Here is a 281,911-nt window from a genome sequence, read left to right as displayed (position 1 = left end):
TCTCTTCCCTCAGTTTACATGGGAACTTTGACATGTAATCTCTGTCCTAATAATTATATTTTGCATTCACATAATACTTTTTAGTATCAAAGTGTACCAAAAATGTACACAGAAGCTGAGAAGGGTCAGATAGGTTATGTGATTGAGCCTGTTTGATTATTATCTCAAAATCTTAAACATGTAAAAAAAATAAAAACACCTGTGAACTGCTAAAATGGAGAAATTCATTCTGGAATGAGCCATGGTCAAAGCAAAGTTTACAAAGATTATAACTCCATTTATTGCCTGAGAAAAAGCAGCTTGCAAGAAGAAAAGAGACAATTTCTCAGCTTAAAGGAAGTGGGAAAAGAGTGGGGTATTTATACGTTATTTATGACAGTGCAAGGAAGCCAGTTAAGGGAGAAACACAATAGAAGGAAATGTCCGGAAAGAGGGAGTCCAAGAAGACATCTGCAAGCACAACAAATCGGAAAGCAGGATGTTTGCTGCTCTTTAGATAATTTAGGAACCAAAATATCTGCAGGTCTCTATGACCAGGTCAAGATAGGTTTCAACAGGTGTCTCCAAGTTCAGTTAATGTTTACTCACAAGCATGCCTGGATTTCAGAAATCCTCCTGATTGGCTAGCTGTTGTGCTACTCCATAGTTTGGTTCCCTGGTGAAAACGAAAATTCTAGTATATTTAATCAACTTAATAGAGCCATTACAAAACTCAAATTCACCCTGGACAGCATACACTTTTAATATCTTGAAGCCAATCAAGTTAATGCAAAATTAGCACATTTAAAACAATGTTTCTAATCCAATAAAGATCATGTTACTTATTCTTCTAATAGAGTAATCAGTAATAATCTGTTACTGCATAATTTATTCTGAACATTTCAGGATGTTTTCCCCTCTATTTTTCATTCAATTCAAATCAATCAACACCCTTTTGCAAGGCACTCTGCTAGACTACTAGAGGATAGATTGGATAGATTCCCCCTTCCCTCTCTCTAAAAAAAAAAAAAAAAAAAAATGCAAAGGCAAACAGTCTATGCCCTCAGTTTTCATTTCATTGGTAGAACAGATGATGCAATATAAATACATGTAATGTCTATGCAAAGCTAAGCCGTTATTTTAAAAGTTAAAGAGCCCGAATATAAATTATGAAACAAAGCCATAACCAATAAAGTCTTCCCCGCGGACAATGTAGATAATCGTTACCCGGGAAACTTGCAAAATTAGAGCGTTTAATTTAAACTTATTTTTGTGACTGCATTGTTTTCTGTGAGGCGGGTTAAATGGATCAGTCACAGTTAAAAGAAAAAAAAAACATATATATAGCCAATTCCCTTTCATAAAAGAAAAATAAGTGGCCACCGGCAATCTTGTTTACTTTGGCTACAATTTTTGGAATAGAGAATACGCCTCCACTCACTTCCTCCTTAGAGTTCCCGAAAGCACCTTAGTATTTTAAGAGAAAAGATCTTGTACAGATTTACAGGGTAAGTACTACAGCTAGTAGCCTGAGGAATCGGCGTCTAGAAAGCTTAGATGAATATAGTCCCCTGAGGAAGTTTGAGCTGTTCAGCCAGGGTTTGTGTGCCTCTTTATTCAGAATTCTTGCAACACAAAACTAATTATAAATTGCGCGCTTTGTCTGAGCGGGATTTCTAGGACTAGGGTAGGGAGGAAAATCCTGGGGAACTTCCGGATAGCAGACCATGGAAATATGGGCGTTGATAAATTATATTATTTTGGACGAGTTATACAATTGTAAAGCTGAAAGCAATCTTAAAGATGTTGAAGTTAATACAATTTTAGTAATTTGATGCCAAAGGAAATGTAAATAATATTTGCATAGTAGTTTAAAGTTTGCAAAACACTTTGTTTGCATTATCTCTATTGAACTTGAATCTCAAAAAATTATATAAATAGTGTTACAGATATTGTTATCCTCATTTTATAACAGGTTGAGACGTTGTGATTTAGCCAGGTTTTAACCTATCTAGATTTTCCTGATTTCAGGCCCACCATTCTATCTTCTATGCCACATTGTCTCTCCTGTTAATAGTTGATAATATTTAGAGTCAGAATAAAGCTACCAATTAGTGATTTAATCATAGATTTAGAAATAAATGATATCTTAAAGGTTAATGAGTCTACCCTTATCATTGTAAAGAGTACCCCTTACTTAAGACAGCTTCCCCAATCAGTTAAACTAAGAAAGCCCAAGGGACCTCAAAATACCCTAGAATGGAAACTGAATCACCCACTCATAGTAAGATCCACAGAGATGTGGGTGGGTTTGGGTCGCCAGCACAGATGGGGCAAAGGGGAAGCTTCAATGGGGCTGAAACCTCCAGGTAGTTTTAAAAGTCCAGCACTTCTAGTAGTTCTAGTGGATTTGCAATCACTCTTTTTGCTGTGAGGAAGTGGCTACTCACCTGATTTTCCAATGCTACATAGCTTTGTTGCTTTTCACCATTTCCAAGGCCTCACCCATGGATGGGAGTGAGGGAACACAGTGAATTCTGACTTCTACCTCCACCTTTCCTTCCCATCCCTGCCATTAGCACAGTTTGTTGGAAGTTTCCAGTGAGTTTTTATTTTTAAAAGCATCAAAAAGAAATAGATTGGGGGGAAAGGGGAAGGGGAACATTCCATTCCAATACCTTCCCCATATATTTTCCTCTCTGCCTTCTCTTTAACCAATGGGCAATCCAGTGTAATAAATTGTCAACCAACCACAGGATATAAGTTTATGACCAGGGAACTTACCTAGATTGTTAGGGTGTCATCTAGATTTCCAATATAGAGCCACTTATGCTAATATTTACACAGTCTCTCTAATTTAGAACATGACGAATAGAAAATGTAATGGAATTTCAGGAATTCAGGAGTCCTCTCCATATCATAATGAGATATAATGGACCGGGTTTTGTGGGGGTAGTGTTTAGACTTGTGATTTAGGAGCACTGTACAGTTAACTGGCTTTACTACTATGATAAACATAGCCCAAATTTATCAGAGGCAAAACTTGAATCCAGATCCTCCTCGTTCCAGAGATTTCTCTTTGTTTTGGCACTATTTCATCATTAATTCCCTGATTATCCCACTGCCCAGACTCTTTAACCTAGCACTGAAGACCCTATATAATTCCAGCCTCATCTCTGATCACCCTGTCAAACAATGGAATAAAATACTCCTATAAATCAGTAAGCTTTTTGCTACTGTTACAAACAGAGGCTGGATAATCATTTGTGTGAGATAGGTGGAGGAGACTCTGGCACAAGGTAGACTTCAGACTAGATAAACCTCTAAAATTTTTTATAATTCTCACAAAAGGAGAGCTCAGAGAATGGTCCCTGGAAGAATTTTTTTTTTAATTTCTCAAAATAGTCGTCAGTCAAAAAACATTTATTTATTTAGTGAAATGAGGCTTTATTTTTTAAAACAATTTCCAGAAAATAATCAGACTCTAAGAATATACATCACTTATGATTAAATACACCAAAGGAAAAATATTAACAAATGTCAATTATTAGAATATTTAATCAAATGGAATACATAAAAATAAAGCCAAATAAAATAAATACAAACATCCTATTAGCCAGAATCACCAAATCTAAAATATTTCCTGTACTGCTTATTCAATAATAATTCTTAAATTTTGGCTAATCAATAAGTGTGACTAAGTATTTTGGATTAATATTTCAAGCTATCAGACATCTTTACAAGAGTCACACTCAATTTATTTTATCCCATTATAGTAATCAATAAACATTTATTAAGAGCCTCCTATGTGCCAGGCACACGTACTAAATGCTAGAGATAAGAAAAAAAGCAAAAAAAATAGTACATATCTATCAGGTACTCAAAATCTTAATAGGCAGATATGTAAAAAGGAGCTAAAAAAAGACTGGGGGAAGTGAAGTGGAGGAAGGAAAGGTAGGAAGGGCTGGAGATATGATGAAGTTCTGTAGCCAGGTGGGAAATTGTGAGATGTTTGCCTGGGTTGTTGTTGTTGAGTCATTTTTCAGTTATGTAACTCATTGTGGCCCCATTTGAAGTTTTCTTGGCAAAGTGGTTTGCTTTGCAGATAAGGAAACGGAGGCAAATAGGGTTAAGTGACTTATAGCTAGTGTCTGAGGCCAGATTGGAACTCAGAAACATGAGTCTTCATGACTCAAAGGGCATTCCAACCAATGTGCCACCTAGCTGCCCTGGGACTCTGCCTTAAATAGAAGCTCCCTGACGTCATCATCCAACCTCTCTAGGGAGAGGGAGAGGCTAGGGTGACTAGCATGTAGAATATTTATGTGAAAGTGATGTAATGTGATTTTGGGGTCCCCTGACCTTGGGACTTCTGTCCTAATGAGTCCTTGGTCTTCTGGCTTTGGAATCTGCCTCAGGAAACTGAGCACACTCAGTTTATCTGTAGGCCACTCTTAATTCATTTGGAGGTTATTTCCCAGCCTTACCCTTAGATCATAGAATTAACATATATATTATTGAAAGCTGTGTAAGTACTTCCTTGCTTTAGCCTTTTTGGATTCTCTTAGAATTCAATCCACTCAGTAATGGCGTCACATTGCTTTTAATAAACTTTGCCCCTTAACTAGGAGATGGGTTCAAGCCTTAATTCTTTAGAGACACCTCGTGACGCTGGTGTGGGACTTTTGGGGTCCCCCTTCTCAACCTCAACAAAAATATGGGTGCAGGAGTTGGGCAGGATGAGAAGGCATTGATGAGATCAAATCTGAAGTAATGCAGATAGCATTATCTTTGCTGAGCTTTGCAAAGAAAGACCTTGTTTCTCACACTATCTCCAATTTTGAGAGTATTAGAATTATATTAATCAACACATGCTTTCATTCAAAACAAAGGAGGTACTTTTATTGCCAGAAGGACTCCAGAAGAAAGCGGACAATGATCAGCCCAGGATAAGAATTGATCACCTAGTAATTACTAGAGGAACGGAAGTATAGAGTGTCATTGCTTCTCATTTCTCATGATCTTAGAGGAAAGGTAGTGTGTCTTAATGGATTGGCAGCTGGACTTGGAATCAGGAGAACTTGGGTTCTGTGTCAGACAGACAGGTGATGGGACCCTGAACAACTCCAGGCCTATAAAGTAGCAGAGGAAGTTTGATATGCAGGGTGAAAGCGAGCTTCCTCACAAGGAATTTACCTATTCTACTGAAATCATAGGTCTGTGTAAAATCAACAATAATGAAAACCACATTGGTAGAAGATATCTCTTTTCATTTCTGAATTATGAAAAACCACATGTTAATTAAAGATGAGCTTTGCACTTCATGGAAATATTGAGAAAGACTTTGTGCTTTGGAAGTAACTGGCATATAGTTTCAGCTTCTCTTTGGTTGGGTCACCAGAGCCATTTCAGTCAGAACAAACCCCCCACCCCCACATAACACAATGTCGTAGGAGAAAATTTATTCAAACTTTTAGCAAAGGAAACATCTTTTCATTTTTAAAAAATTATTCCTATAACTTCTTAAAGCAAATCTATGAGTTCCATCATCCAAAATTATAACTTTTTCCTCCAATAGATCGTAAGGTCTTTGAACACAGAAACTGTTCAAGTCTCTCTTTTAATTCTAAATAAGTACCTACTGGGTTCTAGAAACGTTCCTACCATTAAACCAACCACTTGTTCATTTTCTTTCCTTGGAAAGCCTTCTCTCCTGTCAATTAAAATTAAAATTTAAATCTTACTCACCCTTTTCCCCAAGAGCAAACCTCCTCCATTGTGCCTTCAGAGATTTACCCTAAGGAGAAGTATATGTAGATACTACTAAGCAGTTTCCCAGCCTCAGCAAATATTGTTTTCTGTAAGGCTTCTAATTTGTTAATACCTGGAGGAAAAGGTGTGTTCCCTTGGCATGTCTTTGTATTCACTACTAGCACCAAGTAGTCTCCTGAAGCTTAAAGGAATACATAAATTAATACGAAAAGACAAAAGATTAGGAAAGAAAAGCTTAGGGAGACAGAAAACTGGCCTAGGCATAAAAATGGCCCAGAGGCATCAAATATATTTTGTACGCAACTAAGATAGAACAAAATGCTCTTTTCACGACTAAAGAGGGGGGAGAGGGGGAAGGAGGCGGAGTCTGGGTTGTAATTTGCAGCACCACCCACCAGCTTTCTTGGCTTTTAAAACTGTTTCCATTCTCTGAAGATCAGTTACTTTCTTTTCATATCAAACTTTTGTAGAGACTGAAGATGAGCTGGAAGTACCCTCCAAACAGCTATTACTATGACTGTCAGAGTGGAAGCTCTGGAAGCCAGTATGGGCAACCATACCAAGGATCAGGTAGGTCCCTAAAGGAATAAAGATGGTAATAGGATGCTTAGCTGGAGACAACTGGGACGAAGTTCTCTTCTCAGAATAGAATAGGGGATAGGTTGCTGTTCAGCTTTTTTGCCTTGTTTCTTGAGACTTTTCCTTGGTTATAGAGTCAAAGATTAAAAGTAAAAACATTTTTGCAGGTTATCTAACTTCTATTTCTAATTTTAAAAATGTTATTTAAATCTGAACAAGGTTAAGTGCAACAGATGGGTTTTGAGTTCTTCTAGGTTTTCAATACTAAGCAAAAAACCTTCCCACAAAGGTTAAGGATTTTGCTGATCAAAATCATTGCCGGAGTAAGAAGCCCACTAAGAAGTGGTTAGGTCAGATGGAGACTGGTCATGGATCATTTTTGTGCATCTGTGTCATGATGTGTTTTAGATAACCTTTGGGCTTTCCTTTTGAGAGAATAGGGATCTGGATCCTAATTTTACTAGCCTGAAAATGTGTCTAAAATAGGCTTAATTTTAACGTTCAGCAGGGGTGTAATTGCAAACTGATTTTTAAGGAAGTCTAAAGAATTGAAATTGGAAATTGGAAACAAGTCTGACTTGGGTGGCAGAAAGGGTGTGGCTGTGTCTTGTTCATCAAGAACAGAACTCAAAATTAAGTTTTTAGAAGTTTACTAATTCATGGCAAAAAGTCAAATTATGTGACAACCCTTTAATCTTCCCTAGTTACACATTATCTAGGATTCGAACCAGGGAACAGGAAAATAAAACATTGGCAGGCACATAGTGAGATTCTTAATAAGGCACATAAATTGATTACAATGTTACTTACATCAATCTTTGGATTCCTTGGAAGGTTTCTGGGGTCAGCATGACCTGGGCATTCTGGGGTATGTGTATATAGTTTCATATTGTGCAAGTCTATATTGAAACAATGCAGTAGTTAATAATTTGCCCCCAAAGTCTCACTTAGGCTAATACACTGCAGAAATTTGTTTTACAGACCCTGAAACTGTGTATATAAAAGGTGCCTGCAAAAATAATGGAAGAGAAGGAGCACAAGGAGGTATTGGTACCTGCTGGGGACCAAACCATAAATTGTAAGTACATAGTCTTGCAAAAAGCTACAAATGAGAACATTTTTAAAGACTTAATTTTGGGAAAGTCATAAGGCAAGCTCCAAAATCTTCCTTTTTCAGTACATTTTACTAATAAGTGAGAAAAATTTGGAAGACCAATAGTAAAAACTTATTTTCATTTAGATTTGCAAGTCATTTACCAATTTCCTGGTAGCCTGAGAAATCATTAAAGCAATATAAAATAGGACTGCAATAATAATCTTGGACCATTATCATCCAACATTACTAGACCTCACTTATCTCCCTTTTACCAGGCCAATGAATTGCCTGCGCCTTAGCAGCCTCCGTCTTAGCAGCCTCCGGTCAATTTTGTAAATTTCCCAAATGCTACCCTCAGATCCCCAAGCTTTCTCTTGTGGACTTTTGCTTGTTATACCAAACAACTTAATTTGCAAAACTTTTAAGATGCTCCTAACTCTTTCCACATGGTGACTTGCTATTCTCTTTTTAGTATTTTATATAAACCCTATTCCCATCACCCTCCTTGGGTACCCCAGGACTTGCTGTATGGCACTATGAGCTACAGTTCACTTATTTTGACTAAAGACTAATATTTTGCTATATTGGCTATCTTCTCTTGAATTCTGGTTGACAATATCTGATTCCTGTCAGATTAATTTATGAGTTATATAAAAGTTGCTTGGAATTAGGTTTAAATTATATCTACAGAACTGTTTTTGCCTTTGTACTTCCCCTTTTCTCTTTCTTTATGTGTCAAGTCAATACATTTTAAAATTGCAAAAACAAGTTATTGTGTTTTCTTTGTCTTTTAAATAAAGTTTGATCAGAACTTTAATCATTTTAAATGGAACCACTTGAGAATTTTGGTAATTCATTTCATTTCAGTTTAAGCTTTTTTATAAATATGGGTTAAAGAGTGTAATGATTTGCAGGTTTTTAATTTGGAACTGTTGAGTAGGCAGTCAAAATCTAAAGGTTTGGGAATAATCAGAATCCTACTTTTGTGTAGGAATAGAGTCCTTTTGGGAAAATGAGGGATTTGGAGTTCTTTGTATAACGAAGGAAATCTCCTGGTTTGAAATTAACTCCTTAGCTTAAAATACGGCAGATTTACTTTTCAGTTTATTGGTGGTGGCTGTTTTTTAACTAAGTTTTAAATTAAAATACATTCTTTGTCTTATTTCTTACTTAACCTTAATCATTGTTTTGACCTTGTCTCAAACTGAGATTCTGGAAAAATTTTAGTTTAAAGGCCAAGGTTTCCCACTGCATCCAGGACTATCTACAGGTGCCCTGATTCCTCTTGTCTCTGAATCCAGATTGTTCCAGAAGAGTGAGACTGGTGACTTTGCACAAACCTTCCTCATTTAAATTCAATTCACTTCCAACTTATAGTCTTAGAAAACATAAGGTAAAATGAAATTCCCAGCAGGCTTACTTTAAGAACATGAAATCGGTTTTCCTACTATGTTAATCTTTTTAACCTTCTAAAATTCAAAATGTTATTGTCTGGTATATCTTAATGTGTTTTGTTTTGGTTTTGTACTGTGTTTTGTTATTGTAGTAACACAAGTAGTACATTTTCTGGACGACAGACAAATCAAAGTGCATCATTAGAAGTAAGTTAAAAATCTACTGGTCATCCTGCCATCTGGGGGAGGGGGGTGGAGGGTAAGAGGTGAAAAATTGAAACAAGAGGTTTGGCAATTGTTAATGCTGTAAAGTTACCCATGCATATATCCTGTAAATAAAAGGCTATTAAATTTTAAAAAAAAAGTAAGTTAAAAGTTTTGACCTTTAGGAAGAGAAAAGGGGCTTCTAGCTATGTCTAAAAGACAAACAACTGAGAACTAATACTATGTTTATAGTTAAGAAAATTCTAAAATTCTTCACAAGTTAATTGCACTCTGATCTTTAAGTCCTGGTTTATTCCATTTTAAAAAATAAACAGCTGCTGAAAAATTACTAGTTTCATTAATGTCCACAGCCAAAGAGGCAAGATCTTTTTACCTGAGAAGTTGTTTTATGGCTAGCATTTATATATATTTGCAAAAAGTGTTGTCCACTACAACTATAAGGGACTACAGGTTATCACCATTTTACAAAAATGGAAATTTAATTTAAGAAAGATTTAAGTAATAGCTTAAAATCACAGAAAACTTAAGTGTCTTAAGGCAGGATTTGAATTCTTAATATTTGTAATTTCAAGTGCCACCTATTTACTGGGCCACCATTTATTAAGTTCATTTATCCTTATTGAATTTAATCATTTTACATCTAGGTAATGGTATCAGAAAGTTAAGGGTGAAGAAACCTTCTTAATTTTAACTTGGAAACAAGCTTTAGCAAACTTGAAGCGCGCATTGACATTATACTTTTATTGGTTATCCCTGTGAAGGGAATGAGAGCTGAACAATTACCTTCTATTAATATTTTCTATGTTGGTGTTTCCTCTAGGATGTAAATTTGTGTCAAAATTATATCTTGCTATGATTCCCCTCATGACTCCATTCCTTAAGTATATAAGCAGCTAGCATAAGACTAGCATAAGATAACAATTATCAGAAATGATTGTAAAGGGAAATACAGAAGTAACTTGCAAAACTGCCTTATAAATTAGAGAAGCATAAAAGCCATTGGCACACGGCCTGGTAAATGAAGATCACATCTTGGACGCTGTTAAAATAAAAACCAGCTAGGCCCTAATGTAAGAGCTCCAAACAGCCTATCACAAGATTTATGTAAGTTTTGGTTCCCTAAAGTAATACTGATAACTTTTGAGATTATATTGAAATGTTAATAAGCTAACACTGAAGTGATTTCATTTCCAACTAGCAAAACTGTCCCCAGAACATTTTTTCACCTGCAATTTCTTTCTTTGCTTTTAAGTTGTGATGTTGAAGATGTGTTAACATTTCAGATGTGTAAATGGACTACTAAATAACCTTTTAATTTCCACCTTTGGTACTTAAATTCATAATTATATTCCCATTTCTAAAACAACATTTCACAATTACTATGGGGGTATACATTGTCCAAGTATTGTCCATATTTGACTGGGGGAGGGGCAAGGGAGGGAAACAAAACAGGAGTAAACTTAATGCTAGTTTTCACAATCAAAAGCCACAGAGCTAGAGAAGGGAATGTGCCTTGAAACTCCTACATTCAAAAATATTCATTTTTAATTCCTTTCTAATTGACTGTAGAAATGGTGAATCTCATGCCTTAATTATTTTTTCAAGGCAGCTACAAAAGGCATTGAGCAAGCAAAGGCTCAAAATAAGGACAAAATCACTGTGTGCACAGATAACCAACTTATCACTCAAGGTAAGTTGTACTACTATTGGGGATGCATGTCGCATGGGTGTCTCTGTAGTGGAGAAAACAAGTTCACTTATTTCCAGAAGCTTAGCAAAACTGGTAAATCCATCCTCAAGAGATTCTAAGTCTAAAATAACTAGGAGGATCTCTAGTCTATTTTCCTTTCCTTGGCTAATCAAAGCCTCCTGGACCTTTCTCCATTAAATATCAAAGTCACTTCATCTATTTGTATTAACCCAGGTCTTCCAAAATCATTACTCTTATTCCTGTCCCAAACTGCTGCACTGTAGTGAGAAAGGAGATTGGTGGGATTTAGATCTGTATATATTTGAGAAATTGCAGTGCCTTTTAAGATTTCCAAGCCCATGGATGGGGGGAAGGGAGGGATCATGACAGGTGGTGGATGAACACAAAAGCCTATTAACATTAGCAAAAATAAGTAAGTTCCCAGTAATGTTTATATGATAATCTTCCAAGGGTTAAAAATAAGGGAAACAATGGATATATAATATTTGGATTCTTTAAGAGTTTTTTCTCTTAAGTTGTAAAAGAGTCTTAATGGATGGAGTGTACCAATAAAGATAAAACTGCAAATACTAAAAAGTTAAATTTAAGCAGTAGAACTTTGTGTTCTAATCCTAATTGACTCCTGTAGTTATCAGCTACATGACCTGGCTGAATTCTAAACTTATATTTTACATCCTTAAAATGGAGAGAATCTCTGCCTCTTATACCACATACAATGAAAACTGAATTTGAGCTACCAGTAGTAAGTATATTTTTGTTGGTAATTTATTAAAGGCCTTGGCTTGATCTTTCCTAGGTGTAACTTTTCCAAATCTAACCTTATGATCTTGAATAATGGCCTTTGTCATTGGAAGTTGGTTTAGCTAACTTTGTATGTGTGTGGGTGCTTTATTGGGATAGAGATTATTACTGTTGTTCTACATTGAAACTTTTCTATTAGTAGTCCTATATGAAATTACATAAGGTTTTTCAAGGTAATTTGAGGAATAAGTGATTTTTTAAAAAATAAGTATTTAGACATTGGCTGGAAAAAATGAAAACATCATCTTTAATTCTAATTATATACTAATATGGACAGAATTTTCCTTAATTATGTAGTCTCTGGTGGGGGGAAATTGGTTTTTTCCCAATTTAATAATAGAAATAAGGAAAGATAACTTTATGTGCAGGTATGAACGAGTGGATTGACAAGTGGAAAGCAAATGACTGGAAAACAAGTAAAAATAAAGATGTTGTCCACAAAGAGCAATTTGCCAAATTGGATTCTATGACTAGGGACATGAATGTCGAATGGGTAAGGAATTTTAATAGGGAATTCTCTCTTAACAGCACAAGGAGGGAACATGGTTATCTAGAAATCAAAGTTCAAAGTATAATTTGGAAAATCTTCAAAATGGCTTGTATGTAAGGAGGACACTAAAAGACTTAAAATAAATTTTGGGGGGTCAGGAAATCACTGAATCCTTGTAATATAAAAATTTAGGAATATGAATAATTTAAGAATTTAATCAAGCCATTTAAAAACCCAGGCTTTAATAATTGTACTTTTTATGTGAGCAATATGATCTTATCTTTAAAAGAGACTACCCTGTACAGCCAATTTTCACTTGTTCTATTTAAATGGCATTAAGTTAGAGTGAGCTTTTTTTAAAAATGTACCAAAGAAAAGGAGAGATCTTAGATGCATGCTTTTAAAATGTTAAAATTTCATAGTTGGTAACACGAAGGAAAACTATTAGTATGAAAAGTCATTCACTCCCTTTCAGTATATTGAGATGAACTTAGATCATTTCTACAATGTTGTGAATACCAACTCTGCCTAAGTCTGGTGTTTGAGATTTTTCCTCAAAGATAAATTAAATTTCAACATATTCTTTTATTTTAATAGAAATATGTACCTGCTGGTTCAAAAGTAGAAGGCAATACTGAAGCTCGAAGACTAGCAAAAGATGCAACTAGAAGGAAGTGAGAAAACTAGATCAATACATAAGATGGTTAAAGTTTCCCTGTTTAACACTGCAATACCTTTTCTCTCCCCTATTCCCTTGTTTTGGAATTATACTTCATGGCTATCTTTGCTGTTTTTTTTTTTTTTCTCTCTGCTGTTTTAATTTTTCCTGATACAAACAAGAAAGGAATGCATACTGTAGAAATTGTTCAAGAGAAGTCTTTATTTACCCAGCAGCTACTCCCTCCTCCCCCCCCTCCCCCGCCATTCCCTCAAGTATGTACTCAACATTCCAATCATATTAGTTGGAATTTAGTAGGAATAAAAATTCAATAAAAGTCTTGTTTTCCACTAATTCATAATTTCTGGTTTATGCGCACTCTAGACTCTTTGATAAAATACCGCTTTTTCCATTTAAGAGTAATACTGTGTTGACAACAAAAGGTAAAAAAATTCAATAACAAAGGAAAAGACTCAAAACAGATACTCTGATGAATAATGTTGATTAGTTCACATCAAAATTTTTTCCTCATTCTTATTTGTGTAAAATGTGTTTTATAATTCCTGGATACTGGTTACTTATATCTTATTTCCATTAGACCTCTTTAGACTAGCCAACTCTATCGTTTTTTGTAAGACTATGAAAGTAGAATAGAAGCTGTGACTACATTCTGGGTTGTAAGGCTTACTCTGAACTATTAGGAGCTCTTAAGTGATATTAGATAATTTTTCTATGTGCTTCCTACAATTATTATACTTGATTATCAATTAGGGAATAAAGCTAGATTTTTCTTTAAATGGAGATAATTTGTAACCTATCAAGTCTTGATATAGCATAAGCACTAAACTTCCCAATTTAAAAGTGGGTTCCTGGAGAGGATACTTTAGGCAAGTGTAATAGTTGTTGGACTTCTGTTTTTTGAAATCCTAAGATTATCTTAAAAGTTAGCATTTCTTCATAGGTTCCAAAGAACCTTGAACCTGTTATACTTGGCAGATTGTCCTTTGCTCTGATTCAGAATTGGTAATTGCTGTCAGTTCTTTTTTAGATAGTGATGAGAAGCAAAAAACCAAACAAAACTGGTTACCCAAAGTCCCTGAATTCTTTTAAGGTTAGGGGAGAACAGATTGGGCTGAAGCCCAAGCCTTCAGCAAACTGAAGCAAAATTATGCTAGTGCTAGATGATAGGATCGTATCTGGATTTGGGTCTTGTAATTCCAGAATCTTACTTTCTACTTTGCTGCAGAAATTAGATTTGGCTTCTGAGTAAGAACAGTCATATAAGTCAAAGCTTATTTTTACCAAAATGGGGCTGGCCAAATAGCATGGAAACTAATTGGCAATTAGGGCCAAGGACAGCCACAACAGCTTTTATAATTCCTTCGGAATAGGAATATTAAGTCTGATCAAACATTTTTCTTGACAGTAGGTCACAGCATCTGTTAAAAAAAACCATCAAAATATTAACTTGGTTACCTGCGATCAAGGCAGTTTTACAGGGCAAGTGTAAACACAGCTAGTCTAATAAACATTGATGTTGGCATTTAGAAAATGTTAGCAATTTTCATAAGCTAATGTAGGGCCCAGAGTTACTGTCCAGCATGTTCTTTACACTTGATTTGCTCATTTCTCAGTCCATTCAAACTGAAGAAGCAATGATCATATCCCTTAACTTCTACCCAGTAACCTCTAAACAAAGCAAAATTTTAAGACCAACTAAAATGGCACCTTCAAGAAGCCATCTTTCATCCCCCTAGCAGGTAAAACAAAGTATTAACGTTGTACAGTATTAAGTATGCTATTCATATGATACAATTACATATTTGTATCTCACTTGGAACCGAAGGCATTGCTTCTTTTGACATACTTCCTCCCTTTTCCCCCTCTCCGCCCCAAGCTAGGAAGATCTTATTAACGCTTTTGGGCATCTCATTCTAGTCTTCAGAGGTTAGAGGTTAGGAAATTATGACTTAAAACTGAAAACTTGCTTTACTGTAACTTCCAAGGGTCTTATTTCTCCTATTGGTATAAACTCTGAATTTCCTAAAACAACCTGGTATAACCCGGTCTTGTTTATTCTTGGGCTGAAGTCCTAAAATTTATGGGAAAAAGGCAATAAAAATGCTAATGAAGAAAGACCCACAATTGGGTGGGTGCCAGCCTGTCTGGCTGTTACCCTGATATGATAATATATAGCTTCCAGGGGTAATGTTTCTTTCTCCAATGGCAGCAACCTATTATCTACTTACCCACTTACTGTTTTATGGTTCTAAATTGGAGGATGTGGTAAGTGGGGGAAGAGAATTGGAAAAAAAATGATTTCCCTTGGGGAGGTTCAAAAAGGGGGGTCGTCTAAATAAACAGTTATCAGGCATTTCTCAGTGTTTGGGCATTATGCTGAGGGATGAGTCTAATATGTAAGCAGACAATACTTAGAAAATCTATTAGAAAACAAGTGCTGGAGCTAAATCTTAAAAGTAGTATTTGAAAATGATTTCCAGACACAGAACGGAGTTGGAAGTGCTATGCATTTGAGTGTGCAAAGATAAGCTGAGGGTGTTAAAGGGAGAAATCTCCCAGTTAGTTCATGTGGTAAGCAACTGCTACTTGAATAATGTTTAAAACATAATTTCATTATACTTAAAATGCAGGTTTTGTTCAGTCTTTTCAGTCAAAATCATGATGCTATTTGGAGTCTGCATAGACAGATGCTGAAATAGTTTGCCATTTCCTTCTATAGCTCATTTTCTAGATGAGGAACTTGAGACAATCAGTTAAGTCACTTGCCCAGCTAATGTGTTTTAAGCCAAATTTGAATTCTGGTCTTTCTGACCAACTTCAACAACATTCTATCTATTGCTTCTTCTGGCTGCTGGAGCACCAATATGAGAGGCAGAAAAATCCTGAACCCTCAAGTGGAGCTGATAAAGGTAACTTAATTAGGAAAAATTGAAATAGAAGGGCAGCAGTAATTTAAAAGCTTTTTTTCTTCTTTTTTTTAATTATAGCTTTTTATTTACAAGATATGTGCATGGGTAGTTTTTTAGCATTGCCAACTGCAAAATCTTTTGTTCCAATTTTTCCCCTCCTTCCCTTCCACCCCCTCCCCCAGATGGCAGGTAGACATGTTAAAGATGTTAAAAGTATATGTTAAATACAATATATGTATACATATCCATACAATTATTTTGCTGCACAAGAAGAATCAGACTTTGAAATAATGTACAATTAACCTGTGAAGGAAATCTAAAATGCAAGCAGACAAAAACGATTGGAAATTCAATGTAGGAGTTCACACTCATTTCCCTGAGTTCTTTTGTTGGGTGTAGCTGGTTCTATTCATTATTGAACAAATGGAACTGATTTGGTTTATCTCATTGTTGAAGAGGGCCAAGTCTATCAGAATTGATCATCATATAGTATTGTTGTTGAAGTATATAATGATCTGATCCTGCTCTTTTTCACCCAGCATCAGTTCATGTAAGTCTCTCCAGGCCTTTCTGAAATCATCCTATTGGTCATTTCTTACAGAACAATAATATTCCATATTACTCATATATCACAAATTATACAGCCATTCTCCAATTGATGGGTATCCACTCAGTTTCCAGTTTCTGGCCACTACAGAGAGGGCTACCACAAACATTTTTGCACATACAGGTCTCTTTCCTTTTTTTAAGATCTCTTTGGGATATAAGCCCAGTAGTAACACTGCTGGTTCAAAGGGTATGCAAAGTTTGATACTTTTTGAGCATAGTTCCAAATTGCTCTCCAGAATGGTTGGATGTATTCACAATTCCACCAATAATGTATCAGTGTCCCAGTTTTCCCACATCCCCTTCAACATTGACCATTATTTTTTCCTGTCATATTAGCCAATCTTGAGAGATGTGTAGTGGTATCTACTACCACTTAATTTGCATTTCTCTGATTAATAATGACTTGGAACATCTTTTCATATGGCTAGAAATAGTTTCAATTTCATAATCTGAAAATTGTTCATATCCTTTAACCATTTATCAATTGGAGAATGGCTTGATTTCTTATAGAGTCAATTTTCTATATATTTTGGAAATGAGGCCTTTATCAGAACCTTTCACAGTAAAAATGTTTTCCCAGTTTATTGTTTTCCTTCTAATCTTGTCTGCATTAGTTTTGTACAAAAGCTTTTCAATTTGATATAATCAAAATTTTCTATTTTGTGATCAATAATGATCTCTAGTTGGTCCCAAATTCCTTCCTCCTCCACAGGTCTGAGAAGTAAACTATCCTATGTTCTTCTAACTTATTTATAATTTCATTCTTTATGCCTAGATCATGAACCCATTTTCACCTTAATCTTGGTGTACAATGTTAAGTGTGGGTCAATGCCTACTTTCTGCCATACTAATTTCCAATTTTCCCAGCAGTTTTTGTCAGTGAATTCTTATCCCAAAAACTGGGGTCTAGTGTCAAACACTAGATTATTAAAGTTATTGACTATTTTGTCATTTGAACCTAACCTATTCCACTGATCAATTAGTCTATTTCTTAGCCAATACCAAATGGTTTTGGTAACTGCTGCCTTATAATATAGTTTTAGATCTGGTACAGCTAGGCCTTCATTTGATTTTTTTTTTCATTAGTTCCCTCGAAAGTTTTGACCTTTTGTTCTTCTAGATGAAGGCTTTTTATTTTTCAAAATGCATGGACAATTCTTCATCATTAGCCCTTGCAAAATCTTGTGTTCCAATTCCTCCATAACCTCCCCTAGATGGCAAGTAGTGGAATATGTGTTAAATGTAGTAGAAATATGTTAAATCCAGTATATGCACACGTACTTATACAATTATAATGCTGCACAAGACAAATCAAATCAAACCAGTAAAAAAAGCAAAATAAAATGCAAACAAAAACTAAAAACGCTATGTTGTGAACCACATTCAGTTTCCACAGTCTTCTCTGGGAGTAGATGGCTCAAAGTCTTCATCACTGAACAATTGGAACTGGTTTGAATCATCTCATGTTGAAGAGAGTCATGTGCATCAGAATTGATCATCAGATAATCTTGTTACAGGGTATGATCTGGTTCCACTCATTTCACTGAGCATCAGTTCATATAAGTCTCTCCAGGCCTTTCTGACATCATCCTGTTGGTGGTTTCTTAAAGAACAATAATATTCCATAACTTTCATATACCATAACTTATCCAGCCATTCTCCAATTGATGGGTACCCACCCAGTTTCCAGTTTCTGTTCACTACAAAAAGAACTGCCACTGTCACAAACATTTTTGCCCATGTGGGTCCCTTTCCCTCCTTTAAGATCTCTTTGGTATAGAAGCCCAGTAGAAACACAGCAGTAATATTTTTAACATGTAGCAATCATTATGGCCTCTCAAAGGTGATCAAATCCATTTTCTTCTACCCAACATATAAATCCTATTTACAACCTCGACACTTTTCTATTTGGAAATTGTAGAACACATTGAACTCAAAAATCTTTGGCTCTAAATAGAATTCCATTGGTGCTCTGTTAAGAGATTGTGTAAATGGCGGAAAGCATTTAAAAAGGTGACCAGCAAGTGGCAGAGTTGGACAATAAGCAAGAATCCATCCAGGTGTCCCCAGAGGCCATACTTCAAGAATAAGGCAAAAATGTTGGTTGGCACTCAGTTGAAAATGTTCTCCTTGCAGGTAATGAATAAGATTCCCACTACTTTGGAACTATAATTTCAACAAGAAAGTTAAAAGAAAAGTGGACTAGACTTCTTCGAAGGGGAGAACAATTCAGATTTCACATTGTTTATTTGCAAAAAAACCTGGTTGAATGTGGTGAAGAATCAATATAGGCATACTAAACTATGAAGAAGTCAATACATTTAGAAAATTGTTTTCTGGCTTTTTTTCTTCACTCTGAAATTTTAGCATGATTAGATTTCCAAGTGCTTTTTAGGATATTAGAATTCTTAGGGACTTTATAAACCCCAGTTGCTGATGTGGAGCAGAGAGATGGAAGTTTCTTTTTCTGGCCATCAAACTGCTGTTAGAATCCTTTCTTGTAATATATCCTTTTTTCCATGTGATCTGTCACCATTGTGCCTCATGTCTTGGGTATCTACATCATCTGGAATCAGCAAGGGTCAGCAGGCAGAAGGAAAAAACAGTGAAGAAAAGCCATCCTGTGTATTTTGCCCAGCTCCCTCTCCACATAGAGCTCACAACACAGCAAGATAAGTATTAGTTTTCTCCAATCTCTATTCCCTTTTGCCTTCCCTGTCTACTGAACTCTCTGCAACTCTCTTCTATTACTAACAATATTATCTCTAGCCTTCTAATATTCTTTCCATCTTCTGGTGTTCTCTGAATCCTAACTTCCTCATTATGATACCACTCCTCTTGGTTTCCTCTCCAAGGATTATCATTCCTTCTCTCAAAATCCAAACAGAGGTAGAAGGAGTTGGTACATTCATTGCCAGTTTCATAGTCTTTTTCTAACATCATCCTTCAGCATCCCTCCTTTACAGTTAATCCCATCCTGTTTAGAGCTTTGTTGATGACATTAAAAACATTCAGGTCACTCTCTTACCCCAGTAAATCCAGTACTTGGATTACAGTCACTTACCCTAACACTTTATATCTGACTTCTCTGTTTCTCATCCTCCCCAACTTCCATGATCTTTGTCCCCAATGTATCTTAAAGGTTGTTCCCCCAGCACCTGCAGTTATTGTAATCATCCTGACTATTGCCACAGGAATTTGATGAGTTTTGCACAGCTCTACCTATGCAATTCACTTCATTTACAAGTCAAGACATCACCTTCCTGATGTCACTGTTTCTCTTCAAGAATGAAGGACCACATATTATTATTCGGTAAGAAATGACCAGCAGGATGATTTCAGAAAGGCCTGGAGAGACTCACATGAACTGATGCTGAGTGAAACGAGCAGGGCCAGAAGATCATTATATACTTCAATAACAATACTGTATGATGATCAAGTCTGATGGACGTGGCCCTCTTCGACAATGAGATGAACCAAATCAGTTCCAATAGAGCAGTCATGAACTGAACCAGCTACACCCAGCGAAAGAACTCTGGGAGATGACTATGAACCACTACATAGAATTCCCAATCCCTCTATTTTTGTCCGCCTGCATTTTTTATTTCTTTCACAGGCTAATAGTACACTATTTCAAAGTCCGATTCTTTTTGTACAGCAAAATAACTGTTTGGACATGTATACTTACATTGTATTTAATTTATACTTTAACATATATAACATGTATTGGTCAACCTGCCATGTGAGGGAAGGGATGGGGGGAAGGAGGGGAAAAATTGGAACAAAAGGTCTGGCAATTATCAATGCTGTAAAATTACTCATGCATATAACTTGTAAATAAAAAGCTATTAAAAAAAAAAGAATGAAGGACTACTACCATCATCATCACCACCACCACCACTACCAACAACAACCTTAACTACCTGCAGGGGTGAATATTTCTACTACCACACATTATCCAGATAAACTGAATTTGCTCCAGGTTCTGGGATTCCTAGTTATGGCTTTGGGGTTTTCACATCCGAAGAAAATGATCTAGCAATTTTTTTGATAGTAGGTTTTACTGGTTATTTTTTATTATAGTAATTTTTAGATATTCCCCTTCTGCTATTCCTAATGGACCCATGCTTATAATCATATTTTATTTTTCCAAATACATGCAAAAATAGTTTTCAACATTTACCTTTGCAAAATCAAAAATTTCCCCCCTTCTTTCCCCTCCCCTTTCCCCAAGACAGCAAACAATCTGATATAGGTGAAACATGTCCAATTCTTCTGAAGATATTTCCATATTTGTTATACCGCACAAGAAAATTCAGATCAAAAGGAGAGAAAAACAAACAAGAACAAAAAAGTGAAAATACTATACTTTGATCCACATTCAGTCTCCACAATTCTCTCTCTGAATGCTGATGACACATTCCATCACAAGTCTATTGGAATTGTCTTAAATTACCTAATTGTTGAAAGGAGCCAAGACCATCACAGTTGATCATCATTTAATTTTTTTGTTATTGTGTGCAATGTTCTCTTGGTTCTGCTCACTTCACTTAGCATTAATTCATGTAAGTCTTGCCAGGCTTTTCTGAAATCAGCCTGCTCATAATTATATATAACATATATAATATATATATATATATATTATATATGTTATATATAATTATTATATATATAATTATATATATATATAATATATATAACATAACATATTCAACCATTCCCAAACTGATGGGTATCCACTTAATTTCCAGTTCCTTTGGGCCCATGCTTATTATAAAGAAAATCAGTTAATCAAAACCAATCCAAAAGAATGACAGCTTCTATCATTGTATACAATATTCTAAACATGTAGTCCCTTCCCTCAATCTACTGAAAGGAGACATATGACTCCTCATCTTTTTTTCAAGGACAATTACCATGAGAAATAAACTAGTTCAAGAAGAAAATCAAACCATTATCACTTTTTTCAATATTAAAAGTTTATTATTATTATTATTATAGCTTTTTTATTTACAAGTTATATGCATGGGTGATTTTACAGCATTGACAATTGCCAAACCTTTTGTTCCAATTTTTCCCTTCCTTCCCCCTACTCCCTCCCCCAGATGGCAGGTTGACCAATACATGTTAAACATGTTAAAATGTAAGTTAAATACAATATAAGTATACATGTCCATACAGTTATTTTGCTGAAAGAAAAAAAAAGAATTGGATTTTGAAGTAGTGTACAATTAACCTGTGAAGGAAATCAAAAAGGCAGGTGGACAAAAATAGAGGGATGGGGAATTCTATGTAGTGGTTCATACTCATTTCCCAGAGTTCTTTCCCTGGGTGTAGCTGGTTCAGTTCATTACTGCTCTATTGGAACTGATTTGGTTCATCTCATTGCTGGAGAGGGCCACGCCCATCAGAATTGATCATCATATGGTATTGTTGTTGAAGCATATAATGATCTTCTGGTCCTGCTCATTTCACTCAGCATCAGTTCATATAAGTTTCTCCAGGCCTTTCTGAAATCATCCTGCTGGTCATTTCTTACAGAACAGTAATATTCCATAATATTCATATACCACAATTTATTCAGCCATTCTCCAATTGATGGGCATCCACTCAGTTTCCAGTTTCTGGCCACTACAAAGAGGGCTGCCACAAACATTCTTGCACATACATGTCCCTTTCCTTAAGAAAATCAAACCATTATTACTTTAAAAAATTTCTGAGACATAGAAAAATTATTTAGATATAAAATTGTTTTAATATTTCAATTTTTATTATTTTAGCAATAAAACAGGAACAAAGGACTAAATAAAACAACAATAAAACAACATTCACAGAAATTTCCAAAGGTTTACTAAACAGCACTACATGCTAAGACTTTTTTTTCCCCCTCAGGCAATTGGGGTTAAGTTACTTGCCCAGACCACACAGCTAAGAAGTGTTAGGTGTCTGAACTCAGGTCCTCCTGACTTCAGGATTGGTGCTCTATCCACTATGCCACCTAGCTGCCCTCCCTACACTGTAAGACTTTTGAAAGAGTTATTAAAATAAATTCTCTCTGCCTAAATATTTACTATTCCATCCTTTTTTCAGTTTCCTTTAAACAGCCTAAAAACTTGCCATTAAAAAATTAACTTGGACAGTAATTCTAGATAATATTTTTCTTTCCAAAAAGATTTTGATAAGATTATATTAATTTTTTAAAATAGGTTTTTATTTACAAGTTATATGCATGGGTAATTTTACAGCATTGACAATTGCCAAACCTTTTGTTTCAATTTTTCCCCTCCTTCCCCCCACCCCCTCCCCTAGATGGCAGGATGACCAGTAGATGTTAAATATATTAAAGTATAAGTTAAATACAAAATACGTTATATTACATTTCAAAAAATAATTATCCCAATGGAACAAACTGAACTGTGTAACCTGTAATTGTGTTTCAGATTTTTAACAGGAAATGTCCTGAGAAATTGAAAAGGTGAGGGAACATTACCTATAGACTCACCTTCTTATCTCTCCAAATGTAATTTAGCTAAAAGTTTTCTTTATTTCTTCAAGATAATAGATTCAATCAAAGAAAATGACTGTAATGACATTAGCAATTATTCTGTGGGTAAACAATCCACAAACTGCTTTCTTTGAAGGTGTGTGAATCCACTAACCCAGAGAAAAACAGAGGATTCTGCAAAGTTTTTTTTTGTTTTTGTTTTTTTTTAAGTTAAGTAGTAAGGTTCAGACTCTGTATAGTAGGAGATTGTTGTGGACTGGAGGGATCTGAGTAAAACTTTTTGGAGAGATTCTTGCTCTGGGCCTTGAAGTATGCAAAGTATATGGAGAAATATAAAGAAATGGAGAGGGCATTTCAGGCCAGGGAAACCATGGTATGTTTCAAGGAATCTGAGGATGTAGACTAGGGAATTCTCTGCTTCTTGATTTAGGAAATGGGATTGGATAAGTAGGTTTGTTATTATTCAGTTATATTCAAATTACCCTCATCATTTGGGGTTTTCTTGACAAAGATATTGAGGTGGTATGTCATTTCCTTCTTCAGTTCATTTTACAGATGAAAAACAGACAAAGCTGAGTGACTTGCCCAGAGTTGCAAAGCTAGCAAATGTTTTAGGGCCATATTTGAACTCAGGAAGATAAATCTTTCTGACCCTAGCCTCAGTACTCTACATACTGTGCTACCTAGCTGCCCCAAAATATGGTGTGTGACAAGATTGTGACAAACTTTGAAAGTAAGGCAGAGTAATATAGAATTTAAAGAGGATAGAAAGGGAAAAGAATTACCTTAAAAACAATTTCTGAATATAATGTAGAATATACATTTTTCATGAACAATATCTTTAGTCTTAGGGTCTAGCTGAGGGGATATATAGAAAATTGCAATCCTGCTCCCCCTCCCTAATTAGAGATTGCTCTAATTTCATAATTAAAGATACAATTCTTTGGATTAAGCATAGTACTTTTCCCTCTGCTTTCTCTTTTTAAATTATAGCTTTTTATTTTTCAAAATACATGCATAGAGGGGCAGCTGGGCGGTGCAATGAGTAGAGAACCAGCCCTGAAGTCAGGAGAACCTGAGTTCAAATTTTGTCTCAGACACTTAACACTTTCTAGCTGTGTGACCCTGGACAAGTCACGTAACCTCAATTACCTCAGGGGGAAAAAATACATGCAAAAATAGTTTTCAACATCCACCCTTGCAAAACCTTATGTTCCAAATTTTCTCCCTCCCTCCCCTTCTTCCCTAGACAGCAAGTATAATCCAATATAGGTTAAATATGTGCAATTCTTCTAAACACATTTCCACATTTATCATGCTGCACAAGAAAAATCAGATCAAAAAAAAGATTAAAAAATAATTTGCTTTTAAAAGCAGAATGATATAGTAAGTAAAGCATTCAATTCAATTCAGCATGTATTTATGAATTACCTATTATGTGCTAGGCACTAGGGAAAGTCCTGTGAATACCTTTCCAATATTATTTCCTTATTTGTATTCATGTTTTCTATGGTTCAGACAGAATGACTTTTCTTGCTCTTCCTCACACCTAATGCTTCTGTCTTCATACCATTGTACAGCTGAACCATGCTCAGAATGATCTCCTTGCTCTCAGTCACCTCTCAAAATCTCTGGTTTTCTTAGAGACTTATTTTAACACACACACCCCCGCCGCCCCCTTTTTTTTAGGAGGGCTTTCCTTGTTTCTTCAATGTCAGTGTCTTTTTTCCCCAACATATCATTGTAACTGCTGTGTGTGTGTGTGTGTTTTAATAAAAACCTTCATACAATATGAGAATGCAATTTTCCCCCAGTACAATGTAAACTTCCTGAGGGAAAGAGTTGTTTTGCATTTGTCTTTGTATACTAAGTATACTTTGTATACTAAATACTAAGCATTTAGTAAATATTTATTGACTGTTCAATTAACTATGATGTTCCTGATTCATGACTAAACAGAAGTATTGATGGTGATTAACACCAATGTCTCCAAAGGGGAAGTTATTCTCTGCCTCTTTAATGTGTTCTACTGCACATATATTTCTCTGTGTTCACTTGTGGGTGATGAAATCAAAACAAAATGCCTAACTTCAAGTATCAAAGTTCAGAGGCCATCTGATAGATATAGGAATCCTCCTCTGTCTCAGAGACTCAGGGAATGCTGAACTGATTTACATTATACTGTAAGAGGAGAATTATGCTGCATCTAGTTCTAATTGTAGTTCCTTCACATCTGGCAAGCATAAAAGCTCAGAGAGAGCCACCTGAATAAGAATCATGGGAAATTTAACATTGCATTCCTGGGGAAATTGGAAGTTAACTGGATAAAAAGTAAACTGTGAAATTATTCTGCCAAATATGTGATGTAGTTGTCTAAATGAACCAAATGTAATTTCCAGAATTGAAATTTGATTCTTTTTTCAGCTCTTGGTACTCTTGGAGATTTAGTATGAGAAGAAGCCACTTTTAAAGAAAGTACATTTCATTTTCCAACTAAAAACATATTTATAAAGGAGAACAATAATATTGTCAGATGTATATAGCATTTTACTATTTGCAAAGACTTTCTTCATAGCAATCCCAAGAAGTAGATAGTGAAAGTATTAGGATTAAAGACTGAATCTATGATTTCATTGATATAGGGTACAGGAGCCCCATTAGCACCTTCTGTGCAGTTTATAAGGTACAGGTAGACTGTGGATAGAGTTCTGGGCCTGAAATCAGGTAAGACCTGAGTTCAAATATCATGAAGAGTAAAAAAATAATCATCTTTTAGCCACATACATAGCAACAACAACATACAGTTCATACACAGTATTAGAAAAGTGGCTAGAACACTAAGAGGTTAAGTGACTTGCAAGAGTCACAAGGTATGTAAGATTTGAACCCAGGGCTTCTTGGCTTTAAGGTTATCTCGATAGTTTTTCTAGCAAGTATTAGACCCACTTTACTGAGAATGCTGAGTGCCAGATTAGGAAAAGGGATTGCCACATTTACTTTAGTTATTAAATGTAGGCCTCTTAGGGTCTCTGATTCAAATTCCACTGTTTTTCTACAGAAGAGGATTCTGGGAATAAATTTTTTAAAATCCTACTAATCCCTTTCCCTTGGAATAAAGATCAGGGTTGCTGTCCTCTGTCCTACATTACCCACCATCCTCAGTTTCATTCCATTCAATAAAATCTATTGAATGAGTTCATACTCCATTCCAGGATATAGAACCTTGCCTAATAAAATGCTCTAAATATGAACTTCTATATTTTCAGGAACAACCGCTTTTATTTGTTTATCCTAGTTTTAGTTTAGCTACAAACACATTTATGAATTTTAGCAGCATATATAAAATTGAAAAACTCTTCATTTTAGAGAATTTTTTTATAGAGGAGAAACATATGATCTAGAGGGTAGAACTGACTTTCCCAAAGGCAAATAGCTAGTTATCTGAGGGACACTAAGTAAAAAGGAAATGAGATTGGACAATCCTATGCTTCGCTAATTACAAAGTCTGAGTTTCAGACATTTGTTTAGTAGAATATTATATTTGTTGCTTTCCAACCATCTATCTAATTGAGAAAAAAAATATTTAGCAGGGCCCTACTATGTGGCTATATCCTTAAGTTCTTTAATGTTTGGAGCAAAAATGAGGTAATGAGGAATGCTCTGGATTTGGGTTCTAGTCTTTGCTATGCCAACTTCTCTGTGTGTCCTTGGACAAAAAAAACTCAAAATTTCAGTCCTTACTTTCCTTCTCTATAAAATAGAGGAGTAAAGTAGAAAAGAATAATAACAGAGATACGAGAGAGAGAGAGAGAGAGAGAGAGAGAGAGAGAAAGAGAGAGAGAGAAAGAAAGAAAAGGAAAATGTCATTAATGAAACATTAACAAATAAATAAATAAATCAGAAAGAAATTCAGGAAACAAAGATAACTAGTGTTGTGCTTGAATTAAAAGGTTAAATTTAACACAACAAAGCTATATGCAATAGATAGTCATAATGTCCTATATAAACATCTTTTTCTATTTTTTGAATAAAAAAAATTATCATGTTTCCTAAGTTCAAATTAATAAAAAAGAAATTTTTATTTTTTACACTAGCTAGTTTGTTGACCATAGAAGAACAGTATAAATCATAACAGTTATAAATATTTTGGTTTTCCTTGACTTTTGAGAATTCTAATCAATCCTGAAAACTTAAAGATCCATTTAAAGGTTCTCTCCCTTTATACAGAGAGAATCAATCAGTCTAAAAGTCTATATATTAAGCTATACCTATTTATACTGGCTAATTGTCTCACACCCCCACCCTCACCCCACCAGGGTAGCTACTACTTCTCCATAGTTGTAAATTTAACCCTTAGGGTTTGGGATGATTTATTTATTTGTCTATTTATATATAGTTTTTAATATTACTTTTAACCTTTTAAATTTATTATTTATTTTTAACATTCTTTTCTTTTAATTTTTGAGTTCCAAATTATCTCCCTTTTCCTCCTACCCTTTCTTTTACCCCCTAAGAAGGCTAAGAATAAGAAAGTGAGAAAATTATACATCAATTTATACTCAAAGATCATTAGTTCTCTCTGTGGAGGTGCATAGCATTTTTTCATCATGAGTTCTTTAGAATTAACTTGGATTATTGTGTTAGTCAGAGTAGCCAAAGTAGTATTTCACAATTGATCATCATTACAATATTGTTGTTACTGTGTGCAATGATCTCCTGGTTTTTCTTACTTCACTTTGCATCTTTTTATTTAAGTTTTACTGTGTTTTTTCATACCCTCTTGTCATGTCCCACAGTACACTAGTATTACAATGCAGTCATATGCCACATTTTTCATTCATTTCCCCAAATGATGAGCATTCCCTTAATTTCTAATTCTTTGCCACAACAAAAAAGTTGCTATGAATATGTTTTACATATATAGGTCATTTTCTTTTTCTTTGAACTCTTTGGGACACAGAACTAGTAGTAGTATTGTTAGATCAATGGGTATGCATAATTCTATAGATTTTTGGGCATAGGTCCAAATTATTCTCAAGAATGATTGGCCCAATTTACTACTCTACCAGTAGCTCATTAGAGTAAGTCTTTCTAATTTATTTCAGGGAAATGTTTCTAATGTTCTAACTAGAGGCCTCACAGTATGATTAACCATCTAAACTTAGGTATTTAGAAATGAGTATATACTAAGCTAGCATAGTAAAAAATAGTTTGTAAAAACTAAAACACACATTCATGCATGTACACACAGACAAATCCCTACCAGGGTCATTTTTTTCCCGCAAGTAAATATAGGATACAGGAGAAAATGGGCTCAAATTTAGAACACATGATTTTTTTAGGAGGTAACACATTTTCTGGAATCTTTTTGTTAGAAGTCCTCTTCCTTTCCCCCAATGGTATTTAATTTTTCCAAATATATATAAAGATAGTTTTCAATGTTCATTTTTGTAAGATTTTATGTTCTGAATTTTTTCTCCCTTTTTTCCTCTCCCCAAGATCCCCCAAGATCCCCAAAATAAGGATTTTTCCTCTCCCCAAGACAGAAAACAATCTGATACAGGTTATACATGTACAGTATTTTTAAACATATTTCCATATTTGTTGTATTATGCAAAAAAATCAAATAAAAAAACTAGGAAAAAAGTAAATAAAAAATATGAGAATACCATGTTTCCATCTACATTCAGTCTACATAGTTCTCTTTCTGAATGCTAATCACATTTTCTATCCCAAGTCTATTGGAATTGTGTTGGATTACCTCACTGCTGAGAAGAGCTAAATCTATGATAGGTGATTATCACATCATTATGCTATTTCTGTAAACAATGTTCTCCTGATTCTGCTCACTTCACTCAGCACCAATTCATGTAAGTTTTTCTAGGTTTTTCTGAAACCAGCCTGCTCATCATTTCTTGTAGAACAATAGTTTTCTATTACATTCATATACCATAACTTATTCAGACATTTCCCCAATTGATGGACATTCACTCAATTTCCAATTCCTTGCCTCTTCAAAAAGAATTGCTACAAGTGTTTTGGATCCTTTTCCCTCTTATGATCTCTTTGGATTATAGACCCAGTTCCAGATTGTTCTCCACAATGGCTGGATCATTTCACAACTCCATCAACAATGCATTAGTGTCCCAGTTTTCCCACATCCTCTTCAACATCTATTATTATATTTTCCTGTCATCTTAGCCAGTCTGTGAGGTGTGAGAAGAAGTAGTTTTAATTTGCATTTCTCTAATCAATAGTGATTTAGAGCATTTTTTCATATAATTATAGATGGCTTTAATTTCTTCATCTGTAAATTGTCTGTTCATATCCTACTATTTATCAACTTGGGAATGACTTGATTAGAAATCCTTTTCTATTGTTATATTTCCCTTAACCTTGATAAGAGTTGTCTGCTAGAGTCTTTCTAAAAGTTCTAAGGCTACTTATTTTGCCACTAGTTTGCCATGAATCATGTGTTCCTGGGACACTTCTAGGATGTCAATGAAAAATATCTAAACTTCACAACGTTGTCTTCCAGATAAAATTGGGAGAGTTTCTTTTTCCTTACTTGGATCTAACTAGTTCTAATTTTTTAGAGCTCCACAAAACAGAAATATTTGAGATGACCCTAGAATCTGGCCTCTGGTGATACTGGGGATACTGCTGTAACCTGAGACAAAGGTTTAGTTGATAGCACCACTGAACTACCTGCAAGGCTTTAAGCCACAATGAAAAGATTAGGTAGAAGAATATAGTTGTGACACCTCTGTCCTGTTGACTTGTGAGATCACAGTGTTGTTCCACCAGGAAGTCCCAGTATGCAGCTCACTAGTATCTTTATCCCCCTTTGCTACTAGAAATTCTTCTTAATCTCTCTTTACTCTCTAGATCTGGGTTCTCTGACATCTGGATTAGCCTGTGGGAAGAATAGGTTGAAAGTAAAGCTCTATCTTATCACATTTTTTTCCCTGAAAATAATACCCAAACCTTATATTAAATTTTTTAATGAATTTTATTGCTCAATTGGGACAAATAAGTGGCACAAGGGCTTGGAGTCAGGGTTCAAAACTGACCTCAGACACTTACTAGTTGTGTGACCCCAGACGATTCACTTAACCCTGCTTGTCTCAGTTTCTCTATCTGTAAAATGAACTGGGGGAGGGAATGACAAATGCAAACCTCTCCAGTATCTTTGCCTAGAAAATCCCATATGGGTCATGAAGAGTCAAACACAGCAGAAAAAACAATATTTGACAAATGACAATTCTGTGGTTAAGGAAGTCTATTAGCATTCAAAGAATTTCTGAGAGTGGGGGCAACCAGATGTCTCAGTGGATAGAGCACCTAGACTTGGAACAACCTGAGTTGAAATCTGGCCTCAGACACTTAAAACTTATTAGCTGTGTAACCCTGCACAAGTCATTTAACCACAATTGCCTTACCAAAAAAAGTATCTCTGAATGGTAAGGGACTTCAGAGCAGCATCTGATCCAACCCATAACTAAATAAATATCCTCTCTTCAATATCCTAGACAAGTACTTATTTAGCCCCTGAAAGAAGAATTGTAATAAGCAGAACAGACACTAACATTCCACTTTCCTTTTAGCTCTAATTGTTGGGAAGTTCTTGACTAGCTTAAATCTACTCTGCAGCTTCTATCCATTGTATCCTGATCCTATAAGCATTCTCATAGGGAATTAGGGCTTGCTCATTCTTAATTCATCTTCTTTTGCCTGCCTTATCCTCTTTCTGTCTTCTGGAACTATGGGGGAATATAAATTTAGTTCTGGCTTTCTAGTTAATGTCTGTTTGGTTTGAAAAATCATTAATGAGGTTCACTCCTTCCAGAATCTGCTAATCCAAACCATAATTCTGTTGATGGGAACCTCAAGCCAGTGGCAGGTACTTCTATTTTGGGTCAAAAACATATTTTTATGCAGAAAATTTCATATCAGTAAAAGTAGCAGTTGTTCAATCATTTCAGTTGTGTCCATCTCTTTGTGACTACAACTGCAGTTTTCTTGGCAAAGATACTCAAGTGGCTTCCCATTACCTTCGTCCAGCTCATTTTCTATATAAGGAAACTGAGGAAAACAGGATTAAGTGACTTGACAGCTAGTAAGTGAGGCCAGATTTGAACTCAAAGATGAGTCTAAAGTTTCCATCCTTGGAAGCTTTTTCTCACTGTTAACCTATCAACATTGTTCTGGGTTTGATAGATACATATACATTCTTTAGTCCTTATTCGTTAATTTGTGTGTGTGTGTGTGTGTGTGTGTGTGTGTGTGTGTTATCCTAAACTAGTATGTAATTCTCCTCTACTAAAAGGCCAGTGGCTTCAACACTACATATTCTAAGTCACCTTGATCCCCTTCCCTAATCTTCTTCACAGTGTCCTGACTTCAGTTCAGATTTCCTTTAAGACTTAGTTTTTCTTTCTCAATTATACCCATGCTTTAGTTTCTGAGACTCTAGCTCCTAACTTGGTAGAACTAAAATAACAGACATAAACTAGAACCAATAAACAACTATTCCTTGTATTTTTTTTTCTTTTCTTGCTCTCAAATTCCTGATTCAGGATCCATCCTCTTCTCAAAAACTGATTTACTAGAGTCCAGGTTTCAAAACACCACCACACACACATACATACACACACACACACACACACACACTCACACGCACACGCACACACATACAGAGTCCTTAACTAAACAGTAAGTAATAATGAACAATTCTCTCCAACAAGGTTATGTTACCACAATAGTATTTACCTTTCTGCTTCAGTGGAGTAGAGCAAAACCTTCTTGGTTTGAAACCAAACATAATTTCTACACATAAAATCTTAATGAGGTCATTTGTGGGTGCTAGTTACTTGATATCTTCACTGAGTAACTGAGATAATTTCCATAACAATTGAGAACAATTTGACATTGAAAAAAAAGTATCTTTATAGTCTAAATGGAGCTGGATAAAGTCCCTTTTCCACACATACAATGGTCTGACATTCCAAAGATGCTTCTCTTCTTCCCCTTTTCATTTCCATTCAACTCAATCAACAAGTGTCTATCCATCCATCTATGTATGTATGTATCTATCTGTCTATCTATGACTATCTTCCCATCTTAACCCAACTAAAAATATTTTGGTCAATTTTAGGTCAATCTTAATGCTGCTCTGACTTTAAAGTTTCTGTTCTGTTTAATCTCTGTTCCCAGCATGGAGAGTAAGGAATAAAGAGTGGGGAAGGACATTGTCCCAAGCTTCAAACTTTTTCAAACTAATGTTTTCAAAGCTAGTTCTGAGTATTTGGCAGTTTTCTATGCTTCTGAGGAGGTATGATCTAGGGAGGGGTGAAGTCAGTGTTTTTCTGGTCTGTATTTTGGTCCCCACTAATCCCTTAGGATTTCAACCAATACTGCTCCTTTATTCCAGAAATAATACTGTTCCTAAGGTCCCTGATCCCTAAGTTTTGTAACTTTTCTCTGCCCTTGAACTGTGACACAGATAACTCTTTGAGGCCATCAAATATAGCCAAAGAAGGTACCTAGTCCTGTGTCTAGTAGTAGCATAGGGCGATTTTGTAATCTCTTTATGTCTAGTTGGCAGGTCTTCCTTTAGAACCCCACAAACTGCTACTGCTTCTGTCTGCACCATCAAGTCTTACCATTGGTGGTGCATCCACATGAACTAACCTCTTCTGCTTCCCCAGTCACCATGTCACAGATACCCCCTTCCAACTTCTTAAGTTGTTTTAGGCTCAAAGAATGTCTCACCATGACTTTTTGTTGACTTTGTGACTCTAGATTTTGATTTGAGTTGTTGTTTTAAAGTTATTTGGAGGGGAATATTGGAAGAGTATGGCTGGAGGTTTTAGTACAGAAGCTTCAATTTGCTCTATTGTCCAATCTGAGTCAGTTTGAATTTCCTTAATAAATGTTGACTCTCCTTTCTCAGGGTCTCATAATATTGTTGCTAGTCTTAGTTCAGACATCAGAATGACTTTAGTCTTACTGCAATTTAATACTCAAAGTAGGCATCAGTTTCAGGCTTTCCCAGGATTAGGAACTACAGGCTTCATCACCACTTTCTGTCCTCAATTAGCCTTTATTAGGTAATTTGATCTAGATAGCATAGAAGTAATGGATAGAGCACCAGCCTTGGAATTGAGAAGACTTTCTACCTGGTCTCTGATACATACTACTAGTATGACATGGACAAGTCACTTCCTCTGCCAGTGCCCCATAATAACCTTTTAATAATTATAAATTGCAGTCAGTAATGATTAGTAGTGGTAGGTGTTTTCCTCACTAGGAATTCCTTATATCACTAGTGTCAAATTTAAATAGAAATGAGGGCCACTAATTTGTATATAAATATCCTTGGGACTGCCTGTTTTAGGCAATAGCTAAGTCTTCAGCTTACAAAGACAAAAATGAAAATGATGTCTATCTTCATGATGTTTATTTTCCAATACTTGCAAGGAGGGAAGATTTAACTGTCTATAAAGATATATATTGTTGGGGTAGCAGCAGCCCCAACATAAATAAGGAGCGCAACTTAATTTTATGAGATTAAGTAGAATTATTATGCAAAACTCTACATTCAGATCTTAGTCTTCTTTGATACTTCCTGGATCTAATACTAGACAGTGACCTTAGGTACAGGTATGGATGGGTAGTAGTTGTACACAAAGTGAGAATCTTCTCTGTAAGCCATCAAATCAAATAGAATGCTTTAATTATAAATCTATTTATAGTAACCTTCTCTAGGACCTTATTGCTACTTGAAAATCATACTCTGTTTACTGACTCCATTTCAATCATTACAGAAAGCTTTTCAAATCTTTTCCTTCCTCCTTAAGTCCCCCAATGATACCTCTACAATTCACATTTACACTAGATGAGATAATTCTTTGAGACCATCAGATGTAAACTCTTTTAACTAGCTTCTACCATTCAAAACTTTTCAGTATCTAGTTTTCAATATAGGCATATTCTTGTCTCAAAGGAACAAATGTCTTCATTACACAATAAGGACTACCTATGTTCTTGATTTCAATCCCTTTTTTTTTTCTTCCTCTAGTTCCTTGCTTGTATCATTTTCCCTCTATTACAGTCATTTCCCCCTGTCTTTCACATTTCAGTCTCTACTATCAGGATATGAGGAGATGCTGCTTTCTAGAAATGAGCTTCAGCAAAGTAGACTGTACCCTAAACTTGGTATAATAATAATCCTTTGTACATGTCCTCTGGATGATCTTAGTCACAAAATCCCAGCAATGTTTCCCATGAACATCAGGTGGTCTCTGAGCTTGGATAAGCACTTGAAGTATCTTGTTCCAGTCATTAAGCTCTGGTATAAATCAAACTTGTTCCATTGTTGCTGTTATCCCTCACTGTCAGAACCATAGCTCACTGAATCACCATAGGTGTAACTATTGAGATCTTCTGCACTCCCTTGGGTCCTTTCCATTAGGGCCAGGATTTCAGAATCTTTGCTTACAAGTTGGTTTTCTCACTTTGAAATTAGACTTCTGCTTGTATCTTGACTTACCTGTTTTTAGGCTGCTTTGTTTGGCTCCAGTTACCTACAGGTTAAATGCTGGTTCTGGTCCGATTGACATTAATTGGTGTCAGACATGGAACCAGGTTATTGGACTCTTCAGTGCCAGTGGAAGTGGACTGGGTGCCAACAAAGATTTATTTCTCCAGAGTCTGACATTCTCCACCCCCAAATCTGGTCAGTGTTCTGCCTTTGTTTCTGCTCCAATTTTATGAACTTTTACTTTGATTGAGCTCAACATTCTTTGTGAGAAAAACTCTAAGACTTCTTCCATGACTCAGTTCATCCCAGCTCTTCTGGCAAGGCTATCCTTTAACTGCACACTTCTGTTAATTGGCTTCTCTGCAAGCCTCTGTTAATTGAGGCTTCTCTAAGAACTTCTGTAAAACTACAACTGTATGTCTAACCACACACATCAGTAATCTGTGCCAGTTCTGTTTGAATGTGTCTTGTCATTTTGTCTGTGTCTGTCTTTGTGAAATATAAAAATGTCTGTGTCATGTTTATGTTGTGAGCTAGATTCTGTTGCCCTGAAAGATTTAAAATTCAGCCAGCCAGAAAAACTTCTATGTTGTAGTCAGGAAGTTTAGAACCCAGAAAGATTAATGAATTTTCATACATGAAGTGATTGTCCCAATAAGGAGAACTAACCCCCACTTTAGGGTTTCCATAGGAGATTAAGTTAGAAGAAAAGAGACAAAATTTGTAAGATACTTTACTTCCTTTTCCCACCTCCATCATTTCATCTTTGGCTATGTTGGAATTATTGAAATAAATTTTGTAGAACCCCTAGAAATATTTTTGCAGTTTCTGGAAGTTTGAAAATTAATCATTTTAAGAGTGCAGGATAAAACTCCTTAGACTTTGGGGTACTTCCAGGAACTCACTCCTTTCTGAAACATCTTAACAAGTTTTGGGATACCACTCTGCAGAATTTATTTTAAGGGCAAATAAAGATTAAATTTTATATAAGTTTTTAAAAGTAATTGGAAAAATAAATAGTTTCATTGTTCTAGGCAATGAAGGAAAGCAACTAATTTGGAGTTAATTTCAGAGTGAATAAAGACAAAAAAAATAGATAAATGGTCTGTACCTTATAACAATCTCTTGTCAACCTTTCCTTGACTTTTTAGTTTTTATCCTGTTTTATTAATAAACTTCATCTTCTTTTCTCTGAGGTGGCTATTTCTGATTGGCAACATTCTGACATTGGGTTCATCCTCAATACCACAGCACTAATGCCAGTCACTCTAATGGAGGTAGATGGAATTAGTAATAAAACTTGGAGTTGCTAAAAAGAGATTCTTCCTTGCAGTGATCCATCTTTCTCTGAATTTCTTTTGCACCATTGGGACTGGAAAGTGTGTTCCCTTTAATCAACCAGAGACACAAATTGGGAATTTTTTTAAACTGTTGAATGAAGGCTAGTGTGGATGCTAAAAAAGATAAAGTATTCCAGAAAGCATTAAGGCACCCTCCTCATAACCCTAATCACTTAACATGATGTATTTCCAGGAGAGTTGACAGAAGAAAGGGTATAGAGTGGTCCATTAAGGCCATGCCATCATTTCCATGTTTCATGTTGAAGATGTTTTACTCATTTAGACAAGATATATCTGCCTTTGTTGACACTGGTGCCATACTTTTGGTTTTAAATCCTTCTGCTTTTCCTACTCCCTTTCCCTGGAATCATAAGTATGTTACAGTTGTGGGGATTTCAAGACCATTTTTTCCCTCCTTTTATTGGAGGAATTAATGCCTTTCACCCCTTTGTACTGTCTGTGAAGTCTCTAGTCATTTACTAGAGTGTGATCTGCTCTACAAATTACAGGTCACTATTTCATTTAACCTAAAGGAGATCTTTTCCTTATGCCTTTTGTCCCTGACACTCTGCACTTCTATAAGTGTTTCTGGTAATTCACCATGTCAGAGACTCTTCCCCTCTCTCTGTTAGCTGAGTTGCCTTGCATCTCAGATCAGATTCTCAAATACAGGTATTAGAAAAAAAATGCTGGGAAACTCACCTCACCTGATGGAGGGAGGTCAGCAACTGCAGTGGAGCTACCCACTGTCCTCAACAACCCTACAACCCTGAACATTCTGTAATCTTCCCTTCTAAAATGGAGGAACATCACCCAGGTGCAGTACATTCTGCCCACCCTTTCCCAGCACCAGCAAGTAGCTCCAGCCCCAGTAGTACCTGATCCCAAAGCTCAGGATATAAACTGTATATAAACTCAAATTCTCTGAAGTTTCAAAATTGGACAATCAAATTTAAGTGATTATACCAAACTGTACTGTCAATTATTTAGGAACCTCTAAATTTGGAATTAGCGAAGCAGAACCCTTTTTAGAGCTATCTTGAGCATAAGCATGCTGTCCAAGAAAAGATATCTTACAGATCTGATAACTACATGAGACATCTGGGATTCAAAATACTCTGACTAAATGGATATTGGGAATGGGTTACTAAGATACAAAGAAACTTGGTGTTAATTAATATTGGTGACCGTTATTGTATATAAACTCAAATTCTCTGAAGTTTCAAAATTGGACAATCAAATTTAAGTGATTATACCAAACTGTACTGTCAATTATTTAGGAACCTCTAAATTTGGAATTAGCGAAGCAGAACCCTTTTTAGAGCTATCTTGAGCATAAGCATGCTGTCCAAGAAAAGATATCTTACAGATCTGATAACTACATGAGACATCTGGGATTCAAAATACTCTGACTAAATGGATATTGGGAATGGGTTACTAAGATACAAAGAAACTTGGTGTTAATTAATATTGGTGACCGTTATTTTGGTCTTTTGTTTCAAGATATTTAAGTTTTTTTGGTTACTTTGGTCATATGTAAATCTTATTAGAACTAGTCCATTGTGAGTCTTCTAAGTAATTTGATCTGTATTTAATGTAATTATGCAATTATGAGAATTGCAAGAAAAATTTTATTGCATTTTTTAAACCTAGACCTGTGTGGCTGCATCATCTCTTTGAATTGTTCAGAGACTCTAAACTAAGGCCCTGTATTATACTGACCAGAAACAGCAGATTCAAAGATTGATACAAGCAATTTCTCTGAGACTTCCTACCACATCCTTCTGAGTACCACCATCGTTGCTCTTACCTCATCTGAAGAAAGCCCCAGCTCCTGAGTGGATGGCAAAACCTTCCAGAAACCTCAATGTTTGAAACTAACCCAAAAGTAGCCAACACCCAGATGAAATGGCTATCACAGGAATCCAGAGAAGGGCTGAGTATACTGTCCTAGTATTTTTTTTCCTTCTTCCCCTTTGTTATATGCCCAACCACCAAGGCTCTGATTCAAGTTGGTACTAGCATTTTCTCCCTCTACATTTTGGACCCTTCCTCCCATTTTCTGCTTGAAAGCAAATAATGGCTAGCAATACCTGGGACATACTTCCCCATAGGTCCCCTAAAGCAATTAACCCCAGGGGTACTATCTTTTAGCATGCTGGTTTATACTCTTTTATTGGCCATAATGCAGGGGTTTTTTCAGATCTCCTCTCTTTAATCAAAAGGAGGGAATATCAAAATGTTGGGAGACACTCTGTCTTCTAGAGGTAAGGCCCAGCAAGCAGGCTCTGCCCTGAGTTTGGTATAACAACAATCTTTTGTGTTCATCCTCTGGAAAAATCACATAATTATTGTGTTGCTTTGACCAGAGAGTAGAGTCAAGAGAATGAGAGGAAAGGTAACAGAGTCACCTATTATACAAGATCTTTTTTTTTTAAATAGCCTTTTATTTACAGGTTATATGCATGGGTAACTTTACAGCGTTAACAATTGCCAAACCTCTTTATACAAGATCTTTTCAAGGAATTTAGCCAAAAAAGCCGGACAGGTTTGCTATGATAGCTAGTGAGGATTGGATGGATTTTGTGAGTGTTTTTTGAGAATGGGGAGACATGGGAATGTTGATAGGGAGTGGGAAAGCATTTGGTAGGGAGAGATTGAAAATAAATTAGAGAATAAAGATGATAGGACAATCTGTGGAAGAAGACAGAATGTAGTGGATCTAGACAGCAAGGTTTCATGATTTTTCTCCTTCAGCAGCATCTGTGTAGGAGCAAGGGTGGTAAAGGACTCGATTTAAGGTTGAAGCTTGATAGAGTAAGATTGGCAATACTATGGAGGGGGGCAAAGGACTCAAGAGAAGAGAAAGTGGAGAATTGAAATTGCATCAATGGATCAAGATGGGGAAGGAAAAAGAGTTCAGCTAGTGCAAGGGCACTTTCTGGGAAAGACTTGAGGGGTCATGGGATTGAAGATCATGGAGTGGAGTAAGACCAGATATCAGTTATCAGAATTTTGATTGAATAGTAAATCTTATTTGAGTAAATACCAAAAAAAGAGAGGTTACTGAGTTTTAATGATAAGAGAACCTGGAAACAGCAATAAGGGCCAAGTCCTCTACCTCTATCCCTGGAAATAAAGGGAAATGGGCAGTGATAATTTGAAAAATATTTAATCAATGGGTCTCTGAATAAAAGCATATTCACAACAGACTTTAAATTTACTTTGTCATATTTACATTTTCTTTATTTTTTCCTTAAATCTAGACAAGCAACAACCCAAGATCTTAAATTTTGGTCTGTAGCATTTGATGATTTAGGAGGTTTAAATGCTCACACTGAAAATTTAACAATTGGTCCAGCTAATACAAACTGACATCAGCACATCATTGAAGCCAAGTTTCAGTTTTTAGCCAAGATGGAAGGAATAGGAAAAAAATCAAGATTTGAGATGTAATGATCTTAGAGATAAGATGTCACACCTTCCCACCTCCCAGAGAACTTTATATGTAGTCTCTAATTTATTTGTCATATTGTGGGAAGACCTGGAGAAAAGTTGAAGGGGGGAGGGTGGAGCTGGAATGGATGGTTTGTGATTTCTGTCATTGGAGAGAACATCACAACAATGAGAACACAAATCCATTTAGTATTTAATGACAACAATTTATATGTAATTTGCTTTTTTAAAACTATATCTCTCTACCAGACTATATATTTGTTTCATGAGGATTTCTCTCCTAACAATTATTGCTTTATTAGCTCCATTGTTGAACTTTTTTGATACTGGGGATCATGCAGAAATACAATGCAGCAAACAAGGAGACTTCAGTGCTCATAGACTCGTGACCTTTCTAAAGTATATTTGCCATGAGGGAGAAAGTTTATACTCGTGTGTATAATCCCTTATAATCCCTCACATTGAAATTATTTTCTCCCTGCTCTTTCTTGCTTGATACTACCCACAAGGAAGCCACATCCACACTTTAAAGAGGAAGACAGATTGAAGCTTGTCCAGAAGAGGGCAAGCCAGGATTAATAAGAGGGTTGGATATCATGCTTACAGGAACGGACTAAAAAAACTGAGGATGTTTAGTTAGAAGAGAAAAGGGGGAAGGGATGATACAGGTCTTCAACTAGTTGAAGGATAATAGGATGGACGGCTGCTTGGCTCCAGAGGGAAAAACCAGGACCAAATAAGTGAATGTGGCAAAGAGGCAGATTTGAGCTCCTTGTAAGAAAGAATATCCCAACAATTAGAACTATATAGAGTGGAAATTGATGCTCCTAGGAGCAGTTCTGCCTCAACTAGACATTTTTAAATTGAGACTGGATGACAACTCTGCCAGAATAGAGAGGAATCCTGATGGGATATGGGACTTAATTTAGAAATTTTAAATCTCTTCCCAAAACAGATACTGCCATTCAGGGAAGCCATGAGAGTTCTGTAGCTTCCCCTTCTCTGAAGCTTATATTGTAATAATTATCAATTTATTGAGCTACAGCACGTGTTCAATATTTGCCCATTGAGACAAGCGAGAAAGTTAGGTTCTGTGCATACAAATTTCAGACAGACTCTCAGATTAGTCTCTTTCACTCCCTCGCTCCGCCCCTCCTCCCCCACCCCTCCCTCTCCTCATACCCCCCTGCCCTCTCGCTCTAAGTGTCCTGCTTCGGTGGGTAAAGGGTGGGGAGAGAACCTACAGCGCATGTGCACAGCTGGCCGGACCCCCCCCCCCTCCACCTTCCACCTCTCTGCTCCCCCTTCCCCCTCCCCTCTAGGCAGCTGGGGAAATCCGCTCAGCTGCTGCCTCTGCTGCGGCTGCGGCTGTGTAGCCAGGGTCTGGCTTTGTACAGGCAGCCGAGCCGGGTGGAGCAGGGCCGGGACCAACTTGGGTGTTACTCATCGTCGCCGGCTCTCGCACCCCCTTTCCCCCCTTCCCGCCCCCTCTCGGCAGACTCCCCTCGATCCTTCACAGACTACTCCTCCCGGGGTTGCAATGGCCCGCTCTAGAGCGGGTCCCCCGCGTTGGCTCCTGCTCCTACTCTTCTGGAGCGCGGGTGTCTTTGTAGGGGTCTCCCCTCAGCTGAGCAACAGCGGTGGGGGCAGCAGCAACGGAGGGTGTCCCAGCCGCTGCCTCTGCTTTCGCACGACGGTACGATGCATGCATCTGATGCTGGAGAGTGTCCCTGCTGTCTCCCCCCAGACTTCCATCCTGTAAGTGGCTTGCCGAGGGGCTGAGGGGTGGATAATGAGCTTCTTCAGGCTTCTCTGGGGAGAAGTAGGTTGCGATTAAATGAGTTGTGGAAAATTTCTGGGGTGGGGGGAAGCGAGGAAATCAATGAATGAGTAGCTCGTTAGGGTTTGGGAGGTGAGGTTTGCCTTAGAGTTTGTTGTGGAGTGAAGTGGGTGGGGATTGAGGCATCTGGCCCCGTAGCTCTTTGTCTTCTTTGGCCCCATACTTGGTAAGACTTCTAGTAGCCGGATCTGAGTCTACAACGATTCTTCCTGGGCTCCTGTTTTATGGAGAGGGAGTCTCCTTTGTTAGCATCTGGAGATTCCACCATTGAATTTGGAAGCTGCGGGAAGCAACAAGAGAAATCCTCACTTTGCCTTTCCAGTTCTTTTTCTTTTTCTACATCTCATCGCTCCCTACCAATCATTCTTCCTCCCACCCCCATTTCCAACCCGCATTCTTTCCCTCATTTTCTTATGCTTCAGCTCTCCCCTCTCCTTCCCTAATATCTCTCTTCTTCTCCACTTTTCTTCTCCTCTCCCACTTTTTTTCTTTCCTACTCCTTGTCTCCTCCTCACTCTATCTGCTACCCCGTCACTCATTCTCCTCCCTTCTCCTGTTCCCTCCCTATATCCAAGCCCTCCTACATCTCCTTCCACTACTTCCTTCTATTCCATCCTTTCACCCTTCTCTCCTCTTTTCTTTAATTTAACGCAGATAATTTTCCAGCTCCGGAAAAAATGTGGTTTCCTCCTCTCTCTGTGATTGCTAAATCTCTTATTAACCTCTTTACCTGGGTCTAGCCGGTTTCCACAAATTAGATGCTGCTGCTCCTTTTGGGTTTTCTCCTGAACTCTTAGCTTGCCAAGTTTTCCAGTAATTTTACCACCTAGGGCATACAGAGCTTTTCAGAATTTGCAGAACAAGTTCCTGTGGAGAAAGGCATCAGAAGATATTGAGAGTAACTTTTCAGAGTCTTCGACACACCTACTGCATCTATCTGGAAGTGGTTTGTTGCTTGCAAACCCTTTGATTCATTTAAATGCTTTGATTTACTTTCCACATGAAGCAGGCTACTATATGTGTGTGTGTGTGTGTGTGTGTATGCATATATATTTATATATAATATTTTCTTCTTCACATTCACGTTAAGAAAAGTATAGCTCACAAAAGATTCTCTCCAAACATAAATGCAAATCCAGTGTAAAAAGTACCTGCTGTCTTGGGGCTTCCCCAAGGAAAGTGTTTCCCATTTTTTCGAATTTGTGTGTTTTCACTGGATACAAAAATGCCACCAGAGTTCGCTACAGGATTTAATGTATTCACAGGATTTGTGATTAAACTTTGATGAGACATTTTCAGAATCCATAAAAGCAGCCATTCATTTTTGATATTGAATATAATTCAGTGACCTATAGCTACATTTTGGACTGCCAAAAATAGTTTTCACTTTTCTTGGCTAAGTGAAAGAAGTTTTGGCAGATGGAATGGGGTCCTGCAGAAGTTGTAAAAGTTTTAGTGAACTATTCAGGAAGTGGGTGGTTAGTGTTTCTTACATTTAAAATAAAGTACATTTACAGAACACCTTTCATACTGATCATTGATTTTTTTTTTGTAAGCTTCCTGTAGTTTTCCTTTGGGGGGGGGGGCCTGGGAGAGGGTGGTAAGGGGAAGTGGGGTCAATTATTGTCTTTAAAAGTTGTTCTCCTTAATGATTCGTTTTTCCAGCCTGAATTGGTGGTGCTCCTTGTAAATTCAGTGGAGCAGCTACAGTATTTTTTTTTTTTTAAGGGCAGGGCAAGGTTTCTTTGGTTGTGGGTATTTTTAATTCTTCTGTGAGTCAGTGGAAAAAACTGGGACAATGCAAGTATTATACTCATCTGGCCAGACTTTAATATTTCTAATATAAGCTTGTCTTCCAAACCTTATTTGCTACTTGAAAGAAACTTTAAAGTGTTAAGTATCACTTTAAAGGGGATAAAGGGGTATGCTATATGCCCTGCTTTACAGAGTATTAATGTTAAGTAAATATTAAATAACTTTGCATTTCTAAAAATAGTATAAGGCATGAGGTCAGGGGTACAGTATGGTAAAGAGCTATGATATATCTTTGCTTTCACAATTTACCACTTTCCATGGAGTGAGGGAGAGGAAGCAGTCACTGCTGTGGAAGGGGCACTGAGAGGTTATGAATGAGGATGTTCAATGCCCTGACTTTTTCATTTATTTATGATATAGATAACACTTTATCTATATTACATATATTATAAAATATGAATAGGAGTAAGATGAAAACATATTTCTTAATTCAGTTAGGTAAACTAATAGGGCAATAAATAAACATTATTAAATGGATACTAAATTCTAGGGATACAGAAAGACAAAAGACAGTCCCTGTCCTCAAGGAGTTCATAATCTAATTGGGAGAAAACAAATATGTACAAACAAACTATATACAAGATAAACAGAGGGGAGGCTACTAGAATAGAAAATTGGTTCCTCAATGAATGGGGGAAGCCAAAAAAGAATGAATTAGTGTTAGAAAAAAATATGAATTTTTTTCTTCAACAATATTTTTCAGAAGTACCTTCTCTGGCTCCTAGACCCTGTTTTCCTTAAGCGGTTTGGGAAACATGAAGTCTTTTCTGACCCCTCCAACCTCTAATGACCTCCCTCCCAAATTACCTTATATTTTATCACTTTGTATTTATAGTACATATGTATATACATACATGTGTAATATTAATCTTCTATTTGTATCGTATATATTTTATATTCTGTTATCTTCCTCATTAAAATGTAAGCTCAGTTTTTGAGTAGGATTGATTTCATTCTTTTTAATTTTATCTACTAGCACAGTATTTAGACATACTTAATAGATACTTATAAATACTTGTTGATTGATCGTAAAGTTCTTCTCCAATACCATTCAGCATGAGAGTAGCCCAGGGTTCTCAAGGTAAATCCTTGAAAGGTCTGGCAACTCTTAGCAAGGTGGAAAGAAAATTTGAGATTATGGACATGGTTCATGCAGAGTGATTCATTCTTTTGGCCACTACAACCTCTGAAGACAACTTATTTGAAATATTGAAGTATCTTTCAAACATATGCTCAGAAAAAAGGGATTTTTTTATGATTTGAGTAATGGTTTGAATCAACTTGTCATTCAATCTCTATTTGACATTCAAATATAACTGGAAGAGACATGAAATACTAAAGTATAAACATGTAGGAAACTTGTAAAATGACACTTATTAACTCTTATATTTGGTTTTGATATCTGCAAACTTGTAACTGTTTTAGGGAACACCGTAACATTCTACTATATATTTTCAAAGATTCTCAGTGATGTAATTGGAAATAATTTGTTGGCTTAAAAAACACCCAATTCATTATTACAAGGTAATGGTTATGATAGTAATTCTCTGGAAGCAAGTACTAAAATTAAAGTATAACACAAAAACAAATTCCTCTAATTAATCTTTTAATGCACTTATTTCCTACTATGGTTAGTTTCCTTCAACATACCTTGTTTTCCTTTCCTTCCTTCCTTCTTTCCTCAGCTTTTGAGATAATAGGAATCTAGCCTTGAAAAAAACCTTTATTGAAATCATTTTCTTCAAGATTCAGTTCAGGTGCTACTTCTTCCTTGAAACCTTTCTTGATTCTTCTTTCTCTAGCTACCTTATTTGAAAGTTATCTCTTGATTCAGGCCAGTTACAATGGTCTTGTGATGAAGAGAGCCATTTGCACCCAGAGAAAATTGTGAGAATTGAATGTAGATCGCAACATAGTATTTTCACTCTTTTTGTTGTTTGCTTGCATTTTGTTTTCTTTCTCTTTTTTTTTCCTTTTTCCGTTTTTCCTTTGATTTTTCTTGTGCAGTATGACAATTGTGGAAATATATACAGAAAAATTGTACATGTTTGACTTATATTGTATTACCATCCCAAAGGAGGTCATGGAGGGGGAGAGAAAAAATTTGGAATACAAGATTTTGCAAAGGTGAATGTTGAAAATTATCTATGTATATGTTTTGAAAATAAAAAAGCTTTAATAACAAAAAAGTTATCTCTTCCTTCTCAAATTTTTCTTAAACTCTTTGGCTCTTTCTATCATTGCAATCTGCTTTGGATCATATTACTTGTTCAATGTCATCTTGAATCTATACATGCTCTGTTGGACTATAAACTTCTTGGAGGTCACATTATTGCTTTAATTATATTTGTGTTCTTTGAACAAGTGTTTTCAGAGGGGACACTTAATTATCTTGCTAACTACAAATTGCAAATTTTATGTTTCATAATCTCAACTGGCCTTTATTATTAGCAAGGTAGTCCTTATATACCTTTTCCTAATTCATTATTCTGCTCACTGTAGTGGCTATCACAGAATTTAAAAATCTATTCTCCAACCTCACATGGCATCTCTTTATCTCACCATCTTGGTTGAAGGTTCTGGCTTAATACTTCACTGGAGAAAGAGAGAGAGAGAGACATAGAGAAAGACAGAGGGAAAGAGTCAAAGAGAGAGAGAGAGAGAGATACCTGGAGCTCCCCCTTCTCCCTTTCTCTTTATCTTAGGTCTGTAAAATATATTTGCTTATTTTCTTCTTTATCCCTGTTTCATAAGAAGAGGTCAATTTTCTTCTTGCAAAGGCTAGCCCTTCTCCCTCCCCCATTCCATCCTTTCATGTAGATTGTTCCCTCTATCAACCCTAGTCTCTAATCTTCAAACTTTCTCTGTTGACTTTTTAGCAGTTGTTTTACAAACAAAACCACATTTCAGTCATTCTTAAAACACACACACACACACACACACACACACACACACACACACACACTCACACACCCTATGCGGGCATATAAATACCCTCACTTCATCTTAGTTATTCCATAGCTTTCCTCCCTATTATGGCGTAGGTGAAGGAAAAGAGTTAAAAGGAAAGGAAATCCTTAAGAGGTATAGAAAATACCTCTTGGAAGGTTTCATATCTGACAGCAATGGAAGAGTGACCTTTGTGGACACATTACCTTTATTGGCATACGCGAATGCTCAGAAGTCACCTAGCAACTTGTTGCCTTCTTTTAGGTAGTCTGTGGCAAAATGTCTAACCACCTCTCAGGTTAGCACTGAAATTGGCTGTTACATTTTATTCCAGTCATCCATTCAATCTCTAGAGCCTTAAATCAACCTGAGTTTCCCTGAGATCTTCCTTGGAGATCATGTCACAGTCTAAGAAATGAACTTTTAATCCCTTTAGTTATTTCTATGGCTCTCGTTAAGACTTGCCCACAAAATTACAGGTATCCTCTTCACTTTACAAAATGTATTCCAGAAAAACTGAGTGAAGATAATATGATTTTCTCACTGATTGCTATTCTAAAACAATCCTACTCTGCTTTGCCCTATTCTATCCTGCTCTGCTGTGTCCTTGTGAATATGCCATTTTTTGGCAGATGCATGAAACAGGTATAGCAGACTGGTATGCCAGACAGAGCAAAGTAGCTGCCTTAAAAGGTGATTTTAAAGCACTTGCTAGATTCCTACAACTTTAGAGGTTGAAAGATCTTTTAACATCTGACTTAAACAAGATCATATTAAGTATTTTGTGGCATGGTCAAGTTTAGAAAGAGGTCTCAATTTCTAGTCCAATGCTTTTTCTCATATAGAGCATTTTTGGAGGCCAGGGAAATACTTTTTGCATTTCCCTCCACTGTTTTCTGCTTAGTTTAGAAGAATTCTTGTTCCTTTTTTGAACACTCAAGATTTTCTTTCCCCCTCTTCTTTTAAAATGGATATTTATAATTTCTGTGGAGTTTGTCTGAAGTATTATTCCTCACCATTATTGAACTATCTTAAAAACAGTATGAAATTAAGCTATGTATAACAAATTCCCATACTTTATCAATACAAGTTTCTGTGTTTTAGAGTTTACTTAAATGAAGAATCTTTCTACTGTTTGACAAATAGGGAAGTGAAAGATCTCTCTAAATTTTATCAATGATTTTCTAAGTGATTTGAAAAATACTAATATCATCCTGGGAAAATTTTGTGCACCCAAATTTTCCCAATCTCACAGTGTATTTCTCTTGCTGTCACTCATTTGAGGAATGCCATCAGACTTCCTAGAATGGGATTGTTTTTTCAGTTTTACTAACTTCTCATAATGTGATTTATCCAGAGCAGAAGAAAATTGTGAGCTTTTCCTTAAGTGAATGCTCAATGTTATGGGTCATTTTGAGTGACCAGATTGCTATGTAGTGTGAAAATGATTAGTCACATTGGGATCCATAATAGATGTTTCAGGCCAGCTGTCTCAAACTATAGAAAAATATGCAATTGTAGAACTTGTATATTGAAAGTATTCTCTTTGTTAGAGCTTTGGCAGGCTAATCTATAATGTAGTAGAACTACATTTCTGAAGAATTTATTTCCCTTAAAAAAAAGAAGCCTTCCAAACCCTTCAATCAAAACCCTTTATTGAATGGCCTGGAGGCCTTTTTCTGATCCCTCCATGAAGCTTTTCTCCTTTCCCCTTCTTATAACCTTAATAATAATAAAGCTTTGCATTATAGTAATTTAAGATTCACAAAGTATACTACAAAAATTGTTTCATTTGTTTCTTACAAAACCCTTGTGAGATTGGTGCTTTGATTCCTATTTTATAGATGAGGAAATGAGTCAGAGATTAAGTGATTTACACAGCATTTTACAGCTTGTGTCTGAATTTATTAGTAATTTAAATTCAGGTCTTCCTTATTCCATATTACTATCTCCCTATTTAATTTGTACATATTATTTATTTAAATGAATATATGCTGTTTTCCTTGACACAAGGAAAGCTTCCTAAGGAGAGGGATTTTCATTTTTTTCCCTTGTATCTCCAGTTCATGGTCTTTGGAACATAGTAAGTGTTTATTTGTTCAATTCCAAATACTGAATAGTCTTTGAGGACAAGCAGAATGTATCAAATTCATCTTCTGCATGGTAGTCTTTCAAGATGTTGAGGACAGCTATCATGTACAATAGTCCTAAGCCTTCTCTTCTTCATATTAAGCATCTACAATTTCATTTTGTGTTACTGCAATCTCCAATACTCTCACTTTACTGATTACCTTTTTTCCTTTGTAAATCAGATTCATACCAGGAGAAGAAATCGATCAAAATGAAATAGAAAAATTATGGTTAATGTTGAAATATTTTTGGATTCTGGAATTGATCGTTTTCTTAGCTGATTATTAGAAAAGTAAGTAGAAGGGAAGCCAACATGGAGTAGTGTAAACAGTGCTGTATTTTCTGTCAGTAGAACTCTCCTTCTTTCAACTTATGTGATCATGAATAAATCACACTGCTTCTCAAATTCTCATTTCCCACATGTTTAAAATTCTGTTATTGGCCTAAATTATTTTATCTCTACTCCTTTGTTGTTAATTCACAGAACTAGAATATCCAGAGAATCCAAAATTCCGTCAAGATCTTCATTTAGAATTTCTCTCTAGGTTCTTTTCATGCAAATGAAATACAAGGATGTATATTATTTATATAACTTGCATATAACTTTTCTAAATTGGCATATATTTTTCTCCAGCTGCTTAAATGTTAATCACTTAATTGATTTCCTTGGATTATTTTTTTGATGGTGCAATGTGAGAAGTTTGGGAGTCAGGGGACCTAATTTCCTCTCCCAGTTATGTCAGTAGCCAGTTATGTGACTTTGGTAAAGTCATTTGACTTTCTTGAGTTTCAGTTTGCTCATATGTAAACTGAGAGAGCTGGGAGAGATAATATCTAATACTCTTTCTACTCCTACCCCCCCATATTCTATGATTAATTGTTTAAATGATGATATCCCCCATATTCTATGATTAATTGTTTAAATTATGATATTTTTTGCTTTTTAAAGGAATATAGAAGGATTGTTAAGAATAGTTGATCTTCACTCTCATATAAGAATAATCTAACTGTAAGCCAGGTTTTTCTGATGGTTTAGTAGTTTTCTTAAACCTTTGTGCTGTTGAATAATTTTGGAATCATTCATGGGAGCTAATGAGATAATGGTTGTGATCAACAGTGTCAAAGGTTCCAGAGAGGTCAAGTAGGGTGAGGATTGAGAAAAGGCCATTAGATTTGCTAATTAAGAGATAATTGTTAAATTTGAATCCAGTAGTTAAATTATGAAGTCTGCTGCTAAACTCCAGAGAATTGAGAATGAAAGGAAAGGATAATGAAGCTACCTATTGTAGATGTTCTCTTCCAACATTCATCATTCTTTTTTTCCTGCCATTTTAGCCAATCTGAGAAATTGCATTGATACTTTAGAGTTGTTTTAATTTGCATTTCTCTAATCCATAGTAATTTAGAGCATTTTTTTTCTGTTCCTAGAAATGGCTTTAATTTCTTTGTCGGAAAATTAACTTTTATATTCTTTGACCATTAATCACTTAGGGAATGGCATGTATTCATATAAATTTGAATCAGTTCTCAATTTTACATATTTTATTTATTTATTTAGATATTTTAGAAATGAGGCCTCTATCAGAAGCACTGGCTGTAAAAATTTTTTCCTAGCTTTCTACTCACCTCCAATTTTGGTTACATTGGTTTTATTTGTACAAAATCCTTTTATTTTAATGTAATGAAAATTATCCATTTTGTGGATACATTATTTGATCATAAGAATGATATCATAAATAAATTAGGAAAATAAAACATAATTTACCTATTAGATCTTTGGAGAAGGGAGGAATTTATGACCAAAGAAGAACTAGAGAATATTAAGAAAAGTTAAATGGACAATTTTGCACAAACAAAACCAACAGAAACAAGAATAAAAGGGAAGTACAAAGCTGAGAAAAAAAATCTTTACAGCTAGTATTTCCAATAAATGTCTAAATTTCTAAAATGTATAAAGAACTATGTCAAATTTATAAGAATATGAGTCATTCCCCAATTGATAAGTGGTCAAAGAATATGAACAGATACTTTTCAGATGATGAAATTAAAGCCATCTATAGTTATATGAAAAAATGTTCTAAATCACTATTGATTAGAGAAATGCAAATTAAAACAACTCTGAGATACTACTTAACACCCCTCAGATTGGCCAAGATGACAGGAAAAGATAAATGATAAATGTTGGAGGGGATATGGGAAAACTGGGATACTAATGCATTGTTGGTGGAGTTGAGAAATGATTCAATCATTCTGGAGAACAATCTAGAACTATGCCCAAAGGGCTATCAAACTGTGAATACCCTTTGACCCAATAGTGCCATTACTGGATCTATATCCCAAGGAAATCATAAAGGAAGGAAAAGGACCCACATGTGCAAAAATAATTGTAGTAGCTTTTTTTTTATGGTAGTAAAGAATTGGAAAATAAATGGATGCCCATCAATTGGGGAATGGTTGAACAAGTTGTACTATATGAAGATAATGGAATATTATTGTTCCATAAAAAAATGATGAACAAGCTGATTTTAGAAAGGTCTGGAATGATTTACATGAATTGATGCTGAGCGAAACAAGTAGAACCAGGAATACATTGCACACAATAACAAGAATGTGCAATGATCAAGTATGAAAGACTTGGTTCTTCTCAGTGGTTCTGTAATTCAAAGCAATCTCTATAGTCTTTGGACAGAAAATCCCATCTGTATCCAGCAGAAGAACTAAGGAGACTAAATGTAAATCAACACATGCTATGTTCACTTCTTTTTTTAAAATCTTTCCCATGGTTTTTTCCTTTTGCTTTGATTTTTCTCTCCTAACATAATTCATAAAGCAATGTGTGTTCAAACTAAATTTAAAAAGTTGTCCATTTTGCATTTCATAACGTTCTCTAGTTCTTCTTTGACCATAAATTCCTCCCTTCTTTATAGATCTGAAATTACCTCTTCCATTTGGTTTATAGAATCACCCTTTATGTCTAAAGCATGGATCCATTTTGACCTTAATCTTGGTATAGAGTTTTAGAGGTTGGTCAATGCCTACTGTTTCCAGTTTTCTCAGCAATTTTTTCAAATAATGAGTTCTTATTTCAGAAATTGGAGTTTGTGTTTTATCAAACACTGGATTACTATAGTCATCGATTATGTTCACAGTATCATAATCATTGATTAAATTCACAAGACACATTGTGAACTGAACCTATTCCACTGATCCATTACTTTGTTTCTTAGCCAGTACCAACTGGTTTTGATGATCACTGCTTTATAATACAGTTTTAGTTCTGGTATAGTTGGGCCATCTTCCTTTGCATGTTTTTTTTTTCTTTAATTCACTTGAAATTCTTGACTTTTTGTTCTTCAGATGAATTTTATTATGACTTTTTCTAGCTTTATAATGTAATTTCTTGGTAGTTTGATTGGCATAGCACTGAATGAGTAGATTAATTTAGGTAGAATTGTCATTTTAATTTTTATTATATTAGCTTGGCCTATCCATGAGCACTTGATATTCTTCCAGTTGTTTAGATCTGACTCTATTTGTGTGAAAAGTGTTTTGTAATTATGTTCATATAGTTTCTTGCTTTGTCTTGGCATGTAGAATGGCAAATATTTTATATTTTCTACAATTATTTTAAATTGTATATCTCTTGATGCATTGTTGGTAACAGAGAAATGCAGAAAATTTATATGGGTTTATTTTATATTCTGCCACTTTGCTAAAGTTGTTAATTGTTTCTTACAGTTTTTTAGTTGATTCTTTAGGATTCTCTAAATATACCATTATGTCATCTGCAAAGAGGGACAGTTTTTTTTGGTTGTGGAAGAGCAGGGCTTGGCATGTGATTTCATTAATGTGAGTGAAAGTTTTACTGAAACATTTGCCTTTACTAAGGCAAATCTACCATTAGATTCTAAAGTTGCAATTTATTATCTTATAAAATTTCACAGGAATGCTAAGAAGTTAAGGCTCTAAGATTCTTTATGATCACAGAGTTAGTCAGAGGCTTAAAAACCTGATTCCCAAGCCTTCCCTTTATCTTCTACAGACTACCTTGAATATTGAATCTCATAGATCCCAATTTGTGAATTGTTGATTTTGATTGTTGTATGTATTCAGTGAGTGCTGTATTCAGTGAGTAGCTTCCCCTTTTCTAGTTTTTATAATTTTTACTAAATAATTACTTTAAGATTTATCTGAAAACGGATTAGAAAGAATAATATTAGATTGCCAGGTAGTCTTATTTAACTTTTAAACAATGGGAACTATACTGTGCTTTAGTTAGTCACTTGTAACTATCTCCAGATGACCAAAGTTTTTGATTAGTCATTCTCAGTCCTTGTTTGTCTTTTTATGACTCCATTTAGGATTTTTGTGTCAATAGTATTAGAGTGCTTTGTTATTTTCTTTACCAGCTTATTTTACAGATAAGGAAAGTGAGGCAGGCCAGAGTTAAATGACTTGCCCACAGTAACAGAGGTAGTAAGTATTTGAGGCCAGATTTGACTTTAAATTTTAAATTTTTATTTATTCAAAAATTTTGCCCAGTTATATTCAAAACAATTTTTTACATTTGTTTTTAAGATATTTGAGGTCTAGATTCTCTCCCTTATTCCCACCCACAATTAAGAAACCACATGTGAAGTTATGCAAAACATTTCCATAAAAGTCAAGTTGTGAAAGAAAACAGATCTCCCACCCTAATGAAAATAAAAGCCCTCAAGAAAAGTTAGGTTAAAAAGAGAGAAATAGAGAATGCTCGAATCTGTATTCAGATCAAATCAGTTCCTTCTCTGAATATTTTTCATCATAAGTCCTTCAGAGCAGTTGTGGATGATTGTACTACTGAGAATAGCAAAGCCATCTACAGCTGGTCATCCCAGAATATTGTTATTACTTTGTAAATTTCACTATATTCATGGAAGACTTTCCAAGTATTTTGTTTTTTGTTTTTTCCTGAGAGCATCCTGCTCATCAGTTCACAGAGAACTATAATATTCTACCACAAACACATACCACAATTTATTAAGCCATTTCCCAATTGATGAACATCCCTTGAATTTCCAGTTTTGTTTTTGTTTTTGTTTTTTGGCCCTGAAAAGAGAATTGCTATGAATATTTTTGTATATATACACATTGTTTTCCTTTTTTTCCCCCCTGGTTTTTCTGTATCTCCATTCATATTCATGCTTAGTTGTTATGTTGTAAGATCAAAAGATATGCATGAATTTCTAGCTCTTTGGGCACAGATCATATCTTTTGATAATTTATCATTTGGGGCAAGGCTCTTTTTTTATTATAACTTTATTGACAGAACATATGCATGGGTAATTTTTTACATCATTATCCCTTGCACTCATTTCTGTTCCTATTTTTCCTTTCCCTCCCTCCACCCCCTCCTCTAGATGGCAGGCAGTCTTATACATGTTAAATATGTTATAGTATATTCTAGGTACAATATATGTGTGCAGAACTAAACAGTTCTCTTGTTGCCCAAGAAGAATTGGATTCAGAAGGTAAAAATAACCTGAGAAGAAAAACAAAAATGCAAGTAGTCCACATTCATTTCCCAGTGTTCTTTCTCTGGATGTAGCTGATTCTGCCCATCATTGATCAATTGGAACTGAATTAGATCTTCTCTTTGTCAAAGAAATCCACTTCCATCAGAATACATCCTCATACAGTATTGTTGTTGAAGTGTATAATGATCTCCTGGTTCTGCTCATTTCACTCAGCATCAGTTCATGTAAGTCTCTCCAAACCTCTCTGTATTCATCCTGCTGATCATTTCTTACAGAACAATAATGTTCCATAACATTCATATACTACAATTTACCCAATCATTCTCTAATTGATGGGCATCCATTCATTTTCCAGCTTCTAGCCACTACAAACAGGGCTGCCACAAACATTTTGGCACACACAGGTCCCTTTTCCTTCTTTAGTATCTCTTTGGGATATAAGCCCAGTAGTAACACTGCTGGATCAAAGGGTATGCACAGTTTAATATCTTTTTGGGCATAATTCCAGATTGCTCTCCACTGTGGTTGGATTCATTCACAATTCCACCAACAATAAGGTTCTTATTTTTTATAAATTTGATTCAGTTTCCTTTATGTTTGAGAAATGAGGCCTTATTAGAGAAACTTACTTTGAATCTTTTTTTTTGCAATTATTATTGCTAACTGTATTTCCCCCCATTTATTCTCTCTCTCCTTTTACCCTGTCTCTCCTCAAAAGTGTTTTGCTACTGAACACTACCTCCCCCAATATGATCTTCTCTTTTATCACCCTCCTCTTCTTCCCATATTCCATTCCCCTCCTATTTTCCTGCAGGGTAAGATAGATTTCTATACTCCTATTGAGTATGTATGTTTTTTCTTGAGCTAATTCTGATAAGAATAAGGTTCACTCACTCCTCCTTTACTCCCCCTCTTCCATTCCACTGTAAAAGCTTTTTCTTGCCTCTTTTTTAATGGCAGATAATTTGCACCATTCCACTTATCTTTTTCCCTTTCTCCCAGTACATTTCTCTCTCACCCCTCAATTTCATCATGTATTAAAAAAGATAATATCCCTTCACATTCAACTCATATTCGTGCCCTTTGTCCATATACACTCCTTTTAAAAAATAAATTAAAGCCTTTTATTTACAAAACATATGCATGAGTAATTTTTCAACATTGACCCTTGCAAAACTTTCTGTTTCAAATTTTTCCCTCCTTCCCTTTACTCCCTCCCCTAGATGGTTGGTAGTCCAATACATGTTAAATGTTAAAATATATGTTAAATTCAATATATATCAAATACACTTCTTCTAACGGCCATAATAATGAGAGCATTCTAATGAGTTATAAATCCCATCCTCCTACGTAGGAATGTAAGGAGGTAAACCTTATTAAATAACTTCCTTATGATATCACTTTCCTGCTTACTTCCTTATCCTTTTCTAGAGTCCTGTATTTGAAAAATCAAATTTTCCATTCAGCTGTTTTTTCATCAGACGCACAAAAATTTATTTACTTGAAAACACCTTTATTTCATTGAATGACTACCTTTTCCTCTGAAGAATTATACTCAGTTTTGTTGGGTAGGTGATTGTTGCATTGCTTTCCAAAATATCATATTCCAAGCCCTCTGGTCCTTCAATGTAGAAGATGCTTAATCTTGTGTTATTTTGACTGTGGCTCTACTATGCTTGAATTGTTTCTTTCTGGATGCTTGCAATATTTTCTCCTTGACCTGGAAGTTCCAGAATTTGGCTGTAATATTCTTGGAAGTTTTCATTTTGGAATTTCTTTCAGGAGGTGATCAAGGGATTCTTCAATTTCTATTTTACCCTCTGGTTCTAAAATATCTGGACAGTTTTCCTTAATAATTTCTTGAAAGATGATGTCTAGGCTTTTTTTTTTTTTTTTTTTTTTTGATCATGATTTTCAGGTAGACCAGTGATTTTTAAGTTATCTCTCCTGGATTTATTTTCCAGGTTAGTTGTTTATCAAGAAGCTATTCTACATTTTTTTCCTATTTTAAATTTTTTTATGGCTTTGCTTTATTGTATCTTAATTTCTCATGACTCATTAGCTTTAATTTGCTCAATTCTATTTTTTAAGAAATTATTTTCCTCAGTGAACTTTTGTACCTTCTTTCATAATTGACCAATTTTTCTTTTTTTAAGATATTCTCATTTGCTTTTTGTATTTCCTTTTGCTTGTGGCCAGATTTGAACTCTGTCTACTCTACCACCAAGCTGCCCAATAAAATCAATAATTCCTATGAAACATTGTCTATAATTTACTGAAATCTTTTTTTAGGATGAAACTGACATTCCAAATAAGTAGCAGCTTTCTAGTTTGACTGATTGTTGCTAGTGTATACTATTCTTACAATTGCCATATGTAATTTTCATATCTTCATTTTGAAAATGGTTGTTTGCTTCATTTAATCATTCATTCTTTAAAAAAGTATTTGAGTACTGATCATAGATACTTAGGTACACAGAGAATAACACATAGAAGCATAAACCCCTGTCCTAACATACTGATCATGCTCAGTTCTTGAATGATTTCATATTTGAATAAGAGGAAGCAGCTGACCAGTGGTGGTGGTGTTTATGTTGGTATATTTTGGAATAGGAGCACGGAATGTTCACAGTTACAACTTCCAACTTGTCTAGTTAGTTAATTATTTTCTAAGTAGTCACTGTGTATGGCATGCCTGCCTTAATATGGAGTATTGAGGAACCCTAAAGACTTGTTTCTGATTGCATTTAGTTAAAGATTCTGTTTGGCTTTTTATTCCTACTTATTTTTTTTTTTAATTTAGGAGCATCTGAATTAATGACTGAGCCCATCTTAAATCCATTTTTCTCTTCCTTACATTCTGTTGTTTTTCTTTGGATCTAGACTCTTATGCTGTCTCACCCTACCTTCTAGGATCACATTTGTGTCTAGTAGGTATATAGCGTGAGTATGCATTGGAAGTTTATGCATTAACTATCACTTTGACATGTGTCCTAAAAATTAGCCTTCTGTCATTGACATGTAGGGCAATTTACTGGAAAGTTGGTAATTTTGTTTTATCATCTGGGTAACTTGAAATTGTTACTAAGTCCTGCCACTTAAAGGAGCATAAATTATGCCTAACCTCACTTCTTTTTTCTGAATTCATGCAGTACATGTAGCACAGGGTCCAGAATCAGAGGACTATGTTAAAATCATATAAGTTCTTGAGTTTAGAGATTATTTCATTAGAGATCATTTCATTATTTATATTTGTATTCTCAGTGCCTAGCTCAGAATTTGGCAAATAATAGCTGCTTGATAAGTGCTGGGTGATAAGGTCATATTCATTGTCTTTATATGTTTGCATATATGTTTAAAGAGAGTTGCAAAAATTATTAAATCTAATTATATTTTAAGTTATTAAAGCTTAAAACTGCTAGGGCTTTTAAGTTTGGGATAATCTTTTTATGCGTTTGTATATAAAAAATTATTATAATGTAGTACTATGCGTTTCATTTGATCTATAAAATCTTAAAAGAATTTGAGAAGGCTCTTTAGTAGAGTTGGATAATGCCTCCATGAGAAATCTGTCAAAGCACATGGACAAGAATTAAACAAGAAGAGAGAACATGAGTAAACTATTATTATACTACAATATTATTGGATGGATTCTATGTTGATGAAATTTTTGATTTCTTGAATAATATAATAACATATAATAATATTGGAGGTCAACAGTAGAAACCTGTCAGATGTTTGTGATTACCTGGTATTGTTTAATCAAAAAATTTTGATGGATATATCATTTTGAACTTGTAGGCAAATTTGTTAATGACTGATGAACAGTTCTATTCTTGACTTCTGGCACACATCTACATTTTAATTGTCTGTGTTAAGGTGAAATAGGTTGGATAATTGAAGTGCATAGAAAAGAGCCAAGCCTTATTTTAGCCAAATTGGCTAGATGATTGTTTTTCCCCACTGAAACCTTTATTTGATTTGTTCCTAAATGGCCAAACTAGCTGACTCAACAGATGTCACTCAGCATTTATTATGTGTAAGACATTATATTTTATAAATAAGTAGTGAGATAGTAAAAGGATGGCAGTGGGAAGAAGATATTCCAGTTGGATAGTCAGCTCTTGGAAATCAAGAATTGGTAATGTTTTGGTAACATTTTGTACCTAGTGTTCTAGTCGTAAGTCATCTAGCACTTTTAATAACAATGAAATCCAAAGTTTGTGTCTATGCATATCCACTCTTGGGAATATTTTTAGTTCTTCCCATTTACTTTTCTTAATTCTTACATTGTTGTACGAATACATTAAATTCTTGGAAACTTGCCCCATCTAGATTTTCTCTTAATTCCCCATAGATATTAATGGTCATTGTGTCCTGTGAGGGTAAAAAGTTTAAAAGCATCAAGTTTGGTTTTATGTGTATAGATAGACATGCTACATTAACAATTTCTTTTGGAGATAATTTCTGATAACTTTTTTTTTTAACAAGAGATACAATAATACTGAAGTAGATTATGAAACTTAAAACTTTTGCCATTTAATTGTAAAATCTTGCCTATTTTCCTTTCATGAAATCTCAAACTTCGCCAAGAATATCTTTTCATCACCTTCTAACATTTTCTCAGCCTAACATATCCTAAAGAGCATGGCCAGATTCTTTTCCTTGAAGAACTATTCAAGGAATACTTCCTACTTCCTCACATTTCTCCAGATGTTTTAGTTATACTTCAAAACCAGCTTGGCTCTATCCAACTTATAGAACTCAATGTTCCTTTTCTGTTCTCTTCCTTTCCATCTTATTCCCCCACCCTCTCCATCCTTTTCCTTTTCCGTTTTCATGTATGCAAAATGGCACATTATCCATAATACATCCCTCACAGGGATGATAAAGTAGATAATGTAGATTGTGTTTTGAGAATTTTAAAGTATTATATGAAAGTGAGATTTTTTTTAACTTCTTGAGATAAATACCTGTCTGTTTGCTTTCTAATTCCTTAGTGCCTGACTGCTTTTTACCTTCAGAGAATCTGTGATCTTATCCATGTAAGAATTCCACTTGCCAGTCAGTGTATGATTCTTGGAACAAATTCATACATAAAATATCTATACAACAAACTGATGTTTTTTTCCTCTGGATCTTCTAGTAGTTCTTTAGCTGACTATTTACCTTTCATTCTTTATAGTCAATCTTCCCTAGTAATACATTAAAGTCATCATTGAGAATATGTGTAAAAGATTACTTAACTCTAGTATGTCTCTTTTACTGTCTTCTGAAACTGACTATTTTGAAGTCATGGGGTTCCATAATTTGGAGTCATATAATGCTATTGGGAGACTATTAGTATTAAAATGATTTTTTCCCCTCAGGGACCAGTTTGGGATCATGGATAAGGCAATGCATTTTCCCTCATGATCCAATCTGAACTCTTCCCCTTTTTTAGTTCTAATTCAATGCATTTTCTGTCCAAAATAGATGTACTCTTGTTAAAAAAAAAAGCTATCAGAAATTATCTTCAAAAGAAATTGTTAATGCACGTACAATGAGATAAACTCATTGACCTGCTTATGCAACTTTGTGTCATAATCAGGGCAATATCCGTTCTTTTTTTTTTAATGGGAATATATTAATTTTTGACACGGTTATTTCTTAGCAGATAACTATTTCTTTGATATAAAATATACTCCTAGAATATACTGAATTTGTTGAAAACTGAAAGACTATATTTGATAGCCTTTAACTTTGATAGTGTGGTGCTAATATTGACTCATTTTTGAAGTTTTGTTGTTTGCCAATAGTTTGAAGCAGTCATTTCATTTGTATGGGAAACTCCCAATATGGAAAAATCCTTCACTAATAAACATCAGCAATTCTTCCTATATCTTATAATCTTATAATATATAATAAGAACTGCTTAGAGTACTCAATTAAAAAAAAACTATTATGTATCAAAGGCTGAACTTGAACACAGGTCTTCCTTTTTCTAATATTAGGTCTGTCTGTTTTATGCCATAGTACTTTTATGCCTAGTAATTTTGAGATTCTTTACTTTTTTGAAGATAGTGTATACTTTTCTTTTGGCTTTACTTTCTTCACTTTGCATCTCTTCATAAAAAGTCTTTTCATGTTTCTCTAAGTTATTTTCATTCATCATTCCTTATACCCTAGTAATATTCCATTACATTTGCATATTATATTTTGTTTAACAATTTTTTAGGCTCATGTTACTTTTTTACCTTTTTGTTTCACAAATTATTTATTTGTATATATGTATTTATGCATATATACATACACAGACATATATAAATAGTTTTATACATGTGGGTCTTTCTTTTTGGTTGAAAACCTTCCTAGAAAATAGTGCCAGTAGTAGAATTTTGGAGTGAATGAATATAACCATTTTGGTAGCTTTTCTTGAATAATTTTACATTGTTTTCTAGGTTGATCAAATTTTTTTCCCTCATCCACTTAATTTTTTCTTTGTGTGTTGGTAGTTGAATCTCTTTTAACTTATTTTAGAAATTTATTGAGAAGATTGTGTTCTGGGAGTGAATGAATTTGATATAATTCACATATGTCTTTGTTTAATCAGTTCTTTTTGATGACTATAGTGTGTTTTCTTTATAAATATTTGAAATTTTCAGCTATCTACTTACAGATCTAAAAACTAACCAAATAGTCCATGTCTATCACTAACATAACAATGACAACCTTAATTTCAGTCTTGGGCTCCTGAAAATGCTGATTTTCTTATAAACACATTTAGTATTTGATCACTGCCTAAGCATTGATTCTTTTGACCTGAAAAGATATAGAAGTACATATTCTAGGGTTGGAAAAGTCCCTAAGAGATTGGTCATCTAGTCAACTCTCTGCCTTTATATAAATAAGTTAATATCCCCACTTTAAGAATGGGTCATCTCGGGGTCCAATGAAATTAAATAATTTGACTATGATAACCTAATGATTTACCTTAGTGTTTCCCTAGAAGTAGGATCTCATTTTCCTTTCCACAACTTATCTTCTTGTATAATTTTTGTTCATATTTTCTCATAAATCCTCCTCAGAAGCTCTATCTCAAGAGATGAAATCCTTCCTCTAGACATATGATATTTTATGGATAACATTGCAGTACATAGAGTTGCCTATCTTTTATCCTTCTCACTATATGATTGATTCAACTTCTTTTCTGGTCTTACATTATCTTTGGTGATAAGTACATTTTATACTACTTTTAATGTGTTAGTTTTATTTATAAATATGCATCAATACATTTATGCTATTCTCTCTCTCTCTCTCTCTCTCTCTCTCTCTCTCTCTCCCTCTCTCCCTTCCCCCTACTCCGCATTTTCTTCCTCTTCTTTTTCCATCTCTCCCTCCTTTCTCTTAAGATGCTTCTACCCACAAAACTCCCTTCCATTGCCCTATGGGTTACTTGAAAATCATTAAATACAGCTGTTAATAGAACAAAATTAATTTATTTTATAACATTTATATCTTATAATGTCAAAATATTTTTGGAGTTCAATGTGTTGCAGCTTATTTTCAGTAATAAGGTCAAGGATGAAGACTGTTCCTTGCAATGATTAGAATATTTAGCATTCTTTATAATATTGGAACTGGTCCAGTTAGTGACTAATTTATTTCTTCTCAGAGGAAACTTTATTTCTTTGCTTTGATGGAACTCCAGTGACCTGGAAGTTAATGTACCATTTTGTTCACAGGAGCAGAAATTCTTAAATAATTCTCTAAATGCCCAAGGAATACTTTACCCAAACAATTCCCTTCACAGTAGTTTTAATTTAAACAATTGTTCCATATATTATATAAGACAAGAAAGTTTGACTTAGTTTTTTCCACAAAGTATTTCTTGTTTTTAGTAATTTTTCATATAAAATCTAAAAAAAAACCCCAAAACTGATATGTAGATTTATGGTTTTTTGTTTATTTTTTAACTTTCCTCCCCAGATTATAAAGGAATTAATTTTTTAACAATAGCTTTTTATTTTCAAAATATGTGCAAAAATGGTTTTTGACATTAACTTTTACAAAACTTTGTGTCCCAAAATTTTCTTCCTACTTTTCTCCCATCCCTCCCCTGGATAGCAAATAATCTACTATATGTTAAACATGTGTATTTCTTCTGTATATTCCACATTTATCATGCTGCACAAGAAAAATCAGATCAAAAAGGAAAAAAATATATTAAAAAGCAAGCAAACAGCAAAAAAAGGTGAAAATATTATGCTTTGATCCACATTCAGTCCCCATAGTCCTTTTGTGCTTGCAGATGACTCTCTCCATTACAGATCTATTGGAATGGGCATGAATCACCTCACTGTTGAAAAGAGTCTTATCTGTCAGAGTTGATTGTTATATAATCTTGTTTGTTACTGTGTACAGTTTTCTCCTGGGTCTGCTCACTTTACTTAGTATCAGTTTATGTAAGTCTCTCCAGGCCTTTCTGAAATTATCCTGCTGATCATTTCTTGTAGAATAATAATATTCTGTCACACACCCCCACCCCCACCCCCACCCCCAACCCCCACCCCCACCCCCACACCATAATTTATTCAACCATTCCCCAATTGATGTCAACCACTCAGTTTCCAGTTTCTTGCTCACACAGAAAAGACTGCTACAAACATTTTTGCCCACATAAGTCCTTTTTTGTGGTCTATTTGGGATACAGGCCCAGTAAAGACACTGCTGGATCAAAAGATATGCACAGTTTGATAGCCCTTTGGGCATAGTTCCAAATTGCTCTCCAGAATGATTCAGAATGGTTCACAACTCTATCACTAAGGTATTATTATCCCAGTTTTCCCACATCCCCTCAAACATTTATCATTATCTTTTCCTGTCATCTTAGCCAACATGAGGTTTATATAGTGGTACCTCAGAGTTGTTTTAATTTGCATTTCTCTAATCAATAGTGATTTAGAGCATTTTTTCATATAACTAGAAATAGCTTTAATTTTTTCATCTGAAAATTATCTGTTTATATCCTTTGACAATTTTTCACTTGGGGAATGGCTTATATTCTTTTTTTAATTTTATTTAATAGCCTTTTATTTACAGGTTATATAGATGGGTAACTTTACAGCATTAACAATTGGAATGGTTTATATTCTTATACATTTGAGGGAATTCTCTATATATTTTAGAAATGAGGCCTTATCAGAACTCTTGGATATAAATTTTTTTCCCAAGTTTTTTGCTTCCCTTTTAATCTTGGCTGCATTGGTTTTGTTTATATACTTATTTTTAAATATCAAATTTGTTTCTGGATATTCTTTTCTTTTCTTTCACACTCAATGATTAGCCATTACATTTACTGTGTAGTAGCATAGAAGTTCTATTAAAACTTTAGTTGGACAGCCTTCACAGGTGCTTAAAAATAAACTTTACATTTTCTTTTTTTAAAAATTTTTAATAGCTTTTTATTTACAAGTTATATATGCATGGGTAATTTTATAGCATTGACAATCACCAACCTTTTTTTAAAATTTTTCCCCTCCTTTCCCCCACCCCTCACCTAGATGGCAGGATGACCAATACATGTTAACTATATTAAAGTATAAATTAAATGCAAAATAAGTATACATGTCCAAACAGTTATTTTGCTGTACAAAAAGAATCGGACTCTGAAATATTGTACAATTAGCCTGTGAAGGAAATCAAAAATGCAGGCGGACAAAAATATAGGAATTGGGAATTCAATGTAATGGTTCTTAGTCATCTCCCAGAGTTCTTTGGCTGGGTGTATCTGGTTCAGTTCATTACTGCTCCATTAGAATTGATTTGGTTCATCTCATTGCTGAGGATGGCCAGTTCCATCAGAATTGATCATCATATGGTATTGTTGTTGAAGTATATAATGATCTCCTGGCCCTGCTCGTTTCACTCAGCATCAGTTCGTGTAAGTCTCTCCAGGCCTTTCTGAAATCATCCTTTTGGTCATTTCTTACCGAACAATAATATTCCATAATATTTATATACCACAATTTATTCAGCCATTCTCCAACTGATGGGCATCTACTCAGTTTCCACTTTCTGGCCACTACAAAGAGACCTGCCACAAACATTCATGCACATACAGGTCACTTTCCCTTCTTTATGATCTCTTTGGGATATAAGTCCAGTAGTAACACTGCTGGATCAAAGGGTATGCACAGTTTGATAACTTTTTGAGGATAGTTCCAAATTGCTCTCTAGAATGGCTGGATGTATTCACAATTTCACCAATGTATTAGTGTCCCCGTTTTCCTGCATCCCCTCCAGCATTCCGCATTATCTTTCCCTGTCATTCTAGCCAGTCTGACAGGTATGTAGTGGTATCTCAGAGTTGTCTTAATTTGCATTTCTCTGATTAATAATGACTTGGAGCATCTTTTCATATGGCTAGAAATAGTTTCAATTTTTTCATTGGAGAATTGTCTGTTCATATCCTTTGACCATTTATCAATTGGAGAATGGCTTGATTTCTTATAAATTAAAGTCAATTCTCTATATATTTTGGAAATGAGGCCTTTATCAGAACCTTTGACTGTAAAAATGTTTTCCCAGCTTATTGCTTCCTTTTTAATCTTGTCTGCATTGGTTTTGTTTGTACAAAAACTTTTCAATTTTGATATAAACAAAATTTTCTATTTTGTGATCAGTAAGGATCTCTAGTTCTTCTTTGGTCATAAATTCCTTCCTCTTCCACAGGTCTGAGAGGTAAACTATCCTGTGTTCCTCTAATTTATTTATAATCTCATTCTTTATGCCTACATCATGAACCCATTTTGACCTTATCTTGATGTACGGTGTTAAGTGTGGGTCAATGCCTAGTTTCTGCCATACTAGTTTCCAATTTTCCCAGCAATTTTTGTCAAACAGTGAATTCTTATCTCAAAAGCTGGGATCCTTGGGTTTGTCAAACACTAGAGTATTAAAGTTATTGACTGTTTTGTCCTTTGAACCTAACCTATTCCACTGATCAACTAATCTATTTCTTATCCAATACCAAATGGTTTTGGTAACTGCTGCTTTATAATATAATTTTAGATCTGGTATAGCTAGGCTACCTTCATTTGATTTTTTTTCATTAATTCCCTTGAATTCTTTTTTTTTTAATTTAATAGCCTTTTATTTACAGGATATATGCATGGGTAACTTTACATCATTAACAATTGCCAAACCTCTTGTTCCAATTTTTCACCTCTTACTCCCCACCCCCTCCCCCAGATGGCAGGATGACCAGTAGATGTTAAGTACATTAAAATATAAATTAGATACACAATAAGTATACATGACCAAAACATTATTTTGCTGTACAAAAAGAATCAGACTCTGAAATATTGTACAATTAGCTTGTGAAGGAAATCAAAAATTCAGGTGGGCATAAATATAGGGATTGAATTCCCTTGAAATTCTTGACCTTTTGCTTTTCCATATGAACTTTGTTGTTATTTTTTCTAGGTTAAAATAGTTTTTTGGGGGGAGTCTGATTGGTATAGTGCTAAACAAATAGATTAGTTTAGGTAGTATTGTCATCTTTATTATATTTGCTTGCCCTGTCCAAGAGCATTTAATATTTTTCCAATTGTAAACCTTACATTTTCAAAGGTATTTCAAAGATTGTTTTCTAACACTTCTCTTGAGCTTATGCAGAGAACTCACAGGTTATATTCACAGCCTCAGTATATCCCCTAAGCTTCACTCCCTCATCCCTAGTTGCCTATTGGACATTTCAAGCTGGATGTCTTAAAGGCATCCAAAATAAAGCTTAATTATTTTTCTCCCCACATGCACCTTTATTCAAAAATTTCCTTTTTCTTTCAAAAGCATCATCATTCTTTCTGTATCTCAGGTTCATAACCTTTAAGTTATTTTCTACCTCTTAGTTTCTCTCACTGCACATCTCATCAGTTGACAAATATGATTTCTCTTTCTATCTCTACTGTGTCACATCTGCTCCCTTTTCTCTATTCACATAGCTACCACCTTAGTTCAGCTTCCAAATTACTTTTGAAATATGCAACAACCTTCTGATTGGCCCCTGTGCCTCAAATCGCTCAACTCTTCAACAATAATACTCACTGTTGCCAAAGTCATCTTCCTTAATCACAGATCTGACCATTTTACTCTTGAATTCATTTAAGTCTCATAGCTTCCTATTGCCTGTAGGACAGACTGTTAACTTCTTATTTGTTGAAGACCTTCACAAACTTGTCCCAACCTATTTTTCTAATCTCATTATTTCTCTTCCTCTACTCTGGGACCTATTCAAATTGCCCTTTACTCTGCTTCTCACATAATCCTTCATTTCCAGTCTCCATGCCTTTATATTGATTTATATTGGAGATTATCTGCTTATGCCAATGCAATCTACTAAACTTCTCACAAAATCTTTTTCTTCCTTCAATCCAAAGCACAAGGGCAACTTTTTACAAGAAGCTCTTCCTCATCTTCTCCAAGGGCTTTAGTCCTTCTTGTTAATCCACTTTCTGCTTATTCTTTCATTTTTAAAATTATTTTTGTTATTTGTTTTTTGGCTTTTCTTGTTTGTTATTTTTGTTATTTGTTATTTTTATATTTATCCTGTTTATGCTTTATATGTACTTGTTTGCTCCATTTGAATATGTGATTCTTGCAAATAGGAGCCTATTTTTTTTTTGTTTTTGTATTTATAATACTTAGCACAGTGTTTGGTATATAGTAGCTCCTTAATTTCTAGTGTGCAAATAGTCATTGTTCTGTAGTCTACTTATACCTGTCATGCATGTATAAAACAGTATTATAGTGGAAAAAGGATATTTACTATTCACTACCCTTGTAACCTCAATTATATGTATATCACTGAGTGACAGCCTCTCTGGGACTCAGTTTGCTCATTTCTAAAATTAAGGGGTCAAATGATAACTTTTAAGGTTTCTTCCAAGGTGTGAAGTCTATAAACCCATTTTATAGCCCCTTCTCCCCTCCTTTATTAGCAGAGACTGTACTAATTTGCTTTGTCAGAAAAAGGATGACAGTATCTCCATTAAAGATCTACTTTGATGCCTCCTCAGAGTAGGGGGTGGTCCTGGATTCTTCATATCAACACAGACTCTGGTCCTAAACTAGAGAGATTTCTGGAAGCAGAATTAGTTATATGAAAAGCTAAGTACAGCTGTTTGGTAATGATAATGATGATAATGAATTTTTTTTGGCCACAACAACTTATGAAAAAGCTACAAAAATTGTTAAAAGGCTAGGATTTCTTTTAGTGAAAAGAGTACCTACTCTAAAACAAAATTTTCTGAGGTTTTGAAGCACAGAGTGATTCTATGTGTAGTGAAGTTGAACAGAGGTGGAATATCACCTTTATTTCTTTCATTGTCAGGAAATAGGGATACTGTTACTTTAGAAATAATTTATGGAATGTTAGAGCTAAAAGGGATCTTGGAGAACTTAATCTTTCAAACCTAGTATCTATAGACTACCCCTAGGAAGGGGTTCGTGGATAGATTAGAAGGAATCTATGAACTTGGATGAAAAAAAAATCTTTATTTAACTGACCTCTAACTTAAATTTAGCATTTCCTTAAATTACAAATTTAAAAATAGTCTTAGAATTGCTGTGTAATATTCCAGTTTACCCTAGGGATCCATGCCATAAAATGTTAAGAACCTCTGATGTAGACCATTCTTCATATTTTTAGAGATAGACAACTAATCCCAAGAGAGGGGAAATAACATGCCCAGGGGAGGGACAGACTCTAAACTCAAACCTGGGTCAACTGACTCTAGGCCCAGTGCTTTTCTTATTACGCTGCACATTTCTATTTATATTCTTATGAAATACTCAGCATTTTAACCCATATTTTATATTATTTCCCCTCACATACTTTCTGTTCTGGGCAACTGGCCTTTTAGCTGTTAATACTATTCAATATTCTCTCTTCATTGTTCATATCTTTGTAGGGGCAATCTCCTTTTTTGTCTTCAATTATAGGCTCACATACTTCATTAAAAGCACAGTTGAAGAACAGACACATGGAGAAATTCCATTTAAAAAAAACTACAGATAATAGGAAATACTTGGGTGTTTGTCTACCAAGATATGGTCCCAAGAACCATATAAATATAATTATAAAACACTTTTCACATAAAGTCTCATCTGAACAATTGGAGAAATGTTAGTTGCTTATTGATAGGTCAAAGAATATAATAAAAATGATAATTCTGCCTATATTAATGTTTGTGAAATTTCATATCAATATAATTAACAAACAGTATTTTATAGAGCTAGAAAAAATAACAAAATTCATCTTGAAGAAAAAAATCAAGAATATCAAAGGAATCCTATAATCTAGCAGTGTCACTGCTAGATCTGTATCCAAAAAGAGATAAAATGCAAAAAAGGGGAAAGGGCCTCTGTTTATAGAAATAATTTTTTAGCAGCACTTTTCTGTTAGAAAGTAGATGGAAATTGGAAGGATGCCCATCAATTGGGGAATGGCTAAACAACTTGTGCTATGTGATTGTGATGGAATATTATACTATAAAAAATGATGGGCAGGATGCTCTTAGAAAAACCTGGACTTCCATGAGTTGATGCAAAGTCTGATACAAAATCAAATGTACTATTTATAAAATAACAACAATGTTGTAAGATCATTAGCTGTAAATGCATTAGCTTTTTTCAGCAATACACAGTGATCCTAGACAACTCTGAAGGACTTGTGATTAAAAAATGCCATCCATCCCTGTTAGAGGCCACTCTCAATGGTAGCTGGGATCTAATTCTGACCAGCAGAATAGATTGTGTCATGTGAGAAGACGTGAACGATACAAGGAGGCGAGAGGTATGTCAGTGAAAACTTCCTATTTCTTCCATCCCCTATACAGAATATAAATGTTTTCTAAGCACAGCAAGGTTATTATTAATTAAAGAAAAGCATACATTCCTTTGCAAGCAACAGCTACTTCTGTAACTATGTTTTATGACCTCCAGATATTTATATATGATTGTCAAGGTCATATTGGTTCCTAGGAGTCTACTAGCTCAATTAAAAGTAAGATAACTGTAGAGACTGATCTAGAACTTCTTAACTCTGTAACACACAGCTGTAGAAGCTGTGAGAACTAATCACTCCCTTAACTTCTCAAAGTGTGCTGTGACACACAGGTGCAGGGGCTTATGAGAACCAATCTGCTTCCCTATATAATTCCCTATTAACTCTTTACAGGCTTTCTGGGTTTCACACTGTGTGGTCCTCAACACATCCCCATACAAAGAACTGATGGTCTGAATACAGATTGAAGCATACTTTAAAAAAAACCAAAAAATGTTTTTTCATTTTTCTTGAGGGTTTTTGTCTGTGTTTTCTTTTACAGCTATATGGAAATAAGTTTTTTATGACTATACATGTATACCCTATCAGATTGCTTGCCTTCTAAATGCAGTGGGGAGGCAGCTAGGTGATGCAGTGGATAGAGCACCATTCCTGAAGTCAGGAGAACCTGAGTTCAAATCTGGCCCCAGACAATTAACACTTCCTAGCTGTGGGACCCTGGGCAAGAAACTTAACCACAATTGCTTCAACAAAAATAAATAAATAAATATTGAAAAACTATAGAGTGGGGAGAGAATTGACAACTCAAAATTTTAAAAACATGTTAAAAAAATTTTACATGTAATTGGGGGAAATAAAATAATAAAACTCAAAAACTCAAAAAATATATAGAATATCAAGGGAATCAATGAAAAAATGCAAAGAAAGTCACTTTTTAGTACCAGAATTGAAACTATAGTACAAAGCATTTATAATCCAAACAGTAGTTAGGCCTGGGGAATTGGGAAATGCAATAGAGTTCCAAGCCTGAAGTTAGGAAGATTTACCTTTTTTTTTTTTGGCTGAGGCTATTGGGGTTAAGTGATTTGCCCATGGTCACACAACCAGGAAGTGTTAAGTGTCTGAGGTCACATTTGAACTCAGATCCTCCTGACTTCAGGGCTGGTGCTCTATGCTTACTAGCTATGTTCCCTTGATCAGGTCACTTAATCCTGCTTGCTTCAGTTCTTCATCTGTAAAAATGAGTTGTGGAAGGAAATGGCAAAATATTTTAGTATTTTTTCCAATAAATGTTGGAAGTGGTAGTTGAGCTGTGCTTCCCCCCCTCCCCCCAATGTTCACTATATTAAATTTGGCCCAATAATCTAGCCCTTAGAAATATTTTTTTCTGAGTCGCTTATTTCTCATCTCCTTGAAAATGCCTTATATTTGTTTCCTTGTACATCCTATAAAATGTTCTTGAGTATAGGTTTGGGGGTGTTCTTTTGTATTACCAGTGCCTGTCACATAATCAATACATAATAAATATTTGAACTACTGAACATAATAAATATTGAATTATTGCATGTTGAAAACTGCCATTTGTTGACAAAATTTAATTGACTTTTTTTTCCACAGGAAAAAAGTTTTCAGTTTTTCTGATTCTTTTAGCTCAAGAGTTTATTAATGTTGATATGTGGATATCCTTTTGTTTCCACTAGGGAATGACTTTGACTTTCTTTATAGTTAGGGAATTTAACCGTCTTAGGAATCAGATTTGGCTTTCTGCTTATTGGCTGACATTTAGTATTTCTAAATAAATAAACATATATCTTCATAAAAGTAAGCTTTTAAAATTTTTAAAGTTGCATTTATAGTGCCTGCAGTTATTCCAAATGCATCATTGTAAGCAATGTTTTTTATTGGCATGGCAATCCATGATTCATTTTCTAGTCTGAAGTTTTGTTATTATTTGTGTTGTTTTACTTGTGTTATTATGCCACAGTCTCTTTGAATTGTTCTACCTTGGTTTACTTGAATTATAATATCTTTTTTCCCCTGTTCATTAGGGCTGTATAGATCTAATCATTCTGAAATTCCAAAAGATAAGACTCCAGATGTCTTATCTCAGATACCTAATTGACATAGTCTATCTCTATTCCTCTAGACTTCCTGTCTCTAGTTGGATACCTCCTTAATTCCCAATTAGTAAAAATTTATAGTTTTCACCCCCATTCTGACAGATTGGGGTGACGAATTTGTGGACCTTCCCTGAAAATTCCTGCTTTTTGTCTTTTGCCTTTGTTTCTCTTTTCACTGAAGTCCTATTAAAAACCTTGGAGTCTCACATTCAATACTAGATACTTTGAGATGAGAGTCCAATCCAGTCAATCAATTAAGCTCTCGAGTAAATAAAATATTAAAAACTCTCTACTCTCTATGTTGCCTCAGTTTCTTTGGCATTACAGTGTGTATGTTTGTGCCCCTTTGTTAGTGTTTTTGTTCTTTAAAATAAAGAGTTCTCTCTGAGAGAAAGCAGGTTTCCTGGGGAGGTTTTCTGGAGGCGGCCTTAGTTTCAGTTGAAAGTATTAATCACTCCAAAAATGCAGCCAGCTGGTAAAAATGCAAACGTTTATTTTCTCCTTCCAAAATAGCCCGGTTAGTTGAGAGGCCTATATCTCTGCTTGGTTCCAAGAGCTCCCTCCGAATGTCTCCAAATCCAAAGGTTTGTCCTTCTGCCTCCAGCCAGCACCAAGATGGAAGATGCAATGAATCTCTCTTGCCTTCGAGAGAGGACTTGCAGGCTTCCCCCCAGAGTGCTCCTCTCCAACCCCTGGGAATGTTCCCAAGTAACAACTCTCGAGTGGCTCACTGGAGCTGTATTTATGCTGCTTTTCCGAGAGTGGGATTGTGGGATATCTCCCAGTGTGCCCTCTGGCCCTAAGAGCTTCAAGGGAGGTGTGAATTCAGATATCTTTTTCTAAACCCTGAAATCTCTCAAACATGAGAACTCCAATGAGTACTTAATTTCTTGCTTATAAGAGCTCTCTAAAGGTGTGAACACAAGCATCGTTTCTATCAGTTGTACTTAGTACCTTGTTGCAAGTTCTGGCCCAAAATATCTCCTTCTAAGATCAAATCAATCATATTGAACCATGCTAAATTAGATAATGATTGTCTCTATCAACTCTAATGACTTAACAGTTTATAAAGATTCCAACACCTCTTCACAACTTTTCCTCTTTTTGTTTGTTTTGTTTTGTTTCTTTTAGACAAAAACTGCCCAACTCTTGTATAAAGGGAAACTTTTTTTTGCTACCTGTATGTTAACAAGCATTTGTTAAGTACATACTTTGTGTCTGGTACTAAGTGCTAAGAATACAAATTCTAACAGAAAGATAGTTCCTGTAGTCAAAGACCTTATATTCTAACAGGGAAAGACTATACATAAAAAGAACCTGAAAATGGATGAAAGGGAAATGAAGGCATTCCTTAGGAGTTAGGGGAGAGGAGGACATGGTAGAAAGAGTTTAGAGTACAGGCTGGCAAACAAAGAGACATGGCTGGCCTGACCAATCTTCAGATAGAGATTCTAAGAAGAGTAATATAAACAGAGTGGTCCAAATACAAGGAGAAGCCTCTGGGGTGGAAGGTACTTTCAACATGTAAATTTAAGATCCCAAAGTAAGTTTCAAGGATGGAAAGAGTCTGGTGGACATTCTTCACATTGGAGGGAATCTGGAGGAATAGGATCCATGCTCCAGGGTTCTAACTCCCTAAGTTTTTAAGCCATTTCCTTCAACAAAGTCATATATAAATAAGAGAGTTGAATTATAGAGGACCCAAAGGCCATTCTAGTTCCCAGTTAGTGGTCCTGGGAGATGTAGGATTCTCCTATTCAATTTAACATTGATTTATAAAATGCCTATTGTATGCAAAGCACTGTTGTGGGTTGTGAGGAAAACTAAAAACCACAGTTATCCTTTTTTTCAAACTTTGGTTCAAAGAAGAAAAATCAATTAGAAATATTGATGATGAAAGCGAGATTGACAAAGGTGAGATCCCAGCAAAAAATGATAAGAAATTAGAGAAGGATCCACTTAGTGGATCACTGACAACTAGGAATGAGGTAAAGTTTCTTAAAAGAAGAGTCATTAAAGGGCTTAAAGGAAGGAAAGGTCTTCTACTTAGGAGGATGAAATGAGTCTTCTATATATGGGGTTCCTTTGAGCCAAGAAGCTGAAATCGGGGAGAGCAGATGAGAAATGGTTAGAGTGAAGCCAGGATGCAAGGGAAGGTAGAGCAGCAGGTCAGTTTAGTTAGAATAAAGAATAAGAGGCAAGAATTTTTTCAATGAGATTAAAAATGCTATTGAGATTCTTGAATTAAAGAGTCAGAAGTTCATGCTTCACTTGGCAGGCATTAGTCATAGATCTTCATTCCAAATCTAGACTTCTTCAAGTTCAGATCTCTCACTTTATAGAACTCTCCCTAATTGACCCCAATTCATAAGACCTCTTCCTGAGAGCAAAGAACTGAATTATTTAGAAGCTTTAACCACAGTGAGGTGCTTTCCTTTATAAAGGAGTGCCGATAATTGCATTATCCTGTTGTAAGAGATAAGGGCCTTACCAAGAACTCCCCTGACTTGCTGATGAATGCAGGAAAGATTTTACTTTACAGTCTTGCAAGAGAATGTGTCTAAGCTAGTAGGCTTGCCCTTAAAGATTAAAAGCACAGTCTTATTTTCTGCCCCAGAAGACAAGTCCTCTCTTATTTCTCCCATTGGCTGAGCACTACAAAGGTTACAGCCTATATGAAGTGCCTAATTCCCCTATGTGAGCAAGTCCTTATCATTAATTACATCTCCCATTAGTATTTAGTTTCACATCCATTGTTCCACTTCAGCTTCACTCCTAGGTTTTAATTTTTTAGGTTTCAGTTTCCTTTCTGTTCTTTTTAAAGTAACTATGGAAACTAAAATCACATCTAATTCTCAATCTGCTTTATAGGGTGGCCGTGAGGAAAATGCTCTGAAAATGTAAATGTGAGTTTTCTTTTTGAATTTTTTTAACTGAATTTGTGATTTCTTTGGAGTAGAATAGAGGTGTTAAAAATTCTGCCCCCAGTTGCTAATAGAAACAAATTAATAGGCAATTAGGAAATATTAAACAAAAGCAATAAAAATACAATGTAACATAGGTAGTGTTAATTAGTAGTTTCCTAAGACTCTAGGCAAGTTGGGTTTCCATTTGAGTTTGACTCTATTAGTGTAGAAATCTTCTCCAGGCAAAAATGCTAGGAATACCCAAAGGTAAAATAAACTGACAGTGTTGTACAACCTGACCTTGTTGGTGATATAGGAAAGAACAGGCTTTTAAAGTCTCAAAGATCTGGGTAAGCCATATTGGCACAGTAACTCTTAAGCAAATCATTTATGACTGAAAAAATCCCTTTGCTTCGGAAGCCAGTGAGTAGACTTTTGGGTAAGACAGAAGGTCAAAGAACTTAAAGCTGAAAGACTTATGTTACCCAATCCAGGGGCCTTATTTACACAGAGGATCCTGTTTTTCCTGGAATCCAGGGAGCTAAAAGAAAGAGATCTTTTTGAGCTCACAAAATACTTGGTTTAAAAGTAGAAAAAATTATCAGTTCTCTAAGGGGATGGGACTAAAGAATTGCTATTGAAAGGGAGAGAATGATAGCTGGGAGAGTTTAGCAGAATCTCTAAAGTTTTAAAAATTATTTTAAACTGATTGAACAAAGTGAAAGACATTAGACAAAAGACAACATTTTTATCTGAATAGTACTGAATCTCCAAGTTCCCTTGTTGTAATATAGTTGTATTGTAAAATAGTTGTGTTGAACAGAATGTATAAATGTCAGCTCCTCACTTCAGTGAATGAAGGGTTATGTATGGTCTGTCTTTGAATTTAAGCTCTAATAGTATCTCTCAATCTCTTTTCCCCTCTCCCTGCTAACCCTCCCATGTTCTTTTTGATCACCCATTTAGTCATTTTTACTGCCTGTTCCCCATGCCTGAAATGCTCTTCCTCCTCATTTCTACTGTGTTACTGACTTGCTTTCTTTCAAGTTCTAGCTAAAATCCCATAAAAAAAAGAAATAGTATTTTATTTTTCCAAATGCAATGCAACGATAATTTTCTACATTCACCTTTGCAAAATCTTGTGTTCCAATTTTTTCTCCCTTTCTTTCCTCCTCCCCCCTCCCCTACACAGCAAGCAATATGATATAGGTTACAAATTTCTTTTTCTTAATGTGGATGGCTCTTTTCATCATAAATCTATTGGAATTACTTTGAATCACCTGATTGTCCAAGTCCATCACTATTGATTTTCACACAATCTTCTTGTTACTGTGTATAATATTTTTTTGGTTCTGTTCACTTGACTTAGTGTCAGTTCATGTAAGTCTTTCCAAGCTTTTCTAAAATCAGCCTGCTAAGCATTTCTTAATAGAATAATAATAATATTCTGTCATATTCATATACTATGACTTATTCAGCCATTCCCCAACTGATGTGTACCCACTCAATTTTTAGTTCCTGGCCACTACAAAAAGGGCTGCTACAAACATTTTTGCACATGAGGGTCCTTTCTTCTCTTTTATGATCTCTTTGTACCTACTTATATATTGTTTCCCCTGTCGGTATATAACCTCTCAATTCAGGAAGTATTTTTGTATTTTTGCCTTTCTTTGCACTTAGCACAGTTATCACACGCATTAAGTTCTTAATAAGTGTGTGTTTGTTTGTTACATATACATAAGAAATGTACAGAAGTAAATTATATAAGCATAAATGTTTTTTTTTTTTTGCTTTGTGTGTTTATTTCAGTTATAAAGTAATTTTAAAGTTTTATCTTATATATATTGGGATATCCATCCATTGTTCACAAAGTGACAAATATTTGAAAGGACTATCTACCACATGGAAGAGAGATTAGATTTGTTCCACTTGGCCCCAGGAGACAGAACTAGTAACAATGGGTGGAAATTGCAAAGGCAAATTGTAGAGGAAAATTTCCAGACAATTGGAGCTATACCAAAGTGGAGTAAGTAAATGACCATTTCCCTTTACCAGTGAATCTTATTCTAAGGTTGGATGATCCCTGTTTGCTGTCTTGTAGATAAGTTTTGTACTTAGTTATGGGTGAGATGTGCTGGTCTCTAAAATCCCTTCCAACTCTGATTTATATGATTTTGAGGTCATATAACTTTTGAGATAATTTTGGATCATTAAATTGTCTAACAGTTCAATAACAGTTTTACAACTTTAAGTGATATGATTAGGGAGGAAAAAATTGGTGGAGTCATTAAAAATCAGAAAACTCATCTCATCAAATAGTTTCAAACTATTCACATTGAGATCAATGGGACAATTTAGTGGTATTAGCATGACTAGTCTCTGTTTACTGATAATCTTTTGTGAAAAGTAGGATATGTGACTTCCTTTGTCTAAGATGTCTGAAGAGAAATTTTAGCTGAGGAGAAATCGAACAATGGTGTTTGATATTGAGACATTGCAGGGGGTTTTATATTAATAATTGTTGTGATAAAATTAATAGCACCTAGGATGGATGAAATACCTGCTAGATGGAGCGAGAAAATAGCTAAATCCACGGATGCCCCTGCGTGAGCTAGGTTGCCTGCTAAAGGTGGGTAAACTGTTCATCCAGTTTCAGCACCGGCTTCAACTGTTGAAGACGCTAGAAGAAGGAATGAAGGTGGTAGCAGTCAGAAACTCATATTGAGTGATTGAGTTTGGTGGCTTTCTGGGAGGTGAGACATTTTAAATGATTCAGCAAGTAATTACTCATTGGAAATAGGGTTATGGAAAGAAAGATATGAAATGTAGTTTGAGCTGTTAATATTCTATACAAATTAGATTTTAAAAGTACCTCTGGACATTTCTAAAATAACTTAAGTGAAATATCAACAAAATATAGCTCTTGAAGTTACTTGCTAATTCAGAAAAATATTGATCCATATATTGAAATTTAATTCTTTAAGAATTTTTTTCCTTTTTTTGGGAGGGACAATGTGGAAACACTTAGATTCTCTATTTTTATGGTGTGGCAAATTCTCTTTACCTATCGAGGTCACAATTCCCCTTAAACTTCTTTATCCTATGCTACTTTTCTCCTTGTATTTCCATAAATACCTTGAAACTTGGGAGAAATTTGTAGGCACTCCAGTGATACTGCTTTTGACCTATCATACCCTGTGTGACTCTTGTTGAAGTTCTTCAAGTTCTCCATAGAGGGATCATATAAAGCTACTTTGCTTTTTGGTAATAATCTCTTAGATAACTAGTGCTTTTATTCAATTGTTGATTTGGAATGTGTTGCAGCTTACTCATGCTCTCTATATGCTACTTCCATATGCTACCCTTTTTGGGTGACCTGAAATATTAATTTTGCTGAGATTCATATTCTATGATAACAGCCAGCTATACAGCATTACAGGAAGAATTCTGTGAAAAAGGTTTCTTCAGAAAAATGTGTAGGGTTTTTAAAGACATTATTCAATTTTCCAATAGCTATGCAATTCACTATACTCTTTCAATTCTGGTACCTGCTTATTATCCATTTGTTTATGCATTTATCCAAGGTAATCATATTGAGGGATGATTTTTCTAGATTGTCTTTCACTGTTTTATAGATGGATAGTAGCTTTTCATCTACTTGGTTTTTCTAGTCGAAATAATTAGGCTGTTCAGAATAATTATGACTGTTTCTCAGGAAGCTTTGCAGTGTTCCGGGGCTTAATACATTTAACACTATTATCTGCATAAAAGAGTAGCTGAAAGAACTTACTATTTATCCCTCTTCTGCCTGACTTAAATCCAATTCATGTACAAATCAAGACATCGCCTGTGATGTCATTGGGTTTTGGATGAACAACAATAGCAATAACAATTATTTATCCCTTTTCTGTTTAGTTTTTATACTGAATAAATCCTATTTCTAGAGTATCAGCCCTGAGTTCAAATATGGCCACTTAACACTTTCTAGTTGTGTGACCCTGGGTAAGTCACTTAACCCTAATTGCCTCAGCAAAAAAAGAAAGAAAGAAAGAATTCCTATTTGATTGTGGCAGGCACCTCTGGGGAACATATGTCTTCCTGCTTTATGCCTAGCTTGATATTAATAATCACAGGATCATTGAAGAGTTTTTTTTTTAATCTTAATGTATTTGAAGGCATTTTGAATTTTCATTTTCATTTGTGCATGAGAGATACTTTATTGGAGCAAGGCTTTTAAGGCGATGTTTTGTTGTACTGAATCAGATTTATTTTATGATCAACAAATAATAAGCACTATGGAATAATGTAATTTTTTTTACATTTTCCAGTTTATAGTATGATTGAACAAACTCGTTCTAGAAAAAGAGATGAATTATAGAATATTATTTGTAAAAAGTCTGCCTTCCTTCTCTTCTCATCACTTAACCATTTATACCCTTTGATGGATTTGAAGATTATTCTTACAGGAAAGTAAGTACATAGTTTGGTAGCTATTAATATTTTTCTATTACATTTTTGGATTACCTGAGAATCTGAGCTTTTTTTTTCTTCATTCATATATAGTTGGACTCCTCTAGGCTGGTTGTCCTCTTCTTATCTATGCTTTCAATAGTGATATTTCTACTTCTTCACACAATATGCTGGGGACCGTGATTTTAAAGATTACCTATGTTAGCTCCATTGTCTCTGATAGTGAGAAGAATTTAAAAAATATTATCAGATCCTTTTTACTTTTCAGCTGTTTCCTTCTAGTTCATCCTTAAACACTTTCAGGATTATTTTGGTTGGCCTTCATCAACAATTCAGTAAAATTATTTTCCCCTCCATAGCTTCTTGCTACATGAGATGAAAATACTCAGCATTCTACTGTTTTCCTCCTTAGTATCTTAAAAAAATTTGGTTTAGTCTATGCATACCCTTTGATCCAGCAGTGTTACTACTGGGCTTATATCTCAAAGAGATCTTAAAGAAGGGACATGGACCTGTATGTGCAAGAATGTTTGTGGCAGCCCTCTTTGTAGTGGCCAGAAACTGGAAACTGAGTGGATGCCCATCAATTGGAGAATGGCTGAATAAATTATGGTATATGAATGTTATGGAATATTATTGTTCTGTAAGAAATGACCAATAGGATGATTTCAGAAAGGCCTGGAGAGACTTACATGAACTGATGCTGAGTGAAATGAGCAGGACCAGAAGATCATTATATACTTAAACAACAATATTATATGATGATCAATTCTGATGGATTTGGCCATCCTCAGCAATGTGATGAACCAAATCAGTTCCAATAGAACAGTAATGAATTGAACCAGGTACGCCCAGCGAAAGAACTCTGGGAAATGAGTATGAGTATGAGTACATAGAATTCCCAATCCCTCTATTTTTGTCTGCCTGCATTTTTTATTTCCTTTACAAGTCAATTGTACACTATTTCAAAGACTGATTCTTTTTGTATAGCAAAATAACTGTATGGACATATATACATATATTGTATTTAACTTATACTTCAACATATTTGACATGTATTGGACTACCTGCCATTTGGGGGAGGGGTTGGGGGGAAGGAGGGGAAAAATTGGAACAAAAGGTTTTGCAATTGTCAATGCTGAAAAATTACCCATGCACATATCTTGTTAATAAAAAGCTATAATAATAATTTAAAAATTTTTTTAAAAATTAGTTTGTACTCTAAATCATTACTTTTTGGCCACCAAGTCTTTGACAAAGAGAAATGTTTGTTGGGCTAGCTCAACTTTAGACTGTTGTGTTCTCCTAACTGATTTTTAACAGCTAAATTTTCTTTGAAATTGTTAGTATTTTTTGTTGAGTTTTGATTTACTATCAATTTCTCCTTTTATTGTCATTGAGAGCTTGATGAAATTATAGTTGCCATAATTGTTTATCACTTTTTTCTTCATTTTTACTCTTTTGGTATGATTTACTTGAGTTGTGATAAGTCAGTGATATTGTACCAGTATAAACAGTACACAGACTTCTGCATCAGAAATAATTCCCAAATTGATTAGCAATCATTTTCTCTCTTTTAAAATGCAAAAATCAATTTCAGTTTTTGTTATTATTTGTTAATCATAATGTACAATGTCTTTTGACTCTCTTCATAAAGGGAAATATTCTTCATAAATAAATATATAATCCACAAGTCTTTTACCTGTCTTCTTTACCCTTGAGCCATGTTTCCAAGATATTTTCCCTTCCTTTCTCCTGTTCTCACTTTGACATTATAGTTACCCGTTATTAAAATTTGTACTAGAAGTTCTTTTCAAGTTATTCATTGATTTTCTCTGTTTCCTAGAAGGGATATTAATATAAAATAAACAATTCATTTTTATTTTGTTCTTCTTGAAAATCTTTATTATTAATACTGAAATTGTCCTTTATTGACCTTGGATGCAAGACAAAGTCTACTCCATTCTATCTTTTATTTGCTTCTCCTAGGAGAATCTGAGAGCTATCTTTCTATTTAGCTGTAACTCAATCTTGTCTCCTGATTTTATTAATGTAACAATATCATGATTGACATTTTAATTCCTATAATGTTCCATTTTGGATTACTGGACAAGGCTCTCCCATTTAAAAGTATTCAGAGTAAAATTAAGATTGTCTAAAAATTGTGTGTAGTGCTGTCCTTTTACTTTTTATGTTATTATATTCCTATTACTATAGAAATGACAAGAGGCCAGACAGGGATAGGGATTTATGTGTATGTGTATGTGTGTGTGTGTGTGTGTGTGTATTTTGTTTCATGGGTTGTCATAGTCAACAGATCTATCTATTGGTGATAAACTAATTTTATTCAGTAGTTGGGCTGGTCCTTGGAAAGCAAGCACAACCTATTTCTGGGACCAAAACTTCAAGTCTTTCCCGTATGGAATCTGCCAGAGTCTTGACTTCCTAGAATAGTCTTTGAGAACCCAAGAGAAAATCTCCATGTTATGATAAACCATAAAAGTAGCCTGTTTTCTTTTAGTATTTCATAGACCCATTGAATATTCTTTTAATTTTTTGTGCATAATAATGAAACATTTGGGTTGTTCATCTGTCATATTACTCAATACCTGATCAGCTCATCTTTTCAGTAACACATCTTTTTGATTATATCTTGCTCCTGCAAGTTATAAATAATATATTTCAGCTTACTTTCTTGTGTCTTTCTATTGTCCTTTGAGTATCTCTAATGCTGAGGTTTGTACTGTTTGGTACTCCATTCGTCACAAATTGCTTTACCAAGAAAATACTGGTGTTAAACAGTTAGGCTACTGTAACAGAGAGAAGCTTAGAAACATTGAAATTATCTGTGATAAAGCCTACTTTAAATATGATTTGGTTGTAGAAGTGTGCTAATAATATTTGGTATGAATACTGAAAATCTTTGTTTACTAACAATATTCCTGATAGTATCTGTTCCCAAAATACTATTTGGGTCCCTAGTTTTTTCTTGATGGTAGTGGTTGTTTTTTAAAGATTTATGGTATTTCAGAGCTCTGGTTGTTGTCCTTCATTCTCAAAGAGTACCAAAATGACATCATTAGGTTAGAATTGAGTTACAATGGGTCTGACTGTGGCTGAACAGATCAATATGAGCTTGGAATGCTCTGCCACAGATCAGACACAAATAGACCCTATAGATATTTGGGGTGGCTTCTCTAACATTGCCCATCTCATGTTTCATCTGAGCTAATTCAAGTCTGCTTTGCTCATAGAGAACAGCACTTTCCCTGATGAGGGCACACCATGCTAGGCAATCCTGTGCCATTGTCTCCCATGTCATAAAATCATTTAAAATTTTTTAAGAGAGACCTTTAAAGTATCCTTGATTTACTTTTTCTGACCACCTTGTGAATGTTTGCCCTGTGTCTATTCTCCATAGAATAATCTTTTTGGCAAACATACATTTGGCATTCAAACAATGTGACCATGTCAACAGAGTTGTTCTTTCAGCAGGAGTCGGAATGTTTGGCCATTTAGTTCTAGAGAGTGCGTCAGTGTCTGGTATTTTATCCTGCCACTTGAAGGAAAACTTGATGCCATCATCATTAATGCCTCTGCTGCCATCATGATGAACCCTGATGAGGTCAAAGATAATTTTTATGAGGACCTAGAGACCCTTATCATCAATGTTCCAAAAGAGAGAAGCTATAATTTTGGGTGACTCTAATGTGAGAGTAGGTTCAGACTACCAGACGGAACAGAGAGTCCTTGGGAGAAAAGGAGTTGGAGTCATTTACTGTTGAAGACATGGGCATCTCATGACTTCATCACCAACACTGTATTTCATTTCATAGACGGATCCTTGCAGCAAACATTGGCATTTAATAGAATATGTGACTATAAAGGGAAAGACACAGGATGTGAGAGTGACAAAGAAAATGTGTGGTGCAGATTATTGGACTGATGGTGGACTTATTCTTTCCAAGCTGAATATTTGCATTCTTAGAGCTCTAAGAGACCTCAAGCTACCTAGAACAATGCATACAAGAATAAGAATTCTGTGTGCAACACACTCATTGAAATGAATGAAAGGTCTTAGCAACCTAATTTCTGGGTAATTAATAGTCAATTTTATTAATTATAGTGAGCATATAATTAATGAAATGATGGTCATTTGGCTTTCTTTCATAAAACAAAGACAAGTCATGGAGGCTATTCAGTGTTTATATGCCCTTGAAAGAGTGGGTGTTCCCAAGAGGTGTAAATCAACTCTCATTAGCTAACCATTAATGAGAAAATGGCTATTATAGTGAGAGATGGGCTTCTTTTAATGAGGGATTGGGTACAGATTATGATCATACCATTTTAGAGAAAAAAATGTCTCTACACCTAGATCACACCATCTTAGGCAATCTAGATAAAGGAATCCGCCTAAGCCACTTAGTACTTTAACAAGGGGTTGTAATGTACTTAGATCAGATTACTTACTTTTACTCTTTAATCAGAACTAAGATTTCCAAGCTGGGTAGAGGTGGGGAGCAGGGGGAGGTTCTCACCCAAGATTAAGGAGAATATTAATCCAACCTCATAATCATCCCTGTCCTTCAGAAACTGATTTGCCCTAGTAGAAAATGAGAAAATAAGAAGGGAAAAAAATCATGCATTTTCCATCCTCCCAATATTAATTGGTTATTAATATAAGAGAGAAATAATCGTTTATTTTACCCCTTAGCCAACATCTAACCTTACTTGAAGATCTGTAGTGAGGACAATCTAGTACTCCCAAAGGCAAGCTATTCTATTTTTAAATAATTGTCATTTTTATGAATCTTTACTGTTTATCAAGTTTAAATTTGTCTCTTTCAAATGTTCACCATTTCTCCTAATTCTGCTTTCTAGGGTCTGAAAATAAGTAAGGTAGTGGTGGTTCAGTTGTTTTCTTTGAGGAGTCTACAAGTAAGGCGAAAGCCTGTGGACAAAGGAAATCTTTCTCCTTTTATAGAGTCTTTGTTGATTGGTGATGTGACTTCTACTGGGAAGAAGCTCCTGGAATCATTTAGATTTAATAGCCAGGGGCTGTCTTTTGAATGAATAGAGCTGTTCTTTGAAATGAAATCAACATTGCTGTGGAATTTTCACTCCCCAAACTTTCCATTTGTTTTTTTTCCTCCCAAATAATCTTAGATTATTTTTTTTTCTTTTTCTTTTTTTTTTTTTCTTTTTCTTTTTTTTTTTCTTTTTCTTTTTTTTTGTTAGAGGAGAGAGAAGTGGTTGAAGAGGAGCTATCGAAACATCCCATTATTTATTTGTTGCTGCTGCTGTTGTTTTTTCTGTTGTCCTTTGGAATGAGATAAGAGGGAGATTTCTCATAACTCCATTGCCTTAAGTTTAAATTTGAAATGAATTGTACAATTTAAAGTGAGTGTTTATATGAATATTTAATGTGAATATAAAAGTGATAGCCCTTCATTAAAAAATGACTAGCACCTTTGAATCCATCCTGAAGGAAGGAGTATTGCTCACATAGTACTTTTAAATTAACCTCAGTTGGTCCTTCCTCCCCCAAGGTCCCTGACAAATGAGAGACTGGAGGACATGGACTACATCTTCACTAATGGTAGTAATTGATACAGTTAACAGCAGTGCAGAGAGTTGTGAGAATCCCCTCTGGTCGGAGACACACAGGTCCAACGTGAAAGAAATGCAAAATATTGACCAATTTTCCACAAACCACATCTGTCACATTAATTTCTTTCCTTAAATATCCTGGTTACGATACCTTTCAGTGGAAATGTCATTTTAGTCAGTTGGTTTCTTTCCATACCAAATAATTCCCCAATGTCTTCAAGGAAACTTTTCCCCAGGGTCTTCATGGAAATGTCAAGGACTATGTCTCAATAGGACTCTGTAACCTTTATGACCAAACAGGCAAAGTTCTTTTCTTATCCTGAGGATAACTCTTAAGAAAAAAAGAATGTAAATTAGAAGACAGTCAATACTGTTAACACTTTTAAAGTTCCATGTGGAACATGGAGAAGATGCAAAGTGTTAAATGCAATCAAAGTGAGATTGGATAGAAGAGAGGATTGCTGGTCATGGTGGCAAGTATGGTACAATATAAAGACAGCTATTTTGGGCTTCTAGGCTTAGCTCTGCAACATGGGCAAATCACCTAGATTCCTTGGTACTCAGCATTCTTATCTATAAAATAAAAGTCTTGTACTTGGTCATTTCTAAGGCTTCTTCTAGTTTTAAACTTTTCTCTTGAATAAAGTACATTTACCTTTATCTTTCCTTCTTCTCAGTACTCTCTCCTGTGCTATTTTCTTAGCTATAGCAACTTCAGAGATTCTTATTAAATGCCTACTGTGTGCAGAGCAAAGTATGGTGGAGAATAAAATATAACAATTTTAGATAAAACGTTTATCTAATATAGATAAATCCTATAAGGGTTTAGATAAAACCCCTATATAGGGGTCTGGGCTAACACTCCCTAACACTGCCAACATGGAATTTCTATTATGGAAGGGGATTGATTAAATGTCCATACAGACAACAGTTTTCTATCATTCTGAAAAGCCATTATCTTTTTTCTGTTCCATGGATAAAATTGTACTTCTTAAACCCAGAGCCATATTTATCTTATCCTGGGTTCAGTATCCTTCGAACTTCCAAGGATTTAATCAGTTCCTTGAAATAAAGATAAAAGGTCTTGCATTGATGCATTGTTGGTGGAGTTTTGAATGGATCCAATCCTTATGGAGCGCAATTTGGAACTATACTAAAAAAGTTATCAAACTGTGCATACCCTTTGATCCAGCAGTGTTACTACTGGGTTTATATCCCAAAGAGATATTAAAGAAGGGAAAGGGACCCATATGTGCAAAAATGTTTGTGGCAGCCCTTTTTGTAGTGGCTAGAAACTGGAAATTGAAGGGATGTCCACCAATTGGAGAATGGCTGAATAAACTGTGGTATGTGAACGTTATGGAATATTATTGTTCTGTAAGAAATGACCATTAGGATGAATACAGACAGAGAGGCTTGGTGAGACATTCATGAACTGATGCTAAGTGAAATGTACAGAACCAGGAGATCATTATATACTTCAACAACAATATTATATGATGATCAATTCTGATGGAAGTGATTCTCTTCAACAATGAGAAGATCCAAATCAGTTCCAATTGATCTATAGTGAACAGAACAAGCTACACTGAGAGAAAGAACACTGGGAAATGAGTATGGAGAACATAACATTTCCACTCTTTTGTTAATGTTTGCTTGCATTTTTGTTTTTTTTCTTCTCAGGTTATTTTTACCTTTTTTCTAAATCCGATCTTTCCTGTGCAACAAGATAACTATATAAATATGTATACACATATTGTATTTAACATATACTTTAACATATTTTACATGTATGGGATTACCTGCCATCCAGGGAAGGGGGTAGGAGGAAGGAGGGGAAAAGTTGAAACAGAAGGTTTTGCAAGGGTCAATGTTGAAAAATTATTCATGCATATGTTTTGTATATTAAAAGCTATAAAAAAAAAGATAAAAGGCTTTGTGTGGGACAAAGATTACCAGCTCAAATAAAAAAAAAAAAAACCCTAAGATTTCTCAAGGTAAAAACAGAAAGGAATTTTATTTTGCTCTCGAGAGAAAGGGTGTCTCTTTCCCCATAAGCACTTAGGCCAGGAGAGATGAGGCCTAGTTAACAGACAAAAATTATATAGGGGTCTGGGCTAACACTCCCTGTAAGCTGAATCTTTGCCCTGATTAGCCAGGGCAAATGACCTCACATTCTAAGTCATAAATGAGGAAAAACTTTCAACCCAACCACATCTTTAGAATTATTAAATTACCTTATATGGGAGTTTCAATGCCAAGGTGACCCCAACTTAGTCTCAAAGTAAAGTTCCCACTCCTTGTAAGCCATTTGATTTCTGAGATTTGAGATTTGAGATTTCTTGATTTTAGAAAGAAATCTGGCCCTGGGGCACAACCAACCTTCACTCAGTTTTTACAACACTGTCTTCACCTTGTGAGATATCTTTCACAATTCACTTCATTCAGCCTCCTGTATTACTCTTTCAGTACTGCTTCATTTTCAGTTAGGATGGCAAAAAAATGATGAGATTTTTTTATTCCTTCAATTTCTGGTGGTGATGAGGTTAGTGGCAATAAGAGATTTGTTAAAAATCCCCTTTTAATTGGCTGCAGGCTTAAAGTGAAAGAATTCACTTAGTCCCAAATTATTAATTGCAAAGTGAAAGTTTATTGTTGGATAAAAATCACTTTGCTAAGAGACTGAGTTCTATGGTGGCAGAATTCTATTAGGGAAATGTAATTTGGCGCTGAGAATGACTTCTCAATGGGCAGAGAGTCCTAGCAGCTAAGCAAGCTACTTTAGGCCTTCTGTAAGGAGTGAATTTAAGGGAACCTGTTATGTGGATATCTTGGTAGGGGGCTGGGGCAGCCGGAGCTGCTCAGACCAGGATTTCTCAATTGAATAAGAATTTAGAATTTCAAAAAAATCAATAGGAGTTGATTTGTCCTTGAATAGTGTGGCTTCTCCCATTCTGGGAAGATGGGCCCTCTCTCTAGACTCCTTGGAGCCTAGGAGATCCTGATCTCTCAGATCAAAAAGGGGACACAATTTAATTTTAAAAGGAGCACAGTTTAGTGACAATCTTAAAGGGAACATAGCTTCAGTAAAGGGAACAGTTTCCTTCCCATTTCAAAAATGCTAGGATTTATTTGTAATTGAAAATGTTTTATTGACATCATATTCATTTTCCACTAGATTGAGTCTTTCCCTGTGACAAAGGAAAACAAGGAAATAGAACCAATAAAAAGACTTTGATGATGTGTGGTGATAATAGTAATACCATACCTCCTTTTGCCATGAGAAGGGAGTGTTTCCATATCTTTTCTGGGACTTTTAGTGGTTTTTCTAGAATTCTCTTAATGATCTTTTCATTTACATTGTTGCATAACATTGCATTGTTGCATACATTGTTGCATTGTTGTATAAATTGTTCTTTTCATTCTACCTATTTTACTAATGTTTTGAACAACTGTTTCCACATTTCTCTAAATTCTTTATATTTCTAATTTTTTTTTTTTTTTTGCTGAGGCAACTGGGGTTAAGTGACTTGCCCAGGGTCATATAGCTAGGAAGTGTTAAGTGTCTGAGATCAAATTTGAATTCAGATCTTCCTGACTTCAGAACTAGTGTTCTATCCACTGCACCATCTAGGTGCCCCTTTATTTCTAACTTTTTATAGCACAAAAATGTTTGATTCAATTCATATAGAGGTAGGGTGTGATAGTGAAAATTCAGACCACTGACTTGGAGTCAGAAAGGGGTGTTTTAAAAAGCTATTCATATACTTACTAGCTGTGTGGCCCTGGGCAAGTTATTAAATGACTGGTCTTAATTTCTCTCAGTATTCTCTTGTGTAAAATGAGAAAATAGTTAGAATTGTTGACTCTTTAAGGTACTTTTTAGTTCTAAAATTGTAGTCCTAGGGTGTACTGTAGATTTTTTTAGCCATCTTCTAGTCAAAAGACACCTACTTTTTTGTTTGTTTTTGTTTTTGTTCTTTACTGCCACAAAGGATATTACTGTGAATATTATTTCATTATTTCTTTTTTTCTTTTTTGGAGAAAGGAGTATATACATTCAGACTTTTTTGCTTAATTCCCTGTTGAAATTTCTAATGATTTGATGGGACCACTCAGCTCCATCATATTTTTTTTTGCCAATTTGCATGGTGTGAGATGAAAAAAAAGCCTCTGAATTGTTCTATTTTTCATTTCTCTTATTGCTATTCATGATTTGAAGTATGTTTTCATAGTGTTAAAAACAAAACTTAAAATTGGTGTCCTGATTTCCAAGCACAGAGTTATCCACTGTTTTAGGCTAGTCTTGCCCTTTAGTGCTCTTGCTGTTTTTCAGGCATGAATTCTACCTCCTACATTCCCTCCTGGATTGTATATACTTGTGTCTTCAATTTGCTTCATTTTCATAAGGCAGGAAATAGATGTAGCTTAACCACTGAATTGGTTAGGTCCATCAGCAAGTTGCTTTTATAAGTTTTTTTTTTTTAATATTGAAGGAAAACATTTATCTATTAAGGCTGCATGTTGTTTCAATTAGAAGGTTTATATTCTGTTGTTTGCACCTGTGTCCTGTTTTTGTAACAGGAAGAAATTCCAAGTCTTCCCAGAAAGAAATAGCTTCAATTCCCTGTTGCAAGGGATTGTGTTTCCATTTTACTGCCCAGAATTTTGTTTCCACTCATTCCTTGCTCTCCTAATTAGGAAGATCTGTAAACTTCTCCCCCATTCCTACTCTCATGCTTATTGAGAAAACTACAGATTTGATTCCAATCCTATAGTTCTTTCGGATGTATCTTCCAGTTTTTTGAGAAAATGTCTATTTTCCTTTTCTTTTCTAGAGTCATAGAGTCTGAGAGTAAGAAGGAACCTCAGAGATCATCTAGACCCATCTCTTATCTTCCTAGAATCCCCTGAAAAGTACTCATCTAGTTTTTACCTAAATACTGTAATTAATAGAAATTCATGACCTTTTTGAGGCTACCTGGAATCATTAAGAAATCTTTCTTTTTACTGAGCTGATAACTATGTATTTTGTCTTATCTATTCATTGGATACAGAAGTAGAATACAGAATCATATACTTTCAGTTACATTGAATCTTAGAAGCCATCTATTTCAACCTATAACTGAATATATAATTTTTAAAATAAAAACCCAATTTATTGCAGATTATACATGACCTCTCTCTTCCTTTTTATTATGAGACTTGTTGATATCCATTACCTTTTTCACAGATATATTTGTTGATGTTGGACAGCCTCTGGGTAGCTTCTGTCTCATCCACTGTTTCTTGTGCTATTTAGTCATAGACACACTCTTTGATAATGCTAAGTTTGTGAGGTGAGAGGGATGGCTTGGGGGATGTCATATTTCTTTTTGATGGAAATCCTGGTGACTCTGTGGTTTCTTCAGAAAGCTATCCTCCAGATCATGATGGTTGGATTCTTGATGTATTTAGAGCTCCTTGGCTGACTGGTAGTTGGTACTATCTTTTCTCATCTATACAGATCCTGCTTCTGAGGTCAAACTTAACATTTTCTAGAATATAATTGTCCATAATGGAAGTGCGAACAGGATAATAGGACAATGTATTTGACTCTTTAAAGAATGTTTTCTATAATTTTTGGTTGAATTCAAGGGCTTCCCTCTATAGAACATCCAAGAAATGGTAATGTGATCTTTATTTAAAGACTTCTGGAGACTGGGATTCAGCCATCTGCCAAGACGGTCCATTTCCATTTTTAAATAGTTCTAATTGTTGGAAAGTCCTTTTTTGTTACTTCAGACTAAATATGCTTTTTTGTAAGTTCAACACTTACTCCCAGTTTTACTCATGAGTTCCAAGCAGAACAAATCCAATCGATTTTCCATGTGACAGTTTGAAATACTCAGAACCCTTCTCATGTTTCCCTCTCTCCTATTTTCACTAATGCCTTTTCTTATGTAAATAAAACATCTCTAATTACTATTTGAGAATGATCCCAAAGTCAATAAACATTTATTAAGAACTCACTGTTGACAGGCTAAGTATTAGAGATAGAAAGGTGAAAATACTCCCTGACTTCTCATAGTCCATTAGGAGAGACAACACACAAACAATTATGTACAAACACTGTGCATATAAGATGACTTGGAGATAATCAACACAAGGAAGGCACTAACATTAAGTAGGGTGGGGTGAGAAGAAGACTGGATAAAAGTTTTTGTAGAAAGTGGGATTTTAACTGAGACTGAAAATCAGATGGCACAGAAGAGTATTCAGGAAGGAAGGGACAATAGTAATCTGGAGATGGAGCATCTGTGAGGAACAGCAAGGAGGCCAGTGTTATTTTGCTTTCAGGGTCTGCGGAAAGGACTAAGACATAAGAAGAGTGCTTATGAATGATTTTAAAGGTCAGATAAATTTTAGAGTTTGTTGAAGAGGAGGAGGAAATCACTGATGACTGATTGGAGAGTGGATTGGCTTGGAATAGACTTGAAACAGGGAGATCAAGTAGAGGCTATTATATATATATTTATATATATTAAATATAATATTATATATATTATATCTTATATTATGTATTATATATATTATATATAATATTATATGTCATATAATATGCCTGACAGTAAGTCTGGCATGAGACCTGTGCCAGGGTGATGATAGTGTTAAAGGAAAAAAGAGGGTTTATATGAGAAATGTTGTGAAGGTAGAATCGACATTGGTATTTGGTAAAAGATTATATATATGTGGGGTGGAAGGATGGTGAGAAAGAGTAGAATTGATAATGACACAGTTTATGAACTTAGATGACTAGAAGAATATTAGTATGCTCAACAGTAATAGGGAAATTAGGAAGAGGAGAGACTTTTTCGGGGAGCAATGGGAACATTAATGAATTTATGTCAGTGGAAAAGTTTTTTTTTCCACTTTTTTGGTTGAGGAAATAAGAGTTAAGTGACTTGCCCAGGGTCACACAGCTAGGAAATGTTGTGTCTAAGGCCAGATTTGAACTCAGGTCCTCTTAACTTCAGGGCTGGTATTCTATCCACTGTACCACCTAGCTGCCCTGGAAAATATAGTTTAAGAAATCATGTAAGTAATTGGAAATGTGAGTTGAGAGGTTAGGAGAGAGGCTAGGGATGGTTCAGTAGATCTGCGAATTATCAGCATAAAGAAGACAATTGACTACTAGGTAACTGATGAAATTGTTGTGCCAAAACAGATGTGATAAGATCCAATTGGAATTTGATGTAGAGATTTATTATTATTAAAATGGGGGCTACAAGGAGGAATAAGTCCCAGATCTGAGCAGGTCTTAATGAAGGGAGTGTCTAGTTTATAAGGAGCAAGAATTGCAAGGGGGAGAGTCCTTATTGTCATAAGCAATAGTTGCACAGAAGCAAAAAACCAGCTATTAGTTCCTTATCTGGGGATTACAAGGATGCCCTTAGATGTCTTGCCTAAGACAGTTCAGGGAGTTAACAAAGGAGGGGACTGATTTAAAAACAACCCTTTGATGCCTAAAAGAAGAGGGAGCTTTCTGTGATGGAGCCAACAGGTGTGCCTGCAGGGGAATTGGGTATGGGATGCTGAGTTTGTGCTTATCCATTGTGGATAAGTGATACATGGGGGAGAGAGGGAGTAGAGACCTATTGTAGGGTGTTTTTGCAAGGGCGGGGAGAAAGAGGAGGAGAGGCAAGAGAATATTTCATGTTGTCCTTAAGAACAGGTGAATTAAGTCATGCAGGGTATGGTAAAATAGTAGTTTTCCTTTTGGGCCCTAGGAGTTTCACTATACTTTTAAGTTATCTTTGCTTTCAGGATTAGACAAGGGTTAACTTAAATGTTAGGGTGGTATTTCAAAATCACGAGACAGAATAGGGGAGGGAGAAGAGAAGAACTGAATAAAATATCCCATCCTTATGATTCAAAGTTCCTCAAATCACATTAGTTTTTTAAGATGCTACATCAAATTACCAATTCATTAAGAATCTATACTGCTAAAACATTGGAATTATTTTTTTTAGATAAAAGTTTTTCCCACCTTATACTTGTAAAGTTGTTTTTTTAAATCTAAGTAGGAAACTTACATTTATTCCTTTTAAATTTCATCTCATTAGATTCTGTCCAAATTTTGATTTCTACTCTGCAATCTAATGTATTAATGATCTTTCTATCTTTGTGTATCATCTCCAGATTTGATAAGCATGCTATATCTGCATTTATCCATGTCCTTGCTAAAAATGTAAAGCACAGACTTTTGTCCCCATTTCTATGCAAAATTAATTTATCTCCTCCTTTCTGGAAACAGCTGTTGTATCCTCCATTCTCTCTTCCAGATTAAACATTTCTTGTAATGTCCTGGTTAGCTTTCTGGAGGTCTCTGGACCAGTCTTAGTCTCAGCAGAATAATAACCACTAAAATAGTCAGGAATAAAATCCAAAATCTTTATTATCTCTTTCACAGTCTTTTATTGTCTCCCCACAGTCTGTCTCCTTCATCTGGGGCTGGGCTAGCTTTCTGGATGCCCTCCGGAATGGGTCTTGATTTCATTGGAGGAATGCAGGAGGCAGGAGAGCCACCAGAGACTGGTCAAGTTTTCTCTCTCAAAATGCAGGATTCAACAGAGCCACCACGAGGCTGATCTAAGATGGAATCTCTGTCTTTTCAGAGGAGAACAGGACAGCCATCAGGAAGGTCTTTATCTTCAAGTCTGTCTCCCCTCCCAGATCTCTTAGATCTTATATATTGTATTATAAGTACATCATCATAGGTGTCAATCTTGTAGACTAGATGTCAACTTGTAGAACTATATTAAGTACTAAATACATGTAAATTAGAGAACAGTTATCTTAATTCCACTGAGTTAACAGCTTGTTATAGGATTAAATCTATCATACTGATCTAGAGAACTCACCTACTAAATTAGATAACTATTGTCTTATCAATTCCACTGAGTTAACTTCCGTGTTGTAGGATTAAATCATTCATACTGAGCCTTAAGTATATTTCTCCAGAGTTCCTGCCCTTTACAATTTCTTGTTCCCATTAATAGTTCATATATTAGAATAAGATGGGACAGTTGATTTTATCCAGAAAGTTAGTGTCATAGATATGGAAAGGCTAAACAAATTTTGGTATATGATTGTAGTATAAGAAATGATGAAATGAATAAATATATATGTATATATATAATTTTCTTTTTTATTATTAAATTAAAATGAATAAGAAAATAAGATGCATGCAAACAATAACAAAAAGAGTGAGAATGCTATATTGTGTTCCACACTCAGCTCCCACAATCTTCTCTCTGGGTATAGATGGTTCTCTTTTACAGAAGATTATTGGAACTGGAATTAATCATCTCATTGTTGAAGAGAGCCATGTCCATCAGAATTGATCATTGTATAATCTTGTTGTTGTTGCGTATAATGATAATATAATAATAAATTCATAGAAACCTGAGAAGACTTGTATAAATCAATTCAGAATGAATTGAACAGAACCAGATTAACAATACTGAGCACAGTACTGTAAAGGAACGTAACTTTGAAAAAACACTGATGAGTACAGTGACCAGCCATGATTGCAGAAAAACGATGATGAAGAAGCATATTTTTTGCTGAGGTGATGAATTATTGTTGCAGAATAAGACATGACTGAAATATGAATTTGTTTTGCTTGAATGTATTTTAAAAAAGTAGGGTTGAGCTTCTATTTTTTAAACAGTAGGAGAGAATTTTTGGAGAGTAGAGAAGAAAGTGATAATGATGCCTAAAAACAATGAAGAAAGGAAAAAAGCTTCAATGAATTATTTTTTAAAAATTCACAGAAAGGAGAAGGAAATTCAAAATGAGTCATTTATAGGCAGTATTAGTACTACTGTATTGAATTTAGTATTTTTTTAAATGCAAAAATCAACTTACAGTTTTACATAAAATCTTTCAATTTTTTATACCTGAGAATATTTATATTTGATATTTGTCAAGTTGATGGTATAATTTAAAAATTTTACAAAACTTAAAACAAAAAATGTATTTGTATATGGAAATAGTGAAATGTGAAGGCTATGCAAATATTTTTGAGTCAGATCATTAAGGATTGGGGTACCAAATTATGAATTTTTATTATCTAGTAGGCAATATCAAAGTAGTGACAGTTTTTAGATAAGGCTATCAGATAAGGTTTTTGAATTATAGAATCCTAGGAGTTGCAGACCAAAGGGACTTTAGAACCTTCATTCCAGTTGCCTCATTTTACAGAGAAGAAAATTTAGGGATTGAGAGACAATTACTTGAGTTATAGTCTTTAATTTTAACCATAATGATAACAATGCCTTAGATTTGCATGCTGTCACCTAAATTTGCTTTATTTAATGCTTACACCAGATCTGTAGTGTTTGCTGGACAAGTATTATAATCTCCTTTTACAGATGAGGAAATTGAATACCCTGAGAAGGGAAATAACTTCTTCAGGTTCTCATAGTTAATTCCTGGAAAGGATGGAGGCAGGATTCAGGCTGCCAAAATCCAAGCTTCTGACTCTTTCAATGTACCCACCATCTTTTCCACTCTGGACCAAAGTGAAACGGTTTGGGAAAAAAAAGAAAGTTTTTATAATGTATTTGGCAGAACAGAGTAATAATGGTCTATTGAAGCACTTAGATCTCCATCGGGCAAAAACCAAGAGCTTTCCAATAAACTTTGTACTATGTTGCTGATAACTTATACATAAGGAGTTTATAATATAGTTGACTCTGTGAGACCCATTAAAATACTGAAAAAATTTCCTGTTTACTTTTCAAGATTAGGTGCTAATTATAATCACTAAATTTCTCAATTATACCTGTGCAGAAGTAGAAGGGACTGCCAAAGGAAAACAGGATCATGGGATCATAGATCTAGACCTTTGTTTAGTCACAGAATCCTAAAATTTTAGAGTTAGAAGATACATTAGTGGCCATTTAGACCTATCATTGCATGAAAGGAATCTATATTGTAACAAACAAACCCTACTAGGAGTTAATTCGATTTCCATTTGAAGATCTTCAATAAGTAGGAACCGAAAACATCCCATTTTACTGGCCCAACCCATTCATTATAGAGATGAACAAATTTAGACCCAAGGAGATTCATTACCCAGCTGAAGATCGCACAGATAATAAGTGTGAGAAATGGGGTTTGAAAATTGGTCTGCTTACTTCAGTTTACTGGATGCTTCCAAGTACAGGCTGGATAACCAAGTTAAGTCACAAGCATTTATTAGTTGTTTTGATTGTTCCAGGCATTGAATGGGAGGTAAAGGAAGCAAAAAGATGGGAAGGACAGTCCTGCTCTTAAGATTACTTGTCTGGATGTTAGAGAAGGGATTCTTTATTACTTACAAGTGCAATTAGATGTCCTCTAAATTCCTTTTCCATTTAAGATTAGCGATTCATTTTGTAGAGTCTTTCTTGGTGAGAAGATTTCTTTGTAATCTAATTTACAGAATACTTAAACTATATCAAAACAAAGACACAAGGATTAATTTGAGCCTCCCAAGTAAAGTGGATCCAGTCTACCCCTGGACCCTATAAGTGGATGTTTATTAAATATGAATTGCATTAAATTCCACTTCTTTAGATAAGAATTGGAACCAAAAACAAAATTGGGGGGAAAAGCATCTGGCTATATGTTAAGTGCTGGGAATAGAGATGTAAAAGCAAGAATTATCCTTGCTTACCTGGACAAGTCACTCTCTCTGGGTTCAGCTTTCTCATATGTAAAATAAGGGGGGGGGGTCCCTTTTTAACTCTGAAAATGAGAAAGGTTCCATTTCTGCCCTAATGTATCATGATTTTGTTGTATCAGTAAGTATTAGACCAATAAATTATTGGGTACTGGAATTATGGATCATACTTTTCCTGATTCTGTTGGAGGCTTTTAATCTTTTTTTGTTTTTCCTTTTTTAGGCTTTAGGTTTAACTTTGTGCTAGGGCAGGTTTCTTCAAATGCAGAGGTCAGGCCAGATCATCAGTCATGGGACTTACCCAGATAGGCTTTAGAATGGTCTGGAGTTTGATGGAGTAGTCCTGTCTGATCTGATATTACACATCCATCTCTCTCCATACAGTGGTACTCTCTGAGGCTTATGAATTTGGACATTTTCTTGAGCCCCTTTTGAAGTTTGATCTGAAGTAAATGTAATTTGCTTGATTAACATGTCAGCATCTTTGTAGAAGAGAAGACTGAGCTCTTTCCTGCTGCTGGAGTAATTGGCTTAAGTGTATTCTATTCTTGGACTACTTCGAGGGGGACTGTAGGCCACTCTGGATGAAGGCCTGCTGTGGGGAGTTCATTAGAACCACTCCTCAGCTAATCCAGAGCAAAATCTGTCATTTGTGCTTCGGAATAATCAGAAATCAAAGGATCATAGATGAAGTCCTAGTTCTCTTATTTTACAGATGAGAAAATTGAGGCCTTGATGATGATGATAATAATCGCATTTGTAAAGGACCTCTTATGTGCCTGGTGAATATAAATAATATACTATAAATAGTATTTCACTTGCTCCTCACAACAACCCTTGGAGTTATTATTCCATTTTACAGATGAAGAAACAAATTAAGTGATTTATTCAGGTTGCATAGCTAGTAAGTGTCAAGGTCTAGATTTAAACTCAGATCTTTTTGACTCCAAACACAGTATCCTATGTACTGTGACAACTGGCTGCCTAACTCTCCACTCCTTGAGAAATTAATGACTTACCTAACATCACAAAGATAATGAGTAATATAACTGGTAGTGTGTGTGTGTGTGTGTGTGTGTGTGTGTGTGTGTGTGTGTGTGTTTAAGAGGGATCAGAAAAGGTAGGGAGAACATGGAATTTGTACTGTCATAAGATTATTGAGGTTCAAAAGGAGATCCCAAAAGGTTGGAGTTGAAAACCTGTGTCTCAAAAAAATTTGCAGGTTTGAACTCGTCTCCAAGTCAAGGGGCAAAGTTTATTGAAACTGTAACACCATATGAAGGGGGCTAAGTTCCAAAAGGATTTAGCAAAGAACCAGGAACAAGGAGACAAATTTAACACTGATAGGCTAATTTGCCTGGAGATGGAACTGAGGAGTGGTCTCTTCACTGCTGTCTCAGGAATTTGGTTATCCCTGACTAGAAGATTATCTATCAGACTGTTTGCAATGTTTGTAGGATTATCCTAAGGCCAGATGACTTTAGAATCATTGACAGACAGATTGTTAGAACAAAAACACACTAAGGTCAGGGGACCTCATCATTGCTAAGTTTCCCCTAGAAGTGTACTCCATCAAGATCATAGATTAAGAAATGGAAGAGCCCTCAGGAATCATCTTGTCTGACTCCCTCATTTTATAGATAAGAAAATTCCATGTATATGCAAAAGCAATGCCCGTAAAAAATATACAGGGACAGAATAACACATAGGAGGTAGACCAGAGTGCACATGCCTCAGGAACATGTTGAGTGCATAAAATGAGAAAATTATTGAATCAAATTTAATCAAATTCCTTTCAATGCCCATGAATACCCCTTTTGGCACATCAATGAAATGTGCTAGGGGCTAAATGAAAGGGATTGGGTGTTTTTGTTGTTGTTCCATAGTTTTTTCAGTCATGTCTGACTCTTCATTTGGGCTTTTCTTTTTCTTTTGTTTTTTTATTATAGCTTTTTATTTACAAGATATATGCATGAGTAATTTATCAGCATTGACAATTGCAAAACCTTTTGTTCTAACTTTTCCCCTCCTTCTCCCACCATTCCCCAGATGGCAGGTTGACCAATACATATTAAATATGTTGAGGTATAAGTTAAATACAATATAAGTATACATGTCCAAACAGTTATTTTGCTGTACATAAAGAATTGGACTTTGAAATAGTGTACAATTAGCCTGTGAAAGAAATAAAAAAAATGCAGGTGGACAAAAATAGAGGGATTGAGAATTCTATGTAGTGGTTCATAGTCATCTCCCAGAGTTCTTTCGCTGGGTGTAGCTGGTTCAGTTCATGACTGCTCTATTGGAACTGATTTGGTTCATCTCATTGTCAAAGAGGGCCACATCCATCAGAATTGATCATCATATAGTATTGTTGTTGAAGTATATAATGATCTCCTGATCCTGCTCATTTCACTCACTATCAGTTCATGTAAGTCTCTCCAGGCCTTCCTAAAATCATCCTGCTGGTCATTTCTTACAGAACAATAATATTCCATAACATTCATATACCACAATTTATTCATCCATTCTCCAATTGATGAGCATCCACTCAGTTTCCAGTTTCTGGCAACTACTAAGAGAACTGCATTGGGGCTTTTCTTGACAAAAATAAGGAGTGGTTTGACATTTCCTTCTACAGCTCATTTTCCAGGTGAAGAAAAGGAGGCAATCAGAGTTAAGTGATTGGTTCAGAATCAAACAGCTAGTAAGTGAACTGAACCACTAGCTGCCCTTTGTTCTAGCTTTTTCAGTCATTATCATGAAATCACCATCATCCCCAAGATACACAAATGCTTTGTGAATTTAAAGTGCTATATCAATGTCAGTTTTTATTTGGATATATGAAGATACCAACTCTGCCAACTCTTTTATTTATCTCCCTCAGGAAAACTGTGACTTGTCCTCTCCCATTTATTTAGCTTTGAGTTTTTTTAAAAGTTGTTTTGGTTTTGTTTTTTAAGAACAATTTTAGTGTAGCTACACTTTCATCCCCTTCATTGATATATCTATTAATGGTGGGTCATTGTTAATCTTGCTTATTAAGAACACCAAGAGTTGGCATGAGTGATTACAATTTTAAAATTGTGTGATTCTATTTCCTATTCCCTGACACAGACTGGTACCTTTTTAATATTTTTATGAGTTTCCTTGGTCCCTATGGCGAAGTAATACATTGCCAGGCTTCCAAACTCTCAATGTTGAGTTTCTTTTTATTTTACTAAGTCGGTCTTAAGACAGAAAATAATTTGTATTTTAAATGTCTTTGGTTGGGTAGTACCCACAACCACTTATATTCTGCTGCTAAAGTCTTAACGAATCCGGGGAATACTTTGCAATGATGAGTCATGAGAAAGTAAGACAGATGAGGAAGAGATAGAAAAATCATGAAAATGTAATGAGTTCCTTCCTTAATGAGTTATAGTTCCTTAATGAGTTATAGTTACTCCCAGCTCCATGATTTCATTTCTTTGGGAAACTATTGTTATGGAAACTCTCTCCATCTCTGCTGCAGATGAGCAGGATGGAAGCCTTTACAGACTTGTAGTTATGGGGTAGCCCTTAAAAAGTGTTGCAGTTATAGACCTTCTCTATCACTTTTAATAAAACAGTAGAGGTAAAAGGGACCAACTTGAACCAAACTTGAAATCAGAAGACTAGGCTTGCTATCCAAGTTCTATCATTTAGCAGTCCTAAGACTATGAAGAAGACCTTTTATGTCTCAGATTCAATTCTTTCTCCATAAAATATGGGATCATAATGCTTGTGGTATGGACTCTTATAAGTTGAAGAAAGTGATCTGTAAATCTTAAAGGACTCTAGAGATAGAGGTAAAAATTCAATTAATTTCAACCATAATTTCTAAAGAACCTAGTAGGTGCCAGACATTATGCTAGGTACTGGGGACACAAAAAGAGAAAGAAAATATTCCCTGCTCTCAAAGACCTAATATTCTATTGGATTTAATTATTATGTTAATTCATTTCACTTTCAAAACTTGCTTTAAAAGATTCTATCACGTCACATATCTAATATAGTTGCCAGATAAGTATTTTTCTGCATTATGAGGTCCTAAGAATTCTGCTAGACAGATTTTAAATTTGTTGTTAATTTCTACGTGCTAAAAATTATGATTTAGGGAATTCAAAATAAATTTCAGGAAGCTTGATAGCTTTTGATTTAAGAGATTTTTCCTTATACATGTGTGAAGTATTTATCAATAAAGAGGCCCTAAAATCAAGTTCAGCTTTTGGTTTCCTTTATTAGATCTATTCCAATCCTCAGTGTCTGAGAATTGTAAATGTCTCCTTGAACTCCTTGAAGGCAGATACTGCCATGTCTTCATCTTTGTATTTCTAGTATGGTCCCTAGGACATAATAGGCACTTAATAAGTTAATTTTAGAGAGTCCTGGAGAGACTTACATGAACTGATGCTAAGTGAAATGAGCAGAACCTTGACATCATTGTATATGGCAACAGCAATACTATATGATGATCAGTTCTGATGGACATGACTATTTCCAACAATGCGATGATTGAGGCTAATTCCAATGATCTTGTGATGAAGAGAGCTGGAACTGAGTGTGGATCACAACATAGCATTTTCACTCTTTTTGTTGTTGTTCATTGGCATTTTGTTTTATTTCTCATTTTTTTCTTGTTGAGTTGATTTTTCTTGTACAGCAAGATAATTGTATAAATATGTATACATATATTGAATTTAACATATGTTTTAACATGTTTAACATATATTGAATTGCCATCTGGGTGAGGGGGTGGGGAGAAGGAGGGGAAAATTCAAAACACAAAGTTTTGCAAACATCAATGTTGAAAAATTATTCATACATGTCTTTTGAAAATAAAAAGCTTTAATAAAAAATAAGTTCTTGTAAACAAGAATCAATAAACTGGCTAATTAATAGCCAGCGGAGAGACTTGAGAACATCAGAATTTAAAGAGGGTATCAGTCAACAGTATAATATGTAAAGCCAGATGATAGTATAATTTTATGAAGTTGGAACTCGTTGATTGGTTGGACTACCAAAGAATAATCATTATTTGCTCAATGTCTTCTTAGAAGAAGAGTACTGATATCATGCCCCATAGATCCCCATAGATCTGGGCATGGTCCTATATCTGGGTATAGCTCATTAAACTTACAAGTGCCATAACTGGGAAGGATAATTTAATATACTAATTGCCAGAGTCAGGATCCAAAAAGATATTGACAGATTAAAATATTGAGCTAAATCTAATAAATTGAGTGGAGGTAAATGTAAATTCTTATACTTGATTTCAAAATATCATTTTCACAAATACAAAATGGAGGAGGTAGGCTTAGTAATTTATATAGAAAAGGTGAACTGAAAGTGTATTATGTCAGTAGTATTATGTGACAATATCCCTTCTCCCCAAAAAACCTAATGAGATCTTGAATAACATTAAGAAAGATGGTTTCCAGGTGATTTCTAGAGCACACTTTCAATGTTTTGGTTAGTCCTTGGTGGTACAGTTTAGGAAGACTGTTTATGATAACATGGAGAGATTCCAGTATGGAATAGCAAAGATAGTGAAAAACTTTTAATCCATATCCTATGAAGATTGATTAAACAATCTGGGTTGCTTACCTTGCAGAATAGAATACTTGGGGGTTTATCTGAGAGCAATGTTCAAGTATTTGAAAATTTACTATATGAAAGGATTGGATTTATTTTTCTTAGCCAAAGAAGACAGAACTGCGAGCAACAGATAGAAGTAGCAAATGAGCAAATTTAGGCTTTCTAAAAATTAGAATTATCCATTAAATGCCATGTGCTCACTTAGATGGTAGAGTTTTTCTTTTTGGTATTTGAGTCAAATGATAAATAACATGTTAGGTATATTTCTTTTGGATATGGGAGGTATTAGATGCCTTCTGAGGCTCTTTCTAACCCTTGAATTCTTTGATTAAAATATGCTTTTTTTGTCAGCTAAAAGCACACCACTATGTATTAAGAAGTATTTTGTATTAACCTTCATGAAGCAAAACAATGGCAGAAACAAAAGATGGGAGATTATACCTCATCTCTAAATCTTGGCACATGTATATATACACAATGGCTCCAGGCATTTTCTAATGAAAGAACAAAGAGAGTGTCCAAAACAAACATGAGCTCCTTGATTTACTCATCTCTGAGATTCTGCAGATATTAGGAGAAAGAAACATCCATTCATTTCAGCTTTCACTGCCAAAGACTGTACATGTTCCCCCATGTTTTGTATAACAAAGCTGATTGTTCTGTTTATTACATACCTGTGTTAGGGATTACTTGAGTTCAGATTACATTCTCCAGGTTTATGATAACTGGAGAAAAATGGTCATTAAGGCTGAAAGAGGAAAGTGAATATTTTCTTTAAAATTGAGATCTTAATTATTTTAGTATTTTAATCTCAAATATTTGGTATCGTTTCATTTTTCACATTGAAAATTTTTAAAATGAAATAATGTGTAAGAGTAATGGAAACAAGAGAGCTTTTTTTTCATACGCAATTTCATTTTTGGGAGAATTCCTGGTGTGCTAATAACTCTGCTCATTCAGATAAGTAATTGCCTGTAACAGAATGAAATATTGGAGAATATGTTGGGATTAAGCTACTAATGAGTCAGCAGCAAGATTTAAGCCCACATTTTCTTATCTCTTTTTTTGTAGTAAGTTTATTTATTTTTAATACACCTTGCTTTATGAATCATATTGGGAGAGAAAAATCAGAGCAAAAGGAAAAAACCATGGGAAAGTTAAAAAAATAGAAAAAAGAAATGAACATAGCATGTGTTGATTTACATTCAGTCTCCTTAGATCTTTTTCTGAATGCAGATGGCATTTTCTGTCCAAAGTCTACTTGTGTTGCTTTGGATCACTGAACTGCTGAGAAGAACCAAGCCTTTCATAGTTGATCATCGCACATTCTCGTTGTTGTTGTGTACAATGTATTCCTGGTCCTGCTTGTTTTGCTCAGCATCAGTTCATGTAAATCTTTCCAGTTCTTTCTATAATAAGCTTGTTCATTATTTTTTTATAGAAAAATAATTGTATTCCATTATATTCAAGTACCACAGCTTGTTCAGCCATTCCCCAATTGATGGGCATCCACTCCTTTTCCAATTCTTTGCTACCACGAAAAGGACTGCTACAAACATTTTTGCACATGTGGGTCTTTTTCTCACATTTTAAAGCTAGTCCTTTAATCTATAAACTACACTTCCTCTGAGAAATATTATTATTGACAGATAATCTTCACTTATTAGAAGTGAAAGATATTTTAAACACATTATTTCTCCAGTTAACCTTAAGAAATATTCAATTTAATGTAGAAAGGGAAAAATGTTTTTGTTCATTTATTTGAAAACAAAAATAGAACTATTGTCTTATGGATTTAGGAGATCCCTGAAAAGAATAAGGTTGCCACCCATTTGTACTTATATAGTGTGGTTGACTTATCCATGTAATCTCATGCATTTTCTGTTGAAGGTCTAATCAACATGCAGGGGATCATATTTGCTTTCTCTTTATCTTGCAGGATAAGCTTACCACTTGTCATGTCTCAATCTTCCAAGTGACCAGCATGTCTTTTCTTAATATTCTTTACACACTGAAAAGAAATGCCAAACTTTTGCAATCACCACCAATCCCTGCTCTCCCTCCTCAAATGCCCTTTATACAATCCTCCATATTTCTTTTGATGGTGTTACCATCTTACTCCATCCAGACCTCAATCCTTTTTTGTTATTTTTGAGTTATTATGTTCTCCTGGAAGCCCTGCAATTCTTAAGGTGTCTCTGTGCATTGCATCTTCCCGAAAAATATATTTTATTTGTGTGATGATCATACTTTCTTTCAATGCTATTGATTTTTGTTTTTCTTCTTCAAATTGTCCTTCATTTTTTGAAATTTCCCAATCAGTTATCCTCATCTTTGTTTTTGCTTTTTTCTTTCTTGATGAAACTTGCTACTGTGAATTCAAGTTTTTCTATTTTGCCAAATATTTCTATTATGCAAACCATAAATTCTGTTTTAAAATTATTATTTATCTCTTAAACCATTTAATCACTTCTTGCTGTAATTCTGTGCTCTCTTGGGATTTCACAGAGATCCTCTGCTTCATTAGATGTTAATAAATTTTGTTTTGTAATATTGATTCAAGGATGCCTGCAATCTTTTACTTAGTCTGGAGATCATATTCCCTTCTGCCATTAACATCTTCCTTGTTAATTTATTTGTTAATGCTTAAGGTCTTTGAGTTTTTTTCCTTCCTGAGAGTTTTGGTTATTTGTCTTTCCCCTTATTATCCCCCGTTGTTCACTTTCTGATTTCCTTTCCTTTTAATGGGAGTTTCCCTGGGGCTCTGATCTCAAAGTCTCAGCTTCCTCCAACTGAACAATTCATGGTTCACCTGCTTAGGTCTCTGTTCCAAATGACTTTCTGAGGGGTGAGAAGGAAAAGGATGGAAACAGAACTGTCCCTAACTGGATGCTAGACACTCTAGCTTTAGTGGAATACCATATAGCCACATAAACACACTTGTAATGTTACTTCTGTTCCTCCATTGTTTGGTCAAGATCTGTTGTGGTATAGAGTACTGCTTCACTGCTTCTACAGCATAAGGAAATTTCTACATTTAAAACTCCATAGCATTAGGAGGAGAGGGAAATGTTTGGGGCATAAAATAATGCATCTGGTACACCTCTATTTGCCACTAGGTGTGTCCAAGTGCACATTTAACTTGTAAAATTCAAGAAAATATAATGTGATATAATATATTGCCTTTCTTCTTCTCCCCACTCCCCACCCCCCAACAAGTTTCCCTGGTCTTGAAGTGTCAATCTTCAAATGTTTTTTTTTTTTTTTCTTCTTTTGCAGACCTAGTAACACACCTCCCTGAGTCTTGAAAATTCATCCAACTAAGAGGTGAAACTCTCCCCAAACCTTTTCTGTAATTGTGAAATCATCTATCTTTCTCTCCCTCTTGTATCCCTTGCGGCAGTTAGGATCTGGTCACACTCACTTCTTCGTAATAGATACAAACTTAAATTAAACTTTGTTTTGGTACTAGTAATATTTTCAGTCAACTCCTGAGTAATATTTAGCTATAAGTAATTACAGCTCATAGTGAATTTCTCTTTAAAAAATCAGATGTCTGTCTGACTGTGTCAGACACACCATCTTAAAAAAAAAAATAACCTGTGTGTTGTGATAAGAGAAGCTTCTTTTCTTATCTAATCTGGTTGATGTATACACTATTTAACTGTTGTCTTTTCTAGTCTAGCATCTTACTAAAAACTTTCCTCTTTTCATTACTTGTCAAGGCTTGTTATCTGAATTCCACTTAAGAGATAGACTAAAAATTCCAATGTGCTTAGAGGGTTTTTTCCCAGAGTAATAGTACTCATTTTGTGACTGACTTGACATGATCTGTCTGTTCATTTTTGAAGAAAAAAGATGATTTTGTGTTACAACTGGTGAATGTAAGTCCTTGAAACTTTTTTTTATCTATTAATTCCACAAAAGATTTTACTATCAATTTTTTCTTAGTAGAAATAACTTTTAGAAAAGATCTCTTAAGAGAAGAATTTCAAGAGGTTAGACTACCATAAAGTCCCCTCAGTATCCAAGTCTATTGTGCCATGATCAAATCCCAAAATTCTTAACCTGAGATTCTTTAAAATTCTAAAACTGTAACTAGTTCCCTTTGAAATAACATGTATTTTTATTTTATACATCTTGTTATTAGGGGGTTCATAGGCTTCACTGACTGCTAACAGAGTTTATGATATTAAAAAAAAAAGATTCAGAACACCCTATCTTTTCCAGTTTGTCTGTGTAACAAATAAAAAGCATGAGGCCTAGAAAGAAGCCACTTGTGTGAGATCATAAAGACAGATTGTAGATTTAGAGCTGAAAGAGACTTTCAAAGTAAGTAGAACACATTTTATAGGATAATAAGATCATAGATCTGGAAGGAGAAAGATTTCAAAAGACATATAAATAAAATCCCTCATTTTTACACATGAGAAAACTGAGACTATTTGAGGTCATAGAGGTTGTAAGTTCTTGGGCCAAGATGTAAATCATGTTCCTTTTTAAATCTACATTATTTTCATTGTGCCATGCTGCCTCTTCAATTAATAGCAAAGTTGGGACTTAGAAACCCAGTTCTCATGACATTTGATTGATTACTAGAAATCATAAGTCATAGGCTGATAAATTTCTCATTTCTCTAATTCAAGTTTCACATAGTAGAACAAATTAATGGACTTTGATGTTATAAAACTCTTTTAAGTACTAAGGATAGTCTTTTATTTTTTTTTTATAATTGAGAATTGTGTTTTTTTTTTTTAAATTTAGTACTATTTGTTTTTCCAATTACATGTAAGGATAGTTTTCAATATTAATTTTTTGTAAGATTTTGAATTCTACTTTTTTTTCCTCTTTCCCTTTCTTTCCTCACTTTCCCCCAAATAGCAAGCAATCTGATATAGGTTATACATGTATAATCATTTTAAACATAATTCCATATTAGTCTCACCATGAAAGAAAAACATCAGAATGAAAGGGAAAAACCATGAGGGAAAAAATGGTGAAAATATGTACTTCAATCCATATTCAGTTTCCAAAGTTCTCTCTCCAGTGCATATGTCATTTTTCCATCCCAATTTAGAATTATTAGAACTATTAGAATTGTCTTGGATCACAGTATTGTTGAGAAAGGCTAAGTCTATACTAGTTTATCATCATTGGAGATTGTATTTTTAAAATTGTACTTTTAAAAAGTTAAAACAAATTTAAACAATCGATAAATGCTTTTTAAATTTGATGTTACTAATTCTATATAGTGGAAAAAAATACATTTCTTAAAGTGAACATTAAATAAGTTGTATGTTTATCAAGTATAGTATTAACTTATCAATTCATTGCCATGGATTAAAAAGGTCTCAAAGAAGAAACTGAAATTAAATTAGTGTTGTAATCAATTATATTGCTTTTCCCATGGGCTAAAAATAATAATATAATTCCTAAAAAGCAGCTTGGTAAATTATTTTGAGCATTTTTTTTTAGTTCTTAAAATACCTTCATTATAAAAGTAATAACATTATCAAATATGAATTGTTTTTAAGTCTGCCAAATATTATTGAATAATTTACAAGGATAGCTTTTTGGCTTAGAATGTTATTTTAATATTCCTTAGCAATAGTAAGACTGCTATTGTTTTTGTTTTACTGTGAATTAATAACAGAATGGTACATGGAGATGTTTGTTATATTTGTGAGCATTCGATACTTCCTATAATTATATGCAATTTCATCAGACAAATTTTTTAACCCTAAATATTTTGAAATTTTCAAGAAGTTGAGATTTCCAGAGTCAGAGAATTTTAAATCTTGAGGGGAAGTTACAGGTCCCTCTCCTTTGATACTATTCCAGAAACAATGAAGTACAGAATTTGAGTTGGCAGAAACCCCAGTGACAATATAGCCCAACCTATAACTGAAAAAGATCCTCCCCTCATGTAAAATAAGAGTCAACTAAACTTGCTTTAAATTTTGATGAGAGGAAATCCATTTCCATCCAGGGAAGCTCATTCTACTTTAGAATTGCTCTAATTTCAGAAAAAAAATTTTTTTTTTCCTTCAATCAATTCTAAACTTGTCTCTTCCACTTTCATCTATTGTGGCTCCTTGTTCTGCCTGTGGGGCTCAAACAGAATGAGTGTGATCTTTTTTCTACTTGGCATCCCCTAAAATTCAGCTATTTTGTTATACAAGTTAATAGGTTTGTATTTGGAAAGGACCTAAGGAACCCTTTCTCTATCCCACCCCCTTATTTTATAGTTGAGAAACTGTGGCTTCCAAGTCAAATGACTGGCACAAGATCACTTCTCTAGTGTGAGTGGTAGAAATGTAATTTTTCCAGGTGGTCTATTCCAAAAAAAAATCTGTTATTTTTTCCACTGTACCATGCTTTCTGTTTTCACCATGTTACCCTCTCATCTCCTCCTCCTCTCCCTCCAGGCAAATTTCTTTACTGATACTCCCTTAGAATAGTTTCTGTCTTTTAACTTCTGCTTTCCCTTGTCTGGATTTTTCCTAGTTCATTAGTAATTTTATGAGAATAGAAGCTGGATGAACTATTCCAGATATAGTCTGAAGGAGGCTGAGTAAAGTGGTATTATTATCTGTGACACTGAGACACTGATATATTGTTGGTGGAACTGTGAACGGATCCAAGCATTCTGTAGGGCAATTGGAACTATGCTCAAAAAGTTTTCAAACTGTGCATACCATTTGACCTAGCAGTGTTCCTACTGGGTTTATATCCCGAAGAGATCATAAAAACTGGAAAAGGACCCACATGTGCAAAAATGTTTGTGGCAGCCCTTTTTGTAGTGGCTGGAAACTGGAAACTGAATGAATGCCCATCAGTTGGAGAATGACTGAATAAATTATGACATATGAATGTTATGGAATATTATTGTTCTGTAAGAAATGACCAACAGAATGACTTCAGGAGAGGCCTGTAGAGACTTACATGAACCGATGCTAAGTGAAATGAGCCAGAACCAGGAGATCATCATCAACAAGCGTATACGATGATCAATTCTGATAGACTTAGCTCTCTTCAACAATGAGATGATTCAAACCAGTTCCAATTCTTCAGTGATGAAGAGAGCCACATATACCCAGAGAGAGGATTCTGGAAACTGAGTGTGGACCACAACATAGGATTTTTACTCTTTCTGTTGATGTTTGCTTGCATTCTTTTTTCTTTCTTAGTTTTTTTTCCCCCTTCTTGATCCAATTTTTCTTGTGCAGCATGATAACTGTATAAATATGTATACATATATTGGATTTAACATATTTAACATGTATTGGACTACCTGTCATCTAGGGGCAGAGGTGGGGGGAAAGAGGGAAAAATTTGGAACAGAAAGTTTTATAACGGTCAGTGTTGAAAAATTACCCATGCATATGTTTTGTAAATAAAAAGCTTTAATAAAATATAAAAAGAGCTACAGAAGAAAAAATCCAGCAATTGATTATTCATGAAGATTTCAATTTTGTTGTAATTTTTTCTCATTCAATAAAGTATCCCTTTGGTGGTTTTATCAGTGAAGCACTAAATCTACAAGTTAATTTAGGTAATATTCTCATTTTTATTATATGGGAATTGGTTCATTCAGAAGTACTGTTTATCTATTCTATTATTTCAATCTTCTTTTCTTTCTTTTTTTAAATATTCCATTAAAAATTAAACACTTTTCTGTAGTAGGATTTGTATAAATTCTGAGTGTATCCTGGTAGATTACCTCTTTTGACATTTTATACAATTTTGTATACATTTGTAGTCATTTTGAATGTAACGTTTTATTTTCCTATCATTTCCTTCTAATTTTTGTTAATACCACATAAATAAGGGCTAATTAATTTGTTGGTTGTTTTTTAATGGAATATTGATTCCATTCCCAAGTTCACTTGAGGTTTTTTTTTTTAAGACATTAATCTCTTAAATACATTGGGTTGTACCTCTGGATTTCACATTTTGTCTTAATGATTTTAGACAGTTTTAAAGGTCTGGTACAGCTGTTTGAAATTCATGTCAGGAGCTAATAATAGTAATAATGATAAAAACATATACTCTGTATGGCATCTGTTTTTCTGGCTTAATCTGTCTCGTGTTTCCAAAGGATTAAGGCTTAAATTTCTTATCAGATGATGGGATGCCTGTCTGCTTAAAGTTCAGGAATGAAAAAATATTAGAGAAATCTGAAGAGACTGTACCATTTACACAGCTGCTTTAACTGTTTTGATTGAGCTTCTTTTTCAGTATAATGTGTTACTCCTGTCTGCCTTCTCCATCAGGAAGGTGTTACCCATTCTTCAGACTTACTGGGGCATTGAGTTTTAAAGTGATTATGTTAAAAAACAAAACAAAACAAAAACAATCTACTTCAAGGATCCAAGATTTTTTTGGTATGAATATTTCTTTCTTGGATGAACATTCCAGTACTTTAGGATTTGTGAGTTGATAAGAAAGAAAAAACAACCACCTGATGGCTAGCTTTTTCTAAACTTTTAACTAGTCTGATCCTTGGATAATGAATGGGTACTTGGTCATCACAGCTATACTTGGAATCTTTTCCAGCTTGATGTTCTTGTTTTTCAAAATTGGTCAACCTGTTGGAATCAATTGGAATTTGTTGGAATTTGCTTTTTGTTGATATATTCTTTGCTCTTTCAAGATTACTTGCAAGATAGGAGGACAGATGGAATATTAGTAAAAAAAAATCTTGCATACATTTGTATGTGTCAAATCAGTAGGTGCATAATTCTTGATCTACCTTCAACTCACTGTCCCTGAATCTCCCAGCTTCCTTCCCCAATAAAAAAAATATAAATAAAATTGATGTTCTTGTTTTTCTACAGGGATTTACGATTTAATAGAATTAGAGAAATCCAGCCTGGAACATTTAAACGGCTGAAAAACTTGAATACATTGTAAGTTGAATTTTTTTGAATAATTAATGAAAATTTTGTTATTTAAAAAGATAGCTAGCTTTTTATTGTCTACAAAGCAGTGAAGTCTAGAAATCACAATATTAATAATACCTCATGTTTATATAGTGCTTTTGGGTTTATTGGTATCTATTATCTTGGGTTGAGAGTCAGAATCCTGAATTGTTAGACTCAACCTGCTATTAATATAGTTCTGGCATATCTCCTACTTAGATCTCAGTTTCTTCATCTATAAAATAAGGTTTGACCTTAGGATTCTTTCTAATTCTATAATAACAAAACTATATATATTATATTGCTTAGTGTAATGTGTCTAATGTTGATTATTTTGAAAATCAACTTGCTAATGATTTTGAATGCCTCAACTTCAATCCTTAAAAAGATCCAAGTAGATCCTTTCTACTGAAGTAGATTAAATCCCTTTAAAGATCTGAGTTCATGGATTGCTCACCCTTCCTCTCCCGCCCTCCGCCTCAATAAAGCAAAAGAAAAATTCATTAAATAATGGTCTTCATCAAGTTCTGGTGATGAAACAAGTGGGCTGATATTCAAATGAGAGATTTATAGTCTGTTTCTTGGTCAGGAATCCTAGAAACCCAAAACATTAGCTTTGAAAGGGGCCTTAGCAATCATTTATTCCAAAATACTCCCTTCTTTCAAAAGAAGAAGAAACTGAGATCCTGAGAAATGGTCATTGTACTGCCAGCACAACACCTTGAGAAAACCGAAGTTCACCTCTATTCAGTCTTTGACCATTACAGGTACGGGGCTACCTATTTAAAATTCTGTAGTTGAGCTCAAAAAGTACCACAAGTTGAAGTTTGGACATATTGGAAATAATTTAACTAGTGAAACAAAATTTGAATGTTAACAAAATCATAAAAATCTTTAAACATAATTTTTCCTAACCTATTAGGTTACTATTATCACATTTTTTAAGAATGAAGAAAACCACCTATATTTTTATTATTTTACTTTGCTACTATACTAGGAGTGTGATCCTTGGCAAGTTATTTCTCTTCTTTGGGCTTTCTTTTCTGTAAATGAAGGGGTCACATCTTTACACATCAAAAATTCTTTGATTCTATGTTAAAGTTGATAGGTTAAAAGTTTGTTTTTTTTCTTTGAACACTAATAATAAGTTTCTTTCTAAGGCTTTGATTGTTTACTTACAAATAATTATTGTGATTTCTTTTATTTTCTCTGTATAGGCTTCTTAACAACAATCAGATTAAAAGAATACCAAGTGGATCATTTGAAGATTTGGAAAATTTAAAATATCTGTAAGTTTTTTAACCATTGATTCAAGGAATTATGTGATCAAATTTTGGACTGTTTAGATAACTGCATTTTTATAATTAAATGTGATATATGGAATTCTCTTCTAATCTATCTTTAGAAGCTAGCTAAAGATTGTGTCAGAGATTATTAGGATGGACTACTACAATATACATAATATGTTTTAGTAATTTTAGTGATTTGATCAAAAGCCTTTGATAAAATTGGTTTATTAAAGATCATATAGTAATAATAATTATTAGTAGTTTCTCTGTGATATTTCCCCAGGACTGGCATTCTACATCATTTTGAATCAGAATTCTATGAAAAAATTTTCCTTTTTAAAAATGTTAAATTTAATGTGGAAATTTTGGAGATTAAAAATAAATGAGATATTTTGCTATATAATTTCTCTATCCCTCCCTCTTTATCCTGGGAATATTCCATGCTTCTATGTAATTGACCCAGTCTTCATGGGTTTTATTTTAGATTTCAGATACACACAAGTTCTGAGGATACTGTGGTCTAATGTGTCAATTTTGTTGCCTACCTCAGAGAAATAGATATTTGAAAAATAAAGTTTGATGCTTTCCCAGATTATAAGGTATTTGAGAATATTCTCATCTACTTGCTTTAAATTTATAGACAGAACAATTTAAATGGATATTCCATCAAGCATTTTATAAATCCTTGGGAATAATATTAGTTTTCTTCAATCCATATGATCCTAAATTGAGTATTTTGAAGTTCTGGGCATGAGACAGTGTTAATTTCAGGCTAGGCTGATAGCCTTTTTTTTTTTAAAGTCATAATACTCTAGTGAAACTGAACTTATTTACAGACAAATGTATGTACGTGTGTGTGTATGTATATGTATATGCCAATATATATTCATATGTGTATGTATATACACTACTACTAAATAGATTACACATATAATACATAATATAGTATTACATATATTTAAAATGAATATAGCTAATATGTAATAGAAAAATATAAATATATAAGCATATATTTGATAAATGTGTACTTACATATGCAAACAAGCACTATATACATAATGTATTTGCATGTATAAGTATACACACACATTTGTGCCTGTTTGCATAGGTTTCAAACTTTCAATTATTCCATCAATTTAAGTTGTCAACAAGCTGAAGATCTTAGATTTATAGTCATCTTAATTATTTTTACTTTTTTTTTTGTATTTCGTTTTCTGTTTTTCATTGAATATCCTTTTGCTTTTTAGAACCTCTCCATTCTTTTTCTCACCATAGGAGGAAAAAGCATTTGTGTTCCAAATTAATAGGCACTATAATTAGGGAGGATTAAGAAAAGGACAACATTCTGAAGTTCAAGTTAAGGCTCCAAAGCAGATTAGACACATGTAGCACATTTATCTGTGCTTTTTTTTTTTCTTTTCCAATTAATAGCATATGTTTTGTTTATCCTTATTTGTTTTGGTGCCAGAGTTTTGGTTTTCAGCCTATGAGGAAAAATGTAAACAATTATCAAAATGATAACTCAGGACTTTTACTTCAATTAACTGAATCCTTTTTATTCAATTTCACTTTCTCCTAAAAGCTTTGGTTCCTTTTTTCTATCTTCTTCAGCTGTTTCATTTATAGTTTTAGTTGTATTTTTTCTTATGCATGGATACTTTGCATATTACTAGGGTCACAAAATAATAGAAAGTCAGCAATAACAGTTCTGCATCAGAGTTCAATTTTTATTTGTTCATTCAAATATAACCATTTTATGCAAATATTTGAAAAAATATATATTGTATTTTTTACTAGGATACTTTATATGTTTTGCTAATTTCTAATGTTATTTAAGTTATATTAAACTATTGCTACTCAGTGTAAGCATGGCATTTTATTAATTGAGGGACCCACAGTTTTCTAGTGGAAAGGACATGTGGGTTTGAATCTCTTCTTTGCTGCTTGCTTGACCTTATAAAAATATTTTAACTTCTATGGATCTCAGTTCCTTCATTTGTAAAATAAGGAAGTGGTAATAATTGATTTCAAAGTGTCCCATTCAACTGTTGATCTGTGCCCTCCAAATTTCATTGTGGGAATGCTTCTCACAGATGCAGATTGCAGCCCTTCATATCTTACAAGATGGTTTCCACCTATTGCTATAGCTGAAAATTTGGTGACCCTGATGCCTATCTTGGAATGAGAAAACTTTGAGATTTTAATTAGATTTGTTCTCTGGTGACAGTTAACATTATCAGACATCGTCAAAAAGCAGTGAGAAAGATATAATGTATTGTCAGGCTGATGCATAAAGTGGCATTTTAACACCAAATGAGACTTGACAGTGTGTACTGTGTTGATAAACTCTGAGCCAACTTCATGCTGTGATGAGGCAGCAGGGCAGGATTTAAAGGAAGGTAACAGGAATTACATTGCTTAGGTGTAACTAAATCATCCATTTATGTTTTCATAGGCATCTGGCAAATTCAAAGCTTATTTTTGCTGCCTTATAATTCCCAGAATGAAGCTTTTATCTTTTAAAAAGCAAATCATACAACACTTGCATGGAAATTGCATCTTAGATAAAAATATTAGTTTAAATTAGTTCTCTATCTTTATCATGTTTCCCTGTACTTTATCTATTTTATTCTTTTTAGCAGTCCTGCCTTCTTTTTCTTTTGAAAAGAAGAGAAATAAGTAATATCAATGCAGTGATCTTTGATCATGGAGAACAGGCACTACTCAAGGAGAAAAGTGGAGGAAGAAGGAGCAAGCCAAAGAGGAATACAGAAAGGGATAGTAATTGTAGTTTAGATGCTTGAAAATTTTTCCAGTGAACCATGGGGACCATTCTTACCTGGGATTCCTGAAACCATAAGAAATCTCTGAAGTGATTTCAGGGAATATTTAAACTTGGATGGGAAAAATTGCATCTTTATTTTCACTAACATTTGGTTTCCTTTTATAGTCCTACATATTTTATTTAAGTGCTTAAAATATTATTCTGAGAAGGGAACTGTAGGCTTCTCCAGACTTTCAAAGTAGTTCATGTCACAATAAGATTAGAAGCCACTACACTGGATTTTGCCTATGAAATAATCATTTGAATCTCCACAGCTTCAATGTCCCCAGTCCCATGGATCTTGTTGATAGAATGTTTGAGAAACTGTGAAATAATATAATTCAAGAATTTTAGAGCCTTTTAATTTTGGACACTTTTTATACCATGTTACATGTTTAGAATAAAAGTGCATTTAGAAGATGAATCTTCATATATGTTCACTTTCATGAGGTCATTGGAAGTAGAGTTTAGCAATCGTCTATTTCAACTCCAACCTTGTATAAGAAACAGAGGCTCAAGAGAAGTTAAACAATTTGCTCAAGATCATGTTGTGATGGAACAAGAATTCAAACTTGAGTCCAATAAATTCATCACTTTTCACTGCATCACACTGCTTGTGTTAGGGACACAAATTCTCCCTTAATTCTGTGCATTCATATTGTTCAAGTTAAATACTGAAATATCATAAAATATATTATTTCATATTAAGTTTTATTAAAAATAGGAAATAAAAATGTTACCAGTGGTCCCATTAGGAAGTCTGCTTAATTCCTGCTAAGACAAGTTGTAAGTTCCTTTTGTAACCTAGAAACCAAATTGTATCCAATTATATATAGATACAGTCAGTAACTTAGCAGTTACTGTTGGCAGTAGTACTGATATTATTCCTTATGACACAACATTGAAGGCTTACAGATTACTTAGCTTATTTAGCCCATTCAGCTGGCTTTTGGAAATGCTATCAACAGTTCACAATCTCTTAACTAGGGAATTCCTTTCGGTTCAAGAATTAATAGTACTTGAGCTACTGGATTTGGAGTCCAAGGATCTGAATTCAATTCTTTTCTGATATAGGTGCAATCTTGGACAATTCATTTAAACTTTTTGGCTTTAATGTTAATAACCTTTTCATTGTAAGTCACCTTAAGTAAGATTTCTGTCCCTCATTTTCCTATTTATAATATGACTGTTTGTCCTAGACCAATGGCCTCAAATTCAAATATAAAAGAGCCACTAAACAGTACAGAAAGATTCCTGTGGACCACATGTTGATGTAAACTGCATATTGATATTAAGATCCATTAGAGAAAGAAATGGCAAACCATTCAAATATCTTTGCCAAGAAAATCCCAGATAGGGACATGAAGAATAAGAAACAACTGAAATTATTGTACAATAAAAAAATTGATAATTGATTGATGACTGTACATGTCATCACTATAAACAGTCAGACCATTAGTTGGGATTTTAATTCTATCATGACATTTCTGCAAGGTCAGATTTGACCTGAATTATTTTGACTTGTACTTGTAATTTAATTTTTGTTTTCTTTTTGAAGATCAAAACTGTACTTTTACTGGTGTGGGGAATTCCTTGTGAGGAAACTTTTATCAGTTTAGGTCACACCTATTCTGTGACTTATAGACTTACTCTGTGGGGGCAATGAAAGGTTAAATAATTTATAGATTCACTGTCAGAGGCAGCACTTGTATCCAGGTTCACAATCTATGGTGCCATGATGCCTCTTTTACTCAGCACTCATCTATTGCAATCTCAAGGATTACCTATACAATTTATGTGTCTGGGCACACTTGCAAATGTAGCTTACAAGGTTAAGATAAAAATTTCTTATGTGAGTTTGAGGATTCAGTGTGATAGTTATATTTAAGAGAAGTAATAAAGAAAAACAAAAGACATATTTGAACCTTAAATGTGACTTTAATTTTGTTCAACTAGATATTTTGTAGTTTCTAGAAGGAATTCTCTAGCCCCTTTTCTTACATGAAGTTTGACTTTTTAACATTTCAGTTATTTTTGTTTGTTCATGTAGTTTAATTTTAAGCCAAACATTTAGAAGAGGGTCACCAGGATGGTGAAGGATCTTGAGCTTATGTCATATGAAGATTGACAGAAGGAAGTAAGAAAGTTTAGCCTAGAAAGGAATAAACTTAAGAGGGGGGATATGAGAATTCTCTTCAAATATTTCAAACTCTCATGTTAAGAGCATTTACATTTGTTCTCTAATATGAGAAAGCAAATTGCTACAGGAATCAAAGTAAAAGAGGCAAATTTTGGTGTGATAGTTGGAATTTTTTTTTTAAAGCAGAATTCAAGGTCTTTGAGAGTAGAATGGTAATATACATCTCCCTTAATAGGAGTCTGTGAGTAAAGAGATGGAAGACTATTTGGACATTTTGTAGGGAGGATTCCTGTTGAATAGATTGAAAAAAATTGGTCCCTGGAATCTCTTCTAACTCTGAATTGTGTGATTTTTTTTTCTTTAATGAAAAATTAAAGAAAAGGACTGGAGGGGCATTTCAGTAACTTTAACAAATTTTCTTCAGATTGTTTTATTTGGGAAACAAGAAGAAAAGTGTTGTCCACTCAACTACCCACTTAATACACTGAAATATCCTAAATACCACAGATTAGAAACTAAAGAAGACCATGCCATGCTGTGAACAATATAAGTTAATGAAACATATAAAAATGAAAATTTGCTTGAGTAATAAATTTACTTCATACAAAGCAAAAATGGTTTTAGTTATTAAACTTGAAGTTCAGGATACAAGTATGTTTTTCCCTCTGTAGCAGTCAGCCAGATCAGTGTTAGTGGAACATTTTCTCAAGTTAAGGAAGACTTTTACTGAGGATTTTTATTTGTCTAGATTTGACTAAAAAGGCCAGAGCAGAATAATGTATCATCCTTTAATTTTTTTCTAAATAAAGCATTATATGATTATAGCATAAATATTCGTTTCTCTTTGAAATTTACAAACTCCTCTAGACTTGCCTAAAAAATAGTGCTTATATCGGAATGTTGTCCTCAGGTAAAGAGGGGAGTGCTCCTTCCTTTAGTTCTTCATAGAATGACTTTAATCCTTATAGACGAAAAAAAAATTTTTTTTGGTCAAGCATTGGATTAAATGGCTTACCCAGGGTCACATAGCTAGAAAGTGTTAAATATATAAGGCCAAATTTGAACTCAGATCCTCCCAACTCCAGGGTTTGTACTCTATCAACTTCACCATTTAGCTGCCCCTCTTAATCCTTATAGATATCATTATAGCTGTTAGCATGTTCATAGGACTACTATCATCATCATTATAGTCCAAGAGACAGAAGAACATAACCTATATAGAAAGATGGCTTTTGGGTCAGGGAGTCTAGATCAAATTTCTGTCTCTGAGACAAAATCAGATATAGTGGTTCTGTGACCCAAAGCAAGTCACCTTAATAAACCTGGAAACTCCCTAATCTATGATTAAATGAAGTAATATGTGTAAAAAGAATTTTGTGAACTGTGATTACCACTATTATTATTAATTATCATTAAATTACTATGACTTTCAGCATAGTTTCTAATGGGAACAAGTAGAAGAGGGGAGATAAAGGAAGAGAAGGAGAAAGATTTCTTATTAGTTCACTACATTAGTGAACTTCTACTTAAATAGAAATAGATCTAATTATACCTTATAGGGAAGATAGATTGGGAGAGGTGGTGGTCAGAAGCAAAATACTTTTGAAGAGGGATATGATAAAAGGAGAGAGAAGAATAATGGGAAAAAATAGAATGTGGGGAAATAATGTGAATAAGATGAACTCACCCATAAAATGGAAGAGGATAGCAGAATGGTTTACATGATATAGACATAAAGGGTGACAACATAAATCACAGGAGCATGGAATAGTTTACCTGCCAGTTCTATGGATAAGGGAAGAATTTATGACCAAAGAGATGATAGAGATTTGTTTTTGTTCAAACAAAACTAATACAGACAAGATTAGAAGGAAAGCAGACACCTGGGGAAAGGGGGGAGGGGGAAGAATTCACATTGTTTCTCTGATAAACACTTCAAATTTATAGAAAATGGAATTAAACTTGTAAGAATAAAATTCATTCCCCAATTAGTAAATGAAAAGACAGTTTTTCAGATGAAGATATAAGTTATACATAGTCATATGAAAAAATGCTCTAACTCACTATTAGAGAAATATAAATTAAAACAATTGACCATCTCACACCTATCAGATTGTTTAACAGAAAAGGAAAATGACTAGTGTTGGTGGGAATATGACAAAATTGGCACACCAATGCATTGTTGGTGGAGTTGTGAACTGATTGAGCTATTCTGGAGAGCAATTTGGAACTATGCCCAAAGGGCTAAAAACTGTGCTGATCCTCTTATCCATCAGTGCCTGCTACTAGGCCTGTATTTGAAAGAGATTTTATTTTTTAAAAAAGAAAAGGACCTATGTATACAAAGATATTTATAGCAGCTCTTTTTGTGATGGCAAAGAATTGAAAATTGAGGACCTGTCCATCAACTGGATAATGACTGAAAAAGTTGTGGCAATATATTGTAATGAAATGCTATTGCACTATAAGAAATAATGAACAGTATGTTTTCAGGAACTTGGAAAGATGTGCATGACCTAATTCATCGTGAGATGAGCAGAATTATGAGAGCATTCTATACAGTAACAGCAGTATTGAAAAATAATCAATGAAGAATTATTTAGCTAGTCTCAACAATACATTTATGTAAGATAATCTTGAAAAACTCATCATGAAAAATGCTTTCTACCTCCATCGAAAGAATGATAGAGCCTGGATGCAGATCAAAATTTACTTTTTAAAAACTTTATTTTTCTTTCTTTATTATTTTTTGTGTTTGGTCTGTGTTTTCTTCTACAACATAAATAATATGGGAATATGTTTTGCATGATTGCATGTATAAAACTTAAATCAGTTATTGCTTGCCTTATCAATGGTGGAGGAGGGGAAGGGAAGAAATGGAGGGAGGGAGAGAATTTAGAACTGAAAATTTTAAAATACAAATATAAAAAAATTTTTTTACATGTAATTGGAAAAATATTTTTGAAATGTCAGAAAAACCCCCATCTCACAAATAACTCAGAAATAAATATTATTTCTTTGCATTGTATTTTGTTTATTTCATTGAACATTTCCCAATTGTATGTTAATCTGGCTCAGTTGTTGGGATTTGGCATTTCTGCTAGCACTAATGAAATCACACAAGTGGTATTTAATTAAAAAAAAAATGAATGAAAGAAGAAATACTTTCCTCATAACAACTCTGGAACCTAGGCTAAAACAAAACAAAACAAAACAAAACCAAAAAAAAAAAAAAAAAAAAAGAAAAAGAAAAAGAAAAAAAAAATCTTAGGAAATCTTTATTCCTAAAAGAGTTTTCCAGACTAATCCCTGTATCAAGAATAGGCCCATTCAAATTTGGTAATCACTTATTCAGTGCCATTTAGTCATGTCATTTGCTTGCATCAGAACTAATAAATTTCTTGATTATTAAATATAATGAAGATATAGGTGATGTTATGAAATTTTTTGATAAAATTAAAATTTATTCACTGTGCCCAATACTCAGAAAGATATTCCTATTTGAAGACTAAGTATAGCAAAGACTGATTCTGGTAAATAAACAGATTTAGCAAGGATCCAAAGTGAAATAGCAGATAATTACTTGTTAAAAAAACCTCAGTATGAAACTCTTTATCTTTTGTTTCAAAATAAATGTGTTCATTTGTTGTTTTAATGGTACATGGGAGTTTAGTGCTTCAGGGTCTTAATTATAAATGAGACATTGAACCAGGGAGATCCTGGTATGCCAAAGGATTTTTCATTTATATCCCCTTCCCTGTCACTGTTTTAATTCTTTACACTTTTCATTCCCCCTCTATAAAGGTGTTTTAAAGAAAAAGTAAAGAAAAACAAATGTTTGGATCTTAAATGTAGGTTTGATTTTTACTTAATTAGAAATTTATAGTCCCCAATCAGAGAGTGGTTTGGTAATTGTTTTTTCCTTAGGAAGTTTAGCTTAACTTTATTTGAAGATTTATCTCTTCAAATTACAATGAATTAAAATTTATTTTATTTTGAAAAAAAATTTGTACACCATCGCTAATAATTGGAGACAGTTTATAAAACTATCGCAGATTTAGAATTAAAAGGAAAACTTAGTGGTAATTGAGTCTACTCCCCCTTTTATAATGTGAGGAATTTGAGGCCCAGATTTGTTTAGTCACAAAGTAGTGTCTAATGTAGTATTTGAATTTAGGTCTTTATGACTCTAGGTTTTTCACTCCACTCATTATACCATGCCCCCTTAAAAACCAACCAACCAACAAAATAACTTTTCTAGTATTCCTGAGAACCATTTTCATCTAAAAAAACTGGGGAAAAACACAGCAGTTAAAATGAAATAAAACAACTTGCACAATTGAAAAGAGAAAAAGAAAACTTGCTTTATCTCTAAGGGGAAACTCAAATGAGTTCCTAGGATTTGTGGAATTGTTCCAATAGAAATTAGAGACCTATAGTTGCCTAGGAGTCATTTCTGTAAGCTCAAGGTTAAAAAAAAAACAAAAAAACAAATATTCCAGATCAAAATTCCTACATGAGTAACCTGTTCATTTCCCCAGTGGGTTCTCCTATATTGAGCATGTATACACACACACACACACACACACACACACACCATACATGACTGTCTGTTCATGTGTGTATACACACATAGGTATGCATGCATGTATGTATGTATGACAGTGAAGACAAAGTAGACACAGTAGACAGAATTTCTCCAAAAGGCCTAACAGAAATTTGCAGACAATTTCTGTTGAATCATTTAGATTTTTATAATAATAGATAGGGTTAGGAATACCTTATTTTAGATATTCTTGCAAAAATAGGTCTACCTCTGAAGTTAATGTCATTTAATTAAAAATGAGCATGTAGACTTGACAATATCTAGATTTTTAAGATTTCATTAGCTCCTAGGTTAAGATAGTTTCACTAGTTGTTTGCTGTTTTTTTGTTATGCCCCTTTGATTTTGTTGGAAGTCTAGTGCTGGCATGTTTAGGCACTATTTTGAACTTTGATATAATTGATTTACCAATATATATTCCTGAATACTTACAAGCTATCAAAGTGCCAGGAATAGAACTGTATGGCATATTTGTATTTTATGGCTATTTTTGTTTGTTTTTATGTATGTTGGGAATTTTCATTGACTGTGAGCTTTAGACTCGTGTATTAAAAACAACTTGGGTGCAATAGAATTGACCATTCTAGAGCTCATGTGGTAGCCCATGGGAAATGTTTGACTTCTAGGAAGCTGTGTTTGGTTTTTTTTCCTTCCCTTTCCCTCCCCTTTGGGCATGTTTAGTCTTCATCTCATGATGTTTTTCCTTCTGGAAAGTGGGGAGGGAGTGACTGTGCAAACATCACATTTGTTTCCCTCATTCAATGGTTCATTTTAAAACTGTCTTTATGTGTCAACTTAATTCTTCTTTTTCCACCTTGTCAGGTCTTGTGTGTGTACTAATATTCCCCAATGTTTCTTGTTTCAGCTATTTATACAAGAATGAAATCCAGTCAATTGACAGGCAAGCATTTAAGGGACTTGCCTCTCTAGAGCAACTGTAAGTGCCATCCTTCTTTCCCATGCTCTACCTTTAGTCATATATTCTACTTGGTTGTTTTTCAATGGGGAAAGTGTGTGGCTTTGACTCATGCTTATTTTTTGCATGCTTACACATATATGCTCATTGGGATATGAATTAAGCAGGCTTTTAATTATAATACTTGTTTGTGAAGTAGCAAAATTTGACCAATGTCATTTGTTGCTTTTCTGTGGTGTCTACACATTTGTAATTTCCTTTTCTAATTCCTTTGTAATTTCCTGTAATTCTTGGGAATCTGGGTTGGGGTGGGGGTGTGTGAGGATAGGGTGGGGAAGGAGGAGATAAACAAATCTTATTATAGTAGTTGTATTCACATGTAATGGGGGGATAATTACAAAACTTTTCTCTGATGTGCTCTTGCTACATCAGTTCTCAGGGAGCCCATGTGAATATGAGCTAAGCTCTTTTGGCTTCTTCTACTAAGACATATGTCCTCTGGGTCAGTGGTGAAGGATATTCTCTTCACTGCTTTGGGTCAGTGAAGAAATCCCTTGGTCTCTGGGCTGATAGCTGGGACAAGGGGAATGCGTCACAAGAATATGAGTCAGAGGATAGTCGTCACTCAGTAGATTTTAAACAGAGAATCAATATTCAGTTTTGCTCTCTCCTTGCCTGCCAAGTGTGGAATTCTTTTTGCCTTTTCTTTGGATTTTCCCTCATTTGAGCCAAGTGGGTTGCTCAGTGGCTAATCCTCTTTTGATATATCTCCCTTCCTCTGCTGCTATCACAGATCCTAAGGGATCACTATATCATTCTAAAATGTTATTTGAAAATTCTAGTTCATTTAGGGTTGAATCCAAGAACACCAGGCTCATGGAAAATGGTCAAGAGAACTTAAACTCAGTTCCATACAGATTCTATGGGATACCACCTACTGAAGGAGCATAAAGAGTTGGGAGAGTGAGAGGTTTCATGTTGACTCCATTACAGACAGTATATGTACATTGAATGGGGATGAAAGACACTTTGTAATTTTAAATTTTTCATCTGAAAATGTGAGTCAATTATTATTGAATAGAGTCACCACGTGGGATTTTTTTTTTCTGAATATATTATTATAGATTGATTTCATTTTGGAAAAGTCTTGATTGAGTTTACCATTTGTTAACTGAAGTTGCTAAATTGTGACTCTCTAAAGACTCAGTTAAAAGAGACTTGGTTATATTTGAAGATTTTGTCATTGAACAAAAGGGAATTTTAATAAAACAGCTCAACATCTTTTTGTTGAAATGCATAGAAGACAATATATAAGCTTTTTGTATCAGACTTATTTGGATACAACCAACTATTTTATACATATCTAGTTTCTTATACTAAATCTTATAAACATATTTTAAACTTCTTTTTAAAATTATTGCTACTTTGTAGTGAATTTTGTCTTATAACACATAAGTATTACTAAACAAAATAAATGATCACATTGGCCATATTTAGCATAGTTTACCTTTCTGATGATGCTTCATCACCACTGCTTTTAAATCTAAAGTAGTCATTATTTTAAACAGTTTTGGAGTCTTTCTTTCTCTGTTGTTTTTCTTTATGTTATTGTTGTCATTAAGTAATTTGTTCTCATGGTCATGCATTTTCCATTTTGTAAAGATGTCTTTCCAACTTTCTCTGAATTCATTTTTAGTCTCAATAATTTATTAGTGGCTTTAAGCCATCCCCCAATTGATGGGTACTCTCTCTTCTTCTAGTTTTTTTGCTACTACAAAAAATGCTGCTATAATATTTTCCAAATATTTCAATCAGTCTTTGAAGCAGGAAACTACATTAATGAGAAACAACTGTATGTTATGATCATCTCCAATGACAAATATTTGTTTATGACTGAAACATTTTCCTGTGTCTATATTAATGAATACAAAATATTTTTCAGAAAAATTTCATGGAATAATATTCCCATTTGAAAGAATTCTGTATGTGAAGTCAATTAGAGAATTACTATCTAAGAAGTACTATGTAAGAATGTCTTTATTTTCTTCACATAGCCATTTGATCACCGATAATATGATTTGACTGAAGTTTATTGCTCGCATACTGAAGTCTGCTTAATAAGACATGGTCAGAGAGGTTTTTAATTTTGAAAGTGTAAATGAAATAGCAAAGATCAACCAATGTCATTCTTTGTCTTCAGGCATCTTTCCTTGTTTGTAATGTTCTTTCCCAAGTCACATACTGACAAGGGCAGCTAGATGGTATAATGGATAGAACATTGGTCCTGGAGTCAGGAGGATCTGAATTCAAGTTCTGCCCCAGACACTTAGTACTTTATAGCAGTGTAATCCTAGGAAAGTCACTTAACCCCAATTACCTTACAAAAATAAAACAAAGATAGGGCTTAGGACCTAGTGAAGTGTGTGTGTGTGTGTGTGTGTGTGAGAGAGAGAGAGAGAGAGAGAGAGAGAGAGAGAGAGAGAGAGAGAGAGAGAGACCATTTGAAAAATCAGGCATTTTTGATAGGCTAAAGGACAATAAAGGATATATTATGAATAGATGTATTTGAATAAAAATGGAAATAATAACAACAGTGACAACATTTATGTGAGGCACTATGTTAAGCAATTTACAAACATAATTTTATTCTCACAACAATGCTGGTGCTGTTATTATCCTCGTTTTACAGTCGAAGAAACTAAGGCAAACAGTGATTTGATCAGAATTAATAGCTGGTTAATGTTTGGGGCTTAATTTGAACTCAGATCGTTCTAATTCTAAGCCTAATGTTCTCTGTGCTACCTAATTGTCACAATTTGAAACCAACTAAAGATCCTTATTGCTGAACACTCATGACCTCAACAACACTTAAGTGCCTTCTATATTTAAGGGCATTATAAAGCATTAAGCATTAAAATAAAAAGTTTTCCTAAAACCTATTATTCTCTATCCCCTTATAGATTACAATCTAGTAAGAGGGATCAAACACAGACTGCACATATAACATACAAAAATACATATGAGGAGTGCATTAGAACATTCCATGGGTTATATGAAGCCTAAGAAGAAAGGACATTTCTGACTCTAGGGGACTCAAGACTTCTTAGAAGAGGTAGCACTTGGTTTGGGTTTTCTTAATTATAGTGTGGATAAAATTCAGGGTTAGGAACCAAGTCAAACTATCTTCCTAAGGAAACAGTATCAGATTACAAACCTAAATACAGAGGAGATTTGGAGGTAAGATTGTGAGAAGTGCCAAAGACACCTGTATTTCCTTTAAGATTGAGCTCAAGTATCATCTTCTAAATGAGCCCTGTCCTCATTTTTCCAACTGCTTTAGTGCCTTCTTTCTCTTGCTACTTTTTATCTCTTTCGTTTCTGTTTTATGTACACTTTATTTGTATATATTGTGTCTCTTGGGTAAATTGCTCCTTGAGGGCAAGAGTTATTTCATTTTATTTTTGCCTTTAAATTTTCATAGTCTAGCATAGTATCTGAAACAAAGCACTTACAAAATGCTTGTTGATTGACTACGATTTTGAAGTGGTTAAATTAAAGGACTACTAAATTGTGTTTTGAGAATTGGCTTTGTAATTCATTTTGAAGGCTGGTGAAATCATCTCTCTATTAATTATGATTAATTATTATGATAATTTATACTTTTTAATGGGCAGTTAGGTGGTACAGTAGGTAGAATGTTGGGCTTAGAGTCAGGAAGGCTTATCTTCCTATGTTCAAATCTGGCCTCAGATACTTATTAGCTATGTGATCCTAAGTACATCACTTAATCCTGTTTGCCTCAGTTTCTTCTGAGTGGGCTGGAGAAGGAAACGGCAGAACACTCCAGTATCTTTGCCAAGAAAAATCCAAATGGGGTCACAAAGAGTTAGACATAACTGAAAAGACTGAACAAAAAAAAATTTAATCCCCCTTTTCTTCAAGCTCTTATTCATTATAGGATCATACATAGATTTAGAACCAGTGACCTTAGATGTCTTATAATATAATCCCCCTTCATTTTTCAGATGAGGAACTTGAGATTTGGAGATTGTTTTTTGCCCATAGACACACAGGCAAAATGGAAAATCAAACCCAGGTTCAAGAATTCTAAGTTCTTTTCCTGTACCACTGTACTATGTGGCTTCTAGTCTCATTACAAAAATGGTAACCCTTCTTCCATCTTGGAGTAATTATCCCTGACCTATGTGGGTAGCAAATCCAATTGAATTTTTTTTTGTGTGTCCATATATGGGGAATGAATTTGGAATTCTAAGAAACAGAATCAGGTTTCAATAACAGATAATTCAGAATGTTGAAAGCTGAAAATAAACAGGTGAGGGAAGATATCCTAAGTGTACTATTATTCCTTCCACTCCAATCCAATAAATATTAAGAGCATACTGTATGTTAGGTACCATGTTAGGTGGTTAAATTTCATTTCCTACCTTTTATAAAAGGAAGACATTAGAGGAAGAATTTGGTACTAGCCAATCAGAAAGGAGAGAATGCTGAAAAAGACTTATTAGTCAAGGTCTTAATTAGCATCATGGTGATGAGATTACAGGTGATGAGCTTGATCTTGGGAAAGACAACTTATTTCTTGGAATTGAAAATAGGCCAAGCAGTAATTGCAGAATGGAATTATAATTCAGTTGTAATATTGCCACCATAAAATATGTGCATATGGTAATGAGTCCAGTTCAATCCATTGGATCTCTTACTACTAGAAACTATTTGATTCTTTATTGGGATTCTTAATTCATCCTGATGTATTGCTTTCTTAGCAAAACCAATATTAAAATGAGAAATCAATTTGTCTAAAGAAGCATTTTTTTAATGGAAGGAATCCATTATTACTACCTTTGCCAATGATATAAATCCAGTGTGGAAAAAAAAAATGATGCCTCAGGTGTTATAAAACTAGGAGAGAATTTTATGTAAATATTTCATGCTTTCTTTTTGTTTATTGAAAACTCCCTTTATTCCCTTATAGTTGATTTCTATTTCCAAGAATAAAATGAGAAAATCTTACTTTTATAGCTGAATAAACTTTTAGAAACATTGTCATTTTATTAATATATTTTGTTTTTATTTAAATTCATTTCCAAATATTTCTCTTCCCCTCTCCTATGCAACAAATCATTATTATTTTTAAAAGACTAGTTCTTCCTATCTCAACTAACCACAATTCAAACAAACAAATATTTTACGAGTACATTCAATGGGCAAGGCTCCATTTAGTATCTATGAAAATAGCACAATAAAAAATTGATTGTGGCTCAAAATATTATTTAAAAAAAGAATATAATTACTAGCTATGAACACATTTGATGATGAAATCACCAGCCTGAGGGGAAAATTGACTAGTTTTAACTAGTCAGATACTTTATTAAGATAATATTGGTTTTATGTAAATTTGATCTTATTAACTTTAAATCTATAAGTATTACTTTTCATTTTAATCTTCATATTTGAATGATCCTTTTATTTCCTATGAAAATTACAGTTAACTTATAATCTGTTTCATAATGGAAAATAATAGTTCTGAAGAAAACTGACAAAAAAGTTTTGATAATTTTTATTTTTTGCTTTTATAGATATCTGCACTTTAATCAGATTGAGACTTTGGATCCAGAATCATTCAACCATCTTCCCAAGCTTGAAAGACTGTAAGTTTTCTTTTCTTTTCTTTCCCTCCCTCCTTCCTTCCTTCCCTGCATTCAATTTCTTCTCCTCCTCCTTCTCTTCCTTTTCTTCTTCCTGCTCCTCATCCTGCTTTTCCTCTTCTTTCTCTTCCTTCTTTTCTCTATCTGTCTCTCTGTCTCTGACTCTCTGTCTTTCTGTTTTTCTCTGTGTGTCTCTCTCTCTGACTGTCTGTCTGTCTGTCTCTCATCTAATCAACGCCAGGAGATTCATTAAGTTAAGTGGGGAAAAATGTATTTTTATTTTTACTATCCTGTGATTAATTGCATTTGTAAACTTATATATTTTACTTTATTTTGTTTAAGAATATTACTCTGAAAAATCTGTTGTAGACATTACACATGAAAAATCCCCTGCCCAAGACAGTAATAATAAGTGATTACCGCCTGGGGTGATATCACTTTATTCATAAATTTTTTTTCTAGTAGGTATTAAGTTTGATCAATATCTATTTTTAGAATTTAAAATACATTTCCACATAGTAGTATAATTTAGAAAATTAACATTATTGACATTTGGTTACAAATTAATTCTGTTTACCTAGCAACTGTTAAGTTGTTTCAACAAACCAAAGGTGATTTAGAGTAATGGTAACAATGCCGCTTTTAAACAAAGCAGAAAATAATCATCTAAATCTCCTAAAAGAATTATTCATATTTAATATACATATGTTATTTCAATTCATTGTATTATTTTATTTAACAGATTTTTACATAACAATCGAATTGCTCACTTAGTTCCTGGAACATTTAGTCACTTGAATTCCATGAAGAGATTGTAAGTAAATTAATATCTTTATTTTTATATTGATTTATTTGTTTGTTTTGTTTTGTTCTGTTTTTTTTTTTTTTTTGGCCAGGATCACACAGTTAGGAAGTGTTAAATGTCTGAGAACAAATTTGAACTCAGGTCCTCCTGACTTCAGGGCTGGTGCTCTATCCCCGGTGCCACCTAGATGCTCCACATGAATACTTTTTAAAATCCAAGCTTCAGTAAAGTTCAATTATAAATTTATGATATGTCCACAACTTCTATTTCTATAATGTTATATAAGTATATAAATGTCTCTTCCTGTAACAGCTTAAAAGCATGTAAATGTTCATGATTTTTTTTTTTGCAGATGAAGAGACTAATACTCAAAAAAGTTTGAATGAACATTTAAAAACTTTCTACTTTCAAGTTAAATCCTCCATTTCCAATTTCATTTTCTTGACCATGATACCATATTAGCATATTAATATATACTTATGCAGAATAGTAATTACTTAGCCATTTTCTTTGATTGGTATCTGTAGGGGTTTATACCAATCAAAAAAATTGTTATAAAAGATACATACAGTGTAAATATTGGTTTTGTTTTGTTTTGGGTTTGTTGACTTAAAAAAATATTTGTTGCAAGTAGTTTGTAGTATATAAAATAAACAGTGAATAAATCTTGATAGATTTTGTAAAAATTAGTGGAGAATATCTTTAAGATCATATTTTAATTCTCCCAATTGTTTTTTTTAAATACATGTTGTATTAATTGCTTATATATTGTAATGTGAAGAAGAAATAATCTCTATCATGCTAATTCTAGTTTTTTGACTGGGGATGAACAGTTTAAGCTTATTTAAAGCTTAAACTTTAATACTTTTAAACTTTAAAAACTTTTAAAAAACATACCTTTTCTTCAAAGACTGCTGGAATCAGAACATTTATCCTTACAATTAGGAATTTTATCAATTAGAAATTTATTTTTCAGTTATTTTCTTTTTTTTTCAGAGGCAATTGGGGTTAAGTGACTTGCCCAGGGTCACACAAGGCACTAGGTAGTATTAAGTGTCTGAAACCAGATTTGAACTCAGGTCCTCTTGACTTCAGGGCTGGTGCTCTCTCCATTGTGCCACCTAACTGCCCCAATTTTTCAGTATTTCAAGTCTTATTTATCCTTCTTGATAGATATTAAGCACAGTGATTCCCATTTTTAATCATCATTTGATTATTCCTAAATATTGCTGTCAGTCAACAAAACATTTATTGAATGCTTACTTTATGAGTTGTGATAGGTATGGTGCAGAAGATACAAAGAAATGCAGAACAGATTTCTTGTTCTCGTGGAATTTAGTGTCTTGTTGAAAAGAAAAGACATACATCCAAGCAGAACTAAAAACTAAAAGTTTTATACAATAAGTGCCAATTAAAGAGGAGCCAGCATGGGTTCACATAAAGAAAGTTGTGTCAGGTTTACCTCATTTTCTGTTTTGACAGGATGAGTACTTTGGGGAAACCACTGCACACGTCTGTGCTTTGGTAAAGGACTTGACCAAGTCTGTCTTAATTTTTTTGTGGAGGAAAAGGGCAAGATGATATAGGTAGATTCATAAGTGGAATGATTTTACAGAAAGCAGATTGATTTATTTCAGCTTAGAAGGAAACGTTTCCTGATATTCTCCTCGTCTTTAGTCTTAATCATCTTGCCTTGTTTATTATTGTTGTCAATGTGTAAAGTGATATGGATGTGTGCTAAATTTTTCAGATTTCCTCATCTGTAAAATTAGGGACTTGAGCATTAATTGCTTCCAAGATTCCTGGATGTTTATTGCCTGGAGCATCCACTTTTAGATTTGTGATCAACCAAAAATCAATCAATATATCAATCAATCAATCAAAATATCATGAGTATTGATTCAGAATTTACCCTGACAAAAAGACAGTTGGGAGTGTAATAGCTATCTTCAGAATTTATAGGAATTTATTTGAATTAAACTTTCTCTGTTTTACCCCAGAGAGAACTTAGTAAAGTCAACGAGTATAAGTTACAGTTAAGTAGATTTCAGTTTACATAAGGGGTAATTTTCCTATAATTGGGAGCTGTCCAAAGATGTTATGAGATTCTGTTTCCTCACCTAAAGTGGGAACATAGGACAGGCATTTTTCAGGGATGATACCGAAGGGATTTGTAGTTCATTCAGTTGAGGTATTTGGGCTAGATAAATTTACAGGAATCTTCTGATTATATTATTCTTAGATTCTGTGGTTCTCTGTACCTAGTTAGATTGTAAGTCTTTTGGAGGGACCATTCTTAATGCAATATATATCATGCATGTCCATGTAGCTCAGGGCTGTGTGTACAGGACATAGTATTTTTTAATTGTATTAAATTTGTATTTTGAACTTTAACATCCTTGCCTGACAATTTTAGCCTTAATTATTTATTCCTAATTTATCTCTGGCTATTTCTTCTTTGTTCAAAGACGATTGGATTCAAATGCTCTTCATTGTGACTGTGAAATCCTGTGGTTGGCAGACCTGCTAAAGACATATGCAGAGTCTGGAAATGCTCAGGCAGCTGCCACCTGTGAATATCCCAGAAGGATCCAAGGGAGATCTGTGGCCACTATAACACCAGAAGAATTGAATTGTGGTGAGTTTTATCTTGGCACAATTTTAATTCACTTTGTCTGAAGTGCTAGCATTGAAATGAGCCCTATGGGATTCCTGGATTGGAATTCTGATTGTGTTTTGGTTTTTCCAAATATGCATGCAACACTATCAGGTCTTAAATAGGCACAGATCCCTATGCAACATCTAGTTATAACTTATCATTAAATTTTTTTAAAAAAATAAATTTCAGGGGAGGGACAGCTAGGTGGTGCAATGGATAGAACACCAGCCCTGAAGTCAGGAGGACCTGAGTTCAAATGTGACTTTAGATACTACTTCCTAGCTGTGTAACCCTGGATAAGTTATTTAACCCCGATTGCCTCAGGGAAAAAAATAATGGTAATTTTAAAAAAGTAAATAAATAAATTTCAGGGGACAGCTAATTGGTGCAGTGGATAGAGCACCAGCCCTGAAGTCAGGAAGACCTGAGTTCAAATCTAGCCTCAGACACTTAACACTTCCTAGCTTGTGACCCTGGACAAGTCACTTAACCCCAATTTCTTCAGCAAAAAATGAAAAATATATATATTTCAGAAAGCTTCTAAGGAATTTTCTATTTCTTCAGTGTCATTTTTTGATAATAAAATTGTTGGTTTTTCTTTTCTATTTCTGAAGGGTAATTGCTTTTTATTAAAAGCAGCTTCTCTTGGTATCTCACACTGTTCATCATAGAGGACATTACTATAATAATTTTCTTAGCTTATCTTATATCTTTGCTGTAGGGACCAGGATTTTAGGAGGAAAAATTAACTTTCTGGAACTCATAAAAAATAAACAATAGCAAATGCAGAAAAGATATTGATATATCTAGAGATAATGGTATAATTAAATAAGTATAAGCTGATGCATCTTAGGATCATAGGGTTTAAAGATGAAGGGAGTTTAAAGGAACATCTGTTCTCAACCTTTTATCTGATAGATTAGCTTAGAATAGGGAAAGTACTTCCCCAAGATAATATAGATATTGAATAGCATAATGGAGATTTAACTGAAGTCTTCTGAATCTATCACTAATCAGTTGTTTGTGAGTTTGGATTTTTGGAGAGAGTTTGTGCTGTCCCTCATTCCCATTTGTCAGCTACCATGACATTTTTGCATACAGATGAGGGGATGCTATCAGTCTCTAGTCTGTTTCTTTCCTTATTTCAAATGAAGTCTAATACTACAATAGTAAGTACTGTATCTATCCTTAAGTTTCATTATGTTGACCCATTATGACCACTGGAGAGAACCAGATGGAAAAGTAAAATTTGAGACTGGTAGAAAATGTTGGTTTATATTTATCACTTGTTCAGTATATTCAGAACACTATTTTGGATACTATAGAGAAAACTATAAAGAAGGGAAACTCTTAAACTGTTTTTCCTACTATCTTAACTGCTATTAAATGTGATAGAAACACATTACATTCCCTATGTATTGTTAATATGTAATATATGAGTGAGATATTACTATCTATTATACCTGGTCCTGAGGTTTTTTCTCTTACTCATCTATTTTTATTTTTTTCTTTTTATTTATTTTCTCTGGATATTCTCAAGAAGTATACTAGTAAAGCCACGTTTGAACTATGATAGAGAAAATGTAATTGTTGTATAGCCTGACAAATGCTGTAGCTAAATTATATTTGTTGTATTTCAAAAGCAGAAATAATATTGACATATTAGTTCAGTGGCTATAAGATTTAGATATCTTGGGTTAAAATTTTGGCCCTGATGATTACTAAACCATATATTCTTATTCAAGTCACTTCTCTCTGGTCCTCAGTTTCATCCCTTGTGTAATAAGGTATTTGGACAAGATCTTATTTAAGTTTCTTCCTAGCTTTAAATTTAATGATCTTATAAGATCACACTGGCAAAACCTATTAAATTTATTTTACTTCTAATGCTATGCATTTTAATATAGCTAATGCCTAATTTCTATATCATTCATTCTGATTTCCTTTATTAGGGAAATGCAGTTTCTGTCATATACATACTATATGTGTGTATGTCTATAATGCACATTCGTAGCTGTATGTGAATATATACACATATACATAATGTAATTATACATTATACACAATTAAATATGTAAATACGTTTGCATGTATATACATATCCTTAGAGATTACTCTTGGAGAAAGAACAAAAAAATAAGAGAGAAGAAAAGAGAATTTCTTGAAATAATTTCCAAGGAGGACCATGCAATCTGATTTAAAGAGGAATATGTCAAAAATAGTAAAGTAGGAACATGTGAATAGAGATTATAGCTTATGAATTGGCTAAAAATAAATCAGAAATCTGTGGTCACCAACTTGTGTTTCCATTTTTATTAATTTGTGATTTCATTAAGGTAATTTGCATTTGACTTTGGCTTTTTGCCATATTCATCCAGATAAGTCATGTTTACTTGGTTTCATTATATGTAGCTTTTATTCTTACTTATGTAAGAATGTTTGTATAAAACCAGAGATGGAATTTAGAGAAGAGACATCTGTAATTAATGGAATATTTGTTCTCAATTCCTTAGGAAACTAAAAGCTCAGGAAAGTGCTCGTCCTAGGTCATATAGGTTGTGAATAACAAAACAGAGATTTGAATTTAGGTCTTCTGAATCCATCACTGTAACTAGGCATAGAGCTATTTATAAATTTGGATTGTTGGGGAGAGTTTATGCTATTCCCCATTCCCATTCATAAGATACCCTGATTCTTTTTGTCAAAAGGAATACAATTGTGTGCATCTGATACAAAAATTATGAAGTATCATGCAAGCAACGTAAAACAAAAATAATATCTTTCATGATTTTGGGGCCTTCACCTATAAAACTGAGATAATAGTATTTGAGTTTACGTATCAGACAGAATTGTTGGTAGTAAAGCCTCCTAGAACTTAAAGAGCTATATAAATATGAAAGAAAAAATAAATAAATTGGGCTTATTTGTGTTAGCCGATTATCAGGAAATGTCCAGAGCATTATATTTGTGATCTTAAACTGGTTTCCCCTTTTTACTTGTTTTGCTTTAAGAATTTTGGTCATGTATTCCCAGGTTTTTTCCTTTAAAAAATCATTCTTTATGAAGAATTTTCAGATGAAGAAATTAAAACCATTTCTAATCATATGAAAAGGTGCTTGAAATCACTATTGATCAGAGAAGTGCAAATTAAGACAACTCTAAGGTACTACCACATACCTCTCAGATTGGCTAAAATGACAGGAAAAGACAATGACAAATGTTGGAGAGGATGTGGGAAAACTGGGACAGTGACACATTGTTGATGGAGTTGTGAACTGATCTAGCCATTCTGGAGAACAATTTGGAGCAATGCCCAAAGGGCTATCAAATTGTACACACATTTTGGTCTAGCAGTGTCTGTACTGAGCTTGTATCCCAAATAGATCAAAAAGGTGGGAAAGGAACCCACATGTGCAAAAATGTTTATAGTAGCCCTTTTTGTAGTGATAAGAAACTGAAAACTGAATGGATGCCCATCAGTTGGAGAATGTCTGAATAAGGTATGGTATATGAAGGTTATGGAATATTATTGTTCTATAAGAAACAATAAGCAGGATGATTTCAGAGAGGCTTGTAGAAATTTGTATGAACTGATGCTAAGTGAGATGAGCAGAACCATTGTACACAGCAAAGCAAGATTGTACAATGATCAATTCTGATGGACATGGTATTTCTCAACAATGAGATAATTCAGGACAGTTCCAATGATCTTGTGATGAAGAGAGCCATCTACACCCAAAGAGAGGACTGTGGGAACTGAATGTGGATCACAACATAGCATTCTTACTCTTTTTATTGTTTGTTTGCATTTTATTTTCTTTCTCATTCTTTTCCTTTTTGATTTAATTTTTCTTGTGCAGCAAGATAATTGTATAAATATGTATGCATATATTGGATTTAACTTATATTTTTACCATGTTTAACTTATATTGGATTATTTGCTATCTAGGGGAAGGGGTAAGGAGAAGGGGGAGAAATTAGAGCATAAAGTTTTGCAAGGGTTAATGTTGAAAAATTATCCATGCATATCTTTTGAAAATTAAAAAGCTTTAATTTTTAAAAAATCATCCTTTAAGTATGGGGCCTTACATAGAGATTTAATAATTATTTGGCATTTCCTTTACAAAGCTTCTTGACTATCAATTTATAAAATTTCTTTGAGACAGATCTTATTAAGTAATTTTCAATTCATTTGTAATGTTCAAAATTAAAAACTAGCCTTTTGTACTGGGAATCATTTGTAGGATTTCATAAAATATTTAACATGGTGCATTTATCACATTCTTTAAAAAAAAGCAAAATATCATCATTTAGTTTGATTTGACAATTTTAAAACAAATAATGTTTCCTTTTCATTTCTTGATACAGAAAGGCCACGGATTACATCAGAGCCTCAGGATGCAGATGTGACCTCTGGGAATACAGTCTATTTCACTTGCAGAGCTGAAGGCAATCCCAAACCAGAAATAATTTGGCTTCGAAACAAGTAAGTTGGAAAAAGAAAAATAACTTAACTGAAGTACAGTAGAGGCTTAATATTTTTGCATGTGAAATAATCACCATGTTATATATATATATACTGAGTATTTAAAACCTATATTCCTTCTTTCATTGAGAGAAGAAAAACAGGAGCTATGTGTTTTTTTTTTTTTTTTGTCTCATTCCTGTCTTTCTTTCTTTTTTCCTGGGCAATCATATTTAGGGGAACTTAAAAAAAAATCCTCAGTCAGATTAACAATTATACTTTGGTCTAAGTTAGAATGCAAATATTTTCTCCTGGACACTTTCCCCCCCAAGTAATAAAACATATTCTGCTTCATTAGGATGTGAGCACCTTTGGGGCTCCATCTTCTTGTTTTTCATTGTATACCCAGTATTTAGCACAATACCTGGCCCATAATAAACTTAATAATTGCTTGTTAACTGAGTATCTTTAACTATATATTGTATTGTCTGGACAAGTGGCAAGAAGAGCTAGTTATTCCTTTTACCTTTGTTCAGATTAAATTCCTTCTTCTTTCTTTTCCCCTCCCCAATTTCTTCTTTTTTTTAGGTTTCTATTCATCCTTTAAGTCTCTTGAGTCTAAATAATTTAGGGAATGGCCCTAGACATTCCCTACTACTACTGGCCCTAGATAGTAGTAAACTGTTGTAATTATCCCCAGAAGGCTTAGCTTAGATGAGGGTGATGTTTTTTGCATTTATTTGTTAAGGTTTCAGGGTATCTTCAAGGGACAAATTTTAGTAACCAGTTGCTTCTGTAATGATTTTGGCATACGTTTCCCTGAACTAAATTTAATTGAGTTCTAAACATGATTCTTGGAAAAAATTTCCTTTAATCCTAAATTGGGAACACAACTTTTGATTTCCCTTTTTTGAGTCTCCCCATACTTATACTGATATCTTCATACAAAACCTACTGTTGTTATTTTTTTTTTTGTAGCTACTAAGTACATATTTAAATAGGTATAATTCTTCAAGGGACATTTAATCTCAAAAAAACATTGGTGCATATGAACATATAAATGGCCAAAAAAAACCCAAAGCAGTGAAATAATTATTTAAATTATATTAAGTGAATAAATCATATGCTGCATGTGTTGGATAAATGAATCTCATTAATAGAAAATGAAGGGTTATCAGGATTTCCCTGCATAGTATCTGTTTTAGATATCATTTCTTTAGTTAGTCAATAAAGATTTGCAGAAGTTAGGAAATTTCAAAAAGTTACTGATCAAGAGGCAGAAGATGTTTTGGCAAATTGATGGAAAGAAGACAGTTTGTTTATTCATAGTTACCAACTTTAGAGAAGGTTTGGAGGCAGAAATAGGATAACCAGAGCAAATAGGTATTTAAAATGATCCTTTCACCCCTAGTTAATATGTGAAATTTAATGCTAAATATATTGGAGAAAGTTTTTTTCCTGTTGTGATTTTTAATCATAATTTTTTTGTAATGAAAAGTTAATACTTTTTAAAAAAGGTTTTCTAATTTCCCCTTCCAGCAAAATATTCCTATACTTCTTTTAAAGAATGCATTGCTTTACACATTGAAGATTGCATTCATTTTATAAATAAAAATTATATTTTCTTCCTGTGTTTAAAAAAAGGTCTATCTTCATCTAGCAAAGATAGTAGTTTTTTTCTCGATTATACCTGTATGATTGAGTGCATTGGCTTTTTTAGAAGTGTTCAAACTTTTACCTGTTGCTACAAATAATGATCTTGTTAAAATCTTTAATGATTTCTGCTGTGTGTTAACTAATGAAAATCTAAATCAAATTCACATCAAAAAGGAAGATAAACTATGGAGTAAGCAAGGCCAAGTGACAGTATGGGATAGTCCCTTTGTCTCTGGTTGGCTCACTTGGCTGAATGGGCAAGTGAAGCTGGAATGTGTAAAGACAGTTGAATGTGGCAGAATTCCAGTTAGAGATTATAATTGTCTAAAGTAATCTTCAAAGTCATGTGCAGAATAAAGCTGTTAAGTACCCTGGGAATCACTCATTAGTAGGCAGCAGAGGTGTTTAGGTTAGTTTGGGAATAGTAGCAATTTGTTGTCTATCATAAGTGTGTGTTAGCAAGGAAAAATTAAGTACAGGTATACTTTTTTTGTTTGTTCAAAAATGCTTTTCATTCTATTTTTCAAAATTATTTTTGTTTTAAATTTTGAGTCAACCAGATCCCAGAAAATATTCTGCCTCTTTAAAAGTAAAATCTTCTGTCTCTTGGTTGTGTTTATTATTAATCATTAAAATTTATTAATTAATTAAGTTAATTAATAAATTATCCATGGAAACAAAATTAATTAATATTATTAAATATTATTTATTATTGTTTCTAAGTCCCTGCCCACTTTAAAATCATTAAACCTATATTTCTATTTCATTCATCAGATATTTATTATACATGTACTATAAGGCATTGTACTAAGACAAAAATGAAACAGTCTTTGTTTGTAAGGAGCTTACATTCTAGCCCAAAAACTATAGAAGCAAGTGCATGTTTCTTTTTTAGGGACTGCCTGTTGCATAAGACTACCCAAGAAGGGAAGCTCTCCTTGAGAGAGGAAGAGGGCGTCAAGATATGGCTACACTTTGGGATTTGTGCAGTCCAGAATTCCAAATTTCCTAATATATTTCTGAGTATCTTTCTTTATGATTAGAGGCATCTCCTCTGCTTGTGTGCTTAAAAACATGTTTAGACCACTAGATTTCTATCTTTACAGTAACGAGCTGAGTATGAAAACAGATTCCCGTTTAAACTTGTTAGATGATGGAACTCTGATGATTCAGAACACTCAGGAGACAGACCAAGGAATCTACCAATGTATGGCAAAAAATGTAGCAGGAGAAGTAAAAACCCAAGAAGTCACTCTCAGATACTTTGGTTCTCCAGGTAAGCTGATATTAGTTAAGGAATTTTCTTTTTTAATCAGGATTATTTTAGATCATATTAAGTGTCTTGCTTTGTTAGCAGCACAATGATGAGCAGGCCAGGCTGGGAAATTTGAAACCAGTGGGCTAGTTAGAACTGTTTATAATCCAACTTTACCTTGAGCATCAGCTATGTAATATTGGGTCCTGGGCACAAGAATGAGTGTGGAGGACTAACACCAATCATAGAAGGATCTAAATTACTGGATAAATCCTTAGGCTCTTCATCATTATTTGAGTGGGTAGGAGAGGTCAGGAACTAAATCAAGGTACATAGCATGCTGTTTTGATGGTGAGTTATTATTGCCATCTTTATTTATAAAGAGTCTAGTGATAATGATAATAATAATCTACAGAATTTTAGTTGAAAATTAACCCAGTTGAATATTATACTGCTGAAGCAAAACTCTTCAAATTTTCAAACAATTGGGGCAGCTAAGAGGTGCAGTGATAGAGTGCCAGCCCTGAAATTAGGAGAATCTGAATTGAAATCTGGCCTCAAACACTTAACACTGCCTAGGTGTGTGACCCTGGGCAAGTCACTTAACTCCAATTGCTTTAGCAAAAAAAAATTTTTTTTTCAAATAATTACCTATTAATATGCTTTCCTTAGCACAAAAACTCACAAATTAATTAGTTACTTTATGAGCAAGAAAATTTAAATAGTTTTTAAATATAACTTTTGGGTTGTAGGGATAACTATCATGGTTTGACATAGATAAGAAGAAAAAGTTATTTTATTTACATACTTTCAACCATTTAGAAGACTAAAACTTAAGTAATATTATAATATTATATATAAAGAAGTTCTTTAATATTACTGTTTATAATAGTGCAAAGTCATAAATCATCCAAATCACAACACTAATAAAGCTCACATTTATATAGGACTATAATAGGCTCTTTAAAGATATCTATATATCTGTCTATCTCTATCTATCTATCTATCTATCATCTATCCACACTTTTTTTTTCTTATACAACTAATGCATGCCTGAGGCCCAGTTGAGCTCCTTTAAAGTTGTACATTTATCTAAACTGGGAAAGAATTTTCAAAGAATCAAATTGTTTGAAATGGATTGATAAATTTGTTTTTCATTCTGAAAACCTGATTAAGTTTCTCCCTGCTACTCCAAGAAAAAGAATAATAGGAGTTCTGAAATCTTGAAAGATTAGTCCCTTAATTACCTGCTATTTTGGGGGAGGAGGGAAGGAGAGAAAAATTTGGAACCGAAAGTTTTGTAAAGGTTAGTGTTGAAAAATTACTCATGCATATGTTTTGTTAATAAAAAGCTTTAATAAAATTAAAAAACAAATAAGAGGAGCAACTAAGGGGTGCAGTGGATAGAGCACCAGCCCTGAAGTCAGGAGAGCTTGAGTTCAAATCTGGCCTCAGACACTTTACACTTCCTAGCTATGTGACTCTGGGCAAGTCACTTAACCCCAATTTCCTCAGCAAGGGAAAAAAAAATTAAGAAAGATTAGTCCTTTAAAAGAGTATCATTATAGCTCAGACCTTATAAAGCACCTGACTTTAGTTAGTAAATTGTTTCCTCCAAGATAATGAAGTCTTTTGTTTTAAAAGTGTTTTGTTTTTTTTTTTGTATTTAACCCCCTTTGAGTATTATCCATTGCAAAGATAGATGGTGTTGGCACCAAAGTGAATATTTCCTGCTATTCAGATATGTAGACAAAGCAGGGTATTATGTCTATGGAAATGGCTTCAAGGCTTTAATTTCTTTCTTTTTCTTGTTCTTTCTTACTTTTGGAATAGCCAGACCCAGTTTTGTCATCCAGCCACAGAACACAGAGGTGTTGGTTGGAGAAAGTGTCACTTTGGAATGTAGTGCTACAGGTCACCCACAACCTCGAATTACCTGGACAAAAGGTGACAGGACACCCTTGCCAACTGATCCACGTGTCAACATTACTCCTTCTGGTGGTCTTTATATAGAAAAAGTAATACAGGAAGATAGTGGAGAATATATATGTTTTGCAGCCAATAATATAGATAGTATCCATGCAACAGCTCACATCATTGTACAAGGTAAGTGCCATAAAAAAATGGAAGAAGAAACATTTGTTTGCAAATGATGGATGAGTTTTTGTATAGCTGAAATGGATCTTAGTGGTTATCTGATATAAGCTGTTCTTTGCACTCTTTACATTTAGATAAGAAAACTGAGGCCATAAAGCTTAAGTAACTTGCAGGTCATACTCTCAGGATCCAGAATTAAATCAAACACAGGTTTCTAGATTTCCATTCCAGTTCTTCTTCCATTACTTCATTATTTTGGCTTCTCTCTATACTTCTTTTTGCATATTCATATATGTTAATATTCTTAACATATAATGTTAACTTTTTTCACATATAATGTTACATACAATATTAACAATGTTACCTCTTTTAAAAGTATTTTATGTCAATAAGTAGTCCCCTCCATGCCTTCCCTATCCCCAAGGTTATGGATAAATACATATTTCTTGCTTTGGTGATACCATACATATCTTTCAAACCTTAACTCAAATGCAATTTGAATTGTTATCAAAGTGGAATTACACAATTTGAAAGTTGGCTATCCTCAAAGGCCACCTAGTCCAACTCAGGTATAAAATCTCACTATAATGTACCTGATAAATCATTGTTGGAAATAGGGAAAAGAAATCAGCATTTCTATAGCAGGCACTATGCTACCCACATTAAAATCTCATTTGATTCTCACATCAGTGAAGTAGATTTATCATCCCTCTTTTACAGTTTAGAACATTGAGACAAACAGAGGTGAAAGGACTTCTCCAGATGGTAATTCTCTGAGGTCATATTTGAACTCAGGACTTATTGATTCCAAGCCCATTGGGAGATACAGTATACAAACAAATATATACAAAGCGTGCTATGTAAGTGATAAGGAGGAAATAACAGGAGATCAGACAGAGGATTAAGAGGGGTTAGGAAAGGCTCCCCATAGAAATAAATGTAAACTGTTTGCATTTTTGTTTTTTTTCCCAGGTTATTTTCACTTTCTGAATCCAATTCTCCCTGTGCAACAAGAGAACTGTTCGGTTCTGCACACATATATTGTATCTAGGATATACTGTGACATATTTAACATGTATAAGACTGCTTGCCATCTAAGGGAGGGGGTAGAGAGAGGGAGGGAAGGGAAAAGTCGGAACAGAAGTGAGTGCAAGGGATAATGTTGTAAAAAATTACCCTGGCATGGGTTCTGTCAATAAAAAGTTATAATTATGAAAAAAAAGGAAAGGATCCCCATAAAAGAAAGGATATAGCCTCTGAAGTCCTTTCCTATTACCTATTACCTATATGTTTCTAAAATTCATACACCGATAAGGATTACCAAATTGCCAGTGCCATGAAATTTTTTTTAAGGGTAATTAACTACATTTGTACTTATGTGACTATATCAGACACAGCAATGAACTATTCTAATTATACAAATGAACTAATGAATCACCAATCCAGAAGCAGAGTACAATCAATCAATCAACATTTATTAAATGTTTACTAAGTTCAAGCTCTGAGCTAAATTCTGGGTTGCAAAAAGAGGCAAAAGCCATTCCCTGCCCTCAAGAAACTTAAAATTGAATGGTCCAAATAAAAGGATTGCCCATGTACGGATGATGTAAGATGTATAGATATCACAAAGATTGACAAGATACAAAATAGAAGAAAAAAATTTCCCACAACATCTAGAATTAGAAAAACAATAATTCTCATTTCTTAGATTAAATACACAAATATTTGAAGGATAATATTCAACATATAATATGGTAATATTTAACATTATCTAAAGTGAAACTCATATTTCCCAACAAAACAGCCCTTCCTCTGTGCTGCCTCATTTCTATTAATGATGTCACTCTTCTTGCAATAACTCATATTTGAAACATTACAGTTATCCTTGACTCTTCCATCATCCTTATTCCCCTATAGTTATCCTTAACTCTTCCATCATTCTTACTCCCCTACTTATCCTATCAGTAATCATATCTTGACAATTCTACTTCCTCAACATTTATCAAAGTTGTGCTCTCTTTACTTATATATTCGTTCCCTTAGTTCAAGATATAATTACTTCTTGCTTCAACTATTGCAATAGCCTTTTCATTGATTTTTTTTCTTCTCCATTATAATCCATCTCCCTCAAATTGCCAAATTGGTATACTTAAGATAAATCTCTAACTATTCACCTGTTCTGTTATAAATTTTTGATATCTTCCTATTATTTTTGAGGTAAGATACAATCAAATCTTCAAAGTTGCATTGAATTCTCTCCATAATATGGCTTTCAGCTGTCCTAGTTTTTATTTCATATTTTTCTCCTTCCTTTACTGTTAAACTAGCTATAACAGTTTTTTGTACATTTAATTTGATTATCTACCTTTTTGTTTTTGCCAGATCTTAGTCCCTCATATCTTGATATATTCCTTTTTTCAGTTCCACCTTATAGAAGCCTTTGCCTCCTTCAAAGTATGACTTCAGTGCTACCTCCTAGATGAGGCCTTTCCTAGCCTCCTTCTTCTCCCAGTTGTTATTGTTCTGTAGTGGTTGAAATTTTTTGAGCATTTTTCAGCTTTACTAATTTGTATTTAGTAGGATATTAACTCCTTGAAGGCAAGGGACATTTTTTTGTTTTTGTCTTTATGTCCTGACAATCTAGTATGATGTGTTGCCCAGAGTAGATGGTTACTAAAGGTAGGTTGAATTGAACTAGGACACCAAGTAAAGATTTCAGTGCAGGAATATCATTTGAGACTTGGTAGGACAAAGGTTATAATTAGAATGTGCCAGTAGTAGAGAATACAACTGAGATAAAAGAGGTGACAAATAAATTATATATATGAAGACTACCTGGAGCTAGGAAGTAATGGAATAAGTAGATCAGTAGACAAAGAAGTACAAATGATATTGTGATGAAAATTTGTTATATTCAGCATAATTGAAAGGAAGAAATAAAGGAGGAGTTTGATAAGCAGATGATAGAGATGTCAGACTTCATTTGTTGGATCTTTCTCTGATAAAAGTTAAATCGATAATTACTTCTTGACTTGTTTTAATGATGATTTCATCTTCCTGAGAGGTGAAAGAAGCAACATAAATAGCTAATATTCTATTTTTTATTTTCATCATTAAGGAAGACTGCAATGCACAAATCAACATGATAGGAACTGATTGGGGAAAACACATTTAAACAAATATATTGGGAAAACTTTGATTTCCAATATCTGTCAAGAAGTGATATATCTATTAGAATAATACTTCCTAATAATTAGAGCTATACAGAAATAGAACTGAGCTACTTCTAGAGATTATGGATTCTACTTCACTGGTAGAAGAATGGATGAAGCATAGAATGGTTTATTTTGACCAAAGAGATAAAATTAGAAAGGTAAGATAGTGCCAAAAGATTGGGAACGGCCTTGATTGCCACACAAAAGAATTCATATTTACTCAGTTGAATAAGAAAACTTTAAATACCTGCCATGTGCCTGGCAATTTATTTGGTATTACAGATACAAAGACAAAAATAAAACTCTTAAAGAAAATTTTGTATAAAGTAAATATTTGCTTCCAGGTGTTCTGATACAAGAATCCTGCATTTTCCATGCTATATGTCATACTTACACTTCCAATAGAAAAGTGGTCTAAATAAACTCAAGGAAATCATCAGAAAATTCATTTTTTAAAAAAATAATGTACAGAATATAGAAGGAAGTGTTCTTCATATACTTTCTGTTTTTAAATTAGAGTAATTTATATCTGTACTATAATACTTGGAAATTATTCTTTTTTTGAGGTTATTAATTTATTTTCTTCCTGCAGCTGTGCCCCATTTCACTGTTACTCCTCAAGATAGAGTGGTTATTGAGGGTCACACAGTTGATTTCCAGTGTGAAGCACAGGGCTATCCACAACCAGTTATTGCCTGGACTAAAGGAGGTAATATTTCTAATATTGTGCTTCTCTTTTTCTTCTCTCTTACCCCCAAAACACTTTCAAAGTTATGAAAAGTATAATTTTCTGTTATTCATATAGGTGTCTAGGGTAAACTGCCCCATTTTTTCCCCTGTCTGTCTAGGACTTACTGAGCTGAACCTCGATGACCTGGGTCTTCTCAAAGTTGACCCTCTGACCCTGAGACATGATTTATTCTTTGTGGATTCCTAAAATTCCCACATATGCAATGCTTTCATTGACAGGAATATCATTACCTCAAATGCTGAGAAAATCTGGCTTTATTGAGGGGATACTGGATTGGCCAATTCTGAATTTATAATTTATAATCTCTTTCCCCAACTAGTCCCTCTACAGTGGGCCATCTGGATTAAGTTATAAGTTGCCAAATGACATAAGATAAGCAAGAGGTATTTTGGGACAGTCATGTAGGAGGTTGGGTGGAACTGGGAGGAGAGTTGTATATTAAAGGGGGAAAAAAGCTTATAATCTATGTAAGTCTAAACTTTCTTGTACTATTTTTAATATTGATGCTGACATATTACAAATATTTATATTGTACTGTGTTTAATATGTTTGTTTCTTTCATATTTTGTTAGCTAATTATGTTATTTTATAATTTTGATTGGCCATAAAATGATATATGTAGCCTAGACATCAGAGAAATGAGTTTTGGTCCCAGAGTACCTTCTCTGATCACACTGGTTTTGGTTTTTCCTGGTGAAGAATTCCCCCTACCAAAGCAGATTCGTACTTGTTCTTCAAATCACAGTCTTGAGGACAAAGACACCTTAGGGCACTAAAAGATAAAGTAACTTGTTAAAAATTACATACCCACTATATTGGGGTGTGCTGGTATAATGTTTAACAACCATATTGCTAACATGACATGTTTTTAAGTTTGATCTGCATTATTAACATTACCTCCGTTGCTATCTTAAGTCTAGGCAATAAACTATAAGCTAAACCATGATTTTCAGTGTTTTCAAATTTCTAAAGTATAATTGTTCATATTGAAAATTTAACAGATACTCTTCTAAAGGATGTTTGAGCAAGCTTCAGCAAATTACATTCCTCCCCATCAGTATGTATCAGAGGTAGATTTTAAAACCAGAGTTTCCTCTTTTCTAGCTAGTTCTCTATCACACTACCTTGCTTCTTTGTTTAGCCTTACAGTTCTAAGGAAACAACATACTGATAATTTTTTTTTTCAGGGAGTCAACTTTCAGTAGACAGAAGACATCTAGTTCTTTCATCAGGAACTTTGAGGATTTCAAGAGTCGCCCTTCATGACCAAGGACAGTATGAATGTCAAGCTGTCAATATCATAGGCTCTCAGAGGGTGACTGTACACTTGACAGTGCAGCCTAGAGGTAAAATCTAATTGGGTATGGGGTGTGGAGGGGGAATGGTGAACATTTGTCTTAGATCAAATATATTTATTCAAGTTTACCGACTTTCGTTTGCTGTTCCTTATTAGAAATTACATATTTCATTTTTAAAATTTGGATTCATAAAGCTTGCAGTTAAGTCATATCATTGCTCATTAACTCTGGCTTTAAATTTCAGAAAAGTTTGTAAGCATATGGGGAACAATATTTTCTTTTAGTTCTGTTAAAGCAGCATAATAACATTTACAGAACTGACATTCTTGTCTAATGACTGAGTAGTAAGGAATTATTTATAAACTGGGGAAATTGCTGTTCTTTGATAAATGAGATCCTTATTTAATTTTAAAAAACCTATTTTCAATTAAGAAAGCTTTATTTACTCTCATGATATTTAAATATCCTGCCAAACTTCACTCCTAAGGTAATTCTATGTTAATGTAGCATTTTAATAGAATCTGCTTCATTTTATTTCCTAGTTCCCTGGCCATTTGGTTCTATTTTTCCACTTCTTGATTCTTGCTTTTCAGCCTTTCTAATCAGTTTATATTTCAACGATCACTGATTTCAGGTGTTGCGGTAGGTACTATTCCCCCAATGGATTGCATTTTCACCATGAGTTGGTGGAGGGGTTTGTTGAATTGTTGTGACCAAAACCATTCATGACTAGGTGTCCAATCTTCTGCTTAAACCTTGCTCATTTGAATACCCAGCTTTGTATCCAATTGTTTTCTTCTAATGTCCTCTTTAAAACTTCCTGTACCTGTACCGTACCTGTACCAAACTGTTCAAAGTGTAGGAATAGACTACTTCAGGCATAGTTCAGTAGAATGGGGGATGATAGAGCTGGAGATTGTAGCATAGCCAGGATGCCAAGTGAGAGAATAGAGACCAATATTTGAGGGAGCTTCTAAGGCTGTCCATGGAAATCCCCTATAATCTATTGTCATCCTTTTCAGTCTTATTTTATATTATTTTTCCTTATACATGGTATGTTCTAGCTGACATAGATTGCTAATTGTTTTCTGACTTCTCCATTATATATCCCAAGTCTCTCCTTCCTGTTTGAAATGTATTTTTTTATTTATCTTAGATCAAATATATTTATTCAAGTCCAATGACTTTCATTTACTGTTCCTTATTTGAATCTCTACTGAATCTTTTTTCCTTTCAAGGCTCTTTTGTGATGCTACCAATTATTAGTTATTTACACTATTGCTAAGACTTACCCATTCTCTAAATCTCTCCATTGTGCTCCTCATTTTCATATCACCAGTGCCCTATCTTTACAGTTACCCTGTAATTATATTGTATGTATCTTATTTATACATTTGTATATACATCATAACTAATGACCCATCATCTCTAGTTAACTTCTAGTTATGTTGCATGTATCATCTGTATAGATGACATCTCTCCCGTTACACTATAAGCTTGTTGAGAACAGAAATTGTCATTTTTGCTTTTATAACATCAGTACTTGGCACAGATGAAGTGCTTAATAATAATAATAAGTGCTTTATTGGTTGATCATTTGTAATACATACATATATGTGTGTGTGTGTGTGTGTGTGTGTGTTACAATCTCCATTCTTCCTACTCTTACCCACATTTCCACGGTAAAATGTCATCTTAAGGAGACTAGAAACTGTCTTTTATTATTATCTAGCATCTTAGCATAGACTTTATGCTTGATTTTTTTTATATATGAGTGCTAAAAAATGTATATTGATGAGAATTGAATGATTTTTTTGGTTAGAGAGAAGGGTTATCATGTTTTCAGTTTCTATTGGTAATTCCTTGCAATTTATTATGGGTTTTTATCATCTCTGCCCATTGAATAGTCACATGTCACTTTTCTTCTAGTTACTCCTGTGTTTGCCAGTATTCCAAGGGATATGACAGTTGAAGTTGGCACCAATGTGCAGATTCCTTGCAGTTCTCAAGGAGAGCCTGAGCCAGTAATAACATGGAATAAGGTAAGAATAAGATAATAAAGTAATCTCTGTTGCTGGATTTCTTAAGAAGTGTAATATTTAGATTTGCTTGTCCTATTTCTTAGCAGAAAGCAGCAGAGAAGATTCACAAAAGACAAATTTGGGGCTGTGTCCCTAAAATTTTATATTTAATTTTTATTTATTTATTTTGATTAATTTTTTTTATTTCCAAAACTCAAGCTTGCATAATTTTTCAATATTGACCCTTACAAAACCTTGTATTCCAAAATTCCTCATTCTCCCCATCCCCTCCCCCAGATAGCAAGTAATCCAGTATATGTTAAACATGTTAAAATATATGTTAAATACAATATATGTATACATATTTATACAATAATCTTGCTGCATAAGAAAAATCAGATCAAAAAGGGAAAAAATGAAGAAGAAAACAAAATGCAAGCAAACAATAACGAAATAAGTGAAAATGTACTGTTGTGTTCCACACTCATTTCCCACAGTCCTCTTTCTGGGTGTAGATGGTTCTCTTCATCACAAGATCATTAGAACTGGCCTCAGCCATCTCATTGTTGGAAAGATCACATCCATGAGATATATCTAATTTTTAAAAATGAAATACCAACAAATGAATAATTAACAATGTTACAGGCACAATCTAAATGAAAATAGGCAAAGAAACTAAGAGGTACTGCTACTGCAATTTATATCATTATTTAACTCTGTCCTTTTTGCCAACCAACCTCCTTCCCATGCTTGATGCCAATATACAATATATTATATGTGTATATTTACGTTGTATCTTCATGTTTATAATACAGTGCATGAGTATATGTTCACAGAGGTATACAATGCAAATGTATATATTATGTATATCTGTATATATATACATGTATGCATAATCATAGATATATGTTTAACATACTTGCAAAACTTCAAATGGATTATTAGTGACCAACTTAATTATTTACTTTGTTTTTGCATATATACAAGTCATGTTTATCTCTTATCATATTAAACATAATATGTTTAGCATGATTCTACATTTTCTGCATATTCTACATGTAATACAATATGCCCTTCTGTTTCTTCCTTATGCTACTTGCTATAAGATTTCATTTTTGGACCTAGAATCTTAATAAACATTTATTCAAATTGATGAATTTGAAAAGGAGGAAAAAAGTAATAAATTGAATAATAGGACTTAAAACTTGTAGGGCTCAAATCCTGTCTTTCTGATTAATCATTTCTGCTTCCCCTCATTCAATTCAATAAACATTAAACACCCACAGAGTGCAAAGCACTGCATAGTACTTGTGATACAGACATAAAAAAATTCTTATTTAGTTTTAATATATAGATTTAAATATTTTAATATATATTTATATTATTTTACATTTAAATATTTTTAAATATAGAAACTTAGATTTAAACATTTTAAGTTAAACAATAATGGTCAATAAAAACAATTAATAAACATTCACAATAATGTAACAAGTTCTTATCTAATCACCTCTTCCATTTGACAAGAAATGACCAAAAGAATGAACAAGTATGCAAATAATATGAAGTTCTTTCCTTTTCTAGATCTGTTCAAACAACTGCCCTTCTTTGCCAAGTTTTCTCAACCGTTTTGTTTTATAGATAAGGAAACTAAATTCTAGAAAAGTTAAATGATTTGTCCAAACTGGAGTCAGAGCTAAAATTATGTGTCCTGACTCTCAGCACATTTTATTGTCTATATGATGAAAATATATGAAGTTTCTTAAGAGGATGAACATTGCAAAAGCCCCAAAGTGATGTTTGCTTTGGAAAAGTGTTTTCCACACCTACAACATTTATAGAAGTAGGGAATTGCCTATTCATAAAGTTGTATTTGGTCAGGAGTAAGTGAAAAACCCCTGTGAGTTTTTTAGGGTAGAAATTCTTTTTGGTTTATGATAGATCTCTCTGGCATTCTTGTGAATATTGCAAATTCCTGAGGGAAATGGGGAAAAATTTGTCTGCATTTGTAATTGAAGGAAATATTAAATTTCAATTAGAGATTAGAGAAAATAGAAATTTATTTTTCTGATCCACCCTTAAAGAACCTCTGATTTAAGTTAATAGAAGTTTGGATAGGGAAAAAAGTAAAGAGAAAAGTGCCTATTTATGTGCCAGGCACTATAAAACAAAAGAGTTGAGAAAACTTGTCAAAGAAGGACAATTTGAACAGATCTAGAAGAGAAAAGAACTAAATATTATTTGTATACTTGTTCATTCTTTTGGTTATTTCTTGTCGAATGGAGGGGATGATTAGAGAAGAGCTTTTTATATTATTTTGAATGTTTATTGATTGTTTTTGTTAACTTATTGTTTGCCTTAATATTTAAATGTTTCTATATTTTAAAATATTCAAATATGAAATAATATATTGCTGTTTTGCAAATAATATCTTATTTCATCCTCTCAATAACCTTGGGAAATAGATGCTCTTATTATCCCTATTTTACAATTGAGGATACCGAGGCAAACAAAGGTTAATTTTTTTGCTCAGGATAATAGAGCCTAGTAATTGTCTGAGATAATATTTGAATTCATATCTTCCTGACTCCAGATCCAACATATCACCACTATATCACCTGGCTGCCTTTTTTATAGGGAAGTAGGAGAGAGTCATACCCTTCTTTTTTCCTTTTCTTTTGCAAAATACTCCCAGTGGAGTTGAAGACCTCATCTTCTGGTTGTGGAAATAGAGATCATGTGACTTGGTCTCAAACTGAGAAAACTTCATCCAATTAGTCCCATTCAGGAGTAAAAAAGGACTTTTATGATTTTACTTTATGTTTTAAGTCAGAAAGGCCATTTGAATTTTAGAGGGTTCTCTTTAATACCCTCAGTTTGAAAACTTTGTTAAAATTGCAATAGCTAAGAATATGACTCAAGACATATACTATACTTTTTAAGTGTTTTTTTTTTTCACTTTCAGAAAGTTTTTTTTTTTTTAGTGAATTGTTATTGTTTCCATCTCCTTGAGGTATTAAGTTAATAGATGTTAGAATACTACTTATTCCTAATGTTTGGTGTTGAATGAAATAGATCAAATTCTTTCTGAAGCTCAATTTTGTGCTGGGCTAAAGGCACTTCTCTATTAATTCCAACCTGCAGAATCATTTAAGAGAAAAGCAAGTGAAAGTAAGTCTGAATCTTCCCCTAACTTCCAAACAATTGGTTGTTCTATTTTGTTCTAGGATGGAGTACAGGTAACTGAAAGTGGCAAATTTCATATTAATTCTGAGGGATTTCTCACCATAAATGACGTTGGACCAGCTGATGAAGGTCGCTATGAATGTGTTGCTCGAAACACTATTGGATATTCCTCAGTTAGTATGGTCCTAAGTGTTAATGGTAAGTCTTAGTCATGCTAATAAGAATTATTTCTTATAATTTGTACAAATATTAAAACCCTACAATGTAAAAACCAAATTGCTCATTTGGAAATATTTGAATTGAGAATTGTAGAGAAGAAAGGGATGTTATAGGTTAGATAGACAGAATTCCTTATTTTATAAATGTGGAAACTAAGGCATGTGAGATGTCTCACTCAAAGACACATAGCTAAGCCAGTACATAAATTCCCAATTTGGTGTTCTTCTCACTACACCAGACCATCTTTAATTCAGCTTGATCAATTCTTTTCATAAGACTTATTTCTATAATGAATTTAATTATTGCTTCTGAGATATGCTGACAGTTGAAGCAAGGGTAAGTCACTCAATTTCTTAAATTCTTCAGGCAGCTCTCTAAAATTATGAAATATAGATGTGTTCTTGATGTACATTGATGAAAGGAATATCCATTTCCCTTGTTTTCCATACCAATTAAATCATTGGTTTAAATCCACCTTTTTTCTCCTCAGTAAAATTACTCTCAAAATAATAATGACTTTTAAAATTGAGGGATGCGGGATCTATTCAAGAAATGTCTGTAATTTATATTGTTTTAAAAACACACACACACACACACACACACACACACACACACACACACACAAAATCTGATTGATTAAAATAAGCTTTTTCCCCAGAAGAAAATATTTTGGTTGCAAAACAAAGTAAATCATCATTATTAATTGCCAACATAAGGTGAGATTGCATAATAAAGGAGACATGGACTTGAATCATATAATAAGATTTTAATTAGCTACTATGTGTACCACAACTGCATTAGGGACTATGGAAAATGGGTAAAGCATTTCTTTTTCTCTCAAAGAGATTAGTATCTGGTTAGAGAGAGAATACTTCTATTTACATATGGCACAGAAGGAAACAGAAGATTTTTTAGAACTAAGATTAATGGTACAGATTATAATATTATAGAATGGTGAGAAGGAGCACATCAAAGAGGGGTAAAATATACTTAAGGAAGTTTTACAGAAGGCAGACTTGAGCTGGGAAATTTCAGGATGTGTAGTATTTAAGCATATTAAGAAATACAGGAGGGGGAAATCACATGAGCTTGTGGGAAGAAAATCATTAGGTTTGTTCCAGGAAACTTCTTTGACTAAAGTGAAGGTATTTTAAGGGTTGTATTGGGATATGAAATTTGGTAAATGCTGGCCAGATTATAGAGCATTGTGAAAACTAAATTAAAAAGTTGAGGTTTACTGTAGTAAATAATATGAAGTCATGAAAGGTTTATTAGAGCAGATGAGTGATTTGATGAAATTGATGTTAATTGTGGCAGAATACAGGGTGACTTAAAGGAAGAACAACCTGAAGGCAAGAAGATTAGTTAAGAAACCACTATATTAAGCCAGGGGCCAGGAATTTGATATTAATGCCTAGATCAGAGCTATGATAGTGATGACGAAAGTTGGAGAAGAAGTGACAGATATAAAAGAATTGATAAGACCTGGAGACTGACTGTTGTGGTGTTGAAGCAAGTTAGTGATTTAATTTGTTATTTATTTATTTTAGTGAAAAGAGCCCTGGATTTGGAATAAAATGACATGGATTCTGCTTCTTTCAGAACCACAGAATTTTATAATTTCAATGTTTTATTCCAACCTAAAACTTGAAAGGAATACCAACCAAAAGGTTTTCAGCCAGTTTATATTTAAAGATAGTTCAATGAGGGATATCAGTCATTACTTCAGATATAACTCTTTATATTCTTGTTATTTTCAATCATTACCCTATTTGGGGTTTTCTTGGTAAAGATATTAAAGTGGTTCGCCATTTCCTTCAGATCATTTTACAGAGGAAGAAACTGAAGCAAACAAAGTAACTTGACTTGTCTACAGTCACACAATTAATAAGTGTCTGAAGACAGATTTGATCTCAGGAAGATGAACCTTCTTTTAGCCACTTTGCCACCCAACTGCTCTCTTTATATTATTGGATAACCCTAATTATTATAAGAAGGTGTTTTTCCCCCCTCCTTTCATCAAGGCTAAATTCTCTTCTTTGAAGCATCTAGCCCTTCTTTTTGGTTCTTTAAAATTTAATTTGTTTTCCATGTGTTATAAGAGAGATGTCACTTAATCTGAATCTTCTGTGTTCTGGTTTCCTTTCTTCTGATGGCAGCTAAGTGGTGCAGTGGGTAGAGTACTGCTTCTAGAATAAAGGAAAACAAATTTAATTTGGCTTCTGACACTTACTAGCTGTGTATCCTTGGCAAGTTGCTTAAATTCTATTTTCCTTAGTTCCTTCAGCTGTAAAATGGGGACAATAATAATCCTTCTTCCCCAGCTCCCCGGAAGTGATCAGACGAGACATTTGTAAAATGTTCAGCACATACTGGTACATAGTAGTCACTAGATAAATGTTAGCTTCTGCTATTGTTTCATTGTCATTATTATTTTCAAAAAAATAAAACAAAACAACCCATTTCCTTCAACTGATCTTAATATAGATAGCAACTTTGGGAAAATCACTTTATCTCCTTGGGTCTGAGTTTCCTGATCTATAAAATGAAAAATGTTGATAGATAATCTCTAAAATCCCTTTGAACTTTTTTATTCTGTGACCTTATAATTAGAGGAGAAAAAAAATCTCTCCATGGTCTTGAATTTGAGAAAATGAGGACAGTTCTGGGCATGTGCCCTGCCACTGTCTCCCATCCCAGATAGAAGCTTCTTAGCCTCCCTTCATTTATCCTACTTAAATCAGGATGATCAACTACCATTTCATAAAAAAAGGATGCCCATAGTTTTCTTTTTCTATCTTTATGAGTGTTCCACTTCTTTCAGTTTCCAAGTAGTAGTGGCAAGAAAGCACTCTGAAAAGGACAAACAGACTTATTGGAATTAGGAACAAACTCTGATACTTGTATTTGTAGAGTCACCTTTCTGATGTGGTGCTGTGGGTGAATCTAGTATCTCTAAAGAAGACTATGGAAATCATAATATCTAACTTACTTCTATGCTCCTTTGAAGACTAATTTTAAAAGAAGTTTTTAAAATCCTTTTTTTTTATGTCACTGGCATTTCTTTCCTCCCTCAATCCATTAAACTATTAATCCATTTTAAGAAAGAAAAATAATCAGTATTTCAAAGTCTGTGAAGCTCTTTGCATACAATTTGCCTCATATGATCATCATCATAACCCTGTGAAAGGAGAACATTGCCAGCATTATTAGCATCCCAATTTTACAGATGAGGAAGCTAAGCTCATAAAGGTTAATTGATTTGCTAAGTATGAAAGTTGGGACGCGAACCTAGATCTTTTGTAATTCTTAGTCCAACATATGCAAGAACTTTCCATTATTATATGTTTATATAATAATTATATAACAAAATTACATTTAGCTCAAATAAAGATAATAAAAACAGCTGATATTTACATAGTACTTATGTGTACTAGGCTTAGTGCTTTATAATTATTTTGTCATTTGATTCTCATAACCCTTGGAGGTAGGTCCTATTATTATCTTCATTTTACAGAGGAGGAAATTGAGGCAAAGAGGTTAAATGACATGTACAGGGTCACACAACTAGTGTCTGTGTATGTATATATATATATATATATTCAGGTGTAGATATATATATATATATATATATATATATATATATATATCTGAAGTCATATTTGAACTTTTCTTCCTGACTTTAGGCCAGTGTTCCATTTATTACACCACTGTGTGTATGTGTGTAGATATATACATAATATACATGTATACATTTATATATATGTATAGTGTGTGTATATATATGTATGTGTATGTATACACATGCTTAATTATATTATGTATCCTAAATTATATATACTTTTTGGGCTCAGGGAGGAGGGGGAAATGAAAACTTTTTCTGTAGAGGTCTAAAATCTAAAATAATGTCTCTTCAGCCAGCTTGTGGCCACTCAGATTTCTAGACCAGGTGTCACTATTAGTAATTCTAAAAAATTCAGAATGGTTCCATTAATTCTGCTTTTACATCACATTAGGTCATGGGGAGAAGAAATCTACTTGTCTGCTTAGATATGCTAAAATTTAAAGATAAATGCAAAATCCATCTGAGGTTAATTTATGTGATTAATGCTATTCACTCTGTTCTGGGCCATTCACCACAGTTTATTGTTAACTTTTCCCATTACTTTGTCATGAAGCAATTAAGCAACTCACTGTTTAGACAGCTTAATTTCCCACTCATACCTACAGAATCTTGTCTGGAAAAATGAAAAGCCTTAATTTCTTCACAATACAAAGCAAATATCTTTGAATTCAGTTTGTGATGAGTAACAAACTTTGGTTTTTAAAAAAAGAGCCTGAGACAAAAAAAAGTGGCCTTCTTTGTAAGTTTCAGTGATGTAGTGTCTAGACATAATTTTATGAGTAACATGTATAGGTATTTTTTCTGGTAATGTGCAATTTCTTGGTACTTTCATAGTTCCTGATGTCAGTCGAAATGGAGATCCTTTCGTAGCCACTTCAATTGTGGAAGCAATAGCAACAGTTGACAGAGCCATCAATTCAACACGGACACATCTGTTTGACAGGTAGGATAGAGATTTTTTTTAAAAAAAGAATTGAATCCTCAGCTCCTCTGATTGGGATAATTAAAAAAAAATTCTATACACATCCATACAGAAATTTTATTGATCTTCTGTTTGCTGCTGAAGGACTCGACTGCTTTTTAGTTTTTAAATAGCAAACAACATTGACATTCTGGCTAATTTTTATGGCTTCCCACTTAACTGGAAAAGATGGCTTTCCAAATAGGAGCATAGCAATGATTCACAAATAAAACATCCACCTAATTTGAACTGCTTTGTTACTTTAATGATCTTATAGAATCAAAATATTTCAAAAACAATTAGCATATTTATCACATACTGAGCTCTTAAATGTTGCATTTTAATCAAGGTTGTGTTTTCTTTTGTATTAATTGCAGATTTTTTTCTTTTTAAAAAATTTTGCTTTCTGCTTTGGGATGAGTGAATAAGGTATAGTACATTCTTTTTCTATAGATTATTCAGCTGTAGAAATAGCAAAAAGCAAATATTTCATTTCTGTATATTGGTGGTTTGTTTCTTTATCTTCTCTTTTTCTTCAACTTTCTTCTAGTTTTATGATCTCATGATTTGTGTTTTCTTCTTTTTTTTTCTCCCTTTTAACTTGTTAGCCGCCCTCGTTCCCCAAATGACTTGTTGGCCTTATTTCGATACCCAAGAGATCCTTATACGGTGGAACAAGCAAGAGCTGGAGAAATATTTGAAAGGACCTTGCAGCTTATACAGGAGCATGTACAGCATGGTTTGATGGTCGACCTGAATGGAACAAGTTAGTAATTCACTTAAACTATTAAGTATCTAATGTGTGCCAGGTACTGGAATTGCTAAGACAAAAACACCCCAATTCGTGCCCTCAAGTACCTTACATTCTATGAAGAGGAAATGACACAGAGAGTAAAACTACAAAAAAAATCTAAGTAATTTTTTGAGAAAACAGCATGGGAGAGGAACAGAGGAAAAAAAAATAGTAATTAATTCCAGAATAAAAATTTGTGATGTCTCTTTCCCTTCTCTTCTTCTTCTTCCTCTTCCTCTCCCTCCACCACCATTTTTCTCTTCGTTCCTTTTCCCATCCCCCTTTTATTTCCTGTAGTTATTGTAGAAATGAATGAAAGGATCATTTTAGTCTTCAAGTGCTGCATCTTTAGTTTTTTTTTAATCCATATATCTCCAAAAAACTAATTTGACTTCTCTTAGCAATTAAGGTAGAAAAACTTTTATAGTTTTTAAAAAAATAATTGAAAATATTGATAGTGACTAGACTTGTGATTTTATTAGCATACAAAATGGGTGGATGAGGAACCTTCCTCTATCAATTCAGGTCAGCACTATCTCTGCAAGTTAATTGTGCACAGTACTGAGAAGTTAAGGTCTACACTATGTAGTGTGTATTTCAGAGATAGGGGTTGATACCAGGTGTTCTTGGCTCTAAAGCTCTAATCTATCTATTAATCCCTGCTAGCATCTGCAGTAACAAGAGAGCATTTTAGCTTTAAAAAATTTACAGTATTGATAGCTGATTTTTTGTGAGTCCTTTTTTCATTTCCCATTTTCAAAATTTGGGCACACTATTTTTAACTCACCATATTCTTTCATTTTAATTTTTTGTAACATTCTGACTTTAATAAGTTATTCTTTAAGAAATGCCACAGAGATACCCCACACTGAATTATTAACATGTGTTTTGACATTTATATTGTAGAATGTTGTGGAACATTCCAGTAGGCTTTCTAGTCATGATTCCTTGTTAAAATGGCCAATTTCTGGCTTGATAAGGGTACTGATATTGGCCTCTCCTAAAATTAAATGTATACACAGGAAGGAGAGGCATATATTTGAAAATAGTTCTTTCTCAATATGGAAGTAGAATGTCCCTCTTCTCTCTATTCTTCTCCCCTCCTCCCTTCCTGAGGTAGAAAGCAACTTAATATATGTTATACATATACAGTTATTTTCTACTAGAATACTCAAATTGAAAGAAAGAAAGGAAAGAAGTAAGGAAGAAAGGAAGAGAAAAAGTAGCAAGTTTCAGTTTGCATTCAGACTATCAGTTAGAGATAGGTCTTTTATCATGAGTCCTTTGAGATTGGCTTGGACCCCATTATATTGTTGAGAATAGCTTAACTTAATCACAATTCTTTATGTTATAGTATTCAGTGATTATGTGCAATGTTCTCCTGGTTCTATTCACTTTGCTTAGCATTAGTACATGCAAATCTTCCCAGGTTTTTTGAAATCATCTGTCTTGTCATTTCTAACAGCATAATAATATTCCATCACAATCATGGCAGCTTTTTTTTTTTTTAACCATCCTCAATTGATAGGCTTCTCTTTGATTTCTAATTCCTAACCACCACAAAAAGAGCTACTATAAATATTTTTTGTACAAATAGGTCCTTATCTTTTTTTTTTTTTTTTTTAGCTTTCTTTGAACTATAGACTTAACAGTGGTATTGCTGGATCAGAATTTTTGAATAGATTTACAGTTTTTTGAAATGCCCAGTAGTTTTGAGGACAATACGAGTGAGATAGACTTGAAGGATTCATTCATCATATTTTAAGCACCTAGTGAATACAAAACTGTGAGCCACTTTTCGGGGTTGCTGGAATATATTAAGTTTAAGGCTCTATCCCTGCTCTCATGGAACTTTTAGTCTAATAGGGGAAATCTATATATGAAACTGTCATTGAATATTTATAAAAGTTCCTAATGCTCAAATAATTCCCATTCCTATTTTATTCTGAAACATTGCTTAATCTACTAGTGAAACTATCTTTTAATTTGTTAAACCATATGTCATACCAGTTTTAAACTATGTTTAATTTGTTAAAAATTCTGAACTTGCAATGCAAGCTGATTTTATTTACTCAAATACACTGAATCTATGTGTGTATGTGTGTGTGTGTGTGTGCATACTATATATTATATCTACACACTAGGCTAGATCATATCTTTCATAGTAGGACATGAAAAAGTCCTCTGGGTAAGTACTGGATCATTGTATAATTTCTCTGTATTTGAGACCTTTATTTTAGGAATCTGATATATGGTATCTTGCCTAAGATTTATAACTACAAGGTATGGAAATGATGACACTATATTATTAAAGCTACTAAAACTTGACATGAGTCACACACAAAAATTGATAAGAAGTAATTTCATGTTCTATCTATTTTGATGTTCATGATTGAGAATTTCACTGTGGCTTCCTAAAAAGTTAACTGTAATTATATGGAGCAATATTTCAATCCCATCAACTTAAGTATTGTAAAATTTAAATCACTTGAGTTTAATTTTTTTTAAGGAAAACTAGATTCATATAATATAATATTTTTTTCTCAAGTGATTCACCAATTAGTAATTATTTTTCTACATTTCTTACCGACTTTCATCTATTTCTGCTTCCATAGGGAATATATTTGAAGGAAATTCATAAACTCATTGATCTGAAAGGAACTTTAGAAATCATAAAGTATGTTTCCTTCACACACATTTCCTTGTTATTGTTGTTGGGTTTTTTGGGGGAAAGAGGTTGTAATGGACATTATATAATAATGGATATTGACATAGCTCTTTAAGCATGGCAAAGTGATTTACATACATAATCTATTAGTCCTTACAACAGTTGGTTTTTTTTAAATTTGGGACTATTATTCTCATTTTATGATTAGGAAAGTAAGGCCAAGAGAGATAAACTAATTTGCTCAGGGTCACATAGCCATATGTGACTTATGACTTAATATGACTTAAAGGTGGGATTTAAATTTAAGCCTTTTCATTTATAAGACCAGCACTTTCTCCACTATTTCATGGTGCCTATTTGTCAATTCTCTATTCATCCCTCACTCCATTAGATAGGGAAGTGATCAACTGAGGTCCAGAGACAGGGAGGGTCTTGATAAAGGGCATACAACTAATAAGTAGTAGAGTCACAATTTGGACTGTAGTATACTGGCAATAATTCCAGTGTCTTTTCTTTTTATCCTAAAAGGGTTTGGTTATATCTAGACCATTCCATTGCCTATTTATTTAATTATTTATTTATTTATCCATTTATTTTTAGAACCTAGATCTATCAAGTGACCCACATTGGATACTTATTTACTTCTTACAATATACACAACATACAATTGATTTCTTCAGGTTCCATCTCTCTATATGAGATAAGTGATAATTCTATCATTACATCAGTGCCTCAATTTTTGTTATTCAATTCAATTTAATATAACTTTCTTAACATGCTAGGTAGGCATTAATAAAAAAAAGACAAATATAACTTTACCTTTAAGGAGCTTATGTTTTACTTTGATGTTAGCATAATTTGACATTTCATTCAAGGGAGTGAAAAAATGTTAATAAAATTTTGGGTAGCAATTTATTTTGCATCTTTTCTACAAATGAAAAAATCATTTGGGTTCTTGTTTTTGGTCTTCTTTTTAGGCTACCATTACAATGATCTTGTTTCTCCTCAGTACCTAAGTCTGATCGCAAATCTGTCTGGCTGCACTGCCCATAGACGAGTGAACAACTGTTCAGATATGTGCTTTCATCAGAAATATAGGACCCATGATGGAACTTGCAATAACCTGCAACATCCAATGTGGGGTGCATCTCTAACTGCCTTTGAACGACTTTTAAAATCTGTGTATGAAAATGGGTTTAACTTGCCACGAGGTATTAATCCTAATAGACTTTATAATGGACACCCGCTCCCTATGCCTCGTCTGGTTTCTACCACTTTGATAGGGACAGAATCAATTACCCCTGATGAGCATTTCACCCACATGACAATGCAGTGGGGGCAGTTTCTCGACCATGACTTAGATTCCACAGTTGTTGCTCTCAGCCAAGCCCGGTTTTCTGATGGTCAGCACTGCAGTTCTGTCTGCACCAATGATCCTCCCTGCTTTTCCATCATGGTTCCACCCAATGATCACAGAGTCAGAAATGGTGCCCGTTGTATGTTTTTTGTACGTTCTAGCCCAGTGTGTGGCAGTGGAATGACCTCTCTGCTCATGAACTCCGTCTATCCCCGAGAACAGATCAACCAGCTCACATCATATATAGATGCATCTAATGTTTATGGGAGCTCGGATCATGAAGCCCGGGAAATCAGAGATTTGGCCAGCCACAGAGGCCTCCTGAGACAAGGCATAGTGCAGAGATCAGGGAAGCCTCTTCTTCCCTTTGCAACTGGCCCACCAACTGAATGCATGCGAGATGAGAATGAAAGTCCCATCCCTTGCTTCTTGGCTGGAGATCACCGTGCTAATGAACAGCTTGGGCTGACCAGCATGCACACGCTGTGGTTTCGAGAACATAATCGTATTGCTACTGAATTACTGAAACTCAATCCCCATTGGGATGGTGACACTATCTATTATGAGACACGTAAAATTGTTGGTGCAGAGATGCAACATATCACATATAACCACTGGCTACCTAAGATCTTCGGCGAAGTTGGGATGAAGATGCTTGGGGAATATAAAGGTTACGATCCCAGTGTTAACTCTGGCATTTTCAATGCCTTTGCGACAGCAGCTTTTAGGTTTGGTCACACACTTGTCAATCCACTACTCTATCGACTAGATGAGAACTTTGATCCTATCCCACAGGGCCACATACCTCTACACAAGGCCTTTTTCTCACCATTCCGGATTGTCAATGAAGGGGGCATTGACCCCCTCCTAAGGGGATTGTTTGGTGTTGCCGGAAAGATGCGGGTGCCATCTCAATTACTGAATACCGAGCTTACAGAGAGGCTGTTCTCTATGGCTCATACAGTGGCCCTGGATCTGGCAGCCATCAACATCCAGCGGGGCCGAGATCATGGTATTCCACCCTATCATGACTTTAGAGTATACTGTAATCTTTCCTCTGCTGCTACTTTTGAAGATTTGAGAAATGAAATTAAAAATCCTGACATTCGAGAGAAACTTAGAGGGTAAGTTTCAAAGAAAACTTGGACATTTCTTCTGAAATAGTATACAAACTTTAGGGGGGAGAACGGTGATAGGTTACATCATGTTCATGAATATGTCACAAAAAGTGCAATGATATCTCATTGTAAAAGGCATATTATAAACATCCTGAAATATTCCAAAACGTAAACCATCAGGGTTGCCAAGAGAAGAAAGAGATCATTCAGAAATACTAAGATAAGGCTTCTTTAGCTAATACTCAGTACTTTTTCTCTTTTGATGCCCCCAAAACCATAGCTAGGGAAAGAGTGATATGTAATAATTCAGACTTATTCATGATGCTGGATGGCTGTCAAGTTATGTAACTACCCTGGTCTCTGAAGAGTAAACATTGTATGTCACTCAAGGGGCACTGTAGAGGCCCATAATGTGCATGGGATATAAGAAGACCCCCAGCATATTGAGTGGACCCCTTAGGGAAGATTGATTGGAGGTACAGAGAAGAATCATGCATGATGAGGAGCTGTGTGAGGAGACATGCAACACATCAAAAAGATCCCAGATCTATTAAAGTATTATTGTACTCCTAATTCAAACATTCTATTTAGGAGTAATTGTTAGTTTTTAGAAAAAAGGGAATTTAGTAAGGTGGTACTGGTAAAACAGTTGATTTAAGACATTCCCCTAAGGTCTATGCAGTATCCCAAATGAATGTATAGAATTTAGAGGAAAATGGGACCAAGCTTAGAGAGTAAGGGATAAATCATAGATCTTTGTTGCTAGAAGTCCTTTTCTCACCCATTTGGGATGCTCAAGATGTTCTACTTTTATGGTGTAACTTTTTTGATAGGCACTTTGTAGAGCTGTGAATCTATATCTGCTCTGTCCTTGGCACTTTATTTTATTCTTTCCAGCCACTAGTTTCCTAGGGGCATGATGCTAAAGTACTGATAGGAAGATGGAAATTCCCAAATCCTCTGGATTTTTCAAAGATTACAAGGTCCTACTCCAGCCAAAGACTGGAAGACTAAGGCCAAACCCAAAACCTCTAATTGTCCCTCAGGTGGTTCTTCCTTTGGAGTTTTTATTGAGATGTCATATTTGCTCCAATTTCTGTAATAAATCCAGTTGTCAACTCACTTGTTACTTTATGTGATATCTAAAGCATGACCAAATTTCCTCAGCTTATGTGAACAAGATTCTTGGTGCAATGTCAATCCCAGTGAAAAAACTTTCACATTTGATCTAAAATGTATAATTGATTAAATTTAAAAATTACATTGGAATTTGTTTGCATCTGTTTAAGATATCAGGACATCTTATAACTTACTTGTGGACTAAGGAGTCTTTATTAATTTGCCCAACAAAATTTTCATTCTCTTATTTTTGATGTTTGCTCTTCTTAGCAAATCCATTGGAATCTGGCAAAATCCATAATCGAAACATTTGACTAATTCTGCAGTAACTTGGGAAGGTTCTGTATTTCATTTTAAAATTCGTTCTCCATTGCTTAAACAATCACAGGAAAAGTTTGTACAGCACAATTTATAATCAGATTTGGTAATTAGCATTTTTCTCTACTTCCAAATGTGATTTTACAATGTGACAAACAAGCACCTTTCTACAAAGCTGTAATAGGTTAATGCCTTTTTTGTTTTCTTGCAAAAAGGACCTTCCCCTCCCCTAAACAATAAAAAAAAAAAAGGAAATGAGTAAAAGGAAAAGACAAATAAGCCTTCCTTCTTCAAAGGAAAGCCTGGTCCCTTCCAAAATTCCCTGAGCTCATCTCACAGAGATTGAGATCACTCCCCCCCCCCCTTCCTCTTCAGGTGAAAAACCAAACTGCTGTGTAGCAACACTTGGGTCCTGGCTCTCTTCCCCACAAAGAGGTTTATATCCTGGCTCAGACCAGTACCAATTTTGTGGTATTACAGTTAAACTCCCAGGATTCAGAGGACACTGAGGTACTTCATTCTCTCCCTTTTTATTTAAAATTCCAAAGTCCATTGACACAAGGATTATGGCTTATGACTTTTGAAAAATATCATATTACAAAAAAATATACTGCAACAAAATTTTAATTGGATCTAAAGTGGACTAGAATCTTTTACTCTCTTTCTTTTATTTAAGATTTCAAAGTATATTTATACAGATAAATTTTAGTCTGTTTTAAAAAATATACATCATGTTACCAAAATTTGTAAGAAACCAAAACCAAGATGGCTGTTAATGGTTGACTTGAAATCCATCATAACTCAGGAGTATCTTTCTGAAATTGAAAATATATTGGACAGGCTTAATAAACAAATGAAAATCATAATTATAGACCTCTATTATACATACAATTTCAGAAAATGTCAACTGTCTCAGAGAATAAATCCCTAGTCCTTGTTATAAAATTGTTCCTCTCCTTTTTGATAGTATTTGTTTTATTTGAAGAAGTCTGATCATCTTAATCTATCATATAGGACACAATTTCCATTGGTTCTACACCTTAAAAACTTATAGATTTTTGTATAGCAAGATCTAGAATTATTTAATTGGAAAGGGACTTGAGGTTATTTGCTTCCAAAAATGTGAGTGAACCTCCAGATACATATGTTGTACTATCTTTTCTGTTTCTAATGTGTTTAGAATAATGTGTATATAGATGGTCCATACCTGGTAGATTGTACCCTAAGTATTCATAAGATTCTTTGTTCTTCATAAACATCCTACTTGATTCAATTTGAATCCACTGATTATAGTATAATTGTATTAGGGAAAGGCTCATTGATGAACAACCTGAATTATTGGGTGGTTATATGGCTTGCCTGAGGTCACACAACTCAGTGTTTGAAGTAAAGTTTGAACTCAGATCTTCCTGATTTCTAAGTCCAGTGCTCTGTTATTTAGGGGTAGCTAGGTGGTGCCGTAGTGCATGGAGGATATTCTGCTACGAGTCAGGATTGCTCACCTTCCTGAGTTCAGATGTGTCCTTCTCATTTTACTCTACATCAGTTCAAAATGATGTTCAAGTGACACCCATTCCCTCTACCCCAACATCTTCCTTATTACTGTAGAATTCTACTTACATTTCTGTCTCCACAATATGAGATTTATTCTTCTTTAAATTTTGTGATTTTTTTTGTTAGCCTTATCAAAGAGGCCATAATATATAGAAGTATCATGAAAGAAAGTAGGTTTTTTTGAGTTTTTTTTTATTTGCTTGAGTTTTATCAAAAGTTACTTTTTGCTAAGGACAAGAGCATAAATAAAAAATTAAAAATACAAGGAAGAAAGCAAGAAGTCACCAAAGAATATTTTTCTTATTAACTTGTTAAATATAGTGGTATATATATTTTTTTAAAAAAATCTATAGAAGAGTTCATAATTTGATTTACAATCTCTTTTTGCTTTTTGTGTATTGATAACTACTAAAGTCGTAATAAGAAAATCTTAAAAATAACTATGTCTTTGTCAAGGAAATTTAAAATGTTTTTTAATGTCATAGATTATATGGCTCACCATTGAATATAGATTTATTTCCTGCTCTCATGGTGGAAGATTTGGTTCCTGGCAGCCGACTAGGCCCAACTTTGATGTGCCTTCTAAGTACTCAATTTAAACGTCTACGAGATGGGGACAGGTAATTTGCATGCTCTGAGCAATATTTCATTGGAATACCAACTAAAGTTTAATGAGTGTGCACTAATAGTGCCAAAATATTTATTAGTATCATTATGCTAGGATGTAGGAGAGGTAGGAAGGAGAATGATACAGATCTTCTATATTGAGATTAACTGGGAAGAAAAAGTATTCTTTATTCTTAGTAGTTTTTTTTTCAAAATAATAACTTGTTTGATTATCCTTTCTCAGCAATATATATCTTGGAATATATCTTGGAAAGCCAAATTAACTATATTATAATGTTTGCACAGTTTAAATAATAATTTTGCTAAATAAAATCTTCAGGGATACTTTATGAGGAATGTACCATTATAAAAGTTTATAGTTTCTTTGATGAATTATACAGATGTTTTTAAAGTTCTAGATTTAATCTGTATTATAGTATAAGATACTCAATGTATGAACTTATACCAAGACTTCCACAATTCCCTTCATTCAGTTATTAACTTACTCCCAAAGGATGTAGCCTTTTTTTGTTTGTTTATGATCTTTTTAAAGGCTAGCTTATTGGAGAATTTAATTTCTTTCCTTACAAAAAAAGACCAGCTGTTTTGTGTTCCATGATATTATTTCATAGAATATTAGAATTTGGAATAGACTTGAGAAATTATGTATTCCATTTACCTCATTTCCATCTAACAAAACTGAACCCCTGGAGAGGATGAGGGACTTTTCCAAGATCCTTTAACTATCTGCAGTTGTCTCACATTATAAGTGAGTCTGACAAGAATCAGAAAGAATGCTCTCATGAAGTTAAACTTTGAGGCTTAGAGGAATTGCTTTCCATTTCATCTAGTTGTTTTGGGGTTTATTTTTGCTTATTTGACCCTATTTTTTTCTCTTTCTTCCCTCCTTTCTTTACCCAAACTACAGATTATGGTATGAAAACCCTGGAGTATTTAGCCCTGCTCAGTTGACACAAATCAAGCAAACATCCCTTGCCCGAATTTTGTGTGACAATTCTGACAACATCACTCATGTGCAAAGGGATGTCTTTAGAGTGGCTGAATTTCCACATGGATATAGTAACTGTGATGAAATCCCAAAGGTGGACCTAAGAATGTGGCAAGATTGTTGTGAAGGTCTGTATATAAAAGAAGGAAGCAAATTGGTTACTAATAATTGATATTTGGGACTATGGTGGTGGTGGGATTGATGGGATTGTGTGTGAAGCATGAACTAGGAGAAGTAACATTGGATTTGCAAGCAAAATAACTAGGTTTGAATCTGGACAGGTCAATTAAATTCTTTGAGAATAGATTTCTCAGATTGTAAAAAAAAAGGGATAATTCTTGCCTTGTATTCTTCATAGAGTTGCTGTAAAAAGTACTCAATGCATTATTTATTTTTAAAAAAAACTTTTTTTTCTGCAATCACCTTCAGAGAACTACCTTATATATAAGACTGCTTTGAGAAGCATATAGTCCTCTACTTACAAATGGTGCCATTGATGTAGTTGGTATTAGCTTGAATCTGTCCCACAGATCTTATAAGGCCCATTAAATCATTTGCTAAAGCAACTGCAGGAAATGGTGAGCTAAAATTTATGCAACTTCTTACTGCTGGAGTTCTTCAAGTTGATAATTTTGTATGGCTTTGGAATGATGTTATAAATATCCAAATGACCTTTGGCAGAAAAAAAATTTCCCACCCTGCTCTGGAAGGTCAAGAATCTTTTTGGACTAGACTGCCATAGTCCAGACTAATCTTAAGTATTGTTCTTCGTTACTTGCCTTGATAGTTTTCTATAGGCAGTGTTCTGTTTTAATTGTCTCATAGATTTTATTTCTATTCCTGACTTTACCTTTATACCTTTCTTTGAATTTATGTTTCCTTGTTTGATTTCCTAGTTCAATATTTCAAAACACATGTAATTTCAGCAATGGTGGTCCTGCTTTACCAGAGACAAGGATCCTGGTTGCTGACTCCTAATCTAGTATTCTTCTCTCCAGTGGACCACATGTTTCTTTGTTTGACTGAGCATGTAATTTCACTAAAATAGAGAGTTCCTAGTAGAGAAGTCTTTCTGTCAATAAAGATCACCCTTTCTAGTGTTTGAGGCACTGGGTGGTTTGATTTTCTCTGGATAAACAGTATGTGACAGATGCAGGGATGTACCTAAGTCAACTTCACTGTTACAGTGAGGAAAAAAATAAAAAAAAAAAACTAGCTCTTTTCTTGATTCTGTGTCTCTGGGTATCTCTCTCTTGGTTTCTCTCTCTCTCTCCCCCCAACCGCCATGACAGTTCTTGTTTTATATAAATTTGTATTATACAAATTCAACTTTATGTAAAGAATTTTGAAATTAATCTACATTCCAAAAAATAAACCTCTCCATATTAACTTTACCATACAGAATTGAGCACTCTCTCTCTGCCTCTGCCCATCAATGAGGCACTCTGTGGCCTCTCACCCCACCACCAAAAAAAAAAAGAAAATTTGATACCTGAATGCTGGGAGAAGAGACTTTATGTCTTTTTTTATTATAGTAATTTTATTTGTTTTTAATATATATTGCTTTGTGAATCATGTTGGGAGAGAAAAATCAGAGCAAAAGTGAAAAACCATAGGAGAGAGAAAAAAAACAGAAAAAAGAAAAGAACATACCATGTGTTTATTTATATTTAGTCTCCTTAGTTCTTTTTCTCGTTGCAGATGGCATTTTCTGTCCAAAATCTATTGGGACTGCTTTGGATCACTGAATCATTAAGAACCAAGTCTTTCATACATTATCACACATTCTTGCTATTTTGTGTATGTGTTCCTGGTTCTACTTGTTTTGCTCAGCATCAGTTCATGTAAATCTTTCCAGTCCTTTCTATAATCAGCTTGTTCATCATTTTTAAAAGAAAAATAATATTCCATTGTCTTCATGTACTACAGCTTGTTCAGCTATTCCTCAATTGATGAGCATCCACTCCTTTTCCAATTCTTTGCTACCACAAAAAACTCCTGTTGTAAACATTTTTACACATGTGGGTTCTTTTCCCTTCTTTATGATTTCCTTGGGATACAGACCCAGTAATGGCATTGCTGGGTCAAAGGATATGCAGAGTTTGATAATCCTTTGGGCATAGTTCCAGAATGGGTGAATCATTTCACAACTCCACCAACAATGTATTAGTGTCCCGATTTTTCCATATCCTCTCCAATATTTATCATTATCTTTTCCTGTCATCTTAGCCAATCTGAGACATGTGAGGTGGTACCTCAGAGTTGTTTTAATTTGCATTTCTCTAATCAATAGTGAGTTAGAGTATTTTTTTTCATATAACTATCAATGGCTTTAATTTCTTCATCTGAAGATTGTTATCAGTTGAGGAATGACTTGTATTCTTATGAATTTGACACAGTTATTTATATATTTTAGAAATGAGATATTTATCAGAAATAGTCTGTTAAGATTTTTTCCAGCTTTGTACTTTGGTTTTTATCTTATTTCTGTTGGTTTTGTTTGTGCAAAACCTTTTTAATTTCATGTAATCAAAGTTGTCCATTTTACCTTTCATAATGTTCTGTAGTTCTTCTTTTGGTCATTAATTCCTCCCTTCTCCAAAGATCTGATAGATAAATGATCCCTTGTTCTCCTAATTTGTTTATGGTATCCTCCTTTATGCCCAAATTATGTATCCATTTGGTAAAGATATCAAGAAATAATTGTGACAGAAAAACAAAAGGCTCATATGAAATTTTAACAAGCATATATATATATATACATACATATATATGATTCTGAATTGTAAATATCAGCAACAGTTTATCATATAATGCATCAAAGCCCATATTTTATCTACTTATCAGTTAAGTCAGCCTTCTACTAATAACATTGTACATACTATATGTAAATGTATATGTGTATACATATACATATAGATGTATGTGTGTGTATACATACAAACACAGATAAAGACAATTCTTATTTTAAGTAAGTAGATAATAAAGCAATTTTTACATAATGCAAAATTGCATAGGACTGAGAAAGGAAGGGAGAGAGACAGGAAGGGGTTTCATTCCCACCCATGGAGACAGGGAACCAGCATACAGTTCAAGAACATATAAGGGCCAAAAAAAATCCCCTAAAACAAAACAAACACACACACACACACACACACACACACACACCAGTGGAATAATTGAATACAAAAATGACTTTGGACAACATATGCAATATTCTATACTTTCACCTCTCCAAAAAAAGAGGAAAATATATTTACATTAAAAAAAATTTTTTTTAATTTTTCTATTATTTTGTACTTGTCAAACCTCATCAAACATGAGCATTTTCATATGCACAACAGAAAAAGAGAGTTATGGTCATTTCTTCCCCAAGGCTAAGATTGACCATTAAAATTACTTAATATTCAGCTTTGGTTTAATGTTTTTTTATTGCTGTTATTACAGTCACAAATGTTGAAATAATTCAATCAAGAATCATTTATTCTCAGTGGAGACCTTTTTTCCTTAAAGTTAGTAGTTTATATTCTGCTTATTCCAGCTGTTGAAAAGCTGTATCTGTTTTTTATATTCCCTCTGCATTTTTCTACTCAAAATACTTTTCCATCAGAATGTTAAGAGGGCAAGTCTTTATATTTGAGGAAAGTTGTTGTCTTATGAATCTTTGGGAAATGCCAAGACTTTTTTACTTGATCAGATACAAAAGGCCTTTTCATTTTTGATAACTAAACCAGCTTGCCTTTAGCTGCTTAAAAAGTAGCAAGCCAGATTTTCTGTTCCCTTGCTCTGAAACTCTCAGTTTCCTTTGAAAGACTTAATCTTTGGCATTCCATAGTCTTCCCATTCCATTATCTTCTAAGGAGTTTGTCAGTTAATTTGTTTGAGAAACTTAGCCATCTTTAAGATAGTTGGGTCATATTTCTTCTCATTCTCAGAACATGAGGCAGTCTAGGGTTATGTTATTTTATGGCAAACTCAATTTGACATTTATTGAGTACTCCCTATGTACGAAGCTGAAAGGACAATTAATATGCTTTGGCTGTTTTAATTTTAGGCTAAAAAACCATAACCACAGAATAGCTTGAGGAATTTAAATTTTCCTTACTAAAATCATGTGTCTTTTTCCTTTAATAAACACTCTTTTAAAGCATAGTTTACTAGGACAGTGTTTCTTCATAGCATCTGATATTAACTTATATTTGTGTGTTTTTGTTTCATCTTCAAAATTGCCTTGAATATACTCCAAATTTTACATAGTAATATCATAAATTTGTAGCTAGTAGAGATCTTAGAAATATTCTATTGCAACTTTCTTATTCTATAGATGATAACACCAATTCTTAAAGGAGTTTGATGATATGCTTAAGGCTATACTGGAGAGTCAGAATTTGAACCCAATCATTCTTTTTTTAGCTTTTTATTTTCAAAATGTAAGTATAATTTTCAGCATTCACCCTTGCAAAACCTTGTGTTCCAAATTCTTTTCTCCCTTCTCCCCAGCCTTTCTTCTGGTTAGCAAGTAATCCAATATATATTAAATATATATTTAAGTATATGAATGATATATTTAATAATATATAATATAATGATGTATAAATATAACATCAATATATGTTATTATAATTGATAATAATATATAATTAAATGTGTGCAATTCTTCTACACATATTTCCACAATTATGATGCAGAAGAAAAATCAGATCAAAAAGAAAACAAAAAGCAAGCAAACTACAACAAAAAAGATGAAAATATTATTTTGTGCACGCTCATTCCTCATAGTTCTCTTTCTGAGTGTAGATGGCTCTCTCCATCAGAAGTCTACTAAACTCAGTCATTCTAATGTCAAATTTTGTGAGGATATTTTCCACTTTATTATTCTGCTTTCTAGTAAACATGCCAGAAATTCAGAGGAACATTCAAATGCCTCTATTTTGCATCTTCTATATCTCCTGTAGCCGACAGGCAAAAGCTTAGTACTTGAGATCCATCCTGTGCATTCTTTACAGGCCCTGTTGTTATAAGACTTTTCCAGTATCTATAACATTCTGCTATGACTGGTTGAACCATCCAGTCTCCAAGGCTGCCAGGATTGGAGGGATTATGAATGATTACAGTCTATAATTATATAAAAAGTACATTTTCCTAAAACACATTTTATCTTTAAAATCTTTAATAAGCATTTACAACTCAGACTTCTAGGATGAGGTACTATGGTTTTTGTAGAGGGACCAGGCCTCAGAACTAGAAAGATTTGAATTTAAGTCCTACCATTTTACTTCTTAGTCTTTTGAGCAATGCTTTGAGATTGATAGGTGCTGATCTACATTGGTAGAGATAATTTTCTCACCAAATTTTTATTCGTTAGCCCAGTGAAATAATAGGTTTTATTTTTTAAAAAGCCCAAACAATAAATAGGATTATAGGATTCAGACCTGGAAGAGACTCTACAGATCATTTCCTCCCTCTTCTTTTGTTTTTAAGTGAAGAAAATGAGATACAAAGAAGGAAGCTGATTTGCTCAATAAATCAATCACTTAATTTTTATTATTATTAGTCAGTGATTAATTGTAATAATAATCATATAATTGTATAATTAATTATTATAATTATTATTAATAACAAATAGTAGAGCTAGTATTTTATTTAATACACGTCCTCAGCCTCCAGATATTATGATTAAGTCTATTGCTTATTAATGTTCCTTTAGGTACTTTTTGTTTGACATACAAGAAAATCCTTTCTAAGTTTGCTCCGACTAGCATTTAACAGTAGTATCATGAATGCATTATAAATAAACCTTACGAAGTAATAAAGTTAGTAAGCTTTGCCACTTGTGTCATTTGAGTGGTTGCCCACATGCATGACATTTATTGTTTTTCCTTTGCTGTTGTTTTTCCTGGCATTTTTTTTTTCATGAAACCAGTGGACTACTTTAGGTGACAGTAAATGCTGACTTACAAGACCTTCTGGAATGCTGTTGGCAGTAGTAATCATAATCCTTAAGATTAATGGATTATATTTTTTTAAAAATGTACTCTATTTTTATTTAAGTATAAAACTAGAGATGACAGTAACTAATATATCTTTTGTCTATAACTTTAGATTGTAGGACTAGAGGGCAGTTTAATGTATTTTCATATCACTTCAGAGGAAAACGATCTCTTGAATTCAGCTATCAGGAAGACAAGCCTGCAAAGAAAACTAAAGCACGAAAAATACTAAGGTATATTTATATACACAGAAACCTTTGTGTAGCAGATGCTTTGCATTAATGGCAATGTGTTCTAATCTTGATCATGAAAAGAATGGTGGTCATGACAGAGGTAGAAGGGCTTATGAGTCTTATGTTTTTGTTTTTGTTTTTTTTCCTTTTCTGGTAACTGGAGAAGGGTGAAGATTAGAAGGAGAGAAATAAGGCTAAGTAGGTTAAGCTAGACTAGGAAAATTAAATTGAATAAATGGAAACACAAGTTTGCAACCTTTCAATTTAGCTTTGACAGTTTGATTTTCATCTTGTGTATTTTTAGGGACAGATGGTCTGCTTCAAAGTAACTTAGCTGTAGGCAAAATTTGTTTTTCTCATTTTTCCTCCCTAATTTAGTTTATTTTATCTGTATATTTATTTACTTATTTGGGGGAGGGGAATGTAGCCTTATTTTTTCTCAAAATGACACACTTGGGAAGAAGTATTAATATTGTGTTTAATTTTTTTTGTCCTTGCTGCAGTACTGTAAAGCACACTAATCCTTTCAGTAATTTCACTTCTTCCTCTGATGAACACATGAATGTACCAGCAACAAATGACTTCAAAGAATTTGTTCTGGAAATGCAAAAGACCATCACAGGCCTCAGAAAACAGGTAATCAGAAGGGTAGTGATAACTGTTTTGCTAAGTTCTACGATTACCATTTTCATTGCACAGATCTTTTTGTAATGAAGCCCATTTAAAAATATATATCTCTATATTCCTGCATCATTTCTCAAGTTACAGATTTTACCATATATCTATTCTCCCAAAGAAATGCTGGAGTTATTGAAACTCAGTGGTATAGAGTGTGTCATAAATGTTATTTTTTGCTTGCTTTGTACTTATTTTTTAGTTTTACCTACAATCATGTCAGGTTGTTTTTGGTTCTTATTGCTTTTACCTAATCAGGTGAAGACAGGTGAGTATTTAGATGTGAGACCACCAGCGAAGGGGTTTGGTATTGTGTTATCAACTACAGGATTATTATCAAAGCTCTAGGAAGCAGAGGGCCATGTACAAACTCATTCTTGTATGATGCGACTTTTGGATCACTTCTGTGGTATAGAGACTTCCTCATGTGTGAAGTGGATTATAATACCTGTAATGTGTTCATGAGGGGATTCTTGTGTGTTGGAACAAGAAAATGCATGTAAAATGTTTTAGAAATTGTTCTATAACTTGGATACATTGGCATTACCTTCTCCACTATTTGAACACTTCTTAAGGTAATTTATAATGGAAAGTTTTGATATGTAATTGTACTCACTTGAGTAATTATTAAATCATTGTGGTAGTAGTAGTTTTGGATAGATACTAGACATATATTTGCATGTATATTTCCAGATGTAAGTGCTATATATAGACATATTTTAAGTTCATGTTCCCATATCATTCCTTCTTATTTTAGCGCCCTTTTTTCAGTATTGATTAATTATTTTTCTTCATGAATTGTTTTAAAAAAATGTGTATGGGGTACCTTTTGCAAGGACTGAATTTTACTGCATTATCTCCTGAAAGAGAAGAAAGGAGAAAAGCCATGTTTAGACAGGTTTTGAGAAAGATGGAGAATACTTAGCTTCTATTCTCCAAATCAGGAATTCTTTATCTTTTTTGGGGTTATGGATCCCTTTGGCATGCTGGTGAAATGCTTACCCCTTCTCTAAATAAAATGTATAAAATATATAGGGTTAGAAAGAAAATATACAGGGTTTCAATTATATTGAAATGAAGTTGTCAAAATATTTGATAAATGAGTTAAGAGCCTCTGAACTAAATGATTATTGCCTTTTTTCTGAACACAATTGGGTATATTAAATATCAGATTTCTGGTATAAAATACACAAGATATATGACAAAATAACTTTGTGGAAGGCAAAAACATCTTCATTTACTGATGATAACTAATGTTCTTCACTAAAACTTAATTTTTAAAAAATATATTTTTAAATTTAATGAAAAATTTTTAAACTTTCAATCCTCTCTCACCTCTCTCACCCCTGGGGAGAGGAGATCTTTATAACAAATATACATTAGTTAAATGACACAAATCTGTGCTTTGGCCTTTTTTTTCAATCTAAAAAAATCATTGTGTTGATCAGACTTTTCAAGTCTTTTAGAGTTTTTTGTCTTTACTGTTTTTTTTTTTACTTTTTTGTTACTGTTTGTATTTCTCCCAGTTCTTCTGACTTCATTTTGCATCAGTTTATACTAGACTTCCAGTTTTCCTATACTTCCTAGATTTATTTGAAACTCCCTTTTGATCATTCCGTAAAACACAATTACATTCATCAAAACCATTTCCCAGCTAATAAGCATCTTTCTAATTTTGTAGTCCTTTGCCATAATAGATATTGCTTTTAGAATATGCAGTGCATATGAGATACATGACTTGTTAAATAGTATAGGATTGATGACAGATAACAGTTATGTTGTTTGGGATTCAAAGGATAATAATTGTTTTTAAGCCACAACATCTCCTCTCTTTTCTGTCTTGTGCTTTTGATGCACCAGATCAATATTTCACAATGTCGTACAGGTATCTCAAATTCAACATGTCTAAAAGAGTACTCATTATCTCCTTCTACCCCAAATTCTTCCCTTCTTCTAGACTTCATTTCTGTTGAAGGTACCATAATTTGTATCCTCGGTGTTATTCTTTATTCTTCATTCTGTTGCCAAACATTTAATTTGTTGCCAAATCTTGTCTTTAGGAATGATAACCCATCATCTTCACATTACCTTTCTTATAAGTGCCCTCCTCTCCAAATATATAGTCATCACTTTATTTTAGACCCCCATTACTCCTCAGGTGGACTATTGTAATCAATTGCAAATTGGTCTCCCTGCCTAAAGTCTCTGTTTACTCCAATCTATCTTAACTCCAATGCTTCCTTTATTTCCATCATCTCCTAGTTGAGATTTTCCCTTATCCATAATTCTGAAATGAATTTTTTTCTGTACTCCTCTAATTTGCTTATAATACCGTCTTTGATGACTAAATCACATATTCATCTTTAGTTTATCTTGTTATATTCACTATGATATGTTGATCTATGCATAGTTTCTGCTAGATTGCTTTCAATTCTCTCCCCCAAAGCTTAGATCTTTGGTTTTTCTAATACCAGAGTGGTGTGGTCTTTTACTTCTATATATTATATGTCTACTGATAAACTGATCTACCACTCTTATTTCTTATTCAGTACCAGTTTGTTTTGATGATAACTTTTTGGTAATACAGTTTGAAATCTGGTTACTGCCAGACCCCTTTCCTTTACTTTTTTTCATTGATTCCCTTGGTATTCTTAATCTTTTGTTGAATTTTGTTATTATTTTTTCTAGCTTTATATAATAATTATTTGATAGTTTGATTAAAGTAAATTAATTTAGATAGTATTATAATATTTATTGAATTACCTTGACCTTTATTTAGGCAATCAATATTTCTTCAATTATCTAGATCTATTATTATTTGTGTGAAGTGTTTTCTAATTGTGTTCATATAATTCCTCTATGTTATCTGAGAAGATGAATTTAAAAGTTTTTTAAAGAAATTAATGTCAAATTATGTTAAAAAGCTTTTAAAAGAAATCTATTGCTGTCAAAATTTTAATTCATACCAATAAATTGTATTACATTTATAGTTTTTAATTGAACTGATCATAAAGTGACAATTTTAAAGGGAGAGACCAAACTGAAAATTTAAACTTTTGAACTATGAAGTTGTCAATATAAGTATTTACGGAACTCTAATTTATGAATGGTTTAATTCCTCCCTTCAAGGAACATTGACTTCTGATTAATACCTCTATATTAGATTCCTAGGTTTATAAAGAGATTTAGAAAATTTAAGTAGTTTCATCACTTGAAACGATCCTCTAGGTCTTTGCCTCTTAGCTAAAGTTCTTTTATTTATTTACTTATTTTCTTCTTTTTTAGAAATAAATTCTTAATTTGTGAATTTGGTTTGAACCCAAACTTGTGGGAAAACAGTAAGGCAATTTAATTGGGAAAAGATTTTGAATTATTAAGGGAGCTGTAGTTCTTTTGATTTGGTAAGGAACTGGTATGTTTATTAAATATCCATGTGGCCCATGCTAGCAGTGGTGCCCAATTTAATTCTTCTGCCTCAGTGTACACTATCTGAACTGCTTTACATCTTGGTGATGAGATGTTTAAGGAGAGGAAGTAACCAGTCTTTTCTTTCTTTCTTTCTTTCTTTTTTTTTTTTTTTGCTCATTTACTTTCTCTCTAGATGGTTCTTTTTTTTTTTTTTGATTTCTTACATTCATCATCTCAAAATGTTCACATATAACTATAATACTTAGAGAGTACTCTTTATTTTAAGGAACTATCTTTCCAGGTTCTGAGGATGTCTTGGGTTTGTAGAGCAAAGTGTTACAAGGAAAGACTAAACTCAGATCAAATGCATGACAATAATATCCTCCTCTCTGAAACAAAAAGTTGAGGAACAATTCTATATAACATTATCATCATAAGTATACATCTATAGTTGAAGATATTTACAAGCAAGGTAGTCTCTAGAAGTCCCTCAATCAGCTATTTGAAAATATTTATAAGGGAAACTTTTCACTTATCACTGTATGGTCAAGTATACTCCACAATCATTTTAGATAGTTTTTGATTTTTTTTAGCTTTCCATATTTCTTCTGTTAAGTGCCAAATTTGAACTCGGGTCCTCCTGACTTCAGGGCTGGTGCTGTATCCACTGCACCACCTAGCTGCCCTTGAATTGGTATTTTTTTCTAATCTTGTGACCTACACTTTCCCATGAATTCTTTGTGATCAATAAGGTCAGTTTTCACAAATTGGGAAGGTAAGTATGGAATTACAAGTGAGGCAAGAGGTCAGATTTATTGTATGGGTAAAATTATTCAGAAGTGTCTTATTAAACTTCAATCTTTCTGCAGATAAAGAAACTTGAATCACGCCTCAGTAAAACTGAATGCACTGATGAAAAGGGTAAATCATATCCAAGCAATGAAAAATGGAAAAGAGATTCGTGTACTATGTGTGAATGCAAAGTGAGTATTTAAGAAATATTTGTACTCAGTTTTAGTCATTATCCTCTTGGCACTTCTGATCTAGCCTACTTTCTCCTTCCATAGTCATAGCTAACAAAAATCTCAAGTCTCTCTATCTAGGCATAGAATAATTGTTGTAGTTGAAGCAGTTAAAAGAAAGAAGCCAACAGAAAAGGCCAACTAAGTTAGGGAAACTCTTTACATTCTTTGATGATGGGGAAAGGTGGAAATGTTGGAAACCTTTAAGGAAGAAGTGTCCTGTGCAACTGGGGAGTCTCGAGGCATTTGACTTCTGACTTTTTTTTGTTCTTTATTTTACACTTAAAGAAATATCCATATGGGTAAGAGGCCAGGGCTTAACTTTTTTGTGACTAACCAGTTTCAGTTTGAGAAGCTAAAGAAAACCATCTAACTTCACAGAATCTCTGGAAAGAACCTTAGTGAAGAGTTAGTCCAATCCTTAGTTGACCTCAAATACCCTCAGAAGTATAGCCAAAGAAATTATCATTCAGTTTTCCTTTAAAGATTACCAGTAGTAGAGAACCAATACCAACTAAGGCTTGTGAATAGTTCTAATGTTAGGAAGTTTTTCCTTATATTCACATCTGCCTCTGTATTTTCTTCCCATTATACCTACTCTTTCACATGATAATAAAATATTTGAAGATAACTTTACAGTTCACAGAAATATAGAATTTAAAGGAGGATCATGGAAGTCATCTAGTCCAGACATGTCAAATATGTGACCCGTAACAATCTTAAGTATAATCCAAACTAGATTAAAATTTTATTAGGAATATGTAACAAGCACAGCTAGGGGGAACAGTGGATATAGCACCAAGACTGTAATCAGGAGAACCTAGGTTAGGAACCAGGTCTGTTTGCCCCCATTCCTTATTTGTAATGCAAGTTAGAGAAGCAACTGGCAGACCACTTTGGTATTTTTACCACGAAAACACTAAATGTTGAGTGAGAACACTCAACAACAATAGAATCCAACAATATAAAGAAACACAATAAAATCTAGATATTTCTTTTCTAGATATTTCTAGATATGTCATCCACAAAGATTTATGTACAGATTATATGCCTCCATTTCTATCCTAGTTTAACACTACTGATCTAATCCAGTTTAAACCTGAGAAGCAAGACTTTTTTTTTCCCCCCTGAGGCAATTGGGGTTAAGTGACTTGCCCAGGGTCACACAGCTAGAAAGTGCTAAGTGTCTGAGGCCACATTTGAACTCAAGTCCTCCTGACTTCAGGGCTGGTGTTCTATCCACTGCAACAACTAGCTGCCCCAAGACTTTTGTTAAGTGAAATATCATAAAGTTATATAATTTTCTTAAGTACATGAAGAGCTTCAAAAAATAAACTGAATAAATGCCCTTAAAAGTGTCTGTGTGCAGAGTGCATTATGGGAAGGGGGGTATTGTTAATGTCAGTGTTGTAGAAAAATGAGTAACAAAATCTTTTCCCCATAGGATGGCCAAATTACTTGTTTTGTGGAATCTTGCCAACCATCAGATTGTCCAGCCCCAGTGAAGATCAAAGGAGAATGTTGTCCAGTCTGCTTAAAAAACACTGTTAACAAACAAAAGAAGCCATAGCTGCCTGTATACATTTTGGGGGGTGGGGTAAGGGTGGGATTCTCTGCTAAGCCTCCTTGAGATCAGGTGGCCAATACAGGTAACTGCAAAGTTTAACAAAACATCCAGAATGGAGACATTTCATAACATCAAACTGATGCTGTTAAAGAATTGAATGCTGTGTGCATTCTTTATTTAGTTTCCCAGGAGACAGGCACCTCCCTGATACAAATGTATGGAAAGGGAAGTAGGTGAATGGTTATATAACCTCTCTTAGGCTTCTCAGGTTTTTCTTTTGTATTAAATTAAAAATTGGTGCTACTATGAAATTGCACAGTCAGGCAAGTGAGGTCCCCCTAATATTTACTGTGATGTTATTTTAATTTAAACTCAGCCCATTGGTACCTCTGAACAATAGATAAAGATGAGCTTGTGCCCAGCTGAGTTCTCAGTCTTAATGCAGAACAGCCCACAGAGAGCAAATGTGCATAAGGATTAGATGGGGATGAATAGCAAAGAGGGATGTGGAAAGAAGCCCAATGAAATGGGTATGAAGTTTCAAGCAACATTTAGAAAAGAAATACATGCTTGGCAAGTTGAGAAGCATCTTTTCTTAGTGTATTAGCAGTGGAACATGGTCTTTTAAAAAAAATCCTTCTCCACCCCCAGAATGAACCCTCGTGTTTCTCCAGTTTTTGTTAGACATATGTGATATTTCATAGGTCATTAACATTTGATCATAAAACAAACACTACTTTCCTTTAAAATGTGTAAATTCCTACCACTTTGTCTTTTTTTGTTTCTTCCTAACATGATTGTAATGAATACATGAACTCATATTTAGAAATCAGCTGGTTTGGACCTGCATCTATAAAATGAGTTTCTTAAAACAATGTGAAAATTATTTTTCATACCATTTAGTATATGAAGATATCTATTAATTATTAGGTGTACTGTCAAAAACTTCAATTAGATAGTCACTGCTCTTAGTAGTAGTGTCATTTTTTGGGGGGGTAAAAGGGCAATTATAGCCCTGACTTTTTATTTCTAGCTTTTCCAATTAGATATTTGAATTATGAGAATTAGCTTCCAGGTATGCTGTGCATGTATGGTCAATCCCTATACCTCATTCATGTGTTGTTGGTTTTTTTTTAACTTTTTTTTTTTTAACATTTTATAGACCACTGTCCACATGTATTAGAGGGGCAGATAAACTGGCTCCAATATGTAAGAGTTCTTCCTTTTTTAGTATTCCTGTTCTGAATCTTTTGCCATCATGCTTTTCAATGAAATGTACCTCATGTGAGCTTTTTTGTTTGTTTGTTTGTTTTAAACTTGGGCTGTATTTGTACCACAACCTCTTTCTTCTTGCCTTACCCCAGTCCAACTGCTGTGTTCTATGCACATGAAATAATGGAAATAAGTATGAAAACTGCACAGTTGTTTTCTGTGAAAGCACATAAGATCATCACTTTGCAGGGTAGGCCAAAGTAAATGGTGTGATTCTGCCTAGGATTACTAGATAAGGCTTTCTCATGCATGGTACATTTGACTGTGACTAAATCTTTCAATGATATGCCTTTTATAAATATATGACATAATCAGCATCATTCAAATGAGAGTCAGGGAACAGCCTTGGCACATAGTGCCCTTTGCTAGCATAACATGGCTATGTATGCTATGATGTGGCACATTTGTGATGGGCTACATTTGATAGTCAGTGTTAAGAAGCTTCAAATTGATTTCATGCACCAAGACTGGTTGGCTTCATTTTCCATTTGAATACTATTAAATGACTTCATCAAGTCTCTTTGAATTACATGGGACACAGGACTTGTTTCAAATTCTCTGGTGAAGGTATTTGAAATGGGAAAGATATTATTGAACAATGGAAAAGGTTCTATCAACTAAGAAAAGTTAAACATTTTCTCTTAACTTATCCTCAGAATTTTAGGGTAGTTTTAAAAATGCTCAGGGTATAGAAACTGTAACAGTGATTTTTTACTCTTGTGGAAGTATTGCCATGTCTTAATAGCTTCTTGTTAGAGAGGTATTTTGTGGTGTGTGTGACTTAGGCAATGTAAAAGGGGGTTATAAAAAAAACATGTTGGAGTGCCTGACTGAGGCATCTGTCAAAATGAATGCATTGTCAATGAACTGAAAATTCATGGAAGAGCCGAGCTGTGCCTTGCAATAATCTGTAATTTCCATCGAAATGTCTGCTGGATCACCAGTTTAATTTTTTTTTTAAGGACAGTGGTTAGTGCCTGGATGAACTTTTAAAAGTATCCACTGTCAGAATATTGCTTTAATATGTTGCAAACTGTACATATTTATTTACATTTCTGATATCAAGAGCTGAATGCCCTTGTTATGTTCAATGTAACCAATACATTTACCAAAGAAGTGTTTGCACTGTGTAATGATGCTTCCCAGTTTCAAATAAATGGGCCACATTTTTAAGTGGAGACTTGATTTCTCTTTCACTCAGTCTGATAATAGAAAGGCATACTCTGTTCCCCATGTTCATAATAGTTGATCTGGTGGTGGGATATGGGGATTGCAGAGAGTTATAGTGAATCTTTAAATACTGGTAGCACATAGAAACCATTGAGGAAAGGGGAAGATAGTAAAAATATTATCTTTCCTATAGGTGAGAGGTTTTCAAACTTTTTAGTGTCAAAATTCTTTAATCATATTAAAAATTACTTGTATATGTCACAAAATTCTTTTGTTTATAGGTTACATCTACTGGTATTTAATACATTGAAAATTAAAACATTATTATTATGAAAAGTTTTACTTCCAGAACTACTCAAAAGGAATTTAGAGACACCTGGGAGTCCCTTGACCACACATTAAAAACTAATGCTATAGGTTACATTGATGGATTTGATTTCCAAATCTTTTTGGTTGTTCTGTTTGATGATTCTAATAACAAAACATTTCACTGAAAAGATAAAATATATGCATTTGCTAACTGAAGAATGGAAGTGAAGGGACAGGTGGGACATTCATTGGAGTAGGGTGTACCTACTCCATTCCTCCCAACATAGAGATATCAAACATACAAATCTCTTCCACCTGCTTCCTAGTCTTAGGATTCCTTTAATTTTAGACCACATTTTCTCTCATTGTGAAATGAAATGTAAATAAGTGATTTGGAATTCTTTGCAATATTTGAGGAAAGACTATAAAAGTTTTTGTACTGGAAACAAAGGGAAGGGTGACATTGCAGTCAAATTTCAGGAAGGGGAGACAAGCAACAGTAAAGACACTTTCCTATGTTCACTTTTGTTTAAGAGGGACCTGCATTGTTATTAAATATGTAATAACAGTTTACCCTTGCCCCTGTCATTTGGAGATATGTCACATTTCACTTCTCCTTCAGGATTCCAGTAAGGGTATCAGAAGATGGTATCTAGGTTTGCTGCAAATGACTCTATCACTTACAGATGACCTTTTCCTAAGTACAGGGGGATCTCTGAATCCCAGTTCTCTTTAGTCACTTAACAGTCAGATTAGTAGGTTTTTTTCCCCTTAGGCAATTGGGGTCAAGTGACTTGCCCCAGGGTCATACAACTAGAAATGTTAAGTGTCTAAGATCAGTTTTGAACCCAGGTCCTCCTGACTTCAGGCTGGTGCTCTATCCACTGTGCCACCTAGCTGCCCCAGTCAGATTAGTTTTTACAAGGGCATATTTCCTTTAAAAATATTATCACATACTTATATCCCTCAAATGTGGAAGGCAAAATTATACCTCCCCTCTTCCAGTTCCCTGTTACCTCCTTTGCACTACCTCATTCTCTGGGGAGGGGAAGCAGATCAGATTCTTAACTTGGCTTATTTCCTTTTGAACACAATTCCAGTTCTAAGTCCAAAGCCCATCTTGGGTTTGAGTCTCAAACACCCTGGGGGATAGGTTGGCTGATTATACCATCTTACCTGGAATCCTAGTTCCCAGGTTGCAGGGAGTTTAAAACAACTCCCAGGTCCATTGAAGATCACTATAGGCACCTAAAAATGAAAAAAAAACAAAACCAATGTAGGACACAAACAAACACTCTTAGGCCCATCTCAGAGCTGGGATAAAAGAGGGAACAGAGCTCTTTTTACCAGGTCAGTTCATAATGCCCATATCATGGGTGAGTTGTGATCATCGACCTACAAGAATTTCCAGAAAATCAACTCTAAGAAAGAAGAAGTCCAAAAGAGAGGTATGGTCTCAGTCTCACCAATTTTAAAGATACAGAAGGATAAAGGAGGCTACACTCACTTACATAAGAGAAGATGCAGAAAAGAAGATTTATCAGCCATGCTCTAAAGGCTTCTCAGAATGCCTCCATATTAGGTTAGGTGGGCATGTCTAGAAAAGCCCTGATTAAAAGTTATATGTGTATCTATGTGACTTCTTTCTAGAAATTATTTAGATGTTTAGTTTTTTGTCCTTTAATCAAGTCCTGATAGCCCCTCACTTCTATAACTATCCACCATAATAAAAACATTCAGATAAAACCAATAAACAAAATTACCAAGTTTGACAGAATGTGTAGTGTTCCATTCTTGTAATTGCTCACTTCCTCCAAAAGAAGAATACTTTTGTCATCTTTGGAATTAAGATTGGTTATTGCTATCAGTTTTAGCTCAGCTATCTCCTGTTATCACTTTTGTTTACATTATTATAGTCATTGTCCATATTGTTGTTTTCATTGCACTTATTCTTATTTCATTTTGTTTCAGTTCATACAAGTCTTCTCATTTCTATAAATTGCTTATTTGTAACAATATTCCATTATATTCATATGCTATAACTTACTCAGCTATTTCCAAATTATTTGTTGCTACATTGAAAAGCAGAAATATTGATATTTAGGAATATGTGGAGATTTTTTATCTCTTTTTAAATTCTCTTTGAAGTATATGCCCACTAGTTGGATCACTAAGTAGACATGAACAAGTTAGGAACTTTTCTCCTCTAATTCTAGATTGTTTTCCATGAATAATTGAATGGAGATTCACAGTCCCATCAATGGTTTATGTATTAATGCACCTATTTTCCAGCATCCTTGTAATGTAAACTATTTCCATATTTTAGAATTTTTGCCATTTTCCTGGTTGGGAGATAAAATTTTAGAATTGATAGCCATACCGATACTACCTTTTAAATCCACACTGTCTCTATATCAGCATGGGAACCTGAAGAAAGGTCTATTTTTAATGCACTACAGAGGTTTGTTTTAAAAATAGAATAGTTAGTGGTTTATGAATGAGACATACTTTAAGTCAGATCTTGAGAATTATTGTTACAGATTAGTCCTGAGTAAAATTAATAACAGGTTTTTCTAATTCTCACAGAGCACACAAAGAATTCAATATTAGATCCTGCTCATTTTATTGGTTGATTTTGTGTTGAGGACCATGCCTAAAGAGGATTGTAAGGGGCAGGTCAGTTCTCTGAAAGCCCCAACAGCTGTGAATCATAACATATTTGGAGGAATTGCGAATCAGCCTTTATTGGCCAGATGTTGCTAGTGAATTGGGAATGAAATAAATTGGAAGCAAGAGGGAGGAGGAGAGAGGTCAGAGAATGCAACGGCCTCTCAGTCTCCTTGTATTGTTATCATCCTCTCACATGAAGGGATCCCTAGCAGCCACTAGCAGGTGGCTCCTGTAACAATTTTGTTTGAATGTTTTTATTATGGTGGACAGTTATGGGAGTGAGGTAATATCAGAGAATGATTAAAGGACAAAAACTAAAAATCTAAATAATTTCTAGAAAGAAGCCAGCATAGGTAAGCATAAAACTTTAACAAGGGCTTTTCTGGGTATGCCCAGCTAACCTAATGACTGGATGTATACATGCAGTTGTCTATGTATGTATATATCTGTATATTTAGTGTCATATTAACATTCTACTGGTGCTATTCATAGCTTGAATGATGAAATGCCACTATCTGAAAACCCAAAAGGCAGGTTCCCTAGAGTGAAGGAAAGATATGTGATGGGTAGAAGAAAGGCATAGCATAATAGCAATAATGACCTGCAAGAAAATGTAGTTTCACAGACATAATCAAAAACATGTGATTGGAAAGAGAAGCAGGGAAAAAAATGTAGCAAATCCAAAATATAACCTCTGAATGGCACATTGTCAGTGTTACCTGAAATGTGAACATTAAAAGTGTCTAGTATATTATCTGGATCATATATGAATTAATGGAAGGTTTAGTGGAAATAGAGGGACAAGCATCACCAAGTTTAGGAAACATAGGATGGTTATAACCAGTAAATGCTAATCTATGCTCCAAAAAGGCATACCCATAATTCTCTGATCCCAAGACTGTTGAAATATTAAAAATAACAAAAGTTGATAGATTATGAATCACAGAAGTGACATTTAATTGAAACTTAGCTGTCACTTTCCAAAGCTTCTTTAGACTTTCCTTTTCCTTTCTTCCAAAATTAGGGACCACATGTCTTCAGCATTCTTGACCTTCATTTAACATAGTTTAGAACATTATACCTGTCACTCATTAAAGCAGTGGGTAATAAAGGATTATGGACAAGAGGGAGTATTGAATTATACTGTCTAGTCATAAGTAGTGCCTTTGATTTGCTTGGCTTCTTGTATAATATGTCAGGGTTGAAAAGGAATCTTAAGAGATCTAGTCCAGCTTCTAATTTTAAAAATAAGGAAATAAATCTAGAAAAAAGAAATGATTTGTCCAAAGACTTAGAACTAGGAAGTAACTTATCTATGACTTAACTGAAAGATATTTGACTCCAAGCTCAGGATACTGCTTCCATTCACTCATTTGATAAATATATACTATTTACCATGTTCTTTAGGAAAGTGAATAAGACACAATCTCCTGCTTTCAAGTTTATAGTCTAGTGAGTAAGATAAGACATTTACACAGGTAATTATAAATTTCATTCAATAAACATTCTATCTGGTATATAGAACACTATCCTAGGTGCAGGGGAGTTTACAATAAGATATTGTCCCTCCCTCATGGAGGTTACAATTTAGTAAAAGGACCTGAGATACCATATTTCATGATAAATGTTTCAGTGCCAGAAGACAACATTAGGTGTATTACAAGATTGGGAGGGGGTCAGAGAAAGTCATTACTAACTTAATGGTTTTATGGTATTTAATTTGGGTTACTTTGTAGTCACTTAACTATGACAGCATGGTTAAGTACTAAAAGAGAGGCAATACACACACCTTTACTGCTATCATGCAATGTTTATATGTACTTTCTTTATTGGGTAGCTAGGAGAAATATTACCATTTTAGAAATGAGGAAATAAAGAGGAAAAACAAATGATCCAGGGCTAGAGTTGTTGTCAGACCCAAAAGCAGGATCTAGTGCTCTTTCTTCTTTCTCACTCTGTCTTATAAACAGTGCATATAATGTTATGGGAGATCTGGGGAATTAGAGTGGGGGACACTTCAGAGATTTATTCTACATATTGGGGCAGGTTTGGGTAATTTCCTATCATTACTTTGTCTTCCTCTTCTATAAGATATTTTTCTTTTCTTTTTTTAAAAGATATTTTTCTTATAAGAAATTTATATGATTTAAATGTTAACCTCAATCATTTTAAATGTGTGTATAATATACATGGACCAATTTGGCCTTTTTATTCTGGAAGGAATTTTCTTTTAAAGGTCTCACTACAGATGTACTTCATTTTATGTAAGCCTAGTACATCAAGTATATATATATAACTCTATTCTGTCCCCTATGTTCCATTCTTACATTGTCAATGCCTTTAAATCTTGAAATGCATGTCCCATAAGTACCTCAAACTCAGTGTGTCTAATATAGAACTCATTATCTTTCCCCACTAAACCCTTCCATTTTTCCAATCCTTTGACATTTAGGATACTACTATCCTCTCAGTCATCCATGACTGAAATGTCTTGTCAATCTTGATTCTTCTCTCTCATCTCATGTATTCAATCTGCTATCAAGTATACTTTCATGATAAGTCCCTTATATACCATATCTTTCTACTCACATAGCCACCTCTTTCATACAGATCCTTCTTTATCCCTCATCTCTAGATTATTGAAGCTGATATTCCTGCCAAGTCTCTTCCCATTCTAATCTATCCTACATCCAGCTGCCAAAGTTATTTTCCTAAAGGACAGATTTGATCATGTTTCCTTTTACTTGATAAACATGAATGGTTCCCCATGATCTCCAGAATCAAATATTTTTAAAAAGCAACACTGGTATTTAAAGCCCTTCACCACCTGGATTCTTCTCATCTGCTCTGGTTTATTCCACTCTATGAATTATACAAAAAGCTACAGTGATTTTTTGCTGTTTTTTTCAACACTATCCTACATTTTCTGAATCTGTTTTTTAATTAGCTGTCTCTCATGCTTGGAACGTATTTCCTCATCTCAGCTTTCTGGTTTGCTTCAAGACTCAGCTCACATTCCACCTTATTCTGGAAATCCTTCCCAGTCCCTCTTCACTATTAATACCCGGATTGCACTGTTTGGACCTTCTCTTTGAGGGATTACCCCTGTATATCTTACATGCAAATACATAGTTATTTATTTATTGTATTCCCCATTAGAATATGAATTCCTTGAGTTGAGGGACCAAATTTTTTGCCTTTCTTTGTATCCTTAGTGCTTAACTTGACACATAGTGATTAAGAAATGCTTGTTGACCATCAATGTGCTTTTCTAACACAGATAAATTGGGAGCTATCTTCTTTTAATGAAAGAATTTACACACCAACAAGTGTTCTCTCCCTTCTCAAATATTCTTAAAGCCCTTTATTTGAATCTCTTTTGTCACCTTAACCCTCTATTTGGTATTATAGTAGCCTGAATGTTCCTATTACTCCAAACCTACTTTCTTGTAATGTAGTCCCTTAAGGAAAGGAGCTGACATTTCATTTTCCTTGTATCCCCAATAAAGACAGGAACCTTGCATGTAACAGATGTTTAATAATTTTCAAAAATTGACTCACCATAGGGTACCTTTATATGGTGAGCTCTGAAATTGATTTGATTTAGAAATATTTCAATTTCATGCAACTTTTCAAGAATACATTTTTCACATTAATGCAGTTCATACAGTTTAGAAAATAGCAGTATATAAAGGAAAGAACCCTGCATTAGAAGATAGAACACCTGGGTTCTAATCTCAGTTCTGATGCTTAGTAGTTGTGCAAATCTTTTTTATTTCTTTGACCATTTCTTCATTGGAATGTAATCTCAATTTCAAAATCCATTGATATCTGACTCTATCCTTATTGATGGAGATCAGTGATTTGTGCCTGCATGAAGGAAAGAGAGTACAGTTGGTGACAATGAAACAACTCTACATTTTCCTTCCAGTCTTTTTTTGAGCTTCCTTCCAGTTCCTGAGCTTTTTAGGCTGTGGGCATTTGTTTACAAGAGAAGATGGAAGAGGTCAATCTCAGTTAAGGTTATTGAAGGAAGAGATTCAGGGAAGACATATCAGAAACCGACAATCATCTTCATATTCCCATTCTCATCTGGTTATGCTAAAAACTTCAAGGAACTTCACCTAAGTGAGAACTAGTATTCTTCTCTCTTAATTGTGGACTTTTGAACTGGGATTATATTTAAAATGAATGATTTGGGCTAGATGATTTCTAAGTACCGTTTAGCTCTAACATTCTATGAAATTCCTGTTTTTACATTATAGAACACAATGGAATTAAGGCAATCGGCTAGTATTTATACTATGTGGTTACTGGGCTAAGTACTGGGGATGCAAAGAAAGGCAAAAGGCAGTTTCTGCTCTTAACAAGATTACTAATGTAGAAGACAATATGCAACTTTGTACAAATAAGATTTAGTCAGGATATGTTGGAGAAAATTATCAGATGGCTATGTCTAGCATTAAGGAAGACTTTATAAAGATTTTTTATAAAAGGTATGACTCAGATTATCTAAGACTTTAAAATACCCATGGAAGCTAGAAGGAAGAGGAGGGAGAATACTTCAGAAACGGGGCACGGCCGATGAAAATGATGGACTAGAGAAATAGGGTGTTACATTTGAGGTTGGCAGTGTCATTGGATTCCAATATAGGTGGAGAAACTAAGATGTAAGGTTATGAAGTGCTTTATAAACCAACAGAATTATTTAAATGATCTTATAGCTGGAAGGTACCTTAGAGATCATCTAACCCAATCACTTTATTTTACAAATCTGATCTAATCCAATAGTCATCTAATATGTGAAAAGCACTGTGTTAAATACAAGTAATATGATTAATAAAAAGAAATTCTTTGCCCTACAGTCTAAAGGGGGAAAACAATATACAGAAAGAGGCAGAAAAGTGAGGGAATAAGGAGTACCCAGAGCAGATACATCTTGTTCTGTGGAATTAAAAACAGGATAGTAGATGTAAGATGAAATGATCTGAGAGTACTGTTTTTGCTCTCTGTAAAGAAAGGGATTGGGAAAAGTTTAATATTCTATCTCCTAGTCTTCTAATTAGAGCAGAGAACAGACTAAGGAAGGTGGAGTCAACCTAGGATTGACCTTGCATCGTGGTAGTGATTTAGACCTTATTTGGGAAAGGCATGTTGTTCTCTGGAGTTGAAACAACTAAGGACAGCAGATCTAAGATGGAGTGATCAGAAAACAGGGACCCTGAGAAATGACATGGCTTTTTCTGAAGTCATACAGCCAGAGAAAGTTACTTCAGGGAGTAGGGCCCTGATCAACTAGCTTTTTTATCCCAGAAATCTGTCTTTTATAGCACATTAAGTTGTATAAACACTGAGCAATGCTTAACACTTGATTTTCTCAATCTAATTTGGAAAGTTCAGTCTTCATTTGTCACTTAATTTTATCCTTTCAACAACCCTCCATGAGGTCAGTCACATAGATTTTATCATTCTCTTTTGAAAGGTGAAGAAACTAAAGTAGAGAAATATTGGATAACATGTGTAAGGTCATACATTTGAGAAAAGATACAGAGACTGTTTCCACGTGAACTTACCATATTATTTTCATTGATTACTTAACATCCCTTCCTCAAACCATCTGTGAAACAGATATTATAGGTTCACAAATTCAAGTTCTGAAGGGGCAGAGGGAGCTAAAGATAGGTTTAATAATTTGATTATGTCTAATCAATGAATTTCATTTCTGTTAACATTCACAGTCCATCATAATACTTGACATTTATTTAACTTAATTTTTTTTAAAGGCTATGTTCCCCCATGTCATCTAGGCTGGAAGTCCAGTAATCTTTCACTAGTCTAGTCCCATTACTGAGCAGTAGTGAGAAAGAGAAAATTGTTTTATTAAATGCTTACTATATGTCAGGCATTGGGATTAATGCTTTTCAGAGATTATTTCATTTGATCCTCATACAACTCTCTGAGATAGGAACTATTATTATTTAGTTAAGAGATTTGTCCAGGCCAACACTGAATACAGATTATAATCTATCTACTGCACCACTGGGTTGTGGTTGCCTCTAGGAGCATTACCTCTCCTCCCCTACCTTCCCAAAAAAAGCCAAGCATGGGACTTTTTTTTTTTAATTGGGCCATTTTATCTATTCTTAGACGGTGATATTCCATTCTTAGGGGCTTACCATACTCGTGCCACAGTTAGTGCAAACTATTAATAGGCTTAGCTCATTGCAGCTTAGAACTCCTAGGCTCAAGTGATAAGGATTTGCCACAACATATGGTCTTTTATTTAGCATTAAAGTGATACATTTATTGGCCATTTTGATCTTTACAACCCTATACCCACTATAGGAAATATTTTCTCTGTTTTTTTCTTTTTAGCTGTCTCTTTAGATGAGGAAATAAGTAAGGAAGATTAAATGAATTGCTTAGTTTCCTGCAATTACTAAGTACCAGAAGTGAGATTTGACCTCAAGTTTTTCTGCCTCCAGGACTAATTTTATCCTCTCTGTTCTGATGTCTCTTAGAATAGTAATGACTTTTTCTTTCAATAATTCCAATTTAATGTTACAGAATCTTTTTTTTTTTGTTTGGAAATTTTGGGGTTCTCAGTTGTTAGATTTAATATCTCCAGAATAAGCATTTACTGATTTCATTTCTGTGCATTTAAATTTGTTAAAAATAACATTACTTCCATCTGTTTTTACAGTATGTCTGAGCTTTCCTTTGTTCAAACAACAGAATCACCAGCGGAAGGAAATATAATTCTTACAAGAGGAAAATCCAAGTGCCTTGTTCATCAAAATTCCCAGAACAACTTTGTCTTTTATAGTCAGAGGATTATTCACTGTCAGAGCTAAAAAAAGAAATATTACTAAAGGAATATTTAAAATAAAACTTTTATAATCCTTCCTGTGGATATAATGGTTGATCACACATAAAGCTGCCTTAAATTCCTATGGTCTATAGAAATGACCGACTATGACATCATTGAAGATAGGTAAAAGCCACTGGAAGAGACCCAATTTACTGGGGGCAGAGTGAGACAGTGAAAATAATCTTCTCTTCCCCCATCTTTCTGTAGTCAGAGATCTGAGTTCAAATTCCCTTTTTGATGTTTATTTTATGTCTCCTCTTGGAGAAGTTACTTAGCCTCAGTGTTTCATTTAACCTTCTCTGTAAAATGAGGGTGCTGTACTACATGACTCCATAGATCTTTTCTAATTCTAAGTCATATGCTCATATTTGAATATTTTTGTACATATTTCAGTACATTTAAATTGATAGTCCTGAATTGATATATATTTTCAACTATTTTCAAAATATCTCCAAAATAATGTTAGAATTTGGGAAGAAAAGACAGCAGAAACTCTGATCCTGAATGTGATTTTACACCTTTTCCTCACAATGATAAACATAATTTTGCATTGAAAACTGCATATTTTGTTAAAGACCACATCTTTAAAATGAGATCCCTCTGAAAGCAAAAAAAAAAAAAAAAACAAAACAAACAAACAAACAAAAAAAAAAAGATAATACATGGGAATTCACTGAAAGGTAGTTCCACAAAATTACTATGTTAAAAAATACACCCTGAACTTTTGAGGAGAAACCAGTTATTTTTCTAAGATTAAATAAATAAAAGTCTGCCACACAAACATATAAAGGATTATAGCAAAATAAAGGTAGAAAAGTTCAAATCACAGAATTTTTGAGAGTTAGAAGGGTCATATAGTTTACTTAATACTGAAGGCATCCCTACTATAACAAATGGTTGTTCAGCCTCTGCTTGAAGACTTCCCAGGATAGGGGGGAACCTACCTCTTCTCAAAGTAAACAAATGTAGGGATTTGAGTTGGAAAATATGGAAATTCCAAACATTGGATCCTGTTGGTGAACTGCATATTTCATACACTAGTTTCAAGGATCTGCAGCATCTGTAACTCTCATATGTGCCTTAGAACAAAGCTTTGGTGATCAGCAAACAAATGGCAATATTTGGGATGTTCCCAAATGCCTTTGTGTATTAATGAGCCTCTCAAACTACTGTCAAATGAAGGGTGGTCAGAACAAAAGAAACTGTATCACTTTCAGTTGTGAGTCTTATCTTCAAGCATAGCAAACTGCAATATAATGTTGTTGGGTTAATTAATTAACCAAGGAGTTTTAAGTCATTGAAAGGCACTTTACTTCTTGCATCTTCTTTTTCTTCATCTATAAAATAAGGGGGGTGGCAGCTAGATGATGCAGTACATAGAGCACCAGCCCTGAAGTCACTAGGATCTGAATCTGGCCTCAGACACTTAACACTTCCTAGCTGTGTGACCCTGGGCCAGTCAGTTAACCCCAATTACCTCAGAAAAAAGAAAGAAAGAAAGAGTTAAAATAAGAGGTTTGGAACAGGTCATCTTTAAAATTCCTTATAACTAGGATTATAATAGAGCAGCTCAATTGATTGTTAAGCAAACATTAAAATTCAGGGCTTGATTATTTTGTTAATTGTATATTCATAATAATAATTAAGTAATGAAGAAAATGGGAAGAATGTAGCCAGAATTTAAAAGTGCGTCATTAATACATCCCTTACCCCCAAAAGCTGTTTATTGAAGTATACTAGTAAATGTTTAATACATGTATGATCCTCTGAAGGACAAAACAAAAAACAAAGGAAAAGTAATCAAATGAATCCATGAAAATAAAAAGAATTCACTGAACCTAGCACCTTCTGAAGACTAAAATTGGACTTCATTTGTAGGAATACATATTGAACTCTTTAATTTATCATTTTTGGCCAGCCCCACCCTTACTTCCTGATGCCCCCATTCTTTGAACATCCCATTGAGATTTTGAGAAAAAAATTGCTCATATTTCTCCTTAATCCAACACATATTTATTTAGTACTTACTGTTTTTTTGGGTTTTGATGGCTCAGAATAAGTGCAAATGTCAGTTGTTTCTGTTCTGGCCAGAAATGAGGATCTTCCCCTCACAGACTGATTCTTTTGTGAAGGCAAACTAGACCCTCTTTTTGCCTTAATTCTTACCTAGCCTTTAATTATTGAATGAGCATTGCCTCAGACAAACTGAGACCTGGGGAAGACCTTAGCTTCAAAAGATCATAGTATCCCACTGCTGCTGGGGTCATGGCCAATTGTTTTGACTTTTATTTTGTCATTGTATTCTAATGATTCTACAGAAGAAAGAGAGAATGCTTGCAGTCTGATAAAGACAAAACATAAGGAGGAACTGGGAGGCAAGAGAAAGGGTGGGGATTTGTTATCCATAGATGGGACAAGACTACTGGTAAAGAGATGGTTCAGTCCCGAGAGTGAGTTAAGCTGAAAAGAGAATTTAAGTAATTTGTGCGAGATTATGCCTTAAATCCATGATTTATTGGCAACAACACTCTGATCTAGCTTGTAAGAAATGTTTTGCCCACTATATATTATACTACCCAGTATTCCAGATAAAAGCTGGTCTCAGGAAGTCTTGGAGTTCCTACTGAAGTTTAGGCCATACTGAGATAAATTACAATTATGTCCTTCACTAAAAGGTTTCCTAGTTGAAACATAATTGGCTAACAGTACTATTTATGTGAGTTTCTTATACTTGGATTTATAATCTTATTAATGTGAGCCATTTCTCCACATGCAATCTGCCTGCAACCTTTCTATCCTGTTCAAATATTATCTATACTTTTCCAGAAATCTTCCCTATCAAATCCATTTAATAAACTGGATGTCTTCTTCCAGATTTTTTAAAAACATTCCTTGTGTCTGATTGCAATATTCGGTACCCATTTCTTATCCATCACTCTCACTACGTGATCATTCTGGTTGTTAATGAGGCCAAAAAGAAATGATTTTTAGGATATACTAGATAGTATTTACTCTTCATTCTCAAGGAGAACCATAGAATTAAGGAAGATGATCACTTGATATGCAAATAAATTGGATTTAAGTGAGGAAGAGTTATATAAAGTCTCCTTCAGAGCTATCTGGGTTAAGTGGCAAGATATAGATTAAGATGACTAGATACAGTGGCAGGCCTTGGTCTTTTTAAGCTAAGGTCTTTCTGAGGTCTCAGTTTGAGAGGAACAACACCCAATCAATGATTAAGGCTGAATAAGAAATGAGCCAGAGAATGACCTTTTTTGCTTTGTTAAAGAGTGTGTGTGTGTGTGTGTGTGTGTGTGTAAATATATCTTTCAGTCTGGGAGAAGACCCTCAGAGGTTCTATCAAAACAAATAATTGATATTTACTTTTACTCTGAGCCAATGGGGACCAAAAGAATAACCAAGTGAGGTTTGGACTGGGACCTGTTGTTGCTCAATCAATGAGAACCAGAATGATTTGGGTTTAAAGTCTGGTCTTAATTCATAATTACCAAGCTATCTCATAAGATTTCAGTGAGCAAAGTTTGCAATCCTTTGGTGATACCTTCTATGGATAGGGGGAAGAGAAGGGAAATAAGAAAGGAAATGAAATGGAAAGAAAAGGAACTGTGTTGCCCAACTGGCCTCTTCCAGTTGAGTCCCCAATGGGACAGCTCCTACTCCAATTCAAAAAGGTTGTTTTTAGACATATTGGATAGAGTTTCCTCAAATGATCATGTGTTTGCCAACAGTGGAGGGGAAGATATGCTTGACATTCAGTTCTACTCCATTATTTATCTTAAGCATCCATAATTTTTGGCATGTTCCCTCCACAATTAAAGTGAAATCTTTTATCCTCAGTGTGTGGCACCGTGCCTGATATGTTGTAAGTTCTTAAATAAGTCCCCAACTGGCCACAAGTTGGTTATCTGCTACTAGTTGCATAGAATAGTTGATATTTGGTATGAACACCTTTGTCTCCATCAAAAGAAAAGATCTCAGCTAAGGTGTCCTTTCCAAAACACTTGAATTTTCAGTAATGGTGTCTGTCAGTCACAAAAGCTAAAATTTGATATTGCCTGGGCTCCTGTGAAAAGAGTAAAATCACCTAGTCAAACTCACAGTTCATTAAATTTTTCCTCAGTGAAATTCCAACAAGCTAAGGGGGATAATAGCTGGAGACTGCCTGGAGGGATTTTAACTGTTCCAATTCATTTCTTCTTTTGAAAGACTGTTGAAAAAATTGTTTGTAGTCTTGATGGAACTCTCCTCCCTTTCTTCTGCTAGTGCCTTGCTAGTGGGTAGATTGATGTATAGACACCTGGATAAATTATCATTTCAGGGAACCAGGATTTTTACTGAAAGCAAGAAAAAGTTTCCCTCACCTTTACAACAAATGCTGTCCCCAAAATTTGGAGAACAGTCCCGGTACTCAGAAGACCTTTTAATGTTGTTATTTGTTGATGGTATTAATGTTTGTTAGTCCAGCAGTTCTCCAAGTGTGTTGTAAGACCTGTGGAGATCTGAGATCTTTCCAGGAGTCTTTGTGGTTAAAACTGTTTTCACAGTAATAGTAAGACATTTTAATTTTTAATGAAATAAATATTGATAGCTATAAATCACAATAACAAAGGCTCTTTGTAGAATTGCTCTTTTAGACAGATAACTAAGGGTATAGAGGAAAGATTGCTGGTCCTGCAGCCAGGAAGACTCATATTTGAATCCTGACTCAAACACTTTATTTCTGTCTGATCCTGACCAAGTCAAGTAACTCCCAATTTCCTACCAGCAGATTTGTTTGGTTTAAATCCAGGAACAACATGTTTCAACCAGGGTAGAAAAATCACTAGAAGCTTCATCACCTTGTTGATATTTTCAATTTTTGATGCTCAGCACTTTCTTAGTTGTCCCAGTTACCTCTGATTGGAGGGTCGGAGGTGAAGCCCCTCCTAAAGCCTTTCTTTTAGTATACTGGAATCTGAATTTTTCAGATAATTTGTCATTTTTCTATCAGCAGTTTCTGTTAGATTTTACTCTGTGGAAATGATGCTCACTTTACACATCTCTCATTAGATTGTAATCTCCTTAAGGGCAAAGCTGTCTTTTTCTTATTTTTATTTCTAACCCTTAGCATTGTGCCAGACACATAATAAATGCTTAATAAATACTGAGCTGCATTAAACTTTATCTCTAAGACTGAGGTCTTAATTTTTTTCTCATCTCATCTCAAAAATGAGGTTAATATCATCTACTTCCTAGGGTTGTTATGAAGCACAAATGAAATAGTATACACACACACACACACACACACACACATATAAAACTTGTAAATCCTGAAGGAGTATATACATACTAATTCTTCATTATACATACATGTTATTTTATTGCATCAGTTCTTTAATATTTTTGAAGTCTGAAATCCTCTTTTGGTGCAATAATAATCTCATCAGTTTCTCATTTTATAGAGAAGGAAGCTAAGGGTATGATAGATAAACTTTCTTGCCCAGAAGCACGTGACTAGTTATTATATTCACATGATATTTTAGCATTTGAAGAGATCTCAAAGGACATATAATCCCATGTAAATCTATCAATAACATAACCCCAACATGGGCAGTTTCTGCTGGAAGAATTCCAAAGATGGGAAATTGAGTATCTCTAAAGTAGTTGGAGATGACTTTTGATTCAGATCTAAAGATAAAATACTGCTGTCTTACCATCAGTAGGATTTACACTTGAGATTGTTCTCCCATTAGGAGAGATAAGACTGATCTGAAGGCAAAGGACTTGCTTGTCCGGCTAAAATTAGAGATGTTGTCAGTATCACATTATACTATTGAATAAAACACAGTATATGTTACAATACAATATGATCAAAACATAGCAAGCGTCTACCATATGCAAAGCAATGGACAAGCCCATACTTATTAGCAACAGTAGAATACAAAGAAAACTAATTATATTGACTATAGTTACCAAATATTTTAGTAAAAAGTAGTTCACAGACCAAAAGTTAAGGGCTCTTAATTTAGGGTGAGATCTTAAAGTGATTTGCTTAGGATTACATAGACAAAATGGTATCAGAAGTATATTTTTGTCTCTATATTTTAGAGACAGTATAGTATAGTAAGTGGAGTGCTAAAAGATTTTGTTATCAAGTCTTTCCTCTGACATATATTGACTTTCTGATCCTGTGTGCCACACAATTCTCAGGACTACAAAATATAGAACATGTGCTGAGTTTCATCAGTAAAATAATTTCCTAACAGGATTTAATTTTTAAAAGTGTGTGTGTGTGTGTGTGTGTGTGTGTGTGTGTGTGTCTGTGAATGGAGATCCTTTTTTGAGAATGATATTAAGTACCTGAAAGGGGGAAGTTATATATAAAAAGCGCAACTCCTCCCCCCAACCCAAAGAAATCAAAGAGATAGAGAAAAAGGACCAATAGACACAAAAATATTTATAGTACCTCATTTAATAGAAACAACTGGAAATCAAAGAGGAGACTTGTATTGGGAAATGGATAAGCAAATTCAAATTATGGCATATGAAGGTAATGGAGTATCATTGTACCATAAGAAATCACTAAATAGTAAATTTCAGAGGAAACTGGGAAAAATTCTTTCAATTGATATAGTATCAAGGGAGTGGATGAGAACACTTTATAGCATTACATAAGTAAAAGTGATTTTAAAACTCTGATCAATACAATGACAAACGCCAATTCCTGGGGGACTAAAGATCAATCAGGCTATTTGCCACCTGCCTGAGAAGTGATGAATGCAAAGGTAGACATTATGAGAATTTGTTTTTTATTGAACTATGCATATTTGTTATGAGAATTTTTCTTTTCTATTTTTAGTTGTTAAGTTGGAGAAGGTAGAAAAGACAAAATTGATGCTAAAAAATCAATAAGGAAAAGGATTGGGATATTGGAGGTGAGAGACATGATTTTCTGACTTTATAATGTTACTTTTAGCTAGATCAACTTGTAAAGAACACCATATTTTAGTTAGAGTGTTGAAAAGCTATTGGTGCATTGAATTAAAAATATCTTCCTGAGAATTCTAGAGCTTTGGGTTCCAGTTCTTACTCAGCATCTGGTTTTCTTTGATTCTTTTTCTTGGTCTCAATTTTCTCATCTATCAAATAACCTGTAAATTCCCTCCAAGTTCTAGCATTATGAGACTCTGATGGAATTTTCAGAATTTCTATTATTAGTTGTGCAGAATTATTCAGGTTTTAATATGGTCTGTAAAATGAAAGTTACACAAAATAATCTCCAAGGTCCCCTCTAGTTCTATGAATTAATAATTGTAGACTCCTTAATTGTTTGCAGAGAAATGCTCACCATGTAGCTGTGCAGTACAGTAATATCCTCTTTAGAGTATGATGAAAGAAATTTTAAAAAATGTATAAAATCTTAACTATATAGTAGCATAAAATCCCAAAACTTGTCAAGCTAGATAGGGAACACCAAAGGCTAGTTAAACAAGACTTACTTATCAGAGACATTCTCCTTTTAGTTCCTAAGTAGGTTTGTTTTCAGGGTTTGCTAGGCATCTAGTATTGGCAAATTTTAGAAGCATTGCTTAACATGTTTGAATAGTTTTCTTTATAGCTGAAATTTGCCTTCCTGTAATTTCTACCCTTGGGGCAGGTAGGTAGTATAGAGGATAGAGCACAAGGCTTGGAATCAGGAAGACTTGTCTTCATGAATTCAAATTAGGGCTCACACACTTACTAGCTATGGGCAAGTCACTTAACCCTATTTGCCTCAGTTCCTCATCTGGAAAATGAGCTGGAGAAGAAAATGCTGAACCACTTCAGTATGTTTGCCAAGAAAATCTCAAAAGTCATCACATAAAGTCAGACATGACAAAAACAATTACTAAACAAGAAAACTTCTGCCTTTGCATGTAGTTCTGTCCTCTGGAGTCAAGCAGAACAAGTCTAGCGAGAAATATCCTGCCTCTCTTTCGGCTCCATATTCCTAGCTCTTTCAATGAATCTTTATGGGTTATGTTTTTGAGTTTTTCACCCTCCTGGTCATACTACTCTGAATATTTTCTTTCTTAATAGTTTTCCTTCAACATGGTATTCAGCACTGAACACAATTATCTGCATCTATTCTAATCAGGGCACAGAACAGTGATGCTATTATCTCTCCAGGTGTGTCATTTCAGGCACATTATGTTGCCACCTCTCTCATTTTGGAAATTAGCGTCTTATTAGTGAAGTTTGGTATCTCATCTGCTTTTTTGGATGCCTTATCATACTCTGAATTCATATAAAACAGAGTTACTAGTATTATTACTATAAGTACAGCATTTTGTAAACCTATGTTAGGCACTGTTCTACTATTTAAGGAAACAAAAGCAAAATCAGGGGCAGCTAGTTAACTCAGTGGATAGAGCACTAGCCCTGAAGTCAGGAGGACCTGAGCTCAAATCCAGCCTCAGCCACTTAACACTTCCCAGCTGTGTGACCCTGGGCAAGTCACTTAACTCCAATTACCTGAGCAAAAAACAAAACCAAAAAGTTTATGCCTTCGAGAAACTTAAATTCTGCAGAACCACATGATGAGGTAACCACATGCTGAGCCCTGAAGTGAGCCAGAATTTCTAATGGGTGGAAGTAAGGAGAACATTTCAGGAAAGAGAGACAGCCTGTAGAAAAACATGTTGAGCAGAGATGGAATGCTGTATACAGAGGAATAGCAAGTAGGCCAATTTGACAGGAATTGGAAAAAGAATCATCTCCACAACAGCCTACTCTGGGTCTAACTCAGTATTCATTCCAGGGAGTATTTACATCAAGGAGATCAGAGAGTAAAGGATTCTATTGCAAGCTTAGTCCCCTAACAATGTGCTTGCAGGCATAACAGTATAATCTACATATAACCTAGCAAAGCAACATCCAGGAACTTTCTTTTTAAAGCTCATTTCAGATATTCAAAAAGGAATAAAAAATAGTAACCTGGGGAAATGCTTTGCATATACAACTATTGCTTTGTTTTTCTCTCTCTTAGACGGCCCCATTTTGAGTTCTTTGCAGGCTTTTAGTTGTAGGGCATTTAAGCAAAAACAGCTGCAAGTCAGCTGCATATATTTGATAGCCTGTTAGAAGGAATGGCATCTGAGATCCATCCTGAGTTCTGATTGGTGGAAAGTGTCATTGGAAGCACCAGTGCCTGCTTGACAACAGACATATGGAGCCTGAAGCCATAAAAAACATAAATAAATAAAATAAGTTGAAGCTTCTCTTTCATTGATGGTTCTTATGGCCATTCATCATTTTTTCCCTTCCTCAATTAAACACAGGACATAGCTCATAAGGAGTTTTGAAAAACAATAGAGCCTCCACTACGGAATCTGAAGTAATAACTCTCAAAGGTTGGAATTATATATCCAGTCAAGTTAGATAACATTGTCACTCAGTAATATTTAGTAAATAATTATTCCTTCAGTATTATAGAGTTAGTGGTACAGAACCCCCACCACTTGAAAATCTATACCAAAAATTTTTGACCTCACTTCATACCAGAAAAGTCTGAATTATTATGGTATTAAAAGATAAATATATTGTTGTTTGACAATATTATATATATATATATATATATATATATGTACATATATATATATATATATATTTAATGCATTTCTAAGTTTCTAAATTTTTTCTATATCATCTGCTGGCCTTTGTGTATTATGTGTGACTTCTGCAAAATTTCCTCAAAATTCCCATTTAATTTCTTATGCTGGCCTGCAATATATCAAAACCAAGTGAAGGGCAAGTCAAAGAAGGAATAACTGTAGTTGCTGTGAATCATGAAATATGGATAGCTACAAAGTGTCAAGATTTAAATATGATCCAAATGGAATAATTTCAAATGAAAGTGTTAAAGAAGACAAGATTAAGATTTTGTATGACCAATCTCAGCAATTATAGAAAAAGGCATCATAACTGTAAGAGAACTCAAGATTCTAGCCTATATTTTACAGATGAGAAAAACAAAAATTCTAAATGTCATCTACAAGGTCACAAAAATAGGAAGAATTGTGATAATGATTATTATGAAGTTACTATAAATAGCACTATTTTCCAAGTGCTAGATGCTATAGGGAAGCTCTCCTCAAGTTTTTGTTTTTAAGACTCTTTTACTCTTATAAATGATTGAGCAACCACTGCCTTCAAAGATCTTTTGTTTTACTGCATTATAGCTACCAACATTTACTATGGGTTAAATCAATCTATGTGAAATTGGTTAGTTATTTAATTGTTTCTAATTAAGTCCAACTTTTCGTGACCCCTCTTGGGATTTTCTTGGCAAAGAGAAAAGAGTGATTTGTCATTTCCTTTTCTAGCTCATTTTACAGATAAGAAAACTATGACAAACAGGATTAAGTGTCTAGCCCAAGTGCACATGGTTATTAATTGTTTGAGTCTGGATTTGAATTCATAAAGATTATTTTTTTTAACACCAGACTCTGCATTCTATCCATTGTGCCACCTAGTTGTCCGTAGTTCTAATTAGCTAGAAATCAATAGAATTAATTTATATAACAAGAAATTAATTAATTTTATTATGAATAGTTTTAACTTGAAGATCCTCTAAAGATCTTCTAGTGACCTAAAAGATCCTCTGTGTTCCTAGATCACTTGAGAATTGCTCTTAAGAAACAAAAGAAGAAATACAATATGGATCCTGCTCTTGATAAACTTGCTGTCTAGTTGGAGACATAAACTATCCACAAATGCAAAATAAAATAATGATATGAATTTAAAAAAGAGACAGTTGCAAAAGCTGTCAAAAAGTAAGATATTCTATTAGGGTGGGCACAGTGAAAGACAATGAGACAATTGAAAGATTATTGAACTGTAAGTCAGGGCACCTGGTATCTGTTCCAAGCTTTGCCATTATGGTTTTGGGCAAATCATTTATCCTTTTCTTACCTATAAAATGAAATAGAGAGTAGGTTACATTTTTGGATACCAACTCTAGGGTTCAGCTTTCTTTCTTTTTTTTGCTGAGGCAATTGTGTTTAAGTGACTTGCCCACCGTCACATGGTCAGGAAGTATTTTTTTTTAAATTATAGCTTTTTATTGACAGAACATATGCATGGGTAATTTCCCTTGCACTCACTTTTGTTTCAACTTTTCCCTTCCTTCCCTCCACCCCCTCTCCTAGATGGCAGGCAGTCTCATACATGTTAAATATGTTAAAGTATATCTTAGATACAATATATGTGTACAGATCCATACAATTCTCTTGTTACACAAGAAAAATCAGATTCAGAAGGTAAAAATAACCTGGGAAGAACAACACAAAATCAAGTAATCCACATTCATTTACCAATGTTCTTTCTCTGGATGTAGCCGATTCTGTCCACCATTGATCAGTTGGAACTGAACTGGATCTTCTCATTGTTGAAGATAGCCACTCCCATCAAAATATATCCTCATATAGTATTGTTGATGAAGTGTATAATGATCTTCTGGTTCTGCTCATTTCACTTAGCATCAGTTTATGTAAGTCTCTCCAAGCCTTTCTGTATTCATCCTGCTGGTCATTTCTTACAGAATAATAATATTCCATAACATTCATATACTACAATTTACCCAGCCATTCTCCAATTGATAGGCATCCATTTAACTTCCAGTTTCTGGCCACTACAAAAAGAGCTGCCACAAACATTTTGGCACATACTGGTCCCTTTCCCTTCTTTAAAATCTCTTTGGGATATAAGTCAAGTAGTAACACTGCTGGATCAAAGGGTATGCACAGTTTGATAACTTTTTGAGCTTAGTTCCAAATTGTTCTCCAGAATGGTTGGATCCGTTCAAAACTCCACCAACAATGCATCAGTGTCCCAGTTTTCCCACATCCCTCAAAACTCCACCAACAATGCATCAGTGTCCCAGTTTTCCCACATCCCCTCCAACATTCATCATTATTTTTTCCTGTCATCTTAGCCAATATGACAGGTGTGTAGTGGTATCTCAGAGTTGTTTAATTTGCATTTCTCTGATCAACAGTGATTTGGAACACCCTTTCATATGAGTAGAAATAATTTCAATTTCATCATCTGAAAATTGTTCATATCCTTTGACCATTTATCAATTGGAGAATGGTTTGATTTCTTATAAATTAGAGTCAATTCTCTATATATTTTGGAAATGAGACAGCCAGGAAGTATTAAGTGTCTGAGACCAGATTTGAACTCACATTTTCCTGACTTCTGGGCTGGCGCTCTATCCACTATACCAACTAGCTATCCTGGTTCAGCTTTATTTCTAAGATCCTTAGATTTTTCCTCAACTCCTCAAGTTATAAAAGTTCTTTGCACGTCTTAATAAAAGATAACTGAATAAATGTGTTAATGTGGCTTCTTATATAGAAGAAATGGTTTAGATAATAAATGTTATCAGTGTGACTATCAGGAATAGTATTATTTAGATGTCTACTTTTTCACAAAAAATATACAGGAATGTTCCTGATAATAGATGAAGGCCCTTGTTCTTTGGGCTAGGATACCACTTTATATTATGATAATTATTTTTATTTGTTCTGATGTGGCATTTCAATGATGTTATGAATTTCTAGATAACAAATTCCCTCTTTTAATGCATATTGTCAGCTCTTCTACAGCTTATAGTTATAGGAGATTGCTTGGGGACATTAACATAAAGGACTTGCCTAGGGTTGCAGCATGGATAGGAAGCCTTACAGTGGTCCTCAAAGTGTAGTCCAAAGAATTGTTGGGGGTCTCTGAAACACTTTCAGAAGGTCTACAAATTCAAAATTATTTTTTATTTCTAATATAGTAAATACCTATAAATATAACCCATGTGAACAAAAATTCTTTGAACAGATCCTCGATAGTTTTTTTTAACAACATGAAGATACTGAGAACAAAGGTTTGAGAACCATTGAAGCTCAATTACAATATAAGTAATTTCAGTACTATTTATTCCTTCTCTTCCACCTGACCTATTTCTTTCCTTTCTGATGTATTTCTTTACATTTCTTGAAGTAATTGCCATGAACTGTGTATGTTATTCTTTGAAACTAAATTGGGTGCTTTTGTTATTGGATCAACACATTCAGCCTATTAGGGAAACATTTAGTGTTCTTTCTCCAAGGCACTGGATAAAGCTCCAAGTATGGCAAAAATTGGCTTCTTTCCATTTGATGAAAGAAACATTTATCTCAACAGAGTCTCCTGATATGGAAAAGATGTTTTGAGATCCAAAGTAGAGAGACAGTTTATAACAGAATTATAGCAAAAATGCAATTTTTAAGTCATTAATCTAGAGATCAAAAAGAGTGATATGGGACAGAGCACAACCTATAATCAAAAATGATGTGACATACTATTGTAAAAATACCTTAAAATAAGGTTTTCATGCACTGCAATTTGGCATCTATAGAAATTCATTTGTAGACCTTGGAGAGCCATGAAACCTGCAGCTGTAGTCAAGAACAGGTGGTTTATGGAGAGATGAATCTGAGTAGTAGAGTATGTACCAAAGGGACTTTTAAAGAGAAAAATTGAGCTTTAGGTCTAGGATCAGTTGGCAGTAGTCACTGGAAATTCATAAGCTTCATAATAAAAGTTGGTTTTGGAAAGTATGATCCTTTCTAGGGCTGCTGGATAGAATTTTGTAAACATTTTAAAAATATCTTGCCATGAAGTAATTTTTGAAACATGTTGACTTTGTTCAGTCCAGGTGCACACCACAAACACTAATTTCCTTATAACAATTCATACTTTAACAACTTTGTGTGTGTGTTTAAAAATAAATTGGTTCTTCCTGCCTATAGGTTTCAGTCTGATGGAGATACCACAAGCGAATGACTATAATTTTTCCCTCCTAGAATCTTAAAGCATTTAGTACTTAGTGGGGCCTCAGAACTCTGCTATGAAAAATGTAGAATGGATCTTATTAACTAAGTTATATAAGCATAAAATCTTTCAGTTAGAAAATATTTCAGTGGCCATACAATTTAACCCATAATTGAACAAGAAGCTTCTTTACCAAGTTGCTGACAAGTAGTCATCCAAACTTTGCTTGAAGGCCTTTAGTCAGAGTGAAACTGTTTATTCTCTGAGGCAACCCACTTTAGCTTTAGATGGCTTTGTTTACATGGTCTCCACAACATTAAGGCTCCATATGTCTCTCTGAAATACCTACCCCTAATTCCTAGTTCTGTCCCTTGGTACCAAATACAAGTCTAATTTATTTTTCTCTCACAATCCTTCAAATGTTTGAACTCAATTATCATGTCTTCTCCTTCCTGCCAATAGTCTTTTCCTTATGATAGTTAGATGACATAGTGGATAGAGTATTAAGCCTAAACTCAGAAAAGGATCTGAGTAAAAATCCAGTCTCAGACATTTACTAGCTATAAAATCCTTTGGTCAATCACATAATCTTCCTTCCTCACTTTTCTCACTTGTAGAAAGAAAATAGTAAAACTATCTACCTCCTAAGGTTATTGTAAGGGAAAAAATGAAATAATGCTTGTACCTGATGAACAGTAAAATGTTAAATAAAAATTAGAGCAGCAAATACTACTTACCTGAACTTGATTTATTATTTTGCTGATTGGCTAAACTAGAAGCAGACAAACTATGGCATTGGGTCAAATCTAAGCACACAATCTATTTTTGTTTGTTTGCTTTTGTTTTTAATGGACAACAAGGTAAGAATGGGGTTTTTATATTTTCAAATAAGCTTTATCTATCTACCTATCATTTTCTTATTTGGATAACATAGCCACATTCATTCACTTGTGTCTTATCTATGGCTGTAATACAATGACATAGTTGAATAGCAGCTTTCATTGTACTTCAATCAGGTAAATTGTAAATTCTAGTGACAAAGTTATAATTTGAAAATGTTTTGAATGTTATGTGTATCACACAACATCTTATTTTATTTTATTGTCAAAGCATACCCATCATGTGTGAAGTCCAGATTAGCCCCCTGAAGACTTCAGAATCAGCCAGAGTAAGGATAAGCAAAAGTCCTTGGTCTTTAGGGGGAGAAATGAAGGGGATGAACAAGACTACCACAAGCTCTCCACAACCTTCCCTTCTCTTAGTTCACCTCCATTGAGCTAGCATTAACTGTGAGAAGAGAAATTCCAAACATGCTAATATAGTAATTATCCAATAGATAATTAACCTTAAGTGTTTGGTTGTCTGATTCAAGTGCACCTATTCAGAGTTTCAGCCCTTTATATCCATGTGCAAACAAGGTTTTTGTTTTTGCTGAAACAACTGAGGTTAAGTGACTTGCCCAGGGTCACACAGCTACGAAGTATTAAGTGTCTAAGGCTGCACTTGAACTCAGGTCCTCCTGACTTGAGGACTGGTGCTTTATCCACTGTGTCATCTAGTTACCCTTCCAAACAAGAACAGAAGGAAAAACAACTTTTATCATTCTTTGAGCTTAAGTCTGAGATTGATATTTTTCTGAATGGGAACAACTGCTCACAAGCACTTTTATCAAATACTGAATGATTTTAAAAATTAGCTTTTGCCACAAACTTGCTAATGTTTCTAAATGAATATAGCCTAAATTACAAGGAAACAACACTTAACTGTAATACATGCTGTAGTAAAATGTTTTTTTTTTTAAGACAATTGGGGTTAAGTGATTTGCTTAGGGTCACACAGCTAGGAAGTGTTAGGTGTCTGAGGCTAGATTTGAATTCAGGACCAGTGCCCTATCCATTGCACCATCTAGCTGACCCACTAAAGTCACTTTGAAGAGAACAAATGTTTGAATTATAATGTCAAGCTAATTTATATACTTTCTGTGCTATTAAAACAAGAAGCAAAATCTCCATTCCCATGGAAATTTGCAATGGATGTATATTCTAAGCTCAAACTACAGTTTCAGCAGAATTTTTCAGATCTTAATAAAAGTACAAAAAAAATTTCATATTTCAAAATCTATTTAACTGTGATTGAGAGTATTCCATTTATTCTTCACCGAAAGTGATTAATCTGCAATATTAAATGCTAAAAGGTGAGCAAGAGAAGAATCCAATAACATTTTATAAATTTTTTCTAAGGAATGATTATGTTCAGTTAAAATCTCATTAAGTTATATCTGTATCTGTATTTGGCAATACCTATCTCTGTGAAATTACATTTTCAAAAACGAAATATATAAAATTTCATTACAGATCAGCATTATTTTTATTTATTTATTTGGTGTTAGTATTTTATTTTTCCCCAATTACATGTAAAAACAATTTTTAACATTCAATTTTTTAAATATTCATTTTAAAATAAATTCTTTCCCTTCCTCCTTCCCCACTTCCCTCCACTGAGAATGCAAAAAATTTGGAGAGGTAGAACCAAGATGATAAAGTACAGGTAGAAACTTGCCCAACCTCTCCCCCAAACCCCTCCAAATTCCTTTAAATAATGACTCTAAACCAGTTTTATGACATTAAAACGTCTAAAAAGATTGAGAAGAACATTTTTTTCAGCCAAAGCCTCCAGCATGACTTAGGCCAGCTCAGATCCAACAACAGCAAGATGGGATCTCTGAATTGGGGACACTTCTGGACCTCTTGGCCAGGGACACTAGGGAAACATTGGTCAGTGGAGAGGGTCTGTGGAAACAGGGTGGGAGTCAGGCCTGCAGTTCCAGCACAGGCTATGCCAGTGCAGCCCTGGCCCAAAGTCAGCAAAGCAAGACTCTGTTGTTTTAGCACACTAGACTAGATCTTGCATCTACAGTAGGTCTGGGACACTCCTAACAATTCCAGGGCAGAAAAAAGTTATGCTCAAGTCCCTAGAAAGATCTCTGAAAACAGCTGCACAAAACCCTTGAAGCTTGAGACAGTGCATCCTCCACCCTGGAAACAGAGTCCTACTTTAATAAAGTGTTAAAACAGAGTAATAGGCTAGGAAAATGATCATAAAACGAAAAATGTTTCTGACCATGCAAAATTATAGTGACAAGGAAGATCAAAACACACACTCAGAAGATGATAAAGTCAAAGCTCCTATATCCAAAGCTTTCAAGAAAAATAAGAATTGGCCTCAGGCCATAGAATAGCTCAAAAGGGATTTTGAAAATCAAGTTAAGAGAGGCAAAGGAAAAATTAGGGAAAGAATTGAGAGTGTACAAAAGGAAATGCAAAAAGCCTATGAGAAGAATGCTTTAAAAAGCAAAATTGACTAATTGGGAAAAAAAGGTATAAAAGCTCACTGAGGAAAATAATTCGTTAAATATTAGAATTGAGCAAATGGAAGCTAATGACTTTATGACAAATTAAAATACAATAAATCAAAAACACGAAAAATTCAAAAAAATTTAAAAAGATGTGAAATATTTCCCTGGAAAAATAATTGATCTGAAAAATAGATCCAGGAGAGATAATTTTAAAATTATTTGCCTACCTGAAAGTTATGATCAAAAAAGTGCCTGTACATCTTCTTTAAGAAATTGTCAGGGAAAATTGTCCTGATATTCTAGAACCAGATAGTAAATAAAAATTGAAAGAATCTATTGATCATTATGAAAGAGATCCCAAAATGAAAACTCTCAGGGATATGAAAACTCTCAGGAATATTTTAGCCAAGCATACCAATATAGGTTATACATATATAGTCACATAAAACACTTTCACAATAGGTTGTGAAAGAAAACATGGAGCAAAAACCAAACCAAAACCAAACCAAACCCCAAATCCAACAACAAACAACAAACTACAAAAAAAAAGTTTAGAAAAGTTAGCTTCAATCTACATTCAAACATCATTAGTTCTTTCTCTGGGTATGAAGAGCATTTTTTCATCATAAGTCCTTTATAGTTTCTTTGGATTATTGTATAGCTGAAAATAATTATGTCATTCACTGCTCATCATCCTACAATATTTCTGTTTCTTTGTACATAATTCATTTCACTTTATATCAGCTCATGGAAATCTTTCCAGGTTTTCCTGAGAGCATCTCTCTCATTATTTCTTATAGCACAATAATATTTCATCATGATAATATACTACAATGTATTCAACCATTCCTCAGTTGGGAGGCTTTGTGCTTTGATCTTTCTTTTCACCATAGTAACTTTTTATGGTCCCAAACTTTTTTCTGTTGTTTGTTCATTTTCCCATTACTTGACTTTTAACTCTTTATTGAAGTAGGTCTCTGCTTCTAGAATGGAGAATGCACTATCCTAAGCTTCAGGATATTGTCAAAGACACTTCTAGGGATCTGTAAATTTTCAGTTTCTCAAGGAGGCATGTTTTAAGGAGAGGTGTGTTTATTACTCCTCTGGCCTGTACTCTGATTTGGGAACAATAACAAGCACTCTCTTCTGCCCTGAATCTGTGAGGAGGGTTCCTACTCCACTGTGTCTGCAGGTTCTGGTGTTCTAGTGTTTCTTCTAGCCCTGGTATACAGATAAGGGCAAACAAGAGTCCTGTCTCAGTGCTAGCAAAGAGCTGTAATAATCTCCTATAACTAATTGTTTGACACCTTTATCGCTTTGGGCTGAGAGTTCCCCTCTTCTGCTGTTTGTTCAGTGGCTCCCAACGCCTGCTCCTGATTTTCTGGGACTGTCCTGATTTGGACAGTTCTGGATTATGCTCTATTCTTGCCCAGGAGTGAAAAAATTTTCTTGCTGACCTTCTAGGTTGTCTTTGATGTCTGTGATCTGAGAGGTCTGAAAACCATTACTGCTGCCCCTGATTCAATCACCATGATACCTGTTCCACGTTTGTTTGGGCCAAAGCTGTGCTGGCATGGCCTGCATCTGATCACACACAAACCTTTGTGTAACAGACCTTTCCAGCTAAGATGGAAAATTATTTCACTCCTTTTTTGGGGTTCTGATGCCCTAAAATTCGTTTAGAATTATTATTAAAAGGTATTTGGAGGTATTTCATGGTTGTGTCACCACTAGTATAGGTTATTTCTTTATTTTCCATGAATCAGTGCATCTTTATGATGAACTGTACCCCTTCATGGCAAATGTAATATCATTTCCTTTTAATACTTCACCTGCTGGGAAACAATAATAATTCTTATTTTTGTTAACAATTTAAAATTTATGAAGCATCAGGTTAAATTTACTTTTGTGCTCAGTTGAGGAGAGGCAAATGCTATTTTTTACTCCACAAATTACTCCTCTCAGAGCTCAAACATCATGATGTTGAAATAACCTTTGATTCATTTTTTCTAACTTGTATTTTTTACATTAACAAACATTTATTTTCCACTCTTCCCCCCCTCAAATTGAAGAAAAGAAGAAAAATAAAGACCTTACAATTCTTATGGATATTTAAGCAAAATAAATATTTACATAAGCTATGGACAAAATAATTTATTTGTATATGGAGTCCATAGCCTTTCTGTCAAGAAGTGGGTAGCATTATTTATTATTGGTACTCTAGAACCATGTATGAAAGGTCATTACATTGATCAGAGTTTTCAAGGTATTTTAAGTCATTTATCTTTGCAATGTCATTAATATTGCATAGACTGTCCTTCTGATTCTATCAGTTCATATAAATCTTTAAAGATTTCTCTAAAACCATAGCTTTCATCCTTGCTTTTCCAGAATAATATTCTAATATATTAATATATAACTGACTCATCTATTCCCCTAATTGATGGGTACTTACTTGGTATCCTAGGTTCCCAAAGACTGTGATAGCAGAGTTTAATCTCCGTAAGGTCGTTCCATGCTGCATAGCTGACAAGCTATAGAAAGGATGATCACCTATAGTGACTGGCTATTTATTGACATATTCTTTGGTCCTGACAACCCATGAAATCCATAATTACTAAGAGAAATTGAAGTTTGAATTAGATTATTAGACTTTTAACAAGCCCTTTAGGTTAGTTTCCTAACTTGTAGAGTGAATAGATTGATGATCCCAAATGTCCTTTATAGTTCTAATCTTCTTTAGTTTTATGATCATCGTATAGATCTGTGATTGATATTGTCTCCAATGAGGCAGATCCTATTCTCCCTACAGTTAAAGTAAGTTGGACATGGCCAAAGAATCAGTCTAAAAGTGAGTATCTTTAAACTTAGTCATGCTAGTCCTTGGATCATAGAAATATAATTCTTCAGCAAGTTAATATCTGAAGTCTTTTCAGGGTGGTGGTGAATGAAATCCATGAGGCTAGCCTTCAAAAACCTAAGGTTACCTCTGTGCTTTTATAAGTCATAGAAGATCATAAAATCATATGTTGCATGCCAGAATGAATTGTAGAGGCCATCTAATGCCTAACTCATTCATTCTATAATTGAGGAAATAAAGTCCTGCTAAGAGAAATTAAGTGACTTACTTAAAGTTAATAAGCAATAGAATAAGGATAATAAGAAAGAGAAGGCAGGATTTGAAATCATGATCTCTGAATAAATGCACTTCTGGAGGGTTTTTGTATAGTCCTATTAACCATGTTTTTAAATTAACCTTTAGTCTCTACTACTGGTTTTCCTTTTTTAAAAAAATTATGATTTCCACTTCCCTGACCCTTTAATCTGTGAATTTAAATACAGGGTCTGCATTCTCCTACTAGACATGACAAAGAATATGTTTTTTCTTAACAGGCTAGATAATACACATATCTATACATATCTATACATATATATTTATGTATATATATATACAATGCTTTTATATATGAGTATCACATGCATATTGTTAGACACACATGAACATATATGTATATGCACATTATAAACACATACATGTATACACACGTATATGTGTACTCTGTGTGTGTATGTATTGTTCAGACAAGGAATGGCAGATTCCTTCAGGCAATTGCAGTTGAACAAGTACACTTTTCCACTCCTCTCATTCTCTAGGTATGTGTATAACATTATGTTTAGACATATATATATGTGTGTGTTTATATTATACACATATGTGCATATATATGCATGCATGCACATGTATATTTGTTTAGAAAAGGAATAGCAGATTCTCTCAGGCAGTTAATCTGTCTAAAATAATTGAACAGTATACTTTTTCGCTCCTCTCACTCTCTGGGTACTTGAATATATTTCCTAGCTTGGCCTCTTCTCTTTCAGGAATGCAGTGCCCTGGTGTACATTTGGTTGGAGTGTTTGCCTTCTGCTCCAGTGGAGAATGCAGAATGTTGACTATTAACCCAGAATGAAAATTCTATGAAGTTGCCTCTCACCCACTTGTGCTTTTATTTTTCTTTTTTAGCTCTTCCCAGACCCTGTTTTTATTCTTTGTTTCACTAAGTTGAGCCCCAAAAAATCCATTGGTAGTAGTTCATAATATTGATACTCCATTTATACTTTGAAATACTGTGGTATCTTTCAGCAACTAACTTCTCTGTCAGAATGATTTTAGCCTCTAAGACTTAGAGCAGTGGTTCTCAAAGTATGGCCTAGAGAATCCTGGGGATCTCTGAAACCCTTTTAGAAGGTCTACAAATTCAAAAATAGTTTTTATTTTCAATATGGTAAATGTCTATAAATATAACCCAGATAAACAAAAACGCTTTGGAGAGATCCTCAATAATTTTTAATAGGATAAAGGTACTGAAAACAAAAGTTTGAGAACCACTGCTCTAAGTTTTAATAACTTATGTGTCTCTTTCCTGAGTACCAGAAATAATGACTTTTATAAAGTCAGATTTTTCTTTTAGTTAAATAACAGTCATTCTGAATCAGTATTGTTTGTAGTAGAAGTGGTACATTATAAGAATGTAAGCTTCTTGAGGGCAAGGATTGTTTCATTGCTTGTTTTTGCATCAACAACAGATAGCAGGCATTTAATAACCATCTAATGACAAGTAGGTTGATTGATTGATTAGGAATATGAGGACCAGGGTCTTCTAGTTCTTACTGTTTGAAAAATTAACTCCATAACTGAAAGTAATTTGTCATCTTTTGATTCAAAAACTTGTTATAGAAACAATCTTTTTGTAGGATCTCAAGATATCTGGAAGGACCTTAGATATGATTTGATCCAATCCTCTCACTTTCATTACAAAAGGTAGTATAGTTTTAGGAAAAGAATGAAATATATTAGGTAATGTGGTGTAATGAAAAGAATGTAATGTAAAATTTATTTAAAAAAAATTTTAAATCAGTTTAAAAAAAGATTTCAGTTTCAAACTTTCTCCTTCCCTCAACCTCCTTCCTCTTTCACTGAGAAGGCAAGCAATATGATATCCATTATACATGGGAAGCCATGGAAAACATATTTCCAGATTAGTCTTATTGCAAAAAAAGCAAGAAAAATAAAGAAAATGAAAAAAAACCCTTCAATCTGCACTTAGAATTCATCACTTCTTTTTCTGGATATATACATAATTTTCTGTCATGGGTCTTTTGGAACTGTCATATATCATTATATTGATTAGAGTTGATTATAATTACAATGTTGCTATTACTGTGTACAATTTTCTCCTGTTTTTTTTTTTTACTTCACTTTGTATCAGTTTATACAGTCTTAGGCTTATTTGAAACCACCTCCTTTATCATTTCTGTTGACACAATCCATCACAATCATATACATAACGTGGTCAGTCAATTGACAATTGATGAGTATTCCCTTAATTCCCAATTCTTTGTCAACCTAAAAAAGCTTTCATAAATATTTTTATACATATGTGTCTTCTTTTTTTTAACACTATATTCTTAGTTAGATGATCTGTTACTTTGACAATTTTGAGTTTATTGACGATGGACAAATAACTAAGTTCATTAAGCCTCAGTTTCTTAAAATGTATAGTGACAGTAATAATTCTTTACTATTAACTTCACAAACATCAAATTCATAATTACTCAATAATAATAATTCATTTTTATCTCACTTTTATTTTAGCTCATAAGACATTTGTCTTCACTAGGATTCTATAGAACTCTATAATGTGGGTAGAATAAGCATTATGAAGCTAAAGGCCATAGGAATTTATAGGTTTTAAATTCAGATAACTGATTTGCTTGAGCAAAGGTCAAGTTCAACCACAAGCTGGAAAGATAAAGATGAAAACAAGAAACTTTGTTCAATTGTGACAACTAGTTCAAATAAGCTTTTTATGCTGGAAAAAAGAAATAGTCATAAAGGAAATATTTCAATTAGGATATGCACAATGATGGTGAAGCTAGGAGAACAAAGAAGAAACCAAAGAAATTGAAAAAAAAAACAGATCAGTCAACAAATTAATCCACATGTATTTGTTAAGCACCCATCATACGTCAGGCAACTGTGTTTGGTGTCAGAGATACATGGACAGAAGTAAAATAGTCATTTTAGAATTTTCCTAGAGTAATTGGGAGATTTCTATAGTAAATTATTGGAGAGAGTAGAGTGACCACATTTGTACTATGCAAAGAAATGAAAATAGCACTCAAAAAGATGAAATAGGAAAGGTAAGATATATCAGATAAGAGACATTTAGAAGAAATTGATGTTAAAGGTTACCTGAATTTGTAAACACTGAGAAATAAGAGAATATATGTACTGTATTTACATATAAATATGTATATGTGCATACATCCATTTAATAGAAAGGAAGGTATTTCTTAGAATCAATAATGAAAAATATTACCAAGAAAGGGATAGGTAGAGTTGGAAGAAGACATCAGTAATTTCAGATCCATATGTCACCTTTCTTGTTTCTATAACTTATGAGAATGACCTACATAAATACTGAGTATCTCCTTGGTGAAAATATGAAAAGCAGCCAAGCATTATTTCACAGATGATTTTCTACAGCTGATCACATATTAAACTGAAATGTTCAAAGGATAAAAGATCTGAAGTTTTTATTATTAGTTTATTCTAAACACAAAGCAAAACACAGCCTTAAAGAATTATCTATGAGGATTCTTCATGCATTTTAAGTAACTAAAATAAATAATATTTAAATAAGTAAATAAGATTTATTATTATGTTCAATGATAGGTAGCTTTATTTGATGGTACTCTGATTATCAGTTTCAATTAATTAATATAAAATAATGCCATGGGGGCAAGTAGGTGGCACAGTGGATAAAGCACCATCCCTAAAGTCAGGAAGACCTGAGTTCAAATCTGGTCTCAGACACTTAACACTTAACACCATAGCTGTGTGACCTTGGGCAATTGCCTCAGCAAACAAACAAATAAATAAAATAATGCCATGTCCAGTAAGATCATGAAAGATACCTTTCCCCGAATAAAGGCATAAAAATGCCTTTAAGATGTGGCCAGCCTGATGCTCCTCTTGTTTATCATAAAATTATACTGATGGCAGCTAGTTTTGAGAATCTGTAGCCTCTCTTCACTAAGACCCATGACTTTTCAAAAGAGATTAATCATCCCATATATACATGAAGGATGATGAAAAATACTTCATTTTTGAGATTTTGATAATAACTGGATAAATAATTCATTGAGTTATTGTTACTATCAATATCTAGGACAAGCCTGGCAGATAAACAATGATCTGAGTCCAGGGTTTAATAGAAGGAAGAAAGTGGGTTAAATTTCATTTGAGAAATTGTATAGTACTTCCAATGATTTCAAGTAAAGCAAAAGAAAAAAAATTATGTCAAAGTTATTTTGTTTATGTTATTTGGTTGTGAATCTTAAGAAATATTAAAACTTCTGAAGAATCAAAACTCAAAAAAAGTAGCCATGGCATATTACTAAAATATGCTTTCATGAAAAAAGTGACATACACCTTCAGAGTTATCACCCAGGAAATATGATATTAGAATAGCAGGATGGAAAGGCAAAAGACAACAAATGATCAGATGGAATGGTGCTTGGGTACCCAAACCATAATAAAAGACAAAAAGGGAGGACCCTGGTGCACTAAGTATATGCCTAAAGATTTACGGAACAAATACACAAGAATCATATAAAATAAGAAAATACTAATGGGATGTTATTTTTATCACTGAAGGGAAGACACATCACTGACTGGAGTACTGAAATACCAGTTCTCTTTATTTTTGAAACGATGTTGTCCCCTTCTGGGACAGCACTGAAGTGAATGAGATGATGATGAATTTATTACCCCTTATAAAAAGCAAGAAAGAGAGGGAGGAAAAAAAGTGATCAACTACATACTGGCCAAATATAGCATACACAAACACTTCATAAATAGAATGCTTCATTTAACCTATGAGGACAAAGCCTTATTGATACTGGAAGGAGTTGGTTCTTTCCTTATTTAGAGTAGAAGATTAATTCTGTTCCTTTCCATGTTGTGAATTAAATTAAAAATGGAAAAATAGAATACTGTGGGATATTTGCCCAAATTGTTTTAAACAAAATAGAAAATCAGATGAAAATGAAAGGCAGCGTGGAGTTATAAAAAGATCCCAGAAATTGAAGAAACTGTATTGTGCTCTCAGCTGTCTCTAACTTTGTGATTGAATAAGTCATTTTTTTCTTAGCCTCAGCTTCCTAGCCAATCAAATGAGAACATTGGGCTAGACCATCCCTGTGTTTCTAGCATTTTAATGTTAACAAACATAAAACTGATCTTTTCCCTAAACTTTTAAATTGTCTTTCACTGATAGAGACTATTGATTAAGAGCAGATGCAGATGAAATTAAGAATTAAACATAATATTCTGGATACCTAAAAAACTTGAATTCTGGTTTCTAAGACCATTATTATGAACATCAGCTATTTTAGTGTTCTTGAATAAAGTAAGGCTCTCAAAGGCTATTGAAGTGAACTACTGTTTGTCTCTAGCCAACATATTTGCAGGATATTTTGCTTTTCTAGTTTTTATACCTTTACCCCATCATTTTTCTGTTTTCTCTGAGTTAGCTCTCATTTCTTGTGTTTATCAATCTATATACTTGATTGTGGTTCTACAAATACTTCTAATTTGCTGTTTATATTCATAGAGATAGGGACTAAATGTATGACTTCATCTGTATCAGGAACCCCCAGGTGAGGAAATGCCCTCTACTAATGCACCTTGGCAATTTTTCTGAAATTACGAACTTAGAGAATTGTCTAGAACAGTAGTGTCAAACTCCAGTACAAATGGATTGCCTTAAGCAGCATATTGACTTAGAAAACCTCAAATTAACAATGACCTGTATTGTATCATATTTTTATTTATTTAAACATTTTCCAATTACATTTTAATTTGCTTGTTGTTTGACATTTCTGGCACTGAGAAGTTAACCTCAGAGTCAAAGAATCAGCATGTGTCAGAAGTAAGACTTGAACCCAGGCACTTGGTATTTAGTTACTTGTGTTCCTTCTTTTGTAATCATAGACTAAAATTCATAGATGGTCAAAGAGATCTGAGTACTAATTTTACAGAGCAGAAATTCAGATCAGAAAAAAAGAAGTAATTTCCTTATAGTCAAACAATTTAGAAGTGGAAACATTAGTCCCAGAAGATGGGTATCCTGTCTCCCATCTGTTTTCTTCTTGTCTCACATGTTTGAAAATCAACTAACTGAATTTGTTAGAAGTGTATGCAAAGTAAGGGTAAATAGATTATAAGTATGTACTTGAGATACTTTAAGGGGTGGAATTTGTAAGTCTATTTTTGATGCTCTATCAGATTTGTCTGTGTCTTTCTTAGTCAAATACTAGATTTGAAGTAAGAAGACAGATTCAATTTTCAGCACTTATTTTCATAGCTTTAGGATATATATAGATATAGATATATATATCTATATATATCCTAAAGATATATATAGATATATATATGTAAAACACCCCATCGTCATTTGTTTCTTCAGCTATTAAATGGAAATAATTATAGAATCTACTTGCCAAAGTTTCTATAAAAAGCCTTTAAGATACTATAGATATACAAACTGGGTTGTTATTATTATTATTATTATTATTTTTTTGGTAATTGAATGTTGCATTACCATTGGGTCCCCTTTCCATCCCAGTTTAAGAAAACAGCTCCTCATAGTGTACTGACTTACCATGTTAGGCCCATGTACCATGACTTTTTATTGAAAAGTTTATGAGATATATTAACCTCCTCTTTTCATTGTCATTACTTTAAAATATCCACAAAGTCCACTGACAACTCCTTATCATAAGGTTTCATAATCAGAGGAAAAGAGTTGTGAATGAAAGCTTCTTCTTGAATCGGTGCCCATTGGTCCCATGTGGTAGTATTATCAGATATCTGTATCCTGGCATGTATTCTTGTTTAGCTCATTGGAGTTTTGGAATGCACTTAAATATTACTGCAAGCAACATCTGTAGCCCATTTGTAGATGCTTAGCTTATACCGTTTTTCTATCTGGTTATAATTCATGTTCTTTATAGTGTTCAGAGGAATAACAACAAAATTTTCACGAGGACAGAATACTTAGAAAATCTGAGATTTGGAAAGAACCACAGAAGTCATCCCATTCTATCTGTACCTGAATGAGAATCCCCTCTACAGCAGACAAAACATATACTCATCTCCCCTTTGTTGTTAACCCTTGACTGAAGAAGAACCCACTCTATTTTGAGGCAATTAATTTCAGCTTGATGAATCCCTAGATGCAACACTTTGTTACTTACATCAAGCCTAAATTTTCCCTTACTACTCTCTGAAATTTCTATCTATTGTTCCTAATCTTTCTCTCTTTAGTTAGCTCTCTAATATTTCTCTCTTCAGACACGTAAAACACTGCTATTATATTCCCTCCATGTCTTTTCTTCTTTAATCTAAATAAATATATCTTGTTCTTTCAACAGATGTTCAAATGGCATTATTTCAAGGACTGCTACCCTCACAGATGGTCAGCTTTCAGAGGTTAGATCTCAGAGGCTATCCGCTCAAACCCCTTCCTTTTATAGATGAAGGAACTGAGGTCCAGGGAAGTTGTAGCTTGTTCATAGTCACACAAATATTATGGGATAGTGTCACTTCAACCCAGGTCCCTTTACTCCCGAGCCAGCACACTTTTCACTGCACTATACTGACTTCCTACTCGTCCTCCCTTGAATGCTCACCATCTTGTCAAATAAAATGTGGCTTCTAGAATTGAACACAGTATTCAAGAATTTGTCTAACAAGAGAAGAGTGTATCATGTCTATCATCTTAATCTTGAACACTAGATATGGAAATACAAAGAAACTCTTAAAATAGAGTTTCTTTTATAAGATATTCTTTGTCATGGAGTGATGGAATCTTTATCATGAAGGCACTCAGAAGGATTAGTAATTGTATATATCCTAGTAAATAATAACATGCATAAGATTTGTTAGGGGGCACATTGGCTAACCACTTTCTCTCCTTTTTCTTCTCTTTTTCTTTTTTAGATATCTTGATGATTCATATTCACTTTAATAGCTTGTGAAAAAGAATAATATTGAATCTAGAGCAAAGAGCTATTCGTCTGACAACGCTCATGGAAGCAAAGTCATTCTGTCAAGACACAAGGGTAAGCAGTTCATATTATCAAGATGCAATATTATCTGGATAAGTAAATGGCATTTCCAATGTGGATGCTTTACAAATGACTATCATGATAATTCTAAAGCTGATATTAGAAGTTGAATTTCCTAAATATTAAGCAAACATGCTGTTAAGTTCAGGAAAATTTGTGAACCTGTTCCTATAAATCTTGTTCTAATTTCAAGTACATTAATATTTCTTCCATTAGCAATGAAGATGGTGTCATCCTGGAACAGAATTCAGTAATGGTGATGAAAATCACCATAAGATATCCTTGAAACATTCACACACACACACACATACAGATGAAAAACAGAATTTAGAGGATCATCATTTTTTAAAGTTGGAAAGGATCATTTTTGTAATAGCTGGGTCATTTTTAATGGGTGTAAAAACTGAGATCCAGAGCAATAGATATGTATATCATAATTTCAATTATTAATAGTTGTTATTTGATGAAATTTATTTTATAAGAAAAATATTTGTTTTTATTGTTCATTTTTGGAAAAATTATTTGTGAAATACAGTGAGTATCAGTATATAACTAATTCCCTTAGATTTTTATAGTTCGAAAAAGTCCTCAGTCTAATCCTTTCTAGTAAATATGAAGAAATTAGGGTTCTAAGAAGAAGTCACGTCATTATAGTACAATAGAGCTTAGACTATAGATCCCAGGCCTCCTGACTTTCGGTCTAATGCTCTTTCTCCATATAGTACCATTTTCATAATGTAGAATAGCATGAAAGGAATATGTGTGTATGTGTGTGTATAAATATATGTATATACACATATATGTGTATATAAATATATATATATCTACATATGTGCCTATAAACATATAATTTCCATATAAATTACATATACATGCATAATTCCCTTCAGCAGAATACCTTAGTCCCATTTTGGATATTACTTTCTACTAGTTTAGCAAATTTGGACATAAATATATATTGATTTCTTTTAAAGATATGTAACTCATTTTAATTTTAATATTTTTTAAAGTATCAAACATTTATTTTTTTCTCCCTCCTCCCTCTATTCACTAAAAAAAGAAAAAAAAAGTAGAACTTTTATTTCAATCACACAAGCATAGTTAAGAAAAACATATTCCCTCATTAATAATAGCCTAAAATGTGCTTATTTATTCTGCATATTACTCCTATCTGTCATGAGGTGGGTAGAATCCTTCTATATCTGTTCTTGGCAATAATTGTTGATCATTTAGTCATTTATAGTCTTTAAAATAGTTCTTTTTTATAGTACTGATTTTATAGTAAAAATTGTTCACCTCATTTTGCTTACTTTATTCTGCATCAGTTCAGATATAGTTTTTCTTATAAAACAAATATCAGGATTGTTGAAAGCTCTTAACAGGATCGAACTAAGAAATGTAAATATGATAAATATAAAACGCTACACTTATGCTGAAAATCAGCTGACAAAGACAGTATGAAGAAATAATTAGAAAACAGCTTATGTGAAAAGGAACTAAATGTTTTAGTGTATGGAAAGTTTAACATGAGTCAGTGGCACAATGTAGCAGCCAAAAAAATCTATTTGATGGTTGTCTTCATTAATAGAAATATATGACCAAAAATGAGAGAGTCATAGTACCAGTCTTTTCTTCCTTGGTCAAACCACAACTGGAATTTTCACTCAATCCTAGACACCACATTTTATAAGGGACATTGACAGGTTAAATAATGTCCACGGGAGATTGATGGGGAAGATGAGTGACCTAAATATCATTACACATGTAGATCTGGCAATGAAAGAGAAAACTTGGGAAAGTACTTTATGGCTAATTTCAAATATTAAATAATAGACTTTTTTGTTTTGTGTGCAATCATATTTTATTATACTATACTATGGAATACTTGTTCTATTCCATAAATTAAAACATAAAATAAATAAATGTAAAAAAAGTATTTAAAGGCTGTTAGGTTGAAGATGGAATAGATTTATTCTTCTAGGACAAAAGATGTTATAGGGAGGCAGATTTCAATTCTGCATAAAGAAAATTTTCCTAATAATCTGATCCATACAAAAATATGATTATTTCAGGGGATAGTGAGTTCCCCATCATGGGAATCTATTCGACTAATTATTGGATGCATTTAAATGAGATTTAAGATTTGACTAAGGCTGAACTAGATTGCTTTTGAGGTGCCTTCAATTCTAAATTTATGTTTCAAAAGGGGGAAAAATCCACATATAATTACTTATGTAGAATTCTAGAGGTTGGTTAGACCATAGTCTAATCCTCTCATTTTAAAGATAGGAAAACTGAGACCCAGAAAAGTTTGATAAATGTGCAAAAGGTACACTAGAAGTAAAGCCCACTTCATACTTTTTCCTTTGTTTTATAATATCTAGCACATGTGCATTACCTTTAAAGTTTGTAAAGTTGTTTACTTATGTTATCTCATTTGATCTATGAGGTAGGTGCTATTATTATGTCCATTTTGCAGATGAAGAAACTAAGGCCAAGAAAGATTAAGTTACTTGCCTTGGATTACACAGGAACATAAGTATTTAAGGCAGGATTTAAATTCAAGTCTACTCAACTTCAATTTCAATATTCATTTCACTGTACTACCTAGTTCCTAATATATAAATTGTATGTCTCATGACTCTTATTGAATTATATTTACCATTTTAACGTTTGTACAATTTTTTTCCTTTTCTTAAACAATATATTTATTGATTTACTACTAAGCAACAAGGGTTATTATCATATTGTATCAATTTATTTTATACTATTTCCCAATGTACTTTTTGTTCCCATTCTGATTGGCTACTTCCTAATATCCTCTCTACATTCTTTGTAGTTTTCCAGCTTCATGTCCTTTTGCAAGCTGTTTTCTATGTAGTCCTCCATTTTATAGATTTTGTTTTTTAGATGAGGAAACTAAGGCTGAGAGAGATTAGGTGCTTTTTTTGTCCATTCACAATTTTTAACTCCTTCTGTTGAAGTCATTCATTATTTAAATTATAACTTGAATGTTATCTTCATTGATGCTTAAAAATTGTTGTTTTCTAATATCATGTCCCCATTACATTATAATAAATAAATATGTTAAGTATGCTAAATAAAACATGCTGACATATTATCTCCATTAGTATAATCATCATTCTTCCCTTGTAGTCCTTCATATTTCTATGGTGGCATAGTTCATTATCAGTCCACTGAGGTTGTTTCCTCCAGTCAGTAATAACTTCTCTCTTCCCTACTATTAGATTTCACAGAGAACTTTCTTGTATCTTATCAAAGGACTTATCAGATATTCTTTTTTATAATTATTTATGTTATAAGTCATTCAATTCATTTAGAAGAATGCAAAGGCCTATTACATGAAAAGTACCATGATGTACACAGGATTAAAAAATTAAAAAGAAAATATCCCTTGTCCTCAAAGAACATGTGTGTGTGTGTGTGTGTGTGTGTGTGTATGTATTACTAAGGAATATTGAACATGTACACAGTTAGATGCAATACAAGGTTGAATGTGATAGGAACAAAGGAAACATGTTGGCAAACTATTTTAAGAATATTTGAGAAGGGAGAAAAGCTTTTGGAGAGGAATCAGGGAAGGGTTAATAGCATACAGAGATGAAGAGAGAATATATTCCTGGAATGGGGTATAATCTACACAAATGCACAAAGGCAGGGAAGATGTCAGAGTGAGTTTGGTGAATAGTCTTAGTTTATCAAGGAGAGTAATGACAACTGTAGTAACTGTAATTGTAGATTGAAGTAAAATTTTGAAGTGTCAACTTCTGGGCTGAAGACTTATGATTTTAATCTATAGGTAATAGGTAACTTCTGAATATTTTTGAACAGGGACTAGCACTGAGCAAAATTATGTTTTAAGATTATTTTGGTAATTATGGAAGGATTGGAAAAGAGTAAGAGGTGGAGTGAGGAAATCGAATGGACTTTTATTTCAATAATCAAGATGAACTAGGGTGAAGAAAGAAGAGGTGACAAATGTGAGAACTATGGACTATAGTACTTAGGTACTTAGGTAGTACTTGGAAACTGATTGGATATTTCAGATGAGAAAGAAAGAAGATAATTTTATTCTGTTCTCTCATCTCTGAGCTCTAATCAATCTGGCTATTTCATCTTTTGAATACCTTGCTCCTCAAGTTTTTTTCTTCATCTCCTTTTAGTTTTGAAATTTGTCTTCCCTTTTTTACCGTCTCCCTCATATATAAAGGTTATTCGTGTTACCAGAACAGTTACTCTCTATTCCTTTCAATAGCAAATTTTCCTAGAGCATTGATAATTGTTGTTCAGTTATTTCAGCTGTCTGGCTTTTCATGACCTCCATTTAGGGTTTTCTCAGCAAAGAACTTATCTAGCTCATTTTTACAGATATGGAACTGGCCTCAGCCAGTAAGAATAAAATATTACACAATTAGTATTTGAAGTCATATCTGAACTCATGATTCCTGACTCCAGATTTAGCACTCTATTCACTGTAATACTTAAAAAAATAAAAATGTGACCTACACATAGCTTTTCAGGAATAGAGCCCTCAAGTTAGTCAAGGCAACTGGATTATCTTGAGCTTGTGACTTATTGGTCAAATTGACAGATAGAATCCCAAGGGGCAGCTGAAAACTAATTTTGTTCTTCTTTATCTTGAAGAAGTCCAAAATTCATCCTCTGAGTTAAATTTTCAATATTTCTTGAAAACCCCATTTGACCGGGGCGGAGCCAAGATGGCGGAGAAGGCCCATGCGACTTTCTAAGCTCTTCTCTTACCCTCTTTATCAATATTATATCGAGCCTCAAAAATAGTCTTGACTGCTACAATTCGTAAAGATAAGAAGTAGAACAACCACCAGCCGAAGAAAATCCAGTCTAAAAAGGTTGGTCGGGGCCAGGGGAGATCAGCGCAGGCGGGGAGAAAATTAGGTTCCGAGGAGAACCTCAAACCGAAGTGAAGCACAGATCTCAACCAGAAACCCAGGCTTTCCATGGGGCAGTTGTGATCCTGCACGGCAGGAGGCGCAGCCCAGGTTAGCCTCAATCTGCGCAGTGGGAGCCGGCTTGGGGCCATAGAAACTTTCCAGGGCCGATTTGCATCAGGGCAGAACTTGGGGCAGAGTTTGCCGGTCTGCAGTCAGCTGACACTCACAGTCCCACAAGAGGCCCGGCCTGGGCAGTGACACTTTCACCCTTAGTCTCTAGCCGAGGGCAGTGCTTAACCCAAAGCCCAACTGGGCACTTTGATAGCTCGGCCAAGTGCTAAATCCACTTCCTGTTGGGGAAGGGAAGACTCTCATTCAGAACTCCATACCTCAAATCGGTTTACATCTCTCCCTGCTCTGCAGAAAGCTGTAACCCCTTGCCTAGGAGACCTACCCTAAAGGCTTTAAAACATGAATAAAAAGATGAAAAGAACATTCGACACTTCTATGCAGAAAAGACAGGTCACAAACCTTGAAAGAGACCTCAAACAGCAAAATGCAGCAGACTGTCCTCCTTTGATGCTCTCATAGAAGACCATTAAAAATTCAAAAGAGAGTTAGAAGATAAATGGGAAAGGAAAGAAGCCTTACAAGAGGCAACAACTTCCAAATACGAATTGGAAAAGTTAAAAATTCCAGGAAGTGAGGGAAACAAAATTGGTGAATTGAAAAATAAAGAATTCACTAAAGTAGGATTGTGAATTGGAAAAGACAAAGAACTCCAAGAAAGTAGGATCTGTGAATTGAAAGACAAAAGAACACGCAAAATAGATCTGTGAATTGGAAAAAGAAAATAATTCACAAAAAAAAAAATTAGTGAAATGGAAAAATTCCACAGACAAAACAATACATTCAAAATCTCAATTGACATATACAGAAAGAAGTAAAAAAACCAATGAAGAAAATAATTTTAAAAATAGAACTGAACAAATAGAATCTAATGATTCATTGAGACAAAGAATCAGTCAACAAAACAAAAAAATGACAAACTGAAAAACCATGAATTATCTACTTGCAAAACACAGACTTGGAAAATAGACTAGGAGATAATCTGAGGATTATTGACTTCCAAACTTTGATGAAAAAAGAGCCTAGATACTATTTTCAAGAAACAAAATCCAATTAAAAAGAAGAAAATACATGAAAATCAAAATTAAAGAAACCAAAATAAAAAACCCAAGGAAATGGCCAAATTTGAACTACATTAAGGAAAAAAAATTTCAACAGCAAAAAAACCTTTAAAACACCAACAAAAACACCCAAGAATTTGTTACATTAAAAAAGAAGGCTAATATGATTCTGAAAAAAAATTACAGCCAAAAAAAAACTCCCATGTTAATTTCCCGGAAGAAGATGACAATAAGACAAAATGAATTCCTTTGTTCTAAGAAAAAACCAAATAAACAAAAATTGACCAACCATAGAACAAGGATGCAGAAAGAAAAATAACCTGAAATCTATTAGTTTAATTCAAAAGAAAAGATAATTATTTCAATAAATAAAAAGAATATGATTAAAGGTATGGCAGAAAAGTGGAAGAATAAAAAGAAAATCCTCAAACCAAAGAAACGCATAGAGGGAAAAGGGGAAAAACATTGTGTGAATTTATTTCGGTTGGTAAAGAAAAATATAATTTGATTTGTTTTGAAATTTTTATTAAAAAGAGGAGGGAAAAGGGAGAAAGAGTAATAAGGGAAGGAAGGGGAGACTCAAAGGGAGGGAGGATTATAAAGAGGATAAGCATTCGAGATACAAAGGGAACATAAGTTTAAAAGGGGAAAGAGGTTGAGAGCAAGAATAAGAAAAGCATAATCTGGGGTTATAGGGATGGAGGAAAAGAATTTAGTAATTCTAACTGTAAATGTAATGGATGAACTCCCCATAAAGAGGGGCAGAAGAGACTGGATCAAAAGTAGAACCCTACAATATATTGTTTACAAGAAACAATTTAAAAGGGAGATAATATAGAGTAAAGGTAAAGGCTGGGCAAAATTTTATCTTCAGGTGAGCAAAAGCGGTAGCCATCCTATTCAGATCAAGCAAAGTAAATTGTCTTAAAAGAGATAAGGAAGGAGCACATCCTACAAAGAAGCAAAAAACGAACAATATCAAATAAACAATATACAGTTATGATCCATTCTAAAGGAGAAGTTAAAGATTGCAAGAAGAAATAGACAACAAAACTTAATAGTAGGAATCCAGCCTTGCACCTCAAGAATTAGACAAATCAAACCACAAAACAAATAAGAAAGAAATTAAAGAATAAATAGAATATTAGAAAAATTAGGTATGTGGATCTTTGGAAAAATTGAATGGAATAGAAAGGAATATATTTTTCAGCAGTTCATGGAACCTATTCAAAATTGACCATATATTAGGAATAAAGACTCAAAATTAAATGCAAGAAAGCAGAAATAGTAAATGCTTTTTTCAGAATCATGATGCTAAAACTACATTCAACAAAAAGTTAGGGAAAAGACCAAAAGTAATTGAAACTAAACAATCTCATCTTAAAGAAAGATTGGGTGGCAGCAAATTATAGATACAATTAATAATTTCACTAAGATAATGACAATGATGACATCATACCAAAATTTGTGGATGCAGCCAAAGTGGTAATAAGAAAATTTATTCCTTAGAGGCTTACTTAATAAAACAGAAAGAAAAGATTAATGAATTGGGCTTTGCAACTAAAAAAACTAAAAAAAGACCAAATTAAAAACCCCAATCAAATACTAAATTGGAAATTCTAAAATTAAAAGGAGAAATTAAAAATTGAAATAAAAAACTATTGAACTAATTAATAAAACTAAGATTGGTTCTATGAAAAAGCCAATAAAATAATTTTGGTAAATCTGATTAGAAAAAGGAGAGAGGAAAATGAAATTAGTAGTCTTAAAATGAAAAGGAGAACTTTCCACCAATGAAGAGGAATTGAAAATAATAAGAGTTATTTTGCTCAACTTTATGCCAATAAATTTGATAACCTAAGTAAATGGATGACTACCTCCAAAAATATAGACTTCCCAGACCTAAGAGAGGAAGTAAATTGCTTAATAGTCCCATTTCAGAAAAAGAAATAGAACAGCAATTAAACAACTCCCTAGAAAAATCCCCAGGACCAGATGGATTTACATTGAATTTACCAAACATTTAAAGAACAATTGCCCTAATGCTATATAAATTATTATGAAGGAATCCTACCAAATTCCTTCTAAGACACAGACATGGTACTGATACCAACCAGGTAGGCTGAAAAACAGAAAGAAATATAGATCAATCTCCTAATGAATATTGATGCTAAAATCTTAAATAAAATATTAGCAAAAAGACTACGAAAATCATCTCCAAGATAATACACTAAGATCAAGTAGGATTTATACAAGGAATGGGTTGGTTCAATATTAGAAAACTATCAATATAATTGCCATGTTAATTAACCAAATTAACAAAACCATATGATCATCTCAAGATGCAAAAAGCATTTGATCCAACATCCATTCCTATAAAAACACTTGAGGTATAGGAATAAATGGACTTTTCCTAAATAATCGAGCATCTATTTAAACCATCAGTAAACATCATATGTAATGAGACAAACTGCAACCATTCCCAATAAGATCTGGGAAATAAAGGTTCCCACTATCACCGACTATTTAATATTTTTAGAAACCAGCTTTAGCAATAAGAGCTGAGAAGAGATTAAAGGAAAAGAATAGGCAATGAGAAACCAAAATATCACTCTTGCCGTGACATGATGTATACTTAGAGAACCCCAGAGATTCTGCTAAAAGTTTAGAAATAATCCAACTTTAGCAAAGTTGCTGGTTTAAAATCCCATAAGTCAAGCATTCTTATATATCAACAAATCCAACAGTCAGAGTTACAAAGAGAAATTCCATTTAAAGTAACTACTGATTATAAAATATTTGGAATCTATCTAAGGGAAAATCAAAAACTTATGAGCAAAAACAGACCACCTTTACACAAATTAATCTGATCTAACCAATTGGAAAAATATTAAATTTCTTGATAGGGCAAGCAAATATAATGAAGATGACAATATTACCTAAACTAATCTATTTATTTAGGCTATACCAATCAAGAGTCCCAAAACTATTTAATGACCTAGAAAAAAATAACAACAAAGTTCATATGGAAAAAAAAGGTCAAAATTCAAGGGAATTAATGAAAAAAAATCAAATGATGGTGCTAGTGTACCAGATCTAAAATTATATTATAGAGCAGCATTACCAAAACTATTTGGTAGCAAAGAAAGATTAAGTTGATCAGTGGAATAGAATTAGGTTCAAGGATAAAACAGTCAACAAATATAGCAACCTAGCTTTACAAACCCAAAGATCCCAGCTTTTGGGATAAGAACTACTTTTGATAAAAATTGCTGGAAATTGAAACTAATATGAGAAACTAGGCACTATCCATACTAACGCGTACACCAAGATAAGGTCAAAATGGGTTCATGACCTAGGCATAAAAATGAAATTATTAATAAATTAGAGGAACACAGGATGTTTACCTCTCAGACCTGTGGAAGGGAAGGTCTTATGACCAGAGAACTAGAGATCATTACTGATCACAAAATAGAAAATTTGATTATACCAAACTGAAAGTTTTTGTACAAACAAAACTAATGTAACAAGATTAGAAGGAAGCAAAAACTGGGAAAATATTTTTACAGTCAAAGGTTCCTGATAAAAACCTCATTTCCAAAATATATAGAAATTAACTCTAATTTATAAAAAATTCCATTCTCAATTGAAAATGGCAGGATAAGAACAGACAATTCTCAGATGAAGAAATTAAACTATTTCTAGTCATATGAAAAGATGTCCAACTCATTATTAATCAGAGAAATGCAAATTAAGACAACTCTAAGATACCACTACACACCTGTCAGATTGGCTAAGATGACAGGAAAAATAATGATGATTGTTGGAGGGATGTGGAAAACTGGGACATTGATGTATTGTTGGTGGAGTTGGACAATCCAACCATTCCTGAGAGAGTAGTTTGAAACATCTCAAAAGTTATCAAACTCATACCCTTTGATCCAACATTTACTACTGGATTATATCCCAAAGAGATTATAAAGAAGGAAAGGACCTGTAGTGCACGAATTTTGGACTTTGTAGTGGCTAAAACTGAAACTAAGGATGTCCATCAGTTGGAGAATGGCTGAATAAATTGTGTATATGAAATATTGAATATTACATGAAAAATGACCAACAGGATAATTCAGAAAGGCCTGGAAACACAGAACTGATGCTGAGTGAAATGAGCAGGACCAGGAGATCATTATCTTAACAACAATAATATATGATGACCAGTTCTGATGGACCAGGCCATCCTCAGCAACGAGATCAACCAAATCATTTCTAATGGAGCAGTAATGAACTGAACTAGCTATGCCCAGAAAAAGAACTCTGGGAGATGACTAAAAACCATTACATTGAATTCCCAATCCCTATATTTATGCACACCTGCATTTTTGATTTCTTCACAAGCTAATTGTACAATATTTCAGAGTCTGATCCTTTTTGTACAGCAAAATAATGTTTTGGTCATGTATACTTACTGTGTATCTAATTTATATTTTAATATATTTAACATTTACTGGTTATCCTGTCATCTAGGGGAGGGGGTGGGGGGGTAAGAGGTGAAAAATTGGAACAAGAGGTTTGGCAATTGTTAATGCTGTAAAGTTATCCATGTATATATCCTGTAAATAAAAGGCTATTAAATTAAAAAAAAAAAAAAAAAGAAAAGAAAACCTCATTTGACCTCTGCCAAATTTCTTTAAATTTCAACTTAGATTTTTCCATCTTGTACACCTGACTTTAAAGATCAGAAAAGTTTTTAGCTTTGAGTACCCTTCACCCTCCTTACAAAAGTTGTGTCGTTACTCAGAGAATGTGACCACAAGTCCCAGAAGGTAGGTGTGTGGGTGTCTGAAATGTCACTATTTCTATAAGATTTTATTTCTAAAGAAAAGAGTCTGTTTCTCCTATTACATACTCAAGTGGCTTCTCAGTTTCTTGAAACAGAAACTCACAAACCAAGCTTGGAAAATCTGATATGGATGCTAGTAGTAGCTCTTGACTATAAAAATACCTTACATTTTTATAGCTTGTTTGTAAAGTTTGAACAATCCTTCACATATATTTTCTCCTTTGAACATTATAATCTTTTAAGGTAGTTCTTGCAGGCATTATTTTCCCCATTTTGCACATCAGGAAACTGAGGTTCAGCAAATTATTATAATTTGTTCATGATCACATGGTAAGTGTTAAAGATGGAATTGGAAACCCATCTTCCTATGGAGACAGTAAAGCATAGTAGAAAGAGGATAGGCTCTCTAGTCATTGGACTTAGGTTTTAATACCAGCTCTGATCTTTATTACCAATGTAAACTTTGATAATTCAATTGATTTTTCTTGGTCCCAGTCTCCTGTAAAACAAGAAGGTTAAATAGATGGCCTCCAAAAGTTTCTCCCAGCTCTGGATCTAGGATTATATATAAACTTGTTATAAGGTGCCTAGCTTAGCTCATAATGTCTCCATGCTGTGAGTGAATAGCCTTCACCCTGTTGAAACCACCAGCAAGAGAAGAAATGTCTTGGGCTAGTAGTTTTAAAGACACAGAACATTTTGGCTTTACAATTGATGGAAAGAAGCTACCACCATTTACATAGAGTGGCAAATGTCTTCCAAGAGCAGGTCCCTGAAATCTCTCAGAAGAGTGCCTCAATCTCAGGTGATCTGGGCCTGTACCAAAATCAAGTTTCATCTTGGTTCTAAGTACAACATTCTATCTACAGTTTCTTATTGTCCCTTCTCCTCTGTATTTATGGTTTAGGAAGTGATTTTAGAAGTAAAGGGGGATCTATGATTTGTCCGGGGTCACAGTTGTGAGTAGCAGAGCTAGCTCTGGATAACAGGGCTTTTGCCTCTGAGCTCACTACTTTATACTGCATCTTAGTTATGAATAGAATTTCCTAATGAGGGTGTTTTTTTTTGAGAGGTAGTCCAACCAAAATTCAATAAACCACAAAGCTTAAGGATGGGGGTGGTCTGAAGGGCAAGTGGAGGAAAAGTAATGAATTATTCTTATATTTTGGTACTTCTTCAGATCTGTGATCTCATCTTTGTGATATTCTCGCCAATGGTGCAAATCATAAAACATTCATATCTAATCATTCCAAATGACTTGGCCATTTCCTCTTGTAATCTTCTATGAAGAGACTGATTAATGGAAACCTTCCTTGAAATCTTATATCCTTACAGTCATACTGGTATAATACAAAAAATGTTCTATTATGGCATGTTTTTTCTACAAGACCGGCCCATTTTCATTTTTACTCCTATATTTCTTTGCTGATTCTTTTTATTTCAATTCAATTCAAACATGATGTACTGGAAGGAATAGTGGACTCAGTTTCACATTCCACTTGTGGTGCGTATTGACTATGTGATCTTGGGCAAATCACTCCATTTCTCTGGACCTCAGTTTCCCCACCTGTAAAATGAAATGTGATCAAATAAATGGCCTCTTAGGGTTTTTTTAGTTCTTGATATATAATTCTAAGAGTCTGCTCTATGCAAAGCATAGAGATGTGGGGATATAATTATACTAGCAAAGATTCCCTGCCTCAAGGAACTTACATTCAAGGGGGTGGGTTGGGAATACTGAAAGTGTAAACTAGATTGCCATTTGCCTCTAACCTGTGGGTGGCTGGAGTTGTACAAATCAGGCCATAGACAGGAGAGTCAGGACACAAATAGAAGTTTAGTTAATTTCAAAGTGAGAAAATGACATTTGGAAATGGAAACCCACCCTCCTAAGAAGGAGGGCTTAACATGCTGGACCAAAGGCAGGTCATATACCATAAATGGGATGATTTATGACAGGTATTGTTTCAAGTCTTGAGGGCGTGTCCACCCTGTGGAACACAGAACAAAAGTTCAGTGATGGGAATAGGAGTGCAGTATCTATCATTGAGAAGGAATATATGATGGACATTCCTGGGAAGTAGAGGAAACTGAATTCCTCAGTGAACACCTAGTGTTGGTCCAAGCAATACACTTTACCAGAAAGAGATATCATTCCAGAGCACAAAGAATTATTGTGACACCAAACTTAAGACACAGCCTGTTTGTCCCACAGCTAATTCTGGGAATCTGAGTATCTTTAAAATATCATGACAAATATTTCCTGAAGGAGATGTCATCAGAGCTAAACCTTGAAAGAAAGCAAGGATTCAGAGAGGTAACAGTTTGATGATTAAACATCTGGAAAGACCCTGTGATGAATATTCTGACCCTCAGTATTGGTGTCCAAATATAATAAAGAATGTGGTGGTTAAAGAAGATTGAATTGGTTCTACAGTGATCCCAGGACAGATCCTGGAAAATTAGTGCTTAAAAAATAAATGACTCCTACAACAAGAGCATCTTCATTGGACTGGCCACAATGTTCAAATGCTGAACATATGCTTGCCTAAAAGACTATGGAGAACTCACAAAATGCAAGCACTCTCAGGGTGGTCAGAAGTAGCAATAAAGGACTCTTATAAGGTCTCTCTTAAGAACTTTGGAATTGATTGCACAACATGGAAGACACTAGCACAGGACTGCCCAGGACTGCCACTGGCACAGTACTATGCCCTTATCAGAAAAGGTGCTGTGTACTGTGAACAAAGCGTACCTGAAGTAGCTCAGAAGAAATGCAATATGCATAAATTTAGAGAATCCACCTCAGATGTTCACATGGACTACTTGTACCTGAGCTGTGCTAGAGCATTCTGAGCTCGTACTGGTCTGATCAGCCACAGTCAAACAGACTGTAACTGGACTTTAACATAGTGGTCATTTTGGTGCTCTTTGAGAATGAAAGACAACAACCAATCAACCAATCAGCCACTTTTCTGGAGCAAATCCTTTTACCTTTTTGTTGCTTAATATTTTAATCTGCAAAATGAAGAGGTTATGTTAGAGAATATGTAAAGCTCTTCCCAACTCTATAGCAATATTGGTGAACTAATGATTATTTTGTGCTGGAGGATGTGGAGAATACCTATTCTTAAGGACTTTACGATGTGAAAGACAAAGCATATAAACCTATAGTATAAGGGAGAAGCTATAAGGACATGTAAGTAATCTGAGGGTTCAGATGACTAAAAGCTCATTCTAGTTAGGACATCAGAGGAGGTTTCATGGCACTGGGGACTGAACCTTGAATGATGAGTATAATTTTTGAAGGGGGAGGTTATAAGAAAGATCAAATCAGGCAGATGGAATAATAAGAACAGACAATGGAAATTGAAAGCTAGATACTCCTCTGAAGGATTTGACAAGAATGAGAAAGTTTCTAAAGCTCATTGGATCATAAAATGAGAGCTAGAGATACCTTAGAGGTTATCTGGAACCAGCTAAGTCTCCACTTTCCATCTGCATCTCTGATTGATTTGAACCAGAGAACATAAGATCCCCTGGTCCAATCCTACCCCCTTTCAAAATTCCTTTCACATATTGTCTTCTCCCATTAGATTGAATGATGCTTGATTTTTAGGGAATTTCTTTTTCCTTTTTTCCCTTTTTTAATTGAAGCTTTTTATTTTCAAAACATATACATAGATAATTTTCAACATTCACGCTTGTAAAATCTTGTGTTCCAAATTTTTTCCCTTTTCCCCCCACTTCCTCCCGTAGACATGTTAAACATGTGCACAGTTATCATACTGCACAGGAAAAATCAGATCAAAAAGGAAAATAAATGAGAAAGAAAACAAAATGCAAGCAAACAACAAAAAGAGTAAAAGAAAATACTACGTTGTGATCCACACTCAGCTCCCACAGTCTTCTCTTTGGGTGTAGATGACTCTCTTTATCATAAGACCATTGGAATTGGCTTGAATCATCTCATTGTTGAAAAGTACCAAGGCTATCAGAATTGATCATGGATAATCTTGCTCTTGTGTACAATAATCTCCCAGTTCTGCTCATTTAATTTAACATCAGTTCTTGTAAATCTCTCCAGGCCTCTCGGAAATTATCCTGCTAATCATTTCTTACAGAACAATACTATTTCATAACATTCATATACTTTAACTTATTCAGCCATTCTCCAAGTGATGGGCATCCACTCAGTTTTCACTTTCTTGCCACTACAAAAAGGGTTGCCACAAATATTTTTGCACATGTGGATCCCTTTCCCTCCTTTTTGATCTCTTTGGGATATAAGCCCAGTAGAAATACTGCTGGATTAAAGGGTATGCACAGTTTGATAACCCTTTGGGCAGAGCTCCAAATTGCTCTCCAGAATGGTTGGATCAGTTCACAACATAGTATTAGTGTCCCATTTTTCCACATCCCCTCCAACATTCATCATTATCTTTTCCTGTCATCTTAGTCAACCTGAGAGGTGTGTAGTGGTACCTCAGAGTTGTCTTAATTTGTATTTCTATGATCAATAGTGATTCCAAGCACCTTTTTGTATGACTAGAAATAGTTTCAATTTCTTCACCAGAAAATTGTCTTTTCATATCCTTTGACCATTTATCATTTGGAGAATGGCTTGAATTCTTATAGATTTGAGTCAATTCTCTATGTATTTTAGAAATGAGGCTTTGATGAGAACCCTTGAATGTAAAATTTTTTTCCCAGTTGATTGCTTTCCTTCTAATCTTGTCTACCTTGGTTTTGTTTGTACAAAAAAATCTTAATGTAATCAAAATTATTCATTTTGTATTCAATAATATACTCCAGTTCTTTGGCCACAAATTCATTCCTTCTCCACAGATCTGAGAGGTAAACTATTCTTTCTTCTTCTAATTTACTTATAAAATCACTTTTTATGTCTAAATCATGAACCCATTTCAACCTTATCTTGGTATAGGGTGTTAAGTATGGGTCAGTGCTCAGTTTCAGCCATACTAATTTCCAATTTTCCCAGCAACTTTTGACAAATAATAAGTTCTTATCCCAAAAGCTGGGGAATTGGTTTGTCAAACACTAGATTGCTATAGTATCTTGTAAACCTAACCTGTTGTGATATGGGAGCCACCTGTCAGTGGCTGCTGGAGGTCTAACTCAGACCTGTAGAATGGATCTCTTCATGTGAGAGGGTGATGGTGATGGTGGTGGTGATGGTGGTGGTGATGGTGGTGATGATGATGGTGGTGGGGATGGGGATGGGGATGGGGATGGGGATGGGGATGGGGATGGGGATGGGGATGGGGATGGGGATGGGGATGGGGATGGGGATGGGGATGGGGATGGGGATGGGGATGGGGATGGGGATGGTACAAGGAAGCTGAGAGACAGTTGCATTCCCTGACCTCTTTCCTCTTCCCTCCATTTTATTTCATTCCCAATCTACAAGGAACATCTGCGTAAGTAAAGGCTGCTTTGCAACGCCTTCAAGTGTTATGATTCACAGCTGGTGGTTCTCAGAGACTTGACCTGCCTCTTCACTTAAGCATGGTTCTTAACAATTCCCTTAGATGTTTGTGCCTTCCCATCAAAATGCATATTGTAGTCTTTTTTGTATTTACTTATTTATGAACATGTCTCAGTTGAATGTAAACTCTTTTAGAGCATAGATTGTTCCATTTTTGTTTTTGTACTTCCAACACAGTATTATGTGTGGGATATAGTAGGTGTTTAACAAATGTTTGTTGATTATTGATTTTTTTTTATTCCAATACACTGTAAGAGAAAGGGGCCTGGTTGTGGAAGCAAAAAGAACCTGGATTTAAATCTTATTTCTACCACAAACTAATTGTGTGATTAGCAAGTCTTAACCTGCTGAATCTTAATTTTGTCTTCTGTAAAATAATGGATGGGATAAGAAGACATATAAAGACCTTTCTAGCTCTAAAAATAATAAGAACAAGGTATATTTAATGTGAAGGAAGAAAGTTATGACAGGACCTTTTAATAAGTTTCTAGACCCAACATTACTAGGAGAGATTTTCTCTCTTTCAAAAAAATTCTTTTTTTAAAAATCATAAACTTGATAAACTTCGACATAAGCATTTCTTTAAGCAAAAAACAGGAAAAAGAAATATATATATATATATACTATTATGATGTCAATTAGGTTTATCTTTTTTTAAGTATATATTAAATTTATTGTTGCTCCAGTTATCTTTGTCTCCCAAATTTTCTTTTGTATACTTAAAAAAAACCCTTCACTGACACTCTTTCTGGATATTTATTTTCTTACAGCAGTTTTAGCATCACTCCTAGAAATTCACTGTGCCCACTTTCCATTGCCATCTGAAATGATTAGTGTGCCAGAAGCAAATCTGCCTCTGAAATGGGGACCCTGAAACAGTCTGTGTATTCTAGTGAGGGCTAATGGATCAAGAAAAACTGCCATGAAGGACACAGCACATAGGGTGGGGTGCTGCCCTTAGTTATGTCTGAAGTTAGCTATAATCACCAGCCTCTCTAGCTTCCAGAATCTTACATGGGAAGAGTGTGGTGCAAGAATGTCTGAAAAGCGAGACTTGTATAATGGGAAGCCAGGAGGAGCTCAAGCCAAAATATTTCTACCTGGCAGGGGCTGAATGATTGGAAAACATGGAGGCCCTGGAGGCCAGCTCATGGAGATGTTTTGGGGGAATAGACTGAGAAGTGAGGCCCCAGCAACAGTGGGGGGAAAGGAAATTTTTCTGGGAAGCAGAAGGATATTCCACCCAGAGACCTTAGGCCCTGTAACAGCCCAGATCAGGATGGCAATATTCTTTGCCATGTTATAATGCCTCCTTATAAGGTAAAGTTGGGGGTGGGGTGGGGAGAAGAGAAAAATCTACAGGGACCCATTGGTCATGACCATATTTTACTCAACTTAGGTCTGTTTATTTTCATGCCCTTGGTGACTCTTAGTTCCTGTTTTGTGTCCTCTGAATCATAATCAGTGTTCTTTTCTGCTGGTACATTAGCTATAGAGATTCCTCCCTACTCTAGGCTGTAAATTAGGAAGTCTCTGTTTTTCTCATAATGTTTCTTTCTTTTTTTTTTCCACTTTCCTGGGAACAACTTGTTACTCTGGTGGTAACCATAGGGACTAGACAGATTTTTCAACAGCCTCCTCTAGTGATGTTTTTGCAGGCAGTGGCTATCATAGTCTGCAAGGATTAGAGTAACATGGCAAAAGGCTAGCCTCATTATTTACATTTTGGAAACTAGTGTAAAGGAATCTCTTCTATTGCATTTAAAAACTTGGATGGGGACATGACAGACTTCCTCATGTCTTTGTGGCTCTTTTCTCTTCTATTCCCCTGGTCTTCCACAGGTTATATTACAAAGGAAAATTTGAAGTCTGAGTCCTCCAGACATTCCTGATTCTGTATGTATGAGCATGAGAAAAAGAGAGAGATAGGCATTGAGAAATATACAAAATCTGAGAGAGGTAAAGAAAAATTGAGTAGATAGACATAAAGAGAGACAGAAAAAGACAAAAAGATGGGGAAAAACAAACAAAGAGAGAAAAAGACATGACAAAAACAGAAAAGGCTAAAGACCAAGAGAAACATAATGAGAATATAAAATTATATTTGAAAATGTTTGGTTGAAACTTAGTTTTTCTCCCTTGTTTTCTTTGGTCCCTTAAAATAGAACAGAGATTTTTTTAAAAAGACATTCTATAGGAGAAACCCTTTATAATAAGATGAGAGCAGAGTGTGAGAAGAGAAAACTTTTTTTTTTTTTTAATACAACACAACAATTTCAGGGAAAGGCCTTGCCCATACACTACTTATAAACTTAAGCTATTTCTAAGAAAGCCTCAACTTGAGCCTCAGTACATAGGGGATTGATTTAGTATGGCTTAAATATATTTGGGCTGTTTTTCCAATTAATTATTTTTTCTAATGGATTTTATTAGTTGAGGCCTGTCTCTGCCCAGGATTTTGTAAAATGTGTAAATAAGATTTTCTCAATCCACAAGTAACTGGAGAAGAGTTTTAGTGGCTCTGATTCTGGTTCTCCCTTGACAATAGTATTAGAAACCAGGATGGTTCTGGGAAACTGAGCAAGTTATTTAATGAATCATATTTTTTTTCCCTCAAAATCTACTTTTATGAGAAAAGAATAAACTGTAAGAAATGCCATTGAGGCCAGATATTTATTTAAGCAATCAAATAACAGGCTAAGTGATTCCCTCCTAGAGAATGTAATCTAGAAGGTAAAATTAGAATGACTATAAATGAAGTTCATTTTGAGTTTGGATTTGGAGTAGAGTGTACTGGTAAAACTGGAGAGGGTGAAGAGAGAGAGACAGAGACAGAAAGAGAGATTGGGAAAGAGAGAAAGAGGGAAAGAGATACAGAAAGAGACAGACAGAAACATAGAATTATCAAAATAGGAGAGGAAGAGGAGGGAAAAGGAGAGGTAAAAACCCCTACAAGTACTTTGCAGCCTTGGTTTAGAAACTGGAGAATAGTCACAAGCTTGACTCCAGTCGCCAGGTTTTTATTCCCATTTTCCAGTGCCAGCAACTGACATTCCTGCATGAGTTCTCTATTTATTTAAGCTGTTTTTAATTCTTGATTGATTTCATATAAAACTATGGTTGATCATAATTTCTTTGTGAGTCATGTTTGTTAATTCATTTAGTGCAAGGGAATTGCAAGGGAGGAAGACAAGTGAATAATAGTTTTAGTTACAGAACGGAGTCACAGAAGATTAACCTTCTCTGACTATTGAAAATGGAAGGGAAAATCATTTTTTCCCCAGCTCCCACTCACCCAATAGGAATTGAGATCAAATAAAACTAAATATATAGTTTTGATCTTGTTAATAACTTCTTTAAGAGAGTGCTGAACTGTGAAAGCAGAAACCATGAGTTCAAATATGACTTAAGATATCAGCTGTATGGCCTTAGATAAGTCATTTAAACTCTGCCTGTTATTTCAGCTATCAAAAGGTGATCACAATAGCACCTTTTGGCCAGGGTTTAAGAATGAAACAAGACAAAATTTATAAAGTACTTAACACAATCCCTAACACATGGTAGTTAATAAATGCTTATTTTCTTCTTTGTGAGCTCTCTCAAAGAGATAGATGCACTATGTGACTGAACCATTTATCCTTAGTTTAGTATGAAAGAATTTCAGGTGAAAACCAAAAAAAAATTCATATTCTCAGTCTCACTCAGATGAATGAGATAAGAAGAGTAATGATGTTTTGAGTCAAACATTGTAAATTCCAAAGAGAGGGGAGAGACTATTTTTTTAACACAATCCCCCAAATTTTGCCAAATAACATCACCTGGTACTTACACACACGTGTGTGTGTACAAATAGATAAGTTTTATATACATTTTATGTGTATATATATATGTATATCTATCCATCCATCATCTATTTATCTATCTATCCATCCGCCTATCCATATCTCTCACTGGATAGAATGGAACTTTAAGGGCAGATTATATTTTATTGTGTCCCCAATATCTAGCACAAGCACAATATCTGGTACAATATGAAAGTATTAATAAATGTTTATGGATTGATTAATGTGTTGTGGTTGTTTTGAAGTCAGCTCTGCCATTTATTGGGTGTGTGATATTGAACAAGGCATTATTCTGTATCTTATTTTTTCAAAAATGGGAGTTGGCTTAGGAGATGTTGCAGGTACTTCTGTCTCTCAAATACTCTCATCTTACACAGTCCATTGCTCCTAAAAAAAAAAAGAGGCAATACAGGAAACTAGAAAGAACATTATATTTGAAAATCAGATGACATAGATTCAAGTCCCAATTCCAGTTCTATTAATTATGTGATCTTGGGCAAGTTGTGTTAACCTCCTGACTTCTTTTTCCTCACCTGTAAAATTAAAATATTTATCATAAAATAAAATTTCATGGTGGCTGTGAGGAAAGTACTTTGTAAAGAGTTGTATAAGTATGATTAATTATTGGAATTAGAGTGGTTTGTAATGAAAAGAGACTTGAGGATGGATCATGAAACCAAACACAATCCTAGTTGTGCCTCTAATTCTGTATATTCTTGAGTTTTGAAATTATTCTTCTACAAAATAAGATTGAACAATATTCAGTTGAAATACACCCCTCCCTTTAAAACACAGACATAAAAAGAAGAAATTAGTTTTTTAACTTAAGAGGAAATTAAACAAGCCAAAGTCACATTTCTGAGTTGTTTCAGTTAATTTTCATTTTATTAGTACAAACAGTGCTTTCAGAATATAAACACACAGATATATCTGTACAATGCATTACATAATATATACATATAATGAATACATATTATTATTATTGTTTGTTCTTTGTTTTCAAAGAGGATCATGATCTTAGGGAGCTGATGCCATGACATGTAAGAGAATTGGGTTTCAGTGAGGGAGGGCTGTGCAAAGTCACCTGTGTCACTTTCTCCTCCAGATCCAACTGGGTCCAGTGGCCAGATCAAGACAATTGGAGATGGTCCTGGATGCAGTGGGAGACTGTGGCCCTTTTAATCTAAGTTCTTCTGTAGAGGGTTGGAACTCTGGAGAAGTATACTTAAAACAAGGATACTTACAACAAGGTCTTAACTCAGTGGAATTGATGAGATGATGATTCTTTAGTACACATATACTTAGTACTTAGTATGATGATGTAATGGTTCTCTAGTTCACACATACATAGTGTTCTGTAATGATGTAATCATCCCAAGGTATTGGGATGAGAGACCCTTAAATGGAAATGAGACATTCCATCTTTGACTATCCTCCTGGTGGCTCTCCTGCCTCCTGTACTCCTCCACTAGGATCAAGACTGGGTCAGACTGTGACACACACAGAGTGTGAAGGAGACAATAAAGACTTTAGACTCTTATTTCTGACCATCCTTGAGGTGACTATCCTGCTGAGACCAAGGCTGTCACAAGGACCTCCGGAAAGCTAGCCCAGACATTACATTCTTCCACAGGTCTCAGTCTGACTGAGGTCACACTCTTTCAATGATTAAGGTCAAGTAGCAATTGAGACAAATAATATATGCCCACCCATACATATGCACATGTACACACATTATTTTTCTGGCTTCTGACAGCAGCTGGCTTCCCAGCTGACTACACAGACCTCTGACTCATCCTTGCTTGTCTGGAAGGGATTTGGCAAGACATATCTCCAGGTGACTTTTGACCTTGGTATGGTGTAATGGAAAGAACACTACACATGGAGTAAGGAGAGCTTTATTTTCAGGCCATTTTCTGACTTTTATCAGCTATGTGACCATGATCAAGTTATTTATTTCATCTCTTTGAAACTCAGTTTTCTCTTTTAAATGAAGTAATAATTCTTGTAATAATATCTCATAGTCATTCAACTATCCATTGAGATAATATGTATAAAGTGCTCTGCAAAACTTAGAACACATCAACTGCATGCATACATGTTTACATATATGTAAAGGAAAGGGGGTTGAGCCTGCACAGTGTACTCTGCCAGATGAACCCACTTCTGGAAGTGTGTGATGATGTAGGAGTCAGATTAAGTTTAGTATTCCTCAACTATTTCTTGTCCACTTAATTGGTTTAATCTGTGATAAAGAAAAGCCCTTTTAATTGGCTGCAGTGTGAGAACCTGAGGGTGCATACAAAAGCCTTCAGTGTGAAAATGAGCTTTCTTCTCTGATAACAATAAATAGGGAATGAATGCTGTAAGCTTTTGGGTGGAGAGAGAGCACAACCTCTGAACTTTCCCTATCTGGGTCATCATTTAAGTCTAGCTCCTTAAGCTAAATATAGAACTTGGACTTTTCTGAAACCAGACCAGATAGAAAGTAGCCTTGTCACTTTAGAGATGAAATTGTTTTTTCTCCCAAAATGAAAGGGTAAAGGCACAATAATTACTATATTTTATATAACTTAATGATTGTGGAGTTTTACAAATTAACTCCAGTTCTCAATATAACTGATGCTTTGTTTAATTTGATTTTATAGATGCTCAGATTTAGAAGAGACTTTAGAGAATATTTGCTTAAACCTGTACCCAAGAAGGGAACAGTTTTGCTCCATTTGAAGCCTTTTGATGATAAGAAACTCACTATATCTTAAATGAAAACCAATTCACTTTTGAATAGTATTGTAAGCAGGATTTTCCTCTTAATAGCCTAAATTTACTTTTTCACATATATTACTTTACAAACTTTACAAAAATCTTGTGAGAAAGGTACTATTTTTAATCCCATTTTACATGAGAAAACTCTTTAGAAAGGAAAAGTGAATTGCCCAGAATTATATAGCCAGTAAATGTCAGAGGCAGAATCTAAACTCTGTTTTTCCTTATTCTAGATCTCTGATCACTGCGACATGCAGCTACCTGAGCAGAATTTGCTCTAACAACAGAAATTTACCTTTATTTGAAGCTAGCCATAAAAACCATAAGATCTGAGTGTAAATCCTGACTCTGCCATTTATTAGCTGTGTGACCTTGTACAAGTCATTTATTATTGTTAATTCAGTTTCCTTATTTGCAAAAATAGGATTGGGAACACATGTATTGGTTATTTCATAGGATTATTACAAGAAAAGTGCTTAAATCAATATTCAAATGGGAGGTCTTTATTAGCAGGAGGTTGTAATCAAGTTAGACATCTCCATATATGTTAGACTAGAGCATATCTGTTGGAGCTCTGAGCATGCAACCTGGTAACTTCTGGTGGGCAGGCTCCTTGTTAAAGTACATTAAAAGGGAAAACATTAATAATGTTCCTCTTCTTAGTCCTATATCAGCTTCCAAGAAGCAATAACTATCCATTTAGTATGTTTGGGACAGTGCCCACTCAACCCAAAATAATTCAAATAGATGTTTCTCAGAGCCAGAGCAGAAGCAGTTTATTCAGTTCCTGCAGGAAAAGGCATCACCACCACTAGCATAGTCTAGTGGAGTAATAGAGCAGATTTTTTTATACCCTGAAACAACTTCTTGGGCCCCAGCTGTCTCTGGTTTAGTATCAGGACTCACAATCTGTCCTGGGAATCCACTCCATTTTCAGGGGGATTATTGATTATAAAGCAGTTTGTGCGTGATTAATCAAGGATACAAGCAAAGGGGTGTTTTCCTGGAACTGTAGCCCTACACTATGGCAGGGGTCAGTTTTTTTAGAAGGCCTCACATCCATCCCACTTAAGTAGAATTAAAGAAAGAGACAACTTTTGTTCTTCCTCTTTACTTTCTTTCTTCTGAACCTAAGTTTTAGGACTCAGACTATTCTCTTTTGGAATTTCCCCTATGATACTACTTACCTGTGATAGTGAGAGCATGTACTGTTCTAGATGAAATTAAGAATGAGTTGTTTCTCATGCCTTGTATTTCTTTCCTATAGTGCATGTGATGAAACTGTAATACAAAGATATTTATTTCCAGACTTGGTATTTGGTAGACTAAAGAAGTTAGGTTTATTTACAATTACTACAACTTCCCATTGTTTGAGTTTTTTAAGATGATAATTTTGTATGTTATAAATAACTAAATGGTCCTTGGGGGGGAAAAAGATTTCCCACCCTTAGCTTGGACAGTGATAAGCTGAGGTGAAGGTGAAACATTGCTAGCTCATATTTCACTAACAATTCCACAAAAAGTTTTATGTTTCTCTGTTTATGTATCAACCTTCTTGAAAAGTATAGTTAGTTATAGATTTTGGTTTATGCTTTTAAGACTTTGTCAAATGTATTTATGAGGATTTTTGTGTTTTAAGCACTTCTTTTAGGTTCTTAATAGCCTTTTGGGAGTCATATCTTTTCTTTTCACTAGAGTCATATCTAAACTTTAAATGAATTTCTTTGGGACTTCAGTGTGGAAACAAAAAGACAAAACAAAACAAAAAACAGATATGTACAGGAGTCAGCTCAAACTAACTGAAGAACCTACTTAATTGTTAATTAACTAGTGTGAGCATTTATTCCTCAAAGTCTGCAAACACTACAAATCAGGGCTTGATTTTATTGCTTTGTTGATTGTCTAGCCTTAAGAAAGAGATAGAAAAATGCCAATAATGAAGATAAAACTTAAAAGAAAGGTGTTTCAAGGGCCTTTAAGATTTGTTGAATATCTGAAACCCTGATGCGTTTCCAGACAGATACAGGAGTCTAGGTGGAATGGAGGGCAGGAAAGGTAGTCCAGATAAGCTAAGTACCATTGTATCCTTACTGTGGTAGGGTAAAGTGATCCTCAAATGTATAATGGGAAAAAAAATGTTATGTAGTTAAACATTTATGATAAGAAAACATTCTACCCCTCTTTTTTAAAAAAAAACAGGTTCCTCCTGGATTGAACTCAAATAATCCCAGGGCTGGAGTTCCTTAATGAGAAAGTTCACCTAGACTCTTTGGGCTAATGGATGTTGTTACATTATTATTATTATTATTATTATTATATTTCTTCCATGATACATTTTTCTCAGCATGTTCTCTGGAAAGAAAAATGATTCAGGAGTATAAATGAATAATAAGAAGTTTTTTTTGTGATAGAGAGCTAGAAAAATGTTTTCTTTGAACCAGCTTTGAGGGAAAACTTTCTTTTTTCTCAAGGATTGAGGTGGTAATAAAAAAAAAAAAAGAATTTCGGATAACTTACATCTTTAAGTTTGACCAAAAACCACTTCCTCTCCACCATTTCCTGAAGATAATTTTGTTAAAATATAGAGAGAAACAAAAGAAAGGAAAGGGTGAAGAAAGGGAAAAAGGAAAGGACTTAGAGATGAAGATCATCTAGTTCAGCCCCTTCATTTTATTATTCCTTAGCTGAGAAATATGAGATACAAAAAAAAATGAAGCGATACAAAGAAATGAAGCAACACAAAGCTTGGAGGATAACTAGCATGTTGGATAATTGAATCAGGACCCAAAAAAGATCTTCATAGCTAGAACAAAGGTGTCAAATTCAGAGAGGCAAGCTCAAACCTGGCTCCTGAATGCTCACAACCAGATGAAAATATAATTGGAAAAATGTTTAACAAATAAATTAAAATGCAATAGAATATAGAAGATGTTAATTTGTGGTTTTCTAAATCTATATATAATCCACAGGGATCTCTTTTTATTGATTTGACACTACTGGAATAAGCTAAGTAGGAAAAAAATGACATTCAATATGGATATAGTCTTAAACTTGGGTACAAAAAAATTAATATCATAAGTACAAGATGAAGAGAATATTACATAACTGTTTTGCTTAAAAAAAGATGTGGAGTTTTAGTGGGCAACAGACTTAATATCAATTTAGCAGTGGAAAACATATTCAAAAAAGCTGTACTTCATTAAGAGGAATAGCTTCCAGAAACAAGAGGTGATAGATTCATGTATTCTGTTCTTATCAGATCTCATCCACAGTATTGTTTCCATTTCTAGCTACCAGGGTTAAAATGGACATTGTTAGACCAGAGTGTTCCCAGAAGAACTATTAGGATAGTGAATATTTTTTTAGTCCTGCTATTTGAGGGCTGATTCAAAAGCTGTGTTATATGAAGAATGACTAAAAGGCCTTGCTTAAATTATATCCCCAATTATATGAGAATTGATTGATTGAAAGACCTTGATTCCCTGCTATATGGGTATCTATTGAAAGATAATTAGCCTATATTCAATTATTTTCAAGCATTTGAGGGGTTATCAAATGGCATCTACCTGTCACAGTGGACAGAGTGGCACTTGGAGTGAGGAAGACCCGAGTTAGGATCTGAACTTCGAAACTTAATAGCTATGTGACTCTGGGCAAGTCACTTGCTCCTGTTTGCCTCAATTTGCTCATCTGTAGAACGAGCTGGAGAAAGAAATGGCAAACTACTCCAGTGTCTTTACCAAGAAAAACCCCAATGGGGTCATGAAGAATTAAACATAACTGAAAAGTAACTGCATATAAAGAGCATGTGGAGTAAAGATCCAATTTATTCTGATGACTCCAGAGGGCCAAACCAGGAGAAAATTTGGAGGCAAACTTAGAAAAATTCAGAAATTTTTCTGACAATTAAAGCTATCCAAAAGTAATATGGTGTGTCTTTGGACAGAGTCTAGATGACTCTTATTGGTGTATATAATGGGATACCTTTTGGGTATGGGTTGGACTGGATGATTGCTAAGATAGTGTGGTACATGCAATAGAGTGATGAGTCTGAATGGGATGAACTGAGTAAGACTCTTATAAGAATGAGACCTCTAAGTATGCCCTAATTATAACTTGGGACTTTGAATTAACAAGTTGTGCTATAGCCCAAAGCTGCAGGTGTTTGGTTATCTTGAATAAACATACATTTTCCTCCTGTTTCCTTGCCTCCCCCTTTCATTAGCATTAAGTTCTTAAAATGGTAAAGAGTGTGTCTTTGGCTAGTTTGTCTCTGAATAGATTACAATCTAAGAAGAAGGGCCAGAAAGGGATGGGACACACTTTACCAAATTAGATACTTGAATGCTAATGAAAAGTACACAGGAGATAAAAGTTAGTTTATCTAAAATAATCAAACACCTGCAGCTTTTGGCTATAGCTCAATTTGTTATTGCAAAGTCTCAAGTCACAATTAGGGTGAAGTTGAGGCCACATTCTTTTTTTTTTATATATTCTTTTTTTAATTTATTTAATAGCCTTTTATTTACAGGTTATATGTATGGGTAACTTTACAGCATTAACAATTGGCAAACCTCTTGTTCCAATTTTTCACCTCTTACCCCCCACTCCCTCCCCCAGATGGCAGGATGACCAGTAGATGTTAAATATATTAAAATATAAATTAGATACACAATAAGTATACATGACCAAACCGTTATTTTGCTGTACAAAAAGAATCAGACTCTGAAATATTGTACAATTAGCTTGTGAAGGAAATCAAAAATGCAGGTGGGCATAAATATAGGGATTGGGAATTCAATGTAATGGTTTTTAGTCATCTCCCAGAGTTCTTTCTCTGGGCGTAGCTGGTTCAGTTCATTACTGCTCCATTGGAAATGATTTGGTTGATCTCATTGCTGAGGATGGCCAGGTCCATCAGAACTGGTCATCATATAGTATTGTTGTTGAAGTATATAATGATCTCCTGGTCCTGCTCATTTCACTCAGCATCAGTTCATGTAAATCTCTCCAGGCCTTTCTGAAATCATCCTCCATTTGGTCATTTCTTACAGAACAATAATATTCCATAATATTCATATACCACAATTTATTCAGCCATTCTCCATCTGATGGGCATCCACTCAATTTCCAGTTTCTAGCCAGTACAAAAGGGCTGCGAGGCCACATTCTTATGAGAGGTCTTCACTCAGTCTATGTAATTTAATCCCTCCTCTTATTCATTAACCTTTGAAGACCTTTCACACCATTCTTGACATATTTCCTCAGTCTTGTCTTCAGTCTCCAATCCCTCTGGACTTGGTTTGTCCTTTTAATACTCTAAATCTAAGTAGACCTCCCCCTCCAGGTAATGTCTGTATTACCTTTGTGATAAGCTGTATCACACGGGGGAGGCAGACTATGAGTTGTATGACTCCACTTAGAGCTATCAGTAGGACCCAAAGAACCTGTTTCCACCAGCTGCCTCCAGACTAAGTCCATCAAGAGGGATTAAATGATGAAGACCAGGTCTGGAATGGGACATGGATCAATTTTCTGATGTCTTTAGTGATTTCTTTCACTACCTATCCATTAATATCAATGTTCATATGCTAAAAAATTAATTAATTAACTAATTAATTAAATTTAATTTTAATTTCCCATAAATGATACCTTCTTCAGACTACAAGTAGTCTAATACTAATTTATGCTTGAATATTACTTCTTTAGTCTGAGCAGACTGGTCTGCTAACAAATCCAGAACTTTTGTCACCTGGTTAGTAATTTGATTATGGCCTGGAGTCTAATGAGTCTATTCAGTGTACTAATTGGGGTTCTGTACCTCCAATTCCCATCTGGGGCCATCGATCATCCCAACTATTTGTGTCCCCAGTAATTAGAATAGGTAATTCTTCACAAATAAAGATGTCTAATTGAAAAATCAGAAACAACAGAAAGGCCAAAAAGATACAGACATGTGCATTTAACAACAAATAGATGACTAGACTAAATACTCACCGACTTATTTAGGATATAATGACCACATGTTTTCAGATAGGAAACTGCAAGATCTTACATACTTGAATTCTGCTCAGAGTTTCTATTGACCACTCACCCTAATTATAAAAATTTGCTATCAGAGGAAAAAGCAGAGACATGATTATAATTAAAAACTGGTCATTCAGACTTCAGCCTGAGAGCACATACATGACAGGATAAAGCATCTTTAGCTCAGTTTGACTTTAGATAAATGAACGCAATAATAATTGCACCTTATAACCAGACTCAAGAATAATCAGGTAGCTTCTTATTCAAAGGGATACCACCAGGAAACTGAGTCAGAAGGATCACATCTTAAGCAGAGGCTAAGATTGTCCTCCCAACTCTTGCCCAGATATTGACCTTCACCTGTAACAATTCAGGGTCACATTTCTCTGAATAGCTTGTGGCATATTCCTTTCAGATGGTGGATTACTGGCTTGATGATCCATGACACAATCATACCTGAATTTAAAACTCCAAATAATCAAATAATATCAGCTATAGTCCCAAGAAATTTTATCTCAAATAACAAGTCTCATTAATCAAAGATTCAAGTGAATTTAGCTCTCAAGGATCACAAATCCTAAATAGGTATTGACTTACATTGATAACAGTAAGAGGTTCATCCTAGAAAGTTCACAGCTTAACTTTATATCTAAGTAGATGGGTTTTAAATTCAAAATTACACAAATTATTTTACTTTAAGATATTCAATAACCAATCTATATCAACAACATATTCAGTTATTAACTATATTAAAAAGGGCAAAGAGAGACCATTATTCTCAGAATCAATGGGAACAGCTTTAAAACAACTTTAATTGAAACTCATATAGAATATAGAAAATACTGTCCTATTTTCACATTAAAGAACCTTATCAGAATTAACATTAATAATTTCATCCTAAAAAATGTTAATTCAACTTCCTCTAATTGAGTTTTTATAAACTTTTCTGGGAATATAAATAATAAGTACAACACCAATATTGTTAAAATTTCTCTAAAGCACAATTAATCAACCTCCCACCAAAACATTCCTAATTGCTCTGGTGCAAAGTTAATTTTAGAGGTTATAAATTGCCCTTAACAATCCATTCTTGAGGTTTCTCCACAGGTCCTTTAACCGTGATGTTCTCAACTTCCAGAGTGCAGTTTCAGTTATCTGTAACATCTGGTAAGGTTCTTCCCACTGTTTCTTCCAGGACTTTGTAAGCACCCAGTCTCCTGGAACTGCAAATCCAAAGGTGTGTCTGGGCCACCAATCCTTGCTCCTTAAGGGCTAAAAGGGATGAGAACTCTACCAGTATATAATTCCTTAAATACTTATCCTTTGTTTCAATAGAGGATCTTTCCCTTTCTCTTCCCAAATAAAATAAACCAAACAGCATCTCATATGGGGAAACTCCCCCATATGAGTTTCACTTCTGGGGACTGTTCTAATTCTTTAGCAAAGCAATAGGCAAATGTTTAGTCCAAGGTAATTTAGTCTCTAACATTAATTTAGTAATCAGTTTCTTAAGAATCTGATTCATTCTTTCCACTTTCCCTGATGAGGGCAGATGCCCAGGTATATGGAATTGCCACTCAATTTGCAATCCCTCCCCATTTTTCCTTATAAAATCTTAGAAGTAAAGTATGTTCCATTATCAGAATCATTGGTCTGTACCAATCTATCCTGTTATAATTTGTTCTTATGTTATTTCATGAACCACTCATAAGGCAGCAGACCTCAGGGAAAGCTTCTATCCATCTTATCAAATGGCCCACTATAAGCAGTTTTCCCACTGGTGTAATTTCAGAAAACCTAACTTGAATATTTTGTAGCCAGGTTCCCTACCTCCAGAGGGACACCTCCTCAATACTTTCTTATTTAATTTTAGACATGCCTTTCATATATAATTTATTTTGCAATCATACAAATCCCTATATGCCAGATTTTCTTGCCTTTATTTCTTTGTTGAAGGGAGAAAGCAAGACAAACCTTAAGATTCAAAATACTAAATACAAAAATACAAAAGACTAGAAATTTGGACCAAATTTCACAAAATTTATACCAATATCCAGCAGGGCTGACAAAATGTTAAAGCACAGCTTATACAAATTTTTTAACTTAAAATCAAATCAAATACTGATTTAAAGTTTCAGTAGCAATACTTCAATATTAATGTGCACATATTTCAAAAATCTTATACCAGAATAAACAAGTTCACAATTTTAGCATGCACTAGTTAATAGTAACTTTCTCATACAATTTCAGAATCAGAACTCCAGTTTAAACATACAGCCCCAAGATTTAAGGTGGCAAAAAACTTCTCTTTCAAGTCCATTTACAAGGGAGGAAAACATGTAAGAAAGGCTTTAAGAAACTGGCAGACTGGGGCAGCTAGGTGGCACAGTGGTTAGAGCACCAGTCCTGAAGTTCAGGAGGATCTGAGTTCAAATCTGACCTCAGACACTGAACACTTCCTAGCGTTGTGACCCTGGGCAAGTCACTTAACCCCAATAGCCTCAGCAAAAAAACAAAAACAAAAAAACCTGGCAGATTTTACAACCTGGGAGAGAGGGTCGGGGAAATTTGGAACCCAGGTGTCTAGCTGCATGTCTGTGGCTCAGTGACTAGCCCATCCTCCATGCCAGAAATGTGTTGGGGCACCAGCACAAACTCCAGAAGAATCCAGGTCAGTGAGGAATGCCAGTCTAGCCAGGATAGATTCCACAAGCCTCTCCAAGGGAGAGAAGCATGGAAAATCCAAGAGAGGGTGATTTTTTTTTCTTTTTTAGTTTTAATGTAAGCCTCAGGATCAGGCCCTCGGAAGGATTTTTGTCATGTATACTAGACCTACTTTAAAAAAAAAAGACTAATTCAATTTAGCTGATAGAGCTATAATTCTAAGCAACATAATGATTAGTGTCAAAAACCCCAGAATCTGCTAAAATATTTTAGCAGGTCTATAATCTTAATTAACTATTTCTGAATTCCCAAATTAGCCACTTTTAGGTTCACAGAAATGTGAAGTGTTTTTGTTTTTTTTTTGTTTTTTTTTTTGTTTTTGTTTTGCTATGACACTTAAAATCTTTCCCTATCTCAGAACTAGTCCTTCATTTCTCTAGCTAAAAGCTAGTCCAATTTTGTACAAAACAAGCTCCTTTAAATCCCAAATAGCCAGATCTTATCAAGCTCCCTTCTCCCCTCCTTGGAGTGGAGGCAGGGGAGAAGAATTCTAGAGTGGAAACCATAGGATTGGGTATTGAAGGCTCCTTTGAATTTACACCTAACCCTGGAGGGGAAGGGGATTGACAGCTCCTCCCAGCCTGAACCTTCCCAAACAAAACAACAATATTTAATCCCTATAAATTTTGGTGCTTCATTCCAATTCTTTCTAAAGGGCTCTCTTCCTGGAGACTAGATAGGTTTTTAAAACCAGCTATCTTAGATTGTTCCTTTCCCAAGGTTCATAGGATCTTCTTCTCTTTGATGGAGGACTCACCAGATTTTACCAAAGGAAAATGGGAGAACCCTACAAACTGTAACTGCTTAGAGTTTCCCAATAACAAGGGGAACTAGGAGTCTTTTGTAGACTACAACAGTTTAAATTCTCCCAATCCCAATCCCAGTCACCCAGGTGGCTCACTAGTTCTTAGCAAGGGAAAAGTCCTTTTATGCACTCTAATGGCTTCATCTCTCCCCCAATTCCACCAGTTTCTTGCCTTGCCTGGATTGTGCACAATTTACCTGACTGATTTCAAACTTTTCTTAGCTGGCTTTTCTCCTGAGTTGAATTAATCCTCTATATTTGCTAGCCCACTTCTGTTTTTACTTTCTCTAAGTGTCTCTCTGTGGTTCCTGATTAGAGCAGGAGCTCTTGAGCTGAGTCCAAGGACTACTCCAGGAGAATTTTCTGGAGGGCAAGAATTCAGTATGGGAGAGACCCCTCACTAACAGCAAATATCTCAGAATAAGCCCTCAAAACTGTGTGGGACAGTGTACTTATCCAAATGAAAACCAGAGACTCAAAGTAAAAAGAAAAAAAAAAAAAGTATTTATTGCAATCCCATGAGAAAGGGCAACTCCTAACTGACAAGGTATCAGTAGAAGAGGACAAAGTGTAAACTGTAAAATACAGATTATATAGATCCTAATAAGAAACCCCAACCCTCCCTTCTGACTTTTTCTCCCATGGGCTGGGGAGTTCTAATTTACCCAGAGCCCAGAAACAAAGAATACTAATTAATAACTCTTTACTGTATATGTACTTAAATGCTAATGAAGGGTGTTTGGGGGGGAGGAACAACAGGAGGGAAATGATAGTTTATCTAAGATAATAGAACACCTGTGGCTTTTAGCTATAGCTCAATTTGTTATTGCAAAGTCTCAAGTCACAATTAGGACATAGATCAAGGCCACATTCTTATGAGAGGTTTTTCCATTCACTATGAATAGTGAGGTGACTGCTGTCCTCCAAGACTTTACATTTTCATTCCCTTTTCCATCATAGCTAAAGCATGCCATAAGAGTGGCAGTCAGGGGAAGATAATTGTAAATTAGGATGGACAGGACTTAATGAGCCTTCTTTGGGGGACAGCTCTTAGGTGGACACATTAGGGAACACCTTCTATCCTACACTGGACATGCATATTTTGTACATACTAGGGATTCAGAAAATGTAGGATCCCACTAATGCTTCATATATTTTTAGACATTTAAGTAGAAAATAAAACTTTCCATTTCTTTCTCCTTCTTTAAAGGGGTTGTTCCACATACCACAGCATATGCATAATAACTATTTTAAAAAGTAATGATCTATGCAGGTTAAAATTTTGAAAAGAAAAAAATGAGATTCCTCTTTTCAAGTTACTTGGGGTTATATTTCCCATTTCTTTCTCTATTTCTGTCTCTATCTTTGTCTCTCTCTATTTCTATTCCAGTTTCTCTTAGATTTGAGTTTTCAATAAAAAAAAAATTGCAAAATATAGTTCATGTGAGATATGAGTTAAAGAAAGACAAAGTGAGGAGAAAAAGAAAAGAAGGAGGAGGAGGAGGAAGAAGAAGAAGAAGAGGAAGAGGAAGAGGAGGAGGAAGAAGAAAAAATAGAAAGAGGCACACACACACACACACACACACACACATAGAGATTCAAAGCACTCCAGATATTCAGAAGCTCAGTATTAAGTCCTAAGTCAACAATCTATTTGTACCTTCTCTTCATCTTCTACTTTGTGAAGGGCTTGGCACTTAGTAAATGCTTAGTAAAAAAAAAATTTTTCCATTCATTTGTTGTTCATTTATTCATCCATTCATTCATCCATCTATCTATCTGAAGATCAACCAGTTCCTAAATGAGAGTCCCTTCTGCAATTAAATTGAATTGAATAGTCATAAGATTTTTGCTTGAATACCTGAGAAAAAGAACAACTCACTTCTTTTTTAATTAATCATTTCATTTTTGGAAATCTTCAAATATTGAATTTTTCTTTACATTGTGGCTATGTTTCATAACCTTCATCTATTGCTCCTAGTATGGTATTTTTGGGATCAAGTAGAACTGTTCACATGATAGTCCTTTAGATAACAGTCAAATTATGTAAACATGGCTATCATGTTCCCTTTACTCTTTTCTTGTCCAAGCTAACCATCAGTTCTATCAACTGATCGCACACATTTAAAGCCTTTCATCATCTTGATTGCCTTCTTTTGAATATTTTCTAGTTTATCAATGTACTACTTAAAAGGTGTTACCCTCTACAAACTGAGACAATGTTATTGAAGTAGTCTTACCAGTGTGGGTTACCTACTTATTTCTTGATAATAGAATTCTAGTAATGTAATTTAAGATAGCCTGAGGGCTTGTTTTTGTTTGTTTGTATATTGTACATTGTTGATGTTCTTGATTTTATAGTCCTCCAATAGTCCTAGATATTTTCTGGAGAAACTACCATATACTCTGTAAAGGGAAAGGACATAAGTGGTCTTTAAATGTTTCATACATTTGGTAGAAAACTTCCTTCAAGACAAAAAAGTATGTATGGACATTTTATAGTATGTAAAGTCTAATGAGAATAATTATTAAAATGAGCTAGCTTATCACATAGTTTTGGATATGTGCAACTATTGGCATAGTTTTGGTCAGAGTCAGAAAATCATAGAATTGAAAGAGATTTTAAAAGTCATGTAATTAAAAATTAATAATACATTTGCATTATAATCTATGAAGAACTTTCACAAGCATTGGTCATAGATCCCTTAGGAATAAAGGAAAGAACATTAATTTTAGAGTCATATTTTTGTTATTTTCATTTTTTAATTGTTTTTCAGTTGTGTTTAATTTTTTATGACCCCATTTTGGATTTTTTTTTTTAGCAAAGATACTAGAATAGTTTACTTTTTCCTTCTTCAGTTCATTTTACAGATGAGGAAACTGAGGCAAACGGGGTTAAATGACTTGTCCAAAGTCACACAGGTGGTAAATGTCTAAGGTTTCATTAGGTCTTCTTGACTGCAGGCTATGCTTTGTCTATTGTGCCATTTAGCTGCTCTATGTACTACCTGGCTTCAAATTCTGTCTCCCATGCTGCTTATTTATGATCTTGAGCCTCAGTATCCTCATTTGTACGAAGAAGAAGTTGGATTTCATAGCCATTGAGGCCTTTTCTAGTTCTAGATATAGAATCGTTACCTTCTATCTTTATTTTTATATATCATGCATGTAACATTGTTATTTACATTTTGTCTTACTATTAGAATGTGAGCTCTTTAAAGGCAAAGGCAGTTTTTGCCTCTCTGTGTATCCCCAAAGCTTAGCACAGCACTTGGTGTTGACTGATTAACTTTCTTAATATTTAGCCTGATTGTATTAAATTGTCACTGGTTCATTACAACAGGGAATTTTTTAAGCTTTTCCATTCTCCTGGGTATTTAGAGAAGGGGAAAGGTTTCACTGTTCTTTCCTGAAAAAGGAAAAAGGTTAGTTGATTATGAACTGATCTTAAATCACATAATCTGCAAATGGAGAAACTGAAGCCCAGGAAGACTAAATAACTCATTTAAATAATGTAGCTAATTAGAGAGGGAGCCAAACCTTGATCTTTGGTTTTCTGACTGAGTTCTGAGTTATAAAAGTTTTGAAAGGTTGATAGAGTATATTATATTATTTTAGAATGAGGAAATAGAAACTAGAAGAAGTTAAACAATTTCATTTAGCACACATAACTAGTCAGTGTCAGAACTGGGGCTCAGATCCTGGTTTGACACTCAGTGCTATGCTCTTTGCACCCCAGGCAGAGCCTCCTATTGCACTTGTACCCTTCTTTTTCTCTTTTGGGGGTGTGCCGAAATATCCAATTTGTTGCTCTGTTTTTGGCAAACACATCTGGAGCTGACATGGTGTGTGATGAGGTACAATTGGGGCCATTATGTAAGCCCTGGGGAGAAGCAGTCATATATTTGGAAGGTGAAGTCATGATTTGATCTGTGAGTGTACTTATAGGCAAGAAAACTTTTGGAAAGTCAGGGAAATGAGAATTTCCCTAGAGAAAAATCTATGTAAGGCATGTAACTCAGATGAACTCTCCATGGACCCCAAAGAGCTCCATAAATTCTTAATCCAATGACCTTCTGCACAATGAACATGGAAAAGCAGTAAGACCTGTCTGTCCACTTTCTTGAGTTCTCAGGAAAATGCAAATGTTAGAAAAACACCCTGTGACAATGGCTATCGTGACAATACCATGCCACATGTTCTTTATCATGTGATCATAGAGAAAATTTGGGGAAAAAGATCAATCAAAAAGTATCTTTTAAGTTCCTACTATGTCTCCAGAAGTATACTTGGTATTGGGGATATAAGTACAAAGAATGAAAAAAGACCATTGCAAAGGGATTTGCAAAGAGCTTAAATTTTAATAGAGGAGAAAAATGTGTGCATGTGTTTATACATGTATACATACATATATATGTATGCTGACACATCACAAACATACACAGACTAGTTAAATATAAAGTATTGTGAGAGATAAGGCCCTAGGACGAGTAGTTGGGAAATAGGAAAAGACATTTTACATGTATCTATTCTTTCTCTCTTTCTTTTTTTCCCTTTGGGACAGATCAACCATTCTCACTCATTTGTTTTCACAAAATTCCCTGGTGGACAGCAGAGAACTTGTTGACTGCCCTCCGGTATGTAAGCAATTTGGGTCAAGTGTAAAAACTCAAGGCTGAGACAGACGGACAAACAGACAGCTGGCTCTTACGAATGGTGCCATTGACACAGCACAGTGACCCTGCTCCCTCTGCCAGGTCTCTCTTTCACACAAGGCCATTTGTTTTCCTCTCAGTCCGCATGGCCGTATGGCTTTTTTATTGCAGAATTAGCAGGCCAAGGTTACAGCTGTGTTGGCTTTCCAGGAGGAATCAGCAGCCAAATGAGGAAAAGTAATCCTTGGAGTTGCAGCTGTCTCATGCTCAAATGAAGTGAGGAGCCAGGGAAGAAGCAAGTGAGTGGGTGCAGAGAGAAGAAAAATAAGGAGGTCTGACTGTCTTATGTCCAGAACACTTCCCTACCTTTGCTTCCTTCCTTAAACCTGGCAGCCAGCAGCAAGCTCCACCACTTAGTGAGCATCTGTCTTCTAGGGAAAGGAACAAAAAACGTTTTCTCAGTAAATATTTAGAGAGTATTTCCTGCTTTCAGAACCACCGAGGGTGGATGTTTGTATTCAGATCTGTCTCTTGTGGTCCACGAGGTTGCCCCCAACAGAGTTCTAAACTGAATGGCCTATGTGGGTGAAAGAAGCCCCCAAAGTTGATAGATGCCTGGCCTGCTCCCATGTTAGTGATGCTGGTAGCTTGGGCCTGGGAATCATCAGGTTCCAAGGAATGATTCAGAAGCCACAGAATTTCCTTTGCAAATCTATGTGTATGAAAAAACTGTTGATGAACCTTCCCTGATAAGGCAGACTAACTGTGCAATTCAATCCAATTCAACTATTATTTCTTAGTTCAATTCTACATAATTTAATAAATATTTATTAAGAATTTGGTGACAACAATGTCAACAATATTGTTATTGTTCAGTTGTTGTCTCTTTGTTATTATGTGTATTATATTATACCAGTACTGCCCCTGGGGTTGCAAAGATACTTTAGTCATTCACTTCTCTATTAGATTAGGGCAGGGCAAACAGAGATTAAGTGATTTGCACTGGCTCATACTACTATTAATTTTTGGAGGTTGGAATCTTCTGATTCCTGGTGTTGTATTCTGTCCTCTGTGCCACCTGGCTGCAATAAATAATAATTTTAAAATTTAAATTAAAAAAAGTTTACATATAGAAACTTATCTGCTTGAGGGTTGGTAAGGTATAAAAAAGAATAGATTAAAAATGAAATTAATTTCCTTAAATATCTGATCCATGGTATTAGGAGGCATTTTCGTCAGTTCCATATCAGATGCTGCAACCACTTTAATCCCTAAACCCACTTTTGCCCACATGGTTCATTTGTTTACAAATTCCTCTGGTTCCATTGCGTACTTCTTGCCTCTCAGCTAGGACAGCTATGTTGATCTCTTCACCACTATTGCTAAATTCCAAGTTTTTCACTTCAGAAGAGTAGTCGTCCACATCACTTTTGGCAAAGGTATATTAAGGGAAGTCCTTAGCAAGTTCCAAGACCTTGTTTTTCCAATACTAGTAGCAACTCTATAGTCCAAACTGAAGGCTAATAGACAATCACCAGAGTATGTTTAACATGTCTCTTATTCTATAGCCAGCATACTTTGCCCCATGATCCCTGATGGCAGCTTCTTCAATGTCTAAAACATTGATTTTTCATTCATAGTTAGAATGAAACACAACTACTTTCCAGAAGAGAATTTCAGGAATTTTTCAACTTTATTATTAAATGGTAAAATTTTCAATACAGTTCTGAAGATGGAGAAGTTGGCTGTCCTACTTTCAATTCCAGCAACATTAAGTTCAAACCACCAATTACCATACAATTCATAGTGGTACCTGGTTCACAGATTTGGTGAAGTCAAAATCTCCCACAATTCCTCATTCTTGGTTCAAGACAAATAGGTTGTTATGAAATGTTCCATGGATGATGTTAGCTTTATGCAATTATGAAGGCCATTAACAAAATTCTTCTTGACCTTTAAAACTTCTTCTATAGATAAAAGTGTGTTGCCTAGACAGAACTCAAATTTGCCCTATGGTAGCAGTTGATCATCAGGTCAGATACACTCAGAGAGGAACATCAAGGGCAATCCTGACTGTTTTTGGACTCTCTTTAAGCTTCTTGGTAGCAGACCACCATCTGAATCTGGTCTCTGTGTCCCTATGAATAGAATTGTCTATCAGAAGAATCTTTTCCACATTCACATCAGAACATAGCAGAGATTACTTGTTGCTAAGCTCTTTCATGGGCTTAGCATCCAAAAGTCCCATTCTGGGCTAATTAAAATTCTTCCAGAGGTCATGTATTTGAATATTCCTTCTTTTGGGTGAAGAAGAGAGGTAGGGGAACCACTTCTGCACCAAACTAGGTAGCTTCTCCTGTGAATGGTAAATTTTCTCAAAGACATGATGATGCAACTGAGTGATTTCTTCTTTTATTTTTTTGCTTTCAGATTCATCAGTCACCAGCCTTCTCCAAGTTGTTCTTTTCAGTTTCCATTTCAGTTGAGCTTTTAATCCTTTGAAAATCTCCTTAATAGAAAGCAAATGGTCCTCACTGGGGCTCTTATTTAACCATTCCATTATCTGCTTCTTAAACGCAATACTTACTTACCTTGTATTTTTAAAAATTATTCTGATGTTTATTCCAATGCATTTTATCAAAAAAATTGTATAAAATCAGAAAGGTAAAAATGGTTTGGAGTCTGAGCATCAGAAGGTACTGTATACAAATTTTTATTTGCCAGTATAAATCATTGGCAGATATTCCTTTAAAGCAGTCAAAAGAGGCTGCACCTAAATGAGTGTTTATGGCACTGGAGGGTCTAGAAGCTTGTCGTAAGAAAAAAAGGAGGGAGTATTTTGAAGGTTTTATTGTAAAGAAAGGAAAAAAAAAAGAAGGAAGAAAAAAAGAAATCAAAGCAACCTGAGTGCAAAAGTAGTCAATTGTGGACTAGAATTATTCAATTATAGATAATTCAGTTCTTGATTTTACTTTATCTTGTAAAATTGTTAACTGAGTTTTCCAGTGAATAGGCTAAATGATTAGCAATATAAGGAATCATAAATACAAAGCACCATTTTATAAATGTGGCTTAGCTGATAACTCATTTGGCTATGTCACTGATTTATCTACACGAAAGAGAAATATTTCAAAGTTGTTAGATGTTTTTCTGTATGGATTCTAGTTTTCAAGGGAGAGAACATGAGAACATGTCCCTGAAAATGCACATATTGGATATTTAAGCAGTTTATGTTTAATTCATATAACATAAAGGAGTTTGTGGTTTATGACCATTTGGGATTAGATGAGCATATGTTTGATTTCAAGAAAAAATTAAAACAAAATATTGCATTTATTAAGTGCCTGTTATTTGCCAGGAGCTGTGCCAAGACTTATGAATAAATGACAAAAAACAAAGCTATCTCTGATCTCAAGGAGTATACATTTTACTAACTTGAACATGGACAATTAAAAATGAAGTATATAAATAAATGAAAAGAAATTTCTGGGAGAAAGATCCTAGCTTATGAGTTTCGAACTTCCTATAGAGGTGGAATTTGAGCTAAACATTGAAAGGAACTGAGGATTTCATGAAGTAGAGGTGTAAAGGGGGAAAAAAAGATATGGTCTGTGCAAAAGGTATATAGGGACAGGAGTTAGAAACCTAATTGTGGAGAGCATTAAATAAGCCAATTTGGTTGGAATTTGTAGTGTATGGGGGTTGATATACAATAAGCCTGAAAATGTAGGTTAGAGTCAGATTGTAAAGACTTCTAAAAGCCAAACTGAGCCTTTTGCCCCCCACTGAACTTTATTAAACTGAAGAATAACTCAGGTTGAGAACTTCCAGGGAATTACAAGGATGGTGATTCTTTTCTTTTCCTTTCTTTTCTTTTCTTTCCTATCAGGTAAAATATTTCTATCTTAGTAATTTTGCACAAGAAGGCTTGAATTAAAAAAAAAAATGAGTGAAAGAAAGACTGAAAAGTGCTTCAGTTTGTATTCAAACAGTGTCAGTTCTTTCTCTGGAAGTGGATAGTATGCTTTATCACTAGTCCTCTGAAATTGTTTTGGATCTTGGTATTGCTAAGAATACCTAAGTCATGGTTTTTCATTGTACAATGTTATTGTCACTGTGTGGTTCTGCTCATTTTCCTTTGCACCAATTCATGTAAGTCTTTTAAGGTTTTTTTCTGAAATAATCCTGTTTTGTCATTTCTTATAATGCAATAATATTCTATCACAATCATATACTATAACTTGTTTAGCCATTCCCCAACTGATAGGCATCTTCTCAATATCCAAGTCTTAGTATCACGAAAAGAACTGCCATAAATATTTTTATACAATATATACTTTTCCCTTTCCTTCCTTTCCCTTCCCTTCCCTCCCCTTTCTTTCTTTCTTTCTTTCTTTCTTTCTTTCTTTCTTTCTTTCTTTCTTTCTTTCTTTCTTTCTTTCTTTCTTTCTTTCTTCCTTCCTTCCTTCCTTCCTTCTTTCCACCTTCCCTCCTTCTCTCTCTACCTATCTCCCTTTATTTCTCTTCTCCCTTTTTTCTTTTATGTCTCTGGGATATAGACCTAGTAGTGGTATTTCTGGATCAAAGAGTATAAACATCATATGATTATCCTTTGAGTATGGTTCTAAATTTCTCTAGAATGGTTAGTTCAATTTACAACTCCAGCTGCAGAAAATAGACATCATGTTGCTGTTTATAATATACAGAGACTATTGTTTTAGGGATTGAGGAGATAATAGTTTCTTCAAAATAGTCTTTGCCCTCATATTAATAAAAAATCTGGTATATACTCAGATAATGGTAATGCAAAATAATAGATGACAAGTGTATTGGGAAAGGCAGCAGGACATAGTAGTTAGAGGGTCATCTTGGAGTCATGAAAACCTGGGTTCAAGTTGTATCTAGCTAAGGAACTATGGGTAAATCCTTTAACTTCTTAGTGTCCCAGTTATTGACAAAGTGAGTTTCTGTACAGCTCCTGAAAGGATGAAAGCATAACTAATTAAAAACAAAACAAAGTAAAACTTCCATGATAGAATTGTTCTCAAAATATTAACTTTATGTGTGATATTAGGAGAAGAAAATATCATTACTGACTAGTGAGTGGGAGCAGAAGAATTAGAGAAAGCCTAATGGAAGAGGTGAAATTTGAGTTGGCTTTAAGGAATGGAAAGGAATTAAAAAATTATTAGTTGTGAGGTTGGTTGGGGAGGAAGAGAGAGCCTTTTAAATACTGTAATAGCTACCATTTATGCAGTTCTTTAAGGTTTACTGAGCACTTCACATAAAACAGCTCATTTAATTATTACAACAATACGATAAGGGAGACATCATAGAAACTGTTATTTCTATTTTACAGTTCAGAAAACTGAGGTAAGTTTTCTTTTCTGACAAAGATGAGGTAAATTTTTCAGTTAATAATTATAAGAAACAAGATTTAAAGCAAAATTTCCCTAATGCCATGTCAAGTACTTTTCCCACTATACTAGACCTTATCAAAAAATCTTACTGAATGTTGTTTTGGTTACCTGTTTATGGAATGAAACTTTCAGCTCCAAAACTTCAAAACTGAGAGCTTTCTTTCAGATTTTTCACTTTGATTAGACTTATCAATAGTTTAGATGCTCAAAGTTGGCATAAAGTCTTAAAGTTCACAAAGAATCATTATAATTATGATGTGAATTTTCATGAAATTCTCATGAAGCTTCATGACTTTCAAAATTTTATCTCATTATGTTCTTGAATATTCAGGAACAGAAAATCATTTTTGTTATCCAGTGGGAAAATAATCATTCATTTTCAGATAGTTGTTTTCATTCATACCCTACTATTTATGACCCTTTTGAGGTTTTCTTGACAAAGATTAGAGTAGTTTGTCATTTCCTTCTTTGGCTCATTTTATGATGAAGAAAGAGAGGCAAAAAGGGTTAAGTGGTTTGCCCAAGGTCCCACAGCTAGTGAGTTGTCTGAAGCTAAATTTGAATTCAGGTGATGAATCTTGTAGGCCTGGCATTCCATCTCTTGCACCACCTAGCCTCTGGTAAATACTTCATATATTAATTTTTTAGGTATAGAGCCCTTTACAGTTTCCAGAAAAGCTTTAATCATAAGAATCCTATGAGTGCAGATATGAGGACCTATTCCCATATAGATACAGAGAATTTGTATCTCATGCAGTATAGATACAGAGCTAGAAGAAATTTAGAGGTAATCTAGCCAAGCCCTCACATTTTAGAGAGGGAAAACTGAGACACAAAGGGGCAGGTGAACTTATTTGCCCATAATCATATAAATCATGGAAATGAAATTTGAACCCAGTTCTTCTAATTACACTTAGAGGCTTTGAAAGTTGCTAGTAGTCTCAGAGGCAATTGCATTTCAAAAATCTGAAGCCTTAATCTAAAAGGATGAAATTCTAATAGTAGGATTTCAAGCATTAGCCAGAGGCTGAGAAGGAGGATTTCTTCAAGAATCTTTGTATATAACTCTTTTAATCTACCTTTTAACCTGTATTGCTATTCTCTTAGCTGTAATCACTTTTAATTCTAGGGTTTAGGACAGAACACTTGTAGAGAGAGCCAAATTATAGCTCAGATGAATAACTGATAAAGCAGCTGTAAGGGTTGATTATCCGTGTGGTATAATTATAACAATGTTGTGTAGAGTCAGCCTTGCAGGTAGGAAAATCTGGGGTCAAATTTAATTTCTGATGCATGCTGACTTTTAAATTTGGTCAAATCACTTAACCTGTCTATTTATAAAACAGGTCTCTATTGCTATAATTTTAAGAGAAAGTTCTCCCTCCCCCACAAATCTCCACTCATAGAGAAAGTTCCTCAGCAAGAATTGACTAAAGTGATGAAATCACAGATCTGACAAAATATATTCATACTCATTTACTCTACCCCCCATCTGTATCAATAATTGTTATATATTGTAAGTTCCAGGCAAAGACATAAATAGATCTATGAAATATAAAATAGGTGCTGTGGTTTACACCTGTAATCCCAGCTCTTGGAGAGGCTGGATCTCTTAAATTCAGGAATTTGGAACTTCAGTGGGATAAAATGATTGCATACTTGTTTTTAATTCAGCATCAATATGATGGTGGTGGTGGTGGTGAGGAAAACAAGGATACACATCAGGTTGCTGAAAGAGAAGTAAACTAGCTCAGGTTGGAAGTAGAACAGATCGAAGGTCTTTTGCCCAATGGTAATGGGAACAGGATGGTAGAACCATGATTGGCCCCTGAACTTTTGGTTTAAATAAGACAGGGAGAACCAGTCTTTAAAGAAAGAAAAATAAAGAAATTAAAAAGGCAAACAAGCAAACAAATAATGAAGAGAGAAAGAAAAGAAGGAAGAAAGATAAAAGAGGGAGAGAAAAGAAGGGAGGAAAAAAGAAAGAGAGAAGAGAGAAAGGAATAAAAAAGAAAGAAGAAAGGGAGAGAGAAATGAAGGAAGGGAGAAAGGAAGGAAGGAAGAGAGGGAGGGAGGGCGACACGGATTGAAGGAAGGAAGGGATGAAGCAAAGAAGGAAAAAGGAAGTTACTGTTTCACATGAACCTGGGGCTCTACAAAACTTCCGTGAAAATACAAATCAGAGTCAATCAGAAGCAGTATATCTCATCCTTAATGAGACTAAGTTTCTGTGCAGATATAATTGAATAAAAGTTAAATCAAGAGAAACTGAGTCTAATTATTGTTTTTCTCACTTTAAGGAAAACACATTTTCATTGTGGTACAGGCCTCAGTGTGAGTGCAATGCAACCACCCATCCTCCTAGTAAAAAGTTATTATTCAGTCAACAAGCATTTTTTAGGCATTTACTATATGCTAAATTTTATTCAAAGGGATGAAATTCAAATAAAGGTCGAAACAGGGTCCTTGTCCTCAAGAAGCTCCCATTCTAATGGAGGAGACCATAAGCAAACAACTAAGTGCCTACAAGATTAGACAGTGTAAATCAGACATAATCTCAGAAAGAAAGCTTTGCAGAAAAGATACTAGGAAAAGACTTTTTATAAGGTGGCATTTGAGCTGAGTTTTGAAGGAGGCCAGGGAAGCCAGGAGGGAGGATGAGGAGGAAGAGCATTTTAGGTGTGAGGGGTAGCCAGTTGAAAGATACAGACTGGGTTTAGGTTGACTTTTTGAGGAACAAGTAGGTCATGTGTGTATGGATCATAGAGTACCTCTGGGTGAGGAGAACAGTCTGAGAAGACTATAAATGTAGGAAGGGGCAGGTTGTGAAGGCCTTAAATGCTAGACCTGCTTGCTCCAGACATAGCTTCTTACCACATATACAGATGTTTTAAAGGTTTGCAAGACACTATTGGTGCAGTGGCTGGAATGCTGGGTCAGAAATAGAAAGACTCATCTTTCTTGAGTTCAAATTTGGCCTGAGAAACTTACTAGATGTGTGACCTGTTTGCCTCAACTTTTCTGACCTGTAAAATAAAGTGAAGAAGACAATGGCAAACTACTCCAGTATCTTTTAACAAGAAAGCCCCAAATGGATTCCTGAAGAGGCAGACATGACTGAACAACAATACACTTTTCTTATTATAAGAACTTTCTGGGTAACTCACCAGTTTCCATCAGCAGTTCTGCTCAGTTTGGAGTATAAAGAGAGAAGACTCCTGGACTCCTGGAGAATACTCCAGGCATGTGGTTTACACCTGTAATCCCAGCTCTTGGAGAGGCTGGATCTCTTAAATTCAGGAATTTAATGCCTGCCAGGCAGGCATGATGGCCTGCACCCTCCTTTTTTTCACTTCCCTTTCATGTATTAACTTTCCCCATTAGATTGTAAGCCCCTTCAGGGCAAGAAGTTTTTATTATTTTATTTGTATTCCCAGCACTTAAAACGGTACCTGACACATAATAGACACTTAATAAATGTTTATTGCACTATTGAATAACAGTCTAGATATGTGGGATGAATACAAGTGAGGAGTCAAGCGTGGAACAAAGTTTAAAAGCCTGAATAATTAGGAAAATGGTAGTGATATCAACAGTAATAGGAAAATTCAAGAGAGAAAGGAATAGAGGAAAAGAAGAATTCTATTTTGTTTCTCTGAACAAGGCCATATCCACTAATAACCAACACTCATTTGATGAGAGGACCATTCTCTCTTTGCTGGAACCAGATGAGTAGAATCACAGAACACAGGACAGATTTCACTTCATTCCTCTCTAAGAAAACTCTGCCAAAGTTCATGCTTGAGCATATCTAGGAAGCAGGAAATCCCACTGCAGGAAAGTTATTTCCCATTGTTTACTCAGAAAAAGGGAACATCTTGCATCAGTAGATATGTACATGTGACTTCAAAGTACATATATGAATAATCAGCTTTGAAAGATAAGCATTCAGAGACAGAAAATCACTAGCCTGGAGGCAGAAAAACTCTTAAAAAGAAATTATGAACCTAGAATGTCAGAACTGGGTGGCAATTTAGAGATCTTCCAGAAATAGAAAAGGAAACTGAGCTGAGAAGAGAGATGCCTTACCAGAAAATTAGGGACAAAGAAGCCCTAAACATTCTTTCTACTATTGCAGAGAAACTATACTATGTAATGATAACAATGTTGATCCTTGAGTCAAGACTTAGTCCTTGAGATCCTTTGTGACTGTGGAAAAGTCAGTATCTAATATCTCTGAGTGTAAGGGAGCAGTAGAAGAAGAAATAATAGTATCCATAATCCATATCAATCTAGTTTCTTTTACAGATGAGGAAATTGAGGCAAATAGGACTAAGTGATTTATCCAAGTTCATAGATAACTGAAACCAGATTTAAACTTATGAAGATAAAGATGAGTATTTCTGGCACTAGGCCTAACACTTAACTTGTCCAACTAGCTGTCTAAGAAAGGCTAAGAGAAGAGTTCATTACTGTACCTTCTAGGTTGCTAATCAGAGGGGAGAGGCAATTGAGAGAGTTTAGTCAGTGGCTCTCAAAGTCTGGTCCAGAGCATCCTGGGAATCTCTGAAATCCTTTCAGAGTCTACAAATTCATAATTAGTTTTTATTTTTAATGTGATCAATATCTATAACTACAAACCACATAAACAAAAACTCTTTGGACAGATAATCATTTTTAATAGGATAAAGATATTGAAAACAAAAGTTTGAGGACCACTGGTTTAGATGGTGTTGAGTATCAAATGGAGTCAATTATAGTTTTGAGATTTCAGTTTATCAGATTATACTGGAAGGGACATGAGATTCCTGTGGAGTTGTAACCAAGCAGAGTTTGATTATTTGGAAGTATGATCATTCAGCAAAAGATCAGCTCTTCCCTGTCCAGAAACTTCCACCTGGAGATCTTTTGATCATTTCCACAAACATCTATCTCCTTGGACAGAATTATGTTCAAGTAATTATCCAGTTTCTTCACTAACTTCATCAAGCATCTTTCAAGAACACTGCCAGAGTGACGCAATCTCCATTGTCTTTTTCCAATTATATACCTGTTTTACAAAATGAGGACACTCCATAACAATTTTGCAGCCCCACTTTTTCATTTCTACTAAATCAAGGAATGTCAGAAATAGAAATAGAGAGGCCATCTAATCCAAACCCCTCATTTCAAGAGGAGAAAATAGTGATTTGACTTGTCTAAGGTCACATAGCTAGTAAACACTTTAGGATCTCAAATTTAGGACTTCTCATTTCCTGGGAGTTGAGGTGTCAGAAAACATTTGTTGTCTTGATGAAGGTGCTGAAATGATGAGAGACAACATGGTGTAAGGGAGGGAGAACTGACTTTGGAGGCAAGAGGGTCTAGATCAAATTATAGCTTCTGCTACAGTCTGTCTATAATTGTTGCTACCTTCACAATGGATCTCCTATAAATCTCCTCTTGTTTTACAGTTGCCACCTTGATGCAGGCACTCATCACTTCATTCCTGGACTATTATTAACACTGCTAATTAGTCTCCCTGCCCACTCTTGCCCTACTCAACTACCAAAATGATCTTCCAAAAGTGCGCATCTGAACATGTTACCCCTCTATTCAATAAACTTCAGTACCTCTCTATTATCTCCAAGGTTGAATATAAAATCCTGATTAATTTCTAAAATCTTCCACAACCTGATCTCTTTATACTTTTCAGATATCTCTCCACATACTCTGCAACTTAGAAGCTCAGGGTTCTTTATTGTTCTTCACAAGGGACACTCTACTGCCATAGTCTTCAAATACTTTATACTTTTTCCTCCTGCCCCCTTACTTTCCTGCCCTCTTCAAGAGTCAACCTACATTTCACTTTATTTTTTAAAATTTATATATGTTTATTTTGTTAAATATTTCCCAATTATATGTAACATAATAATCATTAAAAAAATGAGTAACAAATTTTCTCCCTTATTCCCACCTCTTCCCCCTTTGAAAAAGCAATTTTATACTGATGATATATGTGAAATCATGCAAAATATAGCATATTACAAAAGAAAACACAGACAACCCCATCCTCTGAAAAATAAAAAAAAAATTAAAAAAACAGATATCTTCAGTCTGAATTTAGAGATCATCAATTTTCTCTCTAGAGGTGGATAACATTTTTTATTGTGGGTCCTTTAGAATTGTCTTGTATAATGGTCTTGATCAGAGGTATTAAATCCTTCATAGCTGATCAAACTTATATTGCTGTTATTATATACAGTGTTCTGGTTCTGCTCACTTCACTTTGCATGAATTATATGTCATCCCAAGCTTTTCTGAAGGCATCCTGCTATTCATTTCTTATAGTACAATATATTCTATCACAATTATATACTACAACTTGTTCAACCATTCCCCAATTGATGGTCTTCTCTCAATCTCTAATTCTTTACCACCACAAAAAAGAGTTGCTAGAAATGATTTTTTGTACAAATAAGACTTTTTCCCCTTTTCTTTAATCACTTTGAGATACTGACCTAATAGTTATATTGCAGTCAAAGATTATGAAGAGTTCTATCACCAGTGCATCAGTATCCCAATTTTTGTATATCTTTTCCAGCATTTGTCATTTTTCAGATTAGCCAATGATAAGTATGAGCTGTTTAAATTTACTCTTATTTTTATATTTGTCTCAGTTCCTCATATATTTGAAAAATTAGGCCTTTATCAGAGAAACCTGCAGAGAAACCTCCCATTCCTTTTCTTCTTCTAAGTTTGGCCTTATTAGTTTTATGTGAAAGATTTTTAATTTCCTTTAATTAAAATTATAAGTGATCCTCATTATATCTTGTTTGGTTATAAACTCTTTCCTTATTTGTAGATAGGATAGCTACATTTTTTCCATGATCCCCTAATTTACTTATGATATCACTCTTATGTCCAAAATATCTATGGATTTTCACCTTATCTTTGTATATGATATAAAATTTGGATCGATGTCTTAGTTTCTCCCAAAGTACTTTCTGATTTTTCTAGAAATTTTTGTCAAATGTTGAATTCTTTGGGATTTTGGGACTTATCAAACTTTAAAATACACTTGCTATATCTCACTGATCCATCAGTCTGTTTCTTAGCCAGTATCAGGTTTTCATGATTACTGCTTTGTTTCAAACTACCAGTTTGAAATTTGGTAGTGCTAGGTTGCCTTCCTTAACATTTTCCTCTAGCATTTGATATTTTGTTCATCCAGATTAATTTTGTTACTTTTTTGAGCTTTATAATTTTTTTTTTGTAATTTGATTGGTATGACTGAATAAATAACTTAGAATTGTCATTCTTATTATATTGACTAGCCTGCGTAGGTAGGTACAATGGCTATTTCTCCAACTGTATAATTCAAACTGTATAACAAAACTGTGAACTATGCTATATAAATCTACCTTGATAGATTGTAGTAGAAAGTACTGATTTAAAAAAAGTTGATGGCAAACCACTCTAGTATCTTTGACAAAAAAATCTCATGAACAATATTAAAATAACAAAAGATACAACACTGGAAGATGAGTCCCTTGGGTTAGAAGGTGTCCACTATGCTGCTAGTGAAGAGCAGAGGACCACTGCAAGTAGATTCAGTTCTATTGAAGTGGCTAGACCAAAGCTGAAAGAAAATTTAGACACAGATGTGTCTGTTGACAAAAGGAAGAGCCCCTGCTGTAAAGATCAGTATTACATTGGAAATGGAATATGAAGTCTCTGAACCAAGGAAAGCTGGATGTGATCAAGCAGGAATTGGAAAGATTAAATATCAATGATTACATATCAGTAAATTCAAAAGGATGGGAATAGGTGAATTTAATTCTGATGATCATTTCATATACTACTGTGGGCAAGAATCCCTTATAAGAAATTGATTTTTTTTTAAAAGGGTGAGGAAAATAACACTGGAGTAAAAATCTCAAAAACAACAATGGTATTTGTTTGAATCTAAGGCAAACTATTCAACATCAGAGTAATGCAAGTCTATACTTCAACCATTGATGCCAAAGAGACCAAAGTTAATTTATTCTACAAAGACCTACAACATTTTCTAGAAATAATAGACACACACATACACACGAGATGTCATGTTCACCATAGGGGGTTGGAATGCTAAAATAGGAAATCAAAAGATAATTAGATTAATAGGCAAATTTGGTCTTAGAGTACAAAATGAAGCAGAGCAGAGACTAAAAGTTTTCCAGGATAACTCAGTGGTACAGCAAACACTTGTTTTCAACAATCCAAAAGATGACTGTATATACACATAATATCAAAGTCATAACCAATGATGGAAGAGCTCTATACAATCAGTTTAAACAAGACTTGGAGTTGATTGTGGCTCAGATAAAAAAATTCAGAAAAAAATTAGACTTAAATTGATGAAAGTAGGGAAAACCACCAAACCAAATATGGATGACTGAAATGACATCCTTGGCTGAAAAACTATGAACAAACAAATAACATTTTAAAGAAAAAGAATAAGAAAACAAAATGGTTGTCTGGTGAGATTTTACAAATAGATGAAGCAAGAAGGAAAGCGAAAGATAAAAGTAGAAAGAGAAATATATGCTCAACTGAATAGTTACCAAAAAAATAGCAAGGAGAGATTAAAAAGTTTTCTTAAATGAGCAATACAAAGAAATAGAAGAAAACAATCGAATAGGAAAGAGAAGAGATCTCTTCAAGAAAATTATTGATATCAAGGGAACATTTCATCCAAAAAAGGGCATGCCAAAAGACAGAAAGAGTAGAGATTTAATGGGATTAGAAAAAAATTAAGAAGAGTACACAAGAACCATATGAGAACATTACTAATAACCATAATTTGTGGTTACTGATCTAGAGCCAGACATTCTGAAGAATGAAATGAAGTGCACCTTTGGAATAATTGCTAATAATAAGACTAGTGTAGGTGACAGATGCTGTTAAAGTGCCATACTCATTATGTCAGCAAATTTGGAAAATACAATAAAGTTTCCTAGATAAGGAAAGATAAGTTTATATTCCACAAAACTTGTACTCAGGAAAGGCTATGATGTTAATCATTTATATCTTAATTATTAACTAATTTTTTAATTAAAGCTTTTTATTTTCAAAACATGTACATAGATAAATTTTCCTTTTTTTTTCATAGATAAATTTTCAACATTAACCCTTGCAAAAACTTGTGTTCCAATTTTCCTCCCCCCACTCCCACTTCTTCCCCTAGGTGGCAAGTAATCCAATATATATGTATTTACCAATTTTTAATCCCATCCTCAAAGTGCTCTGTTTCTCAATGTAATTTATATCTTAAGTGTAAGAACTTATCAAATAGATAGCTGTTCACTTTAAAAAGGGATTTCATTCATTAGAAGACAAGTAAAGGAAGTATTTTGAGGGCCAAGAGACTTTCCCAAATGTCCCTAAAATCACAACCTATAGATAGCTTTGTGGATATTATTGCCCAACTAGGCCTATATTTCAAATTATTTGCTAGTGTCTGATTTAATATAGAATAAAATTAGCTAATCAGGGGAAATCTAATTTGAATTTTGAAAAATACTTTTATGAACTCCTTGTGGTAAAGAATGATATTTTATCTAAATCTTGTATTTATTTAAATGACCAGCACAATGTTCTTTATTGAGCATTTATACTTTATTGTACTATATTGGTAGCAGATTTTAATAAGAAAATTCAGTGGTACTAAATTCCTTTTTAAAAAATAAATAGCATTTTATTATCTTACCATATGCAAAGATAGTTTTCAACATTCACACCTTGCAAATTTTTCTCCCTCCCTTCTCCACCCAACCTCCCCTAGACAGCAAGCAATCCAATATATTAAACATCTGCAATTCTATACATATTTCCACATTTATCATGCTGCACAAGAAAAATCATACCAAAAAAAGAAAAAAAAAGGAAAAGGAAAAAAAAGTAAGTAAACAACAACAAAAAAGTGAAAATATTATGTTGTGATTCACATTCAGTTCTGACAGTCTTCCTTCTGGATGTGGATGATTCTATCACAAGTCTATTGGAATTAGCCTGAATCACCTCATTGTTGAAAAGAACCATGTCCATCAGAATTGATCATCACATACATAATCTTGTGGCTGTGTACAATGTTCTCTTGGTTCTACTCACTTCACTTAGCATCAGTTCATGTAAGTCTCTCCAGGCCTTTCTGAAATCATCCTGCTGGTCATTTCTTATAGAACAATAATATTCCATAACATTCATATACTATAATTCAGCCATTCCCCAAATGATGGGCATCCATCCATTTTCCAGTTCCTTGCTACTACAAAAAGGGTTGCTACAAGCATTTTTGCACATGTGGGTCCTTTTCTCTTTTTAATAATCTCTTTGGGATACTGACCCAGTAGAAACACTGCAGGATCAAAGGATATGCACAGTTTTTTTGGGCATACTTCCAAATTGCTCTCCAGAATGGTTGGATCATTTTACAGCTCCACCACTAATGTTCAGTGTCCTAGTTTTCTCAATCCTCTTCAGCATTTATCATTATTTTTCCTGTCATCTTAGCCAATCTGAGAGATGTGTGGTAGTACCTTAGAGTTGTCTTAATTTGCATTTCTTTGATCAATAGTGATTTAGAACATTTTTTCATATGATTAGAAATGGTATTTAATTTCTTCATCTGAAAATTGCCTGTTCATATCCTTTGACCTTTTATCAATTGGAGAATGGCTTGTATTCTTATAAATTTGAGTCAATTCTGTATATATTTTAGAATGAGGCCTTTATCAGAAATGCTTTCCCCCAGTTTTCTGCTTACTAGATTCTACTCTTGCCTGAATTGGCTTTGTTTGTACAAAAAAAAATTAATTTAACATAATCAAAATTATCCATTTTGCATTCCATAAGATACTCTAATTCTTTTTTGGCCATAAATTCCTTCCTTCTCCACAGATCTGAGAGGTAGGCTATCCTTTGTTTTTCTAATTTGCTTATAGTATCACTCTTTATGTCTAAATCATGAACCCATTTTGACCTTATCTTGTTATATGGCATTAGGTGTTTGTCTTTACTTCACTTAGCTATCAGCTCATCAAAGTCTCTCCAGACCTTAGGTGTTGGTCAATGGCTAAATTCTGCCATACTATTTTACAATTTTTCCTAGCAATTTTTGTCAAATACTGAGTTCTTATCCCAAGCTGAGATCCTTTGGATTTATTCAATACTACATTACTATAGCCTATTGACTATTGTTTCTTAGTGGCACTGAATTCCAAAAGAAGAAAAGGAAATTTATTAGAAAGCATTAGCCACAACAGGAAGTCAAAAGAAACCACTTTAATCAGTGAATACTTTCTAAAATATTATGCAAGAGCTGGATGGAAAATATTGAGTATGGCTTACTAATAAAGTCATAAAATTTGTATGGGAGGGTGAATTTAAAAAATCTTAGCAATGAATGAAGCAAGCAGAATTAAGAGAGCAGTGTACACATTAACAAGATTATATTAAGATCAACTGTGATGGACATAGCTCTTCTTAACAATGTGGTGATTCAAGGCAATTCCAATAGAATATCCAACCACATCCATAGAGAAAACTATAAATAGTGAATATGGATCAAAGTATAGATTTTTCACATTTTTTGTTTGTTTTTTTTTTCTTTTTCATGATTTTTCCCATTTTGTCTGATTTTTCTTTCTTAATTTGACAAATATGGAAATATGTTTAAAAGAGTCGCACATAGTTAAATCTATGTCAGATCACTTGATGTTTTGGGGAGATAAGGGAGGGAGGGAGAAAAATTTGGAACACTAAGTCTTATAAAAACAAATGTTGAAAACTATCTTTAGTGTATTTGTAAAATACTGAATCAAGTATACAGAAAGGAAACCTTTACTGAAAGTGACAATTTGGAGGGCCTTGACTTACTGATTCTCAAAGTATTCTCAAAAAGGGAAAAATACTAAATGAGTAGGAAAAAAATCAAGTATATTATTTCTTCCCCAAAAGGCATTGAAATATGACATATATCACTGACTAACTGGTTACTTTCTTATCTCTAAAATCAAACAAAACAATAACAACAACAAAACCTGCAAAAATAATTTAAGCATAGATTGAAATCATTCTTGAAAAAATATCTAAAGGAAACAGACAGGCTTTAATAAATACTATTCTAGCAGCGTAACACATTCTGATAGTTACGCAATTGTTTGGAGATTACAAAATCTCTCTGTGCTTATTGTTATTAACGTTAAAATATATATATAATCTGAGAGAGCAAAATTCCATCTAAGTCATTCTCTTCCAATGAAGTGTCTCCTATGCATAAATCATAATCTCATGCACAATTATTTTTATAAGCACAAGAAGGAGTAACTCAGGGAGTGTGATTATTAATATCAAATGGAATCATAAAATATGGAGATGTGTTTTTGCCAAAGTTGTTTGGAACCATCATGGAGGATGTCCAGATGGAAGGGGGAATCCCTATAAATTATGAGGTTCTCCAGATGTTCCTGTTTGTAGATGAATTTTGTGATTGTTTAATCAAGTGGAATCTATAATCACTCCAAAAAATTTGAAATAGTTATCCCCATATGAAAAGTCAAGTACATGAAGACTGGCTATTGTTTCATACAACTAGAAGTACTTCTTGAGTGCACCAGGAACCAGATTAAAATGTAATTAGAAACTATTTAACAAAAATAATAACTATGTAGAACATAGATAATGTTAATATTTAATTTTAAAAGTCAATATGATTCCCCCAATTATCCTTATGAATGGCTCAGAGGCCTCCATTTCTTTTTGATAAAGTGCCCAAAGTGGCACAGATAGGAGTTGATGTTTCCTCAAAAAACTCTATAAAAATAAGACCTCAAATTCCTGCTCACAAAGCATGCTTCCATGTTTATTAGATCTATACTGCTGGCTGTTTCCAACTCTAATTCATGGTTATATGAGTAATGCTCCCTGCCTCTCTTTATTTCCAATGTTATTTTCCACTACTACTTGCCTGCCTTTCCTCCTTGTCCCTAGATCATCTCCCTCAGTACCTCTTTTTGTCTCATCTCTGTATTCTCTCTGCCATTTATCCTTATACCTTCTGTTCCTTATTAAAACATGATAACTACTTCTCCCCCTCCACAAACTGTCATCATGATCATTCCAGGCAAGTAGCCAAAGAATTGGGTGTGTCTGCCCTGTTTCATAATTCCATAAATTAATGATCAATTCACAGACCTAATAGAATATCAAATTATATATTTATGTGTGTATGTGTATAGTTATTAGGTTTAAGAGTTCATAGTGATCCTGATTGATAAGCCAAATTTTTTTTTAGGGGGAACAAAGGCCCTATTTAATAATTAGTTGAGTGAGCATTTCTATTTAGAATGCAAAGTACTTATATTATTGAGTACTCAAAATTATTTGCTTGCTTAAATTAAACAGATACTCAATAGTCTTGTTCGTATTTTTTGCGTAGAAAACTCATTTTATTTTAGATACAAAAATGAGGCATTTCCAATCTTTTTTTCCAACTTAATTACATTCTTGGAGAGAAACCCTAAGGGTTTTCCTCTCCCAGATTGATTTTTTTTTCAATAGGTAAAAAGAGGATATACTTTTGCTTCATTTCTTACCTAGTCTTAATCATTGAATGGTGTTGCTTTAGACAAACTGAAAAATGAGAAAAACCAAAACTTAAAAAGGCTTAGGTCTCCCACTGCATTTGTGGTCATCTCTAGTCATCCTGATCTATGTCTTGCTATTGAATCCAGATGACTCTGGAAGAAAGAGTAAGACTGGTGACTCTGCATAGCCCGCCCTCATATAAATCTAAATCACTTGTCAAGACAGAACCTTCTGGATGTCATTGGTGCTCTTCAAGAACTAAAGACAAGCAACAATCTGTGAGTAGTAGTAAGTACCCCACTGAGAACCCAACTAGCCAGTTCTAATTAGGTAGTGTTCCCTTCCCCTTTCCCCTTTCCCTTCCCTTTTTCTCCTTCCCTTCCCCTTTTCCCTTTCCTTTCCTCTTTTCCCTTTTCCTTCCCCCTTTCCCCTTCCCTTCTCTTCCCTTCTCTTTCCTTTCCCTTCTCCCTTCTCCCCTTTCCTTCCCCTTTGTCCTTTCCCTTTCCCTTCCCCCTTCCCCCTTCCCTTTCCCCTTTTCTCCTTCCCTTTCCTTTTTTTCCTTCCCTTTCCCTTTTCCCTTTCCCTTTCCCTTTTCTCCTTCTTTTTCCTTTTCCCCTTCCCTTTCCCTTTCCCTTTCCTTTGCTTTCAAAGCAATTTTTTTTTCTGTTTTGCTCAGAAACTCTAAAGATCTTCTCTTAGATTTTTTTTAAGGAGGTAAAAGAAACTCTTCTTAATCTCATTTCTTAACTAGCCTAATCACTGAATGGGTGTTGTCTCAGATAAACTAAAACCAGGGAAAAACCTTAGTTTAAAAAAGCTCAAAGTATCCCTCTGGGACTGGGTTTCAAGAACAAAATCTTAATCACTGAGTCCTGGAAAGGAGCAAGTCAGAATCCCTGACTGGGGAATGCTGTTGCTCCTTTCCAGGACTCAAGTCAGACTCCCTGACTGGGGAGTGCTGTTGTGTAGGGAACCAAGACAGAGACTCTGTTAGAAACAGAAATCAAGGCTTAAGTGCCCTAGTAACTAGAACTAGGATATAAAGTCTGTATCCTAAATCATTTTTTTTAGAACCCCACCTCTTCCACATACTAGCTCATATGACTGATGTGAGAGAAATACTTTCTGAACTTTAAATGCTACAAAAGCCTGAGTGCTTTTAAAGAAATTTCCATGAAATTTAGTGACGAATTATATTATTTTCATACAGCAGAAGAGAACACAAATCTTAAAAATATCTAATGGAGCCACTTTTGGTTACAAACTCACTCAGGTGAGGTGAATTAAATCTTCCCTAATCCAGGACAGGAAATCCTAAGTAAACTACATATTTCAAAGTGTTGATTTTCTTCCCTGAGAGCAGAATAAGTAAATGTTTTCTTCCCATAGTGGTTTCCTTTTGCTCAAGGAGGGACACACAATGAGAGATAGAATAGTGAAGTCTTGAATGAGGCAATGCAAGTCAATCCCAGTAGACTTGTGATGGAAAGAGCCATCCACATCTCGAGTGAGAATTGTGAAGACTGAATATGGATCAAAGCTTAGCATTTTCACCTTATTTTTATTGTTGTTTGTTTGCTTGATTTTTTTCTTGTTTTTTTCTTTCTTTCACCTTTGATCTGATTTTTCACAGCTTGATGAATATGGAAATATGTTTAGAAAAATTGCACATGTTGATCTATATTGCATTGCTTGTTCTCTATGGGAGGGGGCTGAGGAGAAGGGAGAGAGAAAAATTTGGAACACAAGGTTTTGCTAAGGTGAATGTTGAAAAACATAATTGCATGAATTTAGCAAAATAAAAATCTATTAAAAGTGAAAAAAATAGTTGAATATTAATTCTGGCGTTAGAAGAACCAGTTTTGACTACTGGGCTTATACCCCAAGGAGATACTAAGAAGAGAAAGGGACCTGTATGTGCCAAAATGTTTGTGGCAGCCCTGTTTGTAGTGACTAGAAACTGGAAAATGAATGGATGCCCTTCAATTGGAGAATGGTTGGGTAAATTGTGGTATATGAATGTTATGGAATATTATTGTTCTGTAAGAAATGACCAGCAGGATGAATACAGAGAGGCTTGGAGAGACTTACATGAACTGATGCTAAGTGAAATGAGCAGAACCAGGAGATCATTATATACCTCAACAATGATACTGTATGAAGATGTATTCTGATGGAAATGGATTTCTTTGACAAAGAGACCTAATTCAGTTCCAATTGATCAATGATGGACAGAAGCAGCTACACCCAAAAAAAGAACACTGGGAAATGAATGTAAACTATTTGCATTTTTGTTTTTCTTCCTGGGTTATTTCTACTTTCTGAATCCAATTCTCCCTGTGCAACAAGAGAACTGTTTGGTTTTGTACACATATATTGTATCTAGGATATACTGTGACATATTCAACATATATAGGACTGCTTGCCATCTTGGGGAGGGGGTGAAGGGAGAGGGGAAAAATTGGAACAGAAGTGAGTGCAAGGGATAATGTTGTAAAAAATTATCCTGGCATGGGTTCTGTCAATAAAAAGTTATTATAATAAATAAATAAATGCAAAAAAAGAACCAGCTTTGAATCCTAATTCTGCTACTCATTATCTTTATAAGTTCATAGAAGTTGTTGCATCTTAGTTTCTTCATCTGAAAATTGGGGGAGTAAACTAGGTGACTGTTAATGTCTGTTCCAGGTCTAAATGAAGGCAGTGACCATATTTCAAAAGAAAATGGTGATATTTAGCAGGAAAGATTTATTTAAAAAGTAAAATTTAGTTGGATAAATTCCACAGACCAAACTGAAAATACTAGAGTACACTCTCTCTCATTTTTCATTATATATGTTATACATACACACATATATACATGCATGATTCTTTTTCATTATATTTAATTATCTAATGATGATAAGAAATAGTTTTGTAGCTCCAAATGACATCTTAGTCAATTCCAGAATGCTTTTTCTCAGTTAGTCAATAAGCATTAATTTAGTGCCTACTATTTGTATCAAGTACTATGTTGAACACTGGGGATTAAAAAAAGGTCTCGAGGATCTCACAGTCTAATGGGAGAGAAAACAAATATATATAAGGATGCTTGTATATGTACAGACATATAGGAAATAATTAACAGAGAGAAAGTGCTAAAATTAAGAAAGACTGAAGTTGGGAATTTAGCTAAGACATGAAAGAAGCTAGGGAAACCAGGACTGAATATCTAATATATTGGAAAAATCACTCCCTGGGTATGAAATTTAGATTGTAGGGGTCATTAAGAGAAGTAATTTTGGGAAATTCTTCACCATCAATCATAGGATTGTAGGAAGGGAACTTAATCAAAATCCTCTGTTTTACAGATAAGTAAACTGAGGCCTATAATGGTTAAATGGTTTGCTCAAGGCAGCCAAGGTAATAATAAGAAGAACTGACCTCCAAACCCAGGTCCTCAGGGTTAAACTCAATCCCTGTTTTTCTGGAAACTTTTTCTTTTTCTACAACTGGCTGAAAAGTGGCAGTAAAATGAGTAAATTCCTCTGAAACATTAAAAAAACCCCAAATATCCTATAAAGTAAGTTCAGAAGGATTCCATTATGGAATGGAGCAGTGATAATTAGTCATTATAAGTTTTGTTATATCAAGGAGATGGAGGGAGGTTAATCAATCAGCCAGTGCCTGTTATGTACTCTGGTATTTTGTATTAGGTGCTAAGGAAACAGATGTTCATATTAGTGGCCCATAGAGTCTGAGCAGTTGCAATTCTTATCTTAGGGATAGGGCAGATGATGCCTACCAGCCATGTGGTAGGGAGAGAGGAGGAACAGCCCCAGCCCCTCCCCAAGCACTTCTGCACATAAGCTAACCAGCCAAAGAACATTAGAACCTCCACAGGGAATTGTGAATATGGGCCATTCATTATATTTATGTCTGTTCTTGATATAATGACTCCATGGGAAAACAGCCTGAAATGAGTGAGTTTGGATTAAATGTGATTTGGGGAAATCAACATGCTGCTTTGTACAATGCATTTGCTTTTATTTGAATTACTTTGGATACCTATATCAGTAAATAGAATGTGCCCGGTGAATAGACTCTCCATCTGTAGGAGCAAAAGTTTTCTTCATTAGAGTATATATGAGCCCTTTAGGAAATGCCTGGATGATAGTTGAGTTCCCAACTCCTGGAGAAAGGTTGGCCATAACTGGAAATCCTGCAAGTAAAATGATTATTACAGGCGACACTGAGGAACATTTTACTTAGTGTTTTTAGATGGCAGCAACATGATCATGGACATCTGCTAAGTAAAAAGCTTCCTTTTTTCCCAGAATCTTATACTGAGAACATATGTCTTTAGTATCTTCAGTACTTATCTTTGTTAGGTTCCTAATTTTTTTAAATTAAATAAATTCTGAATAATAATTATGTATAAAAACTACTGAACAAAAAATTTAAAATAATTTTTTGAAACTGGAAATTCTACTATTTAAATATGCATCTGCATATATAAAATGGACTAAAAATCACACGTTCTCTAAAGTCCCTTTCAATTTGCAAACATACATGTAACATTTATGTGCATATAATTTAACATGGTAATAATATCTTCTTTGTTTCTGAGGGCATTTTTGATACTATATCTTTGGGATATTTTCTGGATTTTGTTCTGGTTATTTTTAAATTTTTAATTGAAGCATGATATTGTTTTCAATCTGTTTTTTTTCTAATTAATACTTGGAACTAAGACTACACTAAGTATGTACACTAAGCATACAATAATATGCTTAAAATTAGCATATTAAGTCCTGTCCATCTATCTAGCTCTCATTTAGTTATCTACCAACCTATCTATCTATCCTCTCATCCCATGTGGTCAACATATTTCCATCCTTTCTTTTCTTTTTTCTTCTCTTCTTTTCTTTTCTCTCTCTTTTGTTGTTTTTCTTTAAGACATTATCAAAGGATTAAAAATTTTGATCATTGCAATAACACCAGACATATTGGAGTTTATGGGGTAGGACCATGCTTTACATTCAAATCATTCTGGCTCTCTTGGTTGACCAGCAATAGGTCCCAGACAAAGCCCATTGGTTATTACTTGAACGCTCATTGACTCAGAGTGAATGTAAATAACAATTATTTCTGTTTTGATTAGAAACCCAGAATGAGAGCTATACTTGTACACACTCACACACACACATACATTATAACTAGGTAAATGAGTTCATTCTTTGCCTTGTTTCTTAATCACTGATTGGGCATTGCCTTAGTCAAATTTAGACCTGGCAAAGATCTTACCTTAAAAAAGCCAAGGTCTCCCATTGCATCCAAAGCCATCTCCAGTCTTCCTGATTTACATGAACATCTACACCTGCATCTACATCTAAATCTACAGCTATATTTTGACATTGGACCCAGATAGCTCCAGAGAAGAAAATAAATTGGTGGCTTTGCACAATGTTCTCTCACTTAAATCTAATTCACTTTCTGATGTCATGGTTATATTGGAGAAAGGACAAAGAATAGCAGTGTCTCATCACCAGCGATACTTGATCAGAAGTTTAATGGACACTTATTGAGGAAGATATAAAGGTGAACTCAAAGGTTCCTTCTAATTCTAAGATTTTTAAAATTTGGATTCACTTTAATTAAATAAGTCTTATTAAATGCCTAAAAGACATACAATAGTCTTTTAGATACAGGTGTGGTTTTCAAGGATCATGGAATTTGCTATTTAGTAGTGAAACTTGAAGATATACTTAAATAAGTACAAAAACAAAGAGTTAAGAAAGGCGAAATGATCTATGCCTTTAATATTATGAGGAGACAAATGCCTGGTGACTATAGAATTAGACATGTAGAAGTGTGCCATTATTATTATTATTGAAGGGATGATCATTAGGTCCTGGGAAAATAAGCTCTCCCTGTCCACATTACCACAAGATGTGCCAGCAAAACAACTTATTAATTTACAATGGACAATAGAACTTCCAGGAGGGCCAATATACTTGTGTTGGCCACTCAGTGCATTCTTTTCCCTGTAGAGAAATGTACTTGGAAAAATGAATTAAAAACAGAAGGCTACTTGACAAATATGGAACCAGAGTTCAAGGCATGTGAGGCAGAATGGTGTGGGGGAAAGAACACCACACTTGGATCTAGAGAAGTGAAAGAGTATTGAATTTGAAATTCAGAGAACCTGGGTCCAACTTTTTGCTTTTCTACTTCCTATTTATGTATTCTTGAGCAAATTATTAATGGTCTTTATATTTTAATTTCATTAGGTGTGAAATGAGG

General features: G+C 34.3%; 2 protein-coding genes across 4 annotated transcripts; both read left to right on the top strand.

The window, feature by feature from the left end:
• The first annotated feature begins 6,141 nt into the window (after nucleotides 1-6,141).
• On the top strand, nucleotides 6,142-13,057 carry LOC100935350 (ribonuclease H1). 2 transcript variants are annotated; one of them, XM_012539903.1, is made up of 6 exons: nucleotides 6,142-6,321; nucleotides 7,312-7,408; nucleotides 8,973-9,027; nucleotides 10,651-10,735; nucleotides 11,926-12,050; nucleotides 12,645-12,905. In XM_012539903.1, the coding sequence occupies exons 1-6, from the start codon at nucleotides 6,231-6,233 to the stop codon at nucleotides 12,723-12,725; spliced, it is 534 nt and encodes a 177-aa protein (XP_012395357.1). In that variant the 5' UTR covers nucleotides 6,142-6,230; the 3' UTR covers nucleotides 12,726-12,905. The 2 variants fall into 2 exon arrangements, with proteins under 2 accessions (XP_012395357.1, XP_012395356.1); XM_012539902.2 differs by having other exon boundaries at nucleotides 6,167-6,321; nucleotides 7,297-7,408; nucleotides 12,645-13,057.
• A 27,267-nt stretch (nucleotides 13,058-40,324) lies between these two features.
• Nucleotides 40,325-181,065, top strand: PXDN (peroxidasin). Of its 2 annotated transcripts, XM_003757904.4 has the most exons (23): nucleotides 40,325-40,848; nucleotides 109,446-109,517; nucleotides 110,747-110,818; nucleotides 121,252-121,323; nucleotides 126,900-126,971; nucleotides 127,711-127,782; nucleotides 130,242-130,411; nucleotides 134,801-134,918; nucleotides 137,660-137,829; nucleotides 139,642-139,914; nucleotides 143,713-143,829; nucleotides 145,059-145,217; nucleotides 147,099-147,211; nucleotides 150,415-150,571; nucleotides 155,052-155,160; nucleotides 155,787-155,944; nucleotides 159,617-161,120; nucleotides 164,591-164,725; nucleotides 165,640-165,848; nucleotides 171,823-171,943; nucleotides 172,447-172,579; nucleotides 176,896-177,009; nucleotides 178,493-181,065. In XM_003757904.4, the coding sequence occupies exons 1-23, from the start codon at nucleotides 40,340-40,342 to the stop codon at nucleotides 178,616-178,618; spliced, it is 4,755 nt and encodes a 1,584-aa protein (XP_003757952.3). In that variant the 5' UTR covers nucleotides 40,325-40,339; the 3' UTR covers nucleotides 178,619-181,065. The 2 variants fall into 2 exon arrangements, with proteins under 2 accessions (XP_003757952.3, XP_031807027.1); XM_031951167.1 differs by lacking the exon at nucleotides 121,252-121,323.
• The last annotated feature ends 100,846 nt before the right edge of the window (nucleotides 181,066-281,911 follow it).

Source organism: Sarcophilus harrisii, chromosome 2 (assembly GCF_902635505.1).
Source record: "Sarcophilus harrisii chromosome 2, mSarHar1.11, whole genome shotgun sequence".
NCBI lineage: Eukaryota > Metazoa > Chordata > Mammalia > Dasyuromorphia > Dasyuridae > Sarcophilus > Sarcophilus harrisii.
This window is presented reverse-complemented; position numbering and strand designations above follow the sequence as displayed.

What these genes read in the sequence shown, in the direction of transcription:
- PXDN (XM_003757904.4), top strand. Translation starts at nt 40,340, where the DNA reads ATGTGCACAGCTGGCCGGACCCCCCCCCCCTCCACCTTCCACCTCTCT. An exon ending in ATTCGAGAGAAACTTAGAGG is followed by an intron (nt 161,121 to 164,590) that starts GTAAGTTTCAAA and finishes TTAATGTCATAG; the next exon opens with ATTATATGGCTCACCATTGA. An exon ending in CGTCTACGAGATGGGGACAG is followed by an intron (nt 164,726 to 165,639) that starts GTAATTTGCATG and finishes CCCAAACTACAG; the next exon opens with ATTATGGTATGAAAACCCTG.
- LOC100935350 (XM_012539902.2), top strand. Translation starts at nt 6,231, where the DNA reads ATGAGCTGGAAGTACCCTCCAAACAGCTATTACTATGACTGTCAGAGT. An exon ending in GCAACCATACCAAGGATCAG is followed by an intron (nt 6,322 to 7,296) that starts GTAGGTCCCTAA and finishes AATACACTGCAG; the next exon opens with AAATTTGTTTTACAGACCCT. An exon ending in TAACCAACTTATCACTCAAG is followed by an intron (nt 10,736 to 11,925) that starts GTAAGTTGTACT and finishes CTTTATGTGCAG; the next exon opens with GTATGAACGAGTGGATTGAC.